We start from the raw sequence: 288,358 nt of genomic DNA, 5'->3' as shown, positions 1-288,358 counted from the left end.
TTAAAATTGATTATAGGGTAAAAGTTGATGTTCTACGCATGTGACTAAATACTAAGTTTCAATCACAAATATAGAAATGTGATAGTTAACAACCAAAAGTTTTCTAATCCTGGGCATCTCGATATATTCTCTCTTTTTTTAAAAGAAAATCAAACATTCATTGTGAGTCACAGGTATGATAACATGTTTAAGAATTTGGAAAGTGGGAAGGAATTCTAAAAAGAATTTTTAAAAATTTTAAAATACAATAAAAAATTATTATAAGGTCAAAATATCTTCCCACTAGCTGAGGTACGGAAATCTTGCCAAGATTTCAAACCGTTTTCAGGTAAATACGGTTCCTCTACGTATGTGACTACATACTAAATTTTAATTATAAACATACAACTATATATATCAGTAACAACTAAAATTTTCTGATCCTAGGCATCTGGACATTTTTGGAACAATTCTAAAAAGAAAACCAAACATGAATTGTAAATAACATGTAATAACATATTTAAGAATTTCAAAAGTGGGAAGGGATCCTAAAAAGGAATTTAAAATTTAAAACACAACAAAATGTATTATAACGCTAAAATATCTTCCCACTGGCTGAGGTACGGAAATCTCGACAAGATTTCAAATTGCTTTTAAAATGCAATTCTCCTACGTATGATGATATGTTAATTATTTACTAAAAAGTCTAAATTCAAACATCTGAAATGAAAACAAGAAAAATTAATAACACTAAACTAATAGTAAGTCACAAATAAGGTTTGTAACATTGATAAATAGTTGGATGTATGAGGTACGGCAGTGAGCAAAGACAGAAAAAAGAAAAAAGGATCAATCAGCTGTGTATCGCTCGTTATTCGTCGACATAAACAGGTGGTCGAAAATGCAGCGATTATCTTATCAAAATAAAGAAAGAAAACATAATAGCTGCTCTTCGCTGAAGAGTTAAAACTAGAAACAAATTCTGCTTGTGTATATGGCACCTTGAACCAAATAAATTAGACTATCACAAAAACATGATTAAAATCACCTGAAAGAGAAACTTTTATTATTTTTCAAATTCCTGGTACTAAACTGAAAGAGAAATGGTATATTAAAATATTGATCTTATGAGTATTCGAGCACCAACGGTCTCGATTCGGGTCCCTATTCGGGCGCCATTTATTTGTAACCAAATAAATTCGAGGTCTCCATTTGTGTGAACATTTATTTGTAACCACTCCCTGTAATCCGGTCGCTGTTCGTGTTTCGTGGTCCTGCCAATAAGTATTCTCCTGAGACTGGAACTTACCTGGACAGGACGAAGGACCTCTCCAAGAAGAGTTACAAATTGTTCCCAAATCGCTAGTCGGTCTCAATGATGAGACGAGCATTAGGCGCCGAGAGGTTCGGGTGTCTCGTTTCGAAAACATCACGGACGATCAGAAGGTCATCCAGACCATAACGCACACAAACATCACTCATACAAACAAGGAAAACAAACTGGATTAAATAACACTATACTTATTTATTAGAACACTATTATATAAAAAATAACGAAGAGAAATTAACACAACACGACACAGAATATGTGTAATAATTTTCATCACTAAAATCACACTTTGCCTTTATATGCAATGTAGCCCTTTATATATATATATATATATATATATATATATATATATATATATATATATATAAGATTACAATTCAGATTTCACTGCAAATGCTTCTCTCACACCATTGACGCACTTGGGGGATTAGCACTGAAGAAAAGTTGTTAAGACGATTCCACGAGAAATCCAGTTGCTGCGCCAAACAATCCGGAAGTGTAAAGATGGATCTTCAGCAAATTAAACAAGAAATTCTCCAAAGTAGAGTGCTGATGTTGGAGGGCGCGTGTATAACATTTTAAACGCACAAGGTCTGCGGACCTGGGACTTCACTATTTGGGGGCTAGCCGTAAGAAAACGTCCTTGCAGGCTAATAGCTTGTGCCCCTTAACACACAATCGTACTTGGTTCCCGACGCAACGTGCGTGGTGGCTGCATACAGTACCGGAGTCAAACTCCCTGAGCACTAAAGCTCAAGGTACGGGCTGCAGTGGTAGATTAAAGAGGGTTGGCAGTTCATTTCTAAAATCACTCAGTTAAAGCACCTATATACACATGCAAGCAGAATACGGAAAATAATTTGTGTTAATTTTAGTCAACTGCCTATAATGCACTAGACACGGCGATAACTCTGGCGTGAGAAAGTATAGATAACGAGCTGCGAAACAACGCAGTTGGTGCTACTTTGGTCACTGGAACATCTGGTCAGCCCGTATTTCTCTAAACTACTGCAATATTTCCATAAGCGATTAAAGAAAACACTTAATTCAGTTTCAAATAACTGCAGAATATGTACTGTGCATATAACAAGTCAGGGAGAAACACTGAAATGGTTCGTCACTAACTGAAACGTTCTCACTGAAAGCAATGTTTAAACATATATATGAAAAATCGATGAAAGACTTCTTTGTCCAATTGTGTGGGAAAGAAGCAATTCCCACCGAAGAAAGAACTTATATGCGTCGCAGAATAAAGTACAAATCGAAAATAATAATCACTGTCCACATAAAATCCTTCTATGACATGGAGCGGTTATAGATTGGGGTCCGAGAGGGAACGACCTGTTAAGAGCACACGTAGACAGTTTGAGAACCTTTGGTCGTATAATGATATTCAAATAAAATTAGGTTTTTCACCAAAAATTTAAAATCAGTTAATTGGCAACACTGTCATATGGTGTGAGACTTACTTGCATAAACGATGAATGGGTTTTCACCGGAAAAAGGGCTATTTAAAATAGTTAAATAACCTTTCCACTCAGTACAGCATGATGAGGTTCCTGCATGAGCAATGTCTAATCCAAATGTTCCATGAAGTAATAAGATCCTCGTGAACGATTGACGCTTTGGGTTTCCTTATCTTCCGTTTCTTCACATGTTGAAACCATGCTGTCTTCCTGTGTTGAATATCCCCCATGGTTCTCCAACGGCGATTTGATGAGGAGGGAGGAGGGGAGATTTTTTTTAACACTGGTGTGAGAAACGAGGTATGGTTATAACACATGTATGATAACTTTTTAGTTACTGAAAGTGCGCAGAAAGAGTTTATAGGGCTACTAAATTCTTACTTTAAAAAAAATACTTTTCGTAAAATAGTTTAAGTGTTCCGTTTCGATCACTTTATTTGATATAATATGAAGTAAATATATACACTCACTAACTATTCATGAAAATATCGGTTTAAAAATTATCAAACATCTCAATAAAAATTAGTAAATATACTCATATCTATATTTAAAATATTAGAATATGAATGAATATGAAAATAGCAAACGTGTTAAACGTATTAAAATATTAAAATTATTGTGAAAGTTTCGATATTACTATAATATATTTAAAAATATGAAAATCATTGAAAAAGGAAAATGAATGAAAATGTAAACACATAATAACTGACAATATACAAACAAAATATGATTTTCACCTGTATGCCCTTTTTTAACTGTGCCTCGTGTTGTTGGGCTGAAGAGAACGAAAAATCGTTTTTCCAAAATAAAAAAATTAAGTTTCAAAATTGACGTTCATAGTAATTCCAAGAAATAAGCATGCTTCTGCATATCAAAGAAAAGACTGTGATTTCGCCGACATGTATGAAGAAAATTCGGCACGCCATAAGATCAAACTGTCATTCGCTCGCCATGTGAAAATCGAGACTTAAGTTCGATAATCCTCAATGTAACAAGTTATTTATTCTGGAACAAAGTTATTATTAGCTTAGGCCTAGAATAATGGTTATTTACTTTCGAAACGTAAACATTGTAGGGTTACCAGAATAGGTGGCTACTATCTCTATGAAGGACCTCTCTAAGAAGAGTTACAAATTGTTACCAAATCGCTCGTCGGTCTCAATGATGAGATGAGCATTAGGCGCCGAGAAGTTCGGGTGTCTCGTCTCGAAAACCTCACGGACGATCAGACTGTCATCCAGACCATAACGCACACAAACATCACTCATACAAACAACGAAAACGCACTGGATTAAATAACACTATACTTATTTATTAGAACACCGTTATATAAAAAAATAACGAAGAGAAATTAACACAACACGACACAGAATATGTGTAATAATTTTCATCACTGAAATCACACTTTGACTTTTTATGCAATGTAGCCCTTTATATATATATGCTGCATGCTGCAAATGCTTCTCTCACACCATTGACGCACTTGGGGGATTAGCACTGGAGAAATGTTGTTAGGACGAATCCACAAGGGATCCAGTTGCTATGCAGAAATATGAAGAAATATGCTGGTAAGAAATTCGTAGCCTGAAGGAAATTAAACTGATATTTCCTATTTTATGTCCTACGCTTATGTGCAGTAGGTTAAACGAAACGGATGATAAAGAAATTGAATGCTTATGGAAGAAAGAATTGTTGGATATATAATTTTGGTAGGAAACGAGCAATTCACAAGGAAACCCAGGTATTCTGAAATTGCTTAGTTTTCTATCAAATTATTAGATATATGTACTCTTGTGATTACATTCATTTCGTCAAATTAAAGCACTAAAAAATATCGATATCAAGGCTGTTTCCACCATTCGGAATGTAGTGCCAATGACCTAGAACTCCATTATAGTCTACTGTGATCCAAACGTGTACCATAACTAAGAGATATAAGTTGTAATATGATATCGTATTTTTTTAGTTATTGATAAATAGACAATATGTAGGAGTACTTTAAGTAATCAATTTAATGTATTTAATTCATTTTATTACTTGAAATTGGATTACATTGTTATTGATAACTTGAGACGTTTTCATATAATTCCATATGATAGTAATACATTTTGCTATGATACAAAGCCATATAACCAGAAATACACCAAAAATACTTTGGACATAACCCTCCAGTATAGTTAGTTGAAAAGAACTGGAAAAATAATAATTAATCATTTTACTCTAATAATTCATTATTTATTCACCAAATAATAAACGACAACAAGCTCACAAACAAGTTAATTTACACACTTTTCTTCTACATTATTAAAACGGCTACTAACAAAATATGCAAACACTTTCCATCCACTACAACATTCTCCTCCTCTTTTTTTTATTTATTTGTTCAGGAGTATATCTATCTGGACATCTGCGCTGCCGCTCGGAGCGACGTAATGACCTTTCATCATCATCCTTTTTTTCAGATAATAATGGTGGACCAAGATTATTGGGCAAGGTTTCAGTTTCCATATACCACCAAAAATTATCAGGAGACCTATTTACCGCCGTTGGTATTTTTACATTTTCACTTGTCCGGTTATTCACTGGTAAGTCGTTAGGAGACTCTTTAATGTTCTCTGATTTCTGTCTTCGACTACGTAAGTGGTGTACATGTACCTTTCTACACTTGTTTTCTACCCACACTTCATACAAAGAGTTACCTATACATCGAATAATTCTTCCTGGTACAAATTTTGGGAAGTGACAGGGGTTATTTAAGATCCATACTAATTGACCTTTACTGTATTGGTTCTAGCTGTAAACACCGTTGTCTTTGCTAGTATCCTGGTCATCTTTGCCTTTCCTACAGTCTTTATACGTGATATTATACCGGGTACCTGGTTCATATTGGAAGAGTAAACCGGCTGGTGAATTAGGCAACTTTTCCGATCGTGTGAACCTAAGTCCATATACTATGTCTTCCAAGATCCTTGACAACTGTGAAGAGGAACACACAGAAAGTCCCTTTTCCATTAACTTCTTTTTCATCAAACCCTTTACGGTTTGCACCGTTCTTTCCGCTAGACCATTGCTCTGGGGATGCCACGGAGGAGAATTCAGTATCTTCACTCCCCTTTTTAGCCAATAATCCTTGAAGTCCTTACCACAGAACGGAGGACCATTATCCGTTACCATGACTTGAGGCCAACCAAATTTATTGAAACATGTGTTCAACTTTGTAATTGTTTCTGAAGTATTAGTTGAGTTCATTTGCCATATTTCTATCCATTTTGACATCGAATCTACTAACAAAAGAAATTTTCTTCCAGCCAACTCGAAGAAATCTAGATGGATTCGTTGCCAAGGATGTATTGAGTCTCTCCAGGATATATATTTCTGTTGTGGTGCTTTATTGTGTAGAGCCTGACAAGAAGTACATGTTTGAACTACGAGATCTATGTCTTGATCCAACGAAGGCCACCAATAATGTGACCTTGCCTCAGCCTTCATGTTTTGTGCACCTAAATGTCCTTCATGTAATATTTGTAATATCATAGATCTTAAAGATGCCGGTATTACCAATTTATGACCCCAAAAGAGACACTGTTGTTGCACATATAACTCATGACGACGACGATAATAAGCTTTTAATTCCTTCACATTACCTGTAGATGGCAATCTTGAAGGAAAACCATGAAGCAACCAGTTCTTTATCTGATTAATCGTAGAATCCAGAGTCGTTTCCTTGCAAATCCTGGCGAACAAGGGTGGATCAACTGTGATATTAGTAACAACATTTTGAGATATTTCCCAATCTCCCACTTCTTCTGACAATGGTAACCGAGACAAACAATCTGCTACTTCCACATGTTTGGAATAATTTATCACATAGTCATAATTAAGTAAGAGTAATGCCCACCTTTGTAAGCGGGGTGAAGCTAAAGTTGGTATGCATGTTTTTTCTCCAAAAATCAATTTTGCTGGTAGCGAATCCGTTTGAATCTCAAAAGATCTACCAAATAGATATTTATGGAACTTTTTAACACCGAATATTATTGCTAAGGTCTCCTTTTCAAATTGACTGTAATTTTTCTCAGCATCAGTTAAGGTTGCTGATGCGCAAGCTACAGTATGCAGTTTTCCTTGTCTCCTGTTACAAAGTTGAGCTCCAACTCCGTACGCACTACTATCAGTGATGAGAACGACTTCAGCTTATTTGTCAAAAGGTTGGTTCCATTTTGCTTTCCTTAGCATGTCTTTTGATAATTGGAATTCTTTATCATGCACATTTGTCCAAGCCCATCTCTGTTTCTTTTTTAATAATTCAAATAAATGAGGCAGTTTTAATGAAAAATTTGACAGATGCTTGAGAAAGAAGTTTAACATACCTAAATACGCTTTTAATTGAGACACGTCTTTTGGTGTTCCACATTTTAAAATTGCCTCTTGGTGTTTCACCATCGGAAAAATACCCCTTGGAGAAATCTTATGTCCCAGATATTCAATCTCGGGTTGTAAAAATTGACATTTATCCAAACGTACTTTAACGTGATACTCTTGTAAACGTTTTAGCACATTATTAGTGCGTTCCAAACACTCTTCTCTATCATGCCCAGCTATTAAGATGTCATCTAGAAATGCAAATACACCCGGAAAATCTTTTAAAATTTGCTCTATTACCCTCTGAAATATATGGGGACTGCATGTCAATCCAAATGGTAACCGTTGTGGCTGTAAAAGCCCCCAAGGCGTATTAACTGTAAGAAAAGGTTTAGATCGATCATCAACCATTATTTGTTGATACGCCATCCGTAAATCAATTACCGTAAAAGTGGTCATTCCCAGCAAATTGTTAAAAATATCTTCTGGTTTAGGAAGTGGATAAACCATCTTTTCTAATACCTTGTTTAACGTCACCTTATAGTCTATACATAATCTAAATTCCCCATTCTTTTTCTTCACCACTACCATTGGAGTAGCCCAGTCCGAGTACGATACAGGTTTCCAGATTCCTTGTTTGACTAAAACTTCGACATTCTTCTTCACTTGGTCAGCAATAGTATAAGGTAATTGGTAATATTTTCTAAATATCGGAATGGCATCCGGCCTAACTGAAATCTGACACTTGAATCCTGCAATTGGCTAACAGAATCCGAGAATACGTCAGAAAATTTCTGCCTTAATGTACTCCTAATATCATTCAGCATTGTATAATTCATATTAAGAACCGTATTGTCTACCGGCTTTTGAAACAATTCTCTCCAATTTTTAAACATGACATCAATCCATGGCCTCCCCATAATAGGATGATTTAACTTATCTGTGACAATCACCATAATCATCTTCCGAGCAAATATATCTTTCTGCACTAATACTGTGATTTGGCCTTGCACCATTAAAGATGAGCCTTCCGCTGCCTTTAAATTAATATCTGAAATTTCTAATTGAAGATCGCTAAAATATTTGTAATATATGCTAATTAGCACTACTGTGGCAGCAGCTCCTGTGTCAACCTCAAATTTCAACGGAATGTTGTTGCAAAATAATTGTATCCAACATATATTACTTCTATTTACCATTTGTTGTTTCTCTACCAAGCTACTTAAAAAAAGTGAATTAGACTGTTTTGTATTTTGGTTCGATTTCACCATGCATCGTTGCCAGTTGATAACTTGAGACGTTTTCATATAATTCCATATGATAGTAATACATTCTGCTATGATACAAAGCCATATAACCAGAAATACACCAAAAATACTTTGGACATAACCCTCCAGTATAGTTAGTTGAAAAGAACTGGAAAAATAATAATTAATCATTTTACTCTAATAATTAATTATTTATTCACCGAATAATAAACGACAACAAGCTCACAAACAAATTAATTTACACACTTTTCTTCTACATTATTAAAACGGCTACTAACAAAATATGCAAACACTTTCCATCCACTACAGTTATCATCTCGAAATTACGCAATTGAATTTTCCACTTATAATGTTATAAGTGTTATAATGACTTGAGCCTACAATTTGATGGCTAATCAGAAAATAGAACAATTTACTTGATAGTAAACCTCCATAAAATATTACTGTATTATAATGTCATTTATCGCCTCGTTTTACGCTATGTAAGTTATATTTCTTATCAAAGTAATGTGTCACTGCAGAATAAATCTTGTCGTAATAACGACTCGATCGTGGTCCATTAATATAAACTTCTAAAAAGTTAAAATCATCAAGGACAAAATCTATAGTGAAAGAATCTGAAGAATCATAAAGATCAAATAGAAATAAATGGTCTCCAAATTCTTTCTCAAATGTTTCAACTGCTTCTTCATTTAAACGAGGATTGAAAGCAATCTCAGACCGTCTTTTGTATAAAGATCCAAGCGTTGCTTGTGCTGCATTACGTTGTTGAGCGCTTACTGCTCCATCGAGTGGGAATGGAAGATTCTTTTTTTATTTCTACCATATACATCTCCTCTTTCTCTATCTACTTCCATATGCAAAAGGTGGATAACCCTGAATGAAAAGAGACTAAACAATTAAATTAAAAACAGAAAGTCTACATTAGCTCGACGTAATTAAATTTCACGAAATGTCGGTGTTCATGTGCGTACCTCATGCTCTTGTGTTTGTTAACACTGCAGTTGCTTCTAAGATGTAAAACTTTTGATTTTACAGTTGGTGTATGTTTTGCAGTGGTGAAACGTGTCCATGAAAAATTGGGTAGATAAATAACATAACATAACAAAACACAACACACACACACACACACACACACATGCACACACAAACATTTATATGTATCCCGTGGAAACGTGCCCTTACGTTTCAGAGTACAACAAACAGAAGTTGAAAAGGTCAATAATTTCAAGTATCTGAGAATATTTTGAGGAGAGATGCTTATTGCACCAAAGAAATCAGGTCAAGAAATGCCATAGCCAAAGAAGCATACATCAGGCTCACTATTGGACTTAGGAAGAAGTTGGTCACTACTATATATTGGCATTACGGAAGTTACAGAAGAAATATTAAGAGAGCTTCAAAATATGGTATTTGAGGAAAATGGAGAAGATAAAATGAACAAAGGGAGTAACAAACGAAGGTGTTTCTAGCGAATACTAAAGAAGACGACACTTCCACCCAGCATCCTTTATATAAAAGTTAACTAGATTGGATACATCATGCGAAGAAATTGCCTTCTTCATGTCCCATAGAAGAAAAGATACAAGAAAAACGAAAAATAGGAAGAACAGAACTGATCCATGATTTGTAAACTAGAAAAAAAATTGGGAGTTAAAACAGGAAGTTGAAAATCGAACAACGTGGAAGAAATATTTCGAGGTCCAAATCTAAAACTAAAAGAATAAAAAGAAACACCTCATTAATCCCAGGATCTTCTGAAATGCAGAATGCTTAACCTTTTCAGGACGGGCAGGAATTTCAAGAAAATCGTAGACCTTTACTTTGGCGGCCCTAGCACCCCTCCTAATTCTTCCATGGTTATAAATCATACCTTGTTGGAAAGCTTATGAAACAAAGATTCTAGTAAGATCATCTTTGAGGATACCGTACCCAGCCCGTGGAAGAAGAAGAAAAAGAAAGAAAGAGAAAAAGTGAAAAAATATTTTTTCGAAATTTGGGACAGTCTGGCAACACTGTTTCTAGTCGTACGCTAGAAAAAATATTCTGACCTGTAGGGCAGACGTTGATAATAATTATACCAAAAAATGAAGGGCAAAGATACAATAGCTAGGTAAAAAAAATCGGAAGATAGAATCTAGGTGAATCATCCTGTTCCTATTTTCCCGAGAAATTTTCGTCTACCCTTACGTTGGCAGGCTTGGCGACGGCCCTAAATGTCACACATAAATAAACCATACCTCGTTGGAAACCTTATAGAACAGACATTTTAGCAAAGTAACTTTCGTGTCTCTCGGACCAAATTAGTAAAAGAAGAAGAAGACGAAAATCTTTTTTTTTTTCAAAAATACAATTCTTCAGATTTTGTCAGACTGTGGCAACGCTGATATATACCGTACGCAAGCAAAAAGAAAATATCAGATTTACGCCAGACACTGGAAACAATGATATCAAAAATGAAGGGTTTAGATTCAATAGGAATGGAGGGAAAAATTCTGAACACCGAGCTTACGTGAATCATCCTGTATTTTTTGATAGATTGTGGTATACGCTAACATTGGCAAGTCTGGTGATGCCCCTAATTGTCACAAGCATATCAGCTATACCTCGTTGGAAACCTTATGAGACACTCATTTCAACAGGGTAACTTTCCTGTCTCTCGGACCAAACTTGTAAAAGAAGAAGACGAAAGTCAAAATTTTTGCGAAAAAATCTATTTTTTCCAAATTTGTACGACTATGGCAACACTGGTATCTGTCGTACGCAAGGAAAAAAATTCTTACGTTTACGCCAGACATTGGGAACAATGATATTAAAAAATGAAGGGTTTAGGTACAATAGGAATGGAGGAAAAAATTCGGAACCCCGAACCTACGTGAATCATCCTGTATTTTGTTCGAGAGATTGTGGTATACGCTAATATCGGCAGGCTTGTCCACGCTCCTAATTGTCACAAACATGTCAGCTGTACCTCGTTGGAAAGCTTATGGAACAAACATTCCAACAAGATAACTTTCGTGTCTTTCGGGCCAAACTAGTAAAGGAAAAAGAAGACAAAAATGAAAATTTTGGGTGGAAAATCAAGTTTTTCGAAATTTGTCGGACTATGGCAACACTGTTGTTTGTCGTATGCAAGAAAAATAATTCTCACATTTACTCCCGTTATTGTGAACAATTGTGCAAAAAGTAAACCGTGTAAGTGCAGTAGGAATGCACTCTTACTAACGGCAGAGAATAAACTCGCATTGGTTCACCTAATATTGTTCATCGCAAGATCATTGCTTTTCTTTCCTTTTGCTTCGTCAGGACGATTTTTTTTTCTAAAACTAAATAACTTTTCAAAGGAGGGAGTTGAAAGAAATGCATATTTACGACCCTTAGATTCAACTGATAGCTACAGCTGACTCTGACCAGGCTAAAAATAGAACGGTGCGTTCTGAGGTGATAACTGTTTTCCTTTCGATCTCTCTCTCTCTCTCTCTCTCTGTGTGTGTGTGTGTGTGTATGTCTGTTCAATAAGTTATCTTGTTGAAATGTCTGTTCTATAAGCTTTCCAACGAGGTATAGCTGATATGTTTTTGACAATTAGGAGCGTGGCCAAGTTTGCCAATCTTAGCTTATACCACAATCTCTCGAAAACATACAGGATGATTCACGTAGGGTCGGTGTTCCGAATTTTTTTCTTCACTCCTATTCCAGCTAAACCCTTCATTTTTCTACATTGTTGTTTCCAATGTCTGGCGCAAATGTGAGAATTATTTTCCTTGCGTACGACAAATAACAGTGTTGCCATAGTCCGACAAATTTCGAAAAATGTTAATTTCCCCCCAAAATTTTGACTTTCGTCTTCTTCTTCTTTTACTGGTTTGGCCCGAGACACACAAAAGTCACCTTGTTGGAATGTCTGTTCCATAAGCTTTCCAACGAGGTATAGCTGATATGCTTGTGACAATTAGGAGCGTGGCCAAGCCTGCCGATATTAGCGTATACCACAATCTATCGAAAAAAATAGAGGAAGATTCACGTAGGTTCGAGGTTCCGAATTTTTTTCTTCACTCCTATTGCACTTACACCATTAATTTTTTTATATCGTTGTTCCCAATGTCTGGCCTAAATGTGAGATTTTTTTCCTTGCGTACGAAAAATAACAGTTGCCATAGTCCGACAAATTTCGAAAAAATTTAATTTCCCCCCCCCCAAATTTTGACTTTCGTCTTCTTCTTCTTTTACTGGTTTGGATCGAGACACACAAAAGTTACATTGTTGGAATGGCTAATCTATAAGGTTTTCAACGAGGTATGGTTTGTGTGTCTGTGATAATTAGGAATGTCGCTAGGGCTGTCAACGTTAGAGTACATTACAGTGGATATTGAATAATATACAGGATGTGTCACGTAGGTGTGGGGTTCTGAATTTCTTTTTCTATTTGTATTGAACCGATGGGTTTGACTTTTGTATATCATTGTCCCAAATATCTGTCGTAAATGTGAGTTGTTTTTTCTTGCGTACGTTGAATAACAATGCTGCCAGAGTTCCTCAAATTTGAAATATATTTTTTGTCTTTATAAGAAAATATACAGTAAGAAAAAGGGTAAATTCAATACCCCTCCTATTCACCCCTCTCAAGCCCAAAAGTCATGGACTGGGTATGGCTAGTTAGTATGTTCATTTGTCTCTATGGATGCCATTTTTTATCCTTGTAGCTCCATCAGGGGGGTTCCTCCCCCCAAATTCTGAAGGGAGAGACACTATAAACACCCAACTTTGCCCCCCTCCCCCTTCACGGAGGGACCCCTTACATGAATGATATACACAGGATTAGAAAGTTCCATTCTTTCTGAAGAGATACATACCAAAATCATATCTCTAGGTTAATTAGGAGCTGAGCTAGAGAGGTTTGAATTGCTGGCTTTAATAACACCCTTAGGTGCAATAAATATTTTTTGAATCTCAAAGTAATGCCAAACTTATGAAAAAAAATAAAATTGAAATTTTGTTTTTTCTACAGTTTTTTAAACGATTTTACGACCCTCAATACCAAAGTTTTGAATTCGACTTACTATTTACAAAGATTACTTTGAAACGCTCCTTGTAGGATATATTTGGGTAGTGAACCTCGTTTTGCAATTTTCCCCCAAGTTTCCCTGTTTTTATTATAATTCTTCTTTAACAAAAGATCGGTTTGAAATTTGCGATTTTGAATGCAATTGAATCTTATAACCTCACGAACCACGAACTTAAAGCTTTAATGTACAAAAATAAAATTTAAGAGCTGAGAAACAAAAACTAAACCACATTTACTTTAAGAGGAAAACAAGACACAAGGATATTTAGATTATAGCTATATCAATGTGTTTTCATTTTACATATGTACGTTTGAGTAAACTTACTTACTGCACAAATTAATTTCTTTTAACATACGAAACAATAAGGTACACATAAATATTATCTGATAATGACAACAAATCTAAAACCAAAAATCATATAATTTGCGATGATTCATTCTAACTTCGTCACTGTCTCCGGTGATTGGAATATTTTCCAGTTTAGAATCTGTTTTAAATAAATTAGTGACAAAAGAAAACTTAAAATTGTGAACTCTCTAAAAGAAATGTTCAACGTTTTCACCATGAGGTTTCAAAAATGGTCATAAAAACTGTAAGAAGAAACACTGTTTTCAGTTCAGTTTTAACTTTTTTTGGCAATGTTTCCATCACTTTCAGACACTGACAAAAATGGTTCATCTAATGACATTACAACATTTTTAACAAAAGAATCAGTAACATGTTCTCTCCAATTTTTTTACAATCTTTTGAAATTTATTAACATCGATTGTTTTGAAAAAATGTTCACATTTACACCAATATAGTACCTACAATTTGTAAAACGTTCAAATTATTTAACACCTCCACAAGATTTAAAAAATATTAACTTTTGAGCATGTGTGATACTATAATTTGATATGCGGTAGAGGTAGGGGGTTGAAGCTCTTTGGTGTCGTTTTTAGGTTCAATCTAACATTTTGAGTTAATAACGACCCAATTTGGATTCAGGGTTTGATTTCATTATCTTACTAGCAAAGGAACTTTGAGATTAAAATTTAGATTTAACATAACGTTACTTTGTATAGTTTTTCTTCATTACAGGTCTAGCGACTTGTTTCTTCCTTTTGCAGGAGCTACCTGTAGTAGAGTAGGGGAGTTGTTTAGATTGCCTTTAACAGGGCAAAATTTCCGGTTCCTAGATTGACATTGGCGACTAGGAATTTAGAGCTGGCGACAGTATTCAGTAGGTTGCGCAGTGCTCTGTCTAAACTCACAAGGCTGCGCAGTTTCTGTTTTGCACGGAAATAATTGTGACTGAGTGAGAGAAAACACGGAATATGAAGTCTTTCTTTGTCAAACGAAAGACCCTCTGGGGAGGAAGGGGATATATATAATTTGTACGTGAAAGATACTGGCGAACATTATTTTTGGACTGGCGAGTGCGTGTGACTTTGAAATTTTGCGTCCTAGCCTATAAGTTTATGTGGAATAAGTAATAAACTGAATCAATATTGTAAAATTCTTTCAGTCTATAAAGGTAGAGCAATTACTGTACACGGGAATTTGGACATTCCCATCACCTTTTATTATAAAATTGTCTTCTTAAATACAAAAGCTATACAATAAGCAGTTCCACTAATAATTTGGGATAAGATAAAGAAAGGAGCCCAATGACCAAGCGTCTTAGGACTTTTGCAGTTGAGGTACCTCTCGGTGAACAACCGTCGTGAGAGGGGTTAAGCTTAGGTGTCTCTCTCGGTGACCGGGCATCGTGAAAGAGGATAGAAACCCAATGACCGTGCGTCTTAGGGCTTAAGGATAGGTACCTCTCGGAGACCAAGCGTCGTGAGAGGGATTAAGCTTAGGTGTCTCTCTCGGTGACGAGGCGTCGTGAGAGAGGATAGGAACCCAATGACCGTGCGTCTTAGGGCTTAAGGATAGATACCTCTCGGTGACCAACCGTCGTGAGAGGGGTTAAGCTTAGGTGTCTCTCTCGGTGACCGGGCATCGTGAGAGAGGATAGGAACCCAATGACCGTGCGTCTTAGGGCTTAAGGATAGGTACCTCTCGGTGACCAACCGTCGTGAGAGGGGTGAAGCTTAGGTGTCTCTCTCGGTAACCGGGCGTCGTGAGAGAGGATAGGAACCCAATGACCGTGCGTCTTAGGGCTTAAGAATAGGTACCTCTCGGTGACCAAGCGTCGTGAAAGGGGGTTAGGTGGTTTGATCAACCTGGATAGATTGATGCTCGATGATGCATGCCGCTCTCTTTTATCCTGAAGAGTCGGCTGCCACCGGTGTTCTCCGTCGTGCCTACTGCTGGAGAATGTGGGCGGCTCCTCTTCGGGTCCATCGTCTGCGTTGTTTTTGTTTACTATTGGTACTTGTAGTACACATGGTTATCTCATGTTATGGGGACATGCGGAACTTTACAATATTTAATTACTCTTTATTGTTCTTAAAGTTTAGATTCCATTCTCAGCATCAATATTAATTGAGACATGAGCCTAGAGTTTAAGATTGGAACTGAGACATCGAAATATGTTCAAATTCCAATATTTTCCCAATGAGAATCGAACTCGGAACTCCTCGAAACATAGGTGCTGCTCTTTCAACCAGATCAACTGTGATGACTGCTAAATGACTAGTCGCAAGGCTTGGAAGAAAGGAAACACATTGACTAACAAATTAGGCTCATTATTTTTTCACGATCCTAATTGTATCATCATTTCAAATAGGTTTCTCAATTTAATTACAGAAATGAATTATATTTTCGTTTAAAATATTCATTTTTGTTTGTTTCTGAAATGAACATTTGTGGTTTGAAACATCCTGTGTATAAATCTCGTTGTGTATTAGAAATGAAAAGAAGTAAAAAATCTTACCTCCAATATAACTAATAATAGCAATAGATATGATCCTTATGATCCTTAAATTGAAACGCACTAGCGATGCTAAATTTGACGATTTATAATGATAAACAATTCCATTTATGTCACCGTAAAAATCCTTGTCCTTTTTTATGTCCTGTAACTGTTATTTTGATTTCATACATTAGTAATCGTTAATGGATCAATATTTGTCAATTCTTTCACTTACCTCATACTTATTCCAACAATTGATGAGAGTATTCTAGTATCATAAAGATGTTTTTTTTTTCTTTCTTATTTCATTCCCTTTTCAGATAGCGAACTGATGAAAAGTTAATGAGCAAATAAATAATCACCCATAACGATTCTGGAAGCTATCAAATGTTTAAGAACATATTGTCAAGAATTAGGTTTTACTATTTTAGTCTGTTTAATTACTTCTAAATGGTGTAATGTTGCGATACTAATTACTAGAGCAACCTAAAAGCATAAAAAGCATAATAGCAATTTAGACATATGATTGGTACCTTGAACATGGTTGTGGTTGTTTAAGGGTCCAGAAGAAAGTAATTTTAAAAGCATAACAAAGCATAATTTTAGAAAATAAAACATAAAGCATAATTTAAAGTATATAGCACAATTCTTGGAAAATTCTGTATAACTGCAAGTTCGACATACTATATTATTTTTTAAACCAATATTTACAGAGCAAAATCATTGAGAACATAACAATGCAACAATGGAAAGCTAATTTTTGTTTTTCTGTAAACTCTTCGGTGTAATCCTTTGATGTACAGAAAAAAAGGAAAAAAAACTTTCCGCCAACAATGAATAGTACACAAGAACTCCATACTATATTGTTATGTGTACCTCTTGAACTTGAGCACTTTCTGTATTTTTTGTGATATCTTTTACTTTCCCTTTCTCCATATATGCACCTTTAAGGCGCATACAAGTGAAACAAAAACTGACTCGAGTAAAGCATATCTCTTTACAATGCATTAAGTACAAATTTCATTAAATATTAAAAAAAACTGGTTGCATAAAATATTTATAAATAGATCAAGATATTTAGAATATTTAATGTATAGTAAATATTTTACATTACACACGATTAATATAAAACAGTGACTGAAGTTAACAATAAAGCGTAATTTGGAAAAAATAAAGCATAATTACACAAAAAATAAAGCATAATGTGCGTTGCTCTACTAATTACGTTGCTTACATATTCTCAGCAAAATTTCATCATTTCCTGCAAAGATTTTGAATAAAGATTTTTTTAAAAAAGTAAGATTTATTATTATTATTATTATTATTATTATTATTATTATTATTATTATTATTATTATTATTATTATTATTACCGCTAAAGTATTTATTTTTCAGAGGGTAAGAATAGGCTTACTGAAAATATTTTAAGGCTACTTGAAACCGATATCCCTTCTCAATTATGATCCGTATTTTTTTTTTTTTAGATAAAAGATTTTAACTCCTCCATACTCAAAGTGGTACCGGAGTTCAAAAACTCATTTTATATACGGTACAACCATTAAAGTCTGCGAAAAGTTCAATTATCTTCTCCGCTTCACACACACACACAAAAAGAAAACATTGGGTAAAAACGCATGTCAAACGAAGTGCTAACTATCTTCAAAAAATAACTTCAATCGGGTTTTACGTTTTCTTGTGATGATGAGGTAGATAATCTAATTGTACTTTTTATAAATTTAAAGGAAAATGAAACTGTTCTTCTTTTCATAAAAGCGGAATATTAAGAGCAATGAGGCACGCGATCACATTGTTTTTAATAAATATACATATCGAGCTCTACTTTTTGAGCTTATATTTTGATTACATCGAGGAATGAAAGCTAAAAACCTGGAATTAAAAAGGGAGATCCTAAATCAAATTTTAGGTGTTAATTATAGGTTAAGACCTACCTATCCTGATTAACCATACCAAGGATATAGTCATTTTCCTATATAGTCATATAGTCCATCCAAGGATATATTCATATAACTATTGAGCATATATTTCAGTACTAATTTCATCATAATAATAATGTTCTTATCGTAATGTATGATTTTTTTTAATTTATAGAAAAGTTTCTTTTCTTCTGCATATTCCCTAAAACTATGCATGAGGATTTACACATTCACATTCATGTCACACTGTTCAGTTTAATGACATTTTTAGCTTGGTTCTGTTGAATGGAATTTTTAGCTTGGTATATGCCTTGTCTTTGGACTTTTATTCTGTTGAATGGAATTTTTAGCTTGGTATATGCCTTGTCTTTGGACTTTTATTCTGTTGAATGGAATTTGTAGCTTGGTATATGCCTTGTCTTTGGACTTTTATTCTGTTGAATGGAATTTGTAGCTTGGTATATGCCTTGTCTTTGGACTTTTATTCTGTTGAATGGAATTTTTAGCTTGATATATGCCTTGTCTTTGGACTTTTATTCTGTTGAATGGAATTTTTAGCTTGATATATGCCTTGTCTTTGGACTTTTATTCTGTTGAATGGAATTTTAGCTTGGTATATGTCTTGTCTTTGGACTTTTATTCTGTTGAATGGAATTTGTAGCTTGGTATATGCCTTGTCTTTGGACTTTTATTCTGTTGAATGGAATTTTTAGCTTGATATATGCCTTGTCTTTGGACTTTTATTCTGTTGAATGGAATTTTTAGCTTGGTATATGCCTTGTCTTTGGACTTTTATTCTGTTGAATGGAATTTTTAGCTTGATATATTCCTTGTCTTTGGACTTTTATTCTGTTGAATGGAATTTTTAGCTTGATATATTCCTTGTCTTTGAACTTTTATTCTGTTGAATGGAATTTTTAGCTTGATATATTCCTTGTCTTTGGATTTTTATTCTGTTGAATGGAATTTTTAGCTTGGTATATGCCTTGCTTTGGACTTTTATTCTGTTGAATGGAATTTTTAGCTTGGTATATGCCTTGTCTTTGGACTTTTATTCTGTTGAATGGAATTTGTAGCTTGGCACATGCCTTCTTTTAGGGCTTCTTTCTCGTTGAATTGCATTTATCATATTTGTTGATGACGGAATGAATTTATATAGATTATGTAAAGCTATGTAATAATTATATATGTTAGTCCGCGTAAGTCTTTTAAGATATTTAGTTTTTGTTTATCGTTATGAACTTGACGTAAACTAGAATCAATTACCCGCTTCGCTGGATTAAATTAAGAAAAAAATAATAATATATTCCGTTAGTCAGTCACTTTTTACTATGACTAAAGCGCTCTTTGATATCGGTCATTTTCGATTATTTTTATATACCGCCTCCCCTCCCCGTATTGCGGGGCATGGCATCGGAAGTGTCATTGTTCATCTCAGATACCCCGAGAACTATGAATTCAACACTGATATTTTTATTTCGATCATTTTTATATATCTCCCCCTACCCTTGAGCCACCGTGGCCCCACTAGTGTCATGTTTGGGTAGTAGTTACTAATATAACCCAGGAATTTCAATTCAATTCCAATTCACTTTAGAGAATCTGAATCTATTAGGAACTTCTGCTAATCTATGAGGCCTATATAAAAATGAAAGTCACAATGTTTGTCACTTCATACCGCTTGAAATGCTTGACCTGACGTAGATGTGGTTCGGACCTGAAATCTTTTATATCATTTCACTTTGACGTTGCCACTTAGGAGAGGGGGGAGATATTTGAAAATGATCGAAAGTCAACGATATTAGTGTAGAATCCATAGTTTTCGGTGTCGCTGAGACGAACTGTCGCTGAGAAGAAAGTGGGAGGAAACGGGAGAACCCCGGAGAAACCGACGCACACGGTGTTGGTCTACCACAAAGTTTACTTGGCGGGAACAGGGTTTGAATGCTGGACCCCGTGCACCAGAGGTAAACGCTGTATCACTGAATCACCGCGGCCCCTCAGAAAAGAACGGGTAATAATAACGAGGTATATAGCAATTTTATATTTATATCGACGAAACATGAACCACTATTATTATATTTTTAAATGGACTAAGTGACCAGATCGCCACAATAGACAACTGAAATAACCTGGCTGTTTTGGGTTGTTCGTTTGTCAACCTAAGGGTCAAACTATGGTCAACACTGGCGAATTAAGTTCTTTAGTACACGTCCATCAATGAAAGATGACCCCATTGAATCAAGACATTCATCCGGTCAGATTATTGGAAACCAATTAAACTTACTCACTAATTCTATGGTCTATGAAGCTGGAGGTTCAATGCAGAGTTCACAAAAGCTCTCGATTGACTTCTGTCCTTCTAGTTTCTACTTTGTATTCCTGTTTCTGCGAAAACCATCTTAATATTAGGTTATCTTCTCATCTGGGTTTATGTCTTCCTTTCCAGGTGTTTTTCCGATAAGTTTTTCCAGCTAAAACGATTACAACCGCATAAAACTACTCCTATATTCAGCTGCTGAATTTGACGAGTATCTCGAAAATCTAAGGTGGAGGATTCGCATCCGAGTGCCATCCAAGTGGTGAATCAAATACTGTATTTAGTTTCATTTACTTTGCATTAAAAAAATAGATAAAGAGGGACTATGTTTCTTACATGACATTTATATGTTAGAAAGTGCTTACGTGTATCGAACTACATTTGCTTCTTATTTAAATGAATTTGTGGTAGACAAACAGCGTGTGCGTGGGTTTTCTCTGGGTTCCTCCGTTCCCTTTCACTATCTTCATTCCATCATCTCATACATTTCTTGTCATTACCGTCTCCTTTAGTCTATACGACATAAACGTGGGACGTAAAACTGAAAAATTTCATTTCTTCATTTAAATGGGTCAATACTCGTGATTTTGAAGGAATGAGGTTTTCAAATATGCCGTGAGGTTGGTCTCATGACATAATAATTGTAATGTTCAAGAAGTCCAGTATTATCTCACAAGGCTTGTTCCATCTCGATACGATGATTGGTCACCTGGAAGCTTTCCATTTGCAGCGATTTATAAAGGCGAAAATAAATGCCGATTTTCTAAATGCCTAGAAACCGAAAGCAGATAAGTGAGTCGTGAAAACAGTATCTCATGTAAAACAATATTGTCTAGGGCGCTCTTATTCCACATTTATATTATCTTTTATCTATTTGAAAATATCACATAATTACTGCGAAATTAGCGGTATTTTAATTTCGCCGTGATGAGGCCTCGTAAAAGCTAATAATAGTTAAAATTACTTTACACATCAATAAATAAATGTAATAATACAGAGTTTGTGCTCCTCATTTGAGGTTAGTACTATAGGAAGTAAATACGAGTATGTGTATCAAACAACGTTCATGTCTCATTCAAATGACATCACTACCTGGTATGAAGGGGAAAAGGATATAAAATAGCGGTTAAGATAGTTACATGACAAAGGAAATTAAACTGTGTCAACCAAGGTTTGTTCGATCTTGATACGGCTATTAGAAGCGTCTATATCGCATTCTTTTTATCTCATTGTATTTAATGTGACTCTCTATTATGCTAACGCCTAGATGATATGAATTCAGATTCAGATATACTTTTCCTATGATTCTTTAAACTAATCACTTTGGAGCAAAAAACTTCTACGTTCTGGATATACATATATACTGCGAAATACTTGATTTGTCCATCCTTAGTTTAGAGGTCTCCTTTGTGTCAGCTGGGTTACATATTCTTCAAGGATAAGTAAAATCTTACTTTCAAGAACATATTTATAACCAGAGGGGACCAGAAATATATACGAAGGTAATTTAAAAAAAAAAAAGTCATTTGCTTATCAATGGCATACACACGCAGATACAGAACTTTTCTTATGCACATTAATAAATACATCAATACATTGCTTTTCAACATATTCACCGTTCAAATTGAGGCACTTGTAATAACGTTTTACAAGATTTGAAATTCCTTCTGTAAGCAAGTCTCCCGCGTTGGAATGGAACCACCCTGCTAACAGCATCGTGAAGCTCACTTGTAATTTTCGATGCGATGCGACGCAAGCTATTGTTTCCTGAAGAGGTAGCGGTCGCTCGACGTCAAATCTGGACTGTACGGTGGATGATCAAGAACATCCCAGTTAAACTGTTTCCAAAACTTTTGAGTAAATCTTTAAACATGCGACTACGGAACCATTCACGTATGAACTTTACTTCATCATGTTTGATCTGTAAACACAACACAGTTTGAATCGTGTTTGCCGGAAATTTTTTTCGCACTCATAAATCTTATTACCGCACACACTTCACATTTGTAGGATTTTTCTAGTGCAGCGTACATTTTTCATTTTAGGGTATAATACCGTACGAGCGCACTGCAGTTCAACCTTCTCCTTGTATTGCTCACTGTTTCCTTCCATTGTGCACAAAGCGCCACATGACTGACATCACTCCTCCCGGCCATTTCTCGCACATGCGCATACGAAGGATTGTTTTTCGAATTGGCCTCGTACTTTTTGCGATACATTCCTGCATGCGTCTAATTGTTTTATATAAGCGATGCATTTTGTGTATATAAATAGTGCGGTGAGCAATACATTTGAATTTTTGTATGATTTTAGTTTGCATTTTTGAACTTACGACACGCATTTTCGATTTGATTATAACTTTTTCGAAATGTTTCCTGTACACTTTACAAGCGGACGATATTGATGGTTCCACTTGTCCGTTGGGACTAACATCTCTTTTCACCAACGAATACACGAACTTTGCATCAATTCACCACATTGATACTTTTCCTCTAGCCTCTTGAATATTCATATAAATAGGGCAACCATAAAACTTAAAAAGCAGTAAAAGCATAATGGAATATTTTACACGTGTTTGGTACTATATCTGCAATTTTGACCACTTTACATATAAAAAATTGCTAGTCTTATAAGCATAATCTATATTATAGAATTTAAAGTGACTATGTTTGTGACTCTTAATCTCTTGAACCGCCAGACCGATCTCGATCAAATTTTCAACGTAGATACGGTTCTTGACTGGGAGTGTATTTAGCTATTTACTTTGACGGTACAACTTAGGGAAGCAGAGGAGGGGACAGAAAAAATAAATAAAACTTAATAACTCTTGAACCACCCGACCGATCTCGATCAAACTTTCAACATAGATAAGGCTCGGGCCTGGCATGTTTTCTTCATTTCACTTTTACAGTGCAACTAAGGGGAGGGGGGATATATGTCAAAAAAGTAAAAATAAAAGTGACTGTCTTTGTGACTTCATCACGCTTAAATCACCCGATCGATCTTTAAAAAAATTTCATCACACATAAGGTCGGGACCTGAGGTGGTGTTTATCATATCACTTTAATGGTAGAACTAAGAAGAGGGGAAGGAGAGGGGAGAAATCTATAAAAGTAAATGAAACTTAATACCTCTTGAGCCACCAGACCTACAGGTATCTTCATCAAACTGTCAACATAGATAAGGTTCGGGCCTGGGATGTTTTCGTTATTTCATTTGTACGGTGGTGTCTAGGGAAGGGGGAGGGTATATATATATATATATATATATATATATATATATATATATATATATATATATATATATGTAAAAAGAATAAAAATAAAAGTGACCGTATTTGTGGCTTCATCACGCTTTAACCACAGGACTTGTCTTAAACAAATTTACAATATGGATGAAGTTCGGACCTGGGGTGGTTTACTATATCACTTTGAAGGTAGACCTTAGGGAAGGCGGAGGGGAGGGAGAGGACAAATTTTCAACATAGATGACGTTCGGCATTGGGATATTTTATTGTCATTTAACTTTGATGGTGCAACGCAGGGGAGGGGGAGGCGGAGATATATGTAAAAAGAATGAAGTTTGTGACTTCATTCTTGAACCAGCTGACCGATCTCGATCAAATTTTCAACATAGATGAGGTTCGGGCATGGGATGATATTTATCTATTCACTTTGACGATAGAGGGTAGGAGAGTGATATATATATATATATATATATATATAACCTAAAAACTCTTGAACCACCTGATCGATCTCGATCAAATTTTCAACCCAGATTAAGTTCGAACGTTAGATTATTTTTGTCATATCACTGACGATGTAACAAAGGAGGGGAAAAGACATTCTTAAGAGATCGAAAATGACAGACATTAGTGTCGAATCTATAGTCTTTGAGGTCGCTGAGATGAACAATGACACTTCTGATGCCATTTAAATCCAAATTGAGCCCGCAAAAATTGTGGGAGGGGAAAGGGATATATATATATATATATATATATATATATATATATATATATATATATATATATATATATATATATATAATCAAAATTACCAATACCAGTGTCGAATTCATAATTTTAGGGTTCACTGATATTAACAATGACACTTCCGATGTCGTGGCTCGCAACTGGGGGCTGGAGAGGAGATATATAAAAATAATCGAAAATGACCAATATCAAGGAGCGCTTTAGTAATAGTAAAAAGTGACTGACTAACGAAAAATATTACTATTCTTTCTTAATTTAACCCAGCGGAGCGGGTAATTGATGCTGGTAAAGCATAATTTACAGAAATAAAGCATAAAGCATAATGCTTAATGCTTTTTATATCAGACCCCTCTGTATGTGTAAAATAAAGAAAAATGTTAATATATTTTGTGCCATAAAAATAAATGATCAACAAAGAGTTACCAATGCCGCAAACAATGGAAATCAACTGCCAATTGTCTTTACGCGTAAAAATGTAAACTTCGAACTCCTCTCTGTGTAGTTCTCTCAAAAATTATGTTCTCTCAAATAATCTAACTGTGAAGCAATTATCCGTTTTCTTCTAACCGACCACCGTATGTGTTAGATAGACTTAAAGAAAAACTACCAAATAAGAAATCTGCTTTTCTGTTGCAATTAAATAAAGTAACATTTCTGTGAAAAATATTCGCTTTATTAAATCAAAATGATCGTTAATACAAATACTGCAAATTTTCAATTACTACCAGTGTAATCAATTCGAAATACAAATTGTCTCCAGACATATTTTAATTGCAAAAACAGTTATATTATATAAATGCTTCACAACTAGTAACTTCAATTACACACCTAACCACGAAGAGGAAGATGTCTGAGAAAGCCTCTAGACATAGAACGGCGTTTATTTGAAACAACAACGGGTACTACTTTATATTTCTGATAAATGAACTTTACAACTAGATCATAAACCTGCTTGTAATAAGGACTACTTGCAGAGAGACCTAGATTTACGCCAAGTTCACCTGAAGCAGAAACCGAAAAACTAAGACGATAAGTGCCTCCAGGTAGATTAGTTAAATGTGCTTTTAGGTAAGCTTGAAGTGCTGCAGCAAGTTCTCCAACCGATAGGCCAGGAATTGCAGGAAAATGAATAACAGCGCCATCCCCTCCTGGAACTATAACACCTCCACCACTATTGGATGAGTCTGTGGGACTTACCTCATAATTCTCATAAACAAACTTCACCACTAGATCATAAACCTGTTTGTAATAAGGACTACTTGCTGAGAGACCTAGATTTACGTCAAGTTCACCTGAAGCAGAAACCGAGAAACTAAGCTGATAAGTGCCTCCAGGAAGATTAGTTAAATGTGTTTTTAAGTAAACTTGAAGTGCTGCAGCAAGTTCTCCAACCGATATTCCAGGAATTGCAGGAAAATGAATAACAGCGCCATCACTTCCTGGAACTATAACACCTCCGCCACCATTTGATGAGTCTGTGGGACTTACCCCATAATTCTCATAAACAAACTTCACCACTAGATCATAAACCTGTTTGTAATAAGGACTACTTGCTGAGAGTCCTAGATTTACGTCAAGTTCACCTGAAGCAGAAACCGAGAAACTAAGCTGATAAGTGCCTCCAGGAAGATTAGTTAAATGTGTTTTTAAGTAAACTTGAAGTGCTGCAGCAAGTTCTCCAACCGATATTCCAGGAATTGCAGGAAAATGAATAACAGCGCCATCACTTCCTGGAACTATAACACCTCCTCCACCATTTGATGAGTCTGTGGGACTTACCCCATAATTCTCATAAACAAACTTCACCACTAGATCATAAACCTGCTTGTAATAAGGACTACTTGCTGAGAGACCTAGATTTACGTCAAGTTCACCTGAAGCAGAAACCGAGAAACTAAGCTGATAAGTGCCTCCAGGAAGATTAGTTAAATGTGTTTTTAAGTAAACTTGAAGTGCTGCAGCAAGTTCTCCAACCGATATTCCAGGAATTGCAGGAAAATGAATAACAGCGCCATCACTTCCTGGAACTATAACACCTCCTCCACCATTTGATGAGTCTGTGGGACTTACCCCATAATTCTCATAAACAAACTTCACCACTAGATCATAAACCTGCTTGTAATAAGGACTACTTGCTGAGAGACCTAGATTTACGTCAAGTTCACCTGAAGCAGAAACCGAGAAACTAAGCTGATAAGTGCCTCCAGGAAGATTAGTTAAATGTGTTTTTAAGTAAACTTGAAGTGCTGCAGCAAGTTCTCCAACCGATATTCCAGGAATTGCAGGAAAATGAATAACAGCGCCATCACTTCCTGGAACTATAACACCTCCTCCACCATTTGATGAGTCTGTGGGACTTACCCCATAATTCTCATAAACAAACTTCACCACTAGATCATAAACCTGCTTGTAATAAGGACTACTTGCTGAGAGTCCTAGATTTACGTCAAGTTCACCTGAAGCAGAAACCGAGAAACTAAGCTGATAAGTGCCTCCAGGAAGATTAGTTAAATGTGTTTTTAAGTAAACTTGAAGTGCTGCAGCAAGTTCTCCAACCGATATTCCAGGAATTGCAGGAAAATGAATAACAGCGCCATCACTTCCTGGAACTATAACACCTCCTCCACCATTTGATGAGTCTGTGGGACTTACCCCATAATTCTCATAAACAAACTTCACCACTAGATCATAAACCTGCTTGTAATAAGGACTACTTGCTGAGAGACCTAGATTTACGTCAAGTTCACCTGAAGCAGAAACCGAGAAACTAAGCTGATAAGTGCCTCCAGGAAGATTAGTTAAATGTGTTTTTAAGTAAACTTGAAGTGCTGCAGCAAGTTCTCCAACCGATATTCCAGGAATTGCAGGAAAATGAATAACAGCGCCATCACTTCCTGGAACTATAACACCTCCTCCACCATTTGATGAGTCTGTGGGACTTACCCCATAATTCTCATAAACAAACTTCACCACTAGATCATAAACCTGCTTGTAATAAGGACTACTTGCTGAGAGACCTAGATTTACGTCAAGTTCACCTGAAGCAGAAACCGAGAAACTAAGCTGATAAGTGCCTCCAGGAAGATTAGTTAAATGTGTTTTTAAGTAAACTTGAAGTGCTGCAGCAAGTTCTCCAACCGATATTCCAGGAATTGCAGGAAAATGAATAACAGCGCCATCACTTCCTGGAACTATAACACCTCCTCCACCATTTGATGAGTCTGTGGGACTTACCCCATAATTCTCATAAACAAACTTCACCACTAGATCATAAACCTGCTTGTAATAAGGACTACTTGCTGAGAGACCTAGATTTACGTCAAGTTCACCTGAAGCAGAAACCGAGAAACTAAGCTGATAAGTGCCTCCAGGAAGATTAGTTAAATGTGTTTTTAAGTAAACTTGAAGTGCTGCAGCAAGTTCTCCAACCGATATTCCAGGAATTGCAGGAAAATGAATAACAGCGCCATCACTTCCTGGAACTATAACACCTCCTCCACCATTTGATGAGTCTGTGGGACTTACCCCATAATTCTCATAAACAAACTTCACCACTAGATCATAAACCTGCTTGTAATAAGGACTACTTGCTGAGAGTCCTAGATTTACGTCAAGTTCACCTGAAGCAGAAACCGAGAAACTAAGCTGATAAGTGCCTCCAGGAAGATTAGTTAAATGTGTTTTTAAGTAAACTTGAAGTGCTGCAGCAAGTTCTCCAACCGATATTCCAGGAATTGCAGGAAAATGAATAACAGCGCCATCACTTCCTGGAACTATAACACCTCCTCCACCATTTGATGAGTCTGTGGGACTTACCCCATAATTCTCATAAACAAACTTCACCACTAGATCATAAACCTGCTTGTAATAAGGACTACTTGCTGAGAGACCTAGATTTACATCAAGTTCACCTGAAGCAGAAACCGAAAAACTAAGCTGATAAGTGCCTCCAGGAAGATTAGTTAAATGTGTTTTTAAGTAAACTTGAAGTGCTGCAGCAAGTTCTCCAACCGATAGGCCGGGAATTGCAGGGAAAACTATATCTGGGCTTTGATATAGGTGTCGTTTTTGAATGGTTAATGGACCACCATGAGGAAACGAAACCTTTGGTTTGTTGCCACTGCGTTGTCCTTGATATACTTGTTCTCTTCTTTCACTTCCGGAAGGAGAAGATGAATAGCCCTAAATAAAAGAAACATAGCAAATTAATTTAATTAGTAGTTTTGTATTACTAGCTTTTAAGTGAATTTGGAAAGAATCATATATGTTAGAAGTTTTATTTTATTTTGCTTAGCCTGGAAGGACACCGTAATCGTTTGATAGTCAAAGTAGGTAGATGGTTTTCTCTAAAGGATCTCAGCATGTTAAGTTAATTTTTAACGGTTCCCAAGCTTGATCTGTCCTCTATTACGTGCTATGGTGCCATTTTCCTAAATGGTTGCTATGATCATTAAAAATTCAAAATGCATTGAAAATAATTATCTCTACAACAAACTATATGTTCTTGAGGCTCGAAATTTTCAAATCTTCTGTCTATTTTTACATAGTAAGGACCAGTTTTAGTGTTCATCCATATTCCAGTATGGCTGCCATGATCATTCGAAATTTAAACTTAATGAAAATTAATAATCTATGTGTTAAAACATACGTTTTTTAGATTGAAAAATTCAAATCTGGTGTATATTTTTGCATACAAGTGATTGGTTTCGTTATTCATCCATATTCCAGTATAGCTGCCGTAATTATTCAAAACTTAGAAAACCTATTAAAAGGTTAAAAATTTCAAATATATATATTATATGTTTACAATAATACAAGTATGTTTTCTTGTTCAACCATTTTACATTGTAGACTGGTTCCATATTTCGTACTTCAGCTTCTTTATGTGCTGTTTGCAAATTGCATCCAAGTTAGCAGAATTTTTTAAAAAGGATCAGGGCATGCTAAATTCATTGTCAATGGTTACCGGGCATTAATTTCATAGTTTTTTTCAGATATAAGCACACTGAAGTACTGGAGGCAGCATATTGTTTGTTTGCATAAACCTCTCCACTAATGTAATGATAAATAGAATTAAAGTCTGTTGAATGAGGTGGCCAGAACATTTCCTTGACTTCACTAGAATGCTCTTTGAAACAATTGAGGAAAATGTTGTTGGAATGACATGTACTCTTGTCTTGGAATCACGCATCTTTGGGATACAATGGAGAGGACATTTACACAGATGATCTGGTAACTACAAATAATTAATTAATTTTTAACAAGAAAAACATTGATTTTAATAAGAAAATGCACACCGCACATAGTCCTAAAAGATAGTCCTAGCTCATGCCGCACTTACATTTCAGCAGCAGTACATTTCAACTTTGCTTTTTTACAATTGCAGTTAGCCGTTCTGCATTGTGTTGTATATACAAACTAAATCGAATTTTTTATCAGTAATAGAACTTTGAAAAGTACATCACAATCACGGATAGACAATCGATGAGTCGAACGTCATAAAGGGGTAGTCACTTCTCATTATCTCTATGAAAAAAGAGAAGTTTGACCTTTTCTTTCCTTGAATAATAATAGCAACCATAGGTTTCAATCTTCATGAGAAAAAGGTAATTTTGCTTGTTTGTGAACTATATATAGGTATTTCATAATCTTCTGTCTTTAAACTTTTATGACCTTTTCGTGTTAAAATCTTGGTAATGTGTTGCTTTAGCTAACTTTTTTTTTTTATCGGTGTGACGTTTGTCCGTAATTTAATGTTTGTATTCAGAAACAAGTCGTTGAATGTGCAGTTTAATATTTGAACCGAAAACTATATATATATATATATATATATATATATATATATATATATATATATATATATATATATATATCGAAAACAAACAGAGCCTAGAACTCTCAAAATAAAATTACTCACTTTGTTTTACTATTTAGGAAGTTAAAATGGTAATTACTTTAATAGAGGAATTTACAATATTCTATCCAAAACCGAGATCAGAACGGCATATATGAGTATTTTTCACTTCAGGATACTTACTACATTCACTTTTTGTCCACGGTTAGCGACTTGATTATAGGTTCCAAGCCTAGGGCTAAACCTGCGGTGTCGTCCATCGTAGCCAATTGTACTCTGAAATCAAAAAATCAAAAACAGCATATTATTCAATTAAAAAGTATTCTATTAATGATCAATTTACCCATCTATCTATTAAAATGCTACAATAGCAACAATGGCCACCGTCACGGTCACGGTAATGTTGAAGTTTTGTGAATAGTATCGGGCCGAAACCCCTGACTCCATGAGTAAGATTGCATAAAGAATATATGCAGATGTGCAGGTGGTTTTTCGGTATTATTATTGTTTTGTTATTTCTGGGAGACTACATCTGCAACGGTAGTAGAGTAGCTGATGAAGAAGTCATTACCATCTAAGGAAAGATATTAAATGCGTGTCTTGCGATGAACGTTTCGTAGAGCGCATTCGGTTCCAATGGTAGCTATAGCTCGATTAATGTTCCTTGGAAAAGTACGCCAGAACTTGCGGTGGAGATGCTGTAGAACTTCCCTAACAGGAAGTAGCTCTAAATCTTCCAGAATTTGGCTGTTGTGTATATATCTATCGTGACAAGTGATGATACGACCTGCTCTCGTTTGCACACTTTCAAGTGTTTGTGAAGATGATTGTGGTGGAAACATGTTGCCAGGCATGGCATGCATAAGAAATTGTAGACAGGACTATCATCTTCAATATGTGCACGCGGACCTCATGAGAAATTGCCCTGCAGCGAAAGATGGGATACAATACTGATATTTTGCGTAATGGTCGTGGCTTTATATCTTTTATGTGTGAGGCGAACGTTAACCCACGATCAAAAGTCACATCCAGATATTTAGCGTGTGTTGCGTTATTAATGTGTACATTCTCATACGTTAAACATTCGGGGGGTGGCGCGAATGCGTCTTCGACTGTGGATGACAGCACAGTTTTGTCTGCGTTGATTTTAATTCTCCAAGGTGTGGCCCATTCCTGAAAACTGTTAAGTTGACGTTGCATGTAGCTGTAACATTGTGCAAGTGAGCTGCTGGTCGTGAAAAAGGCAGTGTCGTCAGCGTACGTTGCGAAAAAGCAATGTGGTAAGGTCGGAAGATCTGCTGTGTATAGATTATATAAAAGCGGTGAAAGTACAGCACCCTGCGACACACCTGCTTTGATAGATCTAGACATGGATTTGACACCGCCAACAGACACATGAAATTTTCTGCTAATGAGGTATGAACGAAGTAAGTGTAGAACACGATCTAGAAAACCTTGTGTGTATAGTTTATGTAATAGTCCTGCTAATCAGACTTTATCAAATGCTTTTGGCACATCCAGGTACACTCCAAGGATGTGTGGTTTCCTGTTGAAATCCGCAGTTAAGTGAACCACTACTCGTACGAGTTGCGTTGTAGTGCTATGTTGGGCACGAAACCCAAACTGATGGAAAGGTAGAAGGTCAGTATTAACTACGTGATGCTTCAGCCTCCAGACAAAAACACGTTCGAAGAGTTTACTCAAGTGCGATAGAAGACTTATCGGGAAGACTGTAGTTTTCCGGGAGCAGTGGATTCTTGCCAGGTTTGGGAATTGGGAATTGTGATGACACGAGCTTCCTTCCAGGTCTTGGGAAAGTAGCATAATTGAAATACGGCATTAAATAAATAGGTTTAAAAGACCAGTAGTTTTCTAGTTGGATGTTTGAGAATCTCAGATCGAATTCCACCAGGCCCAGATAATCTCTTCGGCGACAGACATTTTATACTTCGTTATATTTCCCGGGGTGTTACTAAAGTGATGTCATGAGTAGGGTTTTGTGTGCGTATGCTATATAATGTGGTTTGGATGTGCTGTTTGAGACAGGAATCGAGGCGTGCCCTATTGGGGTGAAACTGTTCTTCCAGAGAGTCAACGAAAATGTCCGCTCGCGACTGAGGATCTTGAGGCAGTCCTTGAGGTCCTTGTAAGACTCTAGCTTTAAAACATTTCTAGCACTTTGGAATGATTTGGAGTACGTCCAAATTTTACGGTCATTTAGTGAACATTTCGAAAAGTGTCTTCCGTGTTGTTGACTCTGTCGCGTAGTGAGCATCTTGAGCTTTCCACAAAGTTTGTTCCACTCTTATAAGTTTGTACTTATGTGCGGGATGTAGTGTGTGCTGTCATCGACATCTAGCCTAGAGTTTCAGATGAATATAAAGTTGTAAATGAAAACTGTCACATTGGCTGGTTTGCGTTGGAGAGATTATGGTAGTGGAGCTCGCTACCTCTGCTGTAGGAAGTACTAAAGTGATGTGTGAAACCTCTTGATCGATGTCCTCATTGGTGCCAGGCCTATATCGTAGATCAATCATGGTGTTTAGTTCTTGTTTCAATACGTCCCAGTCAGTTCCTATTTGCTTGAAAATAGGGGAAGAATGGGTGATGCTACGGTATGAGACGTAAAAACTGACTGGTTCGTGATCAGAATATAAATCCGAAATGACATAAGGATGGACAGTAAATGATACATCTTTGCAAAGAGCGACGTTAAGCACATCGGGTTGTCCGCCGAATTTTGGATGTTGGGTTAGGTCTGGTGGAGCACTGATGATGTAGTTGGACGTAAGTAGATATTGATGTAATACATCTCCAGCAGAGTTTGGAGTAATAGAGTTCCATTCTCCATGTTTAGCATTAAGATCTCCAGCTAAGATAACTTTTGGCCCTAAGTTAGCAATGACACCGAAGTCTGCGGTCTCTTGTTGTGTGACCGAGGACCTGTACCCAGTGACCAATATTAATGGAACGCCTGGATTTATTAGCTCAACACCAAGTGCCTCCAAAATAAGTAAGGGTGGTATTGTAATTAACCTAACTGGGAATGTCTTTTTGATTATAAGTAGTAATCCTTTTTTCTGCCTTCCCACTCTATAATGTCGGTACACAATGTAGTTGGGTAGTCGCCAAGTAGTGATCCGAGCTGTAAAGTGTGTTTCTTGTATTAACATGACGTCAACTCTATTGTATGTGAAAAATCTAATAAGCATTTGTTTCTGCCTCTCGAGACCATCTGCATTCCACGTAGCAAGTATAAGTGTATGATGTAGGACGCTGGATTTAGAAACAGCCTTCGTCAACCATTTAAGCTATTGTTTCTTTTCCTGCTGCAACCTTGGAAGCTGAGTCTGCTGCTTGTCGGAAACGGGTAATACCACGTTTAATATGTGTGACTATTTTCCGGAAATGTAAGCCCTTCAAGAATGAAAGAACTGACTTTATGTTTAGGTCTTCGTCAGGACTCTCATGTTGTTGAGCAGAAGCTGATTGGGTGTGGGAAGAAGTGCGAGCTAGAGCATCGTCAGTACCAGTAGAAACAGGTTGGATGTTGACAGTAGTGGGAATGGAAATTTTCTCTTCTGATGGTTTGTAAAAAGTTTTTTTGGTTTTATCTGGTTGTTTATTCTCGAGCTGTGCCGGCAATTTTAGAGCCTCAGAGTAAGATTTAAATACCGGACAACCGCGGTAATTTGCCGGCTGATCTCCCTGACAATTTGCACGAGTGGCTGGTGTAGATGCGTCTGGTTTACTGCAAGACTGTGTGAAATGCAGTTGCCCACATTTGAGACATCGCGGGTGGGCTTGACAGGTGTATTGCGAATGCCCCAAGCGTTGGCATCTATAACATTACAACACTGAGGGAGGCTTATAGGGTTCGATTTGGACCTCGTTGTGTAGCAAGTTATTAATTGTATATACCACTTTAACAGCTGCAGTTCTCTCGAAAGCAACCAAGAACAGAGACATCATTATCTTCTTGTTATCCGTATTGCTTTTGCGAGACATTTGATGGACGCTTGTCAGTTTATAACTCAATCTAATAAGTTCTTCTTTCAGGTCATATAATCCGATGTCGATAGGAAGTTTGCGGACAGCTACCTTTATGGGCCTTTAATTTTCTGCTACTCCTGTGGCATATTCAGTCTTAATTTGTTCAAAATAAGTTTTGATAGAGTTGTAGTCATCTTTGTTAGCCGCTTGAAGTTCAATGCGCTCCTTATTGGACTGTGCTAAGAGAGGCTCGTGACATGGCCTTTATAAATGTATATGTTTCTAATTCCATATATGAAGATCGGAGGCGGCTTTAAACTGGGGGCTTGTTAGTCGGTGCAGTGTTGTTGCTGGTACTAGCATTATCTGTTTGTTCGGGTGAAAAGACATCGAACTTATTACTGGTGGGAAGAGGTGGATATTCTTGGGTGCTATTAATTATTTTTTCTGCCTTGTTGAGGTTCTCCAAAGAAGACCTACCGTCGCTTGAGTGTTCCCACTACTGTGAAATCCATATCCTCAGTGTTATGCGACGTTGATTGCTGCGAATCATTTGACTGTTTAAGTGTAGTTGTTTTCACTTTTAGCTTCGCTGGAAAGGCTGATTGATTCTTGTTGCCTAAAGCCAGAAGAAAATCTTCTGGTTTATACGTTGCTCTTGTTATTTTGCCCCTGTTACTAGGAATCTTAGATGATTATGCCCTTTTCTCAGTTTTGACTGAGGTCTTCTGAGAAGCCATCTTAATAGCTAAAGTGGGAGATGGCGCCATCTTACCACAAGGGAGGGTAGTGGCGTACCTGGTAAAATGTATATTCTTAAAGCAATGCTCTAAGTTTGTACTTTAGTAATATGCCTTTTCCTCCGAAGAGGAAGCACAGAAAATTAATCGTTAGCCGGTAGAGATGCCTAGGTCGTCAACTGGATTCAAGTATCTCTGCCTCCGAAGAGGAGAGTAACAAAATAGATCGTTAAGCCTAGAGAATAGCAAGGTTGTTCACAGTTAAGACTAAATGAGGATGGCAACCTCCGTGGAGATTTAAAAACAATTCGACGGTTGTTTCCTTAACCTCAAAGAGGCAAGTAATCCAACCGTACGTAAGAAGTTTGCGATTTAATTCAACCAATGGGGATGCAGTCTAAGTGACTCGCTTATTTTTCTCCGCCAGCTACGGATACCCTAATTTTAAACCTGATTAGAGCTCTAAGTGACCAATTCAAAAAACTAGTTTCATTACTAGGAATTTGCGCTAACCCGCTGGGCTACGAGGGTCAATTTACCTTCCGTTATATGTACGTCATGGAAACAATGGCCCCTGCGCTATAACCTATAACTTTGTATTTGAAACCTTTGATTTACAATTATTTGTGATTTCACGTTTAATGAAAAATATTTTAGGGTATGTGTACTTTAAATAAATTATTTAAATAGGTCCGTTTTTCATAAAGTTTATCCATTTAAAATTATTGTTCAAAGCCTTTGTATTCTAATAGGCCTTTTCCAAAATCAGTGCAAATGAATTGTGCTGCCATCTTTGGAGTACTTTTAAATTATACATTTGTGGAAGTTTATATGTTTGTGGCCAATCCTTTCGACAATGAGATCTCGGAAACTACAGGCTCTAGAAAGATGCCGTTTTCACTATCGATTGCAAATTTTGTATACATTGTTCAGTTCTAATTGAATATTTAAAAAAAAAAAGGCCGTAAAAAACATGCTTTTCAAGTAAAGCATCATATCCTACTAGTTATACAACGCCACATATTTGTGTACAAAAGTTGTATATCTCTCAGAAGTTTGTTTCATGGCCAAATGTTCATGATAAACAAAGTATCATCATTTCTCCAGTCTAACTGTAAGACGAATCTTTATTGCTTGGAGTTCTTTTCCCAATGAACACCACATATCACTGACGTTAAAATTAATTGTGTGTGTAATGTATTAGTTATTACATACTGCATGCAAGAAGAAAGGAAACACTGATCATACATGAAATGGAAACTCCAACCGAAAGTAGGCTCAAAAACTTGCAAATGGTACGAGACATTGAAAAAAAAATAATCGAAAAAATCTCCCGTTTATGGTATCCCTTGCCGATTTTTTTTTTTTTTTTTTTTTTTTTTTTTTGGTACAAGACGTATTTAACTTGGGTCTGTAAAGGGACATGTACAGAAGTTATGAGGAATGACAAGGGGATTCATGCTCATTTGTGAATGATGCGCTGCGTAGAGAGCGCAAGTTCAGCTAGTAAAACCTAAATTTATAAAATTTAATCTAATTTTGTCTGTGATCGCCCCACTGCCAAACAGCTGAACCGATTTATATACATTTGTAAACTTAATTGGTATCTATCTCGAACTAGCTTTTAACACGACACTTTCATTAAAATGCGTGTAGTGAGCTATAGCCCATTGGGGAGCTCATGATACAATTTGTACCATACGGGTGTTTCATGGCACATTGCATTATAACTCTCCTATTTGAGCTTTTTTCGCCCAGGTTTTTTTTCAAGTCCACAGGCATTGTAGAAGACCTTACGTATGGTTTCACACCTTCCTGCGTCGAGACATAGGAGGTGATGACGTCATAATTTTAAAATATATATTTTCTTTTATTAAGCCTATGTTCATTATTTTTTGAGGGGCTTATTTTTGCACGTAGAAGATTAATTTTGCACAAACATTCAGTCCACCGAGTGTTTACCAGATTCTTTTTTCAGATCTCTGCGTTAAAACAGGGGAGGATCCAGAGGGGCTAAAAGTTGAAAAAAGGGATATTTTGACCAAAAAATCCCTTTCTTCGGGATTTTGCCGCCTTAGATACATGATGGAGACACGCGAGTCGTGCCGTGTGAAAGGCAGTTCCATTGTGAACAGAATGATTGGCGGATTATAGTCCTAGGGTAAATAGAGATGTCTCAGAAATATTTTTACCTGAGATCATGGTCTTTTACGGTAATTTGGGGCATTGTGGGGATTCTTGATACAATTTCTCCCGCCCTTAGTATTCAAGATAGAAACTTGAAATTTGGCACACACATTCAGTCTAAAAAGTACTATTTATCAGATTTTCTGGAGGTCTCTACGTTCACACAGGGCCGTTCCGGAGGGACCCAAAGTGTGAAAAATATTTCCCCGAAATTTTCCCTTTGACATCACTTTTCCCTCTCCTGGTATATGGTATGAACATGCAAGTGGTACCATTTGAAAGCCAGCTCTATTCTGAAGAGAATGAGGTGTGAACCATGATCCTAGGATAAATAGTAACAATGCAATAGCTGCTTGACTGAAAGTCTAAAAAATACCCCGAAAAACCAGGTACCCGAAAGGGATAGTGGTCAAAATTTATCAAACTTTATTCAAAATTAGAGTCAATTACCCGCTTAGCTGAGTTAAAATAAGAAAAATTAGTAATGTATTCCGTTAGTTACTTTTTTACTATTACTAAAGCACTCTCAAATTGATAGAAACAAAGAAAATATAATGAAAAATCAGAAAATATAAGTAATCTATAATTAAATACTACTATTATGGACTGCATTTGGATTTAAACAGCATCGGAAGTGTGATTATTCATCTCAACAACCTCGAAAACTATGGATTCGACACTAATATCAGTCGTTTTCGATCATTTATATATATCAGGCACGTAGAGAGGAGTTCATAATAAGGGGGGTCCGTGACATGAAATACTGTGGTTATCACACTAGGGGTTCGATCATTCTAAACTATTTTATTGACAACATATATTGAATTGTTAGGACAATAATATGAGGATATATTAGTATTTTAATGATAAACTATAAAGAAATCTCTAGTAAAAGAATATGAAAAAGTATTTAGAAACATTTTACAATATCTACGTTTCTTCCTCTGTTCATTCAAATTAAAAAATACATATCCAATAATGTCTTGTAAAATATTTGACAGTATCTGCGTTCCTTTCTCTCTTGAATCAAATGTTAACAGAACTTTCCACATAACTTCTTGTTTTTATTATTCCATCAACTACTGTCTGCTCCAAATGACAGGTTAAAGGAGAAGTAGAAAATTGTTTCTGAAATAACATGTTTGATACTGCAAAGAAGTGAAGACAAAAATGTATTTTTAGCTTTTTTTTATTTTTGACGTTGATTCTTTTCCTCCTTTCTTTTTGTTTCACCCTTCTTTAATTTTTCATTTATGGTCCTCCCGAACCCCCGCTTGGCTACGTTTCTGTATATCTGCCCCCACCCATCCCCTAAGTTGCACCGTCAAAGTTAAATGATAAAACCCATTCCAGGTAAGAACCCCTTCTTTGTTGAAAATTTGATCAAGGTCGGTTGAATGGTTGAAGAATTGTTGCGTCACAAAGTAGTCACTTTCATTTACGTATATATACAGGGTGTCCCAGGAGGAAGATGCAATATTTTGAGATGTGGTAGTATGGGTGATTCTAAGCAAAAAAGTTTCTATGAACATAGGTCCTAATCTCAGCGGTTTAAGAGCTACAGGTTGTGAACCATTTTTAATTTATAACGCATATTGCTCACCCTGTACTTATTCTACAGAGGTGCCACATAGCGGATTTGAAAGATGATAGAATGACCTTTCCAACGATATGCAATAGGTGGCAGCGGTATCTTCGGAAGAAAAGCTATTGAAGGATATTCGGAATCAGTGTTGCCATCCAATTTCTTTAAATAACCTTAACTTTCTCAAACCCTGTACCCTGTATAGCCTATATCTATCTATCTATCTATCTATCTATCTATCTATCTATATATATATATATATATATATATATATATATATATATATATATATATATATATATATATGGCCTATAGATTTAAACAAAAAATTCCACTCGTAACAACGTATTTTATTGATAACATTTCAAGATCTTTGATAGTATCTGGGGTAGACAAAGAAATTCCACTTGTACAGGTTAAGTGGAATTGGATTCTCTTTCCTTGTGAAATATACAGATTTACATTTGAACACATTCAGGTATATAGAGAGATAATTTATATAGACATTATATCTTCATTTAGGCTTAATATATAGTACAATTAGATTTCGGCTAAATTGGACCTTTAGCCCTAGATCCCTAAATTTGCTCAACTTAATGTCTCGCGCCTCATATTTCAGGTTTGGCTTCCGTTCGTCTCACAATAAGAAATGAAATCTCTCAGTTTTACGTCCCACGATTATGCCGGTTAGGCTAAAGGGGAGGGTGATTATGAGAAATGAATGAAATGGTGAAATGAAGAAAGAGGGAGGGAACGGGAGAACCTCGAGAAAACACATGAGCACGGTGTTTGGCCACATCACAAAGTCCACACGGCGCGAGCTGGGATCGAATCACGGACCCCAAGCACCGGGGATGAACGCTCTACGACTGAGCCATCGGCTGCCCTCGCACAATGAGCATACGTTTATGCCATTATTCTGCAAATGAAATTAAACTAGTTTTACCCTTTGAATACTCATTTCAATAAAATTGAAATGATGAAAACTCATAATGGCCTAAATGCTAACTATGTTCAAAACAAAATTTCAAATGACCCACCTGTTTTTCTCTGATGATGAGACTGACAATAATAATTAGAAATTGCCACTTTCTCTCATTAAACCGGAATTTCCGAAAAAGTCGTGGCATATGCCTACTTGTTTTGAATAAGAAGATTATAATTCCAATTTTCATCTTTTAATCTTAAGGGATTTCGAGATATGGCCATCTTATTATAACAATCGCAACTCCAAGACATTTTTGCCTTAGAGGGCCTAATCACTGTGAAATTAAAATACCGCTAATTTTACAGTAATAATGTGATATATTCAAATAGATTAAAAAGTAAATAATATATAAGAACTGTGGAGTCAGAGCGCGTTAGTCAATATTGTTTTGCAGGAGGTACTGTTATCACGAGTCATCTAGTAGCTTTCCGTGCGCAGCCATTTAGAAACGCGAAAATAAATGCCGATTTTCTAAATAGCTGGAAATTGAAAGTAGATAAGTGAGTCGTGATAACGGTATCTCATGTAAAACAAGATTATCTAGGGAGCTCTTGTTCCATTTTTCGATTATCTGTTATCTATTTGAAGATATCACATAATTACTCTAAAATTAGCGGCATTTTAATTTCGCCATGATGGGGCCACTTAACTACTTTCCTTTTTCCTTTTAAGGGAAATATCAAAACGAAAAAAGCTGAAACACGTATTTAATTGAAGCGGCAGTGGCTACTGTGTTAGGTGTGTCGCGTAGGACAGTGTCGAAAGTGATAACGGCCTACACAACACACGGGAAAACCACATCGGGGAAGCGGAACAGTGGGCGGAAGAAAATCATGAGTGACAGGTCACGCAGAGTAATAAAGCGCATTGTCACGCAGAACCGTCATGCCACTGCAGAGCAAGTGACGGAGGAACTCAATCAGCACCTCCCCCACCCTGTTTCGACAATCACAGTCCGCCGTGAATTGCATGACATGAACTTACGGGGTCGTGTTGCACGGGTCAAATCGCTCATCAGGGACCATAACGCTTTCGCACGCCGCAAATGGTGCCGCGACCATGCAACTTGGACCGTTGAGGACTGAAGACGTGTGATATGGTCAGATGAGTCATCCTTCACCCTATTCCCAACCACGGGCCGTGTTTATGTGTGGAGAACGCCCAAAGAAGCTTATGATCTGCAGTGTCTCCGCCCAACTGTGAAACATGGCGGCGGCTCGATGATGCTGTGAGCCGCCATATCATGGTTTTCATTTGGTCCTGTGGTCACACTTAGCGGACGAATCACTGCCAACGATTATGTCGCAATTTTAGGAGACCACTTGCGTGCTATTGTCCGGATGTTGTTCCCGGACAATGACGCCATCCTCCAGGATGATAATACACCCATTCACACAGCTGGCGTAGTTTCAGCGTGGTTTCAGGAACATCGGGATGAAGTTCAAAACCTCCCCTGGCCTGCCCAATCCCCAGATCTCAAAATAATGGAACATCTGTGGTCCGTCTTGGAAACACGACTCCGGCGACGATTTTCATCTCCATCCTCTCTCACAGAACTGACCGATGCCCTGCACGGGGAATGGTGTAAAATTCCACTTGCTACCATACACGACCTCTATGCCTCCGTCCCACGTCGCATCAAGGTTGTTCTGAAGGCGAAAGGTGGCCCAACACCAAATTAATTTGGTAAGTTGCAATTTCGTTCAGGTGTTTCCATTTTTCTGATCACCATCTGTATATATATATGCAAGACTTGGCTTCTTTCTTTATTGTATGCAACTTTGGCTTGTAAGAACCAAAACAGCAGTGAATAGTCTCACGTGGCAATGACGAAAATCAAACCGAGAGTCTTTATAACTAGAGGTGAGTGCGCAAAAATCTACGGCACTGTTTTGCCTCTTCGGCCTGTTACGTAAAATTCCATTCTTAACGCACCCCGGTTGCATAAGCTGAAAATGTTCCGTTTCTTTTTGCGGGCTAAATATTTCGAAACTTTCGAATAAATCTTCCGATCTATAGTACGTCGAAAAATGTTTTTAATGTAATACACCTATACATACGCGTTCTCGTTAATAGCTTGGGATCCACTGATTGGGCTAGCCTTTCCGCACCCAATCCTCGCGTCGGTCCTGAGTACAGTACATGGGTTGTTGCGTTATTAGTTATTGCATACAACTTATTGCTCCCTCCCTTCCCACTCACGCCAGACCACCACTGCTTATAGAACAAAAATTGTCAGAGCTTGCTAGAAAATACCTTTGACATAGATTCGGAGTTCCATATTCGATCTTATCCATCATTCGAAACAGGACGTGATAAATTTACAGTTCTGGTTTGAATACAGATTCCTGATAGTTCAAAAGACCTTTAAAATATGAATCAAAACATAACTGTTGTAGTAATATAAGCGGGTCGTCTGAGACACCCTGTACCAGGCCCGGACTGACCCAGGTGGCTAGGCGGCGATTGCCGCCCAGACAGGGCCCAAATCAAAAGGGGGGCAAATGAAAGTTTTAATGAAGAGAAGAGGTCACACAAATTTTGGAATAAAATTTTGTAAATCGAAATGAAAATTCATTACACCAATTTCTAACAGCATTACGAAGATTTATTATTGATAATTTCTTTCCTCATCTTTTATCACGTCGAAACCATAGTAGATAATTTCATTACGATACTTTATAAACCTATATGTACACAAGATTTGCATAAATACACACAATCTGAGTATTTGACATAGTTCGTGGACTACAAGTGCTTACTGGTATTAACGTCCTTACGAGAAGGTTTTGTCATGCTTGTTCAGGAAGGTATATCCGCCCCCTCCCCCCGGAAAATTACTTCGGGCTACGCGCAGTGGGCGTTCTTTTGCAGCTTATCGTACCGCTTATTCACGAATACTAAAACCGCTAGTGCTAACTATACATTAATTTGTCAGTAGTTCTTTATTAACAAATTACAAATTTCAGCCATCCCAAGGCGAGATGAAAAAAAGGTATGCTAATGATTACTGTCTATGCTAATCTGATAAATATTGTTACATAACATATACCCTGATTTTATATTATGATCTTTAGGGTATAAAATAAGATGTGGTTACTAAAGAATAGTGTGCTTTATCTAAGATAATTGTGTGCTTTTATTGTGGGTATATAGTTAGCACTTGGGGTAATGGTGGTTGGGGGGAATTGATCATTCGGGGCCAATAATATATCAGCCGCCGGAGCTAACTAGTAGCCAGTCCTGCCCTGCCCTGTACATATTAATTCATCCATAAAATCATAGTAAGAAAAGAAGAGAACTTACTTGAAGTACGGCTAGTAATAGTAGTAGATATATCTTCTTCATTTGTCCCATAGTTAGCTTAGGCTTTGACCCGAATGTGATGATCAAGGCAAATTCGGGAACTTATATAGGAGTACAGATAATGCCTTCCCGTCACTGAAAAAAAAAAAAAAAAAAAAACTTCTACGCTTTTAATGATGTGTAGCTTGTCACTTAAACTGACATATTAACAGTCGTTAATAGGTTATAATTGTCTATTGTTTAACTTAATCATCAAGTAACGTCAAACAATAGTTGAATGTATTATGATATCTTGGACAAAGATGTCGATTTCATAATCTTTTGAAATTCTCACTTTTGGAGCAGTTAAATAATGATTTTACATTCATTTCCAAGGAACCGGTAACTATTAAATGTTTAAGAATATATTGTTAACAATTCCAAACTATAGCTTCTATCTTTTTTTTATTAACGGATTAATATCTGAGCTGGAATAATGATATGATACCATATTACTGTGCCCTACATGTCTCCTTCACACACTTCCATGATTGCATCATTTTTTTGTGAATGCTGATGAAATAGTTTACAAATTTAATAGTTATAGATTTTTAAATTTTGTTTCTAGATTTTAGTTTCATTACACATATGACGAATTCATTTTTAAAAATAAAAAAAGTAACATGCCATTCATTATTATTATTATTATTATTATTATTATTATTATTATTATTATTATTATTATTATTATTATTATTATTATTATTATTATGTATTCTCTACCTTTTTGCAGATCCTGGGGACTAATGAGTTTTTTTTTCTAATTTTAGATTTGGGCTTGGAAATCTTTCTTCCACGTTTCTCGATCTCCAGCTTCCTCTTTTAACTCCCAATATTTTTATTCTACTTTTCAATTCATCGATCAGTTGTGTTCTACTCCTTCCTATTATTCTCTTTCTTTCCATCTTTCCCTCTATAGTATGATGATGATAAAAGTAATTTCTTTGCAATACGTGTCCAATCCAATTGATTTTCCTACAAAGGATGCTGACTAAAATTATCCTCTTCTCTCCTATAAGTTTTAAAACATCTTCGTTTGTTAATCTCTCTGTTCATTTTATTTTCTTCATCTTCCTCCAACAACACATTTCGAAGCTCTCTAAATATTTCTTCTCTAACTTCCGTAATGTTCAAGTCTCTGAACAATAGGTCTAATACCCCATATATAGCACTGGACCAACTTCTTATTTAGTCCAATATTAACGCTGGTAGTAAAGAGTGATCCTCCTTTTTTGAATGCTGCTTTGGCTATGGCAATTCTTGACCTTTTCTCTTTGGTGCAGTATGCTTTTTAAGCATAAAATGCTCTTAAGTCCCGCTTTGTTAAGTGATCAAGCAGTATGTGTGTTCTTCCTTTTTGTTACCTGGTTCTGAGTTTGATCCTAGTAAGAATGCTTACGTTCTATACAAATTTGCTTAGGTTTAGAATCCCTTTTTATGCAAAAGGTTCGATTGTGCATATTATCCTGGATGCTGAGAAAGAGCGTAAAATCGCAATTAACCAATCAAATATAGTGTTAAAGAAAAGAAAAAAAATACCTATGGGTACTGAAATTAAGATGCTCGTATAATTATGACATTACTTTCTTTCTTCTATCTACTGGTCTGGTGGCTAGCGTATACAGTTCTAGTAAATGACGTCCCGCTTACAGTTCCCAGTGGAAGAAAAGAAGCGTATGGTTACAATTTGAAAGTATAGGGGCGGCGGTGGCTCAGTAGTAGAGCATTCACCTCTATGAACGTTGTGATGGATAAACACCATGTGCGTGGGATCTCTGGGGTTTCTCCCGTTTCCTCCCACTTTCTTTATTACACTATTTCCTTCATTTATCATCATCACTTTCCTTCAACCTAGCCGGCATATTCGTGGGACGTAAAACTTAAAGATTTAAAGTATAACCATGGTTCAGACTTTACTTTAAAATGTTGGTCCACGTTTCATATAGCCTTTGTGCTTAAGAGGCCTAATCACTGCGAAATTAAAATACCGCCAATTTTACAGTAATTATCTGATGTCTTCAAATAGATAAAAGATAATGGAAATGTTGAACAAGAGCGCGCTAGACAAATTATTTTGCATGAGGTACCGTTATCACGAGTCACCTAATAGTTTTCCGTTTGCAGCCATGCAGAAACATGAAAATAAATGTCGATTTCCTAAATGGCTGAAAATCGAAAGCAGATAAGTAAGTCGTGATAACTGTATCTTTATGTAAAATAGTATTGTCTAGTGAGCTCTTGTTTTACTTTTTCATTATCTTTTATCTATTTGAAGATATCACATAATTGCTGTAAAATCAGTTGCGTTTTAATTACGCAGGAGTGCCCACAAAGGGGGGCTATGACGCAAACTGCGTCATTGAAATATTTGGGGGGTTAAAAATCTATATAAATATGTTTGAGGGGGTGTAAAAATTAATCGAAAAGATTTTTTTTCATGGAAGAACACCTACAAATAGACAGTTGGGGGGGTGCGTCATGGACATAAGGGGGGTGGGCACCACTGAATTACGCCATGATGGGGCCTCTTAAAGGGACGCTTAACTACGATCAAACCAACAAACTTGTTTTAATATTTCTAGGTTTGTTTTGCAATCATAACTTTTTCATCTCTCTAGCAAATATTATTTATTTGTTGATCAAATTCCCAGATACAGCATAATTTTACCATTTTTCACAGGGAAATCTAAACAAACAGGGAAAAGTAAAAAGTAAAAATAAAGTATGAGCAATAATAACACTGTCAATAAAGAGTCAAAAGTAATATTATTTGACCAACTCGCGATTATTTACACTGTCAAATACCGGTTAGCTCGAAAAAATATTCACCTCAGTCGTTTTCTGTGAAAAAGAGACCTCCGTAAAATTGCCAACATTAGGCGGGCAAGATGGAATAGGTGGGTGTTCTGTGTTTTGCGGGAAGGCACACGTAAGGGTAGTTCTAGAAGTATGGTTTTCGATCTTAAGTTCCCAATAACTATCTTATGAAGAATTTACAGTTCATAGATACTTATGCGTACTCCCAGTCTTGATACTAAGATATCGCAAGAGTTCTTCCTTCGGTAATATTCCAAGTTCGGAATCACGAAAGCATACTATATCAAAAAAGAAATGAGAATAGAATCAAGTTTAGAGACATGTATAGGTACGGCCATGGCCTGTATGGGAGAGTAGTATTCAATCTTGGACGCTTTTAACGTTTTATAGAATGTTGTTAATGCTGCCACAGTGTGTAGTTCAGTAAATCGCTGAAGAAACCACAACATATGCATTGATTTCTTAACTATTGAGATGTGATCAGAGAACGTGAATTTCGAGTCAAAGATGATCATCATGACTAGTAGAGTGTGTTATAGGGGAACCTCAATATGGTATTCGGAGGGAACAGGAGACTTTTTCGGAGTAATGGTAATATTGTCACATTTCAAGCTGTTAAGTTTGAAGTACTATATTTCACACCAGCTTATAAGATAATTTATGTCTTCCTGTAGCCAGGGGTAAAAGTGGATCTGAAAAGGTAGGGAAACACATGGCATCACGACTTTTCCCGTGCCTATCTTTGCCCATTGTATTTTGTTAGAAAGTGGGGGACGTCTTACATATTTTCCTGAAATGAGAAAGGACGTGCTCCTGCGCTCCCTCTCACTTTTACCCCCGCCTGTAGGGCCATCGTATCATGGGAACACAACACTTCCATGTATAACTTACAATCATCAGTAAAAAGTAAAAGGCAACTAGGATTTCCTGATAAGTGTAATATTAGTTAAACACTTTAGAGGATTATATGAGGCGTATAGTTTCTAAATCCGCCATCTCCTTCATAAACGGTTTCGAGAAAAACAGGAAAAACTGATAACTCAGAGATTATGTGAGATAAAATTTTCTTTTTAGAAATACTTTACTGCTTTCTGGACATTCATTATAACTACCAAATGACAAAAATCTCTCTCATCCCATTTCTCGGTTATTGCAGAAAGCAGTTTGGAGATGGCGGATTTTGAAAACAACTTTTGGAGATGGAGGACTTTGAAACAAACGTACTTAAGTTTTTTGGGGTTTATTTGCTTCCAAGTCATTACTATTATAATTTCTGATAACTAATTCAGAACAGAACAGTAGATGGAGATAAACTGAATCTAAACAACGATATTAACTTGTTGGGTGACATTATAATGTGCACAAACAAGGAAAAAAAATGAAGCTATAATCATAGTACGTTAGCTACATTTACGGGTCAAGTTGCGAAGTTCCCAGCCCGTTTAGAAATATCGTCTCGTAACATAAGCTTACTTAACCTCACCTCCTAACCTAATCTAATCCATTGGGACCTAACCTAACCTAACCTAACATAGCCTGACATAAGAGGATGGGAACTTCGGAATAAATGCCACCTTTACCAACAAGAAAAGGATTGAAAGTGATCTTTACACTGTTTTCAGATATAGTTCTCATCAGAATCATGTTCGAAACACTGGCATTCAGCCTAATCCTCATCTACACTTTCTTCTGTTGAAGCAGTCAGTCTCTTTTCAGCATCAACATAAATGGCTAAGTTTGAATTAGCACGCCAATTCTCCCCGAAGTGTTTCGTTAGAAGTTGAACAACATCTTGCAACATTTTTTCATTAACATCGGTCTTCAATTCATAGCATAGAATAGAATAGAATCGAGATGATGGGGTTTAGAAACACACTGCTGAGTGTAGATGGCGGCTTTTGAAGAATACCCTGAACTTTAAAGCAATAATTGAGGGTGGAGGTGGCGACATTTCAAACAACTCTTTTCACCATCATGTAGGGCATGGAAAGGAATACCAGTAAATCTACTTAGCTCATTTTTTTTGAAAATTGGAGATGGCGGATTTAGAAACTATACGCCTCATATGATGAGGTTCGAAGTCTGTTCTTTTCAATTTTATTTTTTCATTACTTTGCCGTTATTTGTTCCTACTACACAAGGAACACAAATTTCAAATATGCACGTCCTTATTTGTTTACCATTTTGATTAACAAACAAAAAATATCTAAAAATGTGTCAATTCATATTTCAATCTTAAATTCACAAGTTTCTTTGCTCCCAACACCAGGTTCTAATCTCTTACCTTAGTGTAACTACGTAGGTCCACTATGCTATTAGAGCAGGAATGGTTTGACTATATACATAGGTATATCAAGTGTATACCTATGTACACGGACTACAGATCAATATTCAATAAGTCAAAATAAAGCATATATATATATATATATATATATATATATATATATATATATATATATATATATATATATATATATATACACTCTGATCTCTCTACTAAAACCGAAATTGGTAAAAATTTATTCCAACTTCCGCTTTTAATATTAATTGAGAAAATATCACGCAGTACAAACCAAACTCTTTCGCGACATTTTCAAATCGTGAAGTGTTATGATTTTTTTTTAAACCATGATATTCCTCTGTCGTTAATTTTCCGTCATTTTCTATTTCATCGAGTACTATTCATTAAACAAACTCAACCATTCCTATGTCAAAATCTTCTCCATCATTAGTACTACTTATTTTCCACGATTTTATTTATAAATGATGACTCGATATTTTGTAGCATACGATAGTATTTCTTTTCAGATATTGAGCTGAGTTGGAAAGTAGTAAGTTTAGAACATAATGTTATGAAAACAATAAAAATATAAGACATAATTCCAGGATTTGCTATTGTACAATTTGGATATCATTATAAAATTATATTTCTAGGTCTTCACCACTTTTGTATTGACAATTTGAGAAACACCATAAGTCAATAATGTCAATAATGCCATATGTCAATGATTCTCAACTCAAGAACACTTGTTGCAGCTCGATATTGCAGGAAGTATTAGCATGACTTCTGACATAACACTACCTAATGATGTAGCTACACTTCAAGAATCGAAGCTACATGTAAACTCATTTTCGGTATATAGCTGACTTTGACATTTCTCAAATCAGTGATTCATTTAGCCCCTTGTGTAGTATGATGTATGATGTCTATCGGAGATCACATTATTCAGGAAAGTGGGGAAGGAAGAACGCGGTCTGGAACTATCACAAGTATTGTTGTTAAATATGAATATAACAAACAATGCTTTCCAGTTTCACTTGATTTTCTTTACCACAATCTCAGAGTAGTTATCACATTTCAACATATTTCATTCAAAAATTTTCTTGTGCACCTTATATCTGAACAACTACATATAGTGTAACCAATCCCAAACTATCACTTAACTCGGTATGATGTGCTTATTCGGTAAAAAATTTAAAATACAAAAACTCAATTTAGGGGCCTTTCAAAGTTTTTGTAGTCCCTGCTCCATATGCTAGTTATTGGTCAAGATCGCAATGTTTTGATCCGTTTTTCGATCATTCCTAAAATTGTTGTTTAAAAAGAAATCATAATATAGAAGCTTATAAATTGTTGTATGAAAATATAAATGTTTATGTAAAATAAAATAACTGACTGCTTGAGAAAGCATATGGACATTTTCACGTCCCTCCTTCAGTTGAAAACAGTTTATTCTGATATAGAAAAAGGAATCACTGGTACAGAATCTCATTTTTAATTTGTTTACAGTGTTATTTTTTATAAAATTATCATATTTTGTTTCCCATTTAGTAGACCCTATATTAATAATATATGTTCAATTTATTCCAAGTTTTCGTTTACGTCAAATTAGTCATTTTGTTATCAAACTAGATTATATATGAGCGTAATGATAACTAATGATCAAGTTTGTTACCCATCGAAATGCTTATATTTAGAAAAAAGTCTTCTATATTCTATGAATTTATATTATTTTAATATTTTCGTAGTCTAAATATTCGATTTTATTAATTGGGATAAATATTTTCAACGTATTAATTCACAAAATTTGATGATGATTAAAAAACAGCAGATTATATTTATAGACATGTCCATAATTACTTAATTACTTTCCCATATGTTTTAATGTATCGTTGCCGTGGAAACAAGCACGTGCACTCCTGATTTGATGAACGTTGGGTTGGGTTGCGGTGAAGGTACAACGACGGTGATTTTAAATGGAAGTGAGTTATACGTAAATTCTGATCCTGAATATACTATATATATAGTGTATATATATATATATATATATATATATATATATATATATATATATATATATATATATATATATATACATATATGGTAGTGGACCCAGTAATTGACATGTTAAGAGGGCACTTGAACATTGTACTGTATATTTACGTAATCTAGCTTCCAACTATCATTATTTAGGTTGCATTCCATCAAGGAGACTATAAGTGACTAAGACAGCACAATATTCTTCCAAATACATATATTTTTAGGAAATGTAGACACGATAATAATATAGTATGTGATGGGACTAGTAATTGACAGTACACTTTTTTTGTTTACCCCAATAATTGACATTTGCGAACCAGTAATTGACATGAGATTATTAACTAATTTACTACACTCAAAACAACGCTAAATCTACAAGAAATACTACATTAATACAAAACCAATAGGTAGGAACTATATTATTTCTTAACGAACACTCCTGAGTAGATGATTAAAGCAGACTTTCGTAAATAAGTATTAAATTGTAGGCCAAAGTCTTGACTAAAATGTGGAAAAGGTTCGGCCAGGATCTTTGTTTTATTCAAGTACCATCCCAGGTCGCCTGGTGAGTTTGAGGGAAACTCCAGTCAGAATGGCTGGTCACAAACACAAAAGCTGCTGACGTTTGACTATACCAAAACGTTCATATCTTTTGTGTAGGCTCCAGTGCAGGCCATGCTAACTTAGAATCTTTTTGTAGCTTTTATTCGACGATACGCAAGCTTGATTTTACGAACTTGATTTGGTTCAACTTGAAATGGACAATTGCCTCTGAGGGAACGGGTCCGAAAAATATGCGAGAATTAGAGACTTCATCTTTGTCTTCCAGAATAGGCCATATGAAGGAATTCTCTGTAGTTTCTTTTAAGAACTTTATGCTTGATTTCTTCCCGTCTGTAGAGAGAACCCGTCCAATGAAATACTGCTCTTGATAAAACACTGCGTAGTAGCTCTCAGCATGTATCCTACAAATGTTTAACGTACTCAAATCCTCTGCCGAAACTAGCTCATTTTCGGATTGATCTACCTCAGAAAGCACACAATCGTCCGTTGAGTCTTGACAGACATCATCAGTTGATACATCTGATTCACTTGAAGAAGAATCATTTACTTGTGTGTGCGACTTTTTTGTATTCTTGTTGGATTTCTGTTTCTTCAGCAATGCTGCTTGGCGCTTCTGTTCCCTTTCTTTCTTTTTTTCTTCCTTCTGCTGTTCCTTTCTCATTTTTTCTTCTTTCTTCCTCTGGAAGTACTTTTTCCACTCAGACGAAGTGACGACTGCGGGTACCTTCTCAGTCGCTTTTCTCTTCTTTGTGACTTTGGGCTCTGGCCAAAATAGAGCTCTTTTAAAGGGAGAACTCACTGATGAATTTTTGGTGTCTTCTATAATATTTACATCGACTGGACCTGATGATTCAGGTTGCACTGGTTTTGTCAAATTCTCCATTGCGGATGTTGACGGTTCAGAATAGTTTCTGCTGCTTGTCTCTAGAATAGATAATTCTGCTGAATCAGAAAATGGCTGCTGAATAGTTGTTTGAGCTGATAGTTTTGTTTGTTCCACCATATTTCGCCATACAAGAAAAAGATCTGTTGATCGTTCAGGACCTTGTCATTCTAAATTTTCTTCTGATGCCTTACGAAACAGATGAAGTTTTTCGTCATCAATAAAAGATTCCAAATATTCCAAATGCTTTCTTGTGTCGTGTGTTTTTGGCTTAACCTTGTGGGGAACTTCCTTAGATCTGATGGAACATTTGGTGTAATCAACCGCATTTTTATCGAAAGGTGAAATACCAGATCGTCTAAACCCATTAATCACAGTTCCCTGAGTCACAGACGAAAGAACAGTTTCGAATACTGGGGCAAAGTTTCCCTTACTTAACACTTGGTTCGGGTTTTCTAACTTCCACTTATGTATAATCATCTTCCAACTCTGTTTTATAGGCTTAAATACACTAACGTCACATGGCTGAGTTATATGTGTGGTGTTGGGACATAACGCTACTAACTCAATGCCATGATCTGAACAAAACTCACTTAAATGAAGTGTTAAGTGGGATTTGTGTCCATCAATAAAAAGTATAACAGGTAGCTTCACATTTTGTTTTAGGAGCCATGGATGAAACACATTGGTGATATATTCGTAGAAAGTCTCACCATTCATCCATCCACTTTCACTCTTACCAAGTGCCCATGAGTCTGGAGCCTTCTCAGCGATTTCACTTGGTAGGCGAACATAGGGGTATACAATAAATGGAGGAAGTATTTCACCATTAGCACAGACAGTAATAAGAACTGTTAAGCAATCTTTTTCAGCACCTGCTAAGACTTCATACACGTTTCTGTCGCCTTTTGGCCCCAATACTTTTCCAGTTTTTGGGCTAAGCTGAAATGAAGTTTCGTCGGCATTGAAAATCCGCGATGGGTCTTCCAAAGCTTCGGTAAGTCCTTTTGCTTGTAAATACTCGTAAACTTCATCAAACCATTTACGTATCATGTTCTCGGACACTACTGCACGACTTTTGGTCAAAGCTTCAGGAGTTCGTTTGCTTATTTCTGGATGGCGACGCAAAAACGCTTCAAACCAGTGTTTAGCTGGTTTGTTGTTAGAAAACGGATTCTTCCTGCCTGTTGACACCATAATTTTCTGTACGGTAGTCAATAGATCTTCTTTCACTAAGGGAAACCCTGCTCTAGCTATATCAATTATCCATTTTACCAACATACTTTCTTCTTTATCCGTTAAAACTGTCGAGGGTCCCATTTTTCGATGTTCTGGTGTTCTTCCTTTCACTTTGTTCATTAGTGTACTTCGTGGAACCTTGTATCGCCTGCTCGCTTCTGCGAAAGATGCACCATTCGTTTTTACGTCTTCAATAGCCTTCTTCATATCTTCTTCAGAATACTTGAAAAAGGGTTTCTTCCCTATCAAATTGACGTCACACTTCTTCCCCATTTTGGGCTTTGTTCAATCCTGAAACAATATACAATCCACACTTAGCAAATCCAATACGAAATCAACGCAAAACTAGTAATTGACACCTAAGACCCAAAGATTGCCACCTCATGTCAATTACTGGGAAATCGTGAGGGAATGCAACCCCGACTATCTACAATTATATGTCGTTCTCAGAATGCCATCACGAAGCGAATTATACTGCGCTAGTGCGCACTCACATAAAAACCTATTAATTGCCACCTATGTCAATTAATGGGTTAGATTAAAATTTCGAGACCCAATAATTGACACCCCCCGTACGTCACGCTTTTGTTTCACGAGGACATTCTAAGAACGCAGTTGTGTTCCTACATCCCTGAAAGCGTCATATAAATGTTATAGTGCGTATCACATTAAGAATATATGAAAAATAAATGGATTCAAAACCTTCTTACCTTATCTTCCCTTGTTAAGCTTTCGGATGAGATAGCCCGTTGTAGAACAAAGGTAACACGTTTTCACATACAATGACTACTACGGCGTCTGCTGACCGGAAGCACACAAATGAACACCTACGAAAATCCTAAAGACGACAACAGATGTCACCAAAAGGCGGTATTCAACTGCACTTCCTTATTTTATAGTACATTCATCCTATTTGTCAATTACTGGGTGCGCGTCAATTACTGGGCCCACTACCCCCCTATATATATATATATATATATATATATATATATATATATATATATATATATAGATAGATAGATAGATAGATAGATAGATAGATAGATAGATAGATAGATAGATAGATAGATATAGATATAGATATATGTACGTATGTATGTATGTATAATAAAGAGTTTATTTGTAGACGAAGAGTTTTTTTCAAAATTCGAACAAGGGGGTCTCAGGGGGGCGTTTACCGGGACATGTAAAAGTAGTAGAAAATGACCGATATTAGTGTCGAATTCATATTTTTCGTTGTCGCTGAGATCAATGGTGAAACTCCGATCGCATTAACTTCCAATTCAGCCTATTCGGCTGCTGGCTGCGGGTCCCCGGGGGGATACCGAGAAATGTAAAAGTAATCCAAAATGACCGATATTAGTGTTAAGTTCATAGTTTTCGCTGTCTTTGAGGCCAATGGTGACAGTTCCATTAGCGATAACTTTGAAATTCAGCTACCATTGTATGCGGGCCCGGGTTCACCTGCGGGGGGAAGGGTACCGAACATGTAATAATAGTCTAAAATGACCAATATTAGTGTCAAATCCATAGTTTTCGCGGTCGCTGAAATGAATGGTGATACTCCCACAGGCATTGGCCTTTAAATACAGCCCCCATGCGAAGAATGGGTATATTGAGCTAGTATATATATATATATATATATATATATATATATATATATATATATATATATATATATATATATATATATATGTATGTATATATATATATATGCTGTTGATAGCAGTAGTAAGATCCGTTATAAACCTGAAGTTTAACTAATAAAGTCGAAAGAAAGGATTAAACTGTAATTCTGAAGGAAAATCTATTAAATAAAGGAGTTAGGAAAAATCAGAGATATAATTCGTATTATATGCTTACATATCAGTAAATCTTGGGTAGGTCTGTAAGCTGAAACGTTATTTTGAGTGAGAGTTTCTTCAAATTTAAGACAAAAACTAGACATTACATTTTGGAGCTTTCAATATTGCAGTTTAAGTTACTTTTACTAGGCAGAAGTTGAATTTTGCGAGCATGGAAAAAACAAATAACATGATTCGGGCTAGTTTTAGTTTAGTCTCTCCTTCCACAGGGCAAAGTGCTTTTATTTCATGGGATTGCGCTCTTTTTACTAATATCTAACTTATTAATATCTTGGAAGTATGAGAGAGTCTTGATGATGTTATTAATTTATTTATTTATTTATTTATTTTGCAATTTAGTGACTCAAATTTATAGTATTTACACATTTCTTCAAACCAGATTTGTTCCTTAAAAATAATGCTTCTTATTGCACATATATTTGGATCAAATAAACATTAGTGATGCAAACACAGTTTAACCGATATCTTAATTATATTTAGAAATGTATTCCGTTGCTGTTTAGAAAAGTAATTCCATCAAATATTTAGATTTTATTACCTTCCTATTTTGATTCTGGTACAGATGCTTGCTAAGTAGAACAAAAAAAGATGGTTAGACTATGGTTTGATAATATATGAAAATGAAATGAAATCTTTAAGTTTTACGTCTCACGATTATGCTTACTAGGGTAAAGGGGACGGTCATGATGACAAATGAACGAAATGGTGGAATATAGAAAGTCGGCGGAAATGGGACAACCCGGAGAAAACCCACGCACACGGTATTTGTTGATAATATAAGTGTTTAATTGTAAATAGTGAAATGTGAATTATAAAATATGAATAGTATATGAGATTTTTGTTTATGTATGGGCCAATATTAGACTAAAGTAGTGATGTATGTTATAATAAGTGTAGAAAGCTTGCAAGGCTATTACCATATTTTTTTATTTGATATGTATATTAACATTGCATGTACAGAACATAACAATGTAAAAATTCATGCACAGTACGCGACAAAACATAACTAATTTTTTCCTCGAAGGTCAAGATCTAAGGGTTTACTTGTCCCTACCATAAATCCTTCATTGTAACTAGATTTCGGCGTTGCCGCTCCAACTCAGGTAGAACTGTATAAAGCTCTCAGTATGTCTAACCCCATTACAGTTATCATAGTAGCCCGAGCCTGTGCAGACCTCTAAACATATTACCCCACAGAAATGAGTGCCGTAAGTCCAGGCCTTCTATAAAGGCTGTTGGGCCAGGTTTTTACTTATCATTATTATTATTGCTAATAATAATAGGTAATATTAGTAATAGGCTTAATAAAGATTCTGCCTATTTATCTGCTCTGCTTGTATGTATATTATTTCTAACTTTAAGATATAGTTATACAGGTCAATATATAATTGATCAGTTTCTTTCTAATGTGATTCGTCATGTATATAAAAACTGGACAAACTACAAATTAGGAAATTAATAATGATAGCTTTATTACTCAGATATTAACCTGCAAACATTAATACATATGAGGATTTAGGTACTTAATAGAATGCTTTTTAATCATTTCTTTTTTAAAAGAAAAATGTTTTAAATTGTCATTATAGACAGATGGCGTGTCGAATAATAATAATAATAATAATGTTTTCCCAGGACATTGAACAATGTTATCGTGTCTTGCAAAATATTTTTGATGGAGACAAAGATCATGTTGTCGTCGAGATAGATCAATCGTCCTCAGAAACTGAAGAAAACGAAAACGAGGACATGTTTTGAACTCTTGAAGTGTTAAGTTCCAATTGTTTATTTTATCTATTTATGTGTGAACTTTCAAAATAATGTTCAATCAGGTCTGATATAGTGCTTTATGTGAGATTGATTCTAAGTTGCATGAAGGGCATAAACAAATAATAATAATAATAATGATAATAACATTTATAAAAGACTAACATTAGTGCATCACGCTAACTCCTAATAGTAAATCACGTTGATGCTCATTGCAATAATATAATGCAATAATTTAGAGTTGAGCATTTATATTTATGTATCCGCAAGTTTGTTGGTCGGCTAACTAAGAAAAAAGAAAGAAAAAAAGAAAAACGTGAATGCAAACAATTGGAGCTCTTAAGTATTGACTTTAACCTATAATTAGTGCTTGAACTTTTGTGTTATGATAATAAAGTGAAACAACACATCATTTACGATAATGACAGACTAAGCTTGTTTCCATAAAAACGGGATTGAGCAGGTCATCCCTATTCATACGGTTCAAACGGGCAAACCCGATTCATACGGGTAAAAATACAATATCAGTCCAACGTGCGGTCGGACCTATTCTATTTTCCGAGCATTACCGGAAATGCACAGTAGCCCGAAACGGCTCGGACGTAAAAGCTACCATATTATTATTATTATTATTATTATTATTATTATTATTATTATTATTATTATTATTATTATTATATTAATAGGAGAGAAAATTACTTGTAAAATGTCCTGTACGCATTTTATCCCTATTTTAAATGGTTATTCTGGTTTTATGTATCTGCTTATTGGTTTGCAACACTCAGAAAGGATAGTTCAGGACTTCATTGTTTACCCTGGCGAAGGGAGAGCGGCTAAGCTTTTCTAATACCGGCAACATGCAACTGGTTGACAAACCTAACAACCATATGACAGTTTTACTGCTGATAAAAAAAAACTTGGTTTAGCTTTGAAAACCACTATACTATGGGTGTAAACATCTTGGGTGTAAGCATAACCTTGTATGTAAGTGTGGAAATTATTGTTTCAAATTTAATAATTTCATAACTATTTAGAACCGATTACGGCGAAAAACTATTAAGGAAATTTTTAATTATTTTGTATCAGTTGTTACTGAAAGTTTATTTCAAACTTTGTTTTTCTTTTAAAATGCCCATTATATAATTTGCTATGAGTGAAGATTAGCCTAATTACTACACAAATTTATTTCCATATTTAGCAAAATAATTTCCTTGCATTTTGGGAGTTGTTTCATAATAGGGTAAAGGCACCGAATATGGAATACTTTTTGTTTCTTCTTTATTTCTCAGAAATGCGTACTCCAGAATAAAAATATTATACATCATACTACTTGTGGTACCTTTGCAAAACAAAATGCAAGTATGAAAGTTTGTTCCTCATTAATGATTTTTTACAATATTACAAAATTGAAAGAAACTCAATTTTCCATATTAGGCACACCCCGCTCCTAATATGGAACACTACCTGTTCTTAAAATGGAATACTAGAACAAAACATGCTCATTTGTCTACAATGCGATATTTGGATAATTCGAGGATGGGCACGATCCCTGCTCAGACCGCCTATCCTGGCACCGGCCTTTGGTGAAGTTTTCCCTGCTTTTCCTCAGTATCATTAGGCGTATGCTGGGATGATACTTTTCCTTAGGCCAGGGTCGAGTCCTTTCCAATTCGTAGACTTAACTTAAAGGCCGATGTGATCTCGGAGTTGGAGACCTGAACACTTCCTTTGTTCCTTTCCTTAAGCTAATAAATGTATTTATTTGTTTCTTTAAGAGTAGTAGTTATTATAATTAGGAGTATTCCATATTAGGATTCTGCTAGTATTCCATATTAGGAAAATCGCCATTTTGGATAGTTCTCTTCCTACACACGCTTGTGTGATTCTCTGTGTACTGAATCTTTATGCCTTTATGGTACACTATATATGTAATCTAAATATCACAAACTCAACAATAATACATAACCCTTTGCGTACATTCAGCAGTCTGGAAAGATACGTTCGAAAAACTCAAGTTCTTCAGAAAAATATTCTGCAACAAAAGAAAATGGCTTGTTATCGTTCGGCAGCAAACCACTCATGCGCAGACTGAGGGTGTCACTGTGTGCAAGTTTACGTACAGTCCACTCAGTGGCAGAACATAGCAGACAAAATAATCTGGTATTTCATATTAGGAACGTATTCCATATATGGTGCACCCACCCTAATTTTGCAGTATATATACAATGTTGAGAAATTAGGTTTTTAAACTAGTAAAAGCAATAGCTTCTCATTAGTACACTCATGTCCAAAATTATTGTCGCATGTCTATAAATGTGTTGTTGTAGGAATATAATTTGATAACGAATTTGTCCGGTATTTCTTATAATGTTAGTATGTGTATAATCGGCAAAGTCATGTATGTGGCAAATTTCATGTCAAAAGAGCAGTAAATAAGAACAACAAAACGAAAATAAAACTTTCTTGTCCATTTAGAAACATGTTGTTTTACTTATTCTAATTTTCGTATTTATAATTCTTTTCCTATGAAATTTACAACAAATATACATTTCCCAATTATACACATACGTAGTATCAGCATTAAAAGTACCCTGCAAAATCATTATCAAATATATATTCATCATATATTCAAAATCATTATATGCATACAAGAAGACAGGTATAGATATGCGACAATCATTTTGGACATGAGTATACAAAGACAAATGTGGAACATATCTTCTGAGTTATAAGTTGACACGTTTACAATAAGTCAAATTTGCACTTGCAAAAAATAATAAATTTTATTTACAGCATCTACTACCACAATGACGCAGAAAGTTAAAAGAACTCTTTTGAAAATGATACAAACATTTCGTCCCAATAAGCATTGGATGACATTTTTCATCAGCTTTAACTGTGTTGAATATATATCAGTCACCATTCTCAGTGTTGCCAACAGTTCAGTGTGTTTCTTCACCAGATTAGATCCTTAAAACCACAAGAATACCAACCACTAACAATTCTTAAAAACCACTAAACATGGAAAGGTAAAAACAAAATGGTAAATTCCTGCAACAGAACCTTTGGTTTGTTGGTATTCCAATTACAGCATAAACATAAAATTGTTGGTGTGATGCAAACTGCATATACGTACATTGTACTTGCTAGAAAATATAATTCTCTTGATAGCAATTCATTTGTTGTTGCAGATTTAGGAAGTTGAATGTAGAAGCAAAGGCATTTTATAATGATCAGTTTTAATATGTTCGTTTAATGCTTGACACACAAATTTATTCGTATTATGTTTACAATACCCTTGAGCTTGTTTAAATCTAGACTTCAGCTTTGTATATCGAAGAAGGTGACAAGTCCCTTTGTTTCTGTTCCCTTTCTGTTTAAAAAAACGAAACAAAAGCACAACTCTTCTTTTCTAAGATGCATGAGGTCAAAAAGTTCAAACTTTCATTTATTTGTATCAGGTGAAATTTTCAAGAGGAGGTGCATGGTTTCTTCCTATATTACTAACATTGATATGTCGTAAACGATTTATTAAGACACTGGATCGTAGCGCTTTACGGATCAGAGACGTGGACGTTGAGAAAAGCTGAAATATTCAAGTTGTTGGAACAGAATGCTGCACATTTCATGGACCGAAAGGAAAAGGAAAGAAGACGTGCTAAAGGAAGGTAATGAAGGAGGACAGATCATGGAGATCATAGGGAAAAGAAGGAACAGCATGCTTGGCCATCTTATTCGGCACTCCCATTGACAGAGGTAAAGGAAGAAGGAAAACCAGGAAGAGGAAGACCAAGGATAGAATACCCAGATGCAGCTACGAAGAAGGACCTTATCAAAGTATAAAACAGCTCTCCCAAGCGAGAGAAAAGTTTTAAAACTTCCATGTTGCCCACCAACATATAGTTGAGGTGAACAAGAAGAAGACTAATGTTGTTAATTTTTAAATACTTACGATTCGTTCGCCGGAAAGAACGGAAGCGAGATCGGTGAGCAAGACGAGCAAGACTTCATGTACTGGTATCACACCATCAATCTGATATTAGAAATTCACTAGATTTCTACCAATAATAATTCGTGAGCTACTAACTAAATTTTCCCACTTGCTACCACACACTAAAAGTTTCTTCACCAAACAAGCATTCAAAACCACCAGATTTGGTGGCGGAGAAACCACTAAATTGGCAACACAGATCACATTGAGTTTCTCAACCTTTTAATTGATATGGAAGGTTATTTTTTTTCATTTAATTACTCTTAAATATAATTTTACTACATTTAAATACCGAAAATATAAATCATAAAATTTAATTATCAAAAAATAAAGTGCAATTAAATAGATTTGAAGAACAAAGCAGTAAAAATGGATCATGAAAATTGCAGTTCATATTTAAGAAAATAATGACATATGAACAGGGTAAACAGTAGTAAGAGATCAACATCGTAATTGTTTTTCAACTTATTTTGAAAATATCATGTTCATTCCCAATTTTTGGATCAAAAGATTCAATATATGTCAGTCAAACATTTTCTTGTACGCCTTATATCTGAAGAACTACATATAGTGTAGCCAAACACTAACTATCACTTAACTCAATATGATGTGCTTATTCCGTAGAAAATACGAAACCTCGATTTAGGGTCAATTAAAAATGTTGTGGCCCCTGATCCAAAAGTTAACTATTATCACACAAAAATTTTCTTGTAGGTCTTATATCTGGAAGTCTACATACAATGTAGCCAAACCAAAACTATCAGTTAACCCAATATATGTGCTTATTCTTTAGAAAATAGGAAAACTCGATTTAGGGTCCGTTCAAAAAAAATTGTGGGACCTGATCCAAAAACCTATTATTTTCCCACATCCATTTCTTGGTTTTATAATATTCTTATTGATAAACAATGCACAATATAAGATCAGAAGTTGTATAGTATTTTGTTTTAATTACGAGGGACAATCATTATTTTCTAAGGCCTGAATATTGCGTAACAATCATGGCATGACGAAATTGGGAGAAACGATTACATCATCCCTTTCTTAATAAGACGCAAAAGTAGAAGGCGTTCCTATTTGTCGTTCGATTTTGCTAAGTCGCGGAACGATGATACCCAGAGATGTCACAGGGTAACCATAAAGCATGTATGCTTCTGCGTACAGAGCCACTGTTAACAAAGCTTCTATTCAATTGTGCGGATTCCAGTTTCTTCTTCGTCTACCCAATTCTCCAAACATGTACCAAACTGAGCTTTTCTTCTTTCAAATATTAAAAGTAAAATAAAAGCAATCCTTGATATTTCATATTACACCGACGATTATGAGTTGCATGATGCTAAGTTATATTACCCATGACAGATTTGTCGATTGTACCGATATCGTTTTTGTCTTTCTGCTGGCAACTGGAGTCGGATTGACAGATGTGCTATGTTTGTTGAGATCAGAGAAATCTGAGAAGTAATTTTAGAGTTTCATCTGCTCATGGGCTTAGAACTTATTTACGTCTCTAGTAGTATGTATGGTACTTCGGCCGCTTCGTCAGTAAAAATTTTTAATGGTCCCCTGGTTCAGAACCTCATTATTCCTGGCACTTAGAGCTTTGGTCTAAGAGTACTTAGTACCATCCTTCTGCACTTTGGCAATGGGTATGGTAGTCCATCCTCTAAACTTTGAAGAGAGATATAGGACCACTTTTTGAAGTTTGGGAAATGCCGAAACTAGAACTTTGATAAGGTAGTGTAACACCAGGGTATGTACATCTCTAGGTTTGGTTGGTTCATCTAGTTTCTCTTCTAAGGATAAAATGTTGCTAAATATTTTAATTTCGGAGGTTTCTGACCTACCTTATCCTCTTTGATGAGGTTCTATTGCACTATATGTTTTATGGATGAGTACAGAGGTCCATTCTGTTTCACAGGACGTGGGTATGTTGACGAACCCTACTTAAAGTGCATGCGGGGTATGTCAGTCCACTCCTTAAATTTGGAATTCTCAAAAAAGAAATTGGTAAGTTTTCATTAGAACGCATACTTCTGTACATTTGGTTTCCCTGCTTGTCCTATTCTATGGTTAAAAATGTGCTAAGAACATATCTAAGAAATAGTTTTACCATGTTGTAGAATGTTGACCGAATTTATCCTCTGTGATGTGGTTTTCTTGCATTTTATGTGTGTGTTCATATGGGCTAATACAGGATAACTTACCTTTCTCTTGTTATACTCTCTATATTTCGAGAGAGCCCCATGTGATTCATCCTTAAATTTGGAAATTGTCAAAACTAAAAATTTATAATTGTTATCTAGAACTAAAATATACACCTCTGTAACTTTGGTGGTGTACCTTGCTTTTTCTAGGGGTAAAAAGTTACTGAAAATATATGTAACCAACACATTTTTTCATGTAATCGTCATGTGGTTTGCCTTCTTCGTAAATTATCCTCTAGGATTTGTTTGGTTAGAACGTATGGTTATATGAATATATATATATATATATATATATATATATATATATATATATATATATATATATATATATATATATATATATACAGGTGCATTTTCTTTCATAATATACACGGGTGCCTTCGTGCATCCTCTTAAATTTTGGCAAAGGGTACATATATGACCTACCCTAAAATTGAGAATTGTCAAAAATAAAACTTGATATGCATGTTGAAAGTCATTAAGGTTCATGGAATATGGTTACCATGATACACTTTCTACAAATTTTGACATAATCATGGATATTGACCCATTTCAAACTCTGGAATTCTTAAAATACAACTTCGTAAATGTTGGAAGTCATTTTCTTTCTTAGGATATGGATACTATGACAAGCCCTCTTAATTTTTTACAAGGGTATAGGAAATTCGGGTAAAAGTCCGCACGGGATAAAGTCCGTTTTCCAATATTTACTATATAGAACAAAGTTCTGGCAACCTTGCTTCGTCATTTGAAAAGTGTCATGAAGGAAGGAAATAGCCAATTGATTTGAAGTATCTGGAAGAAAACACTTCAGAAATAGTAAAAATTTCATATTTTGCAAAGGGGAGGGATCAAGATTGTTCACCGATATAGGAATTTCACACTTTTATTAGTATATTAGTTCACGATTTATTAATACTCATGCATTTCTGAAACTGATGGAAGCGATTGCCTGCCCTGTGGTCTTTAATGACGCCCCTCTTCAGAAATATGAGTTAAGAATTTTTCTTTATATTATTAATTTTAAGGATTTATAGATACAGTGAAAGTTCTGCCACTGTTTATAATCAGCAAATAATTTATAATTTGTTAAACTACTGTTCTGAATATCGTCTCTAGGTGGAAAGTATAGAAAAATGTGAGCAAGTTTTCATCTAGAGGACAAAGAACCGTCTATAACAGCAATTTGTTGTAAGAGTGCACATTATAGTATATCTTAGTACTGCCACTTCAATTTTCCCCGGGAAAAGTCAGAATTCTAATGGATCTCCTGTGTATTAATAGAATCACGATTTGTGTAACATTTAATATGGCAATTTGCAATTAGTTCAATCAGTGGATGAGACATTTAACCTGGAAAGCTATGTCCAGCAAGGACTATCCGGTTGCAATTATTCATCTCGCATTAATCCTTTTCAAAGTTTTCTGTTCTGCAGGGAAACATATCCAGATTTTATCAATTCCAAGAGTTGTTGAGTCTTCAAAGTTGGCGGAGTTGTTCTCCTGAGTAGACGTGAATACAATTATACTAGGCATTTTCCTTCACCTGTCACTGATGGAACTTTCGAAGATTCTGAAAAGTCGAAGACGCAGAAGAGTGTGCAAACACAAGAGTTTAGTGTAGACGTAAAATTAAAATCTTTCAATTATAGCAGAAGCACAAAGAGTTCAAAAAGAATGATTCCTGGATTATCTGCATCTTATCAAGATTTTTGCTGCTTTAAATCGTTTCTGGTGGTAAATCACCGATGCAATTCTTCTTATGATGAAGAAAATATGTAGAAACATTGATGTAGAGACTGATGGTGTGGCAATGTAACCCAGCTCCCTCGGAGGTCAAATAATGTGCTAGAGAATGAATTGAGAGTTGATCTTTTATTATGTACGGTATATCTTTTATATCTCTGCATCGACAAACTGCCTGGAATTCAAGCCAGTCGTAGTTCGGAACTGTCGTTAAAATACATCCAATCCTTGTACCCTTTATCTGGTACAAGTACGTGAAACACAAACTCAATCTTATAAACAATATCCCTTTCAGAAGACTGAAACACACTCAAAGGAAAAGAAGGAAAATGAACTTTTAAATACTAATCTCTACTTCCAACAAGAACATTCCTAAGGTTGAAAAGAGGCGAAAGAAGCAAATGTTTGATAATATCAAGAAAAGATTGTTTGTCAGAGCTATAGCACGAGGAAAGAATTAACGAAGAAAAGCATAACGTAACACCGAGTGTTTCACTACAGCACGGCAGAGTAGAAAAAAGTTGCATGGTTTATAGTGAAGTATCTAAAGAACCTGTTGTAAAAAAAAATAATCGATCCAATGTGTTGCATGCAAAATGTGGTGACACGAAGAGTTTTCTTCCTACGAAGGTAATGGAGCATTTTTATGTGTGTGTAACTTCTGATTCAAGAATTCTAAATATTTCGTGTATATTAGAACACTTATATTAATCAGTAAAAGAATCAAGTTTTCTTGCTGTTGTTAGATTTTGTTATTTGTTTAATTTTGACTTAAGGTATACAAAGCTTAATTTAATATTAAGTTTACAAAAACAAAGAAGGCTATTTATTTAGGTTTTGTTAGTATATGTTTTTCTCTTGTCTGAAATACCGATATTCATGGAAACCAATGTGGAATAATACGGGTACTTTGCTTTCTTAAACACCAGGTTGGTAAATGAAATGTTCAAGTGACGTTTGGTGGCAAACACACCTCAGCAACTCAAGACAGGAATGGACTAACAGTAAGATGATGCCTCTAACGTCATTTACTCTGTACAAGTACAGCAACCAGTGTAGATCTGTGAGTCAGAAATATGTGGGTTTAGGAAAGTGTACCATGAAGAACACATGATTGGGAATAATTTTACTATACGCATTCAAGATGGAACTTTTTGTACAGTAAGAAGTAAAAAAAAGTGAAAAAATGCATTTGGGTCAGGATTAGCTAAGAAACACATCTGGTTAGTTGTTTTCATTGTTGGGGGAACCTTTGGAAATGACATCTGGTCAGATATTTCATTTGCACCAACCTAATATTTTCAGTCTTTGTTTATATATTACATTTTGCAAGAACATATATAATTCGTTTGTATTTTCATAATTTAATCCGTTTCATATTATATTTTGGTATATTATGCATCTTTACACCTACTATTACCATAATGAAAATATGTACGTTTCTTGCGGACTTTTGCCCCTACACAATGGGATTTTTACCCGATGTGCGGGATAAAAGATTGAAATCGAATCGTTTTATATCATCGTCTCCTAACGATAATTTAAAAGATGCATTGAGTACTAAAATATCCTATGTTATAGAGAAAATGTGTATCTACGTATGTATGAAATTTTATTCTCTATGTGTGTTCCAATCATCGCCAGGTTAGTATAATACAAAATGATTTAGCAGCTTCTGAAACTAAGTATAGGTAATGAGGAATCAACATGCATGATGTTTGACCATTATTGTTATTTACTTATTACCAAAACTGCAGGCAGGGTCGAATGAGGACATTCATAAGTAAATGCATATAACTCGTAAAACAGGACGTACCACTAGCAAAGACTGAAGTAGTAATAAGCACTTTGGATTTTTGTGTCAACAAAAATCAAATGAGACGATGCACGGCATTAAGACTGCGGTTCTCAAACTAATTCCTATCATGACCCCATTTTATCACATCCTCTAGCCAGTGATTTCTTATAATTTTTGGTTTGTAATAAGTTTGTGTGAGATTTTTATAAAGGTAACCAAGAAACTTCTGTCACTTTTTGAAGAGGTTTGTGTTCCATTGGCCCTCACACCGTGACTTGAATGCGAATGGAGATAAAGTGAAGGTCAATTGTTGGTTTGCGTATATCCAACATACTACCTGATTATGGCAATTCAGTTTCACCGTGAACTTGCGTAAGGACAGAGTGAACATGGAACCGCAACAGAGCGTCATAAGGGCATGTATGCTGTACGAACTCAAACTGGCGTCAAATTCAAACTGATGGGGACTATTTTTGAGCTTCCAGATGCATCTTAGGTAATGTATCGATGTTCGAAGGTGGTGGGTGAAAAAGCGACAGAACTTTCGTGGTTGCCTTTATAATATACCTATTGCGAAGATCCCACAATATTCATCTATTTCGATAATAGTAGAATCAATTTCTTATATAGAGTGGATACAATGACTTCCCTAAAGAGAATGGGTTAAAACCAAATTTGGACAGCTCATTCATATTATAAATATCGAATCCGATCCGTCATATTGTTTCAAAGTGGAGGCTGCTTGAAAATTTTAAAACTTCATACCTTCCGTAATGTTGGGTCTCATAATAAAAAAAATAAAGTTATGTCTAATTTTGGTTAAAAACAAGTTGGATAGTTGTTAAAAAGTCTGAGTATTTTAAATGACTTGATAACATGCGTCCCAAAGATTGAACCGGACATTGCCGCACTGGTGAAATCACACCCTGTTCAGGTATGTTATTAGTTTTCAACTTTTATTGCATTTCAATATGCAGCTTTTGTTGCATTTGCATTTTTGGTATTTCAATACTTAGTTCTCAATAATTTCATATCATACTTCTTTCATATAAATTGATTTTTAAACAAGTCTGTATCTGTTGAAAATGTTTAATACGCCTATTTTTGTTGTTCTTAACTGTATGTACAAAAATAAAAATATAGCTATCAAAATAATATTTAAAAATAATTTTCCAGTATTATATTCTAACCTTTTCTGACCTGATTTTTTTTGGAAATGAAGATTATTTTTATTTTAATGGATTATATGTAGGTGCATGCGAACTAGTGATCGTGGCAAAACCGTGCACGGCTCCCATCCGTTGTGAAAACCTAGAACTACGACACAAGAGACAACTTGGACTCATTCGGCACGATATATGCGCTATGTAAGCCAAGAAAGTTTGTGATTCAAATTGGAATCATAGATCAGAAAGGCTTAATATATTTATCTATTCCGCTTATTTTTGTGATCCCCAGGTTGAGAAGCCCTGCATTCAGATAAAAAAGATAGTATATTGCCCACACCCTTTCAGTGTTAATCTAGTGAACTAGAGTGTTCTATGCGCTTCGTTCGTTCTACAGTTGTCGCCTGAAGAATGCACTGACACACGTGAAAGTGAAACACTAGTATTAGGAGATGTAACTAACAGTGGAGCTTACATTTTCGTTCATAGTTTCTAAGTATTAGTTCTTGTTCTCATTAGATCACGTTCAGATGAGTGAATGCATTTTGTAGAACACTTTCTCATGTCGAAACAAGAATAACGCCGTTCTAAAGAAGGTGGCCATTACCGGAACATCATATTATGGAATTGCCCTGTAATGTCCTGTAGATTCATTAATACTGTTGCATGCCTCGAACCTAGGACCATATTCTTTATTGGAGTTGGGAACCTGTCATTCATTCATTACAAACGAACATGTGTTGTTGACAGGAAGTTCATCGCCTGTTCACACCCGATATCGACATCACCAGCTGAAGACAGATTTTCAACAAAGAAATAATTAATTACCTTATATCTGCTCTACTACAAGGAAGTCCTTGTATTTTTAAGCAATATGTAATAAACACTGGTAGTAACTTCCTATTACCTTTTGCCTACCAAACAGTCTCACACGCGTTAACTGGAATTCAGTTTTATTTAGATCAGATGCTTTCTCAATGTGTTTGTTTCTACTGGACTTTCATTGTCATGCACCTACGACGAATCAATGCTCGCTGCGACCACCGACCTGGTAAACATTAAGGAAATATTGTTGATGAGTAGTAAGTACTTCGACTCTCAGAAGTCTCTCTCTTCCTGGTTTTAGTCTATGTGATTCTGACGACGTTAGCAGCATAGTAGGAAGTATAGCTGCTTTATGTTGTGTCATCGATATGTACTTTAGCTGTGTCAATTTGGAGAATTGAATGTGCTTGTCATCGAGTGAGTGTCACTACCATTGCTTCCTTCATGACGTCAGAGAGACAGTCGAGACAAATAGACTTGAGTAAGCTCGATCTTGGTCATTTGGTCATTGCTCATTGGGACCTTCGTTACTTGGTCTTTTGTCACCGTACCTTCGGCCCGCATTCGATGCCTTGCTCGATTGTCGGACAAGTCATCATGGAGATCTTCAAGACGCCTCGATCTACAAGTCTACGCCTTCAACTTCATAATAGGATGAAACTGTTCTAAATTTAAGTTGCAAATCCTAGCTCTACCATCCATTCCTTTAACGTTCTCATTGCTACCACTCAATATTATTAGAATCATATGTTTCATTTTAATCAAATTTGGTATTGTTGGCTAGTCCATACTGTTTCAATACAATATTGGGATATTTATCAGTGCACTAGTAATGAGCACGTCATGTCAACAGCTTGTAATTTGCTATGTGTTTTCGTCGGCGAAGGAAAGTGCAGGTACATCCATAGTTCAAGGACCTGAAATTCTCTAGTCTTGGTTGCTCATTGGGGGTTTTATCGCACAAGTTCGTGGGGACGTACTTTTTACGGACAGGACGAATGCTTTCATTGAAAATGGTAAAATCATACTTTAATTATACCATAACGATGCTTTAAGAACAGTGACTATGAAACTAAACTTAGCATGAATAATATTTTAAAATAATTAATTATTATAACAAAGAATGCATTCTCTTTTGATTGTGAAAGGAGAATCATTACGACTAATTAGAAGGGAGACAAGTAACCAAGTAAAATAGCTACCTATAGGAATGAAAATGGTGTGGAGCAAAAATGATCCTTTTGCAGAGGTGTGGAACGAAATCTGGAAGAGTACTTTCTGACAGAATAATGATAAATTCAAAGAGATAATCCCAAAGCATTTGGGGGGATTGGCACACATGTTAGAAATAGTATGACTAAAGGTGAGATTCTAGACAAAAATTAAAGATAAAATACTTTAGTCGCTCCTGGAAACGAACGATTTAATCACATGGATTATAAGGCTCTGCCAAATTTTTATTTAGAAAACTTTGACATCGAATCTCTGGAACCGAAAGGTAGAGAAAACTCTCTACAAAATCAAGAAAATTATGTTACATCCAGTAATCCGGAAGATATGTTCGTCGAATCGAGCTGATCAACTAAAAACCACTCACTCAGTCCTTCTCATCCAACATTAGCCAAAAAAAAGGAGCCAAGCAAATAACGAGACGTTTATGGCGAAAGAAGTATGATCTCACGGCAATACATCCAAATGATTGCAGGAATACAATGGATTCAATTTCCGACAATAACGTTGGATTTCTGTGCCAAGGCGCCCATGTAATGATTTGACGTCCATTACTTTATAGTTTTGTTTATTAATAAATTATAACTTGGTTTAATAATAACTCCAGTAATTATTAAACCTTTCTCGTCAAAGGCAAGACTGCCTGTAACCTTTCTTCTGTTTCGCGATTCATCTGAAGAAGATCATTGTCGTTCTACATAATAAGTTTGAACCCTTTCGAACGCGCTGCAACCCCGCGTGGTTCTTCAACGTGTCCTCACACCGTTTTGTGAGGTTATCATGGTTCTCTGTTCCTAAAATTCATTGAAATACCAATTAGTAGCCAATATGATTTTCTTAGCAATTTAGATCGCTTCTAACTTCGCGGGATTTGAAGATATGCTCTGGCGATACTCCAATGATTTTCTCTTGTTTTCGGAGCCAAAATGATGCGCCTATGGTTCATACTTTGTGAAAACGCACTGCTAATAAACCTCAAACTCACCGTTGTACCGGACTAACAAGTGCTGAAAAACTTCCTTCCTCAGTACTTTGTTCTCCCGCGTCAGCATCCATGAGACCCAACCAACACACACCTTATGATAGCTCAGCACCTCCTTTACGATGGAAGGCACTCTTCCTTGGGAAATATTTAGTTCTGTTGCGAGCTGTCTTTGTTATGTTCGACAGTTACCGCGAAGCATTTCGTTAGCATGATTTTGATGCTGCTCATCTGAAACGGTGAACGGTCCACTTCTTTCAACTGTCCCTGGCCTTCCCGTCCCACCGTGCTAATGTAAACGGGTGATTTTATAAGGGATTAGTTTCTTTGTTTTCATACAGAATTTAAACGTTTTTATAGACAATACTAATGAATTATTTTCTGCCTCTAACAAGGGGAGCTCAGGACAAAGCACTCGCTTGCAGAGAAACTAATCATGACATTTGAAAGACCAATTCATGCTGATTACAATAAGCTAATAAAATTCCTGTACGGTTGAGAATTTTTCGAGAGATTCAAGGTTAAATGCACGACTGCGCCTCCTAGCGACCTACACAGTAAATAATGGTTGTGTTAATTCAACTCAATTTTAACACAGGGCAGTGGTTCCATTGTGACTACCACTATGCGGTGTTAGTTCAACACAGAACCCGCGGTGTCGGCGTTTAACACAGAAAATGTGTTACGTCTTTAACACACAACCGGGGTTGAGCGGTGTTAAATTCGGATATGTGTTAGTATTTTCGGTGCTGATTCGACACCATGTGAGGGTCGGTAGTGTGGAGAAAAGTGTTGAGTGTTACTTGTGACAGAGTTGCACCAACACAAAGAAAGTAACCCAGTGTGTAATGTGTTAATATTACACCATGTCAAACATCAATATAACACAGTCCCTGTGTTACTTCAACATCATTTTCTTATTATTTCAACATGCAATCTGTGTCATAATTCAAGGTCAAAGCCCCATAAGTAACACCGTTTTGGTGTTAATTCTACACTTCCTGTGTTAAAACTCAAAGTCCGAGCATAAGATTAACACCGTTTTTGGTGCTAGATCGACTCCACTTCTGTCTTACTACGACACCTGTTTCGGTGTAGAAATAACTCCATGTGTGGTGTTGATGTAACCCTTTTTCTGTGCTGGAAAACCATGTGATGTGCATGCTCACGCTTACCCAAGATTCTAGTTTTAAAATAAGAATAGTAAACTACAGAACACTTCATATAGAAAATCTTCATAAAAATTTTTGCCGTCCTCCACAACATTTATTATGAAGTATTTCTTGATGGTGTGAAACACAACCTTCACCAACATCTCGTTTAAGAATGATAGGAAACTTTTATCTATATCCTTATAATATGTTTGCCTCTTAATCGTCAATCTACTTGTTTTCCGCCATTTTTGAAGCACAGTCTCCTGTGTTGACAGCCGAGTTCTAGTGCAGTATAGACGTGACGTATTAATACGATGTTGTTTCTCGCTGTTGACATATTTCTTCAGAAACATTATGTAAAGCAATTGAAAACATATCGCGCTGTTTGCATGTTGAAATTTTACGAATATCTGTATTTGTTTAAGTATTTCTTTCTACTATGTTTGTCTGTAGCTTCAATTCATATGCCTTTATAATTAGATGCCCAACATATTTGGCAATCACGCAGAAAACAACACCAAAGATTCTACACTTGTGTTGATTTAACACACAGGCAGTGTGTCATTCCAACTACCGGCATTTGACACACAACTCTAAATGGAGAGTAAGTTGTTCTAACCACCTATTTGTGTTATATTTTAACACATAGGCGAGTCGTTGAAATAACACGATTTTTTACAGTGTATGTAGATTTTGTAAAAAATATATTCTTTGCTCTATTTGACAATAAGCTTGGATATACGATCCAATTATGTTTATCTTTTCCAGTAATCTTTGGGACTCCTCTGAGTCTCGAGTCTCAGGTTGAGAAACCAAGAACTAGACTATTGCCAAGAGGTTGAAAGGTGGATAGAACAAAATTACATCTCGCATAAACAGAACCAACAAATATAATGAGACTCTCTTTATGCTTCTAAAATCATGATATATTCTCAAATATATTATTTATTGGGAAAGTTAAATTGTATCTGTTTGATACCTGTAGATTTGAAGAAAGTCTTTCCCAAATCCCAAAATGAAGTTAAGCATGGCGATTTTGGTTTCGAATTTAACAGAGGTCATTTGTTAACGGTCATATGATTAGACCTTGTAGAATATGAAGGTAATGTTAACATTGAAAATTTGATGGAAGTAAAAATAAAAACGTTTCTCCTAAGCTTGTGAGTTGCAGAACTTTCTCTTTATACATAGAAGATGTTTTGCAGCATTAGAAAAACAAAACCCAAAATATCTCAACGAAATAAGGCGTGTCAAAGCGGAGAAGAAATCGACGGTACTATGCAGTTACATCGTATCTTAGAGAAAAAAACACTTTACAGTAGAAGAAAAGTTTTTAAAAGTTGGAAATTAGTTAAAAGTCGCTATCTCCAACTTCTTCATACTTCTTGTTCTTCTGTAAAGTTGTGTTTTGTTTTTGAGATACGAAAATTTGTAAGTTTTACTTCCCACGATTATGCCGGTTAGGCTAAAGGAGACAGTGATTATGAAAAATGAATGTAATGGCGGAAGGAAGAAAGTGGAAAGAAACGGGCGAACCACGAGAAAACCCACGAGCACGAGCTGGGATCGAACCCACGAGCTGGGATCGAACCAGGGACTCCAAGCACCGGATGTGAACGCTCTACCACTGAGCCCCCCCACACCTTTTTGAGATACGAAGTAGCTTTAGAGTACCGTCGAAAGGAATTTGTAAGCACATAAATTACTTACATTTGTATCAAGTAATTGCTGCTAAATGCACTAAATTTTACAAACATTAGAATACATTTCCATATGGTTGTTTCTCTGTAATTTTTTCTGTCAAATTGTCTATCAATTAAACACATCAATAACTTATAGAAAATCTTTATTATGTTTTACCATAAGAATCGTAGTAGAGTTCAAACTAAATACAATTTCAAAGTGTTTGTTGCAATATGCTCATTACATCTAAATCATGTTACATTGATTTTCCAATTGATATAATTTAATATTCCGTATATAATTTTGTGCATCTTTTCACAAAAATTAGACATTTTATAACACTCGTTTCCAAACTTTCCCATTTTATATTTTTGTAATACACTCATATAATTAATACTTCAAAGCAAATGTTATGTACAACATTTGAGCATCATTCAACGTGTGGAAAATTATTGTTAATTAATTGCCGTCTGCCGATATTACAATGTAAATTCTTTTTATTACTCATAAATGACCACTATTTTCCAACAATGTTAAAGCCAAGCGCTCTTAAGTAATTGTGAACTTCATTTTGTAATAAGGCGGACAATTTCGTCATTTCCGATTGATCAACTCCAGCTTCCGGTCCAATCATAATAGTTATTTCGTAGTTCGCAGCAGTTACTTCAGTGTTAACTCTAAATGCTGTACGCGCTACACTAGGATATCTTGAATAAAGAAATTGTTTAAGTGACTCAACTAGAGAATTAAAATCTGCATCATTGACTACAAGTGGTACGTATAATTTTATTTGTATTTGGTGGCCTCCACCTCCAGAAGGGCTCAGGTTTCCTTGGATCACACCCTGAACTACTTTGCCTACATCATTCATATTCACTCCTAAAACTCCCGATCTAACAGAAATACTAATCACATAAATTCCAACTTTCTTCACATATGATATTGTAAATGCGTTACTTGACGCAGTAGGATATTTAGAATAAAGAGCCACTTTAATCGCCTCAATCAGATCATCAATATTACCAACATTTTCGGGTATTGTAATGTCAAATGAGCCACCCCCCTGATGATGAGAGTTCACATATTCCTGAACAACGTTTTTCAGTTCCTCAGCTGTGATAGATGGAGCTCCCACTCCCAGGTTAACAAGTACAAACGTTTTACCATCCTCTACCTTATAGGTAACAGTAACTGAGTCAGTTGGTGCATTGGGATAATGAGACGCAATGTATGTTCGGACTGTTAATACTAAATCATCTAAGTCTAACCCGAAATCAATAACACTAGATACGTCAATAGTAATTTGTGTTGTTTGCTTAATTATCACAATATTTGTTTGAACGGTTATGGAGAATTTGTTATAAAGTTGATTAATAATATCGTTGGCAAGCTCTTGATAATCAATTGTTTGAGTTACTGATTTAGTAAGAGTGACTGAAATCTCGTAACTTCCAGCTGGCCCAAGCGAAACCTGTATGTCGCCTGGAGAAACATACGGATATTTACTTCGTATATATATTTCAATCTGTTCATATGCTTGATTCAGTGAACCAAAATTGGGCGGGAAAGTGAATGTAATTTTAACGCCCCCAGGTACGTTCTGTGAACCCTGAGAAGCAGGTGTAGTAAATTGTATTGAGCCACTCCCGGGAGGATGAGAATTCACATACTCCTGAACAACGTTTTTCAGTTCCTCAGCTGTGATAGATGGAGCTCCCACTCCCAGGTTAACAAGTACAAACGTTTTACCATCCTCTACCTTATAGGTAACAGTAACTGAGTCAGTTGGTGCATTGGGATAATGAGACGCAATGTATGTTCGGACTGTTAATACTAAATCATCTAAGTCTAACCCGAAATCAATAACACTAGATACGTCAATAGTAATTTGCGTTGTTTGCTTAATTATCACAATATTTGTTTGAACGGTTATGGAGAATTTGTTATAAAGTTGATTAATAATATCGTTGGCAAGCTCTTGATAATCAATTGTTTGAGTTACTGATTTAGTAAGAGTGACTGAAATCTCGTAACTTCCAGCTGGCCCAAGCGAAACCTGTATGTCGCCTGGAGAAACATACGGATATTTACTTCGTATATATATTTCAATCTGTTCATATGCTTGATTCAGTGAACCAAAATTGGGCGGGAAAGTGAATGTAATTTTAACGCCCCCAGGTACGTTCTGTGAACCCTGAGAAGCAGGTGTAGTAAATTGTATTGAGCCACTCCCGGGAGGATGAGAATTCACATACTCCTGAACAACGTTTTTCAGTTCCTCAGCTGTGATAGATGGAGCTCCCACTCCCAGGTTAACAAGTACAAACGTTTTACCATCCTCTACCTTATAGGTAACAGTAACTGAGTCAGTTGGTGCATTGGGATAATGAGACGCAATGTATGTTCGGACTGTTAATACTAAATCATCTAAGTCTAACCCGAAATCAATAACACTAGATACGTCAATAGTAATTTGTGTTGTTTGCTTAATTATCACAATATTTGTTTGAACGGTTATGGAGAATTTGTTATAAAGTTGATTAATAATATCGTTGGCAAGCTCTTGATAATCAATTGTTTGAGTTACTGATTTAGTAAGAGTGACTGAAATCTCGTAACTTCCAGCCGGCCCAAGCGAAATCTGTATGTCGCCTGGAGAAACATACGGATATTTACTTCGTATATATATTTGAATCTGTTCATATGCTTGATTCAGTGAACCAAAATTGGGTGGGAAAGTGAATGTAATTTTAACGTCCCCAGGTACGTTCTGTGAACCCTGAGAAGCAGGTGTAGTAAATTGTATTGAGCCACTCCCGGGAGGATGAGAATTCACATACTCCTGAACAACGTTTTTCAGTTCCTCAGCTGTGATGGATGGAGCTCCCACTCCCAGGTTAACCAGTACAAACGTTTTACCATCCTCTACCTTATAAGTAACAGTAACTGATCCACTTGGTGCATTGGGATAATGAGACGCAATGTATGTTCGGACGGTTAATACTAAATCATCTAAGTCTAACCCGAAATCAATAACACTAGATACGTCAATAGTAATTTGTGTTGTTTCCTTAATTATCACAATATTTGTTTGAACGGTTATGGAGAATTTGTTATAAAGTTGATTAATAATATCGTTGACAAGCTCTTGATAATCAATTGTTTGAGTTGCTGGTTTAGTAAGAGTGACTGAAATCTCGTAACTTCCAGCTGGCCCCAGCGAAACCTGTATATCTCCTGGAGAAACATACGGATATTTAGTACGTATATATATTTGAATCTCTTCATATGCTTGATTCAGTGAACCAAAATTGGGCGGAAAAGTGAATGTAATTTTAACGCCCCCAGGTACGTCCTGTGGACGCTGAGTAGCCTGAGTAGTGGGTGGTGTAACTGGTTGGTCTCCTGTAAAGAAGAACAAATTAATAATAACATCGATATTATATTTGGTGGAAAAGTATTTCTTTATTTTTTTAGTGAATTTAGTAGGATCACCCCCTCGGACAGTAATTACTATTTTATAACTTCCAGGATCATCTGGTAAATATATAACATCAATATTATCTTTGGGAATTTTAGGGAATTCTAAATGTAAATATATGTTTAGTTCTTCTGTCAATACGTCAATTGAAACACCAGTTGGAAGTGTAGTAACTATGGTGATTTGAAAACCACCGCTTGAACCAGTTGGAGTAGTAATTAAGGGACGTTGAGTTGTTGTTGTTGTAGTAGTAGTAGTAGTTGTTGTTGTTGTTGCTGCTGTTGTTGTTGTTGTTGTAGGTGGCACTATGTTTGGAGGATATTCTGGATAAATTCCATATGTTTCGATTATGAATTTGATTACTAGATCAACCAGTTCAGCATGTGGAACGGAAGGAGCTCCTTGTGTATCGATATATATTTCAACACCTGTTGTCGTACTGAGTACTACAACTACAAACGTTCCGGAACTATGTGGAAGCTGTTGGTTTAAAAAGTCAATAATTTGAAATTGAAGTAGTAATTCTTCTACATTGGAACCGAATGGTAAGACTATATCGGGATGGCGTTTCTCTGTCGTTGTGCCAATTGGTGTCGTCACTCTTGTAGTGGAGGTTGGTGTAGTTTGAGGTGGTTGCGGTACTGATGAGGGGGGAGGAGGTATTATGATTATTTCAACTCCTGCAGGCTTTGTAGAAGTTCCATTGCTCTTTAAATACCTTATAATGTCTTGGATATTATTAGTGGTCACACCTACTACAATGACAGAAATGTCCAAGCCTGGTATATTTATTGGAGCACTCGGGGGTTTACCCACTTCTATAATTTCCAAAAGATACTTGTAAACTAATATTGCCTGATTTCTTGGTAAAGTGTCTATTGAGACCGACCACTGACCTCCTGAACCTCCTTGAAATACTGAACCATCTGATATCACTCTAAGAAGGTAATAATAAACCTGCTGAGCATTGTCTGCTGTTATTCCGCTAAACGTTATCCTTATGTTTGTTCCAGGAACTGTTAACGACCCAACAGATGGAGTACCTTCAATTAATATTTTTATCAAATAATTATAAACAACTTGTAAAGTATCATAGGTTAAACCTTCAATTGTTATGTCAACGCCATATTTTGGTAGTGATATAATATATGTTAAAGTTACACTAAGATTAAAATATTCATAAATCTTTTCCAAAAACCACTGTGCATTGTTCGAATTCAAACCAGGAATTGTAATCGTCACATCTTGTCCAGGGACAGTAATAACACCATTACTTGGCAAAGAATTGCTCTGAGAAAGCAATTGAGTTAAATAAGATATAACTGCGTTGAGATTACTTCCGTTTAATCCTACAATGGTAATCTTTCCATAAATAGTGGGAATCTCTATGCTACCAGTACTTCCCCAGTTAAATCCATTTCCTCCAGCAGGAATCTCTATTGAACTACTTCCTCCTGGTTTTACTTGAGTTGAACCACCACCTATCTGTATGGTACCACTTCCTAATGAATTCCAATCAAAACCACCTGAACCTCCTGAGCCGCCCCAAATTTGTACTGAACCGCCTCCTGTTCCCAATGAACCTAAACTTCCTATTTGTATTGTACCCCCTGAGCCACCTCCTAATCCCAACTGACCCAAATCAAAATCATATTTTTGAATTGAACCTCCAGGTTTTATTTGAACAGTTCCTCCACCCGACGACTGAAATCCTGGTAGCTGGATTGTTCCACTTCCACCAGTAAGGAATGATGTTCCTTGTATGTTTCCTGTGCCTCGAATTTGCAATGTGGATGAGGAACCTCGTCCTTTCCCACCATATGAAAGAATTCCACCGCTTCCAGATGAAACTATGTTGCCGCTACCACTTCCAAAACCAAGAGGTGAACTGCCCTGGATTAGAAAAGATTGTGATTTAGATCCTGGGGAATTTCTGTACTGGCTTTTCACAGGTGAAGACGAAGAAAACATCTAAAAATTTTTTAAGAAAATATAGAAACAGTATTATTAAAATTTGATTTTTCAGACATGTAAACGATTAGATTAAATACTATTTTTAAAAGTAAGTGTGAATACCTTAAGTCAATAGAACATTATATTTCCTACAAGCGTATGTCCTGAAACAAACGCTTGGAACTTAATTTTTGTTTAAGTGCGTAATAATGCAATTTCTATCAAGTATCTTGATTCTGAACACTATAAGAAGGTGGAGCGTAACATTGACGGGACAAAATTAATTGATGGGTAGAGGTGAATACAAGGCTATATTTACTTTATTTTCAATATTTATTAAGTTTTTAAATAGATGGCATTCATCATCCTAGTTCTCAATCCATTCATTTAGTCCCTATTTCTCAAACTGTGGTTCGCAGACCAAAAATGGTTCTTCAGGTATGTTCTTGGGTTTGTCTCACATTGAACGTTGGTCAAAGAAAAACAAAAGTAAAAATAATCAAATTCAACTGAATTGCATTTCATACTCTACAATTGAGAATCTCAAATCACATAGAAGATAAGAATTTACTAAGGTAAAGATAATCTATTATATATACAGTAGAGCGTCGATTATCCGAAGTAATTGGGGGACATGGGTGTTCGGAAAACTGGTTTGTTCGGATAATCGAACTGTACATGTTTATTTGCCACGCGCGGAGCAGCACGCCTCAACTCTAAGCTGGCGCAGCTGTTGCTGTGAACAGCTTTGATACTGCCGCTAATTCTACAGCCAGTGCCAAACCGACAGAACTGTGCTGAATGTTGAAACACAGCGACTGGCGGCTTGGCCGGTCAGCAGCGGCTTATGAAGGCCCCATTAGAAGCAATGTTCCGCCAGCGGTGGCTCAGTGCGGCGACTACTGTGGGAAACTTGGTTTGGGAGTGAGGGGGATGATGGACGGTAGGGTGGGAGAGTAACAGGTACGAGCGAGTACACAGTTCGGTTAAGCGGTCGTTCGGTTGACCGACGTTTGGATAATCGACGCTCTACTGTATATATATATATATATATATATATATATATATATATATATATATATATATATACACTTCTATTATTTACCAATATAAAATTAAGGGATGTTTAATAAATAATATTCCTTTAAAATGTAAGAGTATTGGTATATGGTCAAGACACATACAAAATGACGAATTTTTCTTTCAAAAGCGAAAGAGCAGGATGTATTCTGTATAAGTGGTCAAAAACTGGATTTTTCCGATATGTGATTGTGAAGAGAAATGAAGAAAATGAGCTGAATCGAACGGAAAATGAATGAGAAAATGTTATTTGGGGGGCAGGGAGATGGTTTCAGTTTAATTTGAAAAGAGAAAATCAAAATGATTGAGGCATTGGCTGAGAAGGGATGTACTATATAAGGAGGGATGTACTAGAGCAAGAGGAAGAGCAAGGAAGCAGAAAAAGTGTGGAGTTGATGGACGGTAATGAAACAGAAGAAAACCAAATTGAACGTGGTTTCAAAATGGTTAACTGAAGACTGTGCATGTAAGCTTTTCAGTTTGCGGCAATTTTCTACCAATAATACCAAAATACTTATCATGATGTTAATAATGGCTTGAAAAAAGTTTGATAAAGTTGATAAAGCTTGTAATTCTAAATTTGAGAAGCTCGTAATCCGATATTTCTTAGACACAATTGACGAAGTCCTTGCTTTGGACAGAACACTTTTTTTAAAAAAATACAAGAATTGACAATTACAATAACTGTAAAGCTGGTTTTCTACGTTACTGTCTTTAAAATCAATAATGTTAATAATTATAAATATATTGACAAATAACGTTCTTAGAAGCATTTTCATTTCCAAAGTCCAAATCAAGAGAAGAGAATTCTTCCAGTATGAACTTGCAATTCTCAGGGTCTTAAATTTGAGTTTTACAATCACGAATAATCGAATATGGAAATTTTTGCCACATTTAATCATTTATTGCAGTTGGTTAATCTTTCTGTTTACCTTTACTTAAAAGAGTAGATCCTCTACCCTATCAAAGGCGTCTAACTCAGAAACTTACGAGTTTCCAAAATCATATATTTATAAGCATTTACCCTTCACACCTTCCTAGGCTCTTAAATTTGAGTTTTACAATCACGAATAATCGAATATGGAAACTTTCGCCACATTTAATCATTTATTGCAGTTGGTTAATCTTTCTGTTTACCTTTACTTAAAAGAGTAGATCCTCTACCCTATCAAAGACGTCTAACTCAGAAACTTACGAGTTTCCAAAATCATATATTTATAAGCATTTACCCTTCACACCTTCCTAGGCTCTTTAATTTGAGTTTTACAATCACGAATAATCGAATATGGAAATTTTTGACACATTTAATCATTTATTGCAGTTGGTTAATCTTTCTGTTTACCTTTACTTAAAAGAGTAGATCCTCTACCCTATCAAAGACGTCTAACTCAGAAACTTACGAGTTTCCAAAATCATATATTTATAAGCATTTACCCTTCACACCTAAGCCCAAATATCTGGATATTTGTGTGTGTGTGTGTGTGTGTGTGTGTGTGTGTGTGTGTGTGTCTGTGTCTTGTATAAACGATACCATATTATTTGAATTAATGAGTGGAATTATGGAATAAATGCTATAATATACAGTATATGTCTGACAATCTACGTCAAAGCAGCTAGTTTTTAAAGTACCTACTAGCGGATGCTTTGCCCTCAGATCCCCATGTTTGTTCGGCTTACGGCCTCGCATCTCATCGGTCCTGGCTTCCGAAAAGCGCAACAAGAATTTTTCATTTCGCTGTTTTTGAAGGTCTGTGGGGAGGAGAACATGACTAGAATACGAATAACGTCATAGGGATGTAGCTGATGGTCCTCATATGTGGACCTTCGTTCTTCAGTAGTAGTAAAATCTGCTTATGTGGTCCTATTATGTTTTTAATTTATTACGTTTCCATTTAACACGATAAATTCATTATGTTGAATGTAATGAAAACTCAGCCCGTGCGAATGCAAATTGGGTGGCCCGTGTTCAGGGGGGCCTAAAGGGGCTGTTTGCTGCCAACCCTAAAATTTTCACTGTAAAATTTGCAAATTAACTATAATATGGTGATGAACTGTAATATGGTTGGATCTGCGCCCTAACTCCTACCGCCTCCTCTACATTTTTGGGTTTGCTGCGGGCCTGCAAGTTGGTTTTGTTTATTGCAAAAAAAACTGTTATTCCAGTAAAAAAAAAAAAAAAAAAGTACATCGGATATTCTCAAACTATGGTTATCTATTACTTGGGGCTCAGAACATATAGTGTTGATTTAAAGTGAATATGAAATGAAAATGAAACGAAATCTTTGAGTTTTACGTCCCACGTTTATGTTAACCCTTATCCGGGCAAGCTATTTTTGTAACGTAGACGGCAACTGGGGCCTTACCAACTCTATTAGTCTTACCAACTCGATATGTTCATGACTTTAACTTCGACTAAAAATAGGAGAATTCAGAATTTTATGTCATCGAAATATGTATGGTTATTGAGAAATTCGAAAATAAATATGAAGCTACTGGGCCTGGGAGACCCCGGTTGCCCGGATAAGGGTTAAAGTGAATACTTTACACACATGAAGAAGGATTCGGTTTTCTTTAGTGCAGGAAAACTCTTTTGCATTTGACATAAAACCGATTAGGACACTATTTGTACTTTCACAAGGTTCTGTATTTCAAGCTCCTCGAGCAGCTCAACTGAAATAAGAAACAAGAGAATTTATTCATATAACTACGAGGAAACACAAATGATTGTTATTGCAACAATGAGCACCAGCAGCGAATTTACGGGGCAGGTGGTGTTCGGACTGAAGTAACCACATTCCCGGTATTTCTTTAAAAAACAGAACTAAATAGAGACATTCCTTTGATGATAAACCTCAAGCGCTCCGTTTCAAAAAAAATCTGGAATTTCTGAATGAAAGGAAGTATTAATACGCAAAGACCCTTCCAAAATATTTTCTAAATTTGCTACTGTTAGAAATCACACACAACCCAGAAATCGAAGAGAACAATTAAGATAAAATTCCCATGATTTAGTCTAATGGAATATGTTTAAGGGACGCCATTATTTTTAAAAAAAATCTAAATTGTAATATAGTACAATATGAACCCAATGATCAATTTTAGGGTACTTTTCCCCCCTGTCTCAACTTTAAGTTTACATTTATATAGGTGTACATAGCATCAAAATAATAATAATTTAATAGTGCTTATTTTTCAAAATTAGAAAAATTTCCTTTAGTCTTGTCCCTCCCCCTTCCCCTAATTCTCAAACTTTGAACACTTTAACTTGATTTCAACAGTAATGTAAACATTCAATAATGCGAGCACCAGAGACATAAGTTTGGAAACTTCAAGTAATTAACTGTTACGCGTACAATAAAAAAAATATTAACCTATTAACATTTGAAATTCGTGGGGTCAGTACCCTCTATACTCAGCCATATCACCGCCCAAATGGTAAACATCTGTACATATATGCGATGATAAAATATTTATGTCATATATGCTTTTAATTTGTCTTTGAATAATTAAATACCTTTTATTAGAATTTTTATTTTACATTACGAATTGGGTGATACTTTTCTAAGAATTTGTATTGTAGACCTGAGGTCAACGTTTGTGGACCTACACTAAACACACGTATAGCCGAAATACTACTACGCAGACCAAAAAAGTATAAAATTGCTACTACTTCTAGAAGTATTAGGCACATTATATAAAAAAAAGTTTTGCCTTCAAAATATTCAAAATAATAGAAAAATATTGGGCTATTTGCCTTCCGCTTCCACCGAAGACACCTTGACTCAGAATTCATAGAAACAAAACAAAATACGTGGAAAACCAATTAACAAATGTATAACCATATGAAACATTTTTCAACTAGAGAATTCAGTAATTCGATTTTCGCGCACAGATATTTAACAATTACCAATGTGTAGGAGCATAACGTTTCAGAACTCAGGTAGACATATGTGGACCTGGGGAACGAAGAGGGTAAAGTTCGTGCAATTGCTCTCAATATTTCCTAAATTTGGCTACGTGGAGGCTTTGTCCCCAAACCCCCCGTATACTCGGCCTACGTTCTCTCACGTTTTAGACCCACAATTCTACCGAATTTCAAGTTCCTTTTCCTATTTCGACTACCTGAAAGATAAAATTTTGTACCTCCAAAAACTCCTATTTAAATAACATGGGAATTTTTTCATCAATCCTTTAAACCTCTTAAAAACTAAAAGTATTCACTTTTGGCAATTTGCTTGTAAGTTAGTCACGAAAAGCTACAATCATGTCAAATTTCATCATTCTAATCCTGCCAAAGTGCCTAAAGATTTTGGGGATGTAGAAGACCCGGTAATTTACTTACGTAACGCTAACGAAAACATACAAGCATACCGAATTTCAAGTTTTCATTCCAATTCCAATAACCTAAAATGAAGAAGAGGAGGTTCATTTAAATAAAATGGGGAATTTCTTCATAGCCTCTTTAGAATCCCTAAAAATTAAAAATATTACCTTTTGGATATTTTTCTGTGGGTTAGTCCGGAAAAGTAACAATAATACCAAATTTCAACTTTCCACGTCAACCGGAAGTGCCCCTTTATTTTATGTCAGTTGATGTAGTTTTGTATACACAGTAGTTAAGGTATATAATTTGCCATGTATATTCTTCAACGTCTCCTCTCGAAGCAAATTAACAACTGGTCTTTTCGAATGGAAGCCTCTTAAGACTTATGTCAGTCAAAAGGAGATTTTTAAATAGAAGAATTATCGTACAGGTTGCCCCTCAACTGCCTCACGATAAACTTTCGACACCAGTTTATTTTCCCGATGTTTTTCCGTGATCTGAACTGATCAGACCATGGACATGATGAAAATCACAAGAAAGTTCTAGACCAGCGCGGACAGGTCATTCGCAATGCTGTTACCTGAACATCTGATTTTACATTTGTGCTGTTCTTCCACTTACCGATTAATTTCCTACTTGTGTAATAGCATAAGCTAAATATCTCTACTTTACGATATTTTATCTTTTCACATTAAAATAAACGCCCATTTAAATTACATGAGAATTTCTTCATCCAACCGCTCCTCTTTAGGCCTCTTAAAAAACTAAAAATATTCACTTTTGGCAATTTGCCTGTAGGTTAGTCCCGGAAAGCAAAAATCATGCCAAACCTCATAATTCTAATCCTGCCGGAAGTGCCTAAACATTTTAGGGTGCACGAGACCCTGTAACTTACTTAGGTAACGCTAACAAAAATGTACAAGCATACCGAATTTCAAGTTTTTATTCCAATTTCAAGTATTTAAAATATGAGATTGTAGGTCCAAGAAGAGACCCATTTAAATAACCCATGCAAGAAACTTAAAGCTTAAATTATCGTGGATATATATATATCACATTCATATGAAACTTTCAGAACACGGACAGCCTGAATGGATAACGTTAACAGGGAAAAAAAACATTGCTTATGAAACTAAAAGGAAACACTCATAAAAATTGCTGGTGTATTATTTTTATTGTCAGTTTGTGCAAAATGTACATATTAAACAATATTATTATATTTTTTTACGGATAATATACAAATTAGCGCTGCCTGAATATTCATGTTATTTTCAATGGATTCATAACTTGATACATTAAAGAGGAAAAAAAGGTCTACTTCCCTCCTCCCTTCATTACCTTTCTGTTGATAATATTTTAAGAATGTGCAGATGCATTTGAGAACGATTCAGTAAGTTTCAGAAAAATGTTGTCTCTTCAAAAACGAAACAGCATTCTAATTGGCAAATTGGCAAAATAATATAACGAAGGGAATACGTAGGAAACAATGTACCTTTAAGACGGTGGCTCTAACTTTTACAGATGGATTTGAAAGATTACATAATTGATTTAAATGTAACATGATAATATCGTTATATTAAATATCACAAAGAATAATATTATGTGCAATATTTGAAGAAATCATTTTATGTTCATTATCTCCCACGAGAAATTAGAAAAAAATATCAGGACCTACTTGGATTGTACGATCGTCAACAGATGATTGATCCGGAAAGAATATTCAGCCTAACAGTTACGTCCAGGAGATATTATATTATATCTTGTACTATAATGTTAGGGGATGCACTAAAATTATTAGAGGATGCACCAAGTTCATGCAAAATGCTTATTTCATTCTGTCTGATTATGAGGGGAAGTTATCAACAAATGGTTATCAACAAATTCTTCAGGATGGTGCAGTGGAACAAATAAATTAAAGAAATTGCTCATTAGATTCTATAAGATAACTATTATTAATATTTTGTTATTAACAGGAAACGGAATGAAAAATTATATTTTTCTACCGGTATAACCGTAGATTACTTCTCTGATTGTCGAAATGAAGTCTTCCCCATCAATTAGGTGACTGCTGTCAGCTGCTTTTGCTACTATTTCAAAGTAACCGTTATCTCGTGGATCATAACTAATAACCAAATTTGAATATTTAGAATTTAATTCCTGTTTGACAGCATTTATTAATCCATCATAGTCAGTGAATTCAATGGGCAACGAAACTTTTACTTGATTTAACATAGTATGAGTTGGTACAATAGGCTCATAAACCGAAACCGAACTCGACTTTTCGATTATTTCTTGCAACTCTCTCGTTAATTCCTTTTCATCGACATTGGGGCCATCAGCTCCGACTTGAATGGATATAACAATTATATATCCGGGAAATGTGCGAGTTAATTCGAGAGAATCAAGATACACTGTCGGGTATTTACGAGCAAGTAACTCTTTGATGGACGACACAACAGCATCAATATCTTCAATGTAAGAGGAAACTCGAACCGTCAACTTCATAGGTGACTTTTCCTTCGTGAGTCTTCTACTCCCGCTTCCAGAAGCCAAAGATGTTTTACCCTGAATAAAAAAAGATTATTATTTAGATCCCGGAGAAATTATATACTGTATTAAGCTTCCTTAATTAAACAAAAGATTATTTTTTTTTAATTTATAACATTATCCTAATTTTTATTAACTTACGCATTCCTGATAAAAATATTTATTACTGTTGTTATTTTTATTATTAATATTTACTTTTTGTTTTGATCCTTTTAGCTATAGGAAAAGTGACATTAAATGAGATATGTACGGTTATATCTAATGATATTGCCTGTAGTCTGTCGGCTTTTAGTATGATTGCAGGCTAGAAACACAACACCTCAAATAACTCAGTACTGGTCAAGACCACATATTATAGTAAGACTAGAATCTCAAACATTCTACTTGCACAAGAGTTGAGTTGATTTTAGTTTAGCGTCCCTTTCAGGAGCGAGGTTATATAAGACGTGGACCTACTGATTAACGTGGAATCCGAACCGCATAAGCTCCCGCTGGGAATTGAACCCGTTCTTGCACAAGAATGCAAACCAAGAGCCTCACTTACATACTAACTAACTACTCTATGGCCTATGTAAACCGAAGATTCAATACCACGTTCAAAAAAGCTCTTCATTGACTTCTATCCTTAGCCAACTGGATCCAGTTTCTACTTTGTATTTCTATTTCTGCGAGATTCATCTTAATATTGTCCTCTCATCTGCGCCGAGGCCTTTCTAATGAAAGTATTCCGATTGGACTTCTAGTTAAGACTTTAAAAGCATTCCTACTTTCTTTCAGTCTGGCTATATGACCTGTCCACCTGAGCCTGCTAGATTTGATAACCCTAACAATGTTTGGTAAACCGTATAAATTATGTAGTTCCTCGTTATACAGTTTCCGCCATTCCCCATTCCCGTTCCTCTTGGCTCCGAATATTCGACTCAGGATTTTGTTCTCAAATACTTTCAGTTTACGTTCTTTCCTCAAAGTAAAAGACCATGTTTCGCAACCACATAGAACAACAGGCATGATTATCATTTTATATATTTTAAGCTTCAAAAATCTCGGCAGAATTCGCGAGAAATCTCCACAAGAGGTTCTGAACTGAATAATAACACGAATTGCCTGCTTTTAGTTGACGTTTAATATCTTCGTGAATATGGTTTTCGTCTGTTTGATATTTAAAAGTATTCACTTTATCAAAAGTATTATTTGATATTTTAATACATCCTTAATTTGTATTTAGTTTTCTCTGCATTTAGTTCTAAACCCATGTCCCGCAAGTGTTTAACAAGACCTCTGTATTTCATTCTGTTGTTATCCTGTTCCCCTATTAAATTTACATCATCAGCATATGCCATAACCTAGTGAATACCATTCAACTCTAGGCCCTGGCTGCTATCTTTGATTTTTCTTATAGCGTACTCCAGGGCAAACTTGAATAATAATGGCGACAACGCACCTCCTCGTTTTAGGCCATTCTCGAAATGAAAAAAAAATCCTACCTGGATTTTACTTTATGATTCATTTAAATATCTTAATTAATCTGATTAGCTTTTTCGGTATTTCAAATTCTGTAAGAATGTTGTACAGCTCTGTTACATAGTGCGGTAGTTAAGATGATAAAAAAATAACAGAAATCAGTTTGGGAAAACGGGATCTACGTTTACATAATTTTATTTTAGCTAGCCTTCTTTGTCTTCATATTTGGGTTAAGTGCTATAAGTTTTTCACCATGCCCGTTCGCCATTTTTTCCCTTTAAATCAGTGATGGGTACATGTCTGCATCCAGGCTGAGAATAAAAGTTAAGAAGTATATGATGTAATCATTTTAAAAAGAAAATTAGCTCCACGCATAAAAGAAAGTGTGAAAGCTGAAAATCAAATTATATCTGAATTGATATTAGACTTAATCGCTTAAGCGTAAAAATTATCATCTTTAGATTTTTGGATACCAACATTTTTTTTTTTTTTTTTTTTTTTTTTTGTAACGTAAGAGATTGATACTAAGCCAACTAGATTCCAATATTGGCCAATTAGAAGTTAGAGGAAAATTAGATTCCATATAACCACTTTCAAATGGTCGTAGTTCTCAGGTTCAAACTGGCCTAGACATATGAAATCGAAACTAGGACATCCAAAATATAAAAAATATTTAGAAAATTTATAACTTAAGCACAATTATTGAACTGTCGTCTCATTGGAGAAAGGTGGGGAGAAAATTAAAAAAAATAGGCTCAAGTGTAGTTCTGATTTTGTCCTTGCCGCAGCACATGATAACAATGGAAATCATTGCTTTAAATTATTATTGTATGCGTATTTGGACGTCCTATAATAATATTTTCTTAACTTCGACCCTGGCTTATACGTTAAGTTATGTTAAAAGAATAGAAATGAATAAACCGTAAATTAAGAATTTCATTACTAATGCCTGATATATATATATGGTGTTTCAAAACAACACCGACAACGTTTGAGAGGTAATTCCTGACACTAAGATAAGACAAGAAGTATAGACCAACCTGGGTACACAAATACTTCCTTTCAGAATTATAGGTTGCCGAAAACATGAAAAGATGAAGTTTAAAGATCCATGGCCCCAAAACAATGGGACCTACCATAGTCGGATCAAGATCTCACTTAGGAACTAATATGCACTATCCAAAAATACAAGTTTCAGAATCTTAAGGTACTCATGCAACAATTTTTATAAGGGTAGTTTGGCAACGGCATATAATTTGAAGTTCTCACTAACTATCCGTATAAAAATTGTTGTCGAACTACCTCTGGATTCTGACACTTTTATATTTGGATAGGTCACATACTAGTTTCGAAGTCTTGACCCGACTACGGTAGGTCCCACAGTATTGGAGCTATCCACCTTTAAAGTTCATTTTCTCATGTTTTCGGCAGCCTATAACTGTAAGAAAACATTTGTGCACACAGGTTGGTCTATACTGTGAAAATATGTGTTTTTGGACAGATAATGGCACATCTTATTTCGGACTTAGGGACATTTCATTTTAAAATTCTATGCAGTGGAAAGCATCATCGTTTATTTAAAGTTGAATCACTTCTCGATTTTTTTCTAAGTTCACTTACTTTTCTTACAAGGTAGTTTGTTAATTCTTTCAACACCTGTAATTTCTTAATCAATAAAAACGAGAGATTGTTTCCCTGTCAGCACTCCTATCATCACCTCACCTTTGGTTAATCTATGAACACGCACTTTTCATCAAGACTGAAGAAATAGTCAACGACCCACGATATTAAACCGGAAGGGACATCGAACAAAAACCATAGAGAGACTTTTGGAAGGGAAGTCCGGATTAGGTTGGAGACGACTCAACATGTAAAAACGCGAGCTACAATTCCGAGCTTACGAAACGTATAACCTTGCTTTAGCCTAGAGAGCATTGTGTCGATCACGATGGATAGTTCACTTAAGAATAGTTTCGATTTTGATTGAATTTACTATCTTCGAAACGCTTGTTTTCCTGTTCGAATTTCACTGACTCTTAATTCAGGACTACTTGGACTCCCAGTAGACCAGAGAGTATATATATGCAGGGTGTTTCAAAACACATCGACAACTTTTGGGAGGCGATTCCTAACACCAAGATTAGACAATAAGTATTGTGCAATCGCCCCTTGTCAGTTTGAAAGCTCAGATAACGTTCTACTTAATTGTGTAATTGGGCATGTCTGAACTGACAAGTTGCGCCCAGAATTTTGTAAACATTGAATTTGGTAGAGCATAAAGTACAGGATCTGACCTGGGTTGCATACAAATAATAAGAGATGGACGGACATCAACCCACTGGCAGAATAGTCGAGGAGGAAAGACCGAGATTTGCAAGTAAGTGCGAGTAGATTACTCGTAACCAATCTCTTTTCAACCCCTTACACATCACAATCTGTTTCTTTTGTATATGCTCGATTTTATTAGCGAAGTGAAGCTTACTTGTGTTTCTTTTTATGTTTCAATACCCACGTTTCTCTTTGACAGTGTGACGAGGTTGTCAGGACACAAGAAATATATAGAAATATATAACACATGTGCTACTAAGCTATATTAAATGAACGAATGAAAATGTGAGAGGAAACCGAAGTACCTGAGAAACTCACAGACACGATGTTGTCCAACACAAACTTCCTTGGGCCGGGATCGAACCAGCGATTTCATATGGCAGAGGTAAGCGATCTACCATGGAGCCACTGTGTCTCCTACTAGACGTAGATCCGCGACTTTAACTTAAACCACAGTATCTACCACCGTGAATCAAAGCCGGTCTCCTGTACACCCTAACAGCACAAGATGTGCAAGGCATGTCCCATTTAGATGTCCCAGCTACTTTTTAGGTACCCTACACTTGACACATATGTTATTCATGTGCTAAGTATGTACTTCAGCTACCTACAATTTTAGGTACTTGTTACACCTAATTGATATTTGCAACTATGTACTACAAATATAGCATTTATATAGCTGGCTCACTTTCGCACTCTAACAGTCATTTGTTTTCATGTCGTCACTTGGGACATATATCTGTCATGTTCTAGGTACGTCCTTTAGGAGCATACTGTTTCAGATACCCTAACAGCACAAGATGTGATAGGCATGCTATATTTAGGTGTTCTAAATTCATCTCCCACATTTGATGCATTTGCTGCTTCTTTTTCTAAGCGATTGTGTACTAGAAGCAACAAACGCGTCAACTTTATTAGATGGCAAATGTCGCCGATAATTTGAAAGTGAATATGGAAGAACTACGGAATAAAGTAAATAGACACTCGTCATTTTGTTATAAAATTACATGGCGAAGAGATTTTATCTGATCCCAAACGGTTATCGTCGAATATACGCGGTTAAAGGAGCACTGTGATTAGTCAAATTCAAAAGACCTCAACAATTTCTCCCTCTACAAGCGAAGTTCTCTTCATCGCCTCCGTGGCCAAGTCGGAAGAGCATGCGGCTAGTAATCCAAAGGTTGGAGGTTCGCGGCCACCCTGGCTTACATGTTCTTTTAGTTGTTTAAAGTATTTTTGACTCATTTTAATGTAAATACATCACGCATATAGGCAATTTAACGTATTTTTGGGGAGTCATTTTGTGGTTTGTTGACGCTTACGGCATGAGGAACATACTGGACACGTTCCCCGGGTACATGTCAGGCATGTGCCTAGGGGCGGACATAGACTGTGACTATCACTTGCCATCCATGTGATGTCTCTCTCAGACGTGCATAAGGCGCATACTGGACACATCCCCTGTAATGAGGAAACATGATAGGCATATGCCTGCTTTGTAATTGTGCTGTTAGGGGAGGCAGCGAAGTACTAACCGGGACGCAGACAAGGTTGGCTAACGACAAGCCTGGACACATTCCTGAAGGTGTCCAGACTTGTCGGGATCGACCCCGAGATGCTTTGACATATCTCATTTTGGGTCGCTGACGACAAGGTTGGCCAACGACAAGCTTGGACACATACAGTGTCCGGGCTTGTCGTCGTCCAACCTTGGCGCGGTCCCTACTAACCACTTACCACAACGAATTACATTGATGTATATTTGGTTTTGTTAACAACATATTTCCCTCTTTTACTTATTTCCTTAGTGGTTTAATAATAATAATAATAATAATAATAATAATAATAATAATAATAATAATAATAATAATAATAATAATAATAATAATAACATAGATCTGGAAATGTTTCATTCGGCAAATAGGGGTGACTGGAAATCGGATGATTAATATACAAAGAACAAAACATAATAGACTACTAGTTAGGTCTCCTGGGTACGTTTCACGCTATAGAAAGATCAGGATTATAAAGGTAATTTGGAACATGGTAGTAATATAAAGAAGCAGGCGACAATCTGTTCCTGGAATCTTACGCGTTCATCACAGGGACGATACAGCATTTCAACAATAAATAAAGGAATAGTCTATAGTTGTTTTAAGAGAGTCGAGAACTGCAGTATATGGTGTAAGATAAGGTAAATTTTACGCTAAAAACGATTGTGCATTTTTCGTCTCTGATCATTAATCCAACTAAGGTTATTTATTTATTTATTTATTTTGCAAAAGATACTTTGGCAACCTTGTGTGGTGGCGGCCACTACAGTGTCACCGTGCAAAACTCCCATTTAAAATAATGTTTCTTCACAAGTGGCAGATAATAAAGTTGCTCAAGACCGTTGTGCTAGAGCAGACGGTGGTAGCAACTGTTTTAGTGGAAGCAACTGCAATTGCTCCATATGACAGCTTCCAATTCAAAGTAATGCTTTGCAAGCAGTCGCGCAATTCAGTGCCTGTGTATCAAAGAGGGATAAGAGTTTCTGACGTTTCAGAAGCTAATTCAGTTTAACCTTTCGTAACGGCGTAGCTAACGTGGTGCATTTGTGTACTAGTAGGCTTACGATTGATCTGAAAGGAAGGCTGATAAACTAGTATACTTTTAGTCTACTAGTATACTAGAAAGCTTAACGTCACCTTTCCTGAAACTAATCTAACTTATAACCACTCTTCACGTCCTACTCATACTGACAGACATATTCTGGTTTGTCTCGTATGTCGCACAGCGTAATCAGAGTTGCTAAGTTTACTAATATAATATAGCTCTGCAGTCCATCTTGTTCATTTATCACATTTAAGAAACGCTGAATAAAAATAAAAGATCTAGCATAGTTAATATTTCAAATTTCAATTTAGAACAAATTCAGGTTTTGCAAATATTGCCTTGTTTCGTTTATATACTTAATGTAATGCACTTAAGTCGGAGCAAAATTCGTACTGCCGGTATTTTATAAATTATACATTATTACTGAACATAGAGAAAATATTATTTTTGCTTATAAAATTACGGTATTCAGAGTTTATATTGTGTATAAAATGCTTGTATGTAGATAAAGCCTGCAGAAACATAACTACATCAATCTTCGGGAGCGTTCACCTCTGGTGCTTGAGATCAAGGGGTTCGATCCCAGCCCCCGCCAAGTGAACTTTGTGGTGGACAAACACCGTGTGCGTGGGTTTTCTCGGGGTTCTCCCGTTTCCTCCCACTCTCTTCATTCCACCATTTTATTCATTACTCATCATCACCGTCTTCTTTAGCCTAACCGGCATAGGCGTGGGACGTAAAACTCAAAGATTTCATTTTTTCAATCTTCGAAATGTGACTCATAAAAAAATGCAAAAAAAAAATCCTAATATACATGGGGTCGATAAACTTGTCCTTTCAGAGTTATAAATAGCCGAAAGGCGAGAAAATCACTTGTTTAAATGGCCTAGTTTTAAACTATGAAGCCTAGTGCAAATGGGTAAAGCTCGAGGCTCTGGACTATTTTTTTCTGCAGGCCTGGTTTTACCCCGCGAAAATATATATTGTATGATATATTGGCTTAAGTCAGTTAAAAATTTTCTTGTTCCTTGGAAGACTTAGAAAATATACATTCGAGTCTTTCCTACTACATAGAAGTGCGCTTGGTATCCTGCTCTACGAATGTCAAGAGGAACTGGAACTTGATAGGTGAAACTCGCTGCTTCTAGGAAATTCAAGGAACAAAGTACCACCTTACTAGCAGATACTTTGAGGTTACAAAATCTTCATTTTATGGTTGGTATTACTATTTGTAAGATCTGAATTTGAAACTGCAAGGATAAGACATGATTAATCGTGCATTACAAACATGAATGACTATGTAAAATGTCCGAATACAAATTTTTGGTCTAGGAAGAAACAATTAAAAACAGAAGGCTTGATACACTTCACAACTTATGCTAAGGCCAAAACAAGTTTAAGGAATCATGTTTTGTGCAAAACTTTTGCCAAGAAGCTTCAGCATTTGAGGAATTCAAAGAAAGATTTTAAGAAATTAGATCTATTAAAAATGAGCTCTCTCTCTCTGTTTGAACAATTGATATTCATACACTTAATTGAACAATTTGATATGCGCCAGTGTAGAATTTCATTCATAGTTTTCGAGAAAATTTTAAAAATGTTGTAAATCTAAAAATAATTAATGCTAAACGATAACACGCTACCTATTAATGTGAAAGTGATACTGGAATATGCTCTTATTAAACTATTTAACATGCCAATAGCAATGCGACTTGGCTAAGCATGGTTAATGATAAACAATAATTATGATGACAAGTTAAATTTTTATTTTCCATTTAACTAAAGTATTGTCCTAAGATGGGGCATATATCAGTGGATAGATCAAGTCAAAGTTAATAGAACGCGACGTGTTTAGGGTAAATTTTCATTCGAATTTTCGAGAAAATCGGCAAAAAAGAGCTTTTGTGAAACTAAAAGGTATCTCATTTCTTCCAATAATACTTATAGTTTAGCTGGATCAGATTGTTCATATATATATATATATATATATATATATATATATATATATATATATATATATATATATATATATTCATCATCAACAACATAGGGATTTTGTCATTATTCATAGAACACTTGAAGCAAGCGACAAGCTTCCATGATCCACAATCTTCAGCTAACTTCTTCGCCTTCTCGTACGAATTTTCTGCTTTAATATCGACAATCAATTGTTGGCTCCTTCTTTCCATCCCTTTCTTTCCTGCCACAACACCCTTTAGCACGTCTCGCATGATACAGTTCCTTTTAAGCCCTTGTTCCAACTAGTTTCTCTTCCTGTTCCCAATAATGTCTAAAATTGCTATTTTCCCCCCAGCATTTCTAACACCCTCTCATTTCTTTTTCCCTCGACCCAAATAATTCTTTCCATTCTTCTTCACACCCACATCTCGATCGAGTCTAGTCATTTGTCATCATTTTTGCTTAGTGCCCATGTTTCTGCCCCATACAGTACAATGCTCCACATGAAATATTTTATGATTTTTTCTCTCAACTTTAACCAAAGGTCCACAAAATAGGCTTTTCTTAGTTCTTTCGCCATTCCTATCCTTGCTTTTCATTTCACGTTCACACTTCTTATCATCATTAATAATACTAGCCAGATATCGAAAACGTCATCTATTCTATTTATATATTGTAAATATAAAAATACTATGTTAAATATTAGGTCGTGCCTTCTTACAGTAACAGAAACAATCCCAGCAGTTTTAGACATAGAGTACTTCAAACATTTAATAACATATTACTTCAATATCTTGCAAAGCTTGGTTATTATAATTCGAATCTCACCAATTGTTCGTATTACTTTTCCAAAACTACAAACCCTGGGCAAGAATTATACAGTGTTCAAAATTTGGTAGTGTAACTAGTTAGAATTCCATATCATCTATCATTCTGATTGGTTCAAAAGTTCAGTTTCAAATGCTAAAAATGTTAAAAATGTGACGGCATAAATACATGAACAGAATGCTCAAAGCAATAAATTATTAGAACTACATAAAAATTACCACAATTAAACAGATGAAATATATAAATTTTAAGTAACAGTGACAAGAAAGAGTAGCATATCACCAACTATGGAGTAACATCTCAGGAAAAAGGCTTCTGAAACTGAACGGACCGTTCCACATGGAATATTCAAATTGTTTATTATAATAAAAGATCACAAAACTCAACTATTTTGTGTAAAAGTAAGAAATTAGATGCTCTACAGAGTATTTTCTGTACAGTTATTTTATTCTAATTACTCAGTTGTAATGTGAAAATACGATTTCCTTTTGATTCAGACTCATGATATATGTAAATTTTGAACTGGAACTCGAAGATGGAACACCTATCTTCTGGATACTGACCTAAGGTAGCCTAAGGTTATTAACTATTTGAAAACAAAGGAAAATATTCTTTGAAGAAGACATACTGTCATATGTATTGTTTTTTATTATTTAACTATGAAATTGTTTGACAATAAGGCAAACAATTGATAGAACACATCAAGGTTACCAAAATGGCATTCTTAAAGATATATTTTTGATATCACTTTGATATTATTAGAAGGTAAGACAAACAGTTGATAGATCATATCACGATTAATAAAATGGCAAGTTTGAAGATTGATTGGTCTTATCAGTATTTGGCTGATTTAACTATGATATAGTTAAATGATAAGGTAGACAATTTATAGAACACATCAAGATTAACAAAATGGCATGATTGAAGATATATATTCTTGTCAGTGTCTTTCCTGACTAAATTATGAAATTGTTAGAAGATAGGACAAACAATTGATAGAATTCATCAGGATTAAGAAAATTGCATGCTTCAAGGTATAATCTCATCTGAATTTTCTCATTTAACTATGATATCGTTAAACCATAAGACATTTAATTGAAAGAACACATCAAGATTAAGAAAATATCATGTTTGAAAATATATTCTTAATTTAGCTTTGGTATCGTTAGAAGATAAGATAAACAACTGACAGATCACACCATGCTTGAAGATATATTCTTAATTTAACTTTGATATTGTTAGTAGAGAAGATAAACAATTGATACATACATCAAGATTTTAAAAAAATGATATACCTAAAGACACATTCTTACTTGTATATTTTCTGGTTTAAGCATGAATTGTTAAAACATCAGACAGACAATTGATAGTACACATCAAGATTAACCAAATGACATGCTTGAAGATATATTCTTGATTTATCTATGATGTCGTTAGAAGATAAGACAAACAAATGATAGATCATATCAAGATTAATAACATGGCATGCTTGAAGATATAGTCTTGATGTATCTATAGTATTGTTAGAATATAAAGAAAACAATTGATATTCCACATCAACATTAGAAAATGCCATGCTTGAAGGTACATTCTTGATTAATTGTGATATTGTTAGAAGACAAGGCAAACAATTGATAGAGCACAACAAGATTCACAAAATGTCATGATTGAAGATATTGTAAGGATCCCCACATCACAACATGAGCACATGTTTATGCTAACGTTTACAAACAAGCAGACGATACACATAACAGGAAGACACGAAGGGAACCCAAAGAAGACGAGCCATCTGAAGAGATCCCATAAAATAGGAACCACAGAGGAAGGAGGCATCAGTTGACCATTGATCGCCAATCCAGTACAGCTCTGGAGATCGTACTGGACTGAGGGGCTCTACCTATCCTAACATCCCTGGAGGCTGCTCTGAAGCGAAGGGGGTTCCTCAATACAACCATACCTCACGAGACTGCCATGAGCCAAGAAGGTTTCTTAAGACTTTAACTTGGTATGGCTACAAGACATCCAAGTGTCTGCCATGAGCGAAAGGGTTTCCGTATGAAACATCGTGCCCTTCAACCTTGGTCGTAAAGGAGTTTCTGAAACACTGACTTTGTAAAACACAAAGACTATTTTGTATTTTTATAAACTAGCAGCGTTCACCCCGCTTCGCTGCGGTCACCCCGGAACGCAATAAACTTTGTTACTTAGATAATTTTTACTTTTTCGCTTTCAAGTGATATGATAAAAACCATAGTAGATTGCAGTAAATGTTAACATTATATCGCCTGTCATTTATGTTAACCCGCCCGGCTTCGCTGCGGTCACCCCGGAACGCAATAAACTTTGTTACTTAGATAATTTTTACTTTTTCGCTTTCAAATTGCAGTAAATGTTAACATTATAGCGCCTGTCATTTATGTTAACCCGCCGAGTCACACGGTCATGCGGGTTGCATATAAATACGTTTATTTTTACCTATGATGAACTAATAACAAAGGATTTGTACGTATGGACACCTGAATGGTCAATTATCTCAAGACACTGGTAATTGAAAATTAAAGTGATATGATAAAAACCATCTAGGGTCCAAATCCTAACAACCCCCCAAAAATGAAAGAAATTGGTTCAGCCGTATTAGCGTGATGAGCGGACAAAGGATTTTGTACGTTCTCTTTTATATATATAGATAATAAATAGGTGAAGGGCTAGATTCCTGGTCCATTATTGACTCTACCTACACAAATCACTTCATTATACATTCTTATTTGTATGATGTCTGATTTAAGTAAGATATTGTTAAAAGATAAGACAGACAATTGATAGAACACATCAAAATTAAGGAAATGGCATGCTTGGAGATATATTTTTATCTGTATTTTTATGATTTAACTATGATATTGTTAAAAGATAAAACAAACAATTGATAGATAACTTTATGACTAATAAAATGGTGTCCTTAAAGATATATTCTTATCTGCATTCTTTCTGATTTGACTATGGTATTTTTAGAAGATAAACAATTTTACAGACCACATCAAGATTAACAAAATGATATGCTTGAAAATACAAAAAAGTGAAACTATCGTTTATAGGATTCTTTTGAAAATTTAATTCTCATTTACTACGAAACCATTCAAGTATGGTATACCATTATCTTAATCCGAGCTCTTCATAAGTTTTACTATCTATTTCACCATTGTAAACGATTGCGTTCATATCAACGTGCTTACTTTACGTAAGTCTTATCACAAGCTATCTCAGTTTCAAAAATGATTCTGTAAATTGAGTTTAGCTTAAAGTATAAGGCAAATTCAGCGCTGTACCGTGTTCTATTTCTTCCAGCTTATTTACAATAATAGTTACTTTCATTCTCATATTTTATTCAATCAATTGAAAGTTTGGTGGTGCCACTTCTGAAAAGACAAAAATAAAGATCTTACAACAACAATAATTCGCATGCGATTATGAATACCAATAGATCAAACTTAAAGAAGCTTCATTTTTGAACTTCCAAATTATCATATATATATATATATATATATATATATATATATATATATATATATATATATATATATATATATATATATATATATAAACTAACCAACTCAATGGCCTATGGAATCAAGAGGTTCAATGCCACGTTTACGAAAGCTCCACTCTGGCTTCTATCCTTAGCCACCTGGATCAAGTTTCTACTTTGTATTTCTATTTCTGCAAAATCCATTTTAATATTATTCTCCCATCTGCGCCTTATCTTCCTAATAGTCGTTTTCTGATTGGACTTCCAGTTAAAACTTTGAAAGCGTTACTACTTTTTTCTATTCTGGCTACATGACCTGCCCACCTCAGCCTCCTAGACTTGATAATTGTGACGTTTGGTAAACGGTATAAATTATGTGGTTGCTCGTTATGAAGTTTCTGCTATTCCCCATTCTCATTCCTCTCAGAATCTTGTTTTCAAATACTCTTAGTCTACGTTCTTCCCTCAGAATAAGCGACTATGTATCGCAACCATACAGAACAACAGGCATGATTACAATAACACAGTTTCATAAGTCATAATAATTGTAATTAAGAGGGACAAACTGTTCCTGATATTGATTAAAAGCGCGAAAAACTGGCTCCATTTCTGGCCCCATCCCTCTATTGCAACCGGTAGTTGCAGTGTTTTTTGGTGTTGAATTTACATAATGTAGAAGTTTATCGAAGTTTAATATGATTTGAATCTCACTTGTTTGTTGTCTACAGTAAATCCATCTGTCTGAATTTGTAATCGTACGTATGTCGTTTGATTTAAAACAATAAATTGCAGCAAGGTTCATTTCGCTTCTTCTTAATATTAATCACAATTGAAGTTAAAAATAAATTCAAGTCCAAGGAAAACGTTAAAAGATACAAAAGTATGTTTTTGATGATGTATCGTATTAGAACTGTAATGTATTTGAATAGGAAGGAATGCAAACGTTAGAAACAATACCAAGAAAATTCTACCCAAGAGCTATTCGAAATATATCTAAGATTTCCTGTTAACTGCAGATTTTCTTGGAACATACAGGATTTATTCATGATCGTCTATTTTTATAGGAGATGCTAGAAGATATAGTTCAGTATGTTGATACTTGACAGTTCCAAATATTCAAGTACGCGGGATCAATAGAATATTCCATACTGTTGCAATATAATTGCCTATATAGAGGATGTGCCCCTCCCATAATAGGGCTTACAATTGAATCATTAGGTTTGAAAACGGAATGAAGACCAAAAAATTGAAAATTGACTTTTTGTACTCTACAATATCTCGAAACTTTGCTCTAAATGTAAGCAGTAAGAATGTAGAATTTTGTAATCATCTTAAGTGGTAAGAAAGAAATAAATTCCTGACCTTTTTTTTCTTCAACCTTACAAGCGTTTTGCTAGATAACAGTTCAATCTTCGAAGAAAATGGAACATTCAGAAATTTAATCTATCGTTTATGTTATTTTCTATATGGACTGCAGAGTGTTTATATCAGTTCTGGAATGTTTCAAGTGTATACTGGTCGTTATTTCTGTGTTTTATGGCAATGCTATCATTTCATACTGATTAATTGGCCGAGGTAGTTGCTGGTGTTCCCAAGCAATGAATAAGTTTAGTTACGAGGGGGAATCCAAAAAACGGGAATTGTGCTGCAGTGGGGAGGGAAAGTGGGGGAACCCATTGTTGTACAGTTGTCCCTTATGATCACGCCACCTGTGTCAGTGTGCCAGTATGCGAAGTTGTGTCGCTGTGAGTGCATCGGTTCGCTCTTGAGAGTTTGTTTAGTAAAACAAATTTTTCCAGTTCGGCGAAAACGTGATGGCAGATTACCGAGAGCAACGGGCGGCTGTGAAATTTTGTTTCCTGTTGGGGAAATCGGCCGCGGAAACTACTGTAATGCTGAAGACTGCTTATGGGGATGATGCCCTAACTAAAACCAGAGTATACGAGTGGTTTGCACGTTTTAAAAACAAGAAATGTCAATTGAAGACCAACCCCGTTCAGGACGCCCCTCAACGGCAAGGACTGCCGAAAACATCGAAAAAATCAATGCCCTTGTTCGTGAAGACCGTCGCCGAACCATTGATCAACTCTGTGAGATGTCTGAAATATCGTGGAGTTCAATTCAGAGGATTTTATCAGAATATTTGCACATAAGAAGGGTTGCAGCCAAATTTGTCCCTCGCCTTCTCACAGACGAGCAAAAGGAGCGTCGACTTGAAGCATGTGTTGAACTTCAAAATCAGCTCAAAGAGGACCCTGACTTTTTTTTGCCAAGGTGATTACTGGTGATGAATCGTGGGGGTATGACTACGACCTCGAATCAAAGCAGCAATCAAGCCAGTGGAAGACAAGTGGCTCTCTTCGTCCCAAGAAAGCTCGCCAAGTGAAGTCACACATCAAGACAATGCTCATTTGTTTCTTCGATTGCAGAGGTCAAACTGTTAATCAGGGGTTCTACTTGGAGGTTTTGAAAAGATTGAGGGAGAGTATCCGGAAGAAAAGGGCAGATCTTTGACGCACAGGCGAATGGTTCTTCCATCATGACAACTCTCCGGTCCACACCGCCCTCTCCATAAAGCAGTTTTTGACCAAGAACGGCATGACACCGATTGTGCACCCCCTACTCACCGGATCTAGCCCTCTGTGATTTCTTTTTGTTCCCCAGACTCAAACGTAACATGAAAGGAAAGCGTTTTGCCACTGTGGAGGAGGTAAAACAAAAAACTGTTATGAACAATGGAGGTTCGTTTGCAGAAATGCATTGCGGTCCATGAACAATACTTTGAAGGTGATGAAAACTTGGTGTAAAAATATTAAGAAATAAAGAAGTTTTGACGAATTTCCCGTGTTTTTTTGGGTCCCCCCTCGTATTAGATCGAAGACCTCAAATCGATCTGTTTAAAGATCTGGAAATAGAAATCAAATTACCCCACTTGAATGACAACGCCAAACGAGCTGTTGTGGCTGGGACATTATTAATACACGTTTGGACGAACAAATTTTGTGCCAAGCAAAATTTGAATTAGTTGTGGCTTTGAATAAAGAGAAAAATTGAAGAAGTTTTAGTATTGCTCTTTTATCATATGCAAAATTAAAGTACAATATGAACTGATAATATATAATAAGATCAGAAGTGCGAAAAATAACGGTTACTCTCTGACAAACACTTCACCTGAAAGATCTCAACGACTTTAAGGAAAGGTAACTCAATTATTTCAAAAGGTCCGTGAAATTAGCTGCTAAAACAGACCCTTTTCGTTTGGAAATACTGAAATATATATATTATGATTCCCCCCTACAGGTTACGTAACTGCTTGCGAGTTTATTGCTGAACTTGTCGAGGAAAGTGTCATGCTATGAATACCAGGAGTTGCAGTAGCACTTAGCATTGGTGCAGCTTACAATGACATAGTATCAAGCAATGACAAAAAATTGACAAATGTGACGAAACATCTTCCTTAAATTCCGAAGTGCAAGATTCACTCTATGATGTCATGTTGACTTGCTCTACAAATTTTCACCGTAATGAAGACCAGCCGGCATATGAATGACTGCTTGATGATTCAGTTTCATTCTAGTTTCACGTTTGATCTTATTTGTGCCATTTTTCACTTTCCTGTAGTTAACTAAACAATGTTGGATATTAGGAATAAGGTTGTTGGGTAAAAGGTGTTCATGAATTTGGGAACTATCTTGTGAGTTGATAATTGTGATAGCCTGTGCATATAATAGTTCGTTAAAAATAGATTGATTTTGTTAATCAAGATTACCTGGAATAGTAAGAAGTCTATTACGAAGATTTAGCGTGTGATTATAAGTTCGGTACAAATATATAGAGGAATACCGAATTATTTGATTGTAGCTAACAAACAACAACGTATTCTTTTTCATTGTAAACGATATTTACTATTAGTTCCAAGCAAGTAATCTATAGCTTTTAAGAAGGGAATAGATCCAACTTTGTTTCAGATCTATATAAACTCTCGATAGATATAGATTTTTTCAAGATACCAAGTTCAAGCGCAATTGAATGAAGACCCTACTAGACTCAGTTTTCTTCTATTTGTTAACGTCTTGATTTTTGACTTATTCCCTTTTTAAATCTGACGATTTAATTTTGAATTACTAATAGGTACATTTTGATGGAAATGGCTAGAATTAACTTCCAACTAATAAAAATCAACGAATTAAAGTGGTTAGACGGAACGAACTTTTGGAATGGAATGGACTCGTAGGATCAATAGATGAAGCAACCCTCCTCGCTGATAAAGTTGTTAACGTAACTGTATTTATACTGGCTGTAAAGTTTCTCCTCTATTGTCGAAAAAAGCTTTAATCAGTCAACTAACTAACTAACTCTATGGCCTATGGAACCCGGAGGTTCAACGCCGCTTTCACCAAAGCTCTCCACTGACTTCTATCCTTAGCTAACTGCATCCAGTTTCTACTTTGTATTCCAATCTCGGCGAGATCCATCTTAATATTGTCCTCCCATCTGCGCCTAGGTCTTCCTAATGGTTGTTTTCCGATTGGTCTTCCAATGAAAACTTTGAAAGCGTTTCTATTTTCTTCCATTCTAGCTACATGACCTGCCCACTTAAGCCTCCTAGACTTGACGATCCTAACAATGTTGGGTAAACCGTATAAATTATGTTGTTCCTCGTTATGAAGTTTCCGCTATACCCCATTCCCGTTCCTCTTGGGTCCGAATATTAGTTTCAGGATCTCATTCTCAAATACTTTCAGTCTATGTTCTTCCCTCCGAGTAAGCGACCATGTTTTGCAACCATAAGCTTCAGATTCCTCGATAGAATTCGCGATGGCAAGAGATTTTGAACACAGTAGAAACACGAATTGCCTGCTTTTAGTCGACATTTAATTTCTCCGTGCATATGATTTTCCTCTGTTAATACTGATCCTAGATATTTGAAACTATCCACTTTATCAAAAGTATTATTTAATATTTTAACGCATCCATAATTTGCCGTATTACGGTCCTGACGCACTTCCATGTATTTAGTTTTCTCTACATTTACTTCTAAACCCGTGTCCCTGTAAGCGTTTAATAAGATCTCTGCATTTATTTCTATTGTTCTTCTTTCATCCCCTATTAAATTTACATCATCAGCATATGCCATAACCTGGTGATTACCGTTCAACTCTAGACCCTGGTTGCTATCTTTGATTTTCATAATAGCGTATTCCAGCACAAAGTTAAATAATAGTGGCGACAACGCATCTCCTTGTTTCAGGAAAGGTCGGGGAGAAAAATTTTCCTAACCGGACTTTATTTTGGGATTCATTTAAACATATCTTAATTAATCTAATTAGCTTTCTCGGTATTCCAAGTTCTGTAAGAACGTTTTATAATGTTTCTCTCCTAACCGACTCGTACGCCTTTCTAAAATCAATAAATAGTTGATGTACGGGGTATTGTATTCCCATTTTTTTTCGAGTATTTGGCGAATGGTAAATATTCGGTCGATAGTTGATCGATTTCGCCTAACTCCGCACTGATAATCTCCAATTATTTCATCTGCGTATGGGGTAAATCTTGCTAATAGAATATTTGAAAGGATTTTATAACATGTTGACAAAAGAGAAACGCCTCGATAATTATTACAGTCAGTTTTGACGCCTTTCTTGTGAATTGGAACAATAATTGATTCTTTCCACTCTAGTTGCAATTCTTCCTTGTTCCAGATAAGGAGAATGAGTTTGTGTATCTTGTTCCACAATTTTTCGCCTTCAGCTAAAATTAACTCAGCCGGAATTTCATCTACACCCGGAGATTTGTGTTTCTTTAATTTCTTTATAGCGGTTTCTACTTCTATTCGGTTGGGTTCTGAAATATACGGTTCTGCGGTATGTATCTCCTTTTCTCCAAGCACACTAGTTTTGGTTGCGTGTTAAGCAAATTGTCAAAGAAATCTTTCCATGTATTTAAGATGCTATCCGTATCAGTGAGAACTGTACCGTCAGATTTCTTTAATATATAAGCACGAGGTTGATAGCCATTCTTAAATTCGCCGATCCACTTATACATGTCTCAGATATTTTTATTTTTACTATTATCTTCAAGTTCCTTAATTTTAGCTTTCAAAAATCGCGTTTCTTGTTCTAAAAGTTTTGGAAGTTTCCCGCCTGATATCTGTGAAATTTTATGTAGTTGTTTCATTCGGATTTTGTAGCCAGCGTAATTTTGCCTGTTTTCTCTTATCTGTTAGTTTAATGCATTCCTCGTCGAACCATGGTTTGTTCCTACGTATTTCTGTCAATCAGTCAACTGATGGAGAAACATCCGAGTAATTCCAAAATAAAATTCCTATAAGAAAATTCCGAGATATGTTAGGAATTTGACGTTGGATTGGGTTAGAACAAAGAAATGAAATCATTATTCTCAAATATGGACTATCACTTTAAGTAGAAAAGTTTAACACATTAAGAAAGTGTAGTAATAATAATAATTTAAATTTAGAATGCATTAGGATATCAGAGAAAGTCAGAATAGAGACATCACTAAAAGAAATGAAGACAAGGTCGAAGGAGATTTCGGACAAAGAAGAAGGAACGCAAGAAGAACCGAAGTGGACGATAATGCAACACACAGAATATTACGGAAAAAATATTTTTTTCAGCACGTGGAAAGGATTATATATCCAAACAGGACCAAAATATTCAATTGATACACATAAGGCTTGATTTTAAAAATCCTTACACTTTAGTGAATATGAAGCAGACGGACAAAGAAACAAGAAATAATGAATTACCAGTAGACACAAGTTTACATTAGCATATAAATAAATAAAGAAATAAGAAACAATGCTTCAGACAACCGAGTGAATTGTATTGTTGAGGAAGATTAAGAAACCACAATAACACTAGGTAAAATAAGGGAGCTAATAAAAACAACAAGACAACGGAAAATAGAAAGTAGCAAACACAATCAATTCAAAAAGATGAAGGATGCAGGACGAAGTCGAAATCATAGATATGGTCAGTTCGAAACAGTTAATTGAATTAGGAACAAAGAGAGCACTGAAAAAGCCCAAATGAGATGTGAAAGTTGCTTAATAAAAATAGCAGGGAAAAACATTATTTGAAATAGAGATGGAAAGTGCTTATAAAAGAATCAAGTTATGCAGTGATTGAAGAATTATATAGACTAATTTTACAAAAGAAAAAAAAACTTAATTCAAATCATTTAATATAGAGTAAGTTCTTAGTTTTGCAATAGGATATGAAAAACATTACAAGAGATAAATAAAAGGAAATATTTAACAATATATAATGTACCAGGTTTTCATGGTAAGGCAGAAAAGAACAATTATAGATATTATTAAAAAGAGGAAGAGAAACTAATTGGGACATTGGATGAGAAGGAATTGTATCATGAGGGACGTTCTAGAGGGTATGGTGTCAGGAAAGAGAAGGAGGGGGAGAAGGAAACTACAATCAATGGGCGATATAAAAACAGAAAAGTCACATGTGAAGACGAAAAGGTTAGCAGAAGATCGTGGAGTATGGAAGTTTCTCAGTTATGGCAAATGTCCTGCTAATAACGGCAGAATCCCAAATGGTGATGATGAATATACCAGCTAAACTATACTTTAATGGAAGTGTAAGGAACAAATATAAAAAAAAAACTAAAAAAGAAATACTTAGCATCACATGCATGGAAAGAAAAGTGCTAACACCAGAAAAAGAGCATGATCATTTTCTTTACCAAAAAAAGAATATTGTACTGTTAAACCGTATATTTGCTAGCGCAAGCTGCGAACGATACAGATCATGGTCATCTTCCAAGGAATAGAAGAAGAATTGTTGAAGATCTGTCGAAGAATTAAATTGAATTAAAAAGGAGAAGAGGAATTCGAGGGACAGTTGCAATTCTAAGATTCCTTTGTAAAATAAACTTATTAGATAATATAAGGTTTTGTTTATATATTAAAATGATAGATTTATATGTTTGTGGGCAAGAAATGATTATGTTTATGGACGTTTACACCTTATGGCCAATCCTTTTGACAATGTTATCTCGTAAACTACAAGCTCTAGAAAGATGTCGTTTTCACTGATCGATTCCAAATTTTGTATAGATTGTTCAATTCTAATTGAATATTTAAAAATTGTCCGAATATCTTTATTGCATTTTTAGGGGTACACTGGAGGTATTGGAATTTAAAAGTAAAGCATTATATCCTACGAGTTTTACATTTCAACACCACACATTTGTATACTTGAGTAGTATATCTCTCTGGCGTTTGTTTCGTGACCAGATGATAATAAAAAGCGAAGTATAACCATTTCTCCAGTCTAAGATGAATCTTGGAGTGTTTTGCCCAAAGAACACGATATATCGCTGACATTATAATTAGTGTGTGTGTAATGTATTCGCTTATTACATACTGCATCCAAGAAGAAACAAAACATTGGTCGTACCTAAATTAGAAACTTCAACCGAAAGTAGGTACATATCTTGCAAACGGTGCGAAATATTTAAAAAAAATAATCCAACAAAATTTCCTATGGTACCCCTTGCCGAATTTTATCAAGACGTCTTTCACTTCTGTCTATGAAGGGACATGTACAGATGTTGTGAGGAATGACAAGGAGATTCATGCTCATATGTGAAGGATGCGCTGTGTAGATAGCGTAGGTTCAGCTAGTAGATATAGAAAATATTAATTAACAGAATGGAATAATGTGTTAATGCCTAAGCATAATTAAAGTCGAGAACAGATACAAAATAACAATGTATAAACTGCATGGAAACCAAAGCAAAAACGAGAGAAATCAAGAATGTGAAAAGATATTATTTTAATGTTTTAATATACATTATACTTCATTTTTATTTTCAGCTTGTTAGTTTTTCAGTTTAAGTATATGTGTTATTTGTCAGCATATCTGTGTGTTTTTGCAAAACAAATATACCGTAATTAATGACTTAAATCAAAGCATGGTTTAATTGTTTAGGTACCATGTCATGCAAAACAGCCATACCTGAATCTCATGAGGATAAGCCAAAAGAAGAGGAAGAGAAAGTGAAATAAAAGTAGAGGTAAAAAGGCAGAAGCAGATTGTCACTGTCATCAATAGGTTAGTAAGAAATCAGCCAAAGCAGAAGGATCTGGAGGCCGTTAACAAAAAGTGCCAAGTGGTTAGTGTATTTTCTCTAGGATCTGCTTTTGATCTGCTTTTCTCAATTCCTTCTGATTTGTACCACTTTCCGTTTACTTCTATGTTCTTCTTGGTTACTCCATGAACATCTTCATATTCCCATATCAATGACCGTTAAGAACGAGAATAATCATTAGCTTATACCACATATTCGAAGTACTGTTGTTCGTATACTTACGTCGCTAGTATCTTCTTTCAGGCCAGTTTGATCAATCTTATGACTATAGAATAAAATGCTATGTATTTCATGATACTACAATGTCTTTATCCTCATCCTTCAGATCCCCAAAAGGGTACGACATGTGTACAATACTGAGTACTTCCGTCATTTGCAACTGCTTGCTTTTAAACAAGGTTAGGATTTTATCAAATCCATGATGAGAGTTCGGAGCGTCTACGAAGATCTTGGGTTAGTGCATCCACTGCTTGAAAATTGACTGTGTATTTTTGATTGTTGTATTTTAAGAACCAAACCCTCTTTCTTTCTATGAATATTCAGGTAGACACAATATTGTTGCTTCTGTGATGATGTGGCGGAGAACTGGTCAATGTTCTTGTTCAGTCTGGTGATATAATAAGTTGGGATACACATGTAATGATACGTTATCATTAGAGACCGGATGTTATTCAAAATACCTATTCTTTAATATTGAAGAGATGATAAAAAATAACGTTTTAAATTTTATATGAGGGTTATAGTTTCAATTAAAGCAATTTTATTTTGCCCATTTTGCCTATTTCGTTCATTTCTGCCTAAATAATTGATTTAGTGTCTAATGTTTTCTATCCTATGCATTTTCCCCAAAATAAGACTTTAATGAAGAAAATATATAATTTACTATTTCAAGAAACGATTCTGTCTCTTCCGAGAAACTTAAGTGTTGTTTGTAATGATAAGATGTGGTGAAACTTTGAACTACTATATGTACTCATAAAGTGCTGTAAAACTTTGAACTGTTGTGTGTACTGATAAGTGTGTAAAATTTGGTCAGTTATATGTGGTGACAAAGTGCTGTAGAGAATGTGTTTACCAAATATACATGGAATACATGTCAAGCTTCGTTTGTATATATACAGTAAAATAAGATATTAACAAAGAAGTAGTTTCTATATTCTTTGAACATTATCTAATAATTGAATTGTTTTTTTATTGTATTGAGTATCTATCTTCATTATTTCAAGTAATATTCAGTTTCTATATACTGTTTATTTTTTTTAAATTTTACCTATTTGCCTAATAAGTGCCTATTTGCCTGTCTATTTTCTAGGTTTTTAATGCCTAAACATCCGGTCTCTAGTTATCATTATTTTGTTTTCTGCCCACACAATTTACAGCATCAATGCATGTAGATTTTTCACTCAAACGTTCATCCATTACGCTTAAATGTAACATTGATCGCAACCGTCTCCTTCGTCAGTTCGGGTTGTTTCATTCAATTTGCATTCAAGGTTTCCTTACCAAAGTGTGTTGGTTTTCTCGATTGTAGGCTTAGTATTGAAGATCAGAATTGCTTTTACTAGAGTACGTTACCAACTTTCAAGTCATGTATTCTCAAAGAACTTTTTTGGATTATTGAATTTGTACTCTAGAACTGAAACCACCTGAACCTTGATTAAAAGCAAATACCACAATGTTCCGTATCGTAGTGTTCCGTTTCGTCTGCTAGAACTTCTTACATTTCTGAACAAATAAATAATAAAAGTAAATATAATGAGAGATGTATTCACTTGTTTCGTAACCATTGTCCTTATCTTATTGTGAAATTATTGTGAAATGTTTGCTTGGATACACTTTCTAAATAAAAATCAATATTTTTGATTCCATTCTTTCTCGATCAGTATTTGATATTTTTTACTCTTTACGTAACTTCCTGGCTTAATAGCTCAAGCACGTTGTTTTCACCTCTGCCCCATCTTAGTAACATACGAGTATGTTGTACAAATTGAACAACTCTTATATTACTAGTCCTAATTCTAATCTAAAACAGGATATTATAGCCAAAGTTTAACCTTATAACATAAAACTTTATAACACATGTTCACTTACGATTTTTCTTTTGTACTAAGATTACAACTTATGGTATTATTTTATCCTTATCTTATATACATTTTCTGTATACTCAAATATTGAATTTTATAGTAAGAATAAGATAAAGCTATATGTGTAAATGTTGTATTGTCATTGGGTTTGCGTATTTGTACAACAGTTCAGACACTTACTTAGTATAGAAGTGTAAAATTTTAAGTTGCAAGATTTGACTTAGCAAACAATTAAACAAATAATACGAGGGAGGATCACAAACTAAGGTTACAAGGCCGATATTTCTGGAGTTTCATCTGTTATTGAGGAATGAGGAATGTGCGGTAATTTTAATACATGGAATTGGCAACTGTGCAGAGTACTAATCACCCACCTCTTACAGCGCTAGCTGTATGTACATACATAAGGCGATTCGTTTGAGAAACTGGTCTTGCAAAGAATTTTGCTCGGTTATTCGATTTTTGTCCTCGGTGTCATTCTCGTGGGGTTTTGGGGAAGAGGATGCACAGTGATCTCTGAACGATACTGTGAGACCTTGACACGATTGTGCGAAGCTATCAGAGCAAATAACCAGAACTTTTCACGGAAGGCATCATTTTCCTTCATGACAACGTGCCCCCGCTTACAACCCAGAAGACCACCACCTGTTGAAGCATTTTCACTGTGACATCATCGATCACCCTCCATACAGCCGGACCTCGCTCCAAGCGACTTTCACCTGTCCCCGCACTTGAAGGAGCACCTAGGAGGCCGTCGCGTTGCTTCAGAGAAGAAGGTGAAACACTTCGTGACAACGTTGCTAAACACTCAAGGACAGAATTTTTTACCAGGAGGGAATCTTCAAACTCAACCCCCGATGCGACAAGTACCTCACCCGGTATGGAGACTAGGTGGAAACTAACCTAATATATGTACTATCTTTTGGCCGTATTGGTTGTATGAAATAGTACATACACGTTTAACTGCAGGCTTTGTAACCTTACTTTCTGATTAGCCCTCGTACCCTAATCAAAACAAAAAAAAAATGAATACAATTTTGAGAGAATTTTGAGAGTCATTTTGTACGTCAATTATTTCCCGCTAAAATACTACCTAAACCAAGAATATTTCTTATTTTTAAAATTTACTTTAAGGTAGGCAAGAAGGGTGTCTACTGATAATGGCAGTTAACTTGATGTAATAGTGAAATTATAGGGACATAATTAACATTTCTATAATCCCTATCACTGTAGCCACTGAAGACGTATAGTTTGGCATGTAAGGACTACCAACTTAAGATGTAGCCACGAAGACTAAAACTGTAACGAAGTCATATGCGACATACAGGTTAAAATGTCATAAAAAGGTAATTGCCGTTTGAAAAGATATAGTTTTAATTTTGTTAGATAATTTCCCGCAGTATTGAGTGAAAATAATTAATTTTATTTACATGTCAGAACTATTCGAGCACCTATTTTTTTAACTGTATATATTCTGTAATAACTAATGCAGCACTTCAGGCCGCTGTCAGTACTGTACGCCTCAATGGCTTCATGATACAAAATTCATCTGTTCATGGGAGCCTTATAATAATATTTGATTTCGAGTATTGGGTAGAAACGGTTATTATGTTGATTATTAAACAAAACACTATATTTATTCTGGATCTAAATGATTTAGTGCAATATTTGTTCTCCCCATAGACATACACCAAGTGGTATTAATTCCTTCATTGGCAACAGATATTGAGATATCAATGTTGTCTTTCGTGAAAGTGACTACGAATGTATCCTAAATGAACGAAGATATTGACTTGAAAGCTGCACACATTGTAACATATATATTTCCAATATTTTGATAGAGTAATAATATCTGTAGAACTTCATGAAGTACGTATGTAAAATTCGTTCCATTATTATCGACATGAATATTACATCGATAAATAGACGCAAAAGTTGAAAGTCTTCTTCATGTTAAATTAAAAAAACAAAAATGAATTATTTTTCGTTGCTAGCAGTATTAGGCAGCTGTAGTGTACCATTATAATCTGTGTAATGAAATTTTTTGTCGGGAGGGGTTCACTATTTTTTGCACATACTGTACCATGCAATTTTTCCAAAATATATTTTCGGTTTATATAATATATTCATTCGATTATTATTCAACTCAAAATTAATGTGGAAGCTTGGAATAATTTAGTAGAGATTATATTTTTGGGGAATAATATCTTTATTTATATATTATTACATGATAATATCTTGTATATGGGTATTTCAAATGGACAAATATTGAAACCATAATCTTAATGCTATACAAAAACATAGTCCCACAATTGGGCAGAAATTCTCGGAATTATTCACCAATCTGATTTTTGGCAGAATAATTTAGACCCTCTTCGTCCCTCTTGAGATGCCCATATCCTTCCAAAATCCGGTTATATCCTGATTTTACCATTTTCTATTCGTTTTATAATTTTCCACCGCCAAAACCCTTTGTTCTGATTGAACTATGTTTTGACGCTATGGTATCAAGGCGCGAGAAAGATCATTCTGGAACCTGAAAAGCATCAAGCAACACTATTATAGTTTGCTCCGGATAAAATAGTGGAATTTTGGACTAAAAAGCTGCATTACCAAGGTAATCTTAGTTCTAATCAACATGTAAACTAACTGGAAGTAGTAGGGAGCCATACACAGTCAATTTCGTCAGTAAAAACAGTCATTAATAGTAAGATATAGTATCCGATACAGAAGATGCCATGTTTGTTGATATGAATAGCTGTAGACAGGATTCATCGCAGTGTGTAATTCGTTGTAGTGTGAAATATTTTCAAAGCCAGTTTTGAAGATTAGTATTCCCTGATAATTCCTTTACGTTGAAAATTTTCCTGTTAATGTTAAGGTTCGTTAGACCTGTCCATATATAGCTTGTGTTCGTGTACGTAGTAAGTGTGTTTTTTTCTTAATAAACACTAACATGGCGGTAGGTTTTTTTTGGTAGCAGTTAGAGTAATTTTCATTATGGTAGCGTAAACCTAAAACCGGGGCTCTCATTTACTCCTAATTTGATTAAGCTTCCAACAAAGATGGGTTAAATGAATTTTTTGGGTACTTTTCCCTTTGAGAAAGGGACCCCCCACAATTAGCAGCTTTGATATATCCTTGCAATAGCTTTAATACAGAAATTGGAAAACATGATTTAGTTTACAGAAGGGCTATTGGCTCTGATCATTTCCTTTCCCTTCTCTCCAGTTTATAGAGTCGATTAGGAAATTCAAATATTATTTGCTTCATTTATATATATATCAGTGATGTGATAATTTACGTATTAGCATGTATAGTTATATGTATCAGTATTTACTTTCCTAGTTTATGTGGAATGTAATGTGCATGTGTGGAAGTAAGTAGCAGATTTTAGTAGTAAAAATGTGAGAGAATATATGAAATATTTATTGGGGTACAGTGTATTGTGGTTTGTTTATTCATCGTTATTCAGTTATAACAGTGTTGGGCAAAATCAATTGAAATCAATTGCAATTGATCAATCAATTGAAAGTAATCGCTCTGAAAATCAATTGCAATTGATTTCAATTGCAATTGATTTCAATTTGTAATTGACAATTAATTTCAATTGCAATTGAATTCAATCATAAAATTTGCAATTAAATTTTCGTCAATTGTTAATTGTTAATTGGTCACCAGGCAATTGAAACTTTTAATTGTTAATTGTCAATTGCAAAGGGTGCAATTGAAACATTTAATTGTTAATTGCAATTGACAATTGAAACTTGTAATTGTTAATTGTAATTGTTAATTGCAATTGAAATCAGCAATTAAAACTGAAGATAAGAAGATGTGTGTGTATTGTGTTGTCCACTTGTTACTGTTTTACATATTTCAAATAAGGTACTTATAAGAAATGCTGGATACCTACCATCCCTTCCCTCCCAGGAAGAAAGCCAGGAAACTAAGTATTTTTTAAAATATATTATGTTTATGGTTCTATCCCCCTCGAAAGAACTCTATATGCCCGTCATGCATACAATAGGAATGGGCACCAGCGAGTTCGAGCGAGTTTTCTTTAAAACTCGACTCGACTCGAAGCAGACATCTTTGAGCTCGACTTGAGATCTCGGCTCGAAAAATTTCCCCCAAGTCGACTCGAATTCGGATCGAGTTTCCAGTCGAGTCGAGCCAATTCGAGCTAAATCCTTTGTGTAGTTCCAAGTACTACTATCTTCAAGTATCCTACATAGACAATATAATAATCAATGATACTACTACTACTACTATAATTAATTATCATTATAACACCGTGTACCTGTATAAACATGGAATATAGGCGGTTTGTATCGGAATACTAAAAATTAGTTGACTGTCGATTTCGGTCGTCAAGAAATCTTCAGGAGGCAAGGACATCGGTCACGAGGTTCTTGGTTTGAGTTCAGGAGGAGCAAGTATTCGGGCTCGAGCCAAAAATTGTTAGAAGTTATGGGACTCCAGCCAAACATGTTCAAAACTGCTCGACCCGGGTTTAGGGTTGTCAACAGCTCAAGCGGCTCGCTCACAGCTTATTCACTTATCGAGCCGAACCGAGAAGTGAGCCGAGCCAACAGCTCATCCAACCGAGCCAGCTCCAGCCGATGGCTCACACGAGCCGAGCCGAATTGAGCTGATTGCTTACCCCAACCGAGCCAGTTCGAGCCATCGGGTCAGTTGAGCTGACTCGAACCCAGCCTATGGACTCGTTTCAACGGAGCTGGTTCGAGCCATTGGCTCCAATCGAGCCGAGACGATGACTTGTCTTTACCGAGCCGGTTCAAGCCATTGGCTCAATTGAGCCCAGTCGATGGGTAATCCCAACCAAGCCAGCTCAAACTGTGCGCTCAGTTGAACCAAGCCGAGTCGGTTGACATCACTATTCCGGTTGGGCTTCTACTTTGGCTAAAAAATTGGACCGTGCAGTTCTCAGCCTTGATGGTAAGAACTACAAAAAATGATAAGAAATCTTTAGTTTTACGTCTCACGCTTATGCCGGATAGGCTAAAGGAGACGGTGATGATAGGAAATGAATGAAATGAAGAAAGTGGTAGGAACGGGAGAACCCCGAGAAAATCCACGAGCACGGTGTTTGTCCACCACAAAGTACAAACTGCGCGAGCTGGGATCGAACCAGGGACCTCAAGCATCGGAGGTGAACGCTCTACCACTGACCCACCGCGCCAACTGGTAAGAACTACAGTATATTGGTGCTCACGGCGTCATTAACTTGTTCCGCCACCAACGAATTTCAAGGTACTTTGTTTTGCATCTTTTGTGAGTGTTTTGTGTCGCTTTATGCGCCTATTCCCACATTTTGTGCATCACCGGAAGTGGGTCAAAATGGGCCTACAAATATGGCGGAACAAGTTATTGCTCTTCTGCCACCAATGAATTTCGAGATTGTTTCCTTCACATCGTTTTGTGCCGTTTTGTGCGTCTACTTCCGTTTTGTACGTCGTGAGAAGTGGGTTAAAATGAGTCCCCAAGGTGGGACGAAAACGATCAAGAGTTCCGCCACTATTAAATCTCGAGGTCGTTAATTTCACATCGCGTACCCTTTTGTACGTCTATTTCGACGTTTTGTGCGTCACTGGAAGACGGTCAAAATGGGCCTCAAAGGTGGGACGAAAATGACCCACTGCTCCGCCACTACCGAATTTCGAGGTTCTTCCTTTCGCACCAACTAGTGAATGTTTCGTGCCGTTTCGTGCCCTTATTTCTACGTTTAGTGCGTCACCGGAAGTGGGTCAAAATGGGCTTCCAAGGTGGGACGGAAATGACCGAGAGTTCTGCTACTATCGAATTTCGAGGTCGTTAATTTCACTTCGCGTACCCTTTTGTGCGCCTATTTCGACGTTTTGTGCGTCACTGGAAGACGGTCAAAATGGGCCTCAAAGGTGGACGAAAATGACCCACTGCTCCGCCACTACCGAATTTCGATATCCTTCCTTTTGCAACGACTACTGAATTTTCGTGCTGTTTTGTGCCCCCATTTCCACGTTTCGTGCGTCACCAGAAATGGGTCAAAATGGGCTTCCAAGGTAGGACGAAAATGACACACTGTTCCGCCACTATCGAATTTCGAGGTCGTTAATTTCACATCGCGTACGCTTTTGTGCGCCTATTTCGACGTTTTGTACGTCATTGGAAGATGGTCAAAATGGGCCTCGAAGGTGGGATGAAAATGACCAAGAGTTCCGCCACTACTGAATTTCGATATCCTTCCTTTTGCATCGACTAGTGGATTTTCGTGCCGTTTCGTGCCCTTATTTCCACGTTTTGTGCGTCACCGTAAGTGGGTCAAAATGGGCTTCCAAGATGGGACGAAAATGACCAAGAGTTCCGCTACTATCGAATTTCGAGGTCGTTAATTTCACATTGCATACCCTTTTGTGCGCGTATTTCGACGTTTTGTGCTTCACTGGAAGACGGTCAAAATGGGCCTCGAAGGTGGGACGAAAATGACCTACTGCTCCGCCACTATACCTAACGAATTTCGTGGTCCTTCCTTTCGCGTCGAGTAGTGAATGTTTCGTGCCGTTTCGTGCTCTTATTTTCACGTTTTGCGCGTCTCCAGAAGTGTGTGAAAATGGACGTCCAAAGTGTGACCAAAATGACCCATTGTTCCGACACTATCGAATTTCTAGGTCGTTTCTTTCGCATCGTTTAGTGATTATTTTTTAAAAAGTTTCCTGTGCCTACTTCCTCATCTTGTGCGTCACCGGAAGTGAGTTAAACGGGCCTTTAAAGTGGGAGTTAAATGGCTCACTATTCCGCCACTATCGAATTTCGGGATTGGTTCTTTCGCATCGTTTAGTGTGTATTTTGTACCGTTCTGTTCGCCTACTTCCACGTTTTGAGCATCACCAGAAATGCGTCAAAATGGTCCATCAATGTGTGAGAAAATACAGCCATTGTTCCGCCACTATCGAATTTGGGGGGTCGTTTCTTTCGCATCGTATAGTACCTGCTTTGTACCGTTTTGTGCTCCTATTTCCACTTTAGTGCTTCTATTTCCACTTTAGTGCGACAACAAAAATGGGTCAAAATGGCCTACAAGTATAGCGGAATAACTTAATGCTGTTCCGTCACCATCAAATGAGGTCGTTTCCTTCACACTTTTTATACATGATTTGTGTCGCTTTGTACATCAGTGGAAGAGGGTCAAAATGGGCCTTGAAAGTGGAATGAATATGTTTTTCTCTGCCATATTTGTAGGTCACCTTTGACCCACTTTCGTTGACCTACAAAACGTGAAAGTATGCGCAGAAATGGTATAAATATGCACTAAACAATGCGAAAAAAGCGACCTTGAAATTCGATACTGGTGGGAGAGTGGATAATTTTTCTTCCCACTTTGAATGCCCATTTTGACCCACTACCATTGATTCACAAAACGTGGAAATAGGCTTACAAAACGGTAGAAAACACGCACAAGACGATGTGAAGGAAACGACCTCGAAATCGTTCCTGACGGAACAGCATTAACTTGTTCCGCCATATTTGTAGGAAAGCATTGACCCATTTCCGGTGATTTGGGGTCCCGGGTTCGATCCCAGCCCCCGCCAAGTGAACTTTGTGGTGGACAAACACCGTGTGCGTGGGTTTTCTCGGGGTTCTCCCGTTTCCTCCCACTTTCTTCATTCCACCATTTCATTCATTTCTCATAATCACCGTCTCCTTTAGCCTAACCGGCATAACCGTGGGACGTAAAACTCAAAGATTTCATTTCATTTCCATTTCCGGTGACGCAGAAAACGAGGAAATAGGCGCACAAAACGACACAAAAATGGAAATTTAGCTTAATTACATGGAAATTTTAAGTTTGTAAGGTTAATTATATGGAAAATTTTATACATTTTTCCTTCACGTTGGTCTACTTTACGTTGATTTGGGACTTTTAAATTGTATTCAATTTTCCACTGAAAAATATGTATAATTCAACAAGTTGACTTGATTTTGAATTGCTTTTGGGGTTTAACGTCCCAGTCAGCAGCGAGGCTATATGAGACATGGACCTACTGATTAACGTGGAATCCGAACCACATGAGCTCCCGCCGGGAATCGAACCCGGGTTTCCCATGCCAAAGGCGCGTACGCTAACCGCTTAGCCACGGAGGAGCTCTATGATTCAACAAGGAAATATTTATTAGTTATAATTATAATAATTATCTATATAATTGAATTCATTGTAATTTGGTCCATAACAAACATTTTACCATTTCGTACTAGCTGTTATGCCCGTTCTTCGCACGGATCAGATAAAATATCAATGTAAACAAACTGAACAACGGGAGAACAATTAAGAAACATTTCTAACATTGGATATATTTTGTGTGAATATATATCCAACAACGTACATGTGTTTTCATTGGGAAGGCCGATGCTGCTGAATTTTAACGTAAACACTATCGGGGGTGTCACTATATGTCTGAGCAACCCCGATAAATATGGATTCGACACAAATTCTACTACTTTTACATGTCCCGGTGAACGCCCCCTCAGACCCCCTTGGTTCGTATTGTGAAACAATCTCCTCTTGCCCCCACCAACCTCCAACTAATACCACGAAAACTATGAATGTGACACTAACATCTGCCATTTTCTACTACTTTTTACATATGCCGGTAAAAATCATCGCTAATGAAAGTATCACCATTGATCTCAGCCACCGCGAAAACTACGGATTTGACATCGGTCATTGTGGATTATTTTTACATGTCTCGTGATCCCCTTCATAATGCCCCCGTTTCTTATCTGATGGGGGCTAAATGTGAAAGTAAACGCGGTCTTGAGTTTCACCAATGAGCTCACCTACCCCGAAAACTATGAATTTGACATTAATATCGGTCATTTTCGATTATTTTTTTACATGTCTCGGAATTCCCCCCTCTGGTGACCCAAGGCTCGCATACAACGGTGGATGGATTTGAAAGTCATCGCTAATGGTAGTGTCACCATTGATTGTCACCGAAAACTATGGATTTGACACTAATATCGGTCATTTTGGATTACTTGTACGTTTCGGTATCCCCCCCCCCCATTGACCCACGGCCCGTAGCAGAATACGGTGAATTTGGAAGTTAATGCGATCGGAGTTTCACCATTGATCTCACCGACCGCGAAAACTATGAAATCGACACTGATATCGGTCATTTTCTACTACTTTTACATGTCCCGGTGAACGCCCCCCGGAGACCCCCTGGTTCGAATTTTTTTCGAAAAAGCTTTGCCTTGGTGTGGGACCTGGACCAAGGTATCTTTGACCAAAATTTGGTAACTCTCGGTCGACTTGTCTGGTCCCCAGGCCGGTCCCGGTAAACGTCTCCTGGAGACCCCATAGTAAGGAATTAAAAAAAAAACTCTTCGTCTTGGTCTGGGGCCTAGACCAAGCTACCCGTGACCAAATTTTGAAAAGTTCCGGTCCACTCGTCTCGTCCACAGGCCGCACAAAGATAGACACACGAACAAACTATTTTATTTATATTAGAAAGGTCAGATCCGCCGTTATTGTATTAGTGCGATGCTTGAGCGATTGATCGTAGAAATTCAAACTCCGATGAGTGATAATTTTATAGGCTTGTTTTATTACAAGTTTAAACTCTTTAGTCAGTAGAGAAGAGGACGTGAATCATGGGTCAGAGTTGATGACAATGGGTTTTGGCGGGTCTGTGGGTCACAGTGGGTAAGAGTGATTTATGGTAGGTGGTGGGTCAGAGTGGGTCACGGTGGGTCGTGGGTCACGACGGGTGGTGAGTCAATTGGTCGTGGCTAAAGTTTTCATTGCCCCACGCCCTCTCTGAACTACAGTGTTGAAAATTAATCAGTGAAAATCAATTGCAATTGATCAATCAATTGAAAGTAATTGCTGTTCAAATCAATTGCAATTGAATCAATTGGCAATTAATTTCAATTGCAATTGAATTACAGAATTCAATTGCAATTACTTTCCACTGCAATTACTTTCAATCAATTGATCAATTGCAATTGATTCTCCTTTTTTAATGGCCAACTGCAATTAACAATTAACCATTACTTATTTCAATTGTTAATTGCAATTAACAATTAAATTTACAGATTAATTGTTAATTGTTAATTCAATTGAAATTTGCCCAACACTGAGTTATAATGAGTGCATTACTCCTTCCCGACGAGTTGCATAGAAATTCTGTACCATAATTATCTAGTACGTTACATATCATTAATAATAATGATAGTGCAAAAAATCATGTTTAAAAGTGCAAAGATTATTCAGTTATGCACAGGCTGTTTTTAGACTATTAGCGCCACTGTGTCCGAATTCAGTACTATCCATTCTTTGTATTCCTGTCACTCGAATGTCTTAGTGATTTAGTTTATACGAAATTGACCGTTGTTTTGCGATTAATTATGCGTAAATATTATTTCTGGCCTATATAAACAAATAGTTAGACAAACTGATTCGAAATTGAACGTTCGTGAAAATTACAATGTTCTACATAGTCCAGTAATTGAAATATTAACAAAAATAAACTTTGCGTTCATTATTAAGCAGAGGTTGGAATATATGATGCTATTCTTCCGTTCCCAGATTACGATGCTAATTTCTTTCCTATTCATGCTGCAGAATAAACCTCATTGTTGTCATCAGAATATAAACGTATTTAATTAATATTATCGTTGATAATATTGCTGTTCTTTGAACATATATGCAATTCTTAAGCTGTGAAGAAGAATATAGTGTGGCTTCTGTTGTAAGAAGGTCTGGGTTCGTGTGATGTTTCGTGTATTGGTCAGTGCGCGATTATTTATGTAGTGGCGTATAAGTTGTGTTTATATGATATGGCTGCTTTGAACAGTCTTTGGTATATTTAAAGTATAGAGTGTCCGCTAGTGAATCTACGTTATAGAGTGTTATGAAGATAAATAAAAGATATATAAAGATATTAAAATGAATGTGAATGAACAATAGGACATCACTGGATGTATGTGCTTAATGTATTTGTTGCCACAAGTTAAAGTATTGAGTATTTATGTATAATAATGAATATTTCGAGTACTGACCGCTACACTAGGACTTCGCACGAGGATGTGTGTGTTGTGCAGTTAACGGATTATATTAGCACTTCGCAGTTTGGCATTCAATAGTGATAGTTCCTATTCATTGAGAATCAAGTCTGGCAGGGTGGATAGCATCATATAGCAAACAATTCGAGATATTTTCCAATCAATCCCGGAACATAATAGCAGTTTGAAGAATTGGTGCCGTCGAAATACATGCGTTTGGTTTGCATTAATGACAATATCCGGCAACTTTAATTTTTTTCCCACGTCATCCATTCTGGCTAAGTTACCATTATTCATAGAGGTGACAGAGTGGATAGGATCAAGTAGTCTAGAAAATCAATTACCGCAAACCTGGTCAAGTAACGTGCCAGGGCGTCAGAGAATCCCCAATGTCTATAAATTTTCATTTTTTCTACTTCTAGTAGACTTAGTATTTTGAAATTAGTTGACGCCTCAAGGTTCGCACCCTTGCGTACTGGTAGTGGCTGGTGATGTTTTGGCTCTATTAACTCACCAGTACAAAATTTCATTTATTTAATTTTTTATTTTATTTCGGCAAATCTCCAATTAGGATTTCTTCTTTTGTTGACTTTTGTCTAGTTTTCCATACTTTCTCGAAACCCTTCTGGAGTCGGATATTTTTTTTTATTTAGAAATTCTAATTACAAAACCACGTTGATTCCCGGCAGTGCCGGAGTCTTCAAGGTCTCAGTCAGATACAGCGCGAAGTGAGATTTCCATAAAGCCACAGTCTTGGTGGAGATCTCACTCTGGACACAGACTTACTGTTGCTTTGGAGGTACTTTATTTTAGGCTACGTATTTGATAGGCCAACCAATTTTCGGCATATGGAAGAATATTTGTCTATGGATTGTTGTAGGTTGAAATTCAACCACTTATCTTTGTAGTTTTAGTGTCCTAGCTTATTTCTTTGGCGCCGTTTTTTCTCTCTCTTCCTTATCTATTCCTCTACTCTTTTCTTCAAGAATGTTTTTTTTTAGATTTTAACCTCCCTCCCCCACGAGTTTTAAACTTTATAAATATCGACTGTTTAATATATAGCTTTTGAACTAAAATTACCAGCTGAAACGTCGCAAGACACGATTCATGGAGGTATTCGTTGTTGTGAAGTATAAAGTAAGCGTTTTCCGCCATATTGACGGATTGCAGGGGCGAACGATGGTCTAATCTAAGATTAAATTTTTCTTGCGTTTCCTTCTACCGTTGTGTGATTAGAATCTTTGTCACGTTGTTACAAATTATTCCTACATTTGTTTCCACTGGTAACTCTGAATGTATATGTTGTAGTTATCTGGGCCCAAAGTGTTGTCAGTATCTTTAGTTACGTTTATGACCATATTCTTTTTCTTTACGTGCCTGCCTTGCACATCGAATGTTTACTGTTTTAAATAGAATATGAATTTATAATGCGCGGGAAATTATTTGGAAATATGAATTTTATCTTTATGCGCGGGATATTATTTGAATTTATATTTATATACGGCATATCGGGTCTAAGACGTAAACTGTTGCAACCGTAAAATTCGATTTGTCAGGGTTAATAATTTGAAACATTGAATAATTAATGAATATATGTATATGTCGAGAAATGAATATGAATATATATTGAATATGAATATATTATTGAAGTAAAATGTATAATATTGAATTGAGTAAATGAATATAAGTGTAAAGGGTCTTGGTACCTTACCCCGAATGGTTCTTGGTTGCCACAGTTGTGGAATATCGGATAAATATGAAGTGTAAATGTTAAAAATACTGCCGCATGTTGCATATTCTTTTTAATTTGTGTAATATTTCCTAATAAACTCTGTAATAACTAACATTATTTATACTACACTAATCGCATGTAGCATGGGTTTAAGGCAGGTCAACGTAACCCTAATTTATTACCAAATCCATCCTCAGACCAGTAAACTGAAATCCTACTGTATAAGTTACATTTGATTCCATCCCTCCTGTGCAAATCCTAAAATACAACCAGTGTGTCCACCTTTAAAATCGTGTTCTCATTTCACGAAGATCTTTCTGGACATGACAAATTCTCGTTCACTAGTTTTTTTTTTCCCTTGAGTTGTGCGAATTTACTAATATATGTGCTTAGTTCATGATATAAGGCGATAATGGTATAACCCTGGTCGAGAAACTAATAAATCAAGTGAAATGACCAAAGAAGGAAAATAGTCGCAATAAGATTGCAGACAAAACTTTTCTTGTAATCCAAAAGTGAGAATATATATATATATTAATAACTATATCTAGAAATAGACTATGTATCGGTTACGATCAGTAACCTAATGTCATGTGTACGTATGAAAAAATAAGTATAATGAAATGTTTGGACACCAAGAAGCGTGCTTTAATATTTGGTGCGATATTAACGCTCGTCGTTAACTACGAGACAGGACTCGTATAATTCACTCAGAATTTTCATATATGAGAAAATACTCTTTCGAATCCTTATATAAAGTTTTTTTTCATTTTTTCTTCATTCAGTAATAGTTATGTAAAATATATATATATATTTTTTTCAATTCATACCATATGTTCCAAAGATTTAAGATTTAAGATATATATCGAAATATAAAATGTTCTTTTAATCTTTCTGTTAATATATATACATATATGTCATCTAAACACCATTGTTCAATTTCAGATGTAGATCAATACATTCATATGTACGTTGATTTCATGTTCATATTAATTTGTGTCTTACTCTAGAATAGATGTAATAAATGGTTATAAAAATTGTAGTTAGATGGTTTCTATTACATTATTTTTATCCAAGTCGATACGCTGTCCTGTATGTATGTGAGTGTGCTAGAATGAATGATAAACTTAGTTTTTAAGTGGTAGTATTAATATTGATTTACGATGATAGTGTCTGTAATATATACGTAATAGTATACTAATGCATGACTGAGGTCATGAAGAAATAACTAATTCAAAGTTGCTCAAAATCGGCTGTATAAGAAAAGCTAAAGCAAAAGGATGAACCAGAATAATGACAGTTTTTTCCAGAGATCTTACAATTTCTATTTGTGGAAGATATATACATTACTTCGAGTTTTTTTTCTGGCCGATTCAAATGTGTGATGGATTTTCAATATAGGAATTCAGATACTAAGTAAAGGTTATGTAACGTTTGGAAATAACAAGCAAACAACTAAATTAAACTTTCTCGTCACCCGGATTGGGTCGGGGCAATTCCCACTTGCGTAGTTGCCTGGATCCAGATCAGGGTTGTATGAGTGAACATGTGTCTCTTCCGGATCACCTCAACATCGATCCTCAAGTAATAGCATTTGAATATATACTACCTTTCAGTAACTACCTTTCTTCACCATATTCTCATATTTATCCAGTATTTCCTTTTCCTCTAACTTCCTCTTTTCCTTCCTTCTTCTCTCCTACCTTCTTCTTCCTCTTTCTCACCCTTCCTTTCCCTATTTTTATTAAAACAAAAACTGAAAAGAAGGTTCGTGACTAGGAGTTGTCGCTATTGACACGGTCATTAAATTGTTTTAATGTTTCTTCGGAAGTCCGATATGAATTAGTCAATCATAACACAAGCATCTGAAGTTAGAATTCTAAAAGTTCATTTATTTTAATATTACACATTTGGGGCTAAATTACTAAATAATTACACAAGATTTCAATTTTAGTTTCACAATCTAGCGACACCCGTTTTCCCAGTCACGACTTTTTTTTTTTTTTTTTTTTTTTTTACTTTTCACAGCTATGTCTAGATAATCCACGTGAAACTGGCAAAAATCAAGCATGTAAAGGGACTAACTTGAGTAAAGATTGGGTTGTGGGAAATATTTGCCAAAAAAAGAAATAAATTACTTAATTTTCGAGGAAAAAATTATAAAATGCTACCACCTAAATGTTGTAAGCAATGAACACATTTTAAATAAGAGGAATTTCAATCAACAATTGTAATATTTTAGAGTATCTATAAACTTGTTCAAATAATTGATAAATCAAATTACGTTCCATGATCTTCATGATTTCATTGTCTTCAACAGTGAATTTACATATCCTATTTTCTTACCTTATTGAATTTGAAAGGATAGATCAAAATACTAGTAGTCTATTTTAAACGAATAATACTAAATTATTTTTTTCCCAAACACCATAATAAACTTAATCATTTAGTACCGTGCTACAGAAAATGGTTTTAAATTACATACATGTCCAATGTTAATGCTTTTATTATATTACAACTAATCTAAAGTAATGATGACCCAAAATGACCCAAAATTAAGTAAGTTATGAAGTTTTAAAATTTCCAAACGGCCTCCGTTTTGAAACAGTATGACGGGACGGATTCGATATTTGTAATATGAATGAAATGACCAAATTTGGTTTTAATCCATTTGCTTTCAGGAAAGTTACTGTATTCACTATATACTACAAATGGATTCACTATATACTATAATAGAAATAATAGATGGATATCGTGAGATTTCTGCAATAGGTATATCAAAAATCCTACACAACCTTTTACAAACCAGAAATTATAAGATGGTCGCTGCCAAGAGGATGTCATAAAATGGGGATCATGATAAGAATTAGGTTGAGAACCACTACCTTATTGTAAATACCAAGAAACTATTCAATTAATATTGATTATAGTAACATCACTATGGGAGATTTGTTCTGCTATGAGCTATATTTAAATATGCAAACAAAAAATAAATAAAAAGAAAAAAGAAGGAAATAAGACTTCCACTAAGAAGGAAAGAGACGTCGGTAATACTTTAAGCCACAATTCCTTCAAAAATATTGACTCTTCCAAACAGAAACATAGTAAATATTGTAATACCTACCTGAAAAGATCCAGGCCGACCTTGGACTACATTGTATGCTCGTTTACCACCTAAACCAGGGGGAAGTTTTCCCACTATAGGAATGGTATTCAGGATTCCTGGCTGCAATGTGAAAAATAGAAATTAATTTTTATAGGAGAGGATTGTATATATATTTTACATACACCTAATCTTAAACTATATGTTTTGTAACATATCTTAAGTAAGGGTATAAGAAAACGATAGAGAATATATATAAGTCTTGAACCGCCGGACAGATCTCAAATTTTCAAATTTTCAACATAGATGCGATGGCTGGGTCTGTTATGGCTTTTATCGTATCACTTTGGGGAGGGATATATATGATCGAAAATGACCGATAATAGTGTCGAATTCCTAGTTTTCGGGGTCGCTGAGATTAACAGTAACACTTTCTATGCCTCCTAAATCCAAATTCGGCCCAAGCATGTTCCCGAAGAAACACAAAAACCGCGTAAGCCCGGTTGCAACTAAAAACAAAAGCAGCATATTTCACTGGTAGCAAACACATGAGATAAGGAGTTGTGCATTTAAAGATTTTACTTTAACCCAGCGAAGAGGATAATCAATAGTAGTTACAAATAAGGGGGGAAGGATACGATATAAACTAACGTAAGTAAAGAAGACATTCTGCGAATGGCTTCTTCGCTAGGTTGGGGAGTCGCCGATAGCCGTATATGCCGATAGCTGATATTTTTAAACTAGCAGAATGAAGTTATCTAATAAGCAGAATTTTATTTCCGTCTCCATTGTCGGCACCGTAGCGTTCTAAAGCATGCTTACAGTCCGTTTTTAATATCGGAAGACATCCCAATAGAGAAAGACGCCGGATTTCAAAGTATGATCACAACTCGGTATGTTTGAATGACAGAAAAAGATGAAATCTAATTACATTGTCTTCAATGGCAATTTCATACACAGGGTTTCCATAACCTCTTGGGTTAAATTTATACAGATGATAGAGGGGGTCCACTATACGCATTTAGAGATAGGAAACCGAAGGTCGAAAACAGCTAGTTCAAACACCACGCCATCTTGAAGTTACAGAAATTTGTGGGGACAAGTAACAAGTACGACGTTTCAATAACAAATGTGTTTACCAAGTCGATGTAACCTGTTTCATTGTGCATAACACTACATCTCAGTATGTAAGGTTTAGTGCAAACACACTATTGCTGCACTCTACGTACCAAAAAACTCACAGTGACTGCACAAAAGGACGGCCATCAACCTTGACGCACGTGGCAAAACGAATAAGGAAATTTTGCCTCACTCGCTCAAATATCCCCGGTGTCTTTTGCACAATCAAGCAAGCAGCTAGGACTTTTTGAAGCAAGTCCTAGGATTCTACTGGCGATTCCTAGGATTACTAGGATTCATACACCAAGGGCTTGATATGTCCTCAAAGGAAGAAATCAAGAGGATTAAGATCCTGGGAGCGCGCTGTCCACCGGATGGGACTTTGTCTTTCAATCCAACGATTAAGGAAGGTTGTATCCAAATAATGGCGAACATCCACATCGAATTGGGCATCTGCGTCACACTCTTGCGCGGCCATCCAGAGGTATAGTCTTCAATGATTCCGGCAGCACATCACGAAGGAAGGAAGGTCCTCGGTGTAGTAATCACCAGTATTGTAGAATCCGAGGAGGACTTGCTTCCAAGAATCCTAGCTGCCTACTTTATTTTGCAAGTGAGTTTTTGATATGCAGTGGTAGTGTGTTTGTACTAAACCTTACATATTCAGATGTAGTTCTATGCACAATAAAGCAAGTTACATCGACATGATAAACACATTTGTTATTGAAACGTCGTACTTTTCCCCACAGATTGCTGTAACTTGTAGATGGCGTGGCGCTTGAACTAGCTGTTTTCGACCTTCGTTTTCCTATCTCATAATGCGTATACGAGTATTTGACCCCTTTATCACCTGTATAAATTTGATCAAAGAGGTTATGGACACCCTGTATACAGAGAATAGGTTGTGATGACCTTAGTTTACTCGGCTGACAATCAAGATAAGCACCTCTGCAGATCTTTCGCGCTGTCAGTACGATTGTGTTTAGAGTGCTTGTTTAATATTTAGGTAGTTGTATTCATAATAAGAAAATAAACAGATCAGTTTATTTCGATTAAGATTTGTTGGAACTCTTGATATTTGCTAAAAATCAATTCAAATGTATTCAGAGAGAAATGACAAAAGCGGAATGTAGTGAATGGAATCAGTTAGTGAGTTTGTTTTAGTCTTAAGTAGCAGTAGGACCGGAATACAACGAATTAATTAGCCTATATTCAAATTAAAGATCACTAGTACTAATATAGCAAGATCTTTAATCGTTATCGGACACGATGCGATTCATGTAGAGTTTGAATTTGTAAAAAGAATGAAATGAGAACGAAGTCAGGAAAGTTTGACACTCTTGCTTAGTTCAAACATGGAATTTACGATAACAATATAAAATCAATGTATTTGTTTTTCTTCTCTTCTATGAAATCTTGAACGAAACTTTAAAATGGATCCAGTTGACTATGAATAGAAGTCAATGAAAAGCCTTTGTGAATGTGATTTCAAACCTTTGGGCTATAAAACTGGCTAATTACTAAACATATTACTTGGATATTTGGTATTCCAACAATTTTTCGAAGACCCACTCAAATTCGTGAACGGTCACGAAAAATTGACATTCCTTATGAAAATGGTTTTTTTGGCGTCTAGTGAGAAAACTCGTTTCTAGCATGTATTCCAATCAAATGAACTACCCTCGTGGTTATAAGAGAAACGAAGAGAAATGTAGTGCATATAAATCTGGTTCTTAAACATATTCGAGTAAAATTATTGGAAAAATTATTTGTATATCCTCATTGTTCGAATATTTGAATTGCAAGTAGGTATTTGAAGAATGTATCGCTTCAAAATTAGAAAAGGTAATTGTTTGAACATTAGCAGCTGCAACTACTTGCAAAGAACACTTGAATTTGAATTTTATAAAATTATATTATTTCTGCAAATCAAATATAATTAAAATTGTTGATAACTATTAGCGTTAATAATCTTTTGAGGCAGACAATTTTGATCCCAAGTTGTACTATAACCAAATGCGTGTCACAATATCTCCCAATATTAAAAGTTTATTCATCATATTTTTTCTGTCACGGACAATTTACTTACTGTGAATTGAGAAGTTTAATATGCATTCTGTTTGTTTGAAATTGTTATAATATAATATCTTCCATGTGCTATATAACTAACTATAACCTCTGCATCCCGAAAATTTGATGCCACATTCACAAAAGGTTTCATGATTTCTGTCAACAGTCACCTGGATTCAATTTCTACTTTGTATTCCAATTTCTCCGAGACCAGCCTTTAGTATTGTCTTCTCATCTGCGCCTAGGTCGTTCTAATCGTCTTTTTCCGATTGAGTTTTGAAAGCACTCCTACTCTCTTTTGTTTTGTCCTCATGACGTGCTCATATGAACCTCTTAGACTTAGTGACCCTAACAATATTCGATAAACGGTATAAATTCTGCAAATCCTCATTACAAAGTTCTAGCTATTCTCTATCCCCAGTCCTCTTCGATCCCAATATTCGTCGCAAGACTTTATTTCCAAATACTTTCTGTCTCTGTTCTACCCTTTAAGTAAGACATAATGTTTCCAAATCACACGTCACATTAGGCATAATTATCGTTTTCTATGTTAAAACTTCAATTTTTGGGGCAGAATTCGCAACGACAAAAGAATTTGAACTGCATAATAGGAATTCCTCCCTTAAAGTGGTCATCTAATTGATTCGTGAATATGGTTTTGTTGACCATGTCGATGCTATACATTTGAAGATGTTCGTTTTTTTTAAGGGTTACTTGATATAAATAAAATTTCTATCATTTAAAGAATCACTGTCCCACCGAATCGACATTCCACTAAGAAGGAAATCATAATTGTTCAAAATTTTAAAAAATAATTTTCTCCAATATTATTGACTTAAAATTTCGTTCATAAACCATATATTCAAATGTCTACTGATATAATATCTACCTCAGGTTTAAGGCCAGCAATCAGCTCACTTAATGCTCGATGACCAACAGGAAGTTTTGTTAAACTTCGAGGTGTGGGCACAGAAATAGTCGGACGAACTAGGGAGACAGGTTTAGTGTTGGGATGTAAATACTGTAAAATAAGGAATACATATTAATATTTAAAAAGAAGAAGAAAATTGTACATTATAAATGTAGTCTATTTATTTTGTTACTTGTTTTTTAATACTTTTGTTAATAGCTACTTTGTATATGATGAACAGATTGAAAATGATGTATGAAAGGGAACAAGAGAATTAGGAAAAACAAAAATGGATCAAAAGATTGCGACCTTGGCGAATAATTAGTTTTTGGATCAGGGACCACAAAATTTTTGAACGTTCCCGTAATCAAGTTTTCGTATTTTCTACTTAATGAACACATCATACTAAGTGAAGTGATAGTTTGGGTTTGGCTACACTATATGTAGTTTTCCAGATATAAGGACTACAAGAAAAGTTTTCTTGAAACACATTGAATCTTTTGGGCCAATTAGATCAGGGACCACAAAAGTTTTGAATGGACGCTACTTCGAGTTTTCGTATTTTCTACTGAACAAACACATTATACTGAGTGAAGTGATAGTTTGGGTTTGGGTACACTATATATAGTTCTCCAGATATAAGGCGTACAAGAAAATTTTTGATTAAAATATATTGGATCTTTTGATCCAAAAAGGAAAGAAACCTATTTTGTCTTCAGCGGTTTAGTCATGAATAGTAACTTAGAACACGGTTAAAGTCTATCTAACTCAGTGATCATGAATAATTTATTTGCTTTGTGAGATTTATATTTAGAATTACGAAATTATAATGTCAGTGAATTTGAATAGATTCTTTTCCGGAAAATTTAATGTTTATATAACTTTATTAGTATTGAAAAGATTAAAATGTTTTCAGAGATAAATCTGTAAGTGAATATTATCATACGTCTTTCGTTTCACATATTTCGTTCAACGTCGTAACGTGCTTACTACCCAAACGAAATGGACTTCGGCATTGTCACTAGGAAATGAAAACTAAATCTCCCTTTATTTTATAATTAATGCAGGTTTTATAGGCTGTAGAAAAAATATTAGCAGTAATATGTTCGAAAAGAGCTCGAAACAATAGCTTCTTATATAGAAGAATAAAACAGTTCAAATTATATCTGATATATGTATATAAGAAGTCTTATTAAAATGTAAATGATAAAGTCTATATTTCTGAAAATTAAATAATTCTTTATATATCATAAAGATCTCTGAAACTGGAGAGTTTAAGCAAGTGCATGAAAAATTAGTGAAAAGTTAAATAGGAACTTACAAACTGTCTTATGGACTTTTACAATTTTAGTAAAAATTCAAATGGTCCTAAAAAGATACATAAATATAACTACAGCAATGTGTTGAATGTTATTTTTTTAGTCAGATATTAAATGTTTGAATGGAACATGAGTTGACAACACTGGAAAGTTTGTAACAGTGTTATCTTGCGACTGAAATTAAAAGCTTTTGCGTGGAATTCTGTTTGCACGAATTGCGTCAAATTTCAGGGAAAATTGGAACTGTTCGAACCCATGTTGACCACTAGTTGTAAAATTTATGATAACTTCTCTAACGTTCATTTTTGATCATAATTAAATATTAAGTCAAAATTAAATATTTGTGATATTTAGAAAAGAACTCCGTGTTATATCTCATCGAAATTTGGTGAGTCCGTTTTATGATTTTGATTATTAAATTGTAATTTAATGTGTTGATACATTTAAAAATAGGTCGCCATAAAATTTAACTTGTAACGTGTAAGCTGAATGTTTACGTGTGATTAAAGTCCACTATTTGTTCCAGCTTTTGTCAAAAATTTACATATTCTAATACTATATATTTTTCAGAAATAGAAATCAGTACTGGAGTGGTTAAAATTAATTATAAGAAAACTGCAGGAATATACGCCAGTGCAGCTAAATACGCCAAATATTCAGTACTGGGACTTTTCCGACGAAATCCGCTAGAATCCGCCTCCAATATGTGACACGGTCTTGGACAAGTCCGATTGGATGAATACTCCGGGAGACAGCGCTGAGACCGCCATGCCGTGCAGAGTTGTTTGCTTCGGGAAGGTTTCGGGGAAGGATGTTATTATTTCAATAGAGGTAAGAATATGTTATTAGTACAGTGCTAACTCAGAACATTGCCGATTGTTTACAGCAATATACACCTTATTTCGTGTCTGTCTAGGAACACTTTGTTTTTTAAGTGTAATTTCAATATTTGAAATTTCATGGTTACTAAACTAATACCAAGCATGGTGCAACGAAATAGGCCAGGGCTTGTGCAGGACTGACTTCAGAAGACAAAGATGTTTCCATTTGTCCCACATGTTTCATGTAGTCTTTTTTAAGTCACAGTAAAGTGATACGTTTGTTTATCTACCTATGAACTAAAACTTTTCAGTTTGGAACTTCACTTCAACTTTGGAGATTATCGTGTTTACATTTTATCTTTTTTATCTTCATCTTGCACTTTGGTTATTCTATTTTTTGCTTCAGCCATGTTATGTAGTAACATTTGTGTTCGTATAATACAGATTATGTAAGCAGTTGCAAGATTTATTACTGGCTTCTAGTAGTATCCTAGACTTGGTGTAATTACCTGCATGTGTTGGTAAATACGCCACTTTGTAACAGTTTTTTCTTTTACCTTGGGTACGAAATAGAAGTGAGTCATATCATTGCCACATTTTTTTCTAGACGTGGAAAAGGCCACTCTGCAACTCACGTGTCTTGTTCTTTGTGTTTCGTGAAAATTAAGGTCATAAAAAGTTCAACATCCTTAACATAGCGTATTTACCTGCACCTGCCTTATCTCATTTTAAAAGATTAGTGCTTTAAAGCTCGTAGGGAAGTTGATTACATCGTTCAATAAATTTGATTGTTAATGTTCTTGTATTTGGTTGTAGTGTTATATATTTTTCTCTAAACAATAACTATTTAAATTTCAATTCATGCAACTTGTCATTCTCCCCGATGACTTAGAATTTTAAATGTTTGCGTATATTACATTATCTTGTGTAAGGAATTCAGAACTAGAAGCAATTTATTTAAACCGCAATTACAAATTGCTGCAATTATTTTTAAAAAAATAGTTGCTTAAATCTCTTTAATTATGCAATATCCATATGCTGATTACTCTCTCACTACAACTAATAGGGGTAGCGTTTTGTGACCCTGACTAGTAGCGATACGTTATTCTTACTCTGTTTTTATTAAACACGTACGTTACGAATAGCAATCTTTCTTGATAATAAAGAATGTGAAAAATCCGTTACCAATATAAGGAGTCGTCTAATATTGATCAAATTTAAAAAAAATCCAACTCACCTATCCGAAGTTTCGGGATCCGAACCACTTACAGTAGAATTTCTTTCAATTCTATAATTCTCAGCTACATGTTTCACTTTTTTCTACATAATAATTGAAATTTTCATAACACTCGGCAAACTGACACATTCAACATTCAAGTATAACAGAGACTTAAATAGCACTTCCAAAAAATAGTAATGAGTCGCAGAAATGTTGACACTATATTCGATTGCTTTAAATATGTATATTACAACACTGTAGGAAATATTTCCCGTATAAATTATAAATCGTACGTAAACTTCAGTTATCTTTAACTTTTATTCCTTGGTAACACAATTTGCCCACTCGGATTTACGATAAAACTCGTATATGTTAATACTCAAACGTTGTACCTTCACCTCTGGTGCCTGGGATCCCGGGTTCGATCCCAGCCCCCGCCAAGTGAACTTTGTGGTGGACAAACACCGTGCTCGTGGGTTTTCTTGGGGTTCTCCCGTTTCCTCCCACTTTCTTCCTTCCACCATTTCACTCATCTCTCATCATCACCGTCTCCTTTAGCCTAACCGGCATAACCGTGGGACGTAAAACTCAAAGATTTCATTTCATTTCAAACGTTGTACCAATTCGTTCTCAGTAGTTCCCAGTTGCTCGCAGTTGTTATTCAAAACCGCTTATGACCAGCGGCCTTGAAACTTCAATACACGAACAAGATTAGTACTGGTGGTCACCGCGAATGGCGCCACTAGTAGTTTGCTACAACAGCTGGTTTTAATTCTCTTTCTTCTGTGTGTATGTGTTTTTTTTTTTGTTTTGTTTTTGTTTGATAAATTTTCAGTAAGAAATGTAACTTGTTACAACATTTATCACATTGTAAAAGGGTTTTGCAACAAGGGACATTCAAAAATGTTGATTACTCATGATCTGAATCAATAAAACTTAATATTAACTTGTAGAAGCTAATACAGGATGCAGCATTGTTTCTTCCAAAATTGTTAAGGATTATCTGGAAATAAAGCTGGTATCTATGGAATTCGTTTTACGAAATTTGACAGAAAAGATGTCAAACAAGACTTCCATTTGAATTACGTAATTTTGTGTGTGTATATGAGTGTTTCCTTCAAAGCTGTAGTCACGGCTGTAAATAGTTTTCAGACTCATGATGAGATTTTAAGAATCAAGGCATTTGATGATTAATCGGAAACAATCCTGATTTTAATATGCTGTAGAATGACACTTACGTAAATTGATAAATAAATTACGTATTTATGGAACAGTGCTGAAAGATGGAAAGTACTATTAAAGCATCATCTTAACATTTACTGAATCTCTTATCTAATAAATTTGACCACAAGTAGAGTTTAAGTCTGGAAGCATACAAATTGAATCCAAACTTTGTCTCAACGAAAGGAACATTAGCATACCTAGGATAAATTTGTGATGTTCCATTCTGTCTTACTTTCGTTTCGTTTCGTTTCTTTAATTGTGGCTTGTATAATATTGTCACCATGAATCGGTGCGAAATCTTAAGCCCAAAAGACAGATTTTATTGATGGTTATTCGGATTTGTTTATACATGATGGATACGGATTTCCAGTTACCAATATCTCTGATATATTAGTATGGCAAACATTTAGAGAATATGATCAAAGGAGAGACGCTAGTTGTTTGTAAGGATGCTGTGTCGCTTTACTTTAAAGAATAACATGCGAGAAATGTTTAAATATCCTGTATTTATATAAGGATCCTGTGTACACTTAGCACAGAGAATGTATAGAAACGAGAAGAATAATTTGTTAAAAAAGGACTCTGTGTAATCTCACATTGGGTATATATATATATATATATATATATATTTGAGTTTAGCGTTAATTTCAGCAGCGAGGCTATACGAGACATGGACCTACAGTTTAACATAGGATACGAACTACAAGAGTTCTCGCCAGGGAACATATATATGAGAAGTGATATTTGTTTATAAATATTGTGTATTGTTTTGGCTTCGTGGACATTTATTACGACGATCCCGGGTTCGATTCCCGGTGGGAACACTGGGTAGGAAAAATGTAAAAAGCTTTTTCAGGCCAGCCATCCTGAGTGAGGGTTTCCAGGGTTTTCGTCATTCTCACCAGGAAAATTCATGAGTGGTACTTAACATGTAGGCCCCAGGCCACTTCCTTCCTTCCCCAACTCTTTCTTCCTTTCCTTTCCCCGGATAGTGTGATCGCCGAGGGACGTTATTCATGAAAATGTGACGTGCTAACATGGCCATAGATGCCGAAAGCCCAGAAATGTAAATCCTAAATCACTAAATTTATTACGAAGCATATAAAATACTATGATGAATTCCTATTGACAATACCGTGATGAATCAAAAAGTAATGTGGTATGATAGTGTATCAACAAATAGGTTATATTATGAGAAAGATGTTAATTAATTCTAGTCTGATGTGGTTTAAGGCTTAAAGTGTTTAGTATACAAGTATTCTGTGGCATCCACATCTACTGTCTATTTATAACTACGTATATAACCTTGTGTAAGAATCTTTATAGTGTTTCCTCCTATACCACACACTGCAAGACATTTTCGCACACAAAGTACTTTACTAAAAAGGTTATATCCTTCTGAATAAAAAATACCTAGGTAGATGCAAAATATACCGAAGTGAATAGCATTAGAATTCGAAGATAGTAAAACTACTGCAGGATCACCTATGAAGAACATTGATAAACGAGAATTGAGTTCGATTATTGTTAGATAGTTGAACTGATGAAATTTTAATAAATGCAAATACCAGCGCAGAGTTTCAATGAAAGAACCCAGAAAACCATACATTCATGATGTCAAAATGTTGAACCATAGTTCGTCACATTTATGTTGGAATTTGTTTGAGAATCACTAATCACAGAATTATGGAACCATCTTCAACTCACAAGTCCTCAGTACAAAGCATATTGATATGAGGAATTCCAAATGCTATTTAGACATCATATCAATGATTATATTTAATTATATGAAGTCTATTTTGTATTATGTTAATCAATACAAAATAGACTTCAAATAACTCAGTAAATAAAACCAAGTGTTTGTAAGTTTAACATAAATAATTTAGATTTAATCATTATATCTAAAAGTTTAGGAAAATGTTTTGATGTAGTACTTGAATCAATAATTGGAAAACCGAATTTAGTAGGATCAATATTTAGTCTACATTTATAAAAAAGATAAACCATTGACTTATTTATTGATTGACTCGTTACTGGAGTGCCAAAGCTGAAGAACCCTCGAGCTTTGTTTGAAACAAATGAATCTGTAGTTTTAAAAAGGCAATGAGTCTGAAAATAGCGAGTTTGCATTGAATACACTTTTTGTTGCTACCAATTGCTCTAAACAAGTTGTTCATTTCGTACATGACAAGAGAACTCTACTTTTTTAAAAACAAAGGTCGATCATTTCATATCTAGCAGGAGTTTGAAAAATTAAGCAAGGTTTTGGTTCGACTTTTTCATGACTTTATTTTCTATACCTCATGACGTTTTCAAAACTACTGATTCAAATATACATGCTATATAGAACGAGACGCCTTAAATTTCTTGATGAGAATAGATGAATATTTGAAATATTCTCGTTTAAAATAACTATTTCCCAAATCAATCGGCCTAGAAACTGTATTCTTGTACAAATGTCTATCTTAAGGTCTAGGCTATGAATTTGTTGAACTTCTGTGAAGTTATATTCCTAATAAGAAGAGGATGCTTTAAGGATATGTTTATTTGATTCGCTGTGGTAAAGTAAAAGATTTGCAAATTAATGGTTGTAGTTCTCCTCGAAATTATAATGAATAACACAAAACCATTCAATAATATCCTATCAAAAATAATTGTAAGTGATTATATGTATAATAATCATGCGGTAGGACATTAAGCAAATTATAGTAAGTAATTAACAATTCAATAATCATGGGATAACTTTTTATCGAAGCAACGATCGATGATTACCAAGATAACTGGTTGTAACTCCAAGCATTTGGTCCGCTGCATGATATAGATTAAAAGTGTGCTTCATTAAAAGCTCTAATTGCTTCCATTTAACTTATTTTTGTAAGCTTGCACACTAACTAACTAAAAGTTACACAAACACTAATGTTCAAGTCTAAATATGTTTATAGACCTTGTCTCAATAATAAACTGCAAAACGCATTTATGTTGTTTTGTCATTATCCACTTTCAAATAATCATATCAAAGAAACACATTTTAATTTCAAAATTAAATCATCACAATATATTAGTCTAAACGTACTGAAACATTAATTCTCAAATATAAATATGGCTACTGCCTTTGTCTTATTTTCAAATCATTAAATTGAAACAATGCAGTGTTTATTTTGCAATTAAATCATCACAATGAAAATTGCCTGCGCGCAAGCGAGATCTGTTCAATTGCTGATTGCGTGACTATTTAGTGTGCTATTAGGAGACAATAAGACGCACTTACATGTTTATTTTTAAAATATAGAGTCTAGATGCTGTGGCAACCTGTCGTTGATTCGTTATCACAATATATCGTATGTAGGATTCCAACTAACAAATCCCATGTCTCTTTGTCCTTTTACTTCTAAGCTTGTCCTATAAAGCATACTATCTACGGGTACCAGTAGAACTTACAGCACAAGGTTATGTGTTCTATTTCTTTGAGCATAGCTGTATCACGAAACTATCTTGTCTTTTCCCGCGTTCAATTAGGAAATTTACATTTGTTGTTGTGATAGGTTTTACCTTGTGTTTAAACCACTAATGTTCTTGGCTTTAGTACAAGAAATTCTTATCACATCTTACAGTACAACATCTTTTATTAAATCTCCTTCTTCATTGCTTTTGTCTATTTTCTTAATCAAATTGTATTAGATATGTATATGCTAATGGATATCGAAACATCACTCACAATTAGATTTTAAATAACCATAATGAGGTCCTGATGACCATTATGTAACGAGAGAGCATTCCTTATTTTATTATATTGCAATACAAAATAAATTAAGTGCTACTCTTACAAAGGCTTACTGAATAGTGAGTTTCATACAATTTTTCTATTTGGAAAGTGCTACAGTAATAAGCCATGCAATTAAGTCATTCCTTGAACTATTACGCTATACGACAACTGGAATTGATTGTTGTTCATGAGTTTCAGAATACATAAAACAAGGACATGTTGGAATTAGTTATCATGCATAATCTCAAACCACCATACTTCATCATTTTATATAGCTTACCAAAGAAAACTATGTAGTGCATACTATTGATATGACTCGAAAGAACTATTTCTAATTTCAAAATTGAAGTTGAGAGGGAAAGTGTCATACGTATCCAACATTTTAGACATCGAGATAAATGGAACAATCTTGCTGCAGAGGATACCAAAGATGTGAATGTTATTATAAATTATATTAAAGATGTATTGTTTTATTATAGTATATGGGTTTACAGCTGGATTTACATAGGAGTGGAGGAAAATTTGAAGGAATAGCAGTGACAAATGATGCATAATGATGAATATAGTTCTTTATGTTATGATAAACAGTTCGTTGATACTCGTGAATTAAGGGAGTGTGAAGATGAGGTTCGAAAGTGTTCTTCATTATATGTGGTGTAAGAATAAATGACAACTTGAGTTGGGAATATAGATATATGATTAGAAAGAATGCTGAATAATTACCAAAAGTGATAAAAGGTAGTACCTATCATAAGAAGTTAAAAGAAGATTATGCCTAATAATGTTAATAATAATGAAATTAAAGCTTTGATTAGTATATAGTGATGTCTTAGAATCGTAACTTAATCAATTCCAGAATCTTGATCGACTTACGAATCGTTGGAGTTTCAAGACAACCTTCCTTATAAATTAACAGAAATTCGGTTAACCCGTTCCACTGTTTCCCGAACTCGAACTTTCAAGATTATTTTAACATTAGGTAGACTGGATTTTATGGTAAAACACTGTATTAGCAATTGCTAAAAAAAATTACCAAAAATGTAATTTAATACATATATTTACCAATATTTACCGTAAATAAGAATGATAATGGTATATATTATTGATTGTAAGGCAAACCAGTTTCCATGATTATCGCAGTTTCCATGATTACTGCGTTTCTGGTAGTTATGGTCTGGCCATTTACCTTTTTTATGACTTTTGCTAATATATTGCACTAAAGATTGTTTGGAGTCACTAATCACGGTCTCTTTTGAATACCGGTACTAACTATACAAAGTTGATTGATTGTAATTTTTTAACTCCTCTAAAATGTTCAATCATGCTACCATAGCACAAGTTAGTATTCGAGTTTATAAAGAGTTTATTAGGTTGTCACTTTGCTCGCCGATTAACTGGATTTTTCAGCACGTGCTTAGATCTTTTACTCCCTTAGTGGGAATGATTAAGATTCCACAGCAGTGTTAGAACCCCGGGGCAAAATAGACTCGAATCTTTCATTCGGATTCAAAGTTGTATGACTTCAGAGGCGTTTGGATCTAGAAGGTAAATCTGTATATGTTAAGACATTTTAAAGCATCGTAGGTGTTTCGTACGACTCACATAATTGGATGACTTCTCAGAATAGTTAATCTCATTCGGTAAAAATTCTATTTTTTTATAATTTTACATCTAAAAGAAGTGAATACTTGGATGCACAGTACTTTTTAGACTACATCGTACTCTTAATACTTCGGACAATTCACTTTGTCAATCCATTTTATACATTCATTATATTTCAAATTTCAACTAAACATTTTCTGCATCGGTTTTAAAACAACATAACACTCTTCCAAGTTGATTATCATCGGTTATTCCATAACTATTCTGCCTTCAAATGGATTGTAAATAACGATAACTAACAAAAGAAAAACATTGACCAATGAGAGGACATGAGCAAAATAGTGAGGAGTGACTTAAAGAAACTTGACAGTAACCATATATGACACATAGCTAATTCTGACGTTGATATTTAATATAAAGTGCTATTACTAATGTTTTAATATTTACCCCAGGGACCAATGCAGATCTTCTTCCTGGATATACATTTAAACTTCCCTAGAAAAATAACATTTTCACAATTAATATTAATCAGTATTATACTTAACATTAATATTGTTGTTGCTACGAATAAATCATACATTTTAAGACTATTTGGTTTATTTACCGTGTTTACTATCATTATTACTATTAGCTGATTTCCGAGAAGAAAAACCGCGTCAACATCTCTATTATCGGTAATATTTAATACATAACTGTAATATATGTTAATGCCGTCCTGTATCTCGAGGGACGAAATAACCTAATGAAACATATATATTTCGAACTTTGAACCAGTATCGTCGATTTAATCTGCAGTTTTAGAGACTTGATAAGAAATTTATGTTTAATGTAACATTTTAATTTACCTGAAATGTTTCTAAAATATTGTTTTAGGAACAGACCTTTACTCATGGAGAGGTCTAATGCCGTTAAAAAACTGCATACTCTAAAAGCAATGGTTATAACTATTTCGTCATAAATTCCAGCCATTTTTAACCCAGGAAATCTCATGATAGGCTCTTAAAAATTTTTAACACTACGAGCAATGCAAAGATGTCCTATTTGGTGCGCAGCATTGGTCTTCCGTATTATGATGCATCTACCTAGATGTGAATAATTTGGATACTAAACAACGTAGCTCCAAAATTGAAATTTTCCAAGAGAGACTTTTGGACTTCAACATCTCAGATAAATCGCATCAAGAGAGTGTTATTTATTTTTATTAATTTATTTATGCCTTCAGTAGAGTAAATAACTCCAATTAAAGAAGGCTTACAAATACTGCTTACACAAATTAGATGTACATCAAACTCAATATTAATTACATACATAGTAAACAAAATAAAACAAAGAATATGAAAATAACACCAGCCAATAAGAAGAAGTAATCTTTAAAAAAAATCGCTACATACATACAAAAATATGTCATCCAGTAATCTAATATTTATGTAGGGGAACTCATATTTTATTAATAACATTATATTAACAATGACGACTGCCAAATAATGCTAAAATTCAAATTTGACAAGGGTACTTATATAGTGTTCATACTTGGCCACTTGAATTTTTAATTATAGGATTTGATTTTTAAACTTTGTCAAGGCAACTCCTAAATCCAAAACTAGATTTTTTTGCTGATAGGTTCTTATATATACTTTGCACGAAATTCATTTTTTATCTTTCCTAAAATTCTTGTTATATTATTTTATCCCTCTCAAGTTAATTTTAGCTTTTCGACTGCAAAAGAAAAACGTTATTCTGCCACTTCCCTCATCATAATGAAAATAAAATTGTCTCGTTTCCATTAAATCCCTCAATTAAGAAATGTTTCACAACTGAGCTCTTGTATAACCTTTAATCTTTCACAACATTTTTTTAAGATTTTCACTTCGCACTTTATTTTGCACTTGGAAGTCCTGTAGAAACATTATTCTACCAACAGTCTCACTGTAACGATAAGAAAATAGTCTCGTTGCTTACATTTCAATTACATATCTCGTTAAATATATATAGGGGTTGTACCAAAAAAATCTAAAACGTTTGCAAAAAGTGTGAAAATCATACCTAGTATGGTGTGCGGCCTCCTTTTGTGTCCAAAACAACTTGGATCCGACGTGGAATGGACATATACAGCTCCTGAATCGTGGTGTGTGAAATTTTGTACCATTGTTCCTCCAAAACATATTCCAGTTCCTTAAGGGATTCTGGTGAAGGGTAATGAGACCGAACACGCTTTTCTAACTTAGACCACAATGGCTCAATGATGTTCAGATTTGGTAATTGTGGGACCCAGGGGAGGTGTGATAGCTCCTAGTCGAACTCCTCAAACCATGATTTCACCGTTTTTGCAGCGTGGCAGGATGCCAAATCATCTTGGTAGATGCCATCACCATCAGGGAACAATATTTGGGCTATGGGTAGAACCTGCTCCCCCAAAATGGCCTCATACGCCTTTGCATTCATCATTCCATACAGGACTATGATGGGACCTGCAGAAAACCACAATATCACTGCCCATACTGTAACAGAACCACTCCTATGCCTTACAGTTGGGAGCAGACAGTCTGTATCATAGGCCTGCGACGGTGTTCTCCATACGTAAACCGGTTGTTGGAAACAAGGTGAAGGTCAATTCATCGGACCACATTACATGTTTCCGCTGCTCATGAGTCCATGCCTTGTGGTCCTTGATACACTGGATACGCCTCTTCGCATTTACTGCAGTGACCAAGGGTTTGGCGATAGCGGCCCTGTCATGAATTTTCATTTATTATGTTCCCATCGCACTGTTTTCGATGAAACCGGATTCTGTAGGCCGGAATTGAGTTCAGACGTAATTCTCATTGCAGTGGTCTTCTGGTTAGCTGCTACAATCCGTTTTAATGCCCTATCTGACAGGATTGTCTTTCGACCACTCTTGTGTTTTTCAGACGTCGTTTACTCACGTATTGTGAATGCCTTCGTCACTTTGGACACAGTGCCTTTCGATACCCCCACAATGTTCGCCACTGTTGCCACTGAAGCTCGAACCAGACGGGCATTAACGATCATGCCTCTTTGGAAGTCTGTCAGGTCGCCCATTTTACTGCACCACTTTCACACCACAACACTCACAGATGAACTGGTTACTGCTGACGGAAGAGGAGCACAGGGGCATTGCTCTGCCTATTACTCAAACAGATCTCATTTCAGTAACAGGATTTAGCGTCGAAATTGTATTTCAAAACACAGAGGGATTTGATAAAAAAAACTTATGGGGATTTGGAAAATACTAAAAGGGGAATACTTTTATTACCATTTGGGATCGCTGGAAGATTATTTCAGTCAGATATGTAGGACGTTGTGTGATTCACAACAGGTAACTTGGCCAGTCTTACAACCTAAGAGTCAAGTTCATTAGTTTTAAACTGTTACGATTATGTTTCTGAGAACCGAAACAAATTCTACGAATTGACAGGTTATTGTTTGGACTATCAATGTTACCAAAACATTTTTGATTAATTAAAAACCTAAGATTATGAAATGATCAAGCATAGTGTTTTAGTTAATTCAACCACTATTATGTTTTTGTGACGTAACTTGGAGGTATATATTCCTAGTTTGATTACATTTGTAAATTGTAGCATAGTTTGTAAATATAATTCACTGGATCAATATTAACGTTATATTAACACGGAACACGGATAGTGGTTACATTAAATCTGTTTGGTATTTTTCTTAAATTACTAAGTACTATATTTGGAGCCGGAACTCTTACGTACGGTATATACCAAAACTGGGATAGAAGTCACATAGTAGTTTCCTATACCGAATATAAGACTAACGTTCATAATTTTCTGAGGTAAGAATTATATTCCTCAGAAAATTCTGAACGTTAGTCTTATATTCTGTATCTGTAATGTTCAAATATCTGTAACGTTCAAATATCTGTAATGTTCTGTGATACCAAAATTAGCACTCCTATCCAAAGATTATCATCCAAAACATACGTAATACGATTGAGATCCACTGACTACTCCTCATGTATGATATTCTCAGTCCCAAACGTACCCAGTAATGTCGGACAGTATAGGCAATCAAATGGAACCCAAGTCTATATGCACAACGGAAGTATCTAATTACTGTTACAGATTTAAGCCAGATAAAGCAATTTTGTCAGAATATACTGCTAGAAAAATGCAGTGATGTGCAGTACGTGTTCCTTTTGACTCCTTTCCAGGTAAGAACTTCGGAATCTCTAAAACGAATACTCTTTATAATATTGAGTACAGTTTAACATTTCCCAGGGACGTGTCAGATGAACAGTCGCTGAGAATTACCAAAACGAGACGCAACCGTCAAAAGATATTGTTTTACTGGTCCATTATTTACCATGTGGAACGGATGTGTGATTCATTCCCTATAGAATAGCCTTTATTTTACATATTTTTATAAATCATGTGCTTATAAGTTTTTGTGAAGTATAGACACTGTGGTGATCGGCTGTTTTCTGGATTTTAGAACAAAATAGAAATTATTATTGGCTTGGGTTGAGACACGTGATCAGCTTTCAATGTTTCCCAAGAACTGAAATCGTCTCTGCGCAGCCCAAAATTATACTACTGGTTAGATTCTGTTTTCGAAGCAAACCTGCCACTGTCTTTGGTTGGTCTTCAATTTGCCATTTACTCGGACTGTGTTATAATATTCAAATGTTTTCTCTACCGTCCGAGTCAGGGCTTCATAACTGTTCAATATCAATAGCTTGTTATTCTGGAAATACAATTACAGAGGTGCGATCTTCTATGCGATAGTTCTGTAAAATATTTTAAACCTCCATATTACTTTCGATATTTGTATTATCCCCAGGGGCATTGTTTACAAGCAATTATACTTTAGGCTTTCACAATGACTTCTTGAGTCTTCTTCATAAAGAAGGGGTAAATTGTAGTTGCCTACAGTAGACTTTTGGTTATCCTCAGCACTGATTATGTATATCCTTTTTTTTACCACAAGTTACAAATTATTATTCTTCAAATTTCATTACAAAAACGTTTACTAGTAACAGTCTAAAATTGCAATGTTTTTTTTCGAAAAGTAAAGAAAAAAGTTCATATTATACAAGTATTTATGCTTACCTTTGGTATAGGCGCTGATTGACCAGGAAGGGGTTGACCACTATGGTTACCACTTCTTAGACCAGGTCGTCCCTTTAAAAAAAAAAGTTAATTTATCGTAGAATAGGAAATTGAAGATTTCTTACCATTTTTCTATCTTAGCCCAGTAGTATAATTCTTATATTTGGTGATTGGTAGTACCAGCGGATTCCATTAAGCTAAATATATGCAAGTTTCTATCGACCAAACAATATTAATGAGACCTTCCACGTTAAGCAATAGATAGAAAAATACCAAGTGTACTCAGTAGCTACGTCGATTTTACCGACATATAATTGTGCCCTCATATTCTATATATAACCAGTTTGTAATAATAAATGATATACCTATCCCAATTATCCTATAATATTAGATAACCATCATTCATCAAACTTTTCTCTGCATTTTAATAATTGCATGGCTTCCAGTAAGGTACTGCTATGTCCAAATTTTGTATTTAAAAAATGAACTAACGGCTGCATGAGGGTCTTCATTTCCAGCATTGCAGGTAAGAATTATCACGAAATGTTAACATATAATAATACAAGTATTATACATATGTGTTGTCTCAACATTTTTTGCATATTGCTGGTTCGATTACCAGTGAAAATATTTTTCCTTTCGGAGTTAGCTCACTATCAAGAAGCGTATTTGAATACTGGAACCGTGGACTTGCTCTTTGTACTCCTCCCGAAGTACATTCTAAATAATTTATTTTGCGTTGGTAGTGGAGTAACTAAAATAATACAGCAAAGATGAATCGCCAACTCCTTTGCCCTCATGGCTTTAACGGCTACAGGGGACACTAGACAAGTCAGAGAACACTCTCGTGCCTATGTAGATAATTTACGAGCCTTTGATGCAGGAGATAAAGATTTGACTTCCGATGAGAGCTCGTGTGTTATAGATCCCACGTTAAGGTGTATGTCCACGTCTCGTATAGCCTACCTGCTAAACGAGACGCTATACTCAATCCCAATCCAATAGAAAAGTCAGAAATAACGACACAGATAGTGGATGTAATGTATCTTGTTTGGATTCGATTACACAACTAATAATTCATCTGACCCGTGCAGCACTTAACAGAACATGATGTTAGAAGTTAGCTTTTTTACAATTCTGTATTAGAGTACTACAAAGTTGATAACGTACTGACGATGTCGAGGAGTATGCAAAGTTTAAATGCAAAAGACAACAGTGTCTCGTTTCTCAAAAACATACAACTGAAAATCAAGAATGTAACAACTTCTAATTTAAAACATTTATGAGTCCTTGGTGGCGTACTGATATAACGCTTATATTCGAAACGTATCGTTCCTAGTTCGATCTCAGCTTATGTTTACTGGATTTTGTGATGGACAAATACCAATGCGTGGGTTTTCTCGTGGTCTCTGCCATTTATTCTCATTTTCTTCATTCCATTCATTATGATCATTACCTTCATTATCATCATTGTCTCGGTTCATAATTGTGGGATATTAAATTTGGATCGCCAGAATAAAGTTAAAATATTTAAAACAATGTAATACTTAAAATCGATTCCAATTGCCATGTAGTTCTGTTGAAGAAACTACGAAAGTGTCTGCATTCAGAGGTACCACATTCTAGTTTAGAAATAAAAAAAAACTGTAATTGAATGACCATACGATGCGTACTCATTACCCAATTGAATGTGCACTGAAGCATCTAAGAGTTTAATGGGATCATTACAAAACATACGTGTAGTATCTACCTTTTCATAAGTATACATTAGCTATATCTTAGATGGAGAAGAAGTAATATTTGACGTTGTTACATAACTAATAAATACAATGTAAGTATATTTCTATGGTGTAAGTTTTCGTTTCGCAACTGTATTGTAAAGTAATGTAGTATTTACATACTTATACATTAATTAAACTACCGATCTGTTGCACAAAACATTAGCGGCATTGTATAATCTTAAACTTAAATGAAATCTTACCACATGGCGGAGATAATTTGCGACGTTGGAGATTAAAGTTAACATTCAGTGATTTTTGGACATTAAACAATGATTTCTATAAAATAAAATAAAAATCTAAAATATCTGACTTCGTTGATATATTTCAAAAATGAAAAATGATCGAGGAAGCGCCATCTCTATCTATGGAACAATATTTTTGGATTAGAAAAGTAAAGACATTTTCAACCAATACTCTAAATGATTGTAATTAAGCAGAGGCTGTAAGGCGTGTACCGTTCTATACTCTCGACTATCACCCTGGCTATATTACATGTTTTTAAAAAATTAATATTACATTTACGCTTACATGTGGAGGTGGCCATGTCGCTGGAAGAAACGAAGGTTTGTGAGTGGATCTATGACCAGGAAGAGATTGAGCACCACTATCACCTCTTAAAGCTGCCCGTCTCTGGGAAACAAAACCAGATAAACTTATCTCTTAGATTGATCGATTATATATGAGCAATAACAATTCTTGAAATGTATGTATACTACATGAAGATTAGAGATATGTACCTTGGTTTCAATGACCACAAGCATTAAACAATCAATCTTTAGATATATTTCGTTACAGCTGTTTGCAGTTAGTAAAATTCTGGGAATATTGTACGGTATTCCCTCAATCTCGGTGTGTCTCAGGGAAATATTTTGGCGTAACTCCACATGCAAGTCTTTACACAAGCAGCATATTGATCGAAAACAATAGAACGCAAAAAAATGAAATGAAATGAAATCTTTGAGTTTTACGTCCCACGGTTATGCCGGTTAGGCTAAAGGAGACGGTGATAATGAGAAATGAGTGAAATGGTAGAATGAAGAAAGTGGGAGGAAACGGGAGAACCCCGAGAAAACCCACGCACATGGTGTTTGTCCACCACAAAGTTCACTTGGCGGGGGCTGGGATCGAACCCGGGACCCCAAGCACCAGAGGTGAACGCTCTACCACTGAGCCACCGCGGCCCCAGAACGCAAAACATCGCACGGAAAACCTTTGGAGACTACTCTCGACAAGCCGAAGATGTGAACAAAAAGTTTAAAAATATTGACTATAGTCGATATTCGCTGATTAGGGAAATTTTCTTTCCGTCTACAAAAGTCGACTTACGCAGTGACAGGGTTAAATTAATATTTAACCTCTGTACTGATGATAAAGATTCATCTTAATCTGTTAAACTGTAAACCTACTTCGGGCAAAAGCTTCCACCCATCTGTTTCTACTCTTCTAACGGATTAAAAATAACTACCATCCACCTGAAATAGAAAACAACACCACGCGGTTTACACGGTTGTAGTAGTTTATTTTATGGTGGTATCCTAATGTTGTACAGAAAATTGAGTCGCGTCTATATACCCAATTTTAGAATCCCCATCCATCTATATATTATCGATATCAGAGGGTTATTTGATGGTCAACACACATCTACGAAATTGTGGTACTGTTTTCCTATCTCCAAAGTGTGATATGTGCATCATGATTCCCAAAGTCAATAGGTTTACGGAAGAGTACATCGTGGCCGTTTCTTACGCCAAGTTTCCTCTGCCGAAAATTTAAAAGAAAAGTTAAGATAAACTAGATACATGATACGATTGACTGATATCAAAAACATAACTAAGTGATATAAAAACGAAGAGGTTTCAGCCTCTACTTTACTACCAAGAGGTTTGCAACGCGACAGTAGAGTGCAATATCTCCATGTGTATCTCAAACGTTCCGTCAAATGGCTTTCCAGGAACCCTCTTTTACAACATGTGCCAACACGGTTATATTTGTCCCAAGACTTGTGAATCCAAAAGCTTTGGACTGCAAATTTAATCTCCAGAAGGTAAAGAAACACTGGGGACATTACCAAAGAATAACCTATTGTTGAGAGAAATGGGTCAAATGAAGACGCCTCTACCAACTTTATTTACCCTATAAGAAATGCAAGTCAGTCGCTACGCTACATGAAGATTGGGTTTATCCATTCAAATGGCCACATATTACTGGCAGAACTTATAGTTCGGTGTATAAAAGTTCCGTCCAGAATGTATCCTCTTCGACACAATATTTGTCGACACCTTAAAATATAAAATCAACTCTACATACTATCAGCAATACATACTGGCACCTATTTATGCAGAAACCAGATTTGCTTCCACGGAACTGTTATAAATAAAGTTCGCTTGAATCACGACACGGTCTCATTCTATGCACGTAGATCAGCAATGAACAACAAGCATCAAAGCTTTAGTATTTGAGGACATGCAGATGTTCACATGCCGATGTTTCAGCAGATGTTCACGTTATGGATTTCTAAGGGTTTGGTATCCTTACGTGCGACTTTCTTGAGTCCCTTCTCCATTCCCTAGATCTGTGGAAAGACCGTAATCCAACAGAGAGAATTTCGATTCTTAATAGTAAGCTCAGTCTGGCCTTAGCCCTCGGGTTCGTTATAACTGAACACCACTAGTCTAGAAAAATCATACCCAACTGACTATTATGTGACGTAAGAGCGAACGAAAGAAGAATACTGATAAGAAGATAATCAAAGCAGGAGGGGAGGAAGGGGTGCAATTCAATAAAGAAGTGGTGGCACTACGCGACTAGTCATGGATCCTCAGATAGTATGCGTAAGAACCATCGACCTAACAATTGATTCTCTTGTTTATATGTCACCACTGTTCATTCTCAAAACCAAGTTTCATACCTGCCTCTTGTTCTCTCCGTACAGTTTACTGAGAACAGGAGAGTTGCAAACTGTAACCTTACAGAACATCGAGTCGGAATTCAATGGTGTAATTAAGTATAATATGTTATACGAAAATAAAGTTTAATGATTAATATATGAAGTAATAAGAATCAAATACTATATCTCAGTTAAGTGAGGTAAGTTGTGGCTGGTATTCAACTTTTAATTTAAATTCCCAAAAAACTATGTTTTTACACAACTAATTTAGCTAACAAGTATACTCTAGCTAAACTTAAATCTTCAACACTTAACCGAATATTTAGTCAACACCAAAATTATTAAGAGACATGTTTGCTGGTGGTAGATTAGTCAGGTGCCCTTTCTCAATAGGTTGATGATTTATTTATTAAAATCCTCCATTGTTATGCTACTGGAAGCCAATATTTAAAATGCCAGTACTGCAACAAAATTCCGACTAAGAGGATTAATGGAATATCCTCATTAGTGCATCACACCCACTTAAACCTAATGGTAGAATTAACTTCCCTGATGAATGAGAATCTATGATATCTGCAATGTCGCCAGCGGAGAGTTTTCTGATAAGTATTACCCACCTTAGGCGTTAAAACGCTGCCTAACACCCTATTGTACTGAATTTCCTGGTATAATCACAAACCACTAAACTTCAATTTATAATCTAGAAATCCACTAGAAACAAAGACAGGATTACAGTTTTATCCGTGCCCACCTAACATTAGCGTTGATTAAAGATTAGGCTGATTACAACCTGTACTACCATAAGCAAGGACTCATGCAATCAAACCACTCTTAACTAGGACGAATCTCTCTTATCCGCTAGTATATCATTTCTTGTTCATCATCACTTTGCGAGGAAGATTTGAGGTTATGCAAAGAGGAGGTTTTAGTAGCAACCCAATTTTACATCATAAGGTCATCTCACAAAGAACGACCTTAAGCAATTCAAATGCTATTGGTTATTTGCGGAAAGTTACTCCGACACTGGAATGATCATTCTTGGTCAATTCTTAATCTCTACACTGAGCTACTAGAGTTTAATGAGTCAATAACCGGTTTCAAGCTATTTTCTAAGAAATCTCAAATGTCTATCCAGTAAAGAAAAAAATCAATTGTGAATTATGATGTCCTGTTATATTCAGCACTCTATGTACCTTACAACTTAAGTACTTCTTTTTCTTTAAATACTTGAATTGAAATGACGAGAAAATCTCTGAAGTAATATAAGCTTGTTTTCGATTACTTTACTCGTGGGAGTAACTACAGCCCCAGTTTCACTTAACTTGTTGAAAAATAAAGTAAATTTACTTACATGAGGAGGCGTTACATGCCATTTTCCAGGAAGCGTCACAGGCTTAAAGGTGAAAGGAAGTGTCATAATACCGTGAGGCGCATCTAGAGGTGATCGTCTACCTGGGCGCTGCACTCCTCGAGATGAAAAATTGTTCTAAAAAATACAAATATAAATAAATAAATAAATAGAGGAGTCTGTGAACTGCATTCACTTAGTCATTCATGCAAAAGAAAATGTGAAACAATTTAGTATCGGAAAAAAATAAAATCGAAATAACAAAATATTATTGTATTAGTCAGTATTCTGTATTCTTTGAATTTATGCTCAAAGAAACACAGTGACTCTAACAAGTAGACAGAGTAGCATGATGTTATTTAAAATGAAACTAATAATAATCGGCGTGTAAGATAGGTGTCCTTAGTTTTGCATAATCCTAAATTTCGCAGTGCCTCATAAAATGACACAATTAAAAGTATGTAAAAGCTTGTGGAAGTTCTTCTTATCACTGATAACTGTATTGCATTATATGAAAAAAAATCCTTTCTTTGTTATCTGGAGGTCTTTGAAGAAACTAGATGAAATATAAAATTTAGTTTTATTTTTATGGACTATTAGAGCCAAAAATGAATGTCTTTATTCTACCAGGTATTTGTAACAAAGATTTTAGAATTTATTAAATAATTTGTATGTTAACCCTCTCTGACCGTGTGATTCAATTTGGAATCACAAGCTTCCTTGGCTTATATAGCGCATATGTCGTGCCGAATGATTCCAAGTTGTCGCATACGTTTTAGTTATAGCGCCCTGGCAATACATAATTTTATGGAAAAAATGGATTTTCTTACTTCCTTAAACTTAAACATATAATCCATTGAAATAAAAAGAATCTTTATTTTCAAAACATCAGAAAGGTTTAAATAATTGTACAGGGAAAAAGGCGATTGTAATGGTATACTCAAGTCACTGTTGAAATTTCCTTTGAAAAGAAGGCAGGGAATTTTTGGATATCCACAGCTAAATTCATCATAATTCATTTTTTTGTCATCGCTTCCTTTATCCCAGTAAGCACTACATTATAGAATATATTATTCACAAGTAATGTGTTAAGTAATACTGTAATTTTATCAGTATGTAATATGGATATTTCAGAAAAACTTACAGGTAGAATATAAGGCCCCCAAACCTGAAACAAAAGAAAATATATTATTTATGTTGCTGTTGGGCACTTACGTAATTTGATTCTTTTCAATTTGACTGGGTTAATAGAACCCGGAAGAGTTTGGCTATGCATGTTTCATGTAAGAATATAACTTAATATTTAATTTTAATTTTAACATTTTCAACAGCCAATACAAAAGAAAGTTTACAAAGAACAGATACAGTGATATGAAAGAAAAATTACGTAGTCAACAATAAAAATAGAATATACACCTTGCCTATAATTTTGACAATTACTTTCGATCCTAATCAAAGATTAGAATACGGGTTTTACAGTACTATATCATCAGTAACTCTCAGTAAAGAAATGCGAAATTAAATTTGGTTCCTCCCAAATTTTTCATAATACAACATTTAGAGTATTTATGTACTAATGCCTATGGAGAAGAAAATTATATCGCATTTCAGAAATGTGTTGCACCATTTATTTGTTCTTGGATAGTATATTGACTCTCGCTTTGTCAGGTACATTCTTATTGATTGACATTTGATATTTTATAAAATGATACAATGACACTGGTATCAATCTTTTCCTAGCGAATGTTACACATGTCAGTATAAAATCCAGATTTCTTGGTTTCAATAATTCAGATTTCAAATGTATCATAACCCTGTCATGTTAAGGTTATAGTATACATGCAATATGTGAACTTTCGTAAGTCTCGAAACAAAGTTTGTGTTTCTAAGTTCTATTTTTATTTGTGTCATACATTTTGTCCAGATTGTTCGTTTGTTTGTAAAAGTTTAGCGTCGCTTTTCAGAGACGAATCTATATGAGACATGAGCTACAGGTTAAAAGTATAATGCAAAATACTGTAATACGTCCATGGCCCCCTACTAGCACCATATTCATCAAAGGCTAGTGAGTTAGCCACTACTCCAAGATGTCTCTACATAGGTTTAAAAACACCTGCTCAAGGCTGAGTATTATGCGATAAAACTGAAAAATCCAAAATTAAATGGTTACCAATTTGGTTGTTATACTTTCATTTTTTATGGCTCCCTAGTTCATCAAAATCCATGTAATTTTGTTCTGAATAGCATCGTGCCTGTGGATTTCCGTGAAGCTTTTCCGTTTCCTTCTATATTATCATTTTGCAAACGCTTTCATAATGATGAATACTTGCAATATGCTAATCATCTTCCCATAATCGTTGAACGAAAAATAATAAATTTTATTTCATTTTCAACAATAGTTACTATTCAAATTGTTGTTATCAACCTTCTCATACTAACGAGTTCGCAATTTCTATGTTATTGTCTCAAAAAATATGTATCAAGCCTTTGTTAGCATTGAATAAGAAACTAAAATGGTGAAACTATGTCTGAAATATAATTATGTTTGCTGCAATATCTTTCTTGAAAGATTCTTCAAAGAGAAGAAAATTAACGTAATATGTTTGCCAGGGGTAAAGGTGAATCTGGAAAGGTAGGGGGACGGTAGGTAGCGGCATGACATCACTCCATCCCCTTTGCCTATCTTTGACCATTGTAATGTTTTAGGGACTGGGGGACGCTATACATATTTTTGGAGGTGGGGGATCCGCCTAACGTCGTGGCAAAAACTGTTCAACTGAAAGCTCTCTCCGTAAAGAACGCTTTGGCCAGTAGTGAGTATTTCATACGAACATGGAAGAAGTATGGAAATTCAGAAAAGCTTGAGAATTGTTTCAAGTGCTAGTAGTAAGTATTTGAAAATGTGACTGAGGTTCAGAGACAATGGAGACGTGAGTATAGTACTAATACCACCTTCACGGCTGGCAATTACTCATATACCTGACGAAGTCGAACTGCATGGAACGGTGTGTGATGTATACAAGGACTCATGAATTCTCCTTCATACACATTTCGAATAATGATAAGTTTAGAGTGTACATTCCCAAGTTCCTACAACAGATAAGCGACGACAACCCAAATAGTAGGATGAAGTTTTGTGAATGATTTCAGAACATGTTTGACAGTAATAGAGGTTTAGTATACTGTTTCATGGAGTTCTACAGTGCTGTTTCATGGAGTTTGTCACAAATAACAGCAATTGAGAGCCGTTATCAGGTATTAGTGCCATACAAATGTCTCCACTGTCTGAGGACCTCAACCACATCTCAAATTCCTAGTACCACTTTAACAAATCCTAAGGTCCTTCTAAGTTCAAGCGTGTTTCCACTCCGTTGATATGAATCACTCGCTAATAGACACTTAGTGGCATTAGTTTCATGTTATTTGCTGCCCTATGTTGAGCAAACAACATACTACTTTTCTACTGTATTTAATTTCCTTAGTTGGAACTATAATTCTTCTAATCATATCGTTAAGTATGTATACATTTTTGAAGCAGTCGCTACATCTAATATTATTACTGGTACTTACTATTGTTAAATTAGAGATTCCCTGCGCAATTTCATCAATATCTTCTTTCGTGAGATTCCTCTCAAGACCAGGTGGATAAAAAGGTTTAGTTAAATTACTTTGAGATGGTGGTTTTAAATCTCTACCACCCTGGAAAAGAAACAATATTTCTTTTATTAAAAGATCTTCAAAACAAAAAAGTTTAAAATACGGTATATTTGAGATGTGTCCGAATAAATCTTATAATTTTTTTTAAGCAACGTACAATCATTTCTAACTTACCCATCATGATTAGAATGCTTCTATAAAAATCTTTTTCGTATTCCCCTGACCTATCAATAATCATGTTCATCTCTCATTAATGATCTTTTTTCAGTGCCAGTGTGCCGGTGCCGGTGTCATTATGTTCAACTCAATGGGATTTATCTTTTTAAAAATCTCTAATGTACCTGACTTATCTATCAAAACTGTTATCTATCGAAAATATTTAGAAACTTGGGATCGTTACAACGCCGTAAGCCTTACAGCATCTCCATCATGTGCCGTTGTTGTGCCATCAGTTGTAGCTTAGAATATTTATTAAATGAAGCAACAAATTGGGGATGAAACTGATGCACAACACGGTACTTAACTGTGAAATGTGTTTGAATTTAAATAAAATTTAAATGCTTTTATTTTGAAAATGATTAGTTGTGGGAAAGGAAAGAGACAAGGAAAGAGAAAGGTTTTAACTAAGATAAAGGAATGGGCACTAGCCTGATAGGTTCAACGAAGCTGGCGTCGTTTCGGTCATTTGGAACGACAAATGTCTTTTTTTTTTTTTTTTTTTTTTTTTTAGGAATTTGGATAACCTGAAGTTAGTTAACATCTGGATTTTTATCCTGTTAATTTCCAAATGGCGTCGAGTTCGTTTTTGATAATGCGTTTTTATGATGATGTTTTTTACACCTTCATTTCATCAGTCTTAACTTAAGCTCGATGTATTTGCGGTGATAAACCTTTATTCTTGAGTTATAGAGCTGGTTGTTTTTTGATGGTACGATTTGCTTCTTTTGTCGATCCTGCACCTATTCTAACCGTGTGTCGAATACCTCTTGTCCTCCTTGGTTTTGTCTGGCTGTAATGTGATGACTCTGGTGTTCAATGAAATAGGGAAGTATCAGGCTGTGCGTAAGGTATGTGGAAAGGCAAGAAGGAAACTAGTCGTGTTTATTAACAATTTTAAAAGAGAGGATTAACAAACATATGATTATTTAAACGGTTTGGTAATGTACAACATTAATAAAAGTTTTCTTCCATTAGATTTTAAAGAGTTTATGATATTGTAGAAGATAGCCGCAATTTAATAAATAATTGAATTTAGCGAAGTAATTTAAAAGTTTACACACTAATTTTACAATCATGTTACTATGATTATATAGATACTTCACTCATACCAGGTTCATTCTTAATACTAAGCCCCATTCCTGCTCTCTCTCTGTACAGTCTACTGAAAACTGGAGAGTTCCGAAGATGTGAACTGTAACCTTACAGAACATCTAGTTGGAATTCAATGTTGTAATTAAATATAAGATGTTATACAAAAATAAAATCTAATGATTAGTGTATCAATGAATAAGAATCAAATATTACATCTCAGCTAAGAGAGGTAAGTAGTGGCTGGTATTCAACTTTTATTTTAAAAGCCTAAATTCCCAAAAAATATATTTTTATACAGCTAATTTAGAAATAAGTATATTCTAGCTAAAGTTATATCTTCAGCACCTAACCAATGTTTAGTCAAAACCGACAGTGTTGGAGGCATTTTTGCTGATGGTACATTGGTCAAACGCCCTACTTAAATAGGCCGACAATTTATCTATTAAAATCTTCCATTGTTATCCAACTGCAACCGAATATCATGCGTTTAAAATTCCAGTACTGGGCAAAAAAATACCGGCTAAGAACATTAATGGAATATGTTCATTACTGCAATGAACCGAAGTCAATCACCGAGTAAAACCCAATTGTAGAATTTACTTCCTTGACGAGTGGGAGTCTATGATATTAGCAATGTTGCTGCCAGAGAATTTTCTGGTATGTACTACCCACCATAGACGCCAAGACACTTCTCAACACCGCATTGTACTGCATTCGCTGGTATGATCACAAGCCACCACATTTCAATCTATGATCTAGAAATTTCCTAGGAACAAGGAAAGAATTACGATATTATTCATGCCCACCAAAAATTACGGTTGATTTGGGATTAGTCCGATTACCAGTTGTAGTACTAGGAGCAAAGACTCGTACAATCCAACCATTCGTTACTGGGGTGAATTTTTCCATCCCTGTTTGGCTGTTCTTTCTTGTTCATCCTTACTTTGCAAGAAATACTTAAGCTTATGCACAGAGGAAATTTTAGTAGTAAGTTAATTTTACATATTTAGATCAGCTCAGAGTGATCCGATCTTCAGCAATTCAAATGCTGGAGGATATTTGCAGGAAATAACCCCGACACGTGCATGATCATTCTTGGTCAATTCTTAACCTCTACACTGAGGTACAAAACGAGTTTATTAAGTAAACAACTTGTGCCAAGCTATCTTCAAAGCAGTGAGAAATCTCTATCACCCTTCCCGAAAATAAATAAATAAAACCACAACGGTAAAACATGGTATCCTGTTATATTCAGCCCTCTATGTATCTTACCACTTAATGAATTCTTTTCCTTTAAATAACCAATATAAAATAACGAGAGGCTATCTGAATTGACATAAGCCTTTCTCCAATGACGTTAATCGTGGGATTAGCTACACCTTCAGTTCCGCCTAAATTCTAGAAAAGTAAAGAAATAATATTTACTTACTGGAGGACTAAAGGTGAAAGGAAGTGTCACACCTTTGTCAGGCGTATCTGGAGGTTGTGCTCTAGTTCGAAGCCGCTAAAATATAAAAATAAAAAAAGAGCAAATAAAGAAGTCTGCAAACTTCGTTCACTAAGTCATTAATGCAAAGAAAATTTCAACTATTCTGAATCGAAAAGACTTATTAAAATTGAAATAAATCAATAGCTCTGTATTGGTCAGTATAATCAATTTCTTGAATTTATGCTCAATGAAACACAATGACTCTAATAAGTAGGCAGAGTAGCATAATGATATTTAAAATGAAGCTAAGAATAATTGGATTGTAGGGTAGATGTTCTTATTTTTGCATAATCCCGAATGTTGTAGTGCCTCATAAAATGACACAATAGAAACTAGTGAAAGTCTATGGAAGTACTTCTGATGACTGAAGACATGTATTGCATTATATGAAGAAATGTTTTCCTTCTATGTGATCTGGAGGATTTCTAAGAAACAAGATGAAATATAAAATTTAGTTTGATTTTTTAGCTTATTAAAATATAAATGAGGATCCAGGTATAGTAACAAAGATTTAAATAAATGTATAGGAAAAATGATGAGAATTGTAATAGTATACTAAAGATTTTTGTAACCATTGTTGAAATTCCCTCTGAAAAGCTGGCACGGACTTTTATTGATAAGAGTTATTTCGCAAGTAATATTGCCTAACATACCAGAAACTGTTGTTAGAATTTTTGGTTACGAAAACAAACTGTGCAAACTCCTGTAAACAATTACAATTATTTTTATTAGGACATTTTGCAATTTTACTTTTTTGAAGCAGGGAATATAGTCTGAGGAAGCTACGTTGTGAGCACTAAATTCTCACTTTGTCAGAATTCAAACGATTATTGAATTTACTGTGAAGATCTTACACGTAGGTCTGCTTATGTGTACTCTATTTATACAGAGTGATTCGTTTAAAACTCATGGATTTCATTTGGGTTTAGAACTTCTAACTGAGGTCCGATTTTCATGTGGTTTGTGGAAAATGATCAAGTAAAGATGGGAGATTTATGGGACTATGTCTACTGATTTAAATTCATCCGGGGTAATATCGGCCACGCCTCAAGAAAAACATAAAATATTCGCCAGTATAACTTGCAATTGGAATGAGGGTTTGGATTTTTGAAGCGAAATTGCAGAATTCAAAATAGGTATTAGTGAGAATACTAATTAAGTGCTAGCGGTAACACCCAAAAATCCATGCTGAATAGCTACAACCGATTTCACGAAACAAACAACGGAGAGATTTCCTCGGCGACCTAAGAGTCGATAAATGACATTTTTCCACAATAGCTGCCTAAATTCCGATGCTTCCCTGTCTCACTCAGAAGCGATCCTGTTTCTTCCAATTTATTCACTAGCTACCATAGGTATATTATGTTACTATCTGGGGCAGAACGTGAGGCAAATTTCTTTCCAAATGACCTTCACAAAGCAAGAACCGGTTCCGTTACCAGAAAGTTTTAATTATAGACTCATGTTGCTCCAAAGAGTACACTATTCTCACTGTATCCTGATTATACTCACTCAGTAGCACAGCATTGTACTGCGTAATTCCCAATGCAAAGACCCGGTTTCCTCTTTCTTATTCTTATTGAAATGGTGAGGTTCCCTTGTACGAAGAAAACTCAAATCTTCACACCACACCCCACTTGATTACAATTATAAGCTACACTGGCTAATATTTGCGGTTTTTCTTGAGGCGTGGCCGATATTACCTCGGATGAATTTAAACTAGTGAACATAGTCCCATAAATTTCCCATCCTTCCATGGTGATTTGCCTAAAAACCGCATGAAAATCGGACTTCTGTTAGAAATTCTAGAACCAAATGGAATCAATGAGTTTTAGAAAGATCACCTTCTAGTTATAAACTGTCATACTTTAGAGTTCTGTGAACTAAAGGTAATAAGAAGACTATAAGGAAGACAGGCTTTTATATCAGGAAATGTCTTCTCTTTTCCCTTCATCTGTCATGTAAGATAGTCACTGCCATGTTTGTTTAGTCAATATTTTGTTGTTGCGATCTAATCTGGAAACAAATACTTGTATTCTGATTATAAGTTAGTTGTAGTATAGTTTGTTAATAAAGTTGATAGATTTCGCGTAGCTGTTGATAGACATTATAGTTTAGGAGAATGCAGCATCTTATAAAAATAAATAAACAAATATTTAGAAGAAGAAGAAGACATAGTAAACATTACCGATTTTTCAAGGAATATAAAAATTAAATTTATTCTATTCACGTACGCTTCTATAAAGTTTTAATGTTCAGTATATTGTTCCAAATTAGACTAAAAATAGTTTCAATAACGTTTCGCATATAAATAATACTATTAAGTTATTGCCTTGAAAATAAAGATAATAATAATAATAATGATATTACTAAGAGTATAAGTTGTATTGTAGTGTTGCGAAATTTTAAGGCTAAACTCATAACATTATAGTAGCTTCAATTACATTGTTAGGACTTAACGTTGTTCTATTTTCTTTTGCTAAATCCGAAGCTAATTATATTTATATTAATCCTATTCTATTTTGTCCTCAATGATGCAAAATTACCATAGTTAGATTTTATGACATCTGATGTTCGCTTATATATTAATTGTGAGTTTATATTCCACGTTGTGCATTAGTATTAGATATCATTTGGTTATGTTAGGAGAAGAAGGATATCCATATCTAAATTCATCAAAATTCATTCATTTCTCGTAGTTTCCTTTGTCCTAGTAAGCCCTACAATATAGAACATATTACTCAGAAGTAATGGGGTAGGTAATACTATAATTTTATCAGTATGTAATATGGATATTTCGTAAAAACCTTCAGGGTTCTCTTCTACAGAAAAGGTACCAGAGTCTGAAACAAAAGCAAAACTATCACATGTTGCTGTTGGATACTTCTGTAATTTGATTTTTCTCAATTTGACAAGGTTAATAGAACCCGGAAAAGTTTAGCTATGCACGTTTTATGTAAAGATACAAATTAATATCTTTTTTCTAGTTTTAGAATTGTCAGCAGCCAATATAAAGAAAACTTTACAAAAATCAGATACAATGACATGAAAGGAAAATTATATAGTTAGCAATAATAATAGGTTATACACCTTGCCTCTCATTTTGACAATTACTTTCGAGCATAATCAAAAATTAGAATACGGGCTTTCTTAGAGCATCACTAAATTTTAGTCATGAAATGCGAAATTAAATTTAGATCCTTCCAAATTTTAACAAAAGAACATTTAGAATGTCTATGTACTAATGAGTAAACAGAAAAAACTTACGCAATATTTCAGAAAATGTGCTGGAATCTTCATTTGCTGTTGGATAGTATATTGACTCTAGCCTTGTCAAGAGCATTTTTAATGACTGACATTTGATATTTAATACAATGATACAACGACACTGGTGTCAATCCTTTTCTACCAAAGTCACACAACAATCCAACTCATGCAATCCAACCATACGTTATTGGGACGAATATCTCCCTCCAGGCAAGATATAATTTCTTGTTTATCCTTACTTTGTGAGGAAGATTTGAGGTTATGCAAAGAAGAGCTTTTAGCAGTAACCCCATTTTACATAAAAAGGTTATCTCAGAAGGACCGATCTTCAACAATTCAAACGCTGAAGGTTATTTGCGGGAAATAACTCAGAACCTAGAACGATCATTCTTGGTCAATTCTGAGCCTCTACACTGAGGCACAGAACGAATTTATTAATTAAACAACTTGTGCCAAGCTATCTTCTTAGCACTGAGAAATCTATCACCCTTCCCGAAAATAAATAAATAAAACAACAACGGTAAAACATGATATCCTGTTATATTCAGCTCTCTACATATCTTACCACTTAATTAATTCTTTTCTCTAAATAACCAATTTGTAATGACGAGAGGTTCTCTGAACTGACATAAGCCTTTCTTCACTAACTTTAATCGTGGGATTAGCTACACCTTCAGTTCCACCTAAATTCTTGAAAAGTAAAGAAAGAATATTTACTTACTGGAGGATCAAAGGTGAAAGGAAGCGTCACACCTTTGTCAGGCGTATCTGGAGGTTGTGCTCTAGTTCGAAGCCGCTAAAATATAAAAATAAAAAAAGAGCAAATAAAGAAGTCTGCAAACTTCATTCACTAAGTCATTAATGCAAAGAAAATTTCAACTATTCTGAATCGAAAAGACTTATTAAAATTGAAATAAATCAATAGCTCTGTATTGGCCAGTATAATCAATTTCTTGAATTTATGCTTAATGAAACACAATGACTCTAATAAGTAGACATAGCAGCATAATGATATTTAAAATGAAGCTAAGAATAATTGGATTGTAGGGTAGATGTTCTTATTTTTGCATAATCCTGAATGTCGTTGTGCCTCATAAAATGACACAATAGGAACTAGTAAAATCTACGGAATTATTTCTGATCACTGAAGACATGTATTGCATTATATGAAGAAATGTTTCCCTTCTATGTCATCTGAAGGATTTCTAAGAAAGAAGATAAATATAAAATTTAGTTTGACTTTTTAGCGTATTAAAATATAAATGAAGATCTTTATTCCACCAGGTATATGTAACAAAGATTTAAATAATTATACAGGAAAAATGATGAGAATTGTAATAGTATACTCAAGATTTCTATAACCATTGTTGAAATTCCCTTTGAAAAGCAGGCAGGAATTTTTTGTTGATAAGAGTTATTTCGCAAATAACATTGTCTAACACAACAGAAACTGTTGTTAGAACTTTTGGTTACGAAAACAAACTGTGTAAACTATTATAAACAATTAAAATTATTTTTATTAGGACATTTTGCAATTTTGCTTTGTGAAGGAGAGAATATAGTCCGAAGAAGCTACGTTATGAGCATTGAATTCTCACTTTGCCAGAATTCAAACAATTATTGAATTTAAGTGAAGATCTTACACGTAGCTCTGCCTATGTGTACTCCATTTATTCAGAGTGGTTCTTTAAAAACTCATGGATTTCATTTGGGTCTAGAATTTCTAACTGAGGTCCGATTTTCATAGGTTTGTGACAAATGATCAAGTAAAGATTGCAGATTTATGGGACTATGTTTACTTATTTAAATTCATCCGGGCAAATATCCGACACGACTCAAAAAAAAAAACAGAAAATATTCGCCAGTATAACTTGCAATTGGAATGAGGGTTTGGATTTTTGAAGCGAAATTGCAGAATTCAAAATAAGTATTAGTGAGAATACTAATCAAGTGTCAGCGGAAGCACCAAAAATTCCATGCTGAATAGCTACAGCCCATTTCATGCAACAAATAAGGGAGAGACTTCTTCGGCGACCTAAGTTTTCGATAAATGACATTTTCCACGAGAGCAGCCTACAGGGTCGGATGCTTACCTGTCTCACTCAGAAGCGATCCTGTTTCTTCCAATTTATTCAATAGCGACCATAGATATATTATGTTGCTATCTGGGACAGAATGTGAGGCAAATTTGTTTCTAAATTACCTTCGCGAAGCAACAACAGACTCCGTTACCAAAAACTTTTAATTATAAACTCATATTGCTCCAAAGGGGACAATATTCTTACTATGTTCTGATTATACTCACACAGTAGCACATAATTGTACAGCGCAATTCTCAATATAACGGCACAGTTTCCTGTTCCTTACTCTTATTGAAATGGTGAGGTTTCAATGTACGAAGAAAACTCACATCTTCACACCGCACCGCACTTGATTCCAATTGTAAGCTACACTGGCAAATATTTGCTGTTTTTCTTGAGGCGTGGCCGATATTACCTCGGACGAACTTAAACCAGTAAACATAGTCCCATATATTTCCGATCCTTCCTTGATCATTTGCCACAAACCGCATGGAAATCTGACTTCCGTTAGAAATTCTAGACCCAAATCAAATCCGTGAATTTTAGAAAAATCACCCTCTAGTTATAACTGTCATACTTTAGAATTCTGTGAACTGAAGGTAATAAGAAGACTGTAAGGAAGACAGTCTTTTATATCGGAAAATTTATTCTCTTCTTCCTTCATCTATCATGTTAGATATTCACTGCCATGTTTGTTTAGTCAATATTTTGTTGTTGCGATCTAATCTGGAGATAAATACTTGTAGTTTGATATAAGTTAGTTGTAGTATACTTTGTGAATAAAGTTGATAGATTTCGCGTAGCAGTTGATAGACATTATAGTTTAGGAGAATGCAGCATCTTATAAAAATAAATAAACAAATATTTAGAAGAAGAAGAAGACATAGTAAACATTACTGATTTTTCAAGGATTATAATAATTAAATTTATTCTATTCACGTACGCTTCTATAAAGTTTTAATGTTCAGTATATTGTTCCAGATTAGACTAAAAATAGTTTCAATAACGTTTCGCATATAAATAATACTATTAAGTTATTAGCTTGAAAATTAAAATAATACTAATAATAATGATATTACTAAGAGTATAGATTGTAATGTAGTGTTACAAAATTAACTCTAAACTCATAACATTATAGTAGCTTCAATTACATTGTTAGGACTTAACGTTGTTCTATTTTCTTATGCAAAATCCCAAACTAATTACATTTATATTAATCCTATTCTATTTTGTCCTCAATGATGCAAAATTACCATAGTTAGATTTTATAACATCTGATGTTCGCTTATATATTAATTGTGAGTTTATATTTCACAATTGTGCATTAGTATTAGATATCATTTGGTTATGTTAGGAGAAGAAGGATATCCATATCTAAATTCATCAAAATTCATTCATTTCTCGTAGTTTCCTTTGTCCTAGTAAGCCCTACAATATAGAACATATTACTCAGAAGTAACGGGGCAGGTAATACTATAATTTTATCAGTATGTAATATGGATATTTCGGAAAAACCTTCAGGGTTCTCTTCTACAGAAAAGGTACCACAGTCTGAAACAAAAGCAAAACTATTACATGTGATGTTGGATACTACTGTAATTTGGTCTTTCTCAATTTGACAAGGTTAATAGAACTCGGAAAAGTTTGGCTATCCACGTTTAATGTAAAAATACAAATTAATATCTTTTCTCTAGTTTTTGAATTGTCAGCAGCCAATATAAAGAAAACTTTACAAAGATCAGATACAGTGACATGAAAGGAAAATTATGTTGTTAGCAATAATAATAAGTTATACACCTTGCCTCTCATTTTGACAATTACTTTCGAGCCAATTCAAAAATTAGAATACGGGCTTTCTTATAGCATCACTAAATTTTAGTCAAGAAATGCGAAATTAAATTTATTTCCCTCCCAATTTTAACAAAAGAACATTTCGAATGTCTATGTGCTAATAAGTAAACAGAAAAAACTTACGCAATATTTCAGAAAATGTGCTAGAATCTTCATTTGTTCTTGGATAGTATATTGACTATCGCCTTGTCAAGTGCATTCTAAACGACTTACATTTGATACTTTATACAATGATACAACGACACTGGTGTCAATCCTTTTCTACCAAAGCCACACAACAATCCAACTCATGCAATCCAACCATTCGTCAATGGGAGGAATCTCTCCTTCCAGTCAAGAAATCATTTCTTGTTCATCCTTACTTTGCAAGGAAGATTTGAGGTTATGCAAAGAAGATGTTTTAGCAACAACCCCATTTTACATAAAAAGGTTATCTCAGAAAGACCGATCTTCAACAATTCAAACGCTGAAGGTTGTTTTCGGGAATTAACTCTAAACCTAGAACGATCATTTTTGGTCAATTCTGAGCCTCTACACTGAGACACAGAACGAGCTTATTAAGTAAGCAACTTGCGTCAAGCTATCTTCAAAGCAGCGAGAAATCTCTATCACCCTTCCCTTAAATAAATAAATAAAACCACAATGGTAAAACATGATATCCTGCAATATTCAGCTCTGTAAGTATCGTACCACTTAATTAGTTCTTTTTCTTTAAATAACCAATTTGTAATGACGAGAGGTTCTCTGAACTGACATAAGCCTTTCTCCAATGACATTAATCGTGGGATTAGCTACAGCTTTAGTTCCACCTAAATTAAAGAAAGAATATTTACTTACTGGAGGATCAAAGGTGAAAGGAAGTGTCACACCTTTATCAGGCGTATCTGGATGTTGTGCTATAGTTCCAATCAGCTAAAATAAAAAATTTAAAAAAAAGCAAATAAAGAAGTCTGTAAACTGCATTCACTAAGTCATTCATGCAAAGAAAATTTCAAACTATTCTCAATAGAAATGACTTATTAAATTGAAATAAATCAATAGCTCTGTATTGGTCAGTATAATAAATTCTTTGAATTTATGCTCAAAGAAACAAAATGACTCTAATAAGTAGACAGAGTGGCATAATGATATTTAAAATGAAGCTAAGGATAATTGGATTGTAGGGTAGATGTTCTTAGTTTTGCACAATACCGAATGTCGTAGTGCCTCATATTATGACTCAATAGAAACTAGTAAAAGTCTACGGAAGCATTTCTGATCACTGAAGACATGTATTGCATTATATGAAGAAATGTTTCCCATAAATTTAGTTTGATTTTTTAGATGATGAAAACATAAATGAGGATTTTTATTCCACCGGGTATATATAACAAAGATTTAAATAATTAGTATATTAAATAAATGTATAGGAAAAATGATGAGAATTGTAGTAGTGTATTCAAGATTTCTATAACCATTGTTGAAATTCCCTGTGAAAAGCATGCAGGGACTTTTGTTGATAAGAGGTATTTCGCAAGCAACATTGTCTAACATAACAGAGACTGATATTAGAATTTTTGGTTACGGAAACAAACTGTGCAAACTTCTCTAAATACTTATTTTTTTTCTATTAGAACATTTCGCAATTTTGCTTTGTGAAGGAGGGAATATAGTTTGGAGAAGCTACGTTGTGAGTATTGAATTCTCACTTTGTCAGAATTTAAACCATTATTGAATTTACAGTGAAGATCTTACACGTAGGTCTGCCTATGTGTAGTCCATTTATACAGGGTGGTTCTTTTAAAACTCACTTATTTCATTTAGATTTAGAATTTCTAACGTAGGTCCGATTTTCATAGGTTTGTGGCAAATGATCAAGTATGGATGGCAAATTTATGGGACTATGTTTACTGGTTTAAATTCGTCCGGGGTAATATCGGCCACGACGCAAGAATAACAGCAAATATTCGCCAGTGTACCTTGCAATTGGAATGAGATTTCGGATGTTTGGAGCGAAATTGCAGAATTCAAATTAAGTGTTAGTGAGAATACAAATTAAGTGTAAACAGTAACACCCAAAAATCCATGCTAAATAGCTACAGCCGATTTCATACAACAAACGACGGAGAAATTTCTTCGGCGACCTAAGGAGTCGATAAATGACATTTTCCCCAAGTGCTGCCTACATTCCGATGCTTACCTGTCTCACTCAGAAGCGATCCTGCTTTATCCAATTTATTCACTAGCTATCATAGGTATATTATGTTACTATGTGGGGGGCAGAACGTGAGTCAAATTTGTTTCTTTATCACCTTCACGAAGCGAGAACACGTTCCGTTACTAAAAACTTTTAATTATAGACTCATGTTGCTCCAAACAGTACACTATTCTTACTGTATCCTTATTATACTCACTCAGTAGAATAGAATTGTACTGAGTAATATCCAATGCAACGACCTAGTTTCCTTTTTTTAATTCTTATTGAAATGATGAGTTTTACTTGTACGAAGGAAACTCAAATCTTCAGACCACAACCCCCTTGATTCTAATTGTGACCTACACTGGCGAAAATTTGCTGTTTTTCTTGAGGCGTGCCCGATGTTAACTCGAATGAATTTAAACCAGTAAACATATTCCCATAAATTTCTCATCCTTTCTTGACCATTTGCCACAAACCGCATGAAAATCGTTCTTCTGTTAGAAATTCTAGAACCAAATGGAATCCGTGAGTTTTACAAAGATCACCCTCTAGTTATAACTGTCGTACTTTAGAGTTCTGTGAATTGAAAGTAATAACAAGACTGTAAGGAAGACAGGCTTTTATATCGGAAAATTTCTTCTCTTCTTCTCCATCTGTTATGTTAGATATTTACTGCCATGTTTGTTTAGTCAATATTTTGTTGCTGCGATCTAATCTGGAAACAAATACTTGTAGTTTGATTATAAGTTAGTTGTAGTATAGTTTGTGAATAAAGTTGATAGATTTCGTGTAGCAGTTGATAGACGTTGTAGTTTAGGTGAATACAGCATCTTATAACCATAAATAAACACATATTTAGAAGAAGAAGACATAGAAAACATTACTGATTTTTCAAGCAATATAATAATTAAATTTATTCTATTCATGTACGCTTCTATACAGCTTTATTGTTCAGTATATTGTTCCAGACTAGACTAAAAATAGTTTCAATAACGTTTCGCATATAAATAATACCATTAAGTTATTAGCTTGAAAATAAAGATAATGCTAATAATAATAATATTACTAAGAGTATAAATTGTACTGTAGTGTTGTGAAATTTTAAGGCTAAACTAATAACATTACAGTAGTTTCAATTACATTGTTATGACTTAACGTTGTTCTATTTTCTTATGCAAAATCCGAAAGTAGTTATATTTAGATTAATCTTATTCTATTTTGTCCTCAATGTTGCAAAGTTAGCATAGTTAGTTTCTATAACATCTGATGTTTGCATATATATTAATTGTGAGTTTATATTCCACGTTGTGCATTAGTATTAGATATTTGGTTATTTTAGGAGAAGGAGGATATCCATAGCTAAATTCATCAAAATTCATTCATTTCTCGTCGTTTCCTTTGTCCTAGTAAGCCCTACAATATAGAACATATTGCTTAGAAGGAATGGGATAGGTAATACTATAATTTTATCAGTATGTAATATGGATATTTCGGAAAAACCTTCAGGGTTCTCTTCTACAAAAAAGGTACCACAGTCTGAAACAAAAGCAAAACTATTACATGTTGCTGTTGAATACTTCTGTAGTTTGATTTTTCTCAATTTGACAAGGTTAATAGAAGTCGGAAAAGTTGGGCTATCCACGTTTAATATAAAAATAAATATTAATAACTTTTCTCTAGTTTTTGACTTGTCAGCAGCCAATATAAAGAAAACTTTACAGAGATCAGGTACAGTGACATGAAAGGAAAATTATGTAGTTAGCAATAATAATAGGTTATACACCTTGCCTCTCATTTTGACAATTACTTTCGAGCCTAATCAAAAATTAGAATACGGGCTTTGTTATAGGATCACTAAATTTTAGTCAAGAAATGCGAAATTAAATTTAGTTCCTTCCAAATTTTAACAAAAGAACATTTCGAATGTCTATGTACTAATGAGTAAACAGAAAAAACTTACGCAATATTTCAGAAAATGTGCTGGAATCTTTATTTGTTCTTGGATAGTATATTGACTCTCGCCTTGTCAAGTGCATTCTTAATGACTGACATTTGATATTTTATACAACGATAAAACGACACTGGTGTCAATCCTTTTCTACCAAAATCACACAACAATCCAACTCATGCAATACAACCATTCGTCATTGGGAGGAATCTCTCCTTCCAGGCAAGGCATCATTTCTTGTTCATCCTTACTTTGTAAGAAAGATTTGAGGTTATGCAAAGAAGAACTTTTAACAGTAACCCCATTTTACATAAAAAGGTCACCTCAGAAAGATCGATCTTCAACAATTCAAACGCTGAAGGTTATTTGTTGGAAATAACTCAGAACCTAGAACGATCATTCTTGGTCAATTCTCAGCCTCTACACTGAGGTACAGAACGAGTTTATTAATTAAACAACTTGTGCCAAGCAATCTTCTTAGCACTGAGAAATGTATATCATCCTTCCCTTAAATAAATAAATAAAACCACAATGGTAAAACATCATATCCTGCTATATTCAGCTATTATAGTGTGGTACCCTTAATTAGTTCTTTTTCCTTAAATAACCAGTTTGTAATGACGAGAGGTTCTCTGAACTGACAAAAGCCTTTCTCCAATGACGTTAATCGTGGGATTAGCTACAGCTTCAGTTCCGCCTAAATTCTTGAAACGTAAAGAAAGAATATTTACTTACTAGAGGACCAACGTCCATATGAACCGTCCAACCTTTGCGAGGCGTATCTGGAGGTGGTGCTCTATTTGGAAGCCGCTAAAATGTAAAAATAAAAAATTAATAAATAATGAAGTCTGTGAACTGCACTCAGAAACTCAATGACGCCAAGAAATTTTCAAACAATTCAGAATCGAAAAGACTTATAAAAATTGAAATAAATAAATATCTCTGTATTGATCACTATTCTATATTCTTTGCATTTATACTCAAAGAAACACAGTGCCCCAATAAGTAGACAAAATAGCATATTGGCATTTAAAATGAAGCTAAGAATAGTTGGATTGTAATGTAGATGTTCTTAGTTTTGTATAATCCTGAGTCATAGTGCCTCACAAAATGACATATTAAAAGTGTGCGAAAGTCTACAGAAGTAGTTCTCGTCACTGAAGACATGCATTGCATTATACGAAGAAATGTTTTCCTTCTATGTCATCTGCAGGATTTCTAAGAAACTAGATCAAATATAAAATTAATTTGAATTTTTAGCGTATTAAAACGTAAATGAAGATCTTTATTCCATCAGATATTTGTAACACAGATCTTAGTGCGTATTAAATAATTAGTATATTAAATAAATGTAGAGGAAAATGATCAGAATCGTAATGATATACTAAAGATTTTTCTAACCATTGTTGAAATTCCCTTTGAAAAGCAGGCAGGGATAAGAGTTATCTCGCAAGTAACATTGTCTAACATAACAGAGACTGTTGTTAGAATTTTTGGTTACGAAAAAGAGCTCCTGTAAACAATTACAGTTATTGTTATTATGACATGTACTGTTTTGCTTTGTGAAGGAGGGAATATAGTCTGGGGAAGCTACCTTGTGATCACTGAATTCTCATTTTGTCAGAATTCAAACAATTATTGAATTTACAGTGAAGATCTTACACGTAGGTCTGTCTATGTGTACTGTATTTATACACAGTGGTTCTTTAAAAACTCACGGATTTCATTTGGGTTTAGAATTTCTAACTGAGGTTCGATTTTTATAGATTTGTGGCAAATGATCAAGTAAGGATGGCAAATTTATGGAACTATGTTTACTGGTTTAAATTCATCCGGGATAATATCGGCACCGCCTCAAGAAAAACAGCAAATATACGTCAGTGTACTTTACAATCGGGATGAGGTTTTGGATTGTTGAAGCGAAATTGCAGAATTCAAATTAAGTGCTAGCGGTAAATACCCAAAAATCCATGCTGAATATCTACAGCCGGTTTCATGCAACAAACAACGGAGAGATTTCTTCGGCGACCTAAGGATTCGATAAATGACATTTTTCACAAGTGCTGCCTACATTCCGATGCTTCCTGTCTCACTCAGAAGCAATCCTGTTTCTTCCAATTTATTCACTAGCGACCATTGGTATATTACGTTACTGTTTGGGGCAGAAAATGAGGCAAATTTGTTTCTAAATGACTTTCGCAAAGCAAGAACAGGTTCCGTTACCAAAACCTTTTAATTATAAACTCATGTTGCTCCAAAGAGTACAATATTCTGACTGTGTCCTGATTATACTCGCATAGTAGCATAAAGTTGTACAGCGCAATTCCCAATACAACGGCCCAGTTTCCTATTTCTTATTCTTATTGACCTTGGTGAGGTTTCCATGTACGAAGAAGACTCAAATCTTCATACCGCACCGCACTTGATTCCAATTGTAGGCTACACTGGGGAATATTTGCTGTTTTGCAGTTCTTCGCCACCCTACGAATCTTCAGTTTACCTCGGCAACAGTAGCTAGTAACGACCATGAAGCCTTTTGGGAAGGATTCTTTACAGACACGGGCCCACATTCTGAAGTTCTTGGCGCCTTTCTCTCGGTACGTGATGCCTCTCTGTTTTACCACAGTCGGAAAGGTAAATCCATGCTTTATCGAGCGTTACGACGTACATCCACCTTTCTTCCAAATTCCGTTCGTACAGCTTCTGGGCGTTACACTTTCGTTCCTTTAGGTGGACATCCGTGAGAAGATGGCCGCGAGCTTTCATGACTTCTTCCAGCTTGAGTTGATGGTGTAACGTCCGGCTCACAGTTCCCAAAGACACGTCAAAACGATTAGCCATACCTTTATGTTGGCAGATTTTCTTGGTGGCCTTGTACTGTACCATTACAGCTGGTGTAATAGGAATATTTTTTCCTGGCACTGTACCTAGCGATTTTTTTTTTAAATTTATATTTCCAATCTAATTACATTGTGTAGTTATTCTTTTGTACTCACAATTAACGTAATGAGTTGAAATATCCCATTAGGAATTATATATTCAGGGAATAACATCTTTATTTATATTTCAATTAATTATAAATTCCATTTTCGCATATTTAAGTTGAATAGTTACAAGGTTTGCCGCTCTGACGTCATACTAAACATAGTTCCACCATTGGATATCAATTTTCGGAATTTCAGACCAATGTAAAATTTGGTAAGATATTTCAAACCCACCTCACCCCCTCTCTAGAGTCCATATCCACCTACAGATCCGGTTATATCTAGATTTTACTGCTTTTTATTTGTTTTTGGAATTCCGCGGTTGAAATGCTTTGATCCAATTGGAGGAGGCTACCTTCGTTGTTTGCCTGGGCGCAATCAGTTTTTGTTCTAGAAACCAAGACGAAGATTACACCACAACAGTTTGTGTGCTCCTAAAATATTCGGATTTTCTGCAGTAGTTAGCACCAGGGACCAGGTAACATAAATATAATTCAGTTACTAAATTTCTTTGGAGCCAAAAGAAGCCTCAAATCGTGAATTTTGCCGAAGAAATAGACTAAAATTAGTTAAAATAGGGAGGTCCATCCAGCGACTCCATGTTGGTGCATATAAACAGTGATGAACAGGATGCATGATAATGGGTGATATTCCAAGTACAGATTCAGTGATTTAAACATTTAGATTATCCTGCTCACCCTTCCAAATTTTCCTGTAAATGTTAGGGTTGTTAGGAGCTGTACGTATATAGATTTGTGTGTAGGTAGTAAGTGATTACATGGCAGTATCCAGTTTTATGGTAGTTAAGGTAGCTATCAAAATGCACCTATTTTCTCCCGAACTGAAATATTTTCCAGCAAATATGGGGTAAATACATTTTAGCTAGGGTCTTTCTCCCCTTCAGGGGGAAGGCCCCTTAATAATAATAGGCATTAACGTGCCCCCGGGCATCGAACGTTCATAAATATGTGTTGAGTATTTTTCGCCAGGGTCAGTTGGACCCGTTTCCCCTTCCTTTCTCCCCTCATAGTGTTACCGAGCCGGAAAAAATATGTGAAGTTTTAACACTTTGAGTGATGTGCATGTTATCTTACTGATGCTTGTTTAGTTCTAGTATTTTAGTATATTTGTGGTGTTAAGTAGTATCTAGATAATGAGTGATTTTGCGTGAATGCGTGATTTGTTGATGTGTGGACAGTGTATTCTTTGTTCGTGAATTTATTATCACCCTTTTTAGTACATAAAATTAACTGAAATTCATAGTACAGTCTTGTCAACCATAGTGTAAGAGTTATATTTCAGTACACGGGTAAACTGAGTTGACATCAGCGCCGTTGCGTTCATTTTCCGTATTAGTCACTTGTTTACATTACGTCACCATGCGAAATAGTGATTTAGTTTGTGTAATTTTGACCATTTTTTCCAAATTATATCCAGTAGGCATAGTTTACAGTCCAAATCAATAGACATTCATGTGAACTGACATGAGATTGTCCTTTTTCAAAAACTACAACTTTCTAGTCCATTTAGGAACCGAAATATCCAAACAAATAAAGAACACGTTGAATTTTAACAGAAGTAAGCCTTCATGATGCTCAGTGGCGTAGCAGCTGCCCCCGCAACCCCCGCAGTGCGGGGGGGCCCAAAGGTATAGGGGCCCCGAAGTCTTGCGATGAATAAAGTTTTAAAGAAGTAGAACTTCCACCTTACTTGTATCGGCTTTACAAGTAGGGCCCCTTCTCTATACTTTGCGGGGGGGGGCGCAAAAGTGTGCTACGCCACTGATGATGCTACTTCTCTTTCTGAAATTGCAATATTAAATTTTCCTTCCCGTGGTATAAATCTCATTGTTGTTGTCGTAACATTAACAAATCTAAATCACATAGTTGTTGATAACCTAACTTTAAGTGAACGTATTTATATATATATATTTTTTTTAACTGCGAAGTAAATGTAAGATGGTGTGCGTGATAAAAGTCTTGGGTAGAGGATTGTTTCGTGTGGTGGTCTAAGTGTAAAAAAAAATTGGTGCTCCTAATTTGGACTAAATTTGCTTGATGCGTTCGTAATTGAAATAACTGATCTAGGATAGGTCCAAAGACCTAGTTTTCGTCAAAATAGGATATAATGGAAGATATGCTCCCAACGTTTGGGGATGAAACTTCTGATTTTAAAGCTGAAGTGATTTGGAAAGTTTAATACAAGGTGCATTAAGTGATGCAATGAATATATATATATATATATATATATATATATATATATATATATATATATATATATATATATATATATATATATATATATATATATATTCCAAGTAACAACTTATGATTTGTTGTTAAGACGAATGAATAAGTACACTTATGGACACTAAAAATAGTGCGTATGAAGTGTTGATAAATAAGTTTTTCATCGACTTGAGAGAAAGGACTCAGAAACGACGAAGTTTTTTTTTTAATTTTGAGACAAATACTCAAGTAAAGTACCACTGAAGTTTTTTAATGAAACTACAAATTCATATTTGTTTTTTCTTTTTTCTTTCTTCTCTTTGATATGTAGTTATTTGAACTGAATCTTGATTTTTTTTCTCTTTCTTCTTCTCGTTGGTAATGTAATCAAATTCTTAATGTATCTATGAAGAGAAATGTGTTATTTGATATTATTGAGAAATAACGTATTTCCGTGCACATCTATGAACATTTTTTTTAACAATTCATGTATCTATAATTTCCTTTGTTCTATCAAATTAAATTTTTATTAATGGATGTAATAAATGTTCATAAGATGTAGTTAAATTAGTTTGCTTTAGCCAGACGAAACCTAATATATACATTGTCCCGTGTGAGTGTGTGTGTGACTGAGTAGTAGATCTAGTTTTAAGTCGTAATGCTGATATGAATTTTATTGTACTAATTCTCATAATATATGTTACATCGTCTGTGATAAACAGTGACTAACAATTCCCTAAAAGTGAATACTAACTTAACCTAAGTCGGATCTATCGGAGAAGCAAAAAGATCATAGACAGCCGGAACCAACGATCATTCTGGGGGAATTTCGAAATCCATAATCTTCAAAGAATAGGTGTTACTATATTATTATTATTATTATTATTATTATTATTATTATTATTATTATTATTATTATTATTATTATTATTATTATTATTATTATTATTATTTTCTTTCTCTTTTCTCTTCAGCCAAATTAAAAGTGCGATAGACTTCATGATTTATACGCTAAGTACTGAACACTACTTAAGAACTTTTGGAAATAATGAATAAACTTTCAAGTTAAACTTTCTCGTCTATTTCGGAGCTAAATTGGGATAACCCAGTAGTTGTGGTTAACTGAATCTGGATCTGAGTTGTGTGAGTTAACATGTGCCTATCTTTGATCACCTTAGTACCAAATCCTTACCCGATAGCACCTGGAAACAATCTCAATTCGCTAAACATTCAGTTTTCTTTACCGTATTTCTCAAGAATATCCCGTAACAGTTTTCCTCTTTTCTTACCTTCTTACTTTTCCTCTTTTCCTCTCCTTCTATCCCATTTTCCTCTTCCTTTCCTTATCTTTTTTTCTATTTTGAATAAAACTGAAAAGAGGGTCGTGACTGGGAATTCTATTTATAATAAACACGGTCATTTATTTTGTTTTAATTTCTCTTCGGAAGACCGATATAAAAGTTTACTCATTTTGGTTGAACCTTGTATGTTCTAAAATAACTAGTTAAATTTACCTCCGTACAGAGATATACATAAGCTGATAGTTTTATGTTTATCCCCTCAAGGGATGAAGGGTTCGCACTCACGACTAGCTTTCCAACCTTACTCCATTACATAGTAGCTGCGCTCTTTGCGGCATGCTATGGATTTTTTTCTTTTCAGCCTTGGTGCATTCCCGCTTCCTAGGCAACTTCGCTGGTGATCCAAATGGTGGAGCTTCGTTGCCCTTTTACTTTTTAATAACATTTTTATTCCACTTAAATTCATGTTGCAACCATTCTTCTTGCACTGTTTTCTAATGACAGAAACACTAAGGTGGGCGTTATGAAGAGCCGCAACATAGCCTTCCCAAAACCGGCTTAGTTTGGGTGGCATTTTGGTCACAGAGCGGAAACCCACACACTTGGAAACAAATTTAACACGACACTCATAACAATGGTCCTGTTTTCTGCGTTATTGTCGTCCGCGCGGAAAAATAACTCCGTTCCCAGAAAACCACTGCACAACACTGCAGGACATTGTTATGAGGGGGAACGAAATCGAATCGGGTGATATCATTCTGCCCGGGAGGAGGAAGGAACGAAATCGGCCAAACGTAGGCTGAACAACCTCTGTACTTAGGATTGAACAAAGTTACTGTCCATAAAAAATCCAGCATGGGGGTGAAATTTTCCCCTAAAATTGAAATAAGTTTCAATTTGGCTTAACTCGATTGAAAATCAGGTTTGCTTTCAATAATTGATAATATAAGTTTACTAACCCTTCTATACCCTGGTGGCGCTACACCGATAGGTGTAACAGCTTGCAAATATCCGTCTTTTGGAAGTGGTCTTACTGGAAGTAGAAGACCGCCCTAAAAATAAAAATAAATTAATAACAGAATCCGATTTAAAAAATTAAACTAAATATTATAAAATGAAATGTTGTTGAGGAAACTTTAATGGCAAAACTTGGTTTATCTCTTGCTCTTATTTGGTCTTCTGTACTCCAAACTTTTAATCTGAAACAAAGGAAAAGTTATTATATGTTGCTGTTGGGTACTTCTGTAACTTAATTCTTCTCAATTTGACTAGATTTTAATGAACCCGGAAGAGTTTTTCTATGTATGTATCATGTTAGAATACTAATAATATGTCTTTTAATTTTTATAATTTTCAGAAACCAACATAAAAGAAAACTCTTTAAAGAACATTTACACTGACAGGAAAGGAAAATTATGCAGTTGACAATAGCAATAGATTATGCACCGTGCCTCTAATTTTGGCAATTACTTTCGAGCCAATTCAACAATTAGAATACGGGTTTTACTATAGCGTCGCTTACTGTTAGTCAAGAAATGCGAAATTAAATTTCGTTTCTCCCAAACATTTTCTGAAAAGAACATTTAGAATATCTACGTACTAATGCCTACACAGAAGAAAATTATACTATGTTTCAAAAAGTGCATTGCAACCTTCATTTGTTCTTGGATAGTACGAGGGCCATTGCAAAAGTCATGGCAACTATTTTGTTTCTCGAAAACAGATGGAAATTAAAAATTCCTAAATATGAAAATGGATGGTTAGACCCTGTATAAACATAACATGTTGGAGATGGATGAACACACACACCACCATAAAGATAAAGCACGAGGAAAAAAGACGTAAGGTTTAGTCATTCCAAAAGTGTTTCTGTCAATTCTAACTGTATACAATAGTACATTACAAACTACGTGTATTCCATGGCAATAGGACTCTCACCAAGAATTCACAAGATGGCAGGGACTCCAAGATGTCATAGGTACGTGTTCTGCCCTGTACTGTTGTGTACTGTTTCAATTGACAGTAAAACACGTTTCAAACGACAAAAAAATTTTCGTCTTCTTTCTCGTGCCATGTCTTTATGATGGTGTGTGTGTCCATTTATCGCTCTACATGTATTGTTTATATGTGAACCTTCCATTTGCATATTTCAGAATTCTTTTATTCGTTACGATTTTCGAGGAAAAAACAGTTGCCATGACTTCTCCAATGACCCTCGTATATTGACTCTCGCTTTGTCAGGTACATTCTTATTGATTGACATTTGATATTTTATAGAATGATACAATGACATTGGTGCCAATCTTTTTCTACCAAAGTTACAAAGTCAGCATAAAATTCGTATTTCTTAGTTTCGATAATTCACATTTCAAATGTTTCATAACCCTGTCATATTAGACAGGTAAATTGCATAGTATACATGCAATGTATGAGCTCTTTAAAGTATAGAAACAAGGGTTGCGTTTCTAAGTTCAATTTATATTTGTATCATATCTTGTGTCGGGATTATTCGTTTGATTGTTGGTTGAACTTTAGCATAGCTTTTCAGAGAGGAGGCTATATGAGACACAGACCTACAGCTTAAGGTGTAATGCTTCCATGGTCCTCACTAGCACCAAGATCATCAAAGGCTACCAGATTGGCCACTACTGCACGATATCTGTACATAAGTTTCTGAACACCTGCTTAAAACTGAATATTATGAAAAGTGAAAAATCGAAAATCAAATGCTTAACAGTTAGGTTGTTCTACTTTCTATTATTAGAGTTTCCTGGTTCATCAAAGACCATGTGAGTTTTTGTGAATAAATGGTGTTTGTGGGCTACCGTGAATCTCTTTTCTTTCCTTTCATATTATGACTTCGCAAATTCTTTCATAATCGTGAATGTTTTCGATACAGTAATTTATCTGCTACCCCTTCAACCCAAAGAGCACAATTGTAGGACGAGAAACTATAAATGATATTTTATTTTCAATAATAGTTACTATTCAAACTACTGTTAGCAATTTTTCCATACCAAAGCGTGCACAATTGCTTTCTCAAAGAATGTTTATCAAGTATTTGTTAGCATTGAATGATATATTAAAATATGGAACCTATGTCCAAAATAGAATTGTGTTTGGGGCGATATCTTTCCTGGTGGATTCTGAAAGGAGAATAAAATAAACGTAATCTCTTAGCATTATCAACTTCTTTATATAAAACTCGACTGCCTATTGTCGTAGAAAAATGCTTCAATTAAACGCACTCTCTCTCAAGAACGCTTGAATGTGTTTCTTTCATGTTCAAGATAAACTTTCACACGTGCTAGACAAGAGACAACAACTGATGTTAGTGTTTATGAAACATGTTACATCTTGTATCGACGAATCGGGTCACATTGATTTATGAGAATACTCTAATATGTTTAATAAAAAAGCATTTATTCTCCGATCTAATTTGAGTTTAGTTCCATTCTCCGGTTTCACTTCACCTACACTATTCTAAATGAGTAACAACAAAATAGTATAAATATATAACTACCATGTAATTACCCTATGAATCTAGTATCTAAAGGTACCATACACTTATTATAAACGTACGAGAAATTAAATCACCCACTGGAAAAAGGATAACATTCCACAGCAGCATACCTTTGGAAATCGAAAAGCAAAATCTCTTACCGGAAATACCGCTTATAGAAAAATATTTGTATGACATTTTTGTACCACATGGTAACACCTTGAATTTTTCAGAATACCAAAATGAGATTAAATATTTTATTATACAACAACTGGTATCATGGAATGTTCGCCTTTATTTTTCGATTATTTTCCTTTTTCTACATTCTGATTCAACTATAACAAATTCTATACCAATCTACCTTCACGACCATAAGTTAAGAAATTATTTGATAAAAATAGCCAAAGCTGTAGAAAAGATTGCAAATAATGTAAACTTAACATACGAACATTTGAGGTATATTGTCTGAGGACAATATTTACTATTAACAATATATTAACACAGAAAACGGAGAGTGGATACATTAAATCCATATGGTCTTAACATTAAACACCATATGTGCTACAATTTGTTCCGAAAATCTTAAATATGGCGTATGATAAAATTGGATACATGTTGCATAGTAGTTGAGAATAAGGACATCATTTAGTATTTCCTGCGATAACAATTATCTTTCTGGAGAAGAACTCATCAAATATTTATTATCCATGTTAGCAAAGTTAGGTGTGCTACCTTCAGACCAAGATCATCCCAAACTTGCTTTATAGGGTTGAAATCTAATGGTGACCGTTACTACCTGATATTCTTGGTGTCAAGCGTACCCAGTAAAGTCTGACATAACACACCATCAACTGGAACCCAGATATACAATATTCACAACGGAAAAATCTCAATACTTTTATAGATTTAATCACTATGTACAGCAATTTCGTCACAATTCTCTGTTGAAATAATGCAGCGACGTATGATAGGTGTCCCAGATAAGAATTTCGTAATCTCCACTCTGACTACTCTTTACAATATTGACCACAATGTAACATTTTCCAAGGACGCTTCAAATGAACAGTCGGTCTAGAATCACTAAAGCAAAAAACAACTGAAAAGATATACCATTTTATTGTTCTTACATTCACCCTGTTAGATAACTTACTGGAACCGCTGTGTTACTCTTTAACAATAGAAAAGTCTGCATGTTACATATTGTTGTAGAGCATATACTTGGAAGCTGTTGTGAGGTGATCAGGCTTCTCCGAATATTTAGAACTAAATAACCATTTTCCATTTGGGTTGTACGCGTGATCATTTTTCTCATACTTCAATTCAATGCTTCCAACGATCTGAAATTATCTTAACACAGCTCATAATTATGTTACTGGCTACGCTTTTTTTCTAAGCAAACCTATCATTGACTTCGATTGATCTTTAACGTTCCATTTACTCTTTGATAATATTGAGATATGTTTTCTGTACCGTCCAGCTTACAGCTCCATGTCAAGAGCTTATACAGTTACAGAAGTGACACAATTACATAGGTGGCATCGTCTATAAGATAGTTCTATATAATATATTTCAAACTTATATATTGCTTACGATTTTTGGGTTATGTCTAGTGGCAGTCATTACGAAGAATGGTAGCACGTGAGTTCACAATGACTACTACAGTATTCTTTAGAAAGAAAGTGTAAACTCTAGTTTTCTAGTGCAATTTCTCTTATCGACAAAACTAATTATGTATGCCCTATTTTACTACAAGTTGCAAATTGTTCTTCTTCAAAATGTAATTGCGAAAACATTTACAAGTAACAGTCTAAGGTTGCTATGTTAGTTCCAAAAGAAAACAAGAGAATTCAAATTATATTTATGCTTACAACTCTTGGTATACGAGTTGAAGGTTTCACTGGAGGTCCACCAAAAGCTTGTCTCTGAAAAAAAAAAAAGTAAGATTATCGTAGAATCGGAGTTAAAGTTGTCTTACTATTTTTCTATCCTAGCCGTAGTCATAATATTCTTAATTTTGGTGTTGGTAGTACCAGAGAATTCCGTTAAATTAAATTTGTGCAAATTTCAGTCAACCACATAATACTTATAAGATTAGCTATGTTAAACAGCTGATACCAAATGCAATCAGTAGTTATGTCGATGTTACCAACATATATTCTCTTATTATATTTATAACAACTTTGTAACAATAAATTATACACTGATCCCACATATTCAATAATATTATACAAACATTATTCGCCAACTGCTGAGCTATATAATAATAATTGTAGCTGCCACTGGATAAGATCATAATAATTTTAATCCTCCATTTCAAAGGAAACTTGATGGACGATAAATATTCTTCATTAGCTCGCTTAACTTCTAGTATACAAAATACTAGCGCTCCTCAAAATGCCCTAATACCCATAGATATTCCCATTTTAATATCTAACAGTTATCCCCAAAACTAGCCTGTTAGGTAACTATCACAATTCTTCAATTTAGAAATACTATTTAAAATTTGATAATATACAGCTTCTACACAGAATGCCGATTAGATTCTTTAAAATGAAACTGCATGAAATAAAAGCATACACGAAGATGGATACTAAACTAAGATCATTTTTCAATTTTAATACACAAGTTAAACACGGAGAAGGTCTTTCAACCAAATATGTTAAGTAGTATAAACATGACGGAAGTTAACACAGGAGGTCTTCATTTACGGAAGACGTAGCCATAATATCGAGAACAGTGGAAGGTCTAAAAGAAAGATCTATATTGTGAAATTAGAAACAGAGGCAGCATGTTTAGGAAGAAAATATATTACCACGTTTAAATTTGACAAAAAGCTTCAAAATGGTTAATAGGAGAACTTAAGATCAAAGGAGCTATTAGGTTCAAGTATGCGAAAATGAAAATAGACAATGAACATTCAATCAGTGAAGTGGTTAAATAAGTAATGCAGGAAGGCAATTAAGGTTACTTCAGTAACACAGTGTTATTTCAGAAGAAAACCTATTGGCAAAAAACTTAGAAATTAAAGTATACTACACTCTTGCAGTAAGATATAGTCCCAAGATATGGATAACGTCTAAGGCAGATGAAAAAGAGTTAATAAAATTTGAAATGGGAATCATCAGGAACATATTTGAGTCGATACAAGAGGACAAAATTTGGAAAATATGAAATAGAATGGAAAAAATTAGGTATTAGAAGGACAAGGCATAATGAAGTATATGCAAGTAGAAAAAGTGAAGTGGTTGGAATATGTCAAAAGGATGAAATTGGATAGGATGCCTAAGAGAATAGTACATGAGAAGAAAGTGTATGGAGGAAGAAGAAGAGGTAAACCGAAACGAAAATTGATGGATGGCATAACAACGGATGTGCAGAAATTAGAACGAAAAAATAAAAATAAAAGACAAAATGAGATTGAGGCATGTCATTGAGAAATGCAGTGCATACACAGAACTGAGAAGCTACGTTTTAAGGAAAGGTGTATACACAACTGAAAAAGACAAGAGAACATTAATGATTCTCTAAAATGTTGTTAAGTGGTAAAATTGAATGTCTTAAAACATGAGAATAATAGAAAAACAAAGAAAATATATGTGTGTTGGGGATATACCATTGTATATCTTCGGTTAATGCATTTGCCACACACACACACACACACACACACACATATATATATATATATATATATATATATATATATATATATATATATATATATATACCAGCTCGTATATGTTTACATGTGGAGGTAGAAGGTACGGAAGCGTGGGTTTCTGACCAGGAATAGAATGACCAACATTTTCACCTCTTAAAATTGATCGTCTCTGCGAAATAAAACAACATAAACTTATTTTTTAGATTGATGAATTATATATAAAGAATAAAAATTCTTGAAATTTCTGTATACTGTATGAAGACTAGAGATATGTGCCTTCATTTCAATGATCATGATTATGAAACAGTAAAACTGTAGAAATGTTGCATGCTACAGTACTTTGAAGTTCGTAAAGTAATCGGAACATTGTACGGTATTCCCTAGTGTGTCTCATTGAAGAGTTTTCGGTATTACTGCTAGTGGAAATTTTTTATACAAGAGCACACGTACCATCATTGTTTAAACCATGGCCATATATTCTTTCTTCCTAATTGAGAAAACATTTGTGTAGAATTAGATATTATATAAACAAATATTCCTCACTTACTACTAGTTCCCTTACCAAAAAAAGAAAAAATATTTTTATCTAATAAAAGTGATATATTACGTTTTATTACCAGTATTGCCCTTCGGAATCCACATCATTTTCTCACCTTTTTCGCTAACACATGGATATCTTAATAAAAAAAATCTTGCTGGTTTATTTGAGGCAATCTACCTGTCTACTTATTTTTTGATATCCTCTAAATATTTGATGTGTTGTTCTGAAATGCCATGATGTATCACCGATATAGGTTCATAATAGACTACATTGCCTTTATCTCTCCAAATGTATAATATGATCGTCTTTGTATGAATATCCTGTTTCGCCGATTGTGTTAGTTTGCCAATGTGCACTCATAATTTTTTGCACTTAGAATTGTAGTAAAACCACTTTTTTCATCGCGAATCACAGTTCTGTGTAGAAGCTTCCGTGTTTCTTTGAAAGTAGCAACTTACAAATGATTAAATATTTCGTAAATTCTCTTCCTGGCAATTCATGTGGTACACAGTTTTTTCTAATTTCAGGATCATATCCATTGCTTTTAAACGTTCTGAAAAGTTGACGCATTAACATTTAGTGTTTTAGACAATTCTTTAAGTGTTTGTGATGAATGTTCTTTGATTAATCTCTCTAATTTATAATCTACTAACTATTTCAACCGACAAGAACTCTCTTTGTCACTCATACCAAAGCATTGTCTTTAAGTCCGCTAGGCCAATCTCTTCAGGTTGTTTGTGGTAGTGCGTACTTTCCGTAACCCTCCATTAGCAAATGGTGACTTTCAGCAGCAGATTACTTGAGATGGAAGTAACCGCCCCCTTTCCCTGGATCTGCCACTGGTACAATGGAATTTTCGGTACAAATGCTATTTTTAGGATATGGGCATCATATTGAAGGCAATAGATCATGGTGCCGTGGATATTCCTAAGGTAATTTCAAGTTTAAATTTGAACACGTATATGACTTCTGCATAATGTTGTATAGGGTTAAAAAATACGGAGATCTGGAGTCTGAAAAATGACAGAAAAACTCTCTAGTCCCTCACTCTTTTCCTCTTTAGGAATCGAATCGAAAAAAAAAACATCTATCTTACATGCAATAAAGGCAGAGAAAAACCATTCGTGCAATATTTTAAGGTTCTGCCGTTATAGATTCGGATATCCACTAATGAGGAAACCAATGAGTTAGTCAGTGGCTTTATTTTTAAAGATGTGAAAGTTAATACTTATTTCAATTTCATGATTGAATAGGTTCATTGTATCAATATTAGCTGTTAATTTTGAATCAGAAAGTACTAAATTTCAAACTTCATTATATGAAATGTATATTATGAGAAACAATATAAACTGCTTTTTGGATGAAAAGATTCAATATATTTCAATCAAAAATTTTCTTGTAGGACTTATATGTGGAGGACTACATATAGTGTAGCCGAACCCAAACTATCACTTAACTCATGATGTGCTTATTCCGTAGAAAATACGAAAACTCGATTTACTCCAAAATTTTTGCGGCTCCTGATTAAAAATCTAATTATTGGCCAAGATCGCAATCTTTTGATTCATTTTTGGTTTTCCTATTCCTTGTTTGCGAGTGTATTAAAATTTCCTGAAATTTTTCATTACAGAGGTTGTTCAGTCTACATTTGGCCAATTTCGACTTACCTAAAAATTTAGAAGAATCCATGGCGCCAGGTCCGTAAGTGCTCGATGTGTTTCCCTTGGTTCCTAACAATAGCCCGGCAGCGTAATTTCCACTGTAATAGGCTTGTCTGAAGAACTGGGAGGGGAATCTTGCCCCATTCCCTTTGCACAGCTTTCCAAAGTCCTTCCACAGTTGCCACACGCCGTTTTCCCAAAGCCCGCTTCAGCAATCCAAATCCACAGTAGTCCATAGGACTTGCATCTGGATATTTAACAAATACCTCATTGAAAGGCATCACCTGTATACCACTTGCCTCCTCCATCTCCCTGTAGAATGCGAGGGACGATCGTGAGATATGTGATAAGGCCTTGTCTATGTGAATGCACACCAGATTGGCGTCATTTCCGTACATTGTTGGAATCTCATGCTTGTAGATCGGCAGCATGATCTGCTCCTGAAAATACTGCAAATTTATTTTGCAGTTCTTCGCCACCCTACGAACCTTCAGTTTACCTCGGTAACAGTAGCCAGTGACGACCATGAAGCCTTTTGGGAAGGATTCTTTACAGACACGGACCCACATTCTGAAGTTCTTGGCGCCTTTCTCTCGGTACATGATGGCTCTCGGTTTGCCGCAGTCGGAAAGGTACATCCACCTTTGTTCCAGATGCCTTTCGTACAGCTTCAGGACGTTACACTTTCGTTCCTTTAGGTGGGCATCCGTGAGAAGATGGCCGCGAGCTTTCATGACTTTTTCCAGCTTGAGTTCATGGTGTAACGTCCGACTCACAGTCCTTAAAGACACGTCAAGACGATTAGCCATACCTTTGTGTTGGCGGATTTTCTTGGTGGCCTTGGTGCATTCCCGCTTCTAGGCAACTTCGTTGGTGATCCAAATGGTGGAGCTTCGATGCCCTTGTACTTTTTAATAACATTTTTTATTCCACTTAAACTGATGTTGCAACCATTCTTCTGGCACTGTTTTCTGATGACAGAAACACTAAAGTGGGCGTTATGAAGAGCCGCAACATAGCCTTCCCAAAACCGGCTTCGTTTGGGCGGCATTTTGGTCACAGAGCGGAAACCTACACACTTGGAAACAAATTTAACACAACACTCACAAAAATGGTCCTGTTTTCTGCGTTATTGTCGTCCGCGCGGAAAAACAACTCCGTTCCCAGGAAACCACTGCACAACACTGCAGGGCACCACGAGCCAGGTCGGGTGAGTCCATTCTGTCCGGGAAGGGGAAGGAACGAAATCGGCCAAACGTAGGCTGAACAACCTCTGTACTTAGGATTGAACCAAGTTACTGTCCATAAAATAGCCAGCATGGGGTGAAATTTTCCCCTAAAATTGAAATAAATTTTAATTTGGCTTAACTCAATTGAAAATCAGGTTTGCTTTCAATAATTGATAATATAAGTTTACTAACCCTTCCATACCCTGGTGGCGCTACACCGATAGGTGTAACAGCTTGCAAATATCCGTCTTTTGGAGGTGGTCTTACTGGAAGTAGAAGGCCACCCTAAAAATAAAAATAAATTAATAACAGAATCCGATTTTAAAAATCAAACTAAATATTATAAAATTTATACTAAATATTATAAATGTTGTTGAGCAAACGTTATACGCAATACTTGGTTTATCTCTTGCTCTTATTTGGTCTTCTGTACTCCAAGCTTTTAATGGAAGTATTGTGTTTTTATCCGATTTTTTCAAGATTCATACATACGATAATAGTCCCTGAAATAAAAAGGAACCGAAATATGATACTAATATACTAAATGAGATTTAATTGTAAGCCTAAAGGAAAAGATGATTGGTTTTAAGTTAGAGATTTAAAGCAAAGTCACTCTACTTATAAAAAAACAATTATAGCACACATGCCACACACACACACACACACACACATATATATATATATATATATATATATATATATATATATATATATATATATATATATATATATATATATATATATATATTAGAAGTTATTTATCTTAAAAATATTACATACATCTTCACGTATTAGTTGAATGTAGTGTGGTACTGCTCTTCCACGTAGATATAAATAATTGCTGTTTGTTTTAATTAGTTGCTCACCATACTCCACTAAAGAAACATATCCTAGAGAACCAGCTATCTAAATATTTATATTTGAAGATACAAACTAATATGAGAAGGTTAAATTTGACATAAACAACGCATTGACCATAAATCGCTTAACGCTAGGAGTATTCGCTCTCCCCGCTGAGAAAGTTGCTATCAAGTGAGCCTTTGATACTACTGGTCTGACTTTGCTTCCCGGTGGAAAAGCACTTAAAAAAAAACTTTAACGTATTGCGGTCGTTCAGATTTCGATTCAAACTATAGATCTCATACAGCCTCGGTGCTGAAACGAGAGGCTAAATTACTTCAACAAATAAATAAAATAGCAATAACTCAGTTCTCAGTTAACTGGGAAATGAGGTAAACAATACGTTATGGTGAAGTTCGTGATAAAATGTGGTTCGTAAATAATACATTGTAAGAACTGATTTTATAAAGGATTTATTCCGTGGTACATTTGGAATTGAGTAAATTTACGATGAATAGAAAGTTATCAAAAGGATAATTTAGTGGTATTACTTCATAAGGATGTTTCAAGGCCATAATCAGCAAGATCTAATTCAACTATTTGTACCGTTTTCTCTCTTTGCAATAATGAAAAAGAAAACTTCAAGAGCCCTTAAAAGGGCGTGTTAATATTAAGTTTAATAAATTATCTTCGAACAACACTGGTGATATAATATGTTCTTCTGTCCTTTAAAGATGCACTTTGAATCATGTAAATTTTTATGACATTTGAATACTTGATTTAAGTAACCTAACTTCCTAACTTAAACTTAATACTATGATCTAACTTGTAATAGTTCCATAGTTACGTTACATCAAATGCATTTTCGTCAAAATGACTTATGGCCCACGCCTTTCTTCTCTCCGGAATGTAAACCTTGTAGCTTCATGCCGCTTAGTTCAATGTAAACAATGTAAGGCCAAACTTACAGTAGGGTCATGCAACGAGGAGGTTTTAACTTGACTCAAGTTTTCATACTTAGGTTAGCTCAACGAGAGCAATTTAAACGTTGAGAGTATTTGCAGAAAATAATTCCGGCGTTGGGATGATCATTCTTGATCATTTCTGAACCTCTATATTGAGGTGCAGAACTAAATTATTAAGTCTACATGCCCTACAGTCAACAATTGAGGATTTATCCGGAAAATCGGCCTATGGGCTGATAGGGCATTTTTTTTTCGGACATCGGCTTAAATGAACAATTATTGTTTGCTTAACAAGTGCTGAAAAATTCGTTTTGTCCTGGCAACACTGAGTGAAGTTGCGCGTGTATTTGTATCACTATTACAGCACTAACATTTGGACCCTGAGCGTGTTGGTAGCATAGTTGGTCTGCGTTGCTATACTAGTTATGTGCTGCTAGTAGTGGATAGTGGTGAAGAAGTGATTAGACGTGAACTGAATTCCAAAAAGAAAGTGAGTATCAAACGCGAGATACAGAAATGAAAACGTCAAAGTGGGAAACCGTATACGTCGCAAAGATGTAGAGCTATAGATGGAAATATTTTCAAACCAGATGCTGAAGATCTTTCCGTGTTCCTGTCACCAACAGATAGGAACTGGTTTGAAATTACTATGCAGGAAATTTAGACAAACTCCACATAAATGCGTTTTGTAGCCAGCACTTTTTTCTTTCGTTATACCTAGATATTCTTTTAGTTCTGACCACACCGCAGATTAGGTATTGCGTAGTATTAATATTTTTTCATATTTATTTTGTGTTCTACGGAAACAGGGCACTTCACGTAGTACCACAAGACATTGTAGTAGTTCATTAAAATGTTCTCTATATGAGAAAATATGGAAGTTTTGTTTTGCTCCAAAGTTCTATTAAACACGAGAAGTAAACCCTTTCATTGCGTTTTTCTCAAGCCCATCATTTTCAATATGCGCCCTTAAGGGCCTAGCTATTGACTCGCACTGATATCAGATATATTTTCCTTCCATTCATAACATATTTCAACACATTGTATTTTGCCTTGTACTATACCTTTTCAGTTTATTTTGATTTCTGTGCACGATATCTTGTGTTCTTTGGAAAAAGGGCCTATTGAGTAGGGTATTAATTATTTTTTTTAATCTGTTGTAATAGTATATGTACCCGAAAACATACTTGCTACATACTTTCTCCAAGTGTTAACTATGTCAGCACTTTTCTTTAATTCACGTTTCAATTCAAAGATCTATTCAGTGGAAGTAATATAAACTTTCACTTGCGCTCTTCTCAAAATCATTATTTTGCCTATAGGCCCTTTTCCCGGAGAAAGTCTCAGTTGGTTCCAAATTACATTCTAAGAAGTTACAAATAACTATTTCCCTCCTAGAAAAGAAGAAAAGAAGATCACACTTGTGAAGTGTGATGTCGTGTTATATTCAACACTCAAAGTGCCACACATATTAATTAATTTCTTTTCTTTAAGTAGCCAATTCATGAGACGTGCTCAGAGTTAACATAAGCCTTTTTCCAATACGTGGGATAAGCTACAGCTTCAGTTGGGCTTAGCTCGTAGAAAAGTAAAGAAAGTAAGTTTACTTACTACAGGACGCAAATTGGCAGGAAGCGTCGCCAATGGGTCAGGCGTAAATGGAGGTGGTGCTCTAGTTCTGCGGCGCGATCCTACTGGTATCAAGTTTTGAATCTAAAAGTAAATAAATAAATAAATAAATAAATAAACAAGTGTGTGAATTGTATTCACTGAGTGACTAAATTATTACTTGAATGTTGTTATATGCTGTAAGGAAGCACAAAATATATAAAACAACTCAGAATCGGAACGGTGTATTGAAATAGTAATAGTCAAGATCACTGAATCAGCCTGATAGTTGAGAACATATATTCCGTCATATACGAGTATAACGGAAAATTTTCCTGCTATGCCATGTGGAGGATTTCTAAGATGCTAGATGAAATGTAAAATGTCAATTGATTTTCCTGGCATGTTAGGAACTAAAATGTAGCTCCGTATTTCACCAAGTATTTGTAGCATAAATTTTATAATACATTAAATCATTTGTATGTAAATTCAGAGAAGAAATGGCGAAGATCGTAATGGTATACTAGAAGATTTTTGTAGCCATAGATGAAAACCAGTTCAAAGGGATACAGAATTTTTTAGTCATTGCAAGTAAGGTTGCCAAACTTAACAAATACCATTATTTGAATTAGATCCTACTTGTTGTGAAAGCTAACTCCTTAAAAACCTGTAAACGTTTCAAATTATTATTATTAGAGCGTTTTACGGTTTTGCTACGTGAAGTCTAGGGAAGCCAAGTGGTGTTCATTGAAACTCATTTAGTCAGAATTCAAACAATTATTTGATTAGAAGTGTAGATCTCATACATTGGTCAAATATATTGTATTCTCAGTTATAACTATGAGTTCTGTGAGGTAAAGTGATAGGGTGACTGTGGAGAAGACTGGTATTCATGTCAGATAATTTATTCTTCATTTGCTATATCATCTAGGCTATGTCTGTTTGTTCAACATGTATTTCATAAGACTTATTATTTTTGATTAGTTTATCTTGAGTAGCTACATTTCGTGTACAGTAGTTAATTAGAATGAGAGAGTAAGAATTATTACATAATAATGAATTTAAAAACAAAAAAGAATTTTAGGGATGATCAAAACATGGATCAGAAGATTGCTATCTTGGCCAAGAATGTTAGGAATGATTCAAAAATTCATCAAAAGTTTGTTATCTTGGCCAATAATTAGTTTATGGATCAGGTGCTACAAAATTTTTGAACGACCCCTAAATAGAGTTTTCGTATTTAGTACGAAATAAGCACATCATACTGAGTTAACTGATAGTTTGGGTTTGGGTAGGTAGTTCTCCAGATATAAGGCGTACAAGAAATTTTTTTATTCAAAGAATATATTGGATTTTCGATCAGGGGCCAGAAATTTTTTTGAACGGCCAATATATCGAGTTTTCGTATTTTCTACAGAATAAGCACATCATATTGAGTTAAATGATAGTTTGGGTTTGGCAACACTACATCTAGTTCTCCAGATATAGACTGTAGACAGTGGATATTAGTTGAGTATTAACACCTAATAAAACCGATCTTTTTAAAAAATATATATACAAATGATAATAACTTATGTTTGTAGAATAACCGCGGCATTTCGAATTTTGAATTATTTTGAGGGACAGAAAATATAAGTAAGCGAACTGTCCCGACTAAACCGCGACGTCTTAGAACCCTATACATATAATAAATCCATTACTAATTATAAGAAATATATAAAATAAAACGTTACCGCAAAATCAGTAATGAAAATATAATATTGCGAAATCAGACAATCGCATTGCAAAATAGGATCAACCGTAGTCTGAACTTCAAGGCAAAATTAATGAATTTCTAAAAGCAAAAATATGACAACACATGTATGTATCTGCTGATGTTAGAATTGATCTATAAAATAATCTGGTCTGTTATTTTATTTGCTAATTTTATGATTGATTTATGATATATACAGCAAAAATTAGGTGCTAAAATAACACGAAATGACTAGCATATAACTAGTCACTGGCAATGAGAAGCAGTTCTGCCATTTGTTTTCCTTGTCTGTTATTATTATGTCCTAGCATGGCAGACATGACTAGCATGGCTAGTATGACTGTTGTCAGACAATCCGCAAGTTTACAAAACTATTATTGTGATCGATTACAGAAAACATAGAACGTTATTCGTCACTTGGTATAAATGCCAAATATACCGCGTAAATGTTAGCTTATACCAAAGAATAAAAGCCAATGCAAATGTTCACAGCCAATAACTAGTTATTTCTGATATGGTCGGAAGACGATGTCCTTGGTGTTAAAACAACACAGAAGTAACAGGCTAAACTGGTAGTCAATTTGTTATTTCAACACTTAATTTTTTGCTGTGTATCGAAACATGAGTAATCTACGAAATTGTGATACCACTTATTTAGAAACTAAAAATGGAGAATTTTGTTACAAACTCTTTGCTTTATATGTATTTATATACATAGTAGTTATACATTTTCTGAATGTAGAGTAAATATTGGTATTGCATGTATAAATAAACGCAGCTAATGGTGATTAATTTTTCGTATCATTGCAGTATTCACATGATGTAATTGAGTTAGAACGCTGGAGAAACTTCTGGTCGAGATAGTTTGTTTCCAGATTCGAACTCGGAAAATCTGATTGCGGATCGAGAATGTTAACAGCTCTTGAGTGATCCTCTGTGTGAGTTTGTGACCGTAATAAATGATTACTTAATTTAAAAGAAACTTTGATTAATGTTGTCCTTTTTGAGTTCCGAATAATAATAGTAATAATTGCTTATATTTTAGTTAAAATTGTGCTTAAACATTGCTTTCAGAGCACGCTTTAATCTCAAATTTTATTATATAGAATTGAAGGACATTCGTATTAAAAACATTTTGATAATATGGCTAGTTTTCTTCTAATTAAGCATGCATTCTCCTGAAACACACACTCGAGACTTTTGACGTGGTTCGTAATCCAGCCATCTTTAGGGCGAGATAAAGTGGTGGGGAACAGCCTATACTCTGAGAGTTGATCTTGTACAGTGAGCGACAAAAGCTCTTTCCGTTTAGTAAAATTTATTTTGGGAATAATGGTGGTTTGGGTACAACGTACAGAAAATTACATTCATTGTAATTTACTGAACCCTGTATTCAAATTGTCCTTCCATTTTGAAGTTATTTACGAAACTAATTTCAAAACTGTTGTCGCTGACTATATGATGGTCAAATATATAAGCCATCTAGACTGAACTTAAGTTCCAGTCCAATTCTTATTTCTAGACATTGAAATCTATGACCATTTTAGCACGTCGCGTATGAGGGATGACGTCTCTCGCGATCACGCTACCCGGGAAAGTTGGAAACAATAGAAGCAAACTATTTATATTACGTACCATCCTGGCATTTGACTGATGTCAATGAGAAAAAAACCGGGAAAAACGTCACTCAGAATGGTTGGCCTGAAAAAAAGCTGTTAAAGCTTTCCGATCAAATGTTCTCACCGGAAATCGAACCTGAGATTAGAGATTAGGCTGATTATCATATGCACTATCAGAACCAAGGACGAATACAATCCAATCATTTGTGACTGGAACGAATATCTTCTTCCTCGGCAGGACACCGTTTCTTGTTCATCCTTACTTTACAAGGAAGATTTAAGGTTATGCAGAGAGGAACTTTAAGTAATAACTCAATCTTACATACGCGTACTTAGGTCATCTCACGGAGATCCGATCTTCAGCAATTCAAACGTTGAGGCTATTTGCGAGATATAACTCCGATAACTGCGATGATTATTCTTGGTCACAATGAGCTATAGAACGAGTTTATTAACTCAAAACTGATTCCAAGCTATCCTCTAACAAGTAGCTCATGTCTATTACTCTTCCACAAAAAAAAAAAAAAAAAAAAAAAAAAAAACAGAATCGTGAGATATGATGTTATCTGCAACACTATATATATATATATATATATATATATATCTTACAACTTAATTCTTTCTCTTTAAATAGCCAATTTATAATGATGAGAGCTTCTCTGAGTTGATATAAATTTTACACCTCAAGTTGCATTCAACCTGACGAAAAGTAAAGAAAGTAAATTTACTTACTGGAGGAAGCGTTCCTTCCCATGATGCAGGAAGTGTCACAGCTCCCAGAGGAACCCATTCTGCCCACTGTACATTCGGAGGTGGTGTTGGGCGCTGTGACCTACGCTAAAATGTACAAAAGTAAGTAAATAAGTAAAGGAGTCTGTGAATTGCATTCACTAAGTCATTGAACTGTGATTTGAATGCTGTTGTACAGTCCGCAGTAAAAAACCTGCAACATGAGCATGTAAGTTTATTGTGAAACTACGCTTAACAGCGAGGGAATCAACATAACGTCTAAGTGGTAAGAATCACGCCAGGAGAAATATCGGCGTCCTACCCTGCACACTTATTGTGGAGCAAAAGACTTCGTCGTTTCACAAAAAAAAAAAAACTTACCTGCTCATGTTGCAGGTGTTTTGCTGCGAACTGTACAACATGCGAAAGCAAAGAAAATTTCAAACAATTCAGAATCGGAAAGACTTAGTAAAATTGAAATAACCCAGATCTCTGTATGGACCAGTATCCTATATTCTTTTAATACGTCGACAGAGTAGCATAATGATATTTAGAATGAAGCAAAGAATAATTGAATTCTAGGGTAGATGTACTTAGTTGTGCATAATCCCGAATATCGTAGCGCCTTGTAAAATGACATTTAGAAACTTATGAAAGTTTACGGAAATAGTTCTCATTACTGAAGACATGTATTGCGTTACATGAAGAAATGTTTCCCTTCCATGTTATCTGGAGGATTTCTAAGAAACTAGATGCATTATACAATTTAGTTTGATTTTCCTGGCATATTTGAACCTGAAATGAAGCTCTCCATTCCACTAAGTATTTGTAGCAGAGATTTTAGAGTATATTAAATAATTTGTACGTAAATGTATAAGCGAAATGGCGAGGATTATAGTGGCATACTCAATATTTCTGTAGCCATTGTTGAAATCCCCTTTTAAAAGTGGTTAGGAAGTTTTCAAGATAGAATCTTTTGCAAGTGACATTGTCGAACATAACACATAGAGTTGATTTTGGATTTTTTAAAAATAAACTATGTAAACGTCTATAAACAATTAAAATTATTATTATTAGGACACTGTACAGAAAGTGATATAGTCTTGGTAAGCGAGGTGATGATCATAGAATGTTTACTTCGTGAGAATTCGAACAATTATTGAATTTACAGTGTAGATCTTACATGTGTAGTCTATTCACTGTTGCAATTATTCAATTTTTTATGTTCTGTGAAGTGAAGCTGATAGAGATACTGTGAGAAAATTTGTTCTCTTCTCCCTTGATCTGTCATGGTAGGTATTCTTTATCTTAAGGCATAGCTTGTCGCACAGAACCTGAGACCGCTCGCAATAACGGTGAGATCGTTAGCGACTGTCCCAAGCGGGGCCACAATTCCAATCGTGTTTCGGAGCCGACTTTTAAGGGGGCAGACTACTAAGCCAGTTTTTCGTAACTGAAAAGTGATCATGAAATGTAACTTACCTAAGTAATATATATATATAATGGAAAACGAAAGAAACTAAATTATCAAACGAGAAAAAGTCAATTTCTGAAACGTTTCACACGGAATACTTTATTTATTTATTTATTTAACAATCACCAGATACAGTTCAGAGGCCATTTTACACTGGATATCCAACAACAACAATAACAATGGAAAGGATTTGGGAAGGTATCGGCCAGGGCCTGTTTAGTAGGTACCATCCCGGCATTTGCCTGATAGGATTGAGGGAAACCCTGGAAAACCTCAGTCAGGATGGTCGGCAGCGGGATTCGAACCCACGACCTCCCGAATGCGAAGCCAACGCTCTACCACTTGAGCTACTTTCACTACATTTAGTAGAACATTATGGCACAAAAACGTGATAGAAATACTAAGTTCTGACAACGAAATGCGCTTGTTCTCAGCAACAATTTCAGTACTCTCTTTTAATTAAGGAAAATATTTATTACAAATTTAGAAGATTGGAACTTACGAATAATTCAATCAAATATTGAAATAAACTAAGTTTAAATTTTCATATTTTATAAATTTTGAAAATTTTGTAAATTAGTACAGCGCGTGGGAAATTTAAGACTAAAATGGGAATTTCTGCTTTCAAGATGGGATTTTATAAGGTTCCAGGTTAGTATCACTGGCCTATAGAGTCCAACGCACTGAGGAAGAAACAGTACTATTTATATGTCGACGCTGAAGCAGAAGACAAACTGGAGTACTATACAGTAAAATATTATGTATAATAGCGTTTGCTTGGAGAATATGGTGGTTTTATAGCAGAATTGTATTTAGAAATATACATCTATCAATATTTTCTTATTCATCATCAACATAGGTATTCTGCCATTATTAGCAGGTCACTTCCTGCAACTGAGTACCTTCCATGCTCCACGGACTTCCGCTAACATCTTCATCTTCACGTACGATTTCTCTGTTTTGATATCGTGTCCCCTCCCTCTCTTTCCTGTCATGATACCATCTAAAACGTCCCTCGTGATACAGTTCCTTCTTAACCAATGTCCCAACCGGTTTCTCTTCTTCAGCTTAATATCTAAAATTGTTATTTTCTTCCCCACCATTTCTAACACAATTTCATTCGCTGTCCGTTTGACCCAGTTAATTTCCACATTCTTCTTCACACCTACATTTCGAAAGCTTCCAGTCGTTGTACATTACTTTTGCGTAATGTCCATGCTTCTGACCCATACATCACAGTACTCCATACGAAACACTTTATGAGTCCTTTTCTCAACTTTTTGTTCAAGGTCCCACAAAATAGTATTTTCTTCCTCTTAAAGGCTTATTTCACAACTCCTATCCTTGCCTTTATTTCACATTCACACTTCATATCATTACTAATAATACCACAGGTATCGACAACTAGACACTTGTTCTGTTTTCTCCCTTCCTACTTCTACTTTTTACACTTATCCCTTCGTTCTAATCACCATGATTTTTGTCTTTCTAACATTTATTTTCATCCCATATTCTTATTATTCAATCTTATTTTCATATTACCGACTACTATATCATTACGTGTACTGCAAAATGTCATATTTCACACTTTTTTTTTTTTACAATTTACCTACGTCATGCAGGACTTGCTTCTCACCCTATTATATTATTACATTAAATGCACTGTTTGTTATAATTTAGCTATGTCCTACAGGGCTTCCTTATCCGTCTACTTCTGTTTGTATTGCATTTTGCTCTTGTGGTTCCGCCGCACGTTTAAAAAAATAACTAAATTATATTGCTTACAAATGTAGTTTTTCTTTCATCTTCTAATTTTCATTACCCTAGAAAAGTGGAATCTTTTCAAACATTTTACACCAATTGCAATTTTGTATGTGTATTCCGAATCGTTTCTTATACTACAATGAAACACAGAAATATTACACTTTTTATATAGATACTAGCCTTTGGAACCAGGCCCCGCGTTTGCTAGGCCTACGGCCTCGCGTCCGTTGTGCATATCAGCCTTTCAATCAAGATTGAATTTAGTGCATTTACTCTTAACATTTCCTGAATTTGGCACAGCTGTGGGCTCCGCCCTCAGGCATCCGCATTTACTCAGCCTATGGCCTCGTACTTCTTATCCCACAATTCCACGGAATTTCAAATTTATTTTCCTACTTTAACTATCTAAAAGTTAACATTTTGTACCCCCAAGAAAACACTAATTTAAATAACATGGGAATCTTTATTTCCCATTTAGACCCCTTAAAAACCTAAAATATTCACTTTTGGTGAATTTTCCTGTGGGTTAGTCCTGGAAGGCTACAATCATGCCAAATTTCATCATTCTAATCCTGCCGGAAGTGCCTAAACATTTTGCAGTGTAGAAGATGTCCCATATCAATAACATGGGAAAGATTTTTCATTTGCCCATAAAACCACTTTAAAGTTGGATATTTTTGGTTTTGATTATTTACTTAGATATCGCTAAATAAAACGTACAAGCGTGAGGAATTTCAAGCTTTTGTTCCGATTACAAGTACCTAAAATATGAGATTATAGGTAAAAAAAAAAAAAAAGCTTCATTTTAATGGCATGGTGAATTTCTTCATCCTCCTTCAAATTCCCTGAAAATTAAAAATATTCACTTTTGGCAATTTTCCTGTCGGTTAGTCCCGAAAACCTACAATCATGCCAAATATCAACTTCCCATGTCAATCGGAAGTATCCTTTTATTTTATGCCAGTTCATGTAGTTTTATATATGTTTAGAATTTGGCAAACATGTTGATAGCATAGTTATTAAATATGTCTGTAATTAATAATATAGGCAAACCAGTGGTACACACAAAGTATTTCACCAAGGAAGGAATTTGAACAACAATAATACATTCGTTAATAATCATAACAATTACTGTTAATTGTTTTCCCAGTGATTTCTGGGAAGTTTCAACATGTCCTCTTCTTAGTCAGGACATGTGCTATTTTTATATTCATATATTTTTATGGCATTTCAGTCTTTCTATAATATTATATAAAAGATGGACAATAAAACATGGTTATCTCCTTTGGATACGCCTCTGAATAGTAAAATGTATTCTAAAACTTAGTTATAATAACCAGCAGTCCTTAGAAGTAATTCTCTTCATAATTTGAAGTTCATTAGCATTTGAAGTAGAAAAAATGATTAGGAGACATGCGAGGCTCCCAAAGTGCAAATTCGAATGAACGGTAGAAGTGAAATTTCTTCTGAGGGTTTTAGTGAAGTTTAACGAGTTTAATCAAGATCTGCCATCAAAAACGTGTATTTTATTCCAGTGTCTGTCAAACTGTGTTGCTTTGCTAGTAATAAGCTCAAATACGTCCGATCTCGTTTCGAACACGTAATCCGCGTGTTGCATCTCCCTCTCTCTAACAGACTCCCAGTTTGCCTCACAACACTGCACTCACACCGAAAATTGGGATGTACCGGCCTGGAATCGAACCCAGGACCCTCGTACATTAATTCTATGATCGAACCACTAAACTATGTAACTCCTTTAATATATATAATTTTTATTACTTTACTTTGACAATACAACGTGGGGGTTAGGGAAGGGGAAGACATATAAAAATAAATAAAACTTAATAACTCTGGAATCACACGACCGATCTCGATCAAATTTGCCACATAGATGAAGTTTGAACTTGGTATGCTTTTCTATAATTTCACTTTGACGGTGCAACTTAGAGGAGGGGGTAAGATATTTAAAAATGATCGAATATGGCCGATATTAGTGACGAATCTATAGTTTTCGGGGTCCCTGAGATGAACAGTGGCACTTGCGATGTCGTTTAAATCTAAACTCAGTCCCGCAACTTGGAGAGGGGATGGGAGAGATGTATAAAAATAATCAAAAACTACCGGCATTAGTGCCGAATCTATAGTTACTGAGATAAACAGTGACACTTCCGATGCCGTTTAAATCCAAATTCAGCTCTTTGTGTCCAAAATGAAACGTATTCTCCTCGAGGGAAGAACGGGTATTCTGCTAGTAGCTTATACAGATGAAGTAAAAGTAAACAGTCGTTCCTACTTTCATGATAGGCGATGAAGGTCTGAAAACAGTGTATGAATGGAGAGGGTTGTATACTTTCGTTAGTTTATTCACTCAATAAGATGATATAGTTAGTAAAAGGTTCTGGCCTCTTTACCTCCCCCGGGTTTCGCAGGTACCCATTTCAAAGAGGCTGAATGGACGTCTCTGAGCTGCCTAGCAAGGAGAGAAGAATGGGAAAACTTTATTGTTCTTATCTTGAGTCGAACACGTGTCGCGCAGGTGGTAGTGAGATTCCTCTACAACTACGGTACTGCGGCTCTTATATAGCTATAACCTGACCAGGATAGCTGTGCGGTTTTGGGAGGATGGCGCTGCTGTTGTGTTTACATCAGTTTCTTGGCAAGCGCGGTGAGACAGGGGAGCGGAGAGTTTCACTTTGCAGTGTATCCAACGGTTTTTTTAAAGTTGCAGTTTAGATGTTGTGCATAGTCTAATCTCTACGCTTAATAAAAAAAAATGCCGTAACTTATGTATGTAATGTAGTGAACCATCCCTGAAGTAATGCAGATGTATTGTGAATAGTGATTTATGAATGGAAATTACCAATTTAAGAACAACATAGCACAATTGACAATTCAGTGAGCTTCTACCGTGTATTAAGCAGATTGTATAAAAATTGATTACGTTTTATTCGATTTCATTATAAAACAGTAGCAGCCTGTAAAACGCAGGAATGACAAAGTCAGTGACTAAAATATTAATTTTGGGTTGATAGCTTAGAGTTTTGCGCAATATCTTGTAACTGTAAGTTTAAATCAAGTTAAGGTTAAGGGTCATGATGCTGCTGTTTAAGTGTATGTTTATCGATTGACAAATAAATTATTTTTTCGAGTTTTAGCCAGGGAGGAATCTCAAAACGTTTCCCCTCGAGAACTGTGAAAGTCCTTTCCGCTAGTCTATTGGCCAGCGCATGTGTATTTATTGTATGTCGTTCTGGGTTTGATTTCCATTGAGAGAAGAAAAATTTAATTTTACAATCCTTCACTTTCATTAATCATCTGTCTCCTCTAGCATAAACAACATAATCATGGGACGTTAAAATAAAGAAATTTCACTTTTTTGTTCGAGAAATGTGAACCCTTTGGGAGAAAAGGAGGTGAAGAAATTTTTCCTTCATTTTTTAAAGATTTATGGGATTGGATAGCTTGCCTTTAGGGATTGATTTGTACAATTTGGTTCAGTGCACCCTTCTTTTAGGATCATTATAGAAATCCAGCCCTTTGGTAGAGTTCGAATAGAAGTATTGATAAAACATCAGCGTATGGGTAGTGTAAGAGTAGGTATCATTGCTTCAGCACACAATAAATTTTATTTATGAGGAAAGAAATTACCTCTGGACTAACTCTGAATTTCTCTCAGGTTTTAGCTATCAGGTCACAAAGAATTAAATCTACTAACTGTTTTCACACAATATAATTTTGAAACTTGGGAGCCTAGTGCTATATTTGTGTCTGTAGTATATAATAATGCTGATACGTTATTCTGTTGAACATCTTAAAGGTATTTGTCGATTGACTTCAGAGGACTGAGTTTAGCCCGTAAACACAAGTTGCTTATAGTTCAAACATATCAGATGTACGGTCTTGTTTAATAAAACCTGCTCCTCCCTGTTCTCTATCTGAAAAGTCCTATATTGTTATTCACATATGAAATTCAAAGGCAAAGTCAATCGTCTTTACTCAGTTGTATTTTTATTTCAAGTGTAAGTATTAAAATGCGCTACGCATGGTTGCAAGAGGTTGGGTAGCTTTTTTTTTTTTTAAAAAAAAAATACTGAACTGACATATCTAACATTGGCACTCATCTTCTTTATAAATTGATGTAAGAAATGGCCGATTGATTTCCAGCCAATTACTTCATCACCGGTATCTTTGAGCAATGAGATAACAGTGGAAGACAAACTTCGTTCTTTTCGAAGTTGATACTTTGAAAAACTTATGAAAGTGGTTTTGTTATTCAAATACATATTTGCTCTAATCAATTTCAGAAGTAACATTAATCTTAGAATAACGTAATGGCTGTAAGAGTTACCCTGAAAATGTATTTTGTATGTTTTCTTTTTTACGTAATTCAGAGATTTTGTCTGAATTTTACTGGAGTTATAAGGAACCTTCAATCATCAGGCACCCCATTTTAATCGCTCCCCCTCCGCCGTCAATGCAACACTTCTAACCGTCTCCCCAGGGGTCCTGGGTCGACCCCTGATTGAGATGGTACATAAAGATAACTTTGTCTAATCTCTGTCATTATTTAGCATGGTTTAGTATTTTTTTTTTAAAAAAAAACGATATTTCTGCCACATTTTGAAAACTTTATTTGAAAGTTTTCAAAATGTGGCAGAAATATCTTTTTTAAAAAAATTACTAAACCATGCTAAATAATGACAGAGATTAGACAAAATTATCTTTATGTACCATCTCAATCAGGGGGTGGGTCCAGGACCCCTGGGGAGACGGTTAGGAGGGTGGCAGTGAAAGATTATCAGTTCTCTCTCTCTCACCAAACTTTTGAAGTACATCCGAATATGATGTCAATGCAAAAGAATTTTCTTACTCAAGACCCGGATCGCTCCGCCCCTGACTTGAGCATATGCGTGAAGTGGTTTATTACGAACAAGATAGAAAGAACTGTGATAGATTGATTACAAGTAGTCCGGTTAGAAACACTGCTGCTTGCATTTTAGTTCCAAAACCGGCCACCCGCACTCGTTCGCTGGTTGTGTTATATATTAATGCAAAGTGTTCTTGATAGCAGTCAATTTAAAAAAAACTAACGTGTATTGTCTCTACAATAAACGTTGAAAATCTTTCTTAGGTTTGGTGGTATAACATTCCAGAATATCGAAACGCACAAGCTGAGATGCTACCCTTTTATAATATATACTCCTTTCTATTCTAAGATTCTGTGGTCTTATTTCCTAATAAAGAAAATTATATTACTTACGTTTGCAAGAGAGCGACGACCAACTTGAACAGCATCTCCACCTCCAGCGCCCGAGTTTACTTGTTGTAAACTACCACTTCCTTTCTGATCAGCCTGTTGGTTGCTGACACCACCTTGAGAATTAGATTGTTGTAAGCTACCATCACCCTCTTGTGTAGCAACTTGGTTATTAATATTGGGGCCAAACAATCCACCACTGCCGCCGCCTAAACCGCCAGTTCCAAACAATCCACCACTGCCGCCGCCTAAACCGCCAGTTCCAAACAATCCACCACTGCCGCCGCCTAAACCACCAGTTCCAAACAATCCACCACTGCCGCCGCCTAAACCGCCATTTCCAAACAATCCACTACTGCCACCGCCAAAACCACCATTTCCAAACAATCCACCACTGCCACCTCCACTACTACCTAATTGGCCTGAATTTCCGCCACCGGGGCCATACCCACCACTACCACCTAATTGCCCTAAATTTCCACCACTGGGTAAATATCCGCCATTATTACCTCCAGGCCAGCCACCACCAGGTCCAACTTGGACTGCACCACCGGCACCACCAAATCCACCTCCACCAACACTGGGACCACCAACATTGGAACCACCCCATACACCTCCACCAACGCCAGGACCACCAACATTGGAACCACCCCATACACCTCCACCAACACCAGGACCACCAACATTGGAACCACCCCATACACCTCCACCAACACCAGGACCAGCAATATTGGAACCACCCCATAAACCTCCACCAAAACCAGGACCACCAACGTTGGAACCACCCCATACACCTCCACCAACACCGGGACCACCAACGTTGGAACCAACACCCCATACACCTCCACCAACACCGGGACCGGCCCATCCGCTACCACCCCATACGCCACCATCATCGTTGTCTTCATTTACTTGCTGTAGTTGACCGTTGCCCTTTTGGTCAGCTTGTTGGTTATTCACACTTCCAGGACCGCCATAATTAGATTGTTGTAGTTGACCACCACCCACTTGATTAGCAACTTGATTATTATATCTGAGGTTTCCCCTACTATATGCAGAGTCCTGGAAGGAATAAAACAAGAAAAATTAATGGTACATAATATTTTAGATACTCTGCTCACGGAAAGAAATATCAATTTATTATTGAAAAACAAGAATCTGGTTACTTTTGTTTTATGTTGTATATTATGTAAAAGAAATGCTCCATTTTCCATCTTTCCTGTATATGACTATTTCATCTTAGCGTAACTCTTTATCTTTAGGTAAAGAAATGTTGAAGATTACTTGGTGATAAGTAGTTATACTTAGGAATAACTAGACAGCCTAAAATATTAAAATGCATCTCGAAGCATTGTGTCTGACACTTACTAATGTCTTAATAGTGAACATAGTGTTATTCATTCCTGTATTCATCCAATGGCGTGAATAGGCCAATTTTTGGAGGGAGATTGAATGAATTATTGTATGGCTTCTGGAAGTATCTAATTTTCAGAATTGTGTATCTAAAAGACTAAAGATCAAGATTTTGGTGAAAGTGTGTCAAAGTAGATAATAGACCAGTTATTCACAAATCCATGCCGTATATCATCACAATTTGCTTTTAATGAAACAAAAGACGCTGGATCTTTGTTCCATAGTACTAGAACAGTAGTTTCATACTCAACGATATGTTACATCATAATCTGCTTTCGAACAAAGACACTTCATACTTTGTTAAATAGTACTGGACAAGTAGTTTTCCACACGAAGATCTGTGGCATTCTAATCTGCTTTCGAACAAAGACACTGAATACTTTGTTAAATAGTACTGGACAAGTAGTTTTCCACAAGAAAATCTGTGGCATTCTAATCTGCTTTCGAACAAAGACACTGAATACTTTGTTCTATAGTATTAGACCAGTAATTTTTTACTCGATGATCTGTACTGTCATAATCTGCTTCGAATAAAGACAAGTATACTTTGCTTCATAGTGCTAGACCAAAATTTTCAAAAATGATGATCTGTGACACCATAAACTCCTTTTGGAAAAATAAAAATGTTGGATATTTAGTTCCACAGAACTAGACGAGACCAGGTATTTCCTAGTCGATGATCTATGACATCCTAATCTGTTTTCGAACAAAGATACTGTATATTTTGCTTTCCAGTAATACACCAGTAATTTCCTACTCGATGATCTGTAGCATCATACTCTGCCTTCGAACAAAGACAAGTGTACTTTGATTCATAGTACTAGACCAAAAATTTCCAAGACAAAATTCTGTGTCATCATAATTTGTTTTCGAACAAAGACACTTCATACATTTTGCATAGTACTAGACAAGCAATTACCCACGGGATGATCTGTGGCATTCTAGTCTGTTTTCGAACAAAGACACTGTATACTTTGTTCTTTAGTACTAGACTAGTAATTTCCTACTCTTATGATCTATGACATCATAATCTGCTTTTAATCAAAGTCACTTGATACTTTGTCCCATAGTACTCGGAAATTGCTGCCTATTTGATGATATGTAGCATCATTATTTGCTCTCCCACAAAGACACAAAACAATGTATTAGACCAGTCATTTTAAGTCTCGTAGTCTGTGACGTCATCATCTCCTCTCGCTTTCCCCCGCCAAGTGAACTTTGTGGTGGACAAACACCGTGCTCGTGGGTTTTCTCGGGGTTCTCCCGTTTCCTCCCACTTTCTTCATTCCACCATTTCACTCATCTCTCATCATCACCGTCTCCTTTAGCCTAACCGGCATAACCGTGGGACGTAAAACTTAAAGATTTCATTTCATTTTTTTTCCTCTCGCTTTCAGTGGATACAACAAGTGCAAATGAAAGCAGAAGGACGAACTTGTATGTTATCCACGCAGTGTGACAAGCAATCAAGAAGTTTAATAGTAAAATCAATGATCTTTTCAATATCACACTCGTGGATTCGTGACTATTCTTACACTTAATTTAACCCCCTACCTCTCTCAGTTCTAGTCTTTTATGGTTCGTCGCTTGTCTAATCGGAGCATAAAGGCCTACACATACACTAGCTAATTGGAAAGAATTTTAAAATGAAATGAAATATTTAGTTTTACGTCCTGTGGTTGTGCCGGTTACGCTAAAGGAGACGGTGATGATGAGAAATGAATGAAATGGTGTGATGAAGAAAGTAGGAGGAAACGGGAGAACCCCGAGAAAACCCACGCACACGGTGTTTGTCCACTATAAACTTCACTTGACGCGAGCTGGGATCGAACCAGGGACCCCATGTACCAAAGGTGAACGCTCTACCACTGAGCCATCACCGCCCTGGAAAGAAGTTTAGACGAACGCTGTTCGTTATAAAGAAAGAAAGGTTATCTGATGTGATAGTCTATTACGGACAGAGGACAGAGAATGAGGGTGATTCAAAACAAAAATTAAAAAAAAAAAATATTTTGCATGAAAAAGGTTAAAATTACCGGTTAATTAGATAGCAATGCAGCCTGACTTTCATAGTAGGCACAGATCATCGGATATCATACAAATAAACTCATGCAGCTCAGATATATCCAACAAATACTCAAAAGACGTTACTTAGTCAGAATATCTACATGACCATAGGACATCTAATTTTTGACACTGGACGTCCCAGAAATCCAAATGCAGATGTCTGTTCATTTCCCCGAGATACTATCAGATCTTTCTAGGCTCTTTATAGCATAATTTCAAAATAACATTTAGACCAGTAGTTCTCAAAGTAGGATCGGCAGATCCTTAGGAATACGCGGGACGTAGCCAGAGAGTCCGCGACACCTAAAAATTGAAATGTGTTGTAATAAAACAGAACTAGTCATTCCTATGCTTATAAACATCAAGTCTACCCCAATTCTGGGATTTCTAAAAGAACGATGAGAACCCATCCCAAAATATACTCCTAGATCCGCTACTGCGAGTAACTCTTGACTCAAATTGAATGTGGTTAACATAAAATTGTCTTGAAAGATAGATCGCAACAGAGAAATAAGAACATTACTTCGATTCAATCAATTTGTGAAAAGATATATATATTCAGTGGCGTATTTGCGATTTTGTTTCGGGAGGTGCTTTGCTAACTTTCGTGGGGGCTTTGCCTGAAAATGTGAAAATTCTGCAAGATATTTCATGTACTTTACTATAGTAAGTAAGATTTCGGGGGGGGGGGTTTAAGCCCGGAAGCCCCCTAAATACGCCACTGATATATATCTGATATATATATATATATATATATATATATATATATATATATATATATATATATATATATATATATATACAGGGTGGTTCAGTAATGTTGGACAGCCCTGAATAAATCGGAAACCAGAAGAGATATTAGCAAGGATTTGGTGGATCCAGATACTTGTGGAAGGGGGACGTCCTTTGAGGTACCACACAATGTTACCAGGTCAACAGTGTTGCCAGCTCAGTACAAAGTTGTATTTTTTTAAATGGAACATATAGAAGTTTATGCCATCAAAAGAATTAGTACAGAATGTGAATACCAACAAGCGAAACCGCACCTGTCAGTGTTGCCAAATAAGGAAGTTATAAAGCTTCAAAGATCAAGAAATTAAAGTGTCCGTAGAGCAAAACTAGCGAAAAGGCAAGAAAAATAATACTACGGAATGAAAAGGAGTAACCGAAAGAGTAAACCAAAGAACGCACAGCATCCAGTGAGTAACAGGGTTGCCACAGCAAAGGGGGAAAAATTGAAAATTTTGCAGTTGCTATAGGAGGAAAAGTGCCCATATGACATAATGCTGGAAACACCATAGAAAGTCTATGTAAGATTCAGGAATCCTAATAGCGTTTGTTCGGAAGCAATATCTCTAACCGTTTCCGAGATACACCAAAGCTGTGCGGACTTTGCAACACTGCATAATAATTCCCTCGCCCTCCAAACTACAGGAACGAGTAATGAAAATGATACGCCCAACAAAATGTAAGAACTACACGGGTCTAATCGTCAAATCAATTATGCAGTGTTGCAAACCCCGCACACCTTTGGTGTATCTCGAAAACGGTTAGAGATATTGCTTTCGAACAAACGCGATTAGGATTCCTGACTCTTACATAGACTTTCTATGGTGTTTCCAGCATTATGTCATATGGGCACTTTTCCTCCTATAGCAACTGCAAAATTTTCAATTTTTCCCCCTTTGCTGTGGCAACCCTGTTACTCACTGGATGCTGTGCGTTCTTTGGTTTACTCTTTCGGTTACTCCTTTTCATTCCGTAGTATTATTTTTCTTGCCTTTTTGCTAGTTTTGCTCTACGGACACTTTAATTTCTTGATCTTTGAAGCTTTATAACTTCCTTATTTGGCAACACTGACAGATGCGCTTTCGCTTGTTGGTATTCACATTCTGTACTAATTCTTTTGATGGCATAAACTTATATATGTTCCATTTAAAAAATACAACTTTGTACTGAGCTGGCAACACTGTTGACCTGGTAACATTGTGTGGTACCTCAAAGGACGTCCCCCTTCCACAAGTATCTGGATCCACCAAATCCTTGCTAATATCTCTTCTGGTTTCCGATTTATTCAGGGCTGTCCAACATTACTGAACCACCCTGTATATATATATATATATATCAAAATGACATACACACACACACACATTCCTTTCCTGCAAAGATAAGAACAACTCTAAAACAATAATATTACACATTGTGGTCTTATTATTGTTGAAGCAAATTGTTTTTTGCTTTCATTTTCCATGAGTGATCAATTAAAAATAAAGAAAAACAATAAAATTTGGGACTTGCTGTATTGTTAAGCAAAAAAGAGAAACTACATTAGTGACCCCACATTTTAGAAAATTCTTTATCAAATATATTTCCTTTAAGAAAAACTGATTTTCAGTCTTGAAAGTTACTGTATTTTCAATTGAAATTTCGTTCACTAGGAAACAATCTGTATCTTTAGAATAAATTACTTATTGCATTATTTTATTGATTTTTGTTCTTGTCGGTGGTAATTCTACTTTGCTAGACCTATATATATATTTTTTTTTAATATCATGTGAAATTTCAGATAGCATTGCAAAGGGGTCCGCGGATCACTTTCCGAATTGACAGAAGGTCCACGTTATGGGAAAGTTTGAGAACCACTGATTTAGACATTCAAATAGTGTTCCGGGACGGGAACATTACATTGAAATCCAAGAAAAATCCCACATTTTTTCCCAATATCTTTAGAATTCCTACTGCAAATCTAAATGATCTTAACAGTTAAATGACTTGTTGGATTATATCCAGAAGATGTTCCTTGGATATGTTGTGCTATATAGAAAATGAAGACGTTATGTAAGTATAAAAATTTAATGCTTGAATTGCATATTATTCAAATTGGGAGGTCGTCTTTCAGTAGCCCGAGACGGAGGTACGAAGTTAAAATAAAACAAGGAGGAGGGTAGTAATAATTGAGATGAATTTGCTTGTTGTAGAATAGAATAGAATAAGGCAGGGGCGGTCTTATATTGATGCGATTGGCTCTGCGAGTCATTCAATTTCTGAAAAGAATGAAACTGTTCACATATGTTTTTTTCCTAAATGGGAAAATGTTACGGATTTCAAAACATATCGTATATTTCATGTTGACTTTTAGCCATTATGTTACAATTAAATATTCGTTGCACAAAATCACCCAGTCCTTTGTTAAAATATTAGGTAGTAGCACCACTGATTCTTCCACTGCTTTAGTTGACAAACAATGACTCGACTTTTCCAAGTATACGATAAGCGATTCATTTCAGACGTTGAGTGGAGGTGGGAAACTTACGTATTGTCATGGAACCTTGACACACTTTTAGAATTAAGACTTAAGTGAATTGCCATTGTAGGGGGGGGGAGTCATATATAAATACTTGTTTTACATCTAAAATTTCATAGGCCTTTTCCTTATTCTTCTGGGTTTCATGAAGCTCGAGGTGGGTTAAGACGTGGCCGCCGACCAAAAAGTTTGCTTGACCTTCAGAATCTGCACAGATTTGTTTCGGTCTTAAGTTGAATAATGTGACAATTAAACACATATGTCCAAACACAATTCCCCTACTCTCAAAGTTGTACAGAAATAGGTGCCTCAGACTAGAAAATGTTGAGATAGGTTTTGTAAATCGCTGTAATGTGGGATTTTAAACCGTAAGTATAAATTGCCGTAAGCTGAACGGAATTAAATGAGGTAAAAACGATCATCAACATAGATCTAGATACTATAGAATTACAGCAATATAAAAATTTGCTGTTCTGAGCTAATAAAATCTTCGAAGGCATCATGGTCACCGTGTTGGTTGTCGAACATGTGCGTCTACAAGAACACTTCCGCCAATGGAAAAGGTGGAAACTAGTGGGCAAAGTCTGACAAGTAGAGGATGGGATAGTGTTTCGTATCGCAGTGCATAATAATTTTTCAATAGTTTGTTCATATTATTGTCGCCAACTTGATTGGACCATTTCTGTTTCCAGTGCTCAACATAGACATCGTAAGTTTTGGTCAACTTCCTGAACCATTGAATTTGCCTGGATTGAGTACGCTGTAGTGGATTAGTGCAGCCACGAAGTACATGAAACACCTCACAATCTCTATATACTTGTTCGAATGCAACCTTGGCGCTGGAAATGTTTTAGGAACAGGAGGGCGTTCCAATAGCTGATAGAAAGTGTCGATAGTCAAACCATATTAAATTTTCCTTACATTTGTCAGTGTGTATGAAATAGGTCGCTTTTATATTGCAGAAGTAACAGCAGAATAGAACAGAGTTCAAGCGCTGATTTCTTTGGTGTTCGTTCAATTTGTCCATCTTTTCGTCTTCTCCAGTTTCACGAAATGGTCGAATGAAATCTCTCTGTAACTCGCCATGTGATTTTCCACGAGTCTGCTCCGGTAAGCGTCTTCAATTTGCAATCGCCAACAACAGAACGATGTCCGGATCTTCCATATCTTTCAAGCATAGAATTCCATTGAAGAATATTTTTGTGAACGACATTGTGTTGTATATTCACTTTCACTCCCTTAATTTATCCTGCGTATTTGTTAATGTTTTGAAATCTTTGAGTTCTCTATGACCGAGTTTTAAATACTTTGAAGTAGATTTTGCAAAACTCGTGTCTATAATGTAATATAACGTGCAATGTTAGCTTTCGAGTGATACTAACAAGATATTATACAGACATGTTTTATGGTGACAGTTAAGTGTCAAAATGAAAGCACTCGAATACCTGAATTACACTTGTGCAACTCAACACAGTAGGCCATGGCAGTTCACCAGAAAATTAAATATTTGAAAGCCTCATGGAAAATGGCCTCTTTATTATGCGCTGCGCGAGTCATGCTGGATTTAGGGTTTGGTTACATGAAACTTTCGGATTTATAGTGGTTTTCAAAGCTAAACCAAGTTTTCTTATCAGCAGTAAAACTGTCATAAGGTTGTTATAGCGGTCACGTGCGGTTTGTCAATCAGTTGGATGTTGCCGGTATTACAAAAGCTTAGCCGCTCTCCCTGTCGCCAGGGTAAACAATGAAGTCTCGAACTATTCTTTCTGACTGTTGCAAACCAATAAGCAGATACATAAAGACAGAATAACCATTTAAAATAGGGATAAAATACGTACAGGTCATTCAACAAGTAATTTCTCTCCTATTAATATAATAATAATAATAATAATAATAATAATAATAATAATAATAATAATAATAATAATAATAATAATAATAATAATAATAATAATAATAATAATAATAATAATATGATAGTTTTTACGTCCGAGCCGTTTCGGGCTACTGTGTATTTGCGGTAATGCTCGGAAAATAGAATAGAAACTGGACCGCACGTTGGACCGATATTGTATTTTTACCCATATGAATCGGGTTTCCGCGATTGAACCGTATGAATAGGGATGACCTGATAATCCCGTTTTTATGAAAACAAGCTTAGTCTGTCATTATTGTAAATGATGTGTTGTTTCACTTTATTATCATAACACAAATTGTTCTAATTATCATGTACGAACTCATAACGAGTCTATCGATTCAAACGGTCCAAACAGGCCAAACACGGGTCAAACGGGTTTATCAGGTCTAAGGATCGAGTAAACCAATTAGCAATAATAATAATGATAACTAAATTCTGACGCAACAGCCTTCAGAAGGCCTGGACTTATGGCACTCATTTTTGTGGGGTAATGTGTTTAGAGGTCTGCACGGGCTCGGGCTAGTATGATAACCGTAATGGGGTTAGCCATACTGAGAGCTTTATATAGTTCTACCTGAGTTGGGGCGGCAACGCCGGAATCTAGTTACAATGAAGGATTTATGGTAGGGACAAGTGAACCCTTAGGACGTTTGCACACGGCAACGATAATATCGGTGGAAGCCCCGATAATATCGGTGTCGGTGTCGGCGTACTTTGCACACGTCGCCGACAATATCGGTGGAAGCCCCGACAATATCGGTGTCGGCGATAGTTTGCACACGTGGCCGATAATGTCGGCGCTGAGACTAGTATTGGACAGGACGTGAAAGAGAGAAGATGAGTCCAGCTATCAACAACAGATATCTTCTTGCCTTGTTGTATTTACGACGTAGAAACAGGAAATGTAGATCGCGAAAGCTTTGGGTTCATCCATTATTGACTGTGCGTTATGTAGAAGGTGCTTTTTATACACTATATGAGAAATTACGCGAAGACGATGCAAATTTTTTTAATTACTATCGCATGTCCACACAAACTTTTGATTTTTTAATAGAAAGAATTGGAAACCATATTCAGCGCTAGCATACAGAAATGAGACCCTGTATTCCACCCATAGAAATGTTGGCAGTTGCAATAAGGTAAGTCTATTATTATTATTATTATTATTATTATTATTATTATTATTATTATTATTATTATTATTATTATTATTATTATTATTATTATTATTATTATTATTATTATTAAAAAGATTTTAAAATATTCAAGAGTGGGTATACGTTATGGCAATAATTTCTAGAATATCACTTTCAATGGAAAAGAACGTTTTTTCCCGTTGACGGGCTTTAACTCTGACGAACAATTATACAAACAAGTGTTTTATCCAGTCAGGGATTCCGCCAGACCCCCCCGATAGGGGGTGTCACCCCTAAACTTCGAGTAACACCCTCCAAACTTCTGCCTTGATCCGAGCCTGAATAGGCGATTTTTCACAATTATTTCATGTTTTGTGCGAAGAAGTCCTATTTGAATATAGAACTTTCAAACGATTGAAAGAATAAGTTTCTTCAAGGGATTTCTAATGAAACTTTCCTGTGAAGAATATAAATCCATTATATTTCCTAATTTGACAGCTCTGGCAACAAAACGTGTGCTTGTTCCAATCGGTACCGCTTCAGTCGAGAGATCATCTTCAACAATGAATAGAATTTTAACTTCAGAACGGTGCCGGCTCCCCCAGAACACGTTAATAATTTGAAGGTGTCCTTGGAAGAACCTTGTTTACTGATGTTTGAAGTGAAAATAAAAGTGTTGAGGCTGATTTTGAAAATTTTATAGGTTGTGCACAGGCCCATCCGCCCGTATCCAAGGGGGTCTAGGGGGGCGGCCCCCCTAAATTTTTGCTGCCCCCTCCTAAAATTTTCACGGTAGGGTTGCAAATGACCTATAATATGGTGATGAACTATAATATGGTTGGATCGGGCCATCCCTAACTTCTGCCTCTTCCCCCCTACATTTTTGGGCTGGCTACCGGCCTGGTTGTGCATACGGGAAATGGTTCAGAAGTCCTATACGAGTGACATCGGTTCAGTTGGACCATGAGTGAATCAAAATAAATGAACTTGCGTTTCAAAGAACATTAAAGAACTTGGAACAGTGATTTTCAATATTTGTAAGACTGCGCCGCGGTTCACAAATATGCTTGTAAATATATTTCCAATACTTTTTTTTTTTCATTAGGATCACAAAGAGCATTTAACTTGCTTATTAAACAAACCCGCATAAGGCATGTATAAGTTATAAAGTGGTGTTACAATGTATGAAAATGTGAAGAAGCGTAATAATGACGGTTCAGAGGAGAGTTTGTCAAAATATGCATACGGTAGTCATCAAGACTATTAATACATTCGTGAGTATATGAGTCACATTGGTAAAAAATTACAAAATTACAAAATACAAAATTACATTGGCTATAAATTTAAACGAATTGAGTTACCTACAATGTTGCGATAAAGGTACACTCATGTCCAAAATTATTGTCGCATGTCTATAAATATGTTGATGTAGGAATATAATTTTTGCTTTTCAATTTTGTCCTTAAAAGAGTCTGTTGTCTTATCCCATATGCAAGGTCTGCATTCCACAAGTTCGATAAGGGTTAAAATATCATACGGAAAAATTTTTGCCATCTCTAAAATTGTAAGCAAAACTAGAAAGGTAAGAACACAAGAACACACAACCTTTTAGCCCACTCACTATAGCTAAACTGGAGAACTCTATCAGGTGGTCGATCCCGGTACAAAGGGGAGAGGGAAAACTTGCATACATAGCTCTGGTCTTTGTTTCCATTCGCCATTCCACAAATTCTTTTAAAAAATGGGGGTAGCGTTGGAAGTTAGAGAAAAGATGTGCGACAAGTGAAGCGTGGAGTCACATCCCTGTTTTTGAGATCACAATCAAGAGAATGCCAAATGAGTCACTTGTCCTCGGGAGCTTTGAAAAGAACGTTTGATTATCCTAGGTTCGTTTCAAAATAATAATAATAATAATTCTACTTGTCAATAAATATTCTATTCAATCATTGCTTATCGAGTGAGACCGGGAAAATTGTGTGCACACAATTCTGATGTAAATAAAAGAAAGTAATAATAATCAGGATTTTTCCATATGCTTATGTTCACAGAGTATCAAACTTTGAAAATTACGCTTGAATTAATTTCCAGAATATAATAAAACTTAAATGCATTAGTAGATTTAAAAAGATACAATCAAAGAGAGAGAGAGAGAAAGAAAAAAAAAGGGAGTAGAAAATAATCAACGGAAATTGGTTATGTAAATTTCCTATATTCTATTTGATAACTATTTAGAGGGAAATCAGTACTCTTCAGACTTCCCACATTTTATATTTATTTAATAAAGGGAATTAGCCACTCCAAAACAGAGACTGTAAAAAAATAATAAGCTGTTCCAAAGTTGTTTATAGGACAAGATAATAATAATAATATACAATTGTAATAGAAAAAATGGAAAAACAACAAAATTCCAAAGAAAAGAGAAAAACAAAAATACACAGCGCCTTGCCACTCTCTTCATCTAACCCGCTGGCCGGCCGACATTATCGGTGGCGTGTGCATCCAATCATAAGAAAACATTGCCCCCGACAAAATCGGTGTCGGCGGTACCGCCGACAGTATCGGGGGCTTGGCCGACAGCATCTGCGTGTCGGAGGAACGGCCGATAATATCGGTGGCGTGTGCAAGCTACGATTTGAATACATTGAAGTCGATTTCACCGCCGACATTATCGGTGGGACCACCGATATTATCGTTGTCGTGTGCAAACGCACTTAGATCTTGACCTTCGAGGAAAAAATTGGTTATGTTTTGTCGCGAGCTATATTTGTCATAATCTGTAAGAGAATTCGGATTCTCTTAATAACTAACTGCTTTACATCAGTCAGTACTATGCAATAAATTATTCATTTCCAACTAAATGCTCTGTAACACTCCAAATGAGCCAACTAAATGTCCAACGCTGCTCTCCTTTTTAGTAAACCACACGGAGAGGACAAGGAACAGCAGGAAATGTAGCGTTGAGAAACAGCGATGGTGAAAGTCAAACACAAATATATCGATAGAGTAATCGACGGTTTTGTAAGCACACTATACTCGTGCGCGATCCAACTATATATATATATATATATATATATATATATATATATATATATATATATATATATATATATATATATATATACTGCAAAACACTTGCTTGTTTCACCCTCCTTCGCAATTCCCTTCCATCCTTTTCTCTCTTTCTGCGGTTTCTCTGATTGTAAAAGGGTGTTATTACCTTATCCATTGACCAGATGGAAATACATGCGTTAAATGATAAATTATGGAATTCGAACATCCAGGAAACAGGCCACTTATTACTGGATTAAAATAATTTTGAGATTCTTATAGAGCCTTCTGATTTCTATACAAAAGTGTCCCGTCCATGACAATAATACGTTCAACCAAATTATCATGTCTCAGTTCCTTCGTCCACTGCAAAGTTGTCCAAGCGATGCCACATCGTGTAAACATCAGAAACCTGGACTTTCGAAGTTTTATAAGTTATTTTAGTCGAACTTCCATGTTGATCCCTTCTGACTAGATAAACTAACAGACCTATTACTTCTAAGATGGTACTACATGCGTACAAATTGTATTAGTTGCGTAGGGTGAGGTGAGACATTTGTCTGCTTAGTTATCACTACGCACTCAGGATCTTGCGTTTATCAAAGAAAGAAAGAAGGAACTGAAATTTCACAGTTCAGAAGAAATCGAAAATCAATAGGAACCAAGTAAGCGTTTCTTATTGTTCAGAAATCATGCTTTCTACTTAGTTTAATCGCTATACGTTCTACTGCATTTGATTGCACGTGGCTGATGGAGTAAGTGTTGTTACTTGAAGGCCATTCTTATTTCAATTCTGGACAAATTGATTACTTATATTTATTGTTATGTTCAGCATCATCAATTAATGGCATTCATGGACGTAAAAGTGCCTAAACCCATCATAAAATAGGCATAAGTACGAGGAAAGGTCAGTAAATATAAAGTGCTTTTCATTTGTGCTAGAACGCTAGTTGCGTAGTGAAAAACAAGATACCCTCTGTAACATATGGTCTATTTAAAATGTGGGTTTAAAATATTTAACAAGAACTCTGAAAGGATGATAGGTACTTATACTTGAGAAAGGATCTGAGTAGAAGACTCAATGAGAATGAAATAGAGATTTGACCGAAGATATGCTCTAGCCCATTTACCTTCATGTATATAGATGTAGTCACAAAGCCATTAGAACATCTAGTTCTGCTTACGAAACAAGAAATTTCACCTTTTGATTCTTATCACCAAAACAAGACAAGAAATACATTTTAAAATTAATATTAATATTTCAGCAATATGATGAAATACTCTGACTTTTTATGATGTCTAGGATATACTTCAAAACTAATAAATGGAAACTAGAGATAATTTGATGTCATATTTTGTTCGACATTGGGTCACTAGTACTTTGAATTCAAGAGAGCAGAAAGGATTCTAAAATACTGTGTGAATGCAAGAACAAAGTTTAGAATAAATTTGTAGTTGATTCAGTTTAACAGTTACCTAGAAAATCTGATACCACTCTTGATTTGTAATATCCAATTGATATTACCGTTCCACTCGTTCCAAAGAGCTGAGGATACTAGTCGTATAATTAAGTGCATACTCTCATGCAAAATAAGAGGGTATATTTGTGAAATTGTATATACGCTGCCCAATTCCTTTTTCCTTTTTATAAACAAGGAACGAGTGCAAATTTTGTTTCAATACATGGCTCTTATAGTGGTTAACGCCATGTGCAAGCAGTTTCTCAATGTTTTGCCTTCTCTTCCCCGGCGTTTTCCATTCAACTAATTACTTCTTTATTATCCTATGTCATTTATCATTGTCTTCTTCAGCATAAATAACATAACTATGGGGCTTGAAAATATACATATTTTGTAACAATTTTCGGGAGGCAAATAATGATGTTCTTTTTTTTATAATTACCAGCACTGGAAGTAATACAGGGTGGCCCAAAAGTAGGTATACATCCCTGCATTGACAAAGTATAACATTCTAGCTTATAGGTTTATTTGCTTCGGCTGTTCCTAGCTTAAGATATAAGTAAAAAGACATTAAGAACAAATAGTAAACAAACTAAGTCTCCCTGATGGATAACAATAAGAAATGATATAAAAAGCAACGAGTTGATCAAAACGGGACTCTATACCTACTTTTGGGCCACCCTGTATATCCTGCATGTTACTTCCAACACCAATCCAAGAGAGGGAGAAGAAAGCTTCCCCTCAATGCTTAATGTGCAAAGGTAGATCTGCAACTGTAACTCTAGGCCAAGAAACCTATGAACTTCAACGAAACGAACTAGTCACCATACTAACTAGAATTTCTAGAAGTATATTTTTTCTCCCTCGTTTGGATCATTAGAAATTTCTGAGTAAGTGCCTAATTCTCCCCGATAATAACCCGTTACAGGTTATAATAAGTTGACTGAAAAACGAACACTGAAAAAATCTCTTATCCGGACAGCGGTATATTGTATTCCTACAGATATACGAAATCCATAACTTTACTACGGAAATCTGCACGAAGCGTACTTTATTCATATTCTACTTACGTACTGCCCTTTTCCCGCCTAGATGCTACATCATGCCGCTGCAGGGTGTCTCACATCTAATAGTCTTCCGTATATTACATACGTCAGCTATATGTTATACACGTCCATCTGTATGTGAGATCCTGACTGCCTATAGGTATATTTCATTATTTCATACAAAAAGTACGTTTATTCGGAACTCTTATACGGGAAGTATTATAAACCATACGTTTTCAGTTATACGTTTGCTTGCAGAATACTACCTAAAGTCATACATTAAGTCCAAAAGTTGTAAGATTTACGCATGTAACCCATGTTTTTACATACGCCACATATGTTTCTCTTTTCTCTGTGAAGATTTATACTTCTGCTTAAAAGATATCCAATAAGTCAAATTACTGAAAATGAAATTGATTAAATATACTGAAGTTATGTAGCAATAATAATACAATCATACAATCTTTTATGTTCAATTTCAGTAACATAAATTATTGAACGCTTCTGGTAAGCTAGAATACCCTTTTTTTTTCTTCTTTTTGATTGACTATCGTTGTTGAAAGAGGATTTGGGGGCGTGGTGGCTCAGTGGTAAAGCATTCACTTCCGGTAGTTGAGGTTCCTGGTTCGATCCCAGCTCGTTCCGTGTGGACTTTGTGGTGGACAAACACCGTGCTCGTGGGTTTTCTCGGGGCTCTCCCGTTTCCTCCCACTTCCTTTATTCCACCATTTCACTCATTTCTCATCATCACCGTCTCCTTTAGCCTAACCGGCATAACCGTGGGACGTAAAACTTAAAGATTTCATTTCATTTCATTTGAAAGAGGGTTTAGAGAACGGACTGAGAACTCTTACTCTCGTGTTAGTTTCGTCAAACATTGTGAGGCTTGAAAGTATTGTTAACATTATTTAATGTATTGTAAAAAAAAAAAAAAAAAAAAAAAAAAAAAAAAAGTACCATTTTTTAATATCTTGAGCACTATTCATTCATTACGACACAGCTTATGCGAGCTCAACGAATCAATAAAATGTTAATTGGATGGTAGTAAAACATCGTGTTCCTCTTCAATATCAAGATTATTTGAACCGAATCTTACTTTGAGCGTCATTTCAGATTTTGCTTAGTTGGGGTCAACATCATTATCTAATACTCCTATAAGTACAGCCTAAGAAGCCTTATCACTGCGAAATCAAATTACCACTAGTTTTACAGTAATTATATGATATCTTCAAATAGATAAAAGAAAATCAAAATGTGGAACAAGATCGTCCTAGATAATATTATTTTGCATGTGGTATCGTTATCATGAGTCACCTAGTAACTATATGTTTACAGTCATTTAGAAACTCGAAAATAAATGTCGATTTTCTAAATGGTTAGAAATTGAATGCAGATAAGTGAGTCGTAATAACGGTATCTTATGTAAAATAATATTATCTAGAACGATCTAGTTCCACATTTCGATTATCTTTTAAAGATATCACATAATTAATGTAAAATTAGGGTGTTTTAATTTCGCCATGATGGGGCCTCTTAACGTATTTCATTAGTATCTTATATATAAAAATGAATGTTTATATGTTTGTTCGGTATATAAATTCACACCGTTGGCTTGGGATACTTTTAAAGAATCGTAGCGAAAAGATCGAAGTCTGAAAAAAAACTGTAGCCTGTTTAGAATTTGTTGATATGTATCCTAAAAAGGGAGATGGGGTTTAAAGGGGAAAATGAGGTTTTAAATTTATGCAAGAATTATAGTATCTTACGAGTTTCTTATGTTAGTAAGATATAACTTGATATGAAATGAAAACGCAAGATGAAATTTGGTATGAAAACTCATTTTTAAAAACAAATTGACATTCACATATGACTTAGAATCTGGAAAAAGATATGTGGGGGTAAGGTACCCTTAGGAGGAAATTAAGAAGTGACGTAAAAATAATATAAAATGACCGATTAGTGTTGAAACCAAAGTTTTTAGGGACCCTGAGATAAATAGTAATAATTATGATTCTGACTAAGTCCCAATTCAGCCCGTATCTTCCTCCTTAGAGAAGGTAAAAAGAGGTAAAAAAAAATAATAAAATGTCCTAAATGACTTATATTGGTGCCGAATTCGTAGTTGATCCGGGTTGATAAGCTGATTGGTAACAAGACCAAAGGTATTTAGGAGAAAGTTGTGACATTCATGTAACCGGCTCCAAAAATATACTTTTGAGACTCTCTACGTACAGAAAAAGAAACATATATATGTAGCGCAGATAAGCTGTGGGCCTGATCAATTAATTTTCTTTCTTCTTTTTCTTAGTTCGTAAAATATCGTATAAGTATTCCAGGCTTTAATTTTCAACACAAGAAGAATTTAAATAATCTCTAATGTAGAACCATTGTGATCATCTGAGTCCAAAAACTAAATCTGTTGGAAAATTAGCCTATGGTAACATTTTATTTTTCCTTCCGGTAAACGTCTATCAATGTACAGAAGAATTTATGCATAGAAATATGATATAAATTTAACGAAAGCAAGATTTTTCAGCAATCCAAAAGGGGTCAAATCAGTTGCTTACCTAGAGTGCCTGGCGCTATTTTCATTTTCGTTCTTTACTTAAAGCTTCTACAAAGACACTACATTTCATAAGAATTTAACTGAACTTATCCGATCTGGATCAAACTTAGCATGATGATAGACCTTGACCAGCTATATTAGCTTCTGAATTATTATAGTATCCAGATTTTTGGTCCGAGGTTATACATAATGTAATAATCAAATGACGGGCATTCATTTATAACTATGCCTAAGTTTCATCTACAAGTAGAGATGCGAAAAAGCCGGATTTTTTGAATCGATGGTTTTTTGCACATAAAAAGCCGGCTTTTTGGGGGAAAAACGAGAATTTTGGAAATTTTGGCTTTTTTCATTTTCATGATTTTTCTGTTTAAATAGCTTTCTTATAGTATACTCTAAAGTTAAATAAGATTTCATGACCTGAAATCCATATTTCGCTCTGTAATTCACCATCATGATGGATGGAGCACATGGTTTATGAATTAAAGTAAAAATAAAGTACGTAGTATTTGAGGGCAATTTTAGAAGCTATTTAACTTGATTTTAACTTCTGAATTATCGACATTTTTTCTTCTCTAGATCATTTCTTTTTAGTCATCCGTGTTTCAATTCTTAGAGCTTAGTACTCTAGTTTCTATCACATAATTAAACTTATGGTTTTCAATATATCCATCAGAGCGTGCGTTTTTCAATATATCTGTCAGAGCGTACTTCCACATTTCCGTTATGCTGTAGCTGTGCAATGATTTAATAATAATCTTCCGGACACAACCTTGAATACCATTTGATAGAAATAATCAGTATCGGATTTAGAAAAATATTTTCTAAAAATTTCTAACTTTTATTTAAGAGGAGCTTAAGTTTATGAGTACAGGCATAACAAATATTTCGTTTCGTTTGTATATTCAACTATAATCTTTCAGATACAAGCTTGAAGACCATTTTATACTGATAATCAGTGGCGGATTTAGAAAAGTATTTGGGAGGGTTTCTTTTTAATGATCAGTTTTTCTAAAAATTCCTATTTTTTTATTTGAGGACAGCTTGAAGTTTATGAATAAAGGCAAAACAAATATTTAGTTTGTCTTATAGATCCGTAATTTCGGGGTAGAGGCTTCAATCCGAAAGACATCTTCACCCTAACCCTCTTCGCAAATCCATCACTGCTGGTAATTAATAATAACAAAGATTTAAAAACGATTAGAAAGTAAGTCGGCCAGGACTCACAGTACACGCACTATCTCTACATTCACAGATGGAATTAAGAAAAACTTTTGTCAAAATGGTCGAATGCGGAGTTGAATCCTGGACTTCACGATAGAAGCGCGAAAGATAACCACTCACTCATGTTTGTTGTGCACTTGTGCTTAATTTAAATGTATTCTCTCTCTCTTTCTCAATAGCCACAAAAGCTCTCCATTGACTTCTGTCCTTATCCAATTCAATCCAGTTTCTACTCTGTATTCCTATTTCTGCTAGGGCCTAGAATTTCCTAATGGACATCTCCCGATTGGGTTTCCAGTTAAAACTTTGAAAGCGTTCCTACTTTCTTCCATTCTGGCTACATGACCTGTTTACCTGAGCCTCCTAGACTTGATGACTCTAACGATGTTTGGTAAACCGTATAAATTATGTAGTTCTTCCTTATGAAGTTTCTACCATTCCCCATTCCCGTTCCTCTTGGGTCCAAATATTCGTCTCAGAATTTCATTCTCAAATAATTACAGTCTGCGTTATTCCTTCAGCGTAAGCGACCATGTTTCACAACCATAAAGCATAACAGGCATGATTATCATTTTATGTATTTTAAGTTTTAAATTCCTTGACAGAATTCGCTACGACAAAATATTTTGAACTGAATAATAACAAGAATTTCCTGATTTTCATTTAATTTCTTTGCGGGTATGATTTAGGTCTGGTAATACTGATCCAAGATATTTGAAAGTATCCATTGTGTCGAAAATATTAATTGACATTTTAACGCATTCATAATTTGCCGTAACTTCCTTGTATTTAGATTTCTCTGCATTTACTCATGTCCCTGTAAGCGTTTAATAAGGCCTCTGCATTTCTTTCGATCGTTCTCAGATTTACATCATCAGCATACACCATAACCTGGTGATACCATTCAACTCTAGGCCCTGGTTCCTATCTTTGATTTTTCTTATAGCGTACTCCGGAACAAAGCTGAATAATAACGGCGATAACGCATATCCTTGTTTCACGCCAATCTAAACGTGGAAGCTCGCATTTTTCTACTCGGACTTTACTCTGGAATTGATTTAAACACTTATTAAATCTAGCTCTTTCGGTATTCCAAATTCTGTAAGAATGTACAATATTTCCCTCCTTACCGAGTTGTAAGCCTTTCTAAAATCAATAAACAGTTGATGTACTGGGTAATATATGCCCATTTCTTTTCGAGTATTTGTTAAATGGTAAATATCTGGTCGGTTTCGACTAAATTCACACTGATAATCTCCAATAATTTCATCTGCGTATGGGGTCAATCTTATTAATAGAATGTTAAGTAAAATGCCTCAATAATTATTACAATCAATTTTGTAGTCTTTCTTGTGAATTGGAACAGTGATTGATTCTTCCACTCTTTTTAAATGTATTCCACAGTTTTTCTTTTTGTAAAAAAATCGCAACTATATGTTGAAGTTTCTTGTTAAAAATTTAGAAACCTTGAGCATTTAAAAATTTAGAAACCTTCAGCATTGGGTAAACCGTGATGGTGGTTATATATTCTACAGCCTAGGAAACCACACGCTCAGATGAACCGTGTATTACGTATATCATCCGTGAACAGAAAATTCGATACTTTCCCGATTCTGAACAAGCTTAAGGAGCAGTCAGTGCATTACAGAATTTGGAGCTTTACCGATTTTGCAGATCCAAAAGTACTGATAGGTGGTAACAGATTATTACGTATGTAATCAATCAGTGAAAAATTTGTTCGAAATATTCATACAATGTATATGAAAGTTAAAACTTACCTCAAAAATTTCAAGAATGTACAGAACCACCCGAAACGAAGCTCTTGATGTGCAGATTTCTCTCATGTTTTTTCTTTATTTTGCTTCAAAAAGAGGGTGTGTGATATTATGAAGTTAAAATACTATATACAATTTTGCTAGTTATGTGTGTATCATTTTTTAAAGTACTTATTGTATATACGAGGTTAAACTATTATTACATATATTGGTTAATCCCTTGGAATTCATAATGGGGTAAATATGTTAAGAATTTTAAAAAATCTTTTTGAAATTCATTGTTTATTTTCGAGGTTTCATATTATTATCTGCATCAGTCACTATTTAAATGAGTTTTTTGTTGTACAGAAGCGAAACAAAGTCTGTTCTATCAGTTTAAAGCAAAATTTTCAAAAAAGCCCAAAATTTCCCAAGCAAAAAAGCGAAACAGAAAAAACCGTTGTTTTTTTTTTCAAAAAAAGCCGGTTTTTTTCGAGCCCTTGCATCTCTATCTACAAGGACTGACTAAAAAGGGATGATAATATTGTTATAGTTCGTGCCTGGTTTTATGCACGAAAGAATTCTGGTTACATTCTTTCAATTTAATCGCCTTCCATCTCTGTCACATTCTTCCGCGCGTATAGAAGGCGTCGTACACTGTCACCGCATCAATCTTTGTCGATGTCCCGCAGGAAGCGCCATATGATATGGACGATGGCTTCTCTTTACAACGACTTATCAAAAAGATAGTCGTAAACCTGGTTCGTTTGCTGAGATAAAAATCCGAAGTGGTAGTAATTCTTTGGCATAAAAATATTAGCTTCGATATTTAAATACCATTAATCTCACCTTTTTAATAAAACTGACAACGTCTATAAACGATGTTAAACTGGTTTATTATTTGATATAACTTATAATATCCTTTTCTTAAAACTGTTAAGTACACAAACTCACTGACTAGGTAACCATAAAACATGTCCATATCATCAACTATCCCATAATAATCTCTTACATATATTAAAAACATTCTTCTTTTGTTAATATGAAATGAACATTCTACTAAGTATAGTGCATATGTATGAGTACTTTCTGCCCAAGGTACAGGTAAATATTACACAAACCAAAGTATTTTGTTATATCTTGTATGGTAGTAGTTACTGTGAAATGGTTCCTTCATTTTAGTGAAAAGATCGTCCCGAACTCCCTGAAAACGCTGTTGCGCACTGCATCTACGTCCCACGTCAAATTTGAACTACGCATCTTTTTCGTCTTTACGAACCGTGTTATTGTGCTACCACTTTCCTCCTCTAATGTACCGCACTGCTGCTTTTGATTGAATGACACATAGTCGTTGTCACTCGCCACACTTCATCGCCTTGCATTCCCTTATCAGCTACGCAACTCTAGTAGTGCTGAGACAAGACGTAAGAATAGTCTACTTTTTGTATCCAATATATGTAGTATAACGGACAACATGTTGCATTGTCCATGCATAGGTTTGTTCTTCGCGAGTGGGTCTACAGCAAAAACAACGGCATTCTATCAGCTTGTGTAGAATCAGCCTAACTTCCCAGGGCGAATATAATTATGAATGAACCGAGAACATGTAATTAATAAGAAGAGAAAGAAACATGATGCATTTGGAAAATAATCCTTGCTCATCTACCCAAAAATATTTGACAAAATTGTGATATATTGTTATCGTCAGAAGTCAAAGTACTTTCGGAGAAATTTTTATTGACATATGCGTAGCTGAATGAAAACTAAATTACTCAGTTCTTTATATATGGTGCATTCTTAATACTAATTTTCAATACATCCCTCCACTCCAACTTTCTAATTTCAACATCTCTGTATTGTGTTTTAAACTTTCTACCATTGCTCAAAATTGTGAAACGGCCACTTATCTATGACACATAAATGGGTTAGAACTTGCCTTTGATCAGAATATTCAGATAATTTTGATTGATTCCTGTTTGCTTCTTTTGCCAGCGCTGACACTGTGTAAGACAAAGCCAACAGTTTAAAGTGGAATCTGAACTCTTGTTATGAGTTCGATACTCTCCCATAGGTAATCGAACCCTGGATCCTCTGCGTCAAAATTACGCGTTCTAGTGACGCACTAGACTACGAAGAAAGGTTATTCCCGATAAGACAAAGTAATAATCATTTACATTTATGAAAGTTCTGGATTTTTAATACGCAGTAAAAGTCAGTTATTCTTACAGTGGAAAAATTTGTGTTGCCCTGTTTTTAAGTGAATATATATGTATGTAATGAAGCCGTGATTGTTCAGTTTGTATAAATGGAATACCTAATCTTAATTTCTAATCTTTACCTTCAGCCCAGTTTTATAGTTTTCGACGCATTTCATTGAGCTAATAGAAATAATAAAATAGATCACCTTTCTCTTAACTTTTTATCTCGGTGTCTTCGAAACTCCGTTAGGTAAATAAATTCCTTACACCAACACACTGATAAAAAAGGCCACCAAGTTCTTCTGTATCATAAATTGTTTGTTCTATGCTTGTGTATACTGTTTGTATCGGAAAATTCGGACAGTGTGGAACAAAGCACGAATCAGAAGCTGTCTCGGGGTCAATTAGCCACAAGCTAAATAATTGAGCGGGAGCTATAGAGTGGATAGCGAGGCAGAATGAGATTCTAAAAGTGTGCTAGCTTTATTGACGATAGATAATGAGTGTCTTGTCACACACGTCCTGTTCATCAACCAGGGGTAACTTTTGTTTTGGCCGGCCTTATCTGTTTGACCAATCAGCAAAGAAAGTCAGATCTGCAGAACCTCTGTGCTGCGCCCCTACGAACTAAAGCAGCTACCCTAGCGAGTAAAATCCTACCATCTTGTCCAATGACGTTATCTGAGTGTTATATGACAGGTTCACCTTTTTCTTGGAGAACATACTGTAGCATCAAGTTACCTAATCCCACCGTTTGACCACAGCTTGGAAGAGTCCAACTCAATCCAGGAATCGCGGGATTAGCCGAGAAGCTCGGATCCTGACCCTGCCCACCTCTTGTCATTCCATAGCGCCAAGAGGTACTCCATTGAGGGTAGCAAGTCTGATATCTAGGCGAGCACGAGCCTGACTACAACGAATAGAACCCTAAGATAGTGTAAGCCTCATTGAAATTAATGAATGCCAGTCCAAGTAAACCTCGATTGCAAAATGTCCATTTCTAGTATGGTGTAGAATTTCGCCTCTACAGAAACAAAGTGTATCATATACCGAATATAAGTCAACTAATTATCAAATTCCGCTTCTGTAAGTTGTTTGTATTAAGCATTTACCAGTAAATAGCATACGGTATGATTTCGTTTTTACAGATAAAAAGTATATCTCGTAAGGGGGTAGGTCAACTAATTGTCAAGTTATACTTAGGTGTGCTGTTTGTGCCAACAAGACACTAGAAAATGTGATGCATAGTAGGATTTCATCTTTACAGAAGCGAACTGTATCGCGTATAGGATATGAAAACGAATGACCAATTTGTCCTTATATACGCTATTTGTATTTAATATTTACTAGAAAGTGTGGTACAGAGTAGATTTTGTCTTTACTGAAGTGAAGTATAACGGTAGTGGATATGATAATTAAAGTCTAAATTCTTTGGTCTGTACTTATGTAAAATCGAATATTTATATACTTTTCTGTACGTATAGTAGATTAATTATAAGAAGAATATAAACTTACGTGTAATATAGATAGTAATAGCAGTAGGAGTAACTCCTTAATAACTGCCATGGTGGATATGTTAATCCACCTGTTGTTACGGCAGTAATGTGCTGATGTAGTCAGAATTCGGGGTTTATAAAGAAGCTATTTTTAAGCTCAAACGTCATCACAAAGTAAAAGTATTTGAATAGTTAATGATCCGTACGAGAGTGTCCGCGTAATTTGACACATTAGATGCCATTTAAAAAAGATTCTTAAAAACGATTACCTATTGTTTAATCCGTTTATCACTTGAGTTCAAACAATGGCACAGCATCTTTTAAGTTCCTCTTTCAGTAAGATTTCAATATCATCATCTCTTCATATGCTGACCTGATGATCCGTTAATATGAGTCATTAAAAATTGGATTTTAAGCAAAGCAAAGGAAAAAAGTTATTAATTTTTTTGAAGTATGTAACGTTTGAAAGGTGGACAGATAGATAGTTTATGTGCCAATAGATTGATCTGTTTCTATGCGTTATTAACAATAAAAAAAGCTAACGATGGCTTTTTTCTGTTTTGTCTTGAATTAAGAAAAAGGAAGATAACGTTTCACTTCCTTTCTTTTACCATCATTTCAAACAAAGTTTGTTCTTTATATGAAAACGATTTTTTTTTTTTTGGTACTTTTCACGGCACAATTTTCCTATTAAGAAAATAATGATAGTTTTTATATCCGTAAGTTTCGTATTGTATAAATGACATTGAAGTGAAAAAAAGAATGTTTGCTCATAATAAAATCCAAATAATTAATACCTATTTGGATACGGATGATTATTAAAGCATGGCTTCGTTTCTTTTCGATCAAATTAGCTTAATGAAATATTTCTTTCTTTTTAATGTGTTACTGTCATCGATGACTTGTTTTGTATCACGGTAGAACTTCATCAGATGAACTTGAATAATAATCAGATCAGGCGCGCACTCAGAAATTTCTATTGGGAGTGGTCCAAACTTTGGGTGGCTCCAATATTGTAAGCCAGTACGTTTATATAGTATTGAGCGGCCGAGAAGTCGATAAATAGTTGTAAAATACTTCTACCTATATCTTTAGGAATAAATGATGAACTAAGTGTTTTTTTTTAATAAGAGAAAGAGTACAGATCAAATTGTCATGCTACATCAATCATTTCCCTGTTAAACAAGTAGAATTTTATTAAAAAAGTATATAAATGTATGCTGAGTAAGTAAGTTTTGGAGGTTTCGGTTATTTTTGGGTATTCCCGTGTATATTCACATATGAAACGCAAAATGACAAAGTACATATACGACTGGTCTCACACAAATTCGATTAGGTCCAATCAGTGGCTTCTTTACAATTCTATTAAGAGAAGTAACATCGGCAATGTCAGTGAAACTGGCTTTGCACTTCTTTCTTCAGTTGCAAAATCATTCTCCGGCTTTGTAATCTCCAAGGATGTCTTTCTTTCGAAGGCACTTTTTAAATTCTGATGTTAGGAACAAATATTACATAAAAATTTTGTCATTGCGTAGTTATATATATATATATATATATATATATATATATATATATATATATATATATATATATCTCCAGCATTTGTTTCACGTACAGAATTATTTAACTTAATTTTACATGCTTTACTCAGTACAAAGAATTCTTGCTATTCAAGAAGAGAAAAGTAATTGATATATTCAACACTGCACAACCTATTTCTTCAGTTAACATTTCTCAATCGATTCTATGAATGAAATTAAATTTGCTAGTTTTACGTCCCACGTTATTGCCAAGGGCGCCGATTTCTCTGTAACTTTGGTTGGGACCATTCAAATGTGTGTTTGGTTGCAGACAAGGGTTTAAGAAGGCGTATATGAGGATTTTAAGGCAAATTGAATTCAAATTATGCCAAATAGTGTATATTCATTAAAAAAAATACATATTCATAAAAATGCATGGGGGCTCGATATGAGCATTGGGGGATTCGGCCCCCAGGATCGGCGCCCTTGGGTATTGCCCTTTAGGCTAACAATTAATGAAAGTGAATTATGAAATAATTGGAAGAATGTGGATATGGGAGGAAACGGGAAACCCTGAGAAAACCCACGAACACTATTGTCCATCTCAAACTCGTTTGAGCGGAGATAAAATCAGGGAGAGGTGCCGCGGTAGCTCAGTGGTAGAGCGTTCACCCTCAGTGCGTGGGGTCCCTGGTTCGATCCCCGCTCAACCCCAGTGAACGTTGTGCTGGACAAACACCGTGTGGGTGGGTTTTCTCGGAGTTCTCTCGTCTCGTTTTAATTTTTCTTTGTTTTTTATGTTCGTGTGGGACGTAAAACTCAAATATTTAATTTCATTTCATTTCAAACCAGGGACACCCGCACCAAAGATGAGCGCTCTATCATTGAGTCACGATGTGTCCCTCTCAATCGATACTGTAAATATAATTCTGTTACATACCCACTAGTATACTGTATGTACTTAAGAATGTAATATGAAATGGATACAAAAACTAAGAAACAGTGAAAGTTAAGTAACTTGGGTCCTTTTAATATTTGTATCTGATATTTGAATCTATTTTAGTAATTTCTAAAATAGGGACACGATACAACAGTACATTGTATATTTATAATTTTGGGGCCATAAGACATTTCAAATTTTGTACTAGGCTGGCTGATTTTTACTATCAGAAGAAGAGAAAGAAATGTTTTAAAATTATTTTATGGTCAATGTATAAAGTTATTCTAATGTTTAAATAATACGATTTTGGATACGTGGTTGTCAGGTACAACCAGATAACAATATAAAAATAAATGGAAGTAAACCACGGAATGGTATGTGTATTATTTAGTCGCTCGTATTTATTATAAAAGTAAGGAACCAGAGTGAGAATATATTTTAATTAATCGTTGTAAATGGTGCCGAAACCCAGGGAAGATTAAGAAGGAAGTGGACAGTATCCTTTTTGAAGCAAAGTAAAAAGTGATCAAGATTGAGTCATACCTTAATTGTACCTATCTAAGAAGTGGCAGAATTATATATCGGAACAAGATGAATGTTACCGATAGTGAAACAATAGACAACCCCGTAGCAAATTCATCCGACAATATGTTGGAAGTTTTAAAGGAAATATCACGGCAGATTAAGACCCAAGTCTAGGATCAAGCTGAACAGCTCGCTAAGGTAAACGAGAAACTATCTCGACAGATTAAGAATCAAGCCCAGGACCAAGCAGAACAGTTCGCTAAAGTAAACCAGCAATTGGAAAGGTTGGATCAAAAGGCAAACCAGCAAGCCCAACATTTTGATGAGCGATTAGAACAACTGCAACAGCGTAATGAAGGTTTACAACAATTGCAACAAATGAGCCAACATATCATAGTCAAATTCGAACATTATGATGATGAAATGGGCAAGATAGTACAAAGGTGTACTGAGATTCAAGACTCTGTGGATGCTATCGAGACAGAGGTAGAACAACATGACAACCGAATTAAACGATTGCAGGACGAATTGAATTTCATTAAAGAAAAGCGTATGCCAGAAGGCGCAGTGCAAGATGGTGGGCACTTGAATCCTGTACATCCCACATCTGTCGGTTAGGAATCTACACGACATCCCAGAACAAATCTTGAAGATAACCAATCCTCGAGTTGTATGTATCAGGTTGTGAAAAGTTATGACTACCCTTATCTTGAGAACGCTATTAACTGTCTGCGTTACCCGTATATTCAACATGATATTAATCCTATGGTTCATGTAGCAAGAAATAAGTTGATTTACATATTCGTGAAACGCAAAAGGAAAACGTGTGTTCCTATTGATGCTTGTGTTGATTGGTTGATTGAATTGGAGGTGTTGAAATGTGCATTCAACGAAAAGACCGGAATGATGTTAGTAAACAACCCGATGATGCTTTCACAGAACGTGATGCAGTACGTTGGTTTCCATCATCCAAGTGTGATGTTGCAAAGTTTTGAAAATCCATCAATGGTGCAATACAGTACTAGCTTGCATCAAACTAACCTTCGTAACCAAGTTCGAAGTGTCCATGTGAGACTAAAGTGTGATCCCAATGTAAAAGGTGATGTTAAATCCATATGTACCGGTAATGTAACCAAGCCTAACTACAGAAGAAACAGAAACCATGGCAGGACAGGCTACCGTGGATGTCATGTAAAGGACAAATACACATCCATTGGAAGGCACGATATTTCACCTCCAGTGAAACGAAGAACTGAACCTAGTGTTACCGGTAAGATAACCGAACCCAACCTTAGTAGTGACGGTAAATGTGATACCGGTAAGATAACCGAACCCAACCTTAGTAGTGACGGTAAATGTGATACCGGTAAGATAACCGAACCCAACCTTAGTAGTGACGGTAAATATGATACCGGTAAGATAACCGAACCTAACCTTAGTAGTGACGGTAAATGTGATACCGGTAAGATAACCGAACCTAACCTTAGTAGTGACGGTAAATGTGATACCGGTAAGATAACCGAACCTAACCTTAGCAGTGACGGTAAATGTGATTGTGTGACTCAACCTAATCCTAGTGTAGTACGATTACGTTCACCTAAGAAGCATGTAAGCTCTAGATCTAATCACGTTCGATGGAGATTACGTAGAAATCCCGGAGATGACGAAAATTCTCAAAGTAAGAAACAAAGAACTGTAGATGTAAATAAAGCGACAGACTGTATTCCGGTTTGTGACTGTCGATGCAACCCAAACAAATGCATTGGTCATGTAACGTAACCTAATGTAGGGGCATCTAAAAAGACATATTAAATTGATTCTTAATTTGATCAAATGCTTTAATTCTATGTGTTTTCTTTCATATTTGTATTATTAATCTCATTATTCGTGTCCCATGTTATTGAAGTATATTTAAAAGCATCTTTGTAATGCGAGGATATGTATTGAAGTTAATAAGTTTTGTTTTCTATAAGGAATTTGTTGATTATGTAACTTAGACTGGGATTCCGATATTTGTGTTCCATACTATTTATGTGTTTTTCTTATGATTGCCAACATATAATATCAATCTCATTATTCATGTTATGATGTTGATAAGAAGATGTTAATTATTATGTTATATTCGATCATTTTTATGTTCAAAGAACGACTATATGAATATCACATACATCTTTCCCAAAACCTTCTTCATGATGTCTAAGTCGATAGTTATTGAATTGTAACAAGCATTTTTATGGACCCGAAAAAGAACTTAACTTGCAAATGGACACGAAAAAGGACTTAAATAACTTGTTAATCTAATTTCGAATGTGCCTCATCGTCGTTGAAATTTATAAGTAAATGAAAATGATGATAAAAATGTAAAATATATGAATATGATAATAAATATGATAAGAATATTGTGATAAAATTAAGTATAATATATGTATAGTTATATGAATTGTAATTTTTAAATATACGACGTGCATTTGAAAACTCGAATGATTCACATGTATATGTAAACGGTCCAGAAGTCTTTTTCTATTTATGAAGTTAACGAATAAAAAGAAAAGTCCGTCGGGCGCCATAATATACAAAAGTACATTCTATATTTATAATTTTTGGGCCATAAGACATTTCAAATTTGTACTAGGTTGGCTGATTTTTACTATCAGAAGAAGAGAAAGAAATGTTTTAAAATTATTTTATAGTCAATCTATAAAGTTATTCAAATGTTTAAATAATACGATTTTGGATACGTGGTTGTCAGGGGCAACCAGATAACAAGATAAAAATAAATGGAAGTAAACCACGGAATGGTATGTGTATTATTTAGTCACTCGTATTTATTATAAAAATAAGGAACCAGAGTGAGAATATATTTTAATTAATCGTTGTAACGATAATATTTTTCATGATCCATTCAAACAAGAATGCATTCAATTTCAATTATTTCTGAAGCAAATGGTTAATTCATTCAATCAGTCATTTTTAGCACAAAGACATATAGAAAAATTAAAGAAGATATGATAAGGACTTCAACAATATTGCAGATAGTGTTTCTTCCAGACATGTTTATGGGGGGCACTGCCTCCCCGGAGCCCTGAGAGTGTCCCCCCGGAGGACACCAAAATAATACGTCTATAATATAATAATAAATAGAATAGTACCAGCAGTTACCCCCCACAGAATATTAAAATGCCCCCCGGACCATTTTTTTCTGAAAGAACGACTGATTGCAGCACTCTTGAACATGTATTACTCATATGTATGCTCAATTTCGAAATATGCTGTTGGAATTTTGGAACCCCTTGCAACAAAATGAGAAAGTCCAATCAAAATTTCTTAGATATTTGATATACAGAGTAACTGGAATTTATTCCTCACTTGAACACTATAATACACTGGTAGATAATTTTAATATTTACTCGTTATAACAAATGTTACAGATCTGGTGTTCCTCCAAAAAAATAGTTCAAGATTAATTCGATTACTCAAGCTATATATCAACATTAAACTTCCGTGTTTCTTCAGTTAGAACTAGAGTTAATTACACAGATCTCTTCTATTGCAAAAAAAGTTATGACCAACACAATGCTGAAGTAAGTCACCAATTTGGAGAATATGTTCTGTCTGTAGCAACTTACAAAGTCCTGTAAGGCACTAAAAGAAAACTGTTGCAAAAATGTATTGTAATATTTTAACATTCTAGTCGGGCATCTGTTTTGTGTGTTGAGTAATAAATAAATAAACATTTAACGTAGATTTGGAATCACATCGAACTCTGGAATCCTATGTCTAAGATGTATTTGCAAAGCATATATCCAGAGAAAGCTTCAAAATATGCAGTACGAAGTTTTACGCAAGTATACCAGGGATCGAATCTACTGCCCAACCCTTCCCCCTTGAGTGCTGTCCGCCTCAAACCTACATGGCTTGACAAATGATTGTTCTCTACTAACTGTTATTTTATAATTATTTATTTGAGTAAAGTGTAGGATTACTTACACAGTGCTATTTCAGAGGTAAATCAATTTAAAATGTAGTTCAAGAATATTCTATTCATTTGTTCCCTAAATGCTTCCGACAAAGAAAAAAGTTACGTAAACATATATATAAGATGATATTGAATTCAGAAATTTTAAAATACAGTACACTAAGAAAGTATTCTTACTTCCCCCTTGAAATGATGTGAATATGAACATCAGAAATAAATAATGATTCGAATTCTACTGTAGGGGGCGCGGTGGCTCAGTGGTAGAGCGTTCACCTCCGGTGCTTGGGGTCCTTGGTTCGATCCCAGCTTGCGCCGTGTGGACTTTGTGTTGGACAAATACCGTGCTCATGGGTTTTCTCGGGGTTCTCCCGTTTCCTCCCACTTTCTTCATTCCACCATTTCATTCATTTCTCATCATCGCCGTCTCCTTTAGCCTAACCGGTATAATCGTGGGACGTACAACTTAAAGATTTCATTTCATTTTTCGAATTCTACTGTGGATTTCTCTTGTCATTGATACAATGTTAATCATTCCTCTATGTGTGTGCGAGAAGTAGAACAAATTTGTCCTACTTCGCTCATGTTAATCCCATCAGCACAATCAGAGAGCTTAGGCTCCGCCCTGTTTTCTCTTCACCCCCGCAGTCCCATCTGTTGACCGAGACGGAATGTTTTTTCAGTCACGAAAAATGTGTGATTACATTGTAAGTAAGGGCATGCGTTTAAAGGACTGTTCTGTGAGGTAGGCGATCTCTTGAAATAACCAAGCCAGAACACCAACAGAAAATAACATCAACCATCGTGATTTACACAATGTTGCGAAATATCTCATAAGGTTTGACTTCATATTAAAATAACTAATTTTTTTCTTCGGTCGTATACAGGAATAAATATATTTTTCTTAATTACTCTTTTTTGTATTAATTAAGAAGGCACACGACCAAGGGCGCCCATCAGTGGGGGCAAGGTCGGGTGCTCGCCCCCTTCCCAAGAGGAAATTGTACTTGGAATATCGAAAATCCAATAGAATTTTTATATTAGTTACAGCAAAATTTGAAACTATTTTTGAAACGTTGCTTATACTTGCCACCCCCCACTTGGAAACCACAAAATGGGCGCTCTTGCACACGACTTTGTGACTACGTTAGTTCAACTTATTGTGTTTATTTTCTTGAAAAACTTAAATCACATGCACGTAACAGCAGTATCTCTGATGACAATGCCTCAACCTACTGTTTTTGTTATCTTGGAAAACTTACAAACATGCACGTGAAAGCAGTATCCCTAATAACAATGACTCTACTTACCATTCTGGTTTTTTTGAAGAGCATGCATGTAAGAGCAGTACTTTTGATAACGATGTCTTATCTTACCGCTATTGAATTTCGAGAAACTTTTGCACATGCACGTGAAAACAATACCTCTGACAATACTGTTATGTATCTGACGTCACTTGTAAACAACGAAATTAGTTTGTAATCTTACATTCTGTAGAAATATATCAAACACATGATACATAACATGAAGGGAAAATAATATATATGTGTGTGTTTTGGTACTTAAACCAACATAATCAGCAGTGGAATTTAGCGGAACAAATACTGCTTTATACTTAATTAATTATATAAACTATAAACGTGTCGGAGTGCCAAATGCGAAGGGTTTGGTTAATTTGTGGACAGAAAGGAAAACGAGGTAGGCTAATTGTACTTAACTAGCTACCACTGCAATGATGGAAGACCGCGGGCAATAATATTAATGACCTGTATTAATTACACCATCCCTTTGCTAATCAGCGAGTCAACTCCATTGCGCGTGTGACTGGACATTACATTTGTTCGTAAAGCCAGAAGGATCTCAGCAGGATAGAGTGTTAGACATTTAGCGTTTAAAAAAATAATTCATGTTGAAACTTGCATTTCAAACAAAAATAAAGATATCTAATACAGAAAAGCGGAAAGCAATGTTGCCTATTGCGAAAGTTGAACAAAACTATGTATAATTGTCGATTAATGTCTCTATTTGTTAAATACGTATTTGCAATAACATTTTGAATGTGTTCTTTAAGACACAAGGGCGTAATTTATGGGGGAGAGGTGATTGATTTCTCAGTCCTTTTCAATTGGTCATTTATTTGAATAATATAGCAATTATATGGACTTCTACTTAAAATTTCACGTCTATTGCCGAAAGAACCAAGTTCGTATATTTCTGTTTATGACTCACAGCCAGTCAACAGAATATGGCTTATTTTAGGCAAATTTTCACTTTTTGTATATGTGTATGTGAACTCTCATAGTCTGGTCTGTTAAGGATAGGATCGTGACAGACCGGACACAAGTATGAAACTTGGCAGACTGAAAGTACTTCGGTATTCAATTCATTTTAGGGTCGGGTGCCAAAATTTTCTGGCCGCCATTTTGAAATATGCCGCCATATTGGATTTTATGTAATGTTCTCTTAAAAGATCATTATCTCGGTAACCAGTGGTCCGATTTTGATGATTCTTTTTCTAAATTATAAGTTAAGCCCGAATTTAATCGATTATAACAGTAATAAAGTCGCAGTAATATGATAAAAACGAGAAAAATAGAAATATTTATAATTTTATGAAACATATTTACATATGAATGATTTTTTCTCCAAAATGGTCCATTTTATGAAAGCATGTACCCTATAACGTTTGAAAGAGCATAAAAAGAGCTTTAATTTGATGTATAATACGTTAAAATGCGATGAGAAATAGTCGAAATATAAGTCTTGAAAACAAACCCAATGCAAATAGGAAGACTGCGTAATCGGTCAACTTTGTGAAATTTAGCGGTGTCTGGCAGAAATTTTTATAATTAAATTATCTAGTTATTATTTTTGTCATGATTACTTAATAATAACTACGTTTAATCATTACTTAGTATTGTTATGGGCGTTTTCATTGCAGCAGTTCTATGTAAACATGAACATTTTTTCTCATAATATTGGTTATTATAATGTAACTGTGAACACGTTAAAAGTGTATTGTGCCTTTTAAGTTTAAAAATATCATTCCCTACAGTATTTGAAATAATATGTTTATTAAGTGTTTTCTAGGCGATTCGTGTTCAGAATTCCTGAGGATCTAAAAGATTTCGATAACTTACAAGAAATCTGTGAAACTTGTCACTGGAAAAGAAGAATTAGTAAACACACTAATTGACAATGCAGCGAAGTGGCATAAACAGTGCAATCGCAAAATAATAGAAAACAAAAAGTAAACAGAAATCAACAGAAAATAATGAACCAAAGCGTAAGAGGAGAAATGAAAGTAGAGGAAACGTAATTCCACCGGTTTATATTTTTTGTAATTCTGGGAAAGGGGTTAGAAGAAACTGTCACCTACGTTTGACAAAAATCTTACAGAAATGGCTTAATAATTACAGGATATATTTCTGCTTTCAAAATTTCCGGCGGAGACTTGGTACCAATGGAGGCTACATACCATATACAGTGCTTATGGATGTATAAAAGTAGGTACAGAAGTTGGAAAATGGAGAACAGATCTTTAAATGAAACCGAAAGTCAAGATGATGATGTTTTAGAATCTCGTGTATTTGCTGAACTCATAGATCACTTGGAATGTAAAATAGAAGATGTTCATTTCATTTTCAATTTGTCAGAGTTGCACAATCTATATGAAAACAAGTTGAGAGCGGTAGGTTGATCAAAAGCAGTGAATAAAACAAGACTAAAGAACAAAATTCTCGTTCTGATTGTACTAAACAGTGACGGCAAATATGTTATTGGTATTTAAAGAAAGGACGCTAGAAAGTACGCAAGGATTTCGTGTCTAAACGATCAAATGAAGAGAGATTTTTGCCTTCTCGATGTGTTTAAAGTCTTTAAGAAGAAATATGATAAACTGGGAATGCCAAACATTTTCAGGATACTTTACAGAAAACTGTCAAGATGAAAGTGTCCCAGAAAGTCTAAAGAATTTCGTTCAATTGCTGCTTTATGGATCCAACATAGAAAAAATTTCTATAACATATTCTCAAACTGCCCTAACAATAAGACAATTAATGTATTTTAATTTTAAGAACAGAAGATTAGCACCACGAAAAAAAGGCACAACATATCTCATGAACCGCCTCTCCCACTGTATGTGGGTTTACAGGTACACACTCTTACTTGCTAGAAAAAAGATTGTCAGTAATTTACATAACTTAGACATTTTTGTAACATATAATCGTGTGATCCAAATTGAAGATCAAATAGCAGCAGTGACATGCAGACGTTACAAATTAGAGGGTCTTGTGTGCTCCTTTCCATTAACGACTAATATGTACACCATCGGTGCATTGGACAATTTAGACCACAACACATCATCAACTACTTCGACAGGATCTTTCCATGGAACAAGTATTAGTGTATTCCAGTTGCCTTCCGATTCCAACCCTGGTTTATCCCCAATACGAATTGAAGTTTCTTCATCATTATAAGATTACTTATTACCAGATATCTATGTTATTGTGCCATCAGTATCATCATATGATTTTGACAAACTGCAAGTTCCTATTACTGTTCAAGACAAATACGGTCAGGGCTCGAAAAAGCACTTTAGACAGAGAGGTGGTGGATTGAAAGAAATTCTCCGCTAGGTGAAAATAAACGCTTGTGGGCAGACTATCATTTGACTCAATCAGGAAGTGTACGTTCTACTAAAGGTACCAACGTCATGTTGCCTATTTTTGCTGAAAAGCGGAATCTCTTTCAATGGTGAAGCATGGTATGTCTATCATAAAGAAAATTACAGATCGATGTAATCCTAATCAAATACAGGTTATTTTCCTTGACCAACCTCTCTTTGCAATAGCAAAACAAATAAAGTGGAGATGGTCCGATTCATACTATGGAGAAGTTCTATCGTTATGTTTGGTGGACTACAAATAGAAATGGCCCTTTGAAGAGTGTTAGGCCACATACTAAATAGTACTGGATGGACATCGTCCTTAGCTGATTCCGGAGTAGCAGGTTCAGAGTCAGCTGATTAATTCCTGGACTGCTCACACCTAACCAGAACCAAAAGAGCACAGCAGAAACCAGCTGTAGTTCTAGGCTTTCTTCAAATGGCAGGGTTTCATACAGAACAAGAGTCCAGAAACTGTAAACAAGAATTCCAACAGTGGCGGAAAGGAATGATATAGAAAAGATCTATGTTTTCATATTGGGATCTTGTACTGGAATTGGAACTTTTAATTTTGATATTTGTTAGAGTTCACCGACAAAGTAACTTCCTATTATATGTAACTGTGTTGGAGCGTCTTGTGCCTCTATCTGTACATCTCAGGAACATGAAGAGTTTAAATGAAGGAAAGTCAGAATTTAAGAGAACTGGGTGTTTTCAAAGACTAACCAAAAGTTTTGTTTCATGCCGTTCGACCAAAATAACAGAAGTGTTAGAGACTCCAGTGGAGCCATTAAAAATCCACGTGCTTTTCAACGATGGATTCTCACTGCTCCTGAGTTATGCAGACCTACAAAAGAATTTGAAGATGCTGCACACATTGAGGAAATAATTAACGAAAATTATGTTAGAAGTTATGTAAGTTTTAAGAATCTTTGTCAAACATTGCATGACACAATTTCTGCTGCAGGAAATCCTATTTTAGATACGTAACAGGTAATGAATCTATCATCACATGCGTATGCCTTACAGGATCTTCAGAAACTGTTGCAGAAATAAAAGTGATCGGTAAAAACCAATATGAAGAGTTTGTTGACTCGGTGTTTGTAAAATGAAGCAAGTCAATTTAGTCTCCTATAAAAAGGATTTTTTTTTTTTTTTGGAGAAAACTTAAAGAAGGATAGGAGATCATCCTAACAGAAGATAAATGAATTTAGAAATGATTACAGTTTGTTCAGTGGGCTGTATATGTCATGCAAACCGCGTGAGGGTGATCTGCAAGACTTTTTTCTCATGAAAATCGTAGTTGGTTATCATCATTGGTCACGAGAAACTTTTACTGTCGTCAAACAAGTCTGAAGTACTGAATATTTTCAAATCCAGAAAACTTCGCCTGGTTGAAAGAAGGTGGGTCGTGGAAGCCCTTATGGATGACCAAACCAGAAGTTTCTAAAAGTTCAAGAGAATTGCTAAAGAATGGCTGCAAAGCGCTTCCTCTTTGCCCAAAACAGTGCGTATGTTCAACGAATGGTGTTCAATATGCAGATCTTTGCTGCTGCGGAAGCTCCTGTGATGAACAGCAATGTGACTAAGAAGTATTTTTTCTTTGTGGAATAGGCGATTGGATGTTATCAATTTTTGTCACTTTGTTAGCATTTTGATTTGGAATATTCAGTTTTTCAGTAGCTATTTATTATGTTTGAAAAAGTTAAGTTAAAAAAATTGACATATATGCAAAGACGTATTTATGATGTGGCTTTCTAGTGTCTTACATAATATAATTTATATGAACAGTATAATGTTCATTTAATAACAATAGCAATAATGCAAATAATATTGATTTGAATAACAATTTACAAAAGTGGAGAAAAAATATTAATTTGCCAGGTTCCGAGCATGCTTGTTATCACATAACATCAAGATTAGTCTAGTTGACTCTGCACACTCTTTGTATTCTATTGTACTGATTTCTTAATTTAACTATATTTCGGTTATTTTTCATCGCATTTTAACGTATCGCCTAGAAAACACTTAATAAACATATTATTTCAAATACTGCAAGGAATGATATTTTTAAACTTAAAAGGCTCAATACACTTTTAATGTGTTCACAGTTACATTATAATAACCAATATTATGAGAAAAAATGTTCATGTTTACATAGAACTGCTGCAATGAAAACGCCCATAACAATACTAAGTAATGATTAAACGTAGTTATTATTAAGTAATCATGACAAGAATAATAACTAGATAATTTAATAATAAAAATTTCTGTCAGACACCGCTAAATTTCACAAAGTTGACCGATTACGCAGTCTTCCTATTTGCATTGGGTTTGTTTTCAAGACTTATATTTCGACTATTTCTCATCGCATTTTAACGTATTATACATCAAATTAAAGCTCTTTTTATGCTCTTTCAAACGTTATAAGGCACATGCTTTCATAATATGGACCATGTTGGAGAAAAAATCATTCATATGTAAATATGTTTCATAAAATTATAAATATTTCTATTTTACTCGTTTTTATCATATTACTGCGACTTTATTACTGTTATAATCGATTAAATTCGGGCTTAACTTATAATTTAGAAAAAGAATCATCAAAATCGGACCACTGGTTACCGAGATAATGATCTTTTAAGAGAACATTACATAAAATCCAATATGGCGGCATATTTCAAAATGGCGGCCAGAGAATTTTGGCACCCGACCCTAAAATGAATTGAATACCGAAGTACTTTCAGTCTGCCAAGTTTCATACTTGTGTCCGGTCTGTCACGATCCGAGCCTTTTTTGTTGTTAAGAGACCAGACTATCATGGCCATATGGTTAATGTTTAGTGCGTGAGGTCCGGGTTCGATTCGCGGTGGGCGCTCATGAGGTTCGGATCCCATGCTAAACTGTAGGTCCAAGTCTTGTATAATCTTCATGCTCTTCCTAATGGGACGCTACATTCAAAATCAACCTACCAACGATATTAGTGTGCATGAAGTTAACTTGCTTTCTCAATTCGGGAGAAATGTCCCCTATTTTTCAAAATAATATATGGTTTCCAAGGTAGTTCAGTGGCAAAGCACTTACCTCTGAGACATGTGGTCCCTGATTCGATCCCCGCACAAGTAAGTCTGGGTTGAACAACATCATGTCGGTGGATATTCCCAGAGTACTCGTGTTTGGTCCCACATTCTCATTCCACCAAATCTTCCATACCGGTACTCGTTTACTTGCCTTAATAATCGTCCCCCTGAGCCTAAAGGGCATGGAACGTTAAACTAAAAGATTTCATTTTTTTAAAAAATAAAACATTTCCGATGTTTGCCAAGGTTTTTTCTTTCTTTCTTTTTCTTTTTTTCTGTCTTTCTTTCTTTCTTTTCTTTCTTTTTTCTTTTTCTTTTTTTCTTTTTTTTTTTTTTTTTTGTAGGCAGGGAAAGTTAAAATGGAACTTCTTGTCTTCTTTTGAGTATATTTCGGTTAAAAATGTGAACATAAAATTCAATTTTTAAAAATTCTTTTTCATTTTTTTGTTTTAGAAGTAGTATGTGAGTAAAGAGTAAATGTGTCACCGTTAAGAAAATGCAAAACAACAATATATTAGTTAACAGTGTATTTTGCTTTAAATACATACCTATATAAGTAAGTTGCAATTAATTCCAAGCAAAATAAAATCTGTCAATTATTATTATTATTATTGGCAACAAATTATATATATATATATATATATATATATATATATATATATATATATATATATATATATTCTATCAGCGCAAAAACTTTTTTTTTATTTCTTGTTATTTTTTGTTTTATTTATTTCTTTGCTTTATCGAAAACTACACATGAGATTTTACCCTCAAGTATATTATTCTGTTTAGCTCAAATTTACGTATTGACTGAAGTAAGTCTTATACCCAGGGTGCGAATTGGCGGGGGGGATGCCAGGGATTTCCCCCCTGACAAAAATCTTTCCCACCCTGGAGAAGGAAAATTTTATCCCTGGCAGGGATAACTTTTTCCCCCTCTGGAGTATTTTTAAGTGGACATAAAGATAAGTAGGTCTACTTCGCGTAGCTAACCTAAATATTACTTGAGTGAAAATTTATGAAAGATCTCAAATCTCAACTGTTTTGTACTTTTTAGTGTATATATATATATATATATATATATATATATATATATATATATATATATATATATATATATATATATATATATATATATATATATATGGGGGGAGGACTGGGTGCGCATATGGGTGAAATTCATCCCCCCTGGGAAAATTTTTCAATTCGCACACTGCTTATACCTATACTTGGACAGGGCCGTGCTGTGGGGGGAAGAGCGGGGAGACAGCCTCGGGAGCCGAAGTAAGGGTGGCGAAAAATTCGGGAGAAAAAAGAAAAAACATACGAAAAAGTGTTTGGACTATATGTATGGGGGCGCCGTCGTATACTGTCGCCCCGGGCGCTTATTTTCCACAGCACGGCCCTATACTTGAACAATCTTTTAGTTAAACAAAAAATAAAATTGCTAGAGTTGAAATGAAATATTTTTAGTATAACGTTCCAAGATTATGCCCTTTAGGCTATGGGTGATGGATGATTAAGACAAGTGAATGATGATGGAAGAATTGGTGAAATGATCATGTGGAAGGATTACGGAGTGATGTAATCATGTGGATTGAAGTGATCATGTGGAAGGGTTAAGGGTTACGGTTACGGAGAAAACCCACGGGTTACGGAGTATAAACCTTTAATACCTGCTTTCGAAGCTCCTATGAGCTACGGAGTATAACCTATCCCGTCGAGGGCTGCTGCGGGGCTAAGACAAGCTTCCTTTCTATCTGAGGCAACATTGTTTGTCGAAGGGCACTACTCATAACATACATTGAAAGCATTTTTAAAAAGTATTTAAAAACTATGAGAAAGAATTTTAGAAACAGCGTACAAAAATTATATAATACACTTTTTATAATGATTCCTGTGTACGCCATTTGACTCCACCTACAGAATATTACAATACGAATATTCTCCATCTCCAATCTAATCTCTCTACTAAAACTGGAAGTGTTAGAAATCAAATACAGTGAAACCTCTACTAACTGACACCTCTGTAAAGCGGACACCTCCCGTAACGGACATATTTTGTAATCCCCAAACACTGTAATAGGAAAAAACATATTGGCAAACCTCTCTAAAGCAGACACTCTCTAGTACAGACACGAACAGTTTTTCCTGTCTTTTATAGGTATTATTTACCTCCGTATTACAGACACTTTCTCTAGAAACAAGTTGAAAAATTCAGTAAAAATACATTTTTAGTAATTCATACATGTGTCACTAAGAGAGCATGACAACACTTTGCCTTCTCAACTGTCTGCTTGCAATCCAGACGAAGCGCCTCTGTTTAACAACACTCTCATGTCTTTTGCTTGCATCCCACTCCCACCCAAGCTGTTTTAGACACAAAAGTGATTGATAATTGTCCGCCGTTTGGAATGACATGTTATTCTACTGCCCCGCTGGAATCACTAACCAAGCAAAAGACAAGTTTGGTATTTTTTGCCCGCAGGCACGCATATTGTCCCAAAAAAGACACTACTGGACTGTAATTAACCTCAAATAAAAGCGACATACTGAAAACGTAGTACAGTGCAGAGAACTATATCATCTTATTTCCATGTTATCCCTCGAACATAGAGTATTGGATGGCGGAGGGTAATGCGGATATAGAAACATTTTGGTAACATTCGTAAATATATGATTCATGCAAAAAATATTTGTTTCGAACTGTATATTACCTTGTTTACTCATTTACGTAAGAAAATATTGAAACCTCTCTAAGGCGGACACCTCTCTATAGCGGACATTTTTTTATCCCCACGGCTGTCCGCTTTAGAAAGGTTTCACTGTACCACTTCCGGTTTCAATATTAATTGACAAAATATCAGGCCCTAGAAACCAAACTTCTTTACGTTGTGTACACGTTGCACGGTTACTTGTTTAAAATTTATATTTCATTATGTTTTTAACATGAGTTTTATTTGGACCCTTGAATAACCAAAATCATGTTCAAGATTGCAGCTATATGTCTAAGGCGTTCTTAATAATTTTTTATGCTTTCTGTGCTTTTGGGTTTGGTCTAGTAGTCAAACCCAGAATCATTTAGTGGCATTGGTAGTAGGAAGTTGAACAATGTTTCTATTTGAAAGGAAATAATAATAATAATAAAAAAAGCTTACCAAAAACTGTGTTCTCATAGATGTCAATTGTTTCTCCATTATTTATGAATGGATTTTCTGTATAAAAGAGATTAAAAATGTAAAACAAGTTACTAATGGACTTTCCGTTTGTCTCGCTCTCTCTTTTAGATAAAAAAGCAACAAATCTTTTAAAATATAGGAGATGAGAAAGGGAGCGAGATGCCGGAGTGATGCTAATCACGTGAGCAGTGAAGCTTATACCCCCCGTTGGTGTGTGTGGTAGCGGATCAATAGCCTACTCCGGTGTTGTTAGTGGTGGAATCTGCGTATAGCCTCTTGTAGCCTGACAAATTCTTGGGATGATGAGATTAAATGAGAACTCACTGCCACGACTAATGGTTTACTCCAGCCCTGTCACTCTTCGCTGGAATTAATAGACCGCATTTACGTAACGTATCAATCTGCACATATGCCCAGCATAATATGACACAAGCCTCATCGTAGGGGTTATTCAGTTATTAAGACTTTTAGACTTGTCTCTTGTTGAACAAGATAAAATAAATAAGAATCCTGTTCATAGAGTTATCCTATTAGAGGGATTTATATATTTGAAAAATCTTTAAGTAGCTTTTGTTAAGTCAAAAATAGTGAAAATATATCGTTTAAAGCTTGGCGAATTTCCATCAATTGTTTGTTTCTTTTTCTTTTCCTTTTTTTTTCTTTTTTGTCCTTAGAAATACCCAACAGTGGTGCACCAATGGAGTGGGAGAGTCCACCGGTTCCGAACTCCCCCAAAATTTCTAACTCATCATACATTCCTACAGTTTCTCAATAAAACTAATTTTTTTTAACAGGGAAATAATTGACGTAGCATGAAAATTTAATCTTGCACTTCGTCTCTACTCTTTCTTTTACAAAAAACCCCGCCAAGTGAACTTTGTGGTGGACAAACACCGTTTCCTCGGGGTTCTCCCGTTTCCTCCCACTTTCTTCATTCCACCATTTCATTCATTAGTCATCATCACCGTCTCCTTTAGCCTCACAGGCATAACCGTAGGACGTAAAACTCAAAAATGTCATATGTCTTTTACAAAAACAATCTAGTTCTTTCATTCTTTTTCTGAAAATATAGAGGGAAATATTTTACAATTACTTATAGTTTATTCAGGTACAGAATAATACTCCTTTAATAATACGTAGATGTAGTTGCATGCAGGGGCGTACGCAGGGAGTGGGTCCTGGGGATCCGGACTCCTCCGAAATCCCGACCTTTTTGTAAGTGTAGTCTGTTTTTAGGGGCAATTTTAGAAATTTACATATAATTTAGCCTCAAATTGTATTTGGACCCCCTCCCGAAACACTTTAGACCCCTCTCGAAATAAATTCCTGCGTACGTCCCTGGTGGCACGTAATATTGGACCCACTCCAAAGCTGGGACCCATCGCAACAAAAATTTCTGGAAGCGTCACTGACACTAAATGCAAGACACAAAAGTATTAACGGTGTATCAGAAATGTACCATATTTACTCCTCAGACCATTAAATTACACAGGGAATTCTCTTTTTTAAAAATAAATTGGATTTTTAATATTTCCAATTTATTGATTTCTTCGTCAAATCTTAGGAGGGCCGGTTGGCTCAGTGGTCGAGCGCTTATATTTGGGACGTGGGGTCTCTGGTTCGATCCCCGACGAAGTAAGTTTGATGTGGACAACATCGTGTCGTTGGGTTTTTCAGGGTATTCCCGTTTTCTCCCACTTTCTCATTCCACCAATTCTTTAATCATCATTAACTTACTTGAATCATCGCATCCCTTAGCCTAAAGGGCGTAAACGGGGAACGTTAAGCTGAAAGTTTTCATTTCCTTCTTTAAAAAATGAAATGAAATCTTTGAGTTTTACGTCCCACCCACGGTTATGCCGGTTAGGCTAAAGGAGACGGTGATAATGAGAAATGAGTGAAATGGTGGAATGAAGAAAGTGGGAGGAAACGGGAAAAACCCCGAGAAAACCCACGAGCACGGTGTTTGTCCACCACAAAGTTCACTTGGCGCGAGAGCTGGGATCGAACTAGGGATCCCAAGCACCAGAGGTGGACGCTCTACCACTGAGCCACCGCGGCCCCACTAAGCTATCTATAATTAAAATTATTGGCAACTACATTAAAATTGAATTATAAAACATATTTTTTTTTTTATTAAATAAGCTAGTTTTACTATAAACAGGTTTCTAAGAAGTCATTAAGTGCTCCTGAGGGTATTCTACCCTAGGTTGAATACCAGTGGCTTGCAAGAGTGGTATTCAATCTTTTCTCATGTATCCTCAATGATACTCTTCCATTCTAGCTCGCTCAATCCAGATTTAATCCATCCTCAAATAAATTACAAGTAATTTTATCAAAAATAAATTATAAAATTTATTACTCATTTATTAAATAACAGAATTTTACCATAAACTGCTCCCCAAAAAGTCATAAAGTACCTCTGTGGGTACTGTACCCCAGATTGAGTAACAGTGCCTGGCAACAGTGGTATCCAATCATTTCTGACGTATCCCTAATGATACTCTTCCACTTAACGTTTATGATCCAGACTTAAGCTATCCCTAACTAAAATTATTGCGTATTATATCAAAATTGAATTATAAAATGTATTACTTTTTATTAACCCATTTATTCCCAAATTATTTTTTGTTCACAAATGTCGTGTTTTATATATATATTCCATAATTGGGGACTGTTAGTCCGATGCAGTGATTAATTTTCTTGTTAAACCGCATTAACCACCTGATTAACTATGTTCCAATAATGGAACAGCGGGCACGACAGGGCAGGCATAAATTTAGGTAGAAACTAATACCAACTTTGAGTTTTTGTTGTTGTATTGATATTTATTATTAAAGTATTTTTAAAACCAACTAATTTCTAGTCTTTATATAGAGCATACAATATATGTTTAATGAGATATGCACAATATATTATTATTACATATAAAATTAATAAACCAAATCATATACTCACATAGAAAATTATGCCAATGAGTTGTCACCCTTATCTAGCCAAGATTGGGAAAAAATGAAATCTTTAAGTTTTACGTCCCACGGTTATGCCGGTTAGGCTAAAGGAGACGGTGATGATGAGAGATGAGTAAAATGGTGGAATGAAAAAATGGGAGGAAACGGGAGTACCCCGAGAAAACCTACAAGCACAGTGTTTGTCCACCACAAAGTTCACACGGCGCGAGCTGGGATCGAACCAAGCACCCCAAGCACCGGAGGTGAACGCTCTACCACTGAGCCACCGCGCCCCCCCCCCATAACCAAGATTGGGGTCCCTAAATCTGAGAAAGACAAAGAGTCTCTGTAACATATGATTTTATCGTGTATGAAATTATAAGAATCATCGGGAGTGCAATGCAATATTGAACTTTTGGTACATTTTTCTGGTCATATCTTGTTTGTTTTTCAGCACTAACAATCAAGTGATCTTCGCTGTCATATCGAACTTCTTCGGTCACTCTTTTTCAACGTTTTTCACTCTTGTTGGTGCTCTCCCCATATTTTCGCAGATAAACCCATACATCTCTCCTGTGAATCCCAATAGATGCAGTTTATCTTCTTTACTCTTACAACTCATGCTATACAGTAACCACACGTTGATGACAGACACAGTTATAGGAAAAGCAATCAACTGCCAGTACCACTTCTTCATTCGTACGTTGATTCTTAAATTTGAGACATTCTCATCTAGACGACCAACGGCACCCATGAAGAAATTGTAATTGCTAAGCGCAACTGGCATATTTACTTCGATGTCCTTCTTTAATGTACTATTCCGACTTTTAACTTTGGCCATGGGATGTACTCCTGTTTGAGTTGTCGCAATGGTAACAAAATTTTATTATATCAAACTAGGGTTATACCACTGTTTGCATCTGTTACCTGATCAAATGCTCCTCTTTCTTGCCTTTTCGAATCAAGAAGTGGTGAGCTTTCAATTCGATGTGCCCTAATCGTTCCTATTGCGCCATGTCCTTGTTTTTTTTCCAAAGGCGAATTGTGGTGAAATAATTATGAAAGTAAAAAGTTGTAGCTGAATCTCCCTTCAACACCGAGATCAAATCAAGAACAATACTTCCTCCTACATCAACGTTCAACTCCGGTCTTGTATTTCCAGTTGTTGTCCCTTGATAAGGTTCTCCTCTGATAAGATAAGCCAACCGGGTGCACAAACACAAAACTTTATTGCCGAATCTAACTGGCCTTCCTTGCATATGTTGTTTTGCACTGTGTCGTCCGTAGTACATTATCATTGCTTCATCTACACAAAGATCTTTCGTTCAATATATCCCACAACTTCCTTATCTTTTGAAATCTATCGTTCCCGTTGATGTTTGTGTTATCACATGTGTGAATGTTCCTTAAAATTTATTCAAATCTGTTCTGTGATATGGTTTTCGCTATTGCTTCATTATGCGTATCCTTGCTTTCTTCCCAATACATATGATGCATTGGCATTTAAACATATCCGCTTAGACGAAGTACAGCAAGAAACACGAATTTCCTCAAAAGTAACATTATGTTTCATTTCACAATTTTGAGATGCATACAAATTAGAATACGAAACTGTCATAGTCGTCACATCATCATCAAAGAAATGCTCAAATAGCTCAAAAGGAGAGAAGTCCCTTTGAAAAAACTCTGGTAGTGTCCATTCTTCTTGTTTGATCCTGTAACTTCATTCTATCTCCATGTATTACAGATGTAATAAATAAGGTAAAGGAAACATGCAATGATCTTTTCGTTCCCTAGTGTTAATAAAGGCTGAAAGAAATTTATTTTGCAAAAGGAGTAACACCTCAGCCGTAGACAAAAACAAAATGTTTTATGTCCATACTTGCTACTTCTCCCAATGAAATTTACTCCACAGTTGTTTTGTACGTGTGCAAATAGGCACGTGTCTAACCTAAAATAACAAAAATACACCTGTGCTCATGCACTCAGATGACAATGTGTGCAACATATATTGTAACTGTTATAATTTGGTCTATGTTTACATGTTTATTCAAAAACTGCTAATGAATTACAGCCCCCCACGGAACATTCATTACTATTGTCACACCTACCCATTCACTCCCATTGTTCCAATATTGGAACATGCTAGTTTAGAACGCTGCCAGCGGGAAAATAATAAGTGTTCTTAAAAACCAATTATATTTCACTAAAGTTGCGAGTGTTAGGAAAATATCAGTTAAGGAAAAATTACAAAAAACATTTCCACCTTAATCAGAAATACTTACTTTGATTTGGAAGCCATCATGCAAACTTACCTCAATAAGTAGTTGTCAATACTGCGCAAAATGTTTGGTATACAGTCATACCAGGCGCCGCTAGTTAAGAAGTGGTACCAGGCAAGTATTTTAAAATACACATCATCTACCTATTTAATTCTATATTATAGAAATAAACAAAGATTATAATGTTCCATTTTTGGAACAATAATACAGTTTTACTATAAATAGACCCCTAAAAAATTATCGCATACCACTGGCAATATTGTACCCGAGGTTGAACACTACAGACGTGTTCAAATTTTTAGACTCACGCTCGAAAAATAGAAAATTGATATAGGAGTCCTAATTTCGGAGTTCTAGAACATTTAATTTAATGGTTAAACCACTAATATAAGATCCTTCATTTGTTTACTGTACAGTTGAAGTGGTGATATCACCGTTGAACAGCAGATTGTATAGTGAGGTGGAGAAATTCTGAAAGTGGTGTTTCAGTTGTAGATAGCTATTGTGGTTCCTGTGAACAAGCTACAGTCTGAAGTGTTGTAATTGCTGTCGTAAGAAGTTAACGACATTCCAAGCGTTCAACAATTCGAATGGGCCAGTATAAAATGATCGTGACATGTTTCATGTATCAATCTTTTATTCTGTGTAGTCCTGTAATTGCAGCATAATGGGAAAAGCAAAAGATCTTTCTCCGCGTAAAATGGAAGTTAGCAAAATACTTCTGGTGGAAATAAGATATACACGACAATATATTGCTAGTAGAGTTGGGATAGAAAAAAAATATGTGAGTAGAATCTCTATTGAAATAAATAAGAGCCAAAATAGGGTTGGGAAGTGTGGGCGAAAACCAAAGCTAACGCTAAGATGTATCAGAAAACTAAAAAGATTGGCTCTGGGAAACAGAAGTGCAACTTCTAATAGACTTAAGCATAAAAATGGCTGAGTGTGGCGCAGATATTTGGCCTGAAAGTGTTCGAAGGATTCTTTGTGCTGAGGGAATAAAAGCACAAGGTCAAGAAAGAAAACAAAAATTAGAGTCTACTCCAATCATGGCAAAGAAGCGCCTCGAATGGGCACGAAGGCTAGAATATAAGACTGCTGACGATTGGAGAATAGTGTGTTTCAGTGATGAATCATGTATCTTTATGTCTGATGAATGTTCACAATATGTGCGACGTTGACCTGGGAGGAATTCAAGTTGGAATGTCTTTAATAAACCGTGAAGCATTATACTTGAGTCATGGCCTGGGGTGTGATATCTGTCTTCGGGCCTGGAAGACTGTGTATAGTAGAGAGAACAACGAAGCTCGACAAATACCTACAAGTTCTTCAAGAAGAACGGCTTTCCCAGACTCCACTCTGGTTTGATGAAGTACAATTCATCTTTATGCATGATGGAGTCCCATGCCACCGGGCCAAAGCTGTGACAAAATTCTTCGAGGATAACGAAATTAGTGTTCTTCCGTTCCGTGGCCAGGCACTAGTCCTGATATGAACCCGATTGAAAACTTTTGAAGCTTCATGAAAGAAAATCTAGAGAAGAAACACATTAGAACCAAACTTCAATTGATCAAGGAGATCAACAATTTGTGGTATCACGATGCTGAATTGAAGACAAAATGTGCTAAACTCGTATATAGGATGCCACAAAGAGTACAAGACTTAATAAAGAATAAGGGATATCATAAATATTAATCTTTGTGTGAGAGGTAATTTTCTTGTAAGTATTCCATTTCATTTTTTTGTTTCCAATTTGGATATATACACTTTATAGTAATTATATTTGAATGTTACGTACGCATTTGTTTTATTGATATTGAAAAGTATATGCCACACCCACTAGAAATTAGGACAGAGTTACAAAGTAGTAATTTGGACTAAGTTCGAACGTATTTTCTCACGTTAATATTGTAAGAACAGTAATATAGTCAGCAGAAACTGAATGTTGAGTCTAATAATTTGAACACGTCTGTACTAGCTTAGAACACTGGTATTCAATCTTTTTTCGCGTTTTGCTAATGGTTTTTTTCCTTTCAAGAGTCTACTTCCAGATTTAAGCTATACTTAAATAAAATTATAGGCAACTACATGAAAAATAAATTACAGAATTTACTCTTTTTTTTAAATTTAAAAACCCAGTTTTACTATAAACAGAAGAATCATGTTATACGTTATTTTACGTATACCTTAAGAAGTTGTCGCATACCCCTGGGGGTATGTGTACCCCAGATTGAATATCACTGGCATGGAACAGTGGCATTCAATCTTGTCCCGCGTATCTCGCGTACTTTTCCATTTAAGCGTGTACTTTTAGGTTATATAATAGCCCTGAGTTCGTTATATTAAAATTATAGGAAGATTTCAAAGGTAATTCATATTCCAACTGTTCAAATGATAACGCAAGAAACTGAATTTATTTAAACTACTGTATTTTTCGTGGATTTTCTGCATTTTCTGCATTTAATTAATCTTTATAAACCAACTTACATATATCCACTATGGCTTCTTATCAAGAACTATCCAAAAACAACAAGTTTCTACATGCTTGGCCACACACTCTCACAATGATACTATAAGATACAGAGAATAGGAAATGATATCATGAGATACAGACCATTATCCTTAATAACATATACATATTTCTGTAAGTTATAGTTAAACTTCGAGAATTAAGCTATCCTTAATTCAAGTAATAGACAAGTATATCAAAAATTAATTATAGAATGTGTTACTTATTAATTAAATAACCCAATTTTAGTATAAACAGGATAATCATGCTCTAAATTGAGTAGAAATATGCTACAAAATAGAACTACGTCATTTTAAAATTTATGTATCCCTGAAAAGTCCCAGGTTGAATATCACTGCTATCAAATAATTGTTTTGTCGCATATTACTTCAACGTGTTCGACATAATTCAGTCATAAATTAAATATAATAACTTTGAACTTGATTTATTTCATATTCTACTGCTTTCGTACATAGTGTAGTCCGAAACGTGGAAAATCTATCGTATATAAAAATGAAAGTGGCTATGTTTGTAACTTCATACCTTTTAAACCACCCGACCAATCTCGATCAAATTTTCAACATAGATGAGGTTCAAGCCTGGGATGGTTTTTATTATTTCACTTTGACGATGAAACTTACGAGAGGGGGATAAATATATATAAAAATGATCGTAAATGACCGATATTAGTGTCGAATCCATAGTTTCTGGGGTTGCTGAGATGAACAATGACACTTTCGATGTCGTTTAAATCCAATTCAGTCCCGAAACTTAGGGGAGGGGAAGAGGAAAGATATATAAAAATACACTATATTAGTGCCGAATCCATAGTTTTCAGAGTCGCTGAGATGAACAGTGACACTTCCGATGCCGTTTAAATCCAAATTCAGCTCTTTATGTCCAAAATGAAACGTATTCTCCCCGTGCGAAGAACGGATATTCTCCTAGTAATTCATAAATTTATAATAAGGAGAAACTCTGTTTCATTGCTGCCACGAAAAACTCGTCTGTCATGTTTACCACACAGTTTTTTTTTTTTTTTTTTTTCTCATTGGTTGAAGTTGGATAATATGGTAGGAAAATAGCATTCAGAACTTTTTGTGTGTGTTGGATACAACGTCCGACTGTTCACCTTCCTTAGGATTTTTTTTTCCTGTCCTTCTTCATCACGGGAATTTTCCCTATAAATAAGTGATAGCAATTTTTCCTACTTGCATCAGGAGTCTTGACTTCCAATATAGGGAGAGTAGCAACTAGAAGGGCTTTTTTTGTAACATGGACTGGTTTGCTTGTTAGAAACAGAGTCCTTTCGTTTCGTACCGAAAAAGCCGTTGCCTGCTCTTCGCCTGGGTTTTCTAGATTTTTGGCAGCCAGCCCACTGCTTCTCGTTGTGTGCAGGATATGTTTAATGCATCAAGCTTGGGCTGCCCTGAGTCGCGCAGAGGCCGAGTTATGAATCCGAATAGCTACACTAGTACTAGGTCGGTCTCTTATACACACATTCACACACAAAAATACACACACAGACGTACGTATATGCAACGTTATTTCCAAATAGATGAAACGATAGCTCGAAACGAAACACAGAAATGGTGCAAAAGAAGAAATGAGATGGTCACTCACAAAATTATCCCATCACAAACTTTCTCCCTCTCTCCATAATACTAAAATATTCACAAGGTTGGTGTTAGAACAGGACCAGCACTCGAGACCACAGCATAAATACAGGAATTTATTCCGTTGATAAGTTCTGCTGTCTCATACCTATATATACTGTATATGTACCCTATGTATGTTCTTCATGTCTCTATCTTTGCCTCTGGACATATATTTCTTTTTTAATCACTTGGATCTCTACAGTGTCTCTTTCTCTCGTATATTGAAATGACTTTGAAGGGACACATGTTATTTCCGAACAAACAAATCGTTACAGAATATATTCGCAAGTATGAGACTTGTAACCAGTGGCGGATCGTGACGGAAGTCACATCGGTAATTTTAAAAAAAATCGCTAGAAATCGCTAATGTTTTAATCCTTGTGTATAAACGTTAGTTCATTGAGAGAAAACAACGCACCGTATCTGGCGTATGTAAAAGTGTAAATCGTGTAGTTTTTGGACTTAACATACAACCCTATGTAACTTCCCAGGCCGGCAGCCAGCCCAAAAATGTAGGGGGGCCCGGCTGAAGTTGGGGGAGCCGATCCAAAAATATTATAGTTCATCACCATATTATAGTTCATTTGCAAGCCTACCGTGAAAATTTTAGGGGGGCCCGGCCCCCCTAGATCCTCCTGGATACGGGCCTGTAACTTCCTGCAGCAAACGTATAATTGAAAATGTATGTTTTATACGTACATTCCGTATAAGTGTTCCGAATAAGAGTACTTTCACATACAGATGCGTATTATATATATATATATATATATATATATATATATATATATATATATATATATATATATATATATATATATATATATATATATATATATATAACATATAGATGTCGTATATAACATACCTATACGTATGTAATATACGAAAGACTGTTAGATATCAGACATCCTGCAGCGCTATGATGTAACATCTAAGTGGAAAAAGGCCAGTACGTATGTGGCATATGAATAATATATGTCCCGTAGTGTAGCCACGAGACGAGACGTGACGAGACTTCAGGCTGTCTCGTCCCGTCTCGTGCAAAGCATGTCTCGTCTCGTGTCTCGTCTCGAAAAATGTGCTCGTCCCGTCTCGTGTCTCGTCTCGAGAGGTTCTGTCCCGTCTCGTCTCGTCTCTTCTCGTCTGTCTCGTTTTGTCTCGTAAAAAATATAGCAGCATACCATGGGAACGAAAGTAAAATGTTGCAGGCTGCACCATGCTAATCAAGATACAACTAAGTTATAAGTGTTACCCAGAACACAAAGACAAGAAATGTCACGGTAGCTACACCGTGAAGCCTTCACCTCTGGTGTATGTGGTAGTCGGTTCGATCTCGGTTAGTGCCATGTGAGCTTTGTGGTGGACAAACATCTAATGTGTGTGGGGGTCACGGTAGCTCAGTGGTAGAGTGTTCACCTCTGGTGCTTGGGGTCTCGGGTTTGATCCCAGCCCCCGCCAAGTGAACTTTGTGGTGGACAAACACCGTGTGCGTGGGTTTTCTCAGGGTTCTCCCGTTTCCTCCCACTTTCTTCATTCCACCATTTCATTCATTACTCATCATCACCGTCTCCTTTAACCTAACCGGACGTAAAACTCAAAGATTTCATTTCATTTTTTGAATGTGTGTGTTTTCTCGAAGTTGTCTAGCATCTTACCACTTTCTTCATTCCACTAATTTTCCCATCATCATCCATTAGGGGAGGGCCAAAGTTGCCTAAAAGTCTTAAAAATAGAGATGCAAAAAAGCCGGCTTTTTTGAATCAATGTTTTTTTTTCACATAAAAAGCCGGCTTTTTTGGGAAAAAAACGAGAATTTTGGAAATTTTGGCTTTTTTTATTTTCATGATTTTTCTATCTAAATAGCTTTCTTATAGTATATTCTATAGTTAGATAAGAATTCCTTGACTTAAATGCCATATTTCGCTCTGAAATTCACCATCAAGATGGATGGAGCACATGTTTTACGAATTAAAGCTAACATGAAGAATGTAGTATTTGAGGGCAATTTTAGAGGCTATTTAACTTTTGAGTTATCGACATTTTTTTTTCTTCTCTAGATCATTATAGTTTGTCATCCGTGTTTCATTTCTAAGAGCTTAGTACTCTAGCTTCTAGCGCAAAAGTTAAACTTATGTTTTTCTATATATCCGTCAAAGCGTACGTTTTTCAATATATCCGTCAAACCGTACTTCCACATTTCTGTTATACTGTAGCTGTGCAACGATTTAGCAATAATTTTCCGGATACAACCTTGAATACTAATTTATACAAATAATCAATAGCGGATTGAGAAACGTACTTTGGGAGGAGTTTCTCTGATTGTTTCGTTTTCTAAAATGTCCTAATTTTATTTGGGAGGAGCTTGAAGTTTATAAGTACAGGCATAATATTTAGTTTCGTTGATATATTTAGCGATAATCTTCCGAATACAAGATCATTTTATACTGAGAATCAGTAACGGATTTAGAAAAGTATTTTGGGAGGGGTTTTTCTTACTAATGTTTAGTTTTTCTAAACATTCGTAATTTTTATTTGACGGGAGCTTAAAGTTTATGAGTAAAGGCATAACTAATAGATATTTCCTTTGTTTTAGACATTCTGTAATTTTGGGGAACAGGTTTGTCCGAAAGACCGCCCCTGTAACCTTCGCAAAACCGTCACTGCTGGTAATTAGTAATAATAACGATTTAAAAACAATAAGAAAGGAAGTCGGCCAACTCAAAGTACACGCACTATTTCTACTTCACAGATGGAATGAAGAAAAGTTTTTGTCAGAATGATCGAATGCTGGGTTGAATCCCGAACTTCCCGATAGAAGCGCAAAAGCTCTACTCAGTCATGTTTGTTGTGCAGTTGTATTTAGATATATCTTAACTTAAATATATTCCGTAGTCCTTTTTTTTTTTGGTGGTGGTGGGGTGGGGAGAGTTCCGTAATGATATGAAGGGTGTGAGCCAAGAACATGGTAACCAACAAATTTTCAATTGCTGAGTTATGCAGCAGATAGACAGCAACACATACCGCTTCGTTTAGTCCTTCATGCATAGTCTTATGTGAAAAATCAGCTTTCCGACTTTCAAAATGGATTGTGCAGCAGAAAATCTCTAATTTCTTAAAATAGTAAAATTGTGGGTTACCACATGTTCTTGCCTCACACCCTTCATATGTTGAATCCCTCTTGTTAAAAATTCAGAAAACTTGAGGACTGAGTAAACCATGATGGTGGTTATATAAAACTATAGAATTTCAAGAACATACAGAACCAAAAGCTCTAGATGTGCAGCATTTATGTGAATCATAAAAATCTAAGCATTTCTCTTATGTTTTATTTTAATTTTATTTTGTTCCAAAAGGAGGGTATGGAATATTTTGAAGTAAAAATACCACATAGAATTTTGCAAGTTATTTGTGTATTTTTTTGAAGAAGTATTTACTTTTAGGGTTGGCTGCTTTACACCAGCTGTTTTTTTTTTTATTTTTTATTTTAAATAAACAACTGGTTTAAACTAAAAAAATAAAAAGAACGAAAAATGCGAATCGTGTGAACTTCATGGTGACGTTTCCACACATCAAACAATCTGCATTAGTTTTATTTCCTTTTCACCTTTTAATCAAGGTGTCCCATGTTCAATTCTCGGTTGAACCACAACCCTTCTTTTATGCGTAAACAAAGTAGCGGTTCGGATGTAACTTTAAGCGAGTCTTCCCCTTGATAACCTCGGTATTACGTATGTTAAGCCTGAACATACGAAACGAAACCAAATTGTATATTTCTGAATGCCTGTTATTTTATAAAGAAGCCAAGGTTGCTTAAATATATTGATAGAAATTGGCATAATTTATCGATTGCCTACGTAGCTTCCAATATTAGGTTGGATTGGACTTTCAATGATATGTACGTACTAAATTTGTAATTTAATGCCTCAGTTTAGCGTACTGATTATGACACATTGACCTTTAAATTTTACATGCAAAGCAATAACAGGATTTTTACGTTATTGTTTTACATTTAGAGTAATGACGGGATTTTCCCGATGGCTAGGGCGGGAGTTTCCCAATTTAAGAAATTTACTGACCGGACTTCTTTAAGCTTATGTGACCTCTTCCAGCATAACCCCGTTGTTGCATAATAACACCAAGGCGAAACAAACTTATTTCTATCAATATGTAATATAAGTACATAAAGCAAAATATCTAAACCCAAAAAACCTGGTTTAAGCCAAAAAAGCCTAGTTTAAACTTCCCCCCAAAAACGGGTTTTTGGCATTTTCAAAAACAACCATGGTTCTTCCCAACCCTGCTTACTTTTGTATATATGAGGTTAAAAAAATCTTATTATATCCATTGGTTAATCCTTTGGAATTCATAATGTAAATATGTTGCGAAGTAAAATTGTTTGAAATATATTTTCGAGGTTTTATATTATTATCGGCATCAACCACTAATTAAATGACTTTTTGTGTTATAGAGAAGCGAAACAAAATCTGCTTTATCAATTTAAAGCAGAATTTTGAAAAAAGCCCAAAATTTCCCAAGCAAAATAGCGAAGCAGAAAAAAACGAGTTTTTTTTTTTCAAAAAAGCTTTTTTTTCGAGCCCTTGCATCTCTACTTAAAATAATTTCAAATAAGCTCACAAGGCAAGGACAAATAGTTTACAAGATAATATATATCTGCTGTTAGTTGTCTGAGGCTTCTCGACTTTTTTTTTTACATTCTGAAACATTGAAATTTGTTTCACCAGTTTCAATACACGAATATACAGTAAATTGCTCATAAGTAAGTCGAAGATGAAGACACTAATGTCAAATAATGTTTATACGACAAGCAAAGTTCGATGTAAAGGTGTCACCATCCACGACACTGTATATATATGGAGAGAGAGAGAGAGAAATGGAAAGATATATAGATAAATAGAGAGATAGATATGTGTGTACACTTTGATTTCATATATTCCAGCCTTTAGGTTTCCATACCAATCCAAAAACTACTTTCCATTTTAGCATGTTTAGATTTGTTGCAATTATTTTTTTTAAAAAAAGCTCGGAACCAAATAATTTTATTGAGTAATGGAAAGTATTTGATTGAATTTTTATATGTTACTGCACAGTAAGCTCTACTTAAAGTGCCATAGTAATGGGAGCTGAACGACACATCGGACCAAAGAATGCTTGGGGGCAGTCTTCACCTCCATAGTACAAATCTGTTCCCATAACTGCGGGGTGTGTGCCACTATATGGTGGTTGCCCCGTTTGTGTAACAAACTCATGACGGTACACCCAGATTAGCTAGTGGTCTAAAAAAAAAAGTTGATTTTTGGGTGGCCATTTTGGATTAAAGTTTTTTATATTGTCGTGATCTATTCGCAATCATACAACGTACTTCTTCATACCAAGCCGAGCGGCCTGCGGCGATAGACAATCGGCTTGAAGGTCCCGGGTTGAGTCCCGAAAGGGTCATGTGTATGGATTTTAACAGCATTTGTTTTTTCGTATTGTGTCAGGGGGTGAAATCGTACGGGATAAAAGGATTTCAGTCTGAAAAAATTGGAGAGAATATCCTCCCCAGGATACTTTCATGGGAGTAAGGAATTAGTAAAAATATAGGATATAAATTTTATAGCAGGTTTTAAATTATGGTTTGGGTATCCTATTTCTTTTCTGTTAATTATGTTCTTCAATGTTCGAATTTTGATCATTCTCGTTATATTTTCTGCTTTCAACGGAGTTCCATGAATATTATACCAAATGTTCTTTACACTCTGTAAGAAACCATTTCTGAAGATAATTTAGGTCTTAATGAATATTATTCACTAGGAAAGGGAAGTATTCCCCTCGTCTCAACATGGAAGCAGAGGGCAATTTCGCACTCTGGTCAGATCAAACATTTCCGCGTAACAAAACGAAGGCCCCCCTGTAAAACCTCTTCACTTAAAGTGTTATTGTTAGTATCATAAATTTGCTGAAAGCAAATAATTTGAAGGGTTCGTCGATAATATCTGCTTTCTTTGTCTTTCGCCCGCCTTCCAAACGAAGAGGTAAATTTTACAACATGACTGCTGTATAATAAGGGAGCGGTTGATAAAATGGTAAAAGTGTATTTTTATGTGTATGTGTGTGTGAGAGAGAGAGGGGGGGGAGAAGACAAAATTTTAGTTGCAAGATGACATACTTCAATTGCCGTTTTCGGTTCATATAGCAAAAAGAATACCGCCACCAGAGAATAAAGACAAGTGTAGTCTGTTCTGTTCTCTTCCGCCATCTCAGCCAGAACTTTCAACTACAGTCTGTAATGAGTGTAGACCTTATCCAGTTTTCAAATTGAATAGATGGTGGTGGTAGTTCGGTTTCTTGACCTTGTAAAAATCTTCCCTGTCTTTGATTTTGTTTGTCATCATTCCAGCCAGAAATGAAAAAAATGAGAATTCCTCAGTTTACAGCAAGAGGAATTGGGGACAAGACATTAAGGGTGATATTCCTGGAAGCTCATGTATCACGATTGTTTCATTCAATAGACAGAGGACACTTTTCTACGAAGACCTTTCAACATGTTTTCTCACAAAGGGGATTTTCCTTTTGCAATCTATATGACCACTGGCAATTTCAATCTTGGCCATTCCCGCCAGCGTTTTCATTTTCGAGACACGAGACGAGGCGAGACATTTCACAAGACGTCCCGTCTCGTCTCGCGTCTCGTCTCGCGTCTCGTCTTGTTTTCGAGACGGGACAAGTAGTCTGTCTCGTCTCGTGTCTCGTCTAAAAGGGCTCTGTCTCGTCTCGTGTCTCGTCTCGTTTACGAGACGAGACGAGACGAGACACGAGAAATGTCTCGTCTCGTGGCAACACTAATGTCCCGTACAGATTTCTGTAGTAAACATATGGATTCCGTATATTTGTACAATACACCGCTGTCTGGATAACGAATTTTTCTCAGTGTACATTCTGTAGGCTTTTTCTCCTTTTGTTTGAAGCGCTAAAAACTTATTTTTTTAAAGAGTTTCGTTTACCAAATCTGCATTATATATTTACCCTCTTCTGTCCGTTCACGACACAAAATAATACCTCAAGAGCTACTTGATGGATAGTCATTTATTTTGACCAAGATGTACAGGTTCAAAAATTAGGATTCGAGTTCGTTGTTGGAGGTGATGTTCATACCGGAAGTAGTACAAATTAGCCATTTCCGGTTTAACATTGATCACTATACAGCAGATAGCGCAAACAAGTTTCCTACAATAGATTAAATATTTTAATAATACTTTCCTTCTCTGTATACAAAATCGGAAGTGATAGAAATCCACTTCCGGTTTTAAGACTGAGTCACAAATAAAATGGATGGACGAATAGTAAAAAAAAACGAAGATGTTTTAAAACGAGTAGAAGAGAAGAAGAGGCTTTCCACCAGCATGCTTCGTAGGAAGACGAATTGGATTGAACAGATCTTGTGAAGAAATTGGCATCTTCATAACGCTGCATATAAAGGGAACGATGGAAGGAAAGCGAGGTGTAGGTAGAAGAATACCAGCAGCGTAGCGTAAGGGAACGCCGGTATGCCCGGCATCCCCTGTTAATAAGAAAAAGTACGTATTTCATTATATATAAATTGTTTGCTTGTAATTATCACAATTATTTCCACTGCAATCTTCTGGCGCGCTCTCTCGACTTACTTTGACAAGAGGAACCTACGCATGCGCGTCGCTCAGATGCACATTTTCTGTCTTTCCTCCTGTCGTATGCTATTTTCCTCGGGCTTCCAGGCCTACTGAAAGCATCGGGGTTTTCGTCTGCTTTCTGTTGGATGCGCAAGCGCAATACTTCCCTTCTCACTCCTCTTCATCTCCTGCAACCCTACATTTGCTTTAGATATACGCTGGCATATTCAAGTATTTCCAGCTGTATATATTTTGAACTAAGCTATAGTTTCTGAACAGAACGTACGAGCCCTAATATAAAGGAATAGAACAAAACGGAAATGGTTAGTTCAACGCATTTTTGAAGCATGCCGGTTATGTAAATAATAGTATTAAAATAGTTATGCCTTAATTGTAACTAAATGCATCGTAATTGTAATCTTCATCGTAAAGGAGCTCAGACACAGGCATAAATTTAAAGCATTCTGTAGAATTACGGTCACCGATCTGGTAGGACAAGAGAGCCACCACTCCCCGTCACTCGCAAAGATTGTGCCAGGGCCCTTCAGTCACTGGCACAAATCTCGGGGAAATAAGGGGAACATGTTCCCTACAATCTTGTCCCCCCCCCAATAATCCGATTTGAGATTGTGATGATTTCTATCCGACTGCCATAAAGGAAACTTATGTCCTTTGACTTGTTTCATTTTTAAAAAAGTACCGTATTCTTTAATATTTCATTGTCATTAATTATTAGTAGTCTATTTTCAACTATTTGTTTAATTCCTGTAACAATTCCTATAATGCTATTGTGGTAATCATATTTTTGCTCAGATAAGAGTATTGTTGCGCCAAATATAGGCCTGATTGATTTTCTTTCATAGTTTTGGGGGAGTCATTATTTGTATTGTTATAAAACAAATGTCCTAAAATTTTAACGTGGATCATTGTGGATGCGTAAGTAGAAACATGTCAATTATTATTATGCATATATTCAAATTTCAGAATTTGCTCACGGCACTGAGTTGTAATAATGATATGTACCACTATTTCATCTACATCATTTGGTATATAATATACGAGTACAACAGGTTTACCTCAGAAATCTGATTCATCTACTGTAATATGAATCTCTTCTCCCCTCCCCCACAATAAGCCTTAAAATGTGCCCTCCTGCCGATGTTATAGACAACTCTGCTCCCCTAATCCTCCACAGCATTTTTTTCAACTTCATAAATATTTTGAACATCGTTAAAAAAAGGAAAGGATTATGGGAACAGTCTTACCCATCCCACGAACGTTGAAGACAGATTTGCGCCCTTGACTTCAGTATCTGGATACAGAAACAGGCCCCCAGAGTTGGTTTAAGTGCTTTGTATTTACATCTTCAAATGATATATACACTCAGGCCCAAATTCACGAACGGGCGTGTGAGTTCCGGACCCAAGATGACAAATTTCTAGAGGCGATATATATATATATATATATATATATATATATATATATATATATATATATATATATATATATATATATATATATATATATATATTTTGAAAGAACGAGATTGACGTGTGGTATGTGGAGAAAAAAGCCGCCCACGAGAAAGAAATGAAGGGAACGATACTGGAAACAATGTTCATACAAAAGTGGGGCCTAGTTTTCTCTCACAACGGTAGTAGCAAGAAGGAGCTGAGACAATTGGTTTTTAAATTCTAACGTTATCCACGCATTCGCTTCTCTATGCCCCACTAGACCTCCAATTAGGGGGGCTTCCTCCTAAATTTTGTATAACCCTATATTTCTATTCGCAATAGCTATGTATTGCTGCTTGCAGTAGTACTATATCGCACAAATGACTAACTTTGGCATCCCCCTTTCGGAATATCACGCTACGCTACTGAAGAATACAACTGACCGATGATTTGAAAAACAGAGAAAAATATCATAAGTTGAAGGAGGAAACTGAATATCGAGAAATGTGGAAGAAACATTTTCATATTCTAGCGTAAAGAGTAATAACAAAAAGCCTTATTACTTCTAGAACGTGTCGCCAGGCGAAGTACTTAATAGTTGTAGTTTCTTATATATTACGGACTTGACAGCAGCAAATGTTAATGAAATCCCGAGTCAAATTCATGGCGACAGTAAATCATACACTTTCCTTATGAAAGTAACTAAGTGTATGGCTCATTTTCACTCGCAGAAATTTATCACCACGGAAACAATTATTCGCAACTGTATCCTAACCTGTTCCTCAGAATAATGGTTATGCTCCGCCCGAGAATCCTGCTTAACATAATCTGTCGGGTTTTAGCATTAATTACCAGTTTACTACACAAACGTACAGAGGATATGGCTTCACGAACTATTAGCCTGAAAAACTACGTATGTATGGTAAAATTATCTCAGAGGATAGCCTGATTGGTCCTTTGTCTGCTTCCTTGACACTGTAATCTTCTTGGCTGTCGTACAGAGGTTATATAACCAGGGCTGCCAACTTTTCTTAAGAAACAATCGGGACATTACAAGTGGTGTTGAAGCCCCCTCCCCCCCGTCCGGAGACGACTACATCCGCTGAAGTAAGCGCAAGTGTTACTGCTACTGCGGTAGCAGTCGCATTTATGTAGAGGTTGCAAAACCAATATTTTTAGCTCTGCATGGAATATACTATCATCATAATCGGCTAGATTATCAACTCAAAACAATTAGGGAATAACTATAAATTAAAGACAAGCAACTAACTATTTTTTCATGAGTCGAATTAAAACAAATTTGGTAAATGGCGTGTGTACATGATTAATTTATTCCTTTGTAAAAATGACACAGCAAAATATTAATTAACTTTAAAAATCGATAAATCGGGATGATATGCTTCCGACGATTATCTGGTCGGGACGCGGGACAAATAAGTGGAAATATGGTACAGTACCGACAAAATCGGGACGGTGGCCAACCCTGGTTATAACGGACAGACTATACGAATCGAAATTTTGTAAACAAAAAGTATTCATATTACAAATAATGAATAGAGTTGCTACACATTCTCTTCGGTTTCGATATACTTCTGCTTTTGCCCGTGTCACTTACAAAAAATATCTTGCAAGATATTTTTGGAGCGTCCTTTAGAATAGATTTCGTTAAAGTAAGTTGATTACCTCTTCGGCCTAGCTGATCTTTCTTTTGCGATGTTAAGATCATGCTATACGTGGGAAGTGTTTAATTTATTGGAATATAAAACGAAATCTTTTAGTTTACATCCCCACGACTATGCCCGCCCTGTAGTCAAAAGAAAATAAAAGATTATTGGTCGCGAACGGTTGTAGAAGGAACTGATGTAATGAAGCTGTGGGAGAAAATGGGATAACCATGAGAAAACACACGGATATTGTGTTGTCTATCACAAACTCATGTATAGAGATCGAACTAAGGAACCCTTGTTCCAGAGGTTAGCGCTCAACCCCTGAGCAACTAAGCCCCTAGTTTAATTTATTGTAATATGCACCAAGAGTAGATTTATTAAGATGAGTCTATGTTGTTATTTAATGATATGTTCCATAAAAGTACAGAATGCAAAGATCACTCTTAATTTGTTAAATGTCTGTCATTAGAGCAAGAAGTTCCGGTAATGATTAATCGGTAAGAAAGCTTCCAGCTTTTGTGAGAATTATAGAGTTGTCGCTATGTGAAAATGAAATGAAATTTTTAAGTTTTACGTTCCACCTTTATGCCGGCTAGGCCAAAGGAGACTCTTATGATGAGTAATGAGTGAAATGGTGGAATGAAGAAAATGGGAGGAAACGAGAGAACCCCGAAGAAACCCGCGTACACGGTGTTTGTCCACCACTTGAGCCCGGAACCCCATGCACCAGAGGTGAACGCTCTACAACTGATCCACCGCGGCTTCCAGTTGTCAGTATGTGAATAGAAAAGTATAAATAGAATCCAATCAAGAAAACCTTCCATCAGAGGTGAGCGTTCCTCCATTGAGCTCCGTATCCCCCAATAATATTCTAGTAATAAACCTATAACTGTGCTAACATATGGAGATTCTTATGATATTCTATTGGAGTAGTCTACATTTACTAATAAGTGTTGAGGTTGATGCGTTGTGGAAGAAGCCTACAGTACGTTCGTTGGGACTTCATGGTGGAACATGCTACTTTGGAAACGTTCACCGATTGATTTTAGTAGATAGAACAACACAAATGTCGAATCACACAATTACGGACGAATCGACGATAACTGTCTTCGAAGTTGGAAAACTAGATCAAGTGAGCGTGAGTTTGCCTCGACAAAAGAGACAAAAACAGAACGCATGTTCTAAAGGAGGTCACAATAGTTATCTGCAAAGCTCTTTCGATAAGTACTTAAGGATACCGCCAGAACTCTGTTGCTGCTTAAGTGTAAACTTTGATATGGTGGTTCCTAACGTTACCATTTTTTATATATATAATAGACTCTTAATCATAAGTGTTTTATTTACTTTTAACTTTGCTTCACAATCTTTTCCAAGCTTCTTAGTTCGTCGTTTTTTCAATGGACTTCCTCATTTAATCACTTATTTCAATGGTCTTACTACGAGGCCAATTCAGAAAAAAAAAACAGTTTGGTTATTATCAGTGACATACACTCGCAGATACAGACTTTTTATTATACACATTAGAAACGTACATTACATTACTTTTCAACATATTCACTATTCAAATTGAGGCACTTGTCATAACGTTTTACAAGGTTTGAAATTCCTTCTGCAAACAAATCTCTCGCCTGGCAATGAAACTACTCGCTAATAGCATCGTGAAGCGCATTTGTAATTGCCGATGAAATGCAACGCGAGCCACTGTTTGATGTGCTTGAAAATGTGACCGGGTTCATTGCTAATATAGATGGGCGCGCACTTCTTGCCACATCGTGCACGTCAGTTCGTCCGCCTTTAAACATGCGACACCATTCACATACGACACCTTCAGTCATCACGTTTGGTCCATAAATACGACACAGTTCGCAATGAATTGCGGCTGCAGATTAAAAAAAAAAAAAAAACTCAGATGTAGTATTACAGCACGAACTTCACATTTGGAGGTTTTTCTATTGGAATGTTCATTTTGAACTGTTCTAGAGAATAAGTGAATTGCAACACGACCTTTTCCCTCCACTTCTCGCTCCCTACTAAACTACTGCATACTGTGCCATAGAACTGACTCTTCCAGCCCTTTCTCGCACATGCGCAAACGTAGTTTTTTTTTTTTCGAATTGCCCTCGTACAACCCAGATATGCAACTGCAACTTCGAAAGTGTTGCACACGACTGAAATATCTGGAAGGATTCTTCTACAGATAACATCACTATAAATATAACTACAGAGCAATTGAGTACTACTGAACCTATTCTGAGCGACATCACTTCATTAAACGCTCGTGGCATCCCGATACCCTTAGGTTAGGTTACGTTGGGCAAATGCTAACACATGTTAGCATTATTAAAGACGTTGTCTGGTAAATTCTTCTCACAATAGACTGTAGCTTGCTACTAAAAAAAAAAAAAACTGTCACACAGTCTAAACAGAAAAACATTCTGATTAACTTAAATTTTATTTTTAAAAATTCTACAATTTTGTACCAGAACCTTATAAGTTTTCCAGATAGGGGCACACCCAGATGCGGTCAATCGGTTCCGCCCCACTAAAATCTTCCTAACTCAACATACATTTGTACAGTCCGCAGCAAAAAAAAAAAAAAAAAAAACTGCAACTTGAGCATGTAAATTTATTGTGAAACTACGCCTAACAGCGCAGGGAATCAACATGACAGCTAAGTGGCAATAATCACTCCAGGAGAAACCTCGACGTCCTCCCCTGCACACTTATTTTTGGAGCAAAAGACTTCGTCGTTTCACAATAAATTTACATGTTCATGTTGCAGGTTTTTTGCTGCGGACTGTACATTTTCTTAATAAAATTGTCCTTGTTTAACAGGAAAATAATTGATGTAGGATGAACATTTGATCTTACACTTCATTTGTTCTCTTTCTCTTATAAGAAAATCTATTCTCTATTCTTTTTTTAAAAAAATATATATATATAAATGGAAGTATTTTACAATTACTTATCGTCTTTTCGGTAGCAGAATAATACCCGTTCAATACTACATAGACGAGTGGCTTATTGGACTTCTTTCCCCCAAAACTTGGACTTCGCTAACAAAAAAATTATGGGTGCACGCCTGCTTCCTGATACAATAGTTGGGAAAACCCAGAACAGAGTTTTTGAACCTGGGGGTCGGAACCCGTAAGGTGGTGCCAGAAAAAAAAACACACAGAGCCAGAAACGACTCAAAACGACGCAAAAATGTATGTCTTCAAATTTGGACATACTTTAATGTGTACAAATGAATTGCCTTCTAATGCTGGACATAAGGAAATATGCCGATTTTTTGACATTACGGATATGTCCGTCATGAACATGAAAAATGTGAGCAACCATAGCATGTCAAAATCATCTACTGCCTTGTTTTCATTGGTTTTGACGGATTAGTATGTTATGCTTTGATCATTGGGCAGTGTTTGAGATGATATACTTGTACGTCAACAGTTTATACACATGCGCGGAAACGTGAGGCGGTTATCGTTTGTCTCTTGTTATCAGTGTTACCAAGGTAGCACTTTGTCGCTTGATCTAGGAATTTTTAAGGATATTTTTATCAAAAACAATTGGTTCATTTATATTGTTAGAATAGAAATTTAGCACCTTTTAAATGTTGTCTAGTGACTAAACTAGCATTACTTCCACTAAAATTAATATTTCTAGCGTCTTCTTGCAGTGTGTTTAGTGACAGTATTATTCACGTTGTTGGCAGTGTGTTTAGTAGCATTATAACACTTGTGTGTGCCCTATTACGTATAGGTTTGACATATATTTTTATGCCATATCATGTACTTCGGTCTCTGTGTGTACATGCAGAGTGTTGTGAAGCGAGGTATAAAAATACATGTAATTAGGATATAATAGCGGAAAAATATGTTATTTGAAAGATTATTTTGAGTTTCTTACTTTGATAGACTTGTCTCTATTTCCATGCTTATTATCAAACATACGGAAAGGCAAAGGATATTAAACAAAGCATCGTTTAGAAAGCAGTTTGAATAAAAGAGAATGGAACTAGTGAAAAACTCCAAATTGAGATACAAGAAAAATATAAATACAACAAAAACTGCTTCGAAATCATGTGTAATGCGAAACCTGATCCTGGTGTAATTGCACTAGCCTTTATAAGTGATAAGCAAAAATAATTGAAAAGGTTATTGCAAGCCAGAATATTTTTATGGGATCGCTGGCAAAAGGATGTGATCAAACGAAGGTCGTGATTTGAAATAAATTGAGGCAGCTTGGCCTAGAGTAATAAAGAATGACACATTAGCCATTGTGGAGAGTTTGAAAATTTTATATTTGCCTTTCTTCCGAATTAATTTTGTTTCCTTTTTAATTCGTTACGATAATTTAATTGCGTATTAATCAAACTTTTGGGAACAAAAAATGGCAAAATATCAAATTCCGATGATAGAGTGAATACGTAGTATCAATTACGAGGGCCACTATTTATATTTTGAGCCTAACAATTAAAAAAACAGTAATTTGACATTGAAAATTGATTATTGTTTTTCGAAATCTTCTTCTTTATGATCAATACACTTTCACATTCGTTCGAACCATCTGTCAAAGCATTTTTTCCAATCTTCTTGAGACACCTCCATAATATGGTTTTTGATCATATCAACGGCTTCTTCGTCGTTATCCACGCAATTTGTTCTTAACATTCGGGAACAAGAAGAAGTCATTGGGTGCCAAATCAGGACTGTACGGTGGATGACCCATCAATTCTATTTTTGAGTGTTCAAATAGTCAATTGTTAGACGAGAGTGTGAGAGTTCGCATTGTCTTGATGAAGAATAATCCGACGGTGCTTGTTTGTTTTTCGTATTTGACCCAAGACCGGCAAACAAATTGTTGTATGCCATTCAGAGTTGACCGTTGTTCGTTCCTTTAAAAGCACAGTTGTTGTATGACCAGTTTTCCCGAAAAAACAGGTGACCATTTGTTTCGATGTGCTTCGAGCGCGAACAACTTTTGTTGGATTTGGTTCATCTTGAAACACCCGTACAGTCCACTGCTGTTTACGTTCCGTTTCATATGCATATATCCATGATTCATCACCTGTTACAATCTTCTACACGTCTTTTGAAGCACCGCCATTGTATTTATTGAGCATTTGTATGCACTAATCGACGAGGGCTTCTTTTTGAGTTTTTGTCAAATTATGTAGGGTCCAACGGGAGGAAACCAATCTCACAGCTAAATGATCATGTAATATTTTATATATGCTGGTGAAAAAAATGCCTTGGGTTGCCTCAATCTCACAGTATGTCACATGACGATCTTGCAGTATTAGGTTTTGCACAGCATCAATGTTATCTTGAATAATAACTGATTTTAGACGACCTTCACGAATTTCGTCAGTGAGCGAATGGCGGCCAGGAGTAAAATCGTTATACCAGCGTTTCACAGTGGCAAAGGATGGGGCTTCAATGTGGAAGTAAGATGATCGATGCACTCTTGTCTTGATAATCCACGTCGAAAATCGTAATAAATCATCGCACGAAAATTTTCACGAGTTAACTCCATTTTTCTATTGTCACGCGATCTTCAAGTCAACGTAAACAACACAAATAAAGCTATTGACAAAACATTTGAAGTATGTTATGATCAACAATGTCAAACGTTTCTATGCAAACAAAAAAATGGCGTCTAACTACAATGAGTGTTGCCAAGGCTCAAAATATAAATAGTGGCCCTCGTATATATATCCAATTACCCAATTAAGAAAATCCTCTTTTGAGATTATTCTTTTTAACACCAACACTTTGTTTGTGTACCTCCTGAGTTTCTTGTAAATGTCTTCTTTCTTTCCATTCTTTTTTATCTTTAATTCTTTTTGGTTTACTTCATTCCTTTATTCCTAAATTTGCTTCACAGTTTCTCTTTACATCCTAATTTCCTTGCTACCAGATTTTTCTCAAAAATATTTGAACATTAAAAAATATTTTGCAAATTTCCAAATCTTATTATTTTTAAAAAATAAAAATACTCACTAATTCGCATTTAAGGAGAACCATGCGATTTCTTTTTTTAAAAAATAGAACAAACAAGTAAGTTTTCCAAAATAACTAAGTTTTCCAGTCCATAACTTGAAAACAGCTGATTATGAGTTGTTGTTTTACAGTTGTTATTACATTAGCACCATCTTTGGGAGGATTCTACAAACTACTTGAATGTGTGCTTCACTGAACATCAACAGCTTCTGTGCATCTGAGTTCTTCTTTGGCATTGTCAGCTATAAAGGAGCACTAAAGCCTCGAATTCTTTAAACACTTCGATCCTTCAACACATTAAAAAGAAATTACAAACTCCGCAGATCAAATACAGGGTAGGTAATAAGAGCTATTTGATAAAAAATTCACTGAAATGAATACTTATCAACTACGAAACTGGGTGAACGGTGACTCAGTGGTAGAGTTCTTATATCTGATGCATTGGAGTCCCTGGTACTATCCCCAGTCACGTAAGTTTGTGGTGGACAACACCGTGTCCTTGAGTTTTCTCGGGATATTCCTGTTTCCTGCCATAGTCTCATTCCACCAATTATTCCATTATCATTAATTTGCTTTAATCATCATTCTCCCTTAGCATAAAGGACATGATCGTGAGATGTTCGGCTGAAAGAATTCTCAAAAGTATGAAATCATTACAAGTTCTATTATAGCGTCAAGTTAGGTTATCTTAAATCAACTCTTCACAATGTTTTCAATTATTTTCAATGCACAGTTTACGTCTTGTAAGCACGGAAGAACATTTTACATCACTAATGTTGTTGAATGATAATCTATCAAATTAATAAGTAATATATTCTTTTAAATACTCTCGATTTTATTTTTAAAAAGTATACAAAGCAAACCAAAATAATGACCCGACTCCAGAAATTTATTGTGAGAAATCTAATAAAGGTGTGTATTGTGAGAAATGTACAAAGAAAGGTACTGTCAAAGTTTTCAAATATATCACAGGTGTTCTGTGTGAGCTCACGTAATATGGCACATATCAGGCCGATAGCCTATCTCCTACTTTTTTTTTATCCAATGTTGTTGGAAGTGGTGGTACGTAAGTATGGTCCTTCACAAAACCCCACATGAAGAAATCACTGTTGCACACTAATGACAGACTTATTTGCATGATAATCAAGCACACAGAAAGATCTCTGTCCCTCCAGTCAACGTCATTTTCCTTAACTGTTTACTGCTGATTCTTAGCGGTAGAAAGTGCAAACACTGCGTGGAAACTATACTTTGAAAGTTAACCATTCGAAACTTTGAAAGTTAACATGTTTCACAATGACATATATTTATTGGGGCTCACAGAATAAATTTCTGAAGTTGGGTCCATCATTTTGACTTCGCCCTCTATAATATATATTTCATTATTCATCAAATACTCTTGATTATTGTAGTTATGTAACAATTACTTTTGAAATACGAACATGTTTGCCCTTCGAAAACTTCCTATACATTAATTACAAATGTAAAAATACTTGATAACATCTAACTTAACGTAAGTTCGTTATTTCAGAATTTTTGAAACAAATTAAAACGCAGTTTACTCACTAAATGTTTCAATGAAAACATACAAAAAATATATTTAAACTGATGTATTTTCCCGAAGATTTTCTGCGTTTGTCTTTCTATTTTTACAAAATTCCATCTTTATAATTGAAAATACATCCACTATTAACCTCCTGACAACTGACATAAAATTACAAATTGTCGTATTAAATTCCAAATGTCCTTTTGAAAGGCCTTTTTCTTTTACTTCCTTGAGTCCTGAGATGAAAAAAAAAAACATATTCCTAATGTCCGTTTGAAAGGACACTATATATATATATATAGTGTATATATATGCACATCTTGTAAATATTTCGCAAACGCTTCACATAGATGGCAACAGTTGTTGTGTTGATGTGTTTTGTTTGGTCAGTTCGCAGTTAGAAGATCAGAATGACGCATTGTCTATGAAAACACTGCAAATCCAACATGGCTTCGCCAAATAAGAAAACACGTTCATTGTTAGAGCTTGGTAAGTAAGGAAGTTTTACCAAACATGTTAAAATGTAACTATAAGATGTTATTAAATTCCTTTGCACTTTTGGAAGAACATTCGGTTTCAATATTGAAAGTTGGTTATTTGTAAATTGTCCTTTATGAAGTACATTCGGTCTGGTTTGGGTACAAAACCTCGCGGCCAGAACCTCGCGGCGACAACCTCGCGGACCAAAACCTCGCCTGGCCAAAACCTCGCCTCCCAAAACCTCGAGGCCCAAAATCTCGCCAGGCCGAAACCTCGCCTGGCCAAAACCTCGCCGCCCAAAACCTCGCGGGACAAAATCTCGCCGGGCCAAAACCCCGCCTGGCCAAAACCTCGCCGCCCAAAACGTCGCGGGCCAAAATCTCGCGGAGCCAAAACCTCGCCTGGCCAAAACCTCGCCACCCAAAACCTCGCGGGCCAAAATCTCGCCGGGCCAAAACCTCGCGCCCCAAAATATCGCCATACCCAAAATCTCGCCTGACCAAAATGTAAATGTTCCAACAGATAAGGATGACGGTATAAAAGACGCTGTTTCAGAAGAAGTATCACGGGTATTTGACCAAGTCCCGCGATACCATATGAAAATTCTATTTCTGTATTAGAGGATTTCAATGTGAAGGTAGGGCGACAGGATGTTTTTAAACTGGTTATAGGGAAAGAAAGTCTGCATAAGGAAAGTAATGACAACTAACGAGGTTAGTTTCGTGAAGTTTGGAACATCCAAAAACTTAAAATTTTAACAAAAATCTAATAATATTTATGAAAGTATGAAATAATATATGAGTTTTTACGACGTCCCTTGATTATGTCCTATAGGTTAAAGGAGACGTAGATGACCAGGATGAAGGAAATGATCGAATAAAGAAAGTGGGAGGAAACGGGAATAACCCGAGAAAGCCCGATGTTTTGTATATGATTATTATTATTATTATTATTATTATTATTATTATTATTATTATTATTATTATTATTATTATTATTATTATTATTATTATTATTATTTGTAATGTGGAATTGCATATTAAGAAACACATTGGGTAAATTTTAAAGAAAACTTTCATTCGCGGCGAGGTTTTGGCCCGGCGAGATTTTGGGTGGCGAGGTTTTGGCCCGGCGAGATTTTGGGAGGCGAGGTTTTGGCCCGGCGAGATTTTGTCCCGCGAGGTTTTGGGCGGCGAGGTTTTGGCCACGCGAGGTTTTGGCCCGGCGAGATTTTGTCCCGCGAGGTTTTGGGCGGCGAGGTTTTGGGCGGCGAGGTTTTGGCCACGCGAGGTTTTGGGAGGCGAGGTTTTAGCCACGCGAGGTTTTGGCCCGGCGAGGTTTTGTCCCGCGAGGTTTTGGCCGGCGAGATTTTGGGCGGCGATGTTTCGGCCGCGAGATTTTGTCCGTATCCCCATTCGGTCTTTCGAACCAGAAACTAAGACACATTATTTTCCATATCTCTCAGTGCCTGAAGATGAATTTGTGAGAGTCCTGAGTGAGTTAGATGACTCGGAAATGGAACAGTTAGATGATGATATGGACGAAGACGTGAATCATTTACTTTTCTCAGATTTTGCAAATGTATCGGGAAATTGGAATGATGATTCAGATCGAGATCCAGATTATGAACCTGATGCATTCTCAACTGAATCTAATGACTCACAGCAACCATCTACTTAAAAAGGTGTAAAAAAAAGAAATAGTTATTATTATTATTATTATTATTATTATTATTATTATTATTATTATTATTATTATTATTATTATTATTATTATTAACCGTCTTTTCCCTCTTATATTTGGTCACGTTTAGACCCCTATGATGAGTCTTCTCCATTAAACACTGAAATTATCCCCCTGTTATACCTTTTTCCTCGAAGTCATTCTTAATCATATCCATCCATTTCCTTCTTGATCTCCCTTTACCTCCCTTCCTATTCACTAACATGGCATCACTCTTTTGATCACATAGTCGTTTGTTTTTCTCATTATATGACATACCACTGTAGTCAGGGATGTACTCAGGAATTTAATTCGGAGGGTCCAAAGCTTTTCAGGAAGGTCGACATGCAATATAAAGGCAAATTGTACTAAAATTTGTAAAATCACAACTAAAATTAGGCAAAATTTACCTAAAAGTCGGGATTTCGGAGGGAGCCCGGACCCCAGATTTTACCTGATTCATTCACCATTATCGTTGTTAATAGTTCCGCCAAACGTGACGTTCCAATGTGCTACAAATGTTTAAGTATTTTACGTATATAATGAAGTTATAAATGTGATTCAGAAGTATTATTATAATCAAATGACGGAAGTGATCATTAGCCTGAAAATTGTTCATAAGCAAAAGTTGTTATGAATTAATATTGAAGAACAATTTTTTATAGTCTTTATATTATTTCTGTCTATTTAAGTAGATGGTCCACCGCATTTGCAAAATATATTTCAGAAAATTGTATTTGTTCTAGAAATAGATTAGTGCATTATTTTAATAAAGTAGATTAAGTATTTGCACCAACAAATTGTCGAATTGCCTGAAATGTAAACATAGTTGAAGATAATATTAAATTAAATTGATAGTAAGTAGTTGGATAATCAGTTTGTACTTTAATTACAATGATTGTCAATTGTTATTCAATATATTATTATATTAGTAGCTGTTCAGTCATTTTCACAATGTTTTTCATGATTATTTTACAGAAATTGAATTTATAAAAGTTTTGACCAAATGAGTTGAAAACAGAACTATAAAAGACATGTAAAGAACTTTAAAATAATAAATCACACACAACAAACATTTCTCTCCACATTATGCCGTCAGTTTCTCAAATCCTCGAATTGCTTTTAGTCATAACAATACATTTATCGTATCCACAGGAATATCTCACATAATAATACGCTTTAAAACACTTCAAGCTACAAAGGTTATTAATTATTCGCTTACAAAAAATATTTACTCAAAATATTCGCTTACAAATTGTTGCATTTCCCTTGCAACAGTGTTTACAATTAATTACATGTAGAAATAGTACATTACTCATAGTCTAATTGGCTACCCACTATTCGGAGTAACCAGGGGTAAAAGTGAGGAGGAAGGCGACTGTACGTCGTCCCCCCACTTCCAGAAAATATCTGTGCCGTCACCCCACTTTCTAAAAAATTACAATGGGCAAAGATAGGCACGGGGGACGGTGTGACGTCAAGCGTCCCCCAACCTTTCCAGACCCACTTGTACCCCTGGGAGTAACCAAACACTTATTGCATCTAACACTTAAAAATATAGAGGGGAAGCTATGTCTCCTCTAAGATGAAGTCTCATGTGGTTTCCATTCCATGTTAAGCCGTAACTTCAAGTCTCGTATAGCTTCGGAGATGAAAAGGATTCTAAATTCCAAATTAATCCTTCCATTCCCATAGCTTTATTTAGTAAGATAAAAAATTCTTCCAAATAAAGTATTTATTTAGGGTCTCTTGAATACATAGACCTAGGGCCGGATCCAGGATTTTCTAAAGGGGGAGTGCACCAAATAACTGCCAGTACATTTGAAATATATTTTTTAAATGCCTTTAGGCATCTGTGATGTGAATGACGGATTGTCCTGGAAACGCTAACTGTCTGATTTCGATCAATCCTGTTCCTTCAACCTTCAGAAAATTTACTGAAACTATTGATTTTGAAAAACTCACTACTTGCTTCTCACGTTAGATAGTGTATATTTACAACGAAGGGGGGGTGCACGTGCACCTCCCTAAATCCGGCCCTTTATAGACTTACTTACTATTATTTTGAAAAAGTCGTATCCCTGAAACATGGTATCATCTACAGCTGACACTAGGAGTTACGTACACAAAGTAACTCGTATATGTAAATGTAATGAATTTAAAATTTCACTATATATTATTTTCGTATAACTATATATTTTTCATGAAATTTATAATACACTTAGTTAGCAATCTACGAATTGATAACATATGCTACAGAAAATATCTAATAGACCTTTATAACTTCAAGAATATAAGCAGTCCAGTAAACATCTTAGGATTCATACACAAATTTAGGGTACATATGATATTGCTGGCAACATTCGAAACTGTAATCTTCAAACTCTACAGAAGTAGTGTTCGTTTCAAAAAGCCCTCGGAATTATTTGATTCATATCAGCTTCTTCTTTGTATCCGCTAACTTCTTCAGTGTTATAGTTTTCTTCAGGAAGAATAAGGACAATCTCCTGTACACCGAAATCGGATATATCCTCTTACAAACGAAAGAGAATTTCATAGAGTTTCAATCTGTAAAGAGATAAGATGTTTTTCAGTAACTTAACCTTCAAAAATCAGTGCAACATCAATAATTAGATTAACTATAAGAAGTACGAGGGCGAGTCAAAAATTATCTACACTTTTGTCATAACTTTTCTTACATTGCGCACTTAGACTTCTGACGTCGCATATTTTATTGTTATACTGTTGTGGTAATGATGTGAAAGTGTTATCTTAATTCCTTCATTTTTCTTCCTTCTGTTGCAGATGTATCATGGCTGCTCCATTAGAAGTTTGCACCAAAGAGGAACAACGAGCAGTGATCTGATTCCTCTGGTCGGAGGGTGTCAAAGGGTCAGACATTTATCACACACTATCATCGCAATATGGGAGAACTGCATTATCTCGAGTCACTAGGCTGTGATTTTGTGGCTCGAGAAGTTTAAAAGTGGTCGAACAAGTGTAACGCATGAAGAGGGAGCAGGACGGCCATCAACCTCCACTACAGATGACAACATTCAGCAAGCTCGAGAGATAGTTCTGGCGAATAGGCAAATCACTATTGATGAAGTATTAGCTGCTTTGAACATCAGTCATGGCTCTGCCCATCAAATCATCCACGACGACCTCGGTTTTCATAAAGTCTGTGCACGGTGGGTACCAAGAAAGCTTACTGCAGAACAGAAGCTCACTCGTGTTAGGGTCTGTCAACGCTTACTCACTCGCTTCAACAACGAAGGTGATGTATTTTTAAGCAGAATAGTCACCGGCGATGAAACATGGGTTCATCACTATGAGCCAGAATCAAAGCGCCAGAGTATGCAGTGGAAACACCCTGGATCTCCAACGAAGAAAAATTCAAGATTGAGCCATCCGCAAGAAAGGTTATGTTAACTGTATTTTGGGACTCACAGGGCCTCATAATGGCAGAGTTCATGGAAAATGGAAAGACGATCAACAGTGCGAGTTATAGTGAAATGTTGAAAAAAAAACCCTGAAGCTGGCAATTCGCAACAAACGCCGAGGTTTGTTGTCGAAGAAAGTTTTGTTGTTGCATGACAATGCACGGCCACACGTGGCTCATCACACTATTCAAACCATCAACAAGCTGAAATTTGAGTTATTGGAACACCCTCCATATAGTCCAGATGTAGCTCCATCTGGCTTTCACTTGTTTGAGCCACTTAAGGATGCTTTGCATGATCGCCGATTTGCCTCAGATTTAGACGTGCAAAATGCGGTGCAAAAGTGGCTTCACGACCAACCGAAAAACCTTTATTTGGGAAGAATACATAAGCTCGTTGACCCCAAGTGCATTGATAAGGAGGGAAGTTACGTAGAAAAATAATGTGCATAGTATAACCCTAGTTTCATGTAAATAAACTGTAGAATGAAAAGTGATAAATTTTTGACTTGCCCTGGTATATGGTAATATTGTTCCTCTATAAATGTAAACAGGCCATGAAAGGCGCAGGAGAGGAGAATTTTTCTTGACCTCGGCTTTAGAAGCACTACGCTCCTATCAGATATCCAGATAACTACTAAATATTATGCTGGGTGATGCCTTGAAACTCACCCAGGACGAGAATAAAGAACAAAATATAAACGAAACTTAAAACAAATCCTGGGCTCCCGGAAAGAAATGTTGTGCACATCAAACACAAATTATTGGCTGTCTATGTATCGATTTGCCCTACATAGCTTGTCAAACTGATACGAAAGCACAAACACATATTTATATATAAATCATACCACGCCAATAACCACATATTGATAAAATTAGTAGCAGGAACAATGTTTGTATTGAAGCTGCGCTATATTTAAAGATGTCTCACAGCTGGCGTCAGAATTCCGAGTAGGCAAACAAGGCAAGCTGACTAGTGCCAGAAAGTTCAGAGTGGCCGCAAAAGAAAGAAGAAAAAACATTTTGAACAATTATTTTTCTAAATTATTATTGTAACGTTTTACGTTTTGTTTGGTTTGGTACATTCCATTCTTACTCTGAAAAGATACACCTAAATTTTATGTCAGAATGACTTCATACTTCACAAACAACACTGAACAGAAAGCGTTTTGTGATGCCACCTAATAAACTGTTTATCTGAAAGATACCTTTATATACTAGAAGGAAATCCACTGTACAATAGTCTGTGGCTAAAGCAAAATTGTCCACGATATGCTAGGACGATCTCATTAGTGGATAGTTTTGTATATAGTACGACTGATGAGGTGCCTCAGGTCATTAATTGCTTAGGGCCTCAAGATGCCTAAATCCATCACTATCCATAGCCATAGCTACCAAAGGGTCAAACGAGAACACAGAAAATACGTTTCAAAATAGGTAACCTTTGAAATAAAAGATATCTCTGAGTAATGGAACAGAAACCAGAAGAACCAAGTAATATTTCAAGTTATACGTGCCACTTTCCCCATTCCGAGATGCGAAATTTATTTTATATCCTAGCTGAAATTGAACTGAGCATAAAATAACAACAGTGGAGATTTGTAGCATACAGAATATGAATTAGCTACTATTAAGTGATACATCAACTTAGAAACAATAGTATTTAAATCTCACATGGTCACCTTCTGTGACTCGTAGACGCACTATTTCCGATTCACCTGCTCTTCATGTTGATTTTCGTCATCGCCATCTTTGAAACGTAAGCCTAAACACTCCTTCTTGATAGTCTAGTACTAATATTATTGTTTCTTTAAGTATAATTCTTCAGCTTTTGACTATCAGAACTAAGTTTTATCAAAACGAGGCCAAGTTACATATGCTCACACTCAAATTTTGTCGGATTAATCTACTAACCAACAATTCCTCTTAACTGAGGGTAGAATGATCACGTACTAATCAATCGTATCAATGAATTTAGTTCACTGATAAATGCTTCTCGTGCTGTACTTGTATTTAGAATTTAGCGTCTCGCCCACCACGAGGCTAAAGGAAACTTAGACCTGCAGCTTAACATGGGATCCAAACCACTTGAGCTTCTACCAGGGATCAATCCAAAATCTACCAAGCCAATGACGCGTATACTAATCATATATCCAGTAGTGCAACTAAGGAAGAACGCCTCCCCTCCCCTCCGAAGAATTATCAAAAGGTTCCCCCTGTTCACACTTTAATAAAATTTATACAGCAATAAAAGACTTTTATTTTGGATGTTCCATCTTGTCAGACACATTGCATGCTAATATTACACATTATTGGTAGTAGTTTATTACGCCCACCTTGACTTTATTCTCCAGCTTGTTCTTAGCAAGCAAAAAAAGGCAAAATTTAATTCACTCGTAGCTGAATATGCAACGACATCTTGTATTTTCAGTTAATTTTAAATATCGGGCAATGTATGATTTTAAAATATGCAATAAACAGTTTTAAGAAGAAGAAGAAAATACGAAAATATGAAAAGGAAAGAGAATCAAATTTAGATGATTTTTGATGAGTTTTATCTTTACGTTGTCATAACAACGTTTTGTAAGTAATCGTTATAATTCAGGAACCATCATAAAAGGAGATGTACGGATAACCATGAGACGTGTATTTAATTTAATAAGTGTGTGCCACAATAAAAGCCAGGAAATCTAAACGTAACATAAACTGTTTTAAGTGATTTTAGTAACATAATCTAGGTGTAATTAGACTGAGGACCTGTATATAACGAGTTACTTTATATAATTTTGGTGGTTTGTCGCCAGGAGTCTTTAGGGGATTCGTCGAAGTAAAGTAGGCATTCTCCTGAATCTCCTAAATAAAAAATTTTAATAGTAGAGATTGACTATAAGGCTGCGAGGTGATTTCACTAAAGACATAACAAGACGGAGTTTACCGTGTTGAGAAGTGACATAAAAATTCCGAGGAATATTAAAATGAGTCTCACTGGCATGGGAAATACATCTGAAGCAGATGGCAACAGAAAAATGAGATTTTCTGACCTGGTCAATCTCATTAAACAACAAATGGAACAATCGAAGCAACTTAATAGTACAATCGATCAACAGACGGAACAAATGAACCAACAGATAGAACAATTAAAGCAAGATTTTGGTAACCGAAAGGATCAACAAACGGAACAGATGAATCACCAAATGAATCAACAAATGGAACAGATGATCCACCGAATGGATCAACAAATTGAACAGATGAATCAATTAAAGCAAGATTTTGCTGATCAAATGAATCAACAGACGGGACAATTAAAGCAAGATCTTGGTGAACAGATGACACAACTCAATAGTAAAATCGACCAGACTACTCTACCGATTGAACAAAGTGATCTTAAAATGGAACAAATTATAAGTAGATTCACCGAAGTTCAAAATTCTACAGAAGTTGCGTTATCAGCTACCGAAGAAATGTCATCACAGGATAACACGTGTGCTCCAAATGAACCTGAACCTTCCACAGAAACAAGAGAAAATGCAGATCCTGAGTTTGCATTAGGGAAATTTACTGAGTTTTCGCAAAAACATACTGCAGTATTGGTTGGATCAGATTATCCCAACTTCTTTCTTCACTCGAATGTTTTTGATTGTCTTACTGATGCTGCGTGTAATGAAGATTTTAGTATGCATCTACATGCGAAAGGTTATGGTCATCTTCGTTTAGTGAATGAACTCTTCAATGATATGCACACGACTTTGGTTCATGTAGCAGGAAGAAAGTTGATTCCAGTATTCGTGAAATTCCGAAAGAGAACGTGTGTTACCATCAATGCTTGTAGTGATTGGCTGATTGAGTTGGAGCTGTTGAAATGTTCATTCAATGAAAAGACCAAAATGGTAATAGTGAACAATCCGATGGTGCCTTTACAGAACGTGATTCAATGCGTTGATTTCAATCATCTAAGTATGACATTGTGAAATTTTGAAAATCCATCAATGGAGCAATATCGTACAAATCTGAACCAAACTAACCTTAATCGAAACCAAATTCGAAACATCCATGTGAGATTAAAGTGTGATACCACTGTAAAAGGTAATGCTAAATTCACGTGTATCGATAATGTCCTAATCACAGAAGAAACAGAAACCGTGGTAGGACAAATTACCATGAATATTGTGGAAAGAATAGGTACAGATCTGTTAGGAAACACGACATCTCGCCACCAGTAAAACGAGTGAGAACTGAATCAAATTTTACTGGTAAGATAACCGAATCTAACCTTAGTAGTAACAGTAATAGTAATTGCGTAACCGAACCTAATCCTAGTGGTAACAGCAATAACAATCGCACTACACTTAGAAAGCATGTAATCATTAGATCTAATTTTCCTCGAAGTGAATTACGTAGAAATTTCATAGATGGCACAAATTCTCAAAGTAAGAAACTAAGAGCTGTAGATGTAAATAACGCGCAAGACTGTATTCCAGTTTGTGACTTTCAATGCAATATGAACGAATTCATTGGTCATGTAACCTAAGCTAAAGTTACGACATCCGAGAAAACCGTATTCAATTGATTTTTTTTTTTTTTTTTGCTTTATTACGCTTTAAAATATCATTATGATTTTGTTTTTATTCCTACTTTATTTGAATTCTATAAACATAATTTAATGAATCAACAGATAGAACAATTCGTAAATTTTGATCTTGATAAGAATTTCTTCCTATTCAACCTATGTATATGAATCCATTATCTAAACTGGAACTTGTACTAGTTTTTATCTTGTTTCAGTGGATGAATAAAGAACCGAGATTGAGTTTTTCCTTTGAATCCTGAATCTATCACTAAAATCTATCTGTCACTTCCCCACCAGGAAGTCGCGGGAGGCAGCCGGCACCCGTCCGCGTCGGCACGACGATCTGTTTGTTCAAAGTTGCCGAAGCAGCAAGCAGTCGAAAATCGTAAAATAAAATGCCCATTGCCGACTGTTACCGACCATCAGGATCGGGAGAATTGTCGGAAAGGCCTCTTTCCGATCCTCTGCCGACTCCTTATGCCGGCATCTTTTCGACGGCGGCGCCGACGCATTTAATGCTCATTTCCGGCTGTTTGCCGACTGCTCTGCAAGGCAACTATTCGTCGTGGTCGAAAATCGCGCGGAAAGGCGCCGCATATCCGACCGCGGCATCTGGTGGGCATGGACAAATTGTCCGACTGTAGGCGGCAGGATCCTGATGCGGCTATTACCGTTTTTGCCCTATGAGAATTAATATCAAAGCCACAAGTAGTCATCGTTTTCTATCACTTTCGTTAGCAATAGAGAAATAAAATCGGAGATAGAACACATTCTGGCAGTACTCAAGCCGCATCAAAATACGGTTTCTTCCTATATCTTATCACTTTCACTCTATGAAGACCAATATTTAAACCGAAAGTGGTAGTGAATTTCTAACTACTTCCGGTTTTAGGAGGAAGAGAAGGGTGGAGACAGATTCTTTACTTGGATCATTGAATAGATTCTAGAAAGAACTATTTCTCGGTGTCTGTTAACGTCAAAAATATGGTTCATTTCTATACATGTGAATTGAATACAGGGTTAATGAAGATGGAACCTGTTCTTAGGAGTCTCCCTCGATTCCAAAAGAAAAACTGCTTCTCGCTATCCTTTACAGGTTTTCCTCTAATACATATCGGCATAAAGGCATAGCCGTTTCATAAGAGTTTCAATACTTTATGCATGGCATAGTTTGGAAGTCTAAAAATTGAACTCGAATTCCTTCATAACTCGATTTTTTATATTCTTTTGAACTTTCAATAATACTCAACGTTAAAAGAACCTCTGTAAGTCGCATGACTAAAAACTACAACCTGGATAAGTCAAAATTAAAGGTTCCATAATCATACTTTAATCACTTCGAGAACTCGAACTTTCGCACCTGCGAACCTGTGTAAGTCGAAATTTACCTCTATAAGTCAAATTTCTCTTGATGTGACCTCGATAACTCGAAGCTATTACTACATACTTGTACGTGATTGTCATTGTTGCTAATGAGCACTGATTGTGTTTTACTCATGTCTAGACATGAGATTCCACCTCCATCTGTTTCTAGGTCAATAACTCTTCTTTTTGCTTGGAACGTTCACAAGTTGAACGAATAAAACCTTTGAGTTACGGAGGTTGTATAGTCACTTTTAATGAGGAACTCATAACCTCAGTAACTTGAAATTCTGTTGGCGGTACGATAGTTCAGTGGTAGAGCGTTCACCACTAGTGCGTGGGGTCCCTGGTTCAATCTCAGTTCGTACTAACTGAGTTTTGTGGTGGGCAAGAACCGTGTTCGTGGGTTTTCCCGATGTTCTCTCGTTTCGTCCCACTTTATTAATTTCACCATTGCATTCATTTCTCATCATCACCGTCTCCTTTAGTCTAGCCGACATAACCATGGGGCGTAAAATTCAAGGATTTCATTTCGAATTTCTGTTGTGGCCTTATTGATAACGCGAACCTTCATTACTCAAAAACTCGATTACTCGAATGTTTATGTATTCTCTTCAGCTTCGGGTTACCGAATTTATATATTGACCATTACAGTAGCGTACGCAGGAATTCATTTCGGGGGATCCAAACTCAATATAAGGGTATTTTATATTAAAATTCCTAAAATTAGGATAAATTTACACTAAAGTTGAAATTTCGGCGGGGAATCCGGACCCCCAGGACCCACCACCTGCGTACGTCCCTGTCCCTCACAATTATTACCTGTAGGATAAACCAGACGAACCAGAAACACGAGTAAATTTAGGAGCGAATACTAGCGACAGAGCGACAATGGTAGCTAACAAGTTGGAAGAAACACTTGTTTTCTTGTGTCCATTCATTTTGTCTGCTGTGACAGTGTTATCTACACAAAATCGAGCGTACCAACAACGAAATGTGTCCAAGTGAAACGTATTAAGTATTAATTGCAACTACGATACATTAATGAAGCCGTAAAAAAAAACTGAACCGCTATAATGGTGCATACAAATCAATTTTTAACCCTTACTTTGGATCGTGACGGAACAAATTATGCCTTTCAGATGTTTCGCTCGGACACGTTCCAATGCAAAATTTTCAAGATGTTATTCATTTTCATATGTCAATGGATCCAGCACTTTTTTTTTTTTTTTTTTTGCTTAATTTTTTGAATTTAAGTGCCACTAATTGGTTTGACTAAATTTTGTTTGTTTTTTGAACTTTTTTCTTCTTGTGAATAATTAAAAAACTGAAAACGTTTTCTTTTTTTCTCTCTCTGGATCAGACAGTCTTTGTATCTTTTTTAACAGAATCTTGACAAACATTCCTTTTGGTATGACCTTAATTTGTAATGAGATAATCTAATCTACTGTGAGATTTTTGTCGCATTTTCCATTGTTGAAAATTTACAATGCTTTTTTAGATCATTATGATTCCGTCATTAAAAATCCTGGGAAGAAATTATGGAAATTATAAATGAAGCTTTACAAATAAGGAGATTTAATAGTGGCAGACGGTTTTGCTTTGATAATAAAAAAAAAATTCTTTGTGATTAAAGCATTCTTTTACTGGCTCAATTCTTACTGATAAAGATTTCGTCAGAATGTAAAAGAGAAAATGTTAGCTAAGTAGCATAGTTAAGATGTAATGATGCCTGAAATCTATGAACTGCACAATTATCCATATACAAAAGAATAATCAGTGGAACAGGGTGTTCAAATAAAATATGACACGCGTTCGCTATCAATTCAGAAGATGAAGATCCTATTGCCCTAATTTATATGTATACCTAGTTACAGGGGGGCAAGGGGACAAGTAAGACCGCTTCTTTCATTCTTTTTTCTCTTTTTTTTCTAAGCGATACTCAAAATATTTGTGAAGTTGAAAAACAATCCTGTGGAGCATCAGGGACCAGAATTGTCTTCAACATTGGGAGGCGGACAGATTTGAGGCTTATTCTGGGGGGACATCAATTTCATCTCACTTTCCTTTGTGGCAATCGGGCACAAATCATCACTTTTTTTCTTCAAAAAAAAAAACACATTTCAAATCGTATTATTATGAGGACAGTCCACCCCCATTTCCAAGACTGGAGGGGATATATCCCCCTCATCTCCACGGGATTTGCACCAGTGCCTAGGTAGACTCTCTCTCGTGGTTAAATCTTATGGGGCGTTTACACTTGGTCGATTTAGTTGAACGGCTAAATCGACTCGCTGCATTTGCGACTAAATCGAAGCAACTAGACCGAATGAGATCGATGGATGTGTTCAATTGTTTCAACCGAAATTGAATGCTGCTTGTCGACTGGTAATTTTAAAGATGTCCAAGCAAAAAGTAATTGGTACAATTTGCGGTGTTATAGCAGAAGAAAATAGAATCGACCACAGAAAATAGAACGTCTTTCAATTCAGGTGCTAGTCGATTAGTCGCTTTCGATCAACAAGCGATTAAGTTGAAGTCCTGTTTACACGGTCGATTAAGTTGAAAGTGACGTCAATTCAACTGAATCGAACGCAAATCGACTAAGTGTAAACGCCCCATTAGTGTACAAGCCTTCGATGGTTCGTAGTAGCCATGAGTAAGCAATAGGTGCTGAAAGGAACACAGAATTCTGATTCATCCATTCTTATCTTATCGATATGGCCGGTTCTACCATGTGTGCAACACGTGCATTTGCACGAGGTGACAAAATGTGCCATTACTATATTATTTAAAATCAATATTTCTCGTTGGAAACAGACTTCATGATGATGCTACTTAAATTTACTAAGCTGACCTTCTATTTGAATACTGCATTAATAAATCATGTTTAGCTCGCATTAGTTTAGGGGCACGTGGACAACAGTGCTAAAGCTAAGGGTCAAATAAATCCCAACATGAATTGCTTGGGTGTTCTCAAATACAAAAAATCAATTCTCGAACAGTAGCGAATACCTGTTCTACTTATAGTTAGATATCACAGTTTTGATATGAAAACTAGTTTTGACCTTGTTACAAACAAGTTCCTTATCAATGAAGGTGGAAACACTTTTTTTAATTTTAACAGATGTAAAAGGAAAATCAAGAATTAAAGATGAAACAGCTAGTTGCACTGGAATTGCAAATTGGTATATTGAGATTGAAGCTCGATATTGAATTCTATAAAAAGGATTACCATCTTCCCTCTACAGGTGTGTTTGCTTTATCTCTCTATAACAAAATAGATTATTATTTAAAGAAAAAAACACAGACGCAACGAGATTGTATTTGTACTGGTTAGGCCTTTCTGAGTGCGAGTGCACTTTCGCTTCATTTCGTTCATGATGGGGTAGAACAGTTAAAGTTGTGGTTTTCAAGATTTGTTCTTTTTGAAGAAAGCGGGCAAAAATACCATTGCACGGGGCGTCAAATTGCCTATAAGGCCGGCCCTGCTTATACATAACGATGTTTGTTTGTAGTGTATTTGAAAACGCATAGGGTACCCTTTCTCCATTACAATGGATTTTTGAAACATAACGTTTGGTTCAGATCGTGTTTTCATCATGTTACATTCTTTAAAATGAGTTCCTAAGGATAAGAAGAATTTGAAACTATTACACCGAAAATAGAGTATTTTAGTGGCCCTTCAAGTTACCAAAGATGAACCTTGGGGCACGTTATTAAAAATAAGTTGGTACATGTCAAAGTATTTTCGAAAATTCCGCCTCTAAAGCGAGTAAGGGGATACTTTCCATATTTTTTCTCTTCTATG

General features: G+C 35.5%; 2 protein-coding genes across 9 annotated transcripts; both read right to left on the bottom strand.

Annotated features, from left to right (window-relative positions):
* Window positions 1-51,997: 51,997 nt before the first annotated feature.
* On the bottom strand, window positions 51,998-53,344 carry LOC145681756 (uncharacterized). Its single transcript, XM_081753369.1, has one exon. The coding sequence runs from the start codon at window positions 53,342-53,344 to the stop codon at window positions 51,998-52,000; it is 1,347 nt and encodes a 448-aa protein (XP_081609495.1).
* Window positions 53,345-73,718: 20,374 nt separating this feature from the next.
* On the bottom strand, window positions 73,719-227,498 carry LOC145680331 (uncharacterized). 8 transcript variants are annotated; one of them, XM_081750707.1, is made up of 20 exons: window positions 227,387-227,498; window positions 202,741-203,799; window positions 194,246-194,350; window positions 190,145-190,246; window positions 186,921-187,013; window positions 181,508-181,561; window positions 177,097-177,189; window positions 170,360-170,434; window positions 166,335-166,409; window positions 162,287-162,361; window positions 158,239-158,313; window positions 155,412-155,540; window positions 152,986-153,009; window positions 151,845-151,979; window positions 148,135-148,236; window positions 145,826-145,897; window positions 141,177-141,224; window positions 130,761-130,892; window positions 126,704-126,805; window positions 73,720-78,931 (listed from the first exon to the last, which is right to left on the bottom strand). In XM_081750707.1, exons 1-20 carry the CDS (start codon window positions 227,435-227,437, stop codon window positions 73,997-73,999), a joined length of 7,536 nt encoding a protein of 2,511 aa, XP_081606833.1. In that variant the 5' UTR covers window positions 227,438-227,498; the 3' UTR covers window positions 73,720-73,996. The 8 variants fall into 8 exon arrangements, with proteins under 8 accessions (XP_081606837.1, XP_081606838.1, XP_081606839.1 ...); XM_081750709.1 differs by having other exon boundaries at window positions 73,720-78,853; XM_081750714.1 differs by lacking the exon at window positions 73,720-78,931 and adding an exon at window positions 85,824-86,882.
* Between the last annotated feature and the right edge of the window lie 60,860 nt (window positions 227,499-288,358).

This window comes from Thermobia domestica, chromosome 3, assembly GCF_964235325.1.
Source record: "Thermobia domestica chromosome 3, izTheDome1.hap1.1, whole genome shotgun sequence".
NCBI classification, from domain to species: Eukaryota; Metazoa; Arthropoda; class Insecta; order Zygentoma; family Lepismatidae; genus Thermobia; species Thermobia domestica.
This window is presented reverse-complemented; position numbering and strand designations above follow the sequence as displayed.

Bases quoted from the DNA above. Each gene is read 5' to 3' on its own strand.
- LOC145681756 (XM_081753369.1), bottom strand. From the start codon at position 53,344: ATGGGGAAGAAGTGTGACGTCAATTTGATAGGGAAGAAACCCTTTTTC.
- LOC145680331 (XM_081750707.1), bottom strand. From the start codon at position 227,437: ATGGCAGTTATTAAGGAGTTACTCCTACTGCTATTACTATCTATATTA. The intron at 170,435-177,096 runs GTTAGTAAACTT...TTTACATTTTAG, and splicing joins CGCCACCAGGGTATAGAAGG to CGGCTTCCAAATAGAGCACC. The intron at 158,314-162,286 runs GTAAGTAAATAT...TTTATATTTTAG, and splicing joins CTTTCACCTTTGATCCTCCA to CGGCTTCGAACTAGAGCACA.